Here is a 288358-nt window from a genome sequence, read left to right as displayed (position 1 = left end):
ATATGTTGCAAAGACTTTGCTTACCAAAGGATCTGGAAGCAAATGGACATAGCACATCATCAGCCATCACTTTCTGTCCTCCCTGCTGCTCTCCTCCTCCTCACCCTCCCTTTATACTTCCAGCACCAGGCTGGAGGATATCCACAGCCCTTACCACCAGGGGAGAGTTTTTCTGGGCACCCCCTGACATAATTTTCTAGAAAGATCAGTATCAACATCAAAACCTGCCCAACTTTTCCCTGTATTCCTCAGAACAGAAGAGGGTTACTCAAATAAGCTTATATACAAGAAGAAACACATCACTGTATGGGAAAGTACTAACAAAATGATGGAAGTTTCTTGAGCTGCTCCACAGTAGGGATTTTTTAGTTTTTGCTAACTTTCTAAAGACTGTCCTATGGGGGGCATCAGCAGGGTGTTTTGCTGGATCAGTATGCCAATATGTAACAAAAATAACGAGAAACAATTCATCACAACCCATATAGAGCTGAGTGCAGAACTGGATGGGCATGATCTAGACCTCCATACTTGGACAGTGTGGCTGTACTGGAGCTGCAGTGGCACCTGGGTGAGGCAAGAACATATCCAAGGTGGCGTGGGTGAGGAAGAGATTAAGCAATATGTGTGAGGAAATGACCTGAAGATTGAGGAAGAGGTTGTTGCTCTGGGGCATGGGCAGGAGTACTTACAGAAGAAGCCCTTTAATGTGGTAGGAGACAGGAGCAGACCTAGGTCTTCCTCCAATTCTGCTGAGTCGAGGTTAAGGTACGCACCAAATAGAAGAGATTCAGTTAATTAATTCCAAAAAGTTAATTAACACTAAGGCTTCATTTGAGCTTTCTGAGAGCACCAAAGCAGCCTCATGCTCCCTGCCATGTCGCCATTCTTCCTTGTCAAGATGGCCTTTGGTGGCAACAGCAGACTTCATGTCCACCAATGGCTTTGTCCTCAGAGGTGCTTCCAGAGCTCAGAAAAGTATTTGCTGATATGGGCTTCCAAAGGGGATCTCTCAGACTATGAATGCTGCATTGAGCTGGAGGCACAAGCCTCCCCCATCCAGTCATGTATGGACTCCCAGTGAGAGCTCACAATGTTGTCTCTCCTACAAGTGAGACAGTCAGTTCTGCACATGATAGATTTCAAAAACACGGTGCACGTCTGATTGCAAGGACCGGCCTGAGAGCAGCTCTGGAGAGGGTGATTTATGAAACCCCCACAGGGACAGGGAGTATTTGGGAAACAGAAAGCTAAAAGCCATTATCTATATGCCTAATGCCATTACTTAGGAGGCAGTTTCCCTTCTTCCGATGCTATTAGGTTCCAGGTAACACTGGGAGGATAAGACTCCTTTTCATGTGGGGTAATTAATCAGAATACCCAAATAAGCATGTGAAAGCACACAAAGCAGGAGAAAAAATAACTCCTCCTGAACACACAACCCTGCTTTCTCCTTGCTCAGGAGTAAATGCCACCTTGGATCAGAGGGCAGATTTGGTAGTTATAACTAGTTATAACTAGTCTTTTCTTCATGAGTAAACCAATGTTTTCCTGCTTCTGTTTTTGTCTTTAATGCTACCTTTGCCTTAGTGCAGAAACTGCCTTTGCTAGCCTTTTGTAGGCAAGAGATAAGATGCGATGCATAGGAATGCTCTAGAACTCGCAGGTTCAGTGGGGGGAGGTGATATTTGGTTAAAACTAATAAAGATGAGTAAGTGACTAAAAGGAGCAGCCTGCATTGTGGCAACTGTTAGGTGGAGGATTTTGAGCCATGACTGTTTTCTCAATAGCATCCATCTCTTCAGCTTTTGGTCTCCCCAATGAGTGCAGCAGTGAAACTGTCTTAGGACACCCAACCCCAACACAGTGTATGTAGTCAGAGAAAAAGCAACTCTCCTTCAAAAGACCTAAATGTTTTGCTCTGGGGTTTGCACAAGTGATTTTCTGTGGCTGTATTCATGTGTCCCCTGCAGGTTCTGCAGTTCACCCATGGGGAAGTGTTTGCAGGGTGAGTTGTCCCTCCCCCAAGGCCTGGTGCTCAACCTCAGGTTGTATGCACATGGTCATGCCCAGAGGTATCTGCTTTTAGTCCCAGGCAACAGATCCTAAAGTGCAAGTAACCCCTGTGAGACGAATAAAAACAGGTTGCAGGAAGATAGATAATTCACTAACCAGTGTGTTGGTGGTTTTACATTAATAAGTAATAGCACATTAGCTGGTGCAGGAACTCTCTTCTACTTTAATGGAATAATATTGGTGTTTTAATAGGTAGAAAGCCCCACTTACCCAGGGAGGCTGCAGATGGAGGCTCTAGCTCCTTGCTTTCCCTTGACTCAGAAGCCATTTCGTCGTGAGCTCAGTAGGAAGAGATCACGTCATGAAAACACAAACACTAGTGAGATTGCACCCAGGAACTTGCACGTCCTTTTGGCTACCCTGTAGCTGTAGTTTATTGAAAGACAGAGTGGCACTGTGCATGCAGGGGCAAGAGGATGCCAAAACCTCACCTGCATGCTTTAAGGCTGTAATTGGAAAAGCATGAGGAAAGTGTAAGCTGGCATCCTCTGACACCAGCAGTCCTGGCTAGAAAGCTGGATTTGACACATAGCCTTGCCAAAGCACTTGCAAGCACCATTTGTCATCATCACAAGTGGCGCTGAACATTTCTACAGGATGTGTGGCCAAAATTATAAATGGAAGGAATTATCCACAGCACATTAGCTGGGATGGAGAAAACCCCCGGGTAGCCCAGTTTGCCACAGTGCTCTGTGGGGTTCATGTTTACGTCTACACCATTGCCACCCAATGGGACACATGTGAGGACACACACCGGACACCAACCTTATCATCTCATCCCAGAGAAACCAGTAGTAAAATAAAATAATTTTAAAATGGCTATCTGGGCCCTTATTTCTAAGAGGAAAAATGCCCCTTTTCAGGCTAAAGGGCTTGAAAAATTAGGATGGATTTATTAAGGCAGTCCTTTTCCATGAGACTTGGAGGATAATAATAATGATCTTAATTCTTAATTCATGCTTTAATAATCAGTAGTTAATGATCACTGGGAGCAAAAGGCTAACGGAAAATCATATGAATTGTGGCTGAAAACTTATGGTACATGGCTGAACGATCTGGTTCCACTGACTTGCACTATTTCTTGGGAGAGCAGTTAACACTAACACAAAAACCTGGTGGTTTAGTTCAATTTTATGTCTTAGACCAGACTATTAATATTGATATCTACATTTATAAAGATTGTATCCTCTAAATCAAATTCTAAAATTAAAGAGGAGACTAATGGAAATTCAGTAAAACAAAGAATTTTAAGGGAAATTACTTTTCTGAATGATAAAATGTGTTATTGATGTTTCACTCACTGCTGGAAGAAGCTACGAAGGGGGAGCAGGAAGGAGCTGCTCCTTTCCCAGCTTACTCTCCCAGTGTAACCAGGGTTTGCCAACGACAGACCTCACTTACTCAGACACACCTTTGTAATTCATATAATGCACAATGGCAAAGAAATAATGCACAGCTCCTTGCTAAGCTGAGATTTATCCTCACCTTTTAACATTTAATGTTAGTTCACAGGTACAGCAGCACTCCTGTGGTCACTGTGCTGTGCAATGCAGGGAGGATGGGCAGAGCCTTCTTAAAAATACATCTGACCTGAAATCTCTGAATCCAGAACTGAAACCAAACTTGCCAAAAGTTCAAGGATGCTCAGATCAGAGGTTTTGGTTCAGGAACGTCTCTGAAGACCTTAGAAACTCGTTTACTCTTCGAAGAGAAAAACAGGAAGCAGAGACTATGTCAGCCCCCGAGGCCTTTCCTCCAGCTGAGCTGGCATGGTCTGGGAGAGATTATTTCAGTTGCAGGCACAAACAGTAGGAACTTTCCTCCGCTGTTTAGTTACGGCTTCGTCTGCAGAGTATTAACCCCCTGACAGGAGGCAGTGCCTGTTTCTGAACCAAGCTGATGGAAATCCAGGGACTGGATCAATGGTGTCTCAGAGACAGCTCGCTTGGAGCATTCTTTCTGTTCCAGCGGTATCACCTGTGCTAAGCAAACAACTGAATGTTTTTAAGAGGAGAACTGAGTCCTGGTTTGCCCTATCACTGGCTCTGGTGTCTTGGCTTCCAGTTGGCTTTCATGTTCAGGTGGTTGGGGTTTATCAGCAGGAAAACTGACAAAATAGGACAGCAAAGTGCTTTTCAAAAGTGAATTTCTAAAGTCCATATATTTCTCAAAATTACATGTGAAGTCTAGAAACCACAGCACGCAACTTGAGTAGCTAATCAGCAAAGCTGTAATTGCAAACCCTTGCACAGGCAGCTGAGTCATGAGATAAAGTGGGAGAATTGGGGATGAACGGCAAGAAAATCCACATTCTTGGCTTAGGGAGACGAAGAGCATTTCTGGTTCCCTCCCTGGTTGCTGTCAAGGCTTTGCAAATAAATAATCAGCATGAATAATCTTTGCATTTCATGTACACTACTGATGTATAGTCATTTTAATGTGGAGAGGGTTTAAGGGATTTCGAGAAAAACTGCTCAGAGCAAATTCAAAACAATGGCTGGGTATTAATGTCACATTTACAAGTCCTGGTGTTTCCCCGATTTTAGCAGAACAACATTTTTCTGCTTATTATGGGTTTATCTTCTTGCTATAAATGTAAAAATACCTGGAACAGATGCTAAATTGCAGGTAAATATGCTGCTGTGCTGTTCTGTAGCTTTGTACCAGACATGATTGAGGCAAACACCTTGGAAAGCCAGGAGGCTAAAAATTTGTTTTTCTTTCAATCTCCTTAACAAGGATTGGTGAATATGATTAGGGAAAATCAGAGCTGGTTCATGGGCTATGCACTGGCCAGAAGAGGAGTAAATATGTGCTGAATACATTTTGTAATAAGTAGTTCAACCAAGTCTAATTTCAGAATTGTTCATACCACAGTGGTGTGCTTTTATTCTTGCTCTGCTTTTGAGATATCAGACAGAGGATTTAGTTCTTCTCCCACTCTGTCCAGATAATACATCAGGCACCACTCATAATAACACATCTTCTAAATTTCCAGTGTGAACATCCCCACATATGCAGAGCCCCATGTGTCTTATGGTTTCACAATATCAGGTTTCTGAGAACCCTTTCTCAAACATGCAATTTGAAGTGGTGGTTTTAACCGTTACTCTGTGTTTGAGCTGGCTGGTGGCCTGTGCTCTCCTGACAAAGGGGGAGACAACCTACTCAAAGGAAATTAAAACCTTCATAGGGAAAGAAAATGAAATCCTCTTTCAGTAACTTCAGAGAGAGCTTAGTGGGTGAAAGAAAAGCTGTGGATGTTGTTTACCTGGACCTTAGTAAAGCCTTTGACATTGTTCCCCACGGCATTCCCCTGGAGAAGCTGCTGCTCATGGCTTGGATGTGCATATTCTTTGTTGGATAAAAACTGGCTGTATGGCTGGGCCCAAAGAGTTTAATGGGATTAAACCCAGTTGGCAGTCAGACACAAGTGGTGTTCCCCAGGGCTCAGTACTGGGGACAGTTCTGTTTAATATCTTTATCAATGATCTGGACAAGGGGATCAAGTGCACCCTCAGTAAGTTTGCAGACAACACCAAGTTGGGTGGGAATGTTGATCTGTTTGAGGGTAGGAAGGCTCTACGGAGGGATCTGGACAGGCTGGATCGATGGGCCGAGGCCAATTGTATGAGGTTCAACAGGGCTGAGTGCTGGGTCCTGCACTTGGGTCACAACAAGCCCGTGCAACACTACAGGCTTGGGGAAGAGTGGCTGGAAAGCTGCATGTCCAAAAAGGACCTGGGGGTGTTGGTCAACAGCCAGCTGGACATGAGCCAGCAGAGTGGTTAGGTGGCCAAGGCGGCCAACAGCATCCTGGCTTCTATCAGAAACAGTGTGACCAGCAGCACCAGGAAAGGGATTGTCCCTCTGTACTCGACGCTGGTGAGGCTGCACCTCAAATACTGTGTTCAGTTTTGGGCCCCTCACTGCAAGAAAGACACTGAGGTGCTGGAGCGTGCACAAAGGCAGCAAAGCTGGTGAAGGGTCTAGAGCACAATTCTTATGAGGAGCAGCTGAGGGAACTGGGATTGTTTAGCCTGGAGAAAATGAGGCTTGAGAGAGATCTTATCTCTCTCTACAGTCACCTGAAAGGAGGTTGTAGCAAGGTGGGTGTAATTCTCTTTTCCCAAGTAGCAAGTGATAGGACAAGAGGAAACAGCCTCAAGTTGCACCAGTAGAGGTTTAGATTGGATATTAGAAAAAAAATTCTTCACCGAAAGTGTTGTCAAGAATTGGAACAGGCTGCCCAGGGAAGTGGTTGAGTCACCATCCCTGGAGGTATTTAAAAGACTTGTAGATGTGGCATTTAGGGACATGGTTTAGTGGTGGACTTGGCAGTGGTATGTTAATGGTTGGACTCAATGATCTTAAAGGTCTTTTCCAACATAAATGATTTTATGATTCTGTGAGATGTTTTCCAGGGTAAGTCCATAATAACTTTGGGCTGTGATTTGGTGAGCAGTATAAGACAAGCACAGATTTCATTCTCATTTGTGTCTTCATTAGCACAGCTATGCTGAATCAGCGTAATTAGGGATTGTAGCCCCCTCCAGAAGGCTTTTTCATAGATCACCTGGCTTTATGGCATGAGGCAGACAGCATCTCTTTCTGATGCTCTCCAGAAACAAGTGAGAGAGGAGTCTGGGTTAAATGCAGCAATAAACCATCCCATGACAAGTCAAAATTGCAAGTTTTGAGAAGTTTGGCTACTGGCCTTTGAGACACAGCTTCACAGCACCTTCTGCCTTTTTTTAATATGAAAGGCCTCTTCTCTCTTCTGCTAGCAGCATTTAAGTCGTGATGCAACTGTGCTAGGAAAGTCAAAGGAAGGTGTTTGTTATGACAGATGAGCAACAGGCAGCACGAGAGTGGAGCTCAGCCTACTCTGACCCCCATTGCCTCCACCACTTGCATACATGTGTGCACACACGCTCCCGTGCCCCAGGAAAGGGGTGGCATCAAGAGACATGAGTGCAGAGCAAGCAGTGCAGCCACCAGTTGGGGAATGTTAGGCCCCAAAAGGTTGTTCTGTGTTCCCCAGCAAAACCAACCTCGCCATGACTCTCTGATGTCTCATATGAGAGAAATGTGCATCATGTCCTCTTCCTCATTGTAGGTATTCACTCCCTTTTGGCTGTGTTTACTTTTCAAGGTGTCACGGTTAGAAAAAGCATGTAGATCTGATAGTCACCAGGAAGATCCCAACAGCTCACAGCTGTCAGTGCATGAGTGAGGTTTTAAGGCAGGCTAACACAGATCAGTGGTATCTTCTTTGCAAACTGTTGTACCCCAGAATTTTTATCTGAGAATGTGGCCTCCTCGTTCAGGCTTATTTGCCAGGAATTCCTGAGAAAGGGCTGTGCTGCTGTGACATGACTGGAAAATCCCACATTTGTTCACATTAGGAAATCAATCTCTAAAGTATGGAAAGCTGAGCCCAGGCTAGAAGTGATTCTACAGGATGCTTAACAACCTTTTTTTTTGAGAAGCAGCACAGCAGAGTCTTTTACTTGACCCTTCCACCCCACACCTCAAGAATTTCTGATTATGGAACAGTTCTTTTTTTTTTCATTTTACAGGGGTTTTAAACTGCAAACCACTTTCATTACTGAATGGACTGTGGTCTCCCACAGGGCTTGGATCCAAGATATTTCCAGAGCAATTATGGAGACCTTGCAACAGGGCTGTCAGCTGAATAATAGCCCAGATGAACTTTCCAATATAGACTTTCAGGCTGGCTTCCAGGGAAATATCTTAGGCCAGCTTTTACTGTCACTTTATAGACATAGAATCATAGAATGGTTTGGGTTGGAAGGGACCTTAAAGATCATCTAGTTCCAACCCCCCTGCCATGGGCAGGGACACCTTCCATTAGACCAGGTTGCTCAAAGCCCCGTCCAACCTGGCCTTGAACCCTTCCAGGGAGGGGGCAGCCACAGCTTCTCTGGGCAACCTGTGCCAGTGCTTCACCACCATCACAGAGAAAAATTTCTTCCTTATATCTAATCTAAATCTACCCTCTTTCAGTTTAAAACCATTATGCCTCATCCTATCACTACACTCCCTGATAAAGTGTCCCTCCTCACCTTTCTGCAGGCCCACTTTAAGCACTGGAAGGCTGCACTAAGGTCTCTCTGGACCCTTCTCCAGGCTGAACAACCCCAACTCTCTCAGCCTGTCCTCATGTGGGAGGTGCTCCAGTTCCCTGATCATCTTCATGGCCTCATCTGGACCTAATCAAGCAGGTCCATGTCCTTCTGATGTTGGGGGCCCCAAAGCTGGACACAGCACTCCAGGTTGTGGTCTCATGAGAGCGGAGTAGAGGGGCACAGTCACCTCCCTCGATCTGCTGGTCATGCTGCTTTGGATGCAGCCCAGGATATGGTTGGCTTTCTGGGCTGTGAGCGCACATTGCTGGCTCATAGTCAGTTTTCCATCCACTAATACCCCCAAGTCCTTCTCTGCAGGGCTGCCCTCAGTCCAGTCATCACCCAGCCTGTATTTGTTCTTGGGATTGCCTTGACCCATGTACACGACCTTGCACATGTTGAATAGGACCTTGCCTTGTTGAACTTCATGAGGTTCACACAGGCTTGTTCTTTCTAATTGTCCTTTGTTGATCTCTTAATTGTTTGTGAACAGGTTGTATTTAACATCACAGTAAAAGCCAAGAGCTGTGTATGGTGTCCTCAGCTTCAGCAGATTAACTTGATTTTCATCACATAAGGATCTACCTTTGCTACAGTGCCTGTTTGCTGCCTGAGAAGTGATTTGTGCTTACCCCTGTGTTCTGACCTAGGACTTCAAGGTCCTGAGAGCTTATGGGTAGAGGTTACCTTACTATCCACAAACATCCAGATAATTTCTACATGAAGATCCCAATTCATATTTACTCTTAAAAATGCAACATGTAAATTTGATTAAATGTCACAGGTTTAAACGAGTATAAAACTACTGAAATCAGTGAGGTTATCTGGATTCACAGCATGAGGGCTGCCTTTGTCCTTGCTTCGTCTACAAAATCTCCCAGTTTAAGCAATGGGGCTTCTTTGGTTTTACTGTCTTGGAACAAAACTTATTTAATATATTAAGGAATTACCTTGGCATGAAATGCAGGGGTAAGCTAACGACATTACAGACGAGGCAGTGCCAGCCCAGGGGAGGGACAGGCTGTCCTACAGGAGCCCAAAGTAGACCAGGCTCAAGGAAGGGTTCTGGGGACAATCAGGGCGAAAAGCCTTGCCAATGCAAGGAAAATAAGCTTGATTTGGCCTAGTAAATGGGGGGAAGAGTGGGGATGGTAGTGATCTCCATTAGTACAGCAAACATTAGGGACAATGATGATAATTAAGCTAGGGGACAGTGGGGCTGATGTCAGCAGTTGCACTGCAAGACCAAATGGGCTGCTCTGCTCAGGAACAGCTTCGGACTGAAAATGAAAAGGTGATTGTGGCCTATTATAGCAGGGAGGGTCTAGAACTTTTCCCTGGGGGAGCAGAGCAGGGAAAAACACCAGTGAGTTTGAAGACGGGATTGGATTTGACTGTGGGAGGATGGGAGGCAGACAGTGAATGAGAGTGAGGTCCCTGAACAGCTTCTGCATCTCATATGTCCCCTTTGCACCTTCTGTCAGGGACTACTCTGCCCACAGGGTGCTCACAGCCCTTTCCACATAGTGTTCAACTCTGCTAACAAAAATCCAGTACCTTCTGCTGTTGTTTTGGCATTTAAACACTCACTCACCAGCCACTGGGCTTCACCGAGGAACTGCATCTTGAGGCATGCAGCACAAACTGGGTTTAGACCAGTAGCACTGGAGTGAGGGGCTGGGTTGTGATGCCAATGCCCTGCATCATCCAGCTCCCACAAATCGACCTCCTTGTTCACTAGTGTGGACCTAGGTTAAGTACAGCTTTTGCATGAAAAACCTCTTTTTTTCCTCTAGGTATACTGCCTTTTCATTTATTACTATTAACTAATAAAAAGTCTGAAGATTTGTATTAAAGAGCTGTGCATCTAACTGAGCCAGCAACAACAGATTATTTTTATTTTTTTTCTTTCTTTAAATTAGAAAAGCCTCCCATCAGGGCCTTCTAAAGTGTAGGGAAAATAAGCTAAATAAAAGTTAAATCAATGGTGAGAAAACAAGCTTACAGATAATGGAGTGCACAAAGAGGTCCTGGGGAGAGAGCAGCATTTATCTCACAGGTCAGGTAGAGCTTGTGTTTCAACATTAAAGTCTTAGCTCTATCAAACCCAACTCTCATTTCCACTGAAGTCATTACTAACTATTCCTAATTGATAAATACCTTATTAAAATGGAATACTATTAAAATTAACTGTGGCAAAGCTCAAAGCACACAGATTTTCACTCAACAAATGCCTGAAAATATTTAGCATGTGTTTTTTCTCTACTTAACTGCTTAAAAAATTTGGATATGTTACGAAGCATGTTTACGCTTAATACGATGCCAGTATCATCTGATACAGTCCTTCTCTAAATGGACATTTGCAATAGACTGGACAATCACTATGATGAGACATTAGATGAGTAATAGCTGCCCATAAGCAACTACACAATGTAAATCCAGCATATTGGTCTGAACAGACAACTGTGGTCTGATGGATAAGGTACCCATGCCATGTTCTTACTAACAGTATTACCAAACATTATATGGGCATGTCAAGGAGAAAAAAGACTTATTTCAACTTGTGTTTGAAGTACAAAAGCAAGTGGAATTACTTTAAATTTGGTCCTGATATGGAAAAGCTGTTTTGTAGCCAAAAACGAACAAGCACAGAGATGCTGAATGGTACAGCAATGCTCATGGTGTATCACTGACATTAGACAGGATGAGGAGAGTTGAGGCAACCTGGAGAAGGTTCTGTTTCATTCTGAGACTAATTATTTGGAGTCAGTTGAGACAGAAGCTTTTCCAGGCCTCTCATGCTTTCCTTCCCTATAGTACATCTGACATAAGATGCTCCAGCCTGGTCAAAAATATCATGGCCCCAGCTCATGTATCCTGCCATTTGTATAAGTTGGTCCATGCTGTTGTGGTGCATGAAGCTGTGACTCCCCAGGAGCTGCTCCCAAGCCCTGGAAGGATGCTGGAGGGAGGCTGGCACACCCTGGTCCCTGAGAGGATGCTGGAGGGAGGCTGACATGGTCAGCAAGCCAGCCAGCTCCCTGCAGGCCAGCGGTTGCATAAGGATTTTAGGTGGGAATTCTCACAGGCGAGACAGGCACTGCTTTCTCTTGTCTGAAGATCTTTTCCTTCCTTCCTCTCTCCCTTCCTGAGACAGACAAAATTAGGTAAAATGCCAAGGCCTGTTCTCTGCTTGAGGAATGGTTTCTGACTTGCTTGTGCTTCCAGACTCCCATGTAAGTGACAGTCCTGGGTATTACTAGACTTCCTTTCATACAGGGTAATTTAACTGCCAACATTTTAATGTGAAGATCTTGTTATCGTGTTCTACAGAAAAAGTCTGAATTTTAAAGGGGTCAATTTCTCTACTTAACAATCACACTCAAAAGTTAAGATTTTGTTTTAAACATGCTAGAGGTTAATCATTCACAATAATATTTCTGTTATGCCCAGCACCACTTGCAGGGTCACAGAAGATGAAGAAGCCCTTCAGTAGCAATGTCACAGTAGGAAAACTAAAGAACAGATTCTTGTTACCAGCATTATCCAAAGAGTAACACAGACCAGAATACCCTGAGTTTGGTATAGTCAGCCTAGACACAAGAGAGCGATTAGTGAGAAATAGAAGAATCTGAACACAAATGCATGTTAATCGGCTTGCCTTCAAAAAATGTAAGGAAACAGAAATTAACCTTTGGGAATAAATTCCTTCCTTGAGGTCACTTTGAATTACCTGTGGACCCAGAGATGGATGCAGCCACGGTATTCTTCAAAGGCCAGATTAACATTGACTTCAAAAATACAAACACAGGTCTGGTGGCATTCAGTGCAGATGAGAAACCTGCTTGATGAATAAAGAGAAAAAACTCTCAGAAGAAAATTGTCATCCTCAGGTGAATGATGCTCTTGGGGCAGTGGTATGTGCCTGTTTTCTGGCACTGTTATTTTTGGATGCAGCCGCCCTTCTCCCCTGGAACTGACTCACCTCTGCAGGAAAGCCTCTTCCCCGCCATGCAGTAGTCTGTGTTTTCCTTCCACAGCTTCTGATTTCCTTCTAGGGGTTTGTATCAAACCTCTCACACAAACAGTTTTAGAACATGACCACTGCAACTGTTTTTACAGGGAAAAACCTGAGCCAAAGAAAACAATAAATGCTTGAACTGTCTCATTAATCAGATCTCAAAGCATGATTATAAAGAATCTCATAGTCCCCAACAAATTAATTCCTCTTACCCTCACTTTGCGTACATGAAAGGTCAGACATAGACAATTCAAATTATTTCCCCAAATTCATGCTGTGTGGCAGGGCCAGGAATAGATTTTAGATACAGATATTTGTAGGCAGCCCAAGCTGGAAAAGATGAGTTTTCAATCACCATCAGAGCAGAAGCTGGTCTGGGACGTCCCTTCTCAAGGCCACTACTTAGATTGTACTAGGAGATAAAGCAGAGCAGGAACCCTCTGAGCACAGAGGAGATACAAACCTTTCTCTCAGAAACACCATAGTTACTCTTTTTCCAGTGAAAAACTGTTCTTTTAATTAGAAAATGAGACCCGGTGATTCATGAAGAAAGCAGGCACCATGTTGCACAGCCTGGTGGGACTGGGCATCCCTAAAGCAGAAGCTGTTCAGAAGCCCCAGGTACCTTTTGCTGAAGATACTCATGGTGAATCTTTCCTTTAAATTCCCACACAAATTTGTCTTAAAAGTAACAGGCAACTAAAAAAAAAAAAAAAAAAAAAAAAAAAGCAAGCATCTTAATAATAACTTTAAGTCTTTAACAAACAGGGGGAGGGTGAAGAAGTTTGGGTAGAGCTCGGCAGCCTGGTGGACCTGTGGGTGCCCAGGGGTGTGTGCCTGGCGGCAAACCCTGCAGGGAATGGGAGATGCAGTCATGTCGCGTCCTGGATTTTTTTTTGTTTTATTTTGCCTCTTTGCCTTCCTGTTGAGCTAATGTCATGGTGATGCACGAAAACCTTGCAAAGTTTTACAGTAAACTGCCTTTTATTTCATTTTAGCAGCTCCATCTCCCCCAGCCCTGCGCACGCTGTAGAGTACAAGAGGAAGGCGAAGTGCTCAGCATCATTCCTCCCTGAGCAGCACCACCAGGTATCAGCCTACTGAGGCCAGAAAAGCCTTCCCTGTTTGATCAGAAAATGATACCACCAGTGAAAACTACAATTTCCTTGCTAAAATTCAGATATAAAATTTGCATGTAAATGAGGCCTTGCAGGATCATCTCATGGTCTGGACTGATCACGTTTCTCTGCCCACTCTCCCATCTGAGGTTTTTAATGGCTTGAAAATGTAAGTGTTTGGAGCAGTCACAGTTTGTATCTGTGTTTTAGAATAAATAGGAAGTGAGAAGACTTCAGCAGCAGCAAGGTTGCCATAGCAATTGTTTGTTGAAGAGAAATCACAACAATAAAACCCTGGAGGACATATCACTGTGCTTCTACCTTTTGCATCATGCCCACCTGGACTTTGGAGAGGACAGGTTGCATGGGAGAAGAGAGCACCCTTGGCCTCCCTGCTGCTCTTCAACAGGCGTTTTGGGGAAGCTGCCTGGGGGCACAGCTGAGGCAGCGAACTTATAGGTTCAGCCTGAAGTTTCGCCGAGTGACACATGGGAACTTTGCACGCACGTTAAATCACACATGAATCATCAAGTGATCCCATCATTATATCAGTGCAAGTGCTTACTTATAAATCATAGATGAATCATAAGCCATTAGTTCAACTCTTTAAACTGTGAAGTATCAATCATATGTTTTGTCTCAGATTAGAGCCTACAATCACTTTGAAAACAAGCTGATCTCTGGTGTGGGAAGGTTATCTGCAGGGTGCTCTTGTGCTACTCAGCTGAACATTGATGGGCCACTACCCAAAGAAGTAGCTAAATGGAAAATAAATCCATGGGCAATGTGGGACATCCGCTTTCACTTACATGAGAATATCTCTGAGAACCAAACACCAGATACATCAGCATAGCGATACTTGTACTGCTGTTATCTGAGCAATACAATGATAAGTTGACAGCATTTGTAGAGAGCTTTTCACTTGTGGCTTTACATTTGATGCTTTATGTATTTTATTTGCTTACACCTGGCACCAGCCTTTAATGGCTGACGTGCATTATTATTCCCATCTTACAAAGGGAGGGACAGGGACAGAATGTAAATGGGGGCCAAGGTGAGATAGACACAGCCGAGCTGGAAATAGATCATGTTTCCAGGCTCTCTTTGACACAGACCTTGCCTAATAGTATAAACTCATGGTCATTTTGTTGCCATTACAGCAGATGCTGGTGGCACCTCCTAGATGCAGGGGTCACACCATGTCTGAGCATCAGCGTTTCAGTGACAACATTCAGAGTCACCCATGGGACATTTATATTTGCATGTCAACATCACTGGCCCAGGAAATAATGTTTGCATAAATAGTTTGAAAATGCTGCCTGGAAAATCTTTACCATGGTAGGACACCCTTCTCTAAATCCAACAGCAAAGTGACCATTGTGTCTTAGGGATAGGGATGGGGTGGCAGAGCAGTATCTCACCATCCACCAGACCAGCAGCCAGCTGCACTAGGCATCAAAGAGCATTTGTAGAACAGCTCTGCTCTTCTCTTCCCATGGCAGGACAGCTCAGGCTACAGTGGTGCTTCTAGAGGAAGGATTTAAAAGGTCAATTCATGGCTGTGCCTGTGATAGACTATACTCAAACATGGATGCCTAAGCTGTACTCCCAAAATATACATGGGTGATGGTATATCCAAAACAGGTTTGATTACCTTATTGGGCATAGCTGGCTCCAAATTATCTTTTCTCTTTAAATATTTGCTAGCATTTTGTCAGGCAGAGCTGATCCTGTCTTAGAGCATGAGGGTGAAACAGAAAGCATCCCAAGATCCCTTCAAGATCAATTTTCCTGTGGTCCTTGTTCTGAATAAAATCATCATTTTTGTTCCCTTCTTTGAACTATTAGAGCTTATGAAGGAGAACAAACCACTCTGATACTTCTTCAAAGCAGGTAATTGACAGAGATCCAGTTGTGTGAGATATTCACCAAAAGCTGTGGTATAACACCAAAGCTGTTTTCCTACAACAAACCAATAAGCCATGCAACCTAGAAGCTGGTGTCCAACAGTGGTCAATTATGCCAAAGTCAGAAGGAGATGTGAAGTAGCACTCGGCATAAATTCATTCACAGCATATCACACAGTGTTGACCATGAGTTAATATATATTTTCCCCCAAAAATGGCAGCTGTAGGGATAATTCACACCTATCTGCCCTGTAGCCTTACACTGAACATAGCTTCCTCAGAACTGCCTGGTATTGGTAGCTGCCAAGCAAATTTTTCATGCACAAAGATCTTCTTGTTGTTTAAAATAAAAAACAGCTTGTCATAAAGAAATGAATATCTGGGACCTTTTAGATATTCCCAAGGAAGTTTCCAAGACAGGATATGAAAAGATAAGGCTGCAAATAAGAGCCTACATTAACTGAATGCTTGTGTTAGCTAAGGTTAGAGAGAGAATACCCACCTTGCCCTCAGAAAAGACAGGACAAAGTTTTGAGGTGGGAATTTGTTTCATCTGCTTGGACTGGCTCATGAGAAAACTGCCCCAAGCCGGGGAGTGCTTGGACTTGGTGCTTTCCGTGAGGCTGCTCCTTGGCATGGGAGCTGTGTTCTTCTCCCTGTAGGGAAAAACAGTTCACCCACTCACTGATACAAACCTTCATGGTTACCAGGTACATCAAGAAGTGAAGGTCAGCACAGTAAATCGTACATGTTTGCCACCATTTTGAAACAAAACCCTTCGCAGTCTGCAGAACACATTTCTGCACAGTCTTCCTTCTGCAGCTTGAAAACATTATGTATGCTTCGCATCTTGCTTCTTCGATACCGTAACAATGTCATCAGATGAAGCTACCTCCCTTGAATAATATACTGAATACCAAGGAACACAAACCATCCTACATGAGGAAATTTAGTTTGCTTTAAACAAGATCAACTACCAAATCAAAATTCTTTTTGCTATAGACATGTTTGATAAAAAATATTTATATAATGATATTCTTTAGAGTGTTTGAACTTCAGGTTCGGCTTCCTCACTGCCTGTGATTCAATACACAAATGAAAGCTTTTTATTTTTCTACATTCCTTCTTTTTATCTTGTTCAAAGATCACTGCACTTGTCTGACAGCAGAGCACATCTTCCGAAACCCAAGTCAGAGCCCATGCATGCTTGCTCTCTGTCAGAGCTTGCACTGAACAACATGCTTTCAGAGATGTAAATCCTGACGATATCAGCCAAGCACCATTTCTAAAGCAGGTCTCAAAAGCAGTTTCTAAATCCTCTGTGCTGAGGAGCTACTACTGTCTTATGAAAAATTTTACCAAGCAGAGACAGATCTGCTCATGGGTTGGTTCCCTTCTCTTGTTTTATTGCAGATTTTTACCTGAAAACAAGATGCTTTGTTCATGGAAGATTGTCTATTCCTCTATGCACTCCCTGACTAAAATCCAGGTTGTCTCAGTACCATATGCAGAATTAGTAAGCTACATTAAGGAAATCAGAAAAAATACCTAATTTTTTGGAAGTCTTCGGTACAACAAGCCAAGCGTGGGGAGAAACATAAGTTTATACTCTCTCAGCAGGGCTGTTTTCTACTGGAAAGCTTTTAGATTTGTCAGCAGTAGTTTATGAATTCCATTTCATTCCTTAGCATCCCTCTTCAAGGTTATACACCCACTGTGACTCTTAAAAATTATTTTTTTTCTCTATCCCTGGCAGAAGGACTACCACTGATCAAAACAAACTCCTGACCAGGCCCAGACCTCTCCCAGATATCAACCAGGCAGCATCGGAGACAGAAGGACAAAATCTGTGCAACATATGGTCCATGAGGTGACTTGCTCGGCGCTGCAGCTGCTGAGGGGGGGTGTGAGCCATGTGGCCCCTCCAGAGGCCACAAAGAGCAGCCAAGTGGCCCATCGGGATGTGGGGACCTCAAGTCAGGCTCTTGGCCGGTGACAACACACGTACCATTTGGCTGGCCAGGGGGCACATATGTACTGCTGGCCAGTGGCCCACTTGTCTCTGGTTTTGCCCAGCCCAAGAGACAAGCGAGTGGGAAGGTGGCTGTTGTCTTGGCTGGAGGGTGATGGAGGGTGGCTATTGCAGGCATGGGGGTGCTGGGGACACGGAAGGCTCCAGGGATGCAAATTCAGGGTCAAGCAGGAGGTGTGGGAGGTGTTGCAGTGTAGAAGTCTTAAGGCGTTACAGATGGCAGAGGTATGGAACAAGGAGGGATGTGGGACCTTGTGGAGGAGAGGGAAGGGAAATTGGGGGGTAAATATCATGGATCCAGGGAGTTGTGCTCCAGTAGTGATGTTTGGTGGTCTTTAAAATCCAAATTAACACTAAATGAAACAGTTGGTATTCACTGAATTAATATATTCTTTAACATAACACTATTATTACAGGAAAAATATCATGACCACTTTCTCTTAGCAAAGATTGTTTTATTTCTGTATTAGTGCTCATTAGCAAATTTCTTGTATCAGAATGCGATGCTGGCTGGCACATAAAGTGTCATGTAGGCAAGTAGGATTTCATAAGCAAGTGTGATTCATTACCACTACCAGATAATGGAATTACCTATTCAAAGACCTCTGAACTGTTCACTATTCACTGAAGGTGAGGTATTATGTTTATTAACAAGAGGTATTTGTATGAGACAGCTTCTCCACATTCTCAAGAGGGTATAAAGGCATTACAGTGTGCATCAGCCTGTGTAAAGAAAATTAGACATATTGAGAGAAAATTAAAGGACTTAACCTTTCCCATTTTGGCTCTGAAGGGAAACAAAGTGAAAGCTTGCTCTTCTCTGTACCGCCACTAGAAAGTCCAGACAGGGACCTGCACCACCAGACAGGCTCCTGGGATGGGAGTGGTCCTGGGTGGATGCAAGCACTTCACTCAGCCCCAAGCAGCCGTGGAGAAAAAGAAAGCAGTAGCCTTGGCGATAAGTGCTTCTGTGACTGCGAGTTAATGTTGCCTCACATCATTGCTGACACATGTCAGCAAGGGCATGGGTGCAGGTGGCACTGCCTGTTTCCTTTGCTCTTCTGGAAGCACCTCCAAGGTCCCTGCAACAGACCCATAATCCAGCATCATCTTTAACCTCTCCCGATTAAATTTTCCCCTTCTCATTGCAAAAGCAGTGTGGTGTGCAACACTGCCTGCACTGGGAACATCAGTGCCCAGGGATTTCCCAGGCATCTGGCCCACTGTTGGTCAAACGTATACTCAGGAATCAGCCTGCAAGAGTTTAATGTACATTCAAATCTTCTTCTGCCAGGTGCCCTTAGATTAGGATAGGTCTTAAAGAATGAGGCCAGAAGAGCAACAAGCAGCCACAAATATCTCATGGTTATCCCTTTTTGTTCAAACAGTTAAATGCCAAATCTCTCAAGGTCTCTGGCTTCCTACACTTTGCTATTTCATCCCATGGTGATGTTCTGCTACAGGAAGCATGGCCTGTTTAATGCATGAGTAATATCCCATGTAGTTGACCTATTTGTATTCTCCTGTGGAGAGCAGACAAGGTGCATTTTGTCTCATGCTCACTAATAATCCTCACTGTCCTTGGATAAGTCTGAAAGCTAGTCTCCTCATAAACTTCCTGAGAACGAAGGGCCTTGTATGAGCAAGTCACCATTAAAAGACAGGAAAAACAAGGTAGGAATAGGCAGGCAGTATTCTTGGACATAGATGATTACCAGTGAATTCTCACCGGAATCTATTCCAGAGCTTAGATCATATGAATCATATGTATCACAAGACAACATCTTCATAAATGGTCTGGAAAAGTGAGGAACAGAGATTGCTGGTGATACAAACAGATTCAGAGCAATAATATCAAAAGCTGACTGCACAGTTGTAGGACAGTCTTGCAATAGTAAGTGGATGAATAATAAACAGCCAGGTGAAATGTGATATTGATAAATGTGGAATAATTCATAGAAGAAAGTCAATTGTAACTCCATGTATGCAGTGGTGGGCTCTGAGCTGGCCACTACCACTCAGGGAAGAGCTCTTAGCTAAGTCTGTTAAATTGTCTACTCAAAGTTCAGGAGCAGTTTTAAAAGGCTAGTTTAAATATTAGGAAATATTAGAAAACAAATCAAGAGCAAAGCAGAAATAATGCTGGTGTGCCTTGTCTACATGTCTACAGTGCAGAGTGTTGCCATCTTTTTCCAAAGTGATATGGTAGCAGTAGAAAAAGCACAAAGACAGGAGGCAAGGATGATCTTCCTATGTAGGGAACAATCTGAGACATAAGGAATTGTCAGCCTAAGGAAGAGATGACCATGTGGAATATATATTACAGTTTATAAAATCATGAGGCACATAGGGGAGGTTATCAGAGAATAATTATTCAATTTCTCCTAATAAAAAAAAGTAGTGAACCTCACCTAAAACTTTCTAGTGGCATGTGTGAAAACAAGAGGTGTACACAGTGTGTTGTTAAACTGGGGAACTCACTGACATGTGATATTGGTGGACGTCACAACTTTACGGGTTCAGAGAGTGAACAGAAAAACTGATGGAAGAGAGAATATATCAAGAATTATTGATCACAAAGATATCATATGTGGCTTGGGGGTTCCTTGGCAAAGCCTCCTGGGGAAGTAATGCTACACCTTTCATATTTCTGTGCTCTTCCCTAAGCACCCACTCTCAGTCACCTTATTTTTCATGTGTTTTAAAGGCTTCATACTTCCAAATATGACTCTGCAGTCCTGTCAGAGGTGCAAGGATACGGCAATGAAACCTAGGAGAAATGTAAGTCAAACTCACAGGGGACTAAATGACACCAGGGCATGCTAACCCAGGTCACAGAAGGAACAGATGCTTCTTAAAGCAGAGGATTTCTATGGCAACAGTGAAAAATTATTAACTTCTTGCTTGTCTTGACATCTTTAGATCTGCAGCAGCCTATGGCCTGCACATTGTTTATCTCTGCTTCTGGACATGGGCAAAGAAAACCTTCTGACCAACCAATCATCCAGTCTCAGCAGTGCATAGTTGGTCCTAATGCTTTCTGGCTGGCAGGGATCTTAATAAAGAAGCTGGCAATGTCTAGTGTCTGTAGTGTACTCAGTGCAGTGGGGGATTAAGTGAACAAAATCATACAAAAAATAACAATACACATTATTAATTGTGAAGATAATAATAACAAGACAAGATTTATTTGTTTTATGTTGGGAAACAAAACAAAAAAATGGCCTTTTTTTAGTACTTGAACTTGTAAAGAACTTTGCCGTTTTCTCCTACACATTCCTTCTCACTCTTGGCCAAATTGACACATGCCAGCCTCTGTGCTGTTGGGAATAACCAGCAAAATCCCTGCTGAGGGCTACTGTGCAAAACCTTTTCATAGGCTTCCTTTATGTTGCGATGCCCAGGTTGGTGCAAAAGTGAGCTACGAGCCACCGTTCCTGGAACAGGTCTCAGCCAGCCCTTCCACTTGCCAGGGTTTGTCTGCAAGGTGCACAATACACATCTCCCCAGAAGATGGGCAGGTGCTCAGACCTCTCAGGGGCTGGGAAAAAAGACAGGTAGCCTTTACTTTCCACAGGTACAAACACTTCATCCTCACCGTGGGCTTGCTGAGCAACTCCTGGCAGTTGAAGGTAGTTGGCAGTATAGACACTTCACAAAAGACATCTTTTATTCTAAACTGCTGCTGCCTCGTCTGAGAATAGGTGAGCAGGTGTTAGGCATGATTTTGGAGTGTCTGAAGCGTGTGAATGAAAGCTATGCATTAAGTAAGGTTACTAACTTTAAATTGTTGAGTTTGGCTGTTAATCGGGGGAGGGGGGGCTGTGCTAAGGGGAGTCATATCTAGATTAATGACACAAAATAAGGCTGTACTTTCAACAGGTTTGAGAAATACTGACTTAGATGGACCCCACTGATGGTAAAACCAGTGTGAGTGGGGTCTGGTCTGCTGTGTTGGTGTGGGGCTGTGCAGTGTCTCCAAGGTCACTCTCCTGTCCCATGGGCACTAGTGCCAATGCTGTGTCACTGCATGGGCACAGCTAAAATGCCCTTTAAATGTCAGTAAACAATGTAAGGAAGACATCAATTACATATTGACCCTGTCCTATTTTATTCCTTCTGTGGCATCAAAATCCAATATTATAAAATGCAGGAAATTTATAAAGAAAACTAAGTACCTAGAAGAAAAGGTCATAGTTGGCAGGAGAGATGACAATAAAAAGATTGGATGTCCACTTTGCTAGTGCTAGCAGTTGGATAAACCTTGTCTTCCTGAGCAGGCTGTGAAGTCTAGAAGAGGGCTGGTGTAGTATCAAATTAAAAAATAGCAGGTGAGCACCCCCCAACAACTGAAGGACAGTGAGTTGTGGTATTAGACAAAAAAGTAAAAAAGCTGATGAAAGACAAGAGTAAAAATATAATTATGGAAGACCTGCCAAAGAGAAGATTTAATTATTTGAGGAGATTATGTGTTTGATTTATAACTGCAAAGCCATAATAGACTCTTGCAAGGTTTTTTTTCTGAGCATCATATTGGCATTCTGATTAGAAATTATCAATATACAGTATTAATAAAGCATTAAGTGGATTAAGAAGTGACTAATAGCTCAAAAAATATTTTCTTCATCAAACAGTTTTGTTATCTATGGGATTTTAAGAACATCAGCTGGAGCTTGGTACTCTCCAAAATTTTTATCCATTATCTGTAAGACACAAAATCACTGTTGGTAGAATTTCCAATGCAGCAAATGCTGGGGAGGACAGAAAGATCTGGATCACCCATCAAACTGAGGCTTTGACCGAGGCAGCCAAATTCATAGTTGGTCTGACCCAAGCAAGGTAGACCAGTCCTAAGAAGAACTGCATCTTAGAAGTGACTCTGGAGCAGCCAGTGCAATGCACCACAAGCACTCAGTGTCATTTAAAAAGGCAAAAAAGTAGTCTAGCAGGCAGAGAGGCAGTAGAGGTAATGCACTATGTTCAGAAAAGCATAGAGAAGCTGAATACCTTTGCCTCAGCCCCTTCCAATGCCTCCAGACACATCAGGAGCCGTTGCACTGTGCTGGGCTCTGAGGCTCTTCCCCACACTCCGCCCACCAAAGCCTGTTCCCTCTTACTTGCTGCTGCTGCTTTCATTGGGTTTTAATCTCCTGTTATTTAAACCCAGAGTTTGCCCAATCACTCCAGAAGCAGCCACCTTGACAGGGATACAAGGAACTCTAGAGAACATGGTTTTGAAAACAAAGATTTTCCTGGCAGCTGGTAAGAGCAGAGAGAAGATGGGACCAGCAATGGTCATGTCACCGCTAACGCAGCACCAGTGGTCAGGGGTACTTCTGCTGGGGCATGCATAAGAAACTGCACTGCTCTGTAAAAGAGCTTAATTTCTCAATGGTTTTGAACTACTTATGCTGTACACATGTCACTTTCTAATTTATTTTTGGCTAATGAAATTTCTGAGAAGCAAATCAGATTGCTATTGACACTGACTCTAATGCAGCTCCTTCTTTGTCACAGTCACTTTCTGAAATGAAGTTATAACAGTGCTGTAAAAAATACTTGATGTGACAGGCCTGGAAGATGAAATGGTTTGTTGATGTCAGTCTGTGGTAATGGAAGCTGAGCCGAATTGCTCAAGAGCAACAAATTATATAGATTTAGGGCACAGAACAATTTCAGCTACATCACCTTAATGTCTTTTTTAATGAAAACAAATTGCTTTGTGCTATGTAAAGTGGTGCCACGGGAGCTGGAAAGTTCAAATGACACAAGGGCATTGGTAGGATATTCATCCAGTTCAGTGGAATCAGGATAAAGTGAAAAATAAGGAAGGAACCAAGAATTTGCTCCCCAACACGTACTCTGGAGCCTCTGTTTACATCCTGTACTAAGCAAAATATGAACAAATATTCTGGTTTTATTCGTAATAGTAACTGATTATCATTTGACTTCATCAAAGTATCCATCAAATTGCATTTAAATTTGCAACATCTCTGAAACCTGGCCTAAATTTCAGAGTGTTTAGTCATTTTAACTGCAGTGATATAATTACAACAGAAAAAAAACAACCCCTAAAAATGTGGCTGTACCAAGGAGCTGTTATCTCAATACAGGTTATTTAAACCATGCAAAGCAACATAAGCAGTACTCTTATGAGTGATCATTATTTGTATAGTGTGATACCTTGGGCTCCCAGCAATGCAGCCACATCACTCTGTAGTAGGTGCTAGAGGAATATACAAATCTTAAGCCAATATTTTTGTACCAGGCTTTTAATATCCCCAATATATTTTCAAAAGATCAAGTCTTTAACTGACATAATGCAACCATATCTTCATTTTAAAGAAGAGGAAGACTGAAATCTGTTGAATTCTTTCTATCGCAAAGGTGGAAATTGAGAGATTTACAGATTTCCACAGAGGAGACTTGACAGGACACCTTTACCCACAAAGATATTCCAGGTCATATAATGAAGTTGGACTGAGTCATAGAATCACAGAATCATTTTGGCTGGAAAAGATCTTTAAGATCATCGAGTCCAACCATAAACTTAACACTGTCAAGTCCACAGATAAACCACATCCCTAAGCAGCACATCTACACATCTTTTAAATAGGTCCAGTGATGGTGACTCAACCACTTCTCTGGGCAGCCTGTTCCAACTCTTGACAACCTTTTCAATTAAGATTTTTTTCCTAATATGCAATCTAAACCTCCCCTGGCACAACTTGAGGCCATTTCCTCTTGTTCTAACACTTGTTAATTGGGAAAGAGACTGACATAACTTACCTATAACCCTTTTATAACACAAGTACACAAGAAAGTCAAACTCATGCTCAATTTCTTATGCAACTTCCTTTCCTCCTTCTTTACCCTGACCACTGAGGAGCACTGTCCTTTTTCTTTTGGAGATGACTGTATTTTAATGCCACTCTTCTGTATTGTAACAGTGATATTTTTCAGGAATAAACCTTCTTCTTTGTACACATAAATTCACAAATGCCTTGAGGCTAGTCTTTAAATCCAAATAGCTTTATTAGGTACAGACATTGTCTACCTTCTGTACTGGAAAAAAATTTTGGAATAAATATTAAAGTCATTATATCTGTGTTGTTGTAAGGGGCCACTGAAAAGATTGACTTTGATCAGGTTGTCAAGCCTAGTGAAAGAGCTGAGGTGTTGTTCAACAGATAACACAACGGCGCTGTGTCTCTGCTGTGCGAGAGCTCCAGGACTGCCCTGGTAGTGCTGAGCTCGGGGTGACCACGCAGTCACTGATGCTTTGTTTTGCAATAAGACAGCCCATACAGATTTGACAGGTGCTTAGGTCTTACCCCATTTTCACCTTTTGATGCTTAGATGACACACAAAACACTTCGCTCACTTTCAATTAATGTTTCTACAAGCTAACTTTTTGTTAACAGATCTGTAGGAAAAACATCATAAATACTTCTAGAGATAGACATTGATCATATGGCTTGCAGGAAACTGGCTGCTTGGCCAGATTGAAATGCATGAATGATTTGGCAGTTGGATGTTCAGAAAGCAAAAATCACATTGTATGAGTTGAGTGACTTTTCCTGCAACATGAACAATGGATTAGCTTGGGAAACATAAGCAAATTCTAGGACAAAATGTATTTACTCAACCAGTAGCCAAATAATTTGAATATCAAGTACATTTATAAAAGATCAGAGTCTATTCAAGGATAGCTAAAATGGGCTAGTGTGCTGAAGCACGTGGCCAGAGAAAAAAATATTCAATCCTCTATGCTCCATCAAAATTATACAGGTTTCCAAATAGCCTCCACTCTCTTACATGTGTTATTAGTGCTTTGGTAATTTGTATACAGATGTGCAGTCAACAAAACCATGAAGTATCTACATGAACCTGCGTATTCCAGTGCTGCCATTACCCAGACACCTTTCCACTCCCATGCAGAAGTTAAATTTAAGGCTAAAATGGCCTAGCCTGTGAAATAATTTATTTCAAAAATTACTGTGCTGAGCAATGCCTATTCTATTATTTGACAGCATGTAGAGGATTTGTGAGGCAAAAACCATGCTGCTGTTACAGAACCTGGAAGCTGAGAGTCTCCCCAGTACAAGGAAGATGTAGGCTTACTGGAGCATGTCCAGTAAGGGCCACAAAGGTGATGAAGGGACTGGAGCATCCCTCACACAAGAAGAGGTTGAGAGAGGTGGGACGGTTCATCCTTGAGAAGAGAAGGCTCAGCAGGATCTTATCAATGTGTTTAAGTACCTAACAGGAAGGGATTAAAGAGAATGGAGCCAGGCTCTTCTCAGTGGTGCACAGTGACAGGACCAGAGTCAATGGGTACAAACTGAAACACAGGAAATTCTGTTTAAACATAAGAAAAAGACTTTTTTTACTGTAAGGGTAGTTGAACACTGGAACAGGTTCACCAGAGGGCTTGTTGAGTCTCCATCCTTATTGATACTCAGAATCCATCTGGGAACAGTCCTAGGTGTCCTGCTGATCAAGCAGGGCTTGGACTCATTGCTCTCCAGAGGTCCCTCCCACTGGTACCACAGCATCCTTGCTCTACTTGAAGGCCTGGTAGAAGGTATAAAACATTCTTGCTGTTTGCAAAATTTCATGATTCAGTCTCCTTCTCCTCTTCTACCTTGCTCTTCTCATACCCTTAATTTCTTTCTGATGAGTCTTTCTGACCTCTGAACTGCAGTTTTATGAGCCAACTGGCTGAGCTTCACTATGGCTGGACTGGATTATGGCTGGACTGTGTCTTCAGTACCTGGTGTTTTTCACTGGGCTAAAAAAATTGGAAACGTTACAAGGGGACTGAGCTGGACAAGCTAGCATTGGAGTCACTCTGTGTCAGGCTGCCACAGGGAATAACACCACCCTTGTGTCAAACACTTGGGCAAGAACAAATAATCCAACTTTAAACTAGATCACAGTGACATGGATTTACTTAGTCCAATTTTAGGGTAGCTGTTACAACTGCAGTAACAGTAGAGCTCCTTATGTGATTGATGCAATATCTTGTGGGATGGGAGAGATAAGACCAAGGTTCATCTACACAATCAGGTTGGTAAGCTCCTGACTTTGCTGTCCCTCCTGTGTGGCACTACACGCCTCACGATGCTTGAGAACTTCTGCCATAGACAGAGCAGGGTCAGTCTGCAGGGCAGCAAACACCCATGAGATTGGGGTGCAAGGACTTGGGTGACCGCCTCATCTCCCAGCAGGGCTGCCTTCCTTACCAGTCTCATACTGCCACATGCCTCCAAAAAGAGCATGCATGGGCCTCAGGTATTGCTAACCATTCATCTTCACAACTAATGACATTAAAAATAAACAAAACCCTCACACTCTCCTTTTTTTTTTTATCATTATTGCCTTGTGACTTTTAGCCCACACAGTTGTTGCAGCTCTCTTCCTGTGCCAGAGCACCTACAACAAGGGAGGGAATTCCTTCAGTTCCAGGAGGGAACACCTTGTTGTACTAAGGGCTATCCCAATGCCAGTGACATCTCCTTTATTAGAGCAGCTCCTGGTCTTCTGTCTTAAAAAACAAAGGAAGATGAATAATGTGCAAACTTGGTATGCTAAAATCAATCAATTCAATACAATGAATTTTAATCCATGCCTCTTAAATTCCTGAGGAAGAAACCCTTTATCTAAGAACCGGGGCAGAACTGGCGAAGAGAAAAATCAGCAAAATCCCACAAAAAAAAATTAATTTGAGGATTGTGATGTTTCTAGTTGTACACATATATATATATATACAGGTGAAGTTTACTATTCAGTTGTGGTACTAACAGCTTGCTTCATTTTGTGTGACAAGGATAGTATATTGAGCTAGGAAATAGAAATGAAGGGGACTTTCATAAAGATGTCAGCAAGCCCAGTAAATCCTCAGGATCCAGGCAGGACAGGATGCACCGCTGTCCCTGGCAGCCATTCGCCAGGGGTCTGTCACTGATGAGACAGCTCTTGGCCTGGGAGACTTTCCTGCACACACACAAGATGATAACTGGTTGGCTTGGATGGGAAAGAGAGAATTTTCATTAAATCTGCTACCTGGGCAGTCAGCCTGCTGCCTGCTGAAACCTGACATATGCGACAGGCTCAGCCTCACAAGAGGCAGAGAAAGAGGAAATCCAGGGTAAAGTATAACTCATACCACAAGCAGAAAAAAAAAAAAAAAAGAAAAAAAAAAAGGAAAGAGATTACTTAGGTGCAAACTCCTGCTAGGTATTAAGACAGATGGTTTCCCAGGGCCAAGAGCCAATTTTTTTTCAAATACTGGCCAGCAATTACATTAAATCTTATTTATTTATTTACTTAGTCTTCAATTAAAAATACCATAGAAATAAATCTGACAGTACTCAAATTCAGTTTTCTCCAGCCTTATAATTTCATCCACTGGTGGTTTTAATTCCTTTTTGATCTTTGCATTCAGGACAGTGAAGTTTAAAAACTGCTATATCAAATTTTTATGAGGGCTGCTGACATTTTCACTCTGCAACAGCACTCCCAAGACTTGCTGGCATCAAACCCGCTTGGGTGGGCGCGGCACGAGCAAGCCTCGCTCCTCTTTCCCTGCCACATCAGTGATCCTCCTGTGACTAGAAGGTGATGTCATGGTGATTGTAATGACACCATCTGTACACAGATGAGCCCCACACATCTCAGACCAGGGCAAGGGGAAGGGGAAACCAAAGTCTCTGTGCAAGGCAGGGTAGGTGCAGCCCCGTCACGGATTGGGAGCCTACCTGCTGCAGAGACTGCGCTCCCTCCTCAGCACAGACACTTCATGCACCCTGATGGAGGATCAAGCCCTCAGCGAGCTCATGCTACATGAAATTTGATTGCATTTCTGCAACTGCACGGCACCAGACTCTCAGCGCAGGTTCACAGAACAGTTGAGGTTGGAAGGGACCTCTCAGGGTCATCTGGTCCAAAAGGGTTTGTCTGCACTTGTGCAAATATTATTTGTGTTATTACATCCACTCCAAACTGTGTAGGGTATGCTGACACCTTCAAATCTAGCTTTGCTTACTAGATTATTAGGAAAAATTGGGGTATGAAATCTAACCATGTCTGTTTGTTACATTTTTATAAAGTGTGGCCATATGCATTTTGAAGTGATGGTCTGGCACAGCATCATACCCCAGCCAAGTTTTGGAGAAGGTGCGGTAAGGTGATGAGACAAGCAAGCTGACAGCAGAATTGTGCTTGGGGTAATAACACAGAGTATGGGTGAGACTGGCCTGCTCTGTGTGATGGGGTCTCCTACCTATGACACAGGCAGCGCTGAGGACTGTCACAGCCAGTGTAACCTCACCTGAGATGCTGAGGAAAAAAACAGGTAACATCAAGCAAATGCAAGACAGATAACCTATAGGAATGCCAAACTCTGTGATGACAAGAGCAACGCAGACTATGTCGTGGCCATTGGGCAAGGGGCCCAGCAGCAAGCCAGGCACAGAGCTGCCAGGCTTGGAGAACTTCCACCTTCCTCCCCCTCAGCAGCCGACTAGAACTGAACCAGGCGGGGAAGGGCACGGGAAGCACCTCATGGCACTGATGGGATGTGACAGATGTGGTCTGGGAAGAAAAACAATGTATTAGGTAAGCCTTTACCTCAGGGATGGCTCTGAGGTACCAGCAAAGAAAGAAGAGCCTGTATCACATAATTTCTTTTAAAAACAAAAGTGGTGGTTTTTTGTTTTAGTTTGTTGTTTTTGGGGGGTTTTTTGTTTTTTTTTTTTTTTTTTTTTTTTTTTTTTTTTAAGTAAGAAAGGACTGGTTATGTGATCCTTCTGGGTTTTTATTTAAAATCCTTTTCCTCTTCCTCAGTTTTGTGTCATAACATTTCCTCAATGTAAACTGCTCAAGGACTGAATTAGGATAAGTCAGAGAGTTAAATCTGCTAGTTCACATGGTTTGAATAATCTGTTTGTTTAATTTAGTGAAAGTTCTTTTACAACACCCTAAAAGTGTTATTTAAGATAAAAAAGTGATTTTAGCAGTTAGAAACAGGTGACAAGGTGTTAGGGCTTATGAATCAGACTGTAAAGGGTAAAGCAATGAAGCTCCACTGATTTCCATGAAGCCAAAGCCATTTTACACCACCTGAGCATCTGGTCTTTCAGCTTCAACTCACCCTCACTGCCAAATCACTGTTGTGATAATGTCCTTCAATGGAGGACATCCGTTAAGAAAACAACAACAACAACATGATTTTTCTTCCCTTTCTGCTGTTCCAAAGATAATTACAACTAGAGAGTCTCAAGAAAGATTGTCTTTGCTTTCAGTTTTGTACACAGACATTATTTTGCAGTGTCGGACACAAGATTTAATCACAGTTTACATCTCCTTAGATACCACTGCCAGTCACCCCAAAACACAAACACTGAGGGAATTCAGCCCCTTGAGCATCACCACTCAGACTCGTGTGTGTCTTGCCTTCCTTGGCCGGTGTGGGGTTGAGGGGGAGCTCCTCTCCTCGAGGGCAGGTATAGGGGGGCTCCCTGCTTACAGACTGGCTGCCTGGCACTCTGAGTCCAGCTCATGTGCATTTCATGTTCTCTGATAAGGAGGGAGAGGCAGACATCACTTGCTCATTTTGCAGACAGAGTAACTGAAATGCTAGAAAAGGGAGTCACGAAGGGACTAGCCCGCATTCCCAGCTGGAGCACGGGAGCCAATGGAGGAGGCTGCAGAGGAAATCATGGACCTTCAGAATTGCTGCACAGAGAATTTATTAATGCTCTATGAGTCCTGTCTAGAGGTCTGACCACATGTAAGAGTCTCTCTGGGGATTTACTCCATCATTTACTCACAAGAAACTCCCAGATTTGCAGCCTACAGGTGACCCAAACAAGAACATCTTCCCGCCTGGATGCATTTCACCAGAAGTCCCAGTGTCCGAGTAGGGGCAGGACCCAGACATTCCCATGTCTGGCATTCCTGTGATGGTTCACAACTACTCATAAGCCTTTTTTAGGGTCTGCTTTTCAGAGTAGGGTGGAAGCTGTGGATCTATTGTCACTCTTGAGTCTGAATGTGCCATAGCAGAGATCTTCACAATCTGGAGAATGGAAGCTTTTCTTTAGTCTAAACCATGATCAGCTTTAGGTTTAATAAATTTCCTTTTCTAGATAATAAGCTTTACCATAGAAAGGGTAACAGAGCACATAGCAAGGACCTGAACATCCCAGCATGGTGCAAACAAGCCTCAGAGCCTGCAGATTAGCCACACCAATTCCAGCACATTCAGTCGGCATTAACAGTCTTTTCAGTCCACTGCCTGTGCAATAAACCTGGGGTGAGATGAGACTCTGAGGAGTCCCACACTCTTTCCAAGTAACTCAGCCTCATACTTCAAAGGCAGTGATCCTGCTGGCCAGAGATGAGGCAGGCTGCCAGCAGTGCATGGGGAAGGGTTTTGCTGATCATTTCCTGAAGCAGGAGCAATAACTCCAGTCACCAGAGCCGCCTTTCAGCAGCATAAAATTCAAATTGTTTTTAAAGACTGTTTATGGCTGTTAGCAAGTCAGTTGCAAGTAAGCAAATTAGGTTATTAAAAAATTTGCATGAAAGAACGTGCATTGAAACCACATGCAATCGCATAGCTGTCCATTTGCTTAGTTCTCAGACCTGCTGTGTGATGCCTGCCAAGGATCACGTCCTTAGGGTGGCATCCCTGGAGCACCAGTGGGGCTCCACTGCCCACCCCAGCCCTCCACACCATCGTACTGTGGGTACCGGTCCCTCCAGGGAAAGATGCCCGTGTTTTTCACAGATCTCCCAACTCAACCCAGCAGTTCCTGGCTGTAGTTCCCAAATATGGCTTGGAAATGCAAACGGGAACAGGACCAAAATCCTCATCCACAGAGAGAGATCGTTGGCAGAACAGTTTGGGGTATCGATCCGGCAGGCAGCTCCAGCACCGAATCGAGCTGTGGGGTCAGGACTGCCTTCACAAAACGCTGCGGTTTGCAGTGAATAGCCTGGCACTTGGTGCAAAGCTCATCCAACGAAGAGGAAAAAGCTTCGCATTTCACGGGGTTTGGATTACATCCCCCACTTTTAATACAAAATAATGTTCTCTTGACTGACTTTTCTTGACATTATTAAAAAAAACCCACAAACACCCAGTAAAAGAACTGTTACTTGAACCTACAAAGTAAGTCCCCCAAATCTATTATCTGCTACAAGGCAGGTGTTTTAACTGTACGGGGATTTAAAAATTAGAGTCTTGCTAAAAACTAATTCGATTCAATGGGAAGCTCTTTAATTTAACACACAAATTGATTTGGTTTCGTTGATCAGTAGTGATAAAAATAGAAAGACATGCTTTTAAGTAATTAAAGAAATATTTGACTGGAATAAAATGTTGACTACAAATGCCTTCTGAATGAGTATACCTTTGACTTCAGTTTTCTGAGAAGGCACTTGGAGCTGACAGTGATCTGGACCAGTTTTCTAATGTTGGGGTTCCTTGGCTGGTTGGTTGGTTGCTCTCCTGCTACAGACTACAGAAGTCAGGTGCTACATTTGAGAGTAACCATTTGACTTCAGGATATGGCATTTAAACTGGTGCCATAATTTTTCAACTGTACCTACTTGCTTGTTCAAATCCTTTTTCAGAAGAAATTCAATGCTCTAAATATTGTAAAATACTAAACAGAGTTACATAGTGGTTTACACTATAATAATGAAAATTTGACTTTATTGAGTGGTTCTTCATCTCTGCAAAAAGTAAAGCATGACTTCTTTGCTCAGTACTTCTTGCTCTAATCTGAGAGGTAACTCAGGGCGATTATTATGAGAGGGAAATTAATAAATTTCCTAAGAAAAAGTGGTTCAGGCAACATCCAAAAAGGTGGCATCTGGCCTATCAGGGCGAAAAGACTTCAGTGGAAATCAAAGCAAAGATGCTGAATGCTTTTGTTTTTTAAGTTAATGAGCTTGGAGACCTGGAGCACTCTCTGACAGGCACTTGCATCATTTCCACTGAAGAATTTATCAGAAAATATTAATAAAAACAATTCAGTAATACTTTCCAAGTGATTTTTTTTTATTTTTATACCCACAAAGACAAACTTGTAACAGATTCTTATGTTCAAATGATAGAGTATAGTGGATTTTTCTGATGCAATTGTATGTCATTCATATAGGGTCAGTTTTATTATTTTATTATAGTAGTTTCTGTGATTCTGTATATATTGGAATTACATCAAGGGCTTGGTTTTGAAATAGCCTGAAAAAGCTCTATAGAAGAAATAACTTGCACAAGGCCCCTGTATTTTTAATGTGTTACAATTCTCAAGGGACATTTTGTTGTATGGAGTAAATGTCTAAGCATCACTATTGCAGTGGGAAACCGAGTGACAGAGTTTGAGCATGGGCTGAGTGTGGAACTGGGAAGCAGGACTGACTTCCAGCATTGTCCTCCTGCTTGTGCCACTGACCTGCAGGGTCATATTCTGCCAGATTTTCTGTAGCACTTAGCATCCTCAAGGTACTTAACATGTAGGATGCTTGACCACCTCTCAGACTTTGCTCCTCAGAGCTTGATGGTTTCAGAAGTGATGAGGACTCTCAGCTTTGGCTGAAGTCAGTGAGTGTCAGGGTATCTTGCAGCATGTATGCCCAAACAGCTACGTTAAAATGGAAAACCCCCTGGGAGGCCTGATACAAGTCACATTTACTTCTATGTAGTTGGAGGCCATTCCCATCACCAGCTTCCAGCAGTGATTTCCTTTCACTAACTATCTCGGGGTGGGTACAACCCTGTCTTATTGTCATTAGCATTTTACACGCAGGTGGACAGGTTGAGTTTGCTATGCAAGGTAAGAATATTTTCTATTTTTATTGTCCAGTAAAGACAGCCTAAGAGTTAGAACATTACATTTGTGCTTAATGTTTACAAGGTGCCCTGCAACTCTGGAATTGCAACCATATGCTGTGCAGGAGGAAAATATTGTCATAACCACTGAGAGCACAGGGTGATTGCTCTTTTTCACACCACCCATATTTTATTAATTGTTCTCTATAGTAAATCATTCATAAATAGAACCATTGTGCAGTTAATGTAGTCTCTGAATGAAATGTTAGTTCATGCTAGACACCTTTACTAAGAAAGAAATAGAAATAACATTGGTGAATCTTCTAATTGAAGAAGAAAACTGCATAAAGATCGAAGACTGTGCCAAGAAAGTCTTTGCCTGCATGAATGCAAATACTTTAATTTGCATAACAAAGACTCTCCTCCCCTTCCAAACTGCTACTTCTTTCTGCTTTGTGAAACCAGGAGAAATAACATGACATTCACTATTCATTCCATGCACTCTCCATGTTGCAATGTGGAAAAAGAGGCTGGACCCATGCAGGCAGTGCCATGAGTATGTTTTGCAAAACACGGAACATTAAATTCTCATCAAAATATGTGTATTCAATACTTTGCCCCTATGGAGAGCAGGACTGCACTCTGTGTTTACTTTGTACGGCAGATCGTCCCTTTGCTACACCAAGTTTTGAAAGCCTGACTCTAAAATACATTGCAGAGGGTCGATTGCTTATTCAGTATAAAATTCTGCATGGTAATAAGATGTCCCTTAGATGCAACCACTGTGCTGTGGTTGACACAGCAGAAATAGCGCAGAAACAAAGGAAGGAGTGTGACTCACCAAAATCCACAATAAAGTGAGTCTCCAGTCTGAACCACAGGTTGCGTGTTGATACTGACTTTTTGGGGGAGAACGAGCGAAACCCCACTGAGACCTGCAGGGTAAACCATCCCACCCGACACAAGAGCCTGCCGGGGATGGTGCCGGGGCCGGGGCAGGGCAGCTCCCCGGCTGCCCGCTGGCTAAGCACACAAGCCCATCAGATCTGCTGCCTCCCCAGACGGTGCCAGCGCTGTGGCAGGGGCTCTCTAAACCAGGTGGATTTCTTTAGTCCAGAAGTACGTGTCACTTTTGACTCACACGGGCCAGCTGCCCTGTCTACTTGCTGTAGACTCTGACTGGACTGGAAAACCTCAGGCACGCAAGCGCCAAGCTCTGTTCTGAATTGCATGGTGAAAACTAAATTAACTCCAGTGGAGACAAAGTTTTACACAGAGTAAATAAGCAGGCATTAGTCTTTTTTCCCTTTACCACTGACTTCTTACATTCATTCTAGCCAAATCTCTCCCGTGTTTTTGGCAGGATCCTCACTCTCTGATCAGACAGAGCTCCTGATAAAGACAAGATGGATCCTGCTAAAGACAAGGAGGGATTTGCTCAGAACAGGATGTTTTTTATTTTGATCAAGTGGCAACTGGTAAGAGAAGAAAACAACAGATATAAGGACCAATTTTTAAAAAACTTCTACTTGCCCTGCAGATCTGTACCCAAAAAATATTTGAGATATTGAACTACAACAATTACCCACCTATTTGCTTTCTGATACTGATAATTCAGCAGGTTGGGACTGCAGAAACTTCTTATCATGGGGCACAGAGACACTGTGCCAGATTCTGATCTCAGCTGCACGTGGTGTAATTTACCTTATGTTCATATTTCACTAGAATAACTGAGATGGAAACGTGCTTCATCCTTCCCATCTTTTTGCCTTTGGAGTTGAAGCAAAAGGAAGCTTTCCTTCAAAATGTAGGAACAGTGAAGTGATTAACAAAAGCTAAATAGGGCAGTTTCAGGCTGAACAATGTATGATTCATAACGACTTGTTCAGACATATTCCTAAGTCATATACATTATGGCAATTTAATTATGTAATAGAAGGGATCATGTACTGTTGCATGCCCACAGTTCCCACTCATCCGACTAAATGCAGATGGGCTCACACTACACTGAAAGTAACACACAAAAGGGAAGGAGAGAGAAAAGTGGTGCTGGAATTTAAGAAAAAAAACTACATAGCAAAAATAATATCCAAATGGCAAGTTTTGCATACCACAAAGTATTCATTTGTTCAACTCTAGCAAAAGACTGGGCAGAAGAGCGTCCCAGCAACAAGCCAAGGCAATCCCAGCGTAGGATTAATGCCATTAGATGGAAGGGAAATGTCACAGCATGCATAAGAAATCTGAAGACTTCAGACAAGCAAGTACCACTGCTCTGGAGTGAATGTGGGTGTTTCTATTATAAAGCTAGATGTGGAATTTCACAGCCTTTCCAGTACATTTCTCCACTTAAATCAGAGGTTTAAAGGCTAGCAAGTGTTGCTTCAGCTTCTTTAGCATTCTGATAAAATCTAGCAGGTGATTTCTGAACAGTTTGAGGAGGGTGCAGATATTTTGTAGACCACTCGCAACCTGAGACTGCATCTTCCATGAGCCCATGACACTACTTCATTGAAAGAGACACTGTCTTCAAAAAAATCCTTTATTAATAAAAAAAAATTATTTATGTGCTGGAAGATTTATGACTATGGGAACATGCGTCCTCACAAATTTGTGTCATATCACTCTTGAAACTAGTGGTGGCAAACGGCAGCTGAATATGAGGGACTCAATGGTGGCAGTGCTCACAAAGATAAATTACTGTTCACAGTGATGGGAAACTTCTGAAAACTCATTCAGCCCCATGAGGTGCCAAAAGTGACATCCTTCTTTTGATTGACCTTCATATCACAGAACAGCATCAGGACCATTTCCCACAGCCATAAGTCCTGGTGAAGACCATCTCTTTATGAGAACTTGAGGCTGCGGTTCTGTGATTGTCAACATCAGATTTTTGCAGTAAGAGATAAACCGCTGGTATGTATATAATCTAGATCTGACACCAACATGTAATTACATTTATATAGAATTAGTAGGATCAGATAACGCCAAGTTTATTCTCGCTTTATAACTTTATGCCTGATTTTGTCAGCTCCAGGAGAGCAGATAAGATTGGTCGCGAGGCCCGTGGCATGCTCAGTGTTCCCTGGGACAGGGGCATCACCCCGCAGATCCTGCTGCTGGGGCCACATCCTGCCAGGGAGGATTGCTCCCAGACAGAGGAGAAGAGGGCTGGGACAATATAAAATACACATCTCTTTTATAAAATACATCATGTAATATAAAACGTACATTTAAAAAATAAATAAAAGTTAACGCTTCCGTGGTCTGCCTGAGCACCTGGGCATGCTCCCCAGGTGTGTGCTCTCTATGCCAACTCTATCAGGGCTATAAGCATGCTGCTGCACTGGATGAAAACCTGCGTGTTCTGAGTGAACAGCACTTGAGTCAGGGGCAACATCATTAAAAAAAATATATATATAGGGCACATAGTGCAAATGGCCTCTGAGCAAACAGAGCAGGCACAGCCTCCATCAAGCCTCGCTTCGTCAGATTTGGCTGCTTCCCAACGAGGAGGAGCAGGAGGAGCGAGAGCTTGCTTGCTGGCCAGACACCTCGCTCTGGCCATCCAGATGTGCAGGGGGACGCAGTGGGGTGCAGAGGGATGCAGGCATAGGCAGGAGGAGGCAGGTGCTTACAGGAAGCAGAGGCAGCATGGGCACCCCCAAGGGAAAAGGGACGCGCTGCTGGCACCGAGCAATGTGACATGTGGAGCTGCCACTGGCCAAAGCTTGCTCCTAGTGCGTTGTGGGAGCTTACACCCTGCAGAGAGGACCAATTGCACAGGGGAGATGCTCACACACAGTGTAGGAAGGAAACCTTGATTTACTGATCTGTGCCCCCATTAACCACCAGAGCCAGGCTGTGACATTTGCCCACAGGGTGTACAGGGAAGAAAGCATAAGGAAAGCCTGAAGAAACTGGGTTAATAAATTTAATGAAGTACGGGAAAGCACAGTAAACTCCTGCAGGAGTGAGGTCTGGAAGGAGGAACAGCCCCCGTGATCACCTGCACTGTCTCTGGATCCCCACCCCTACGGGGGAGAGCAGCCGCCGCCACCACCCCAGCCTGTGGGCAAGCCATTAGCAGCATTACCTCATCCCACGAGAGTGACTCAGATCGGCAGTATCACCTCTGCATGCCAAACGTATCAGGTCAATAAAATTATTTCAAAGTACTGAGGAAGCGGGACTAGTATGTAAGAATCCCTCAGGGGGAAAGGAATGGACACAAACTGTAGGGAAAGACACATTATTGTACATTCCTGTACATCATCCATCCATGCAGTATCACGCAGAGGTGATCGGCATCCATCAGCTGTGCTGCTCTTCCTTCTGTCCAGGAAGAGTGCAGCATATTCATGCTTCAGGTGTGTATCTTCACCATCATCCCTGCTGTGCACTTTTATCAGTGAAGACAGGGTCAAAGAAGTTCATCTGAGCTTGGAGAAGAAAGGGACATACTCCCAGGGACTTGTAGAGCTGGTTGCACAATGCTGAGCTAGTCCCTGAAAAATTGTAGCTAAAGAAAGAGTCCACATTGCATCATAAATATTCATCATTGCATTTAGAGATCAGCTCTCATGCAACAAGACCTTTGGGCTCTATTTGCAGAGTTATGGGGTTTTAAGCAGGCTGGAGGCTGAGAAAGAGGAGCAAGTCTGATCACAGAAACCATTCTGGTCTGGATGCAAGCTGGAATGGCATCTTCTTGTATGGGAAACTGCTCTGTAATCATCACATAAAAAGTGTGAAGCTGTGCTTTGGGAGTGATGCAAGGAATACGCTTCAGCTTGCCTCATATTCTATGGCTTCAGGTGAGAGAAAGCTGTGTCAGGAGAGAGGCAAAACCCAAGCCTGATCCCACCCAGACTTTATATGTCAGCTCCCCTCTGAGTTGTGAGGTGTGTGATGGCACCGTTTCTAAGTTGGAGTTGTCCCCATGCAGGTACCGTGTGTTGTCCTCCACCAAAGAAAGCAGAAAAGCAGAAGGGGATTTTGGTGCACTTTCTTATAGAGAAAGTGGGGTTCAGGTTTTAACATTTTTTACGTGTATTAAGGCACTGGTCAAAACTGACTCAGTGACAGTATAATTTAACACACATTTCCTTAAAAAAAAAAAATAATGCAGCTCTCTTGTTCAGTGACGGGCATCATCTTATCTCTGATTTAAACCTACCAGAACCGTAGGATACAGAAGGCAGATTTCTGACCTCAGATTTCAGCTGTTGAAACTTCAAATAACCAAGTTAGGAGGCAGAAGTTATTTCTTTGTTCATCTTTACTCACAGTGTTTTCAGCAGCTTTAAAAGACATTTTGCACTTCTTTCTAGACTAGGTTTTCAAAGGTTTGCATACACTAAAGCATAACCACAGGATTTAATCTGTTTGACGGAATAAAATCAGGATTGTGTGTATTTAATAATCACTTGAAGAGTACACATTTTATTTCAGTTTGCCTTTAAACAGACTAAAAAGGCATCAACTCACCTGAAATGCAAGCACTGCCAGCAGCAAACAGCGGGCTCTCCTGACTGCTCTGTCCCCAGGGCAGGTCACAGCCGACAGCACAGCGCACGGTGTCCTGCCCGCCGGGGGAGATTTGCTGAAGAACAGCCCTTCTGGCACCAAGACTGCTGAATACAGTATTTGACAATATGGCATCTTTTTTGCCAGTCAGATTGATAAATGGGAGGATCGTTCTGGTTTCTAAGGAGTAGCAGGTCATGACAAACAACCAGGAGAAATGGCTCCGGGGCTAAAAATCGGTCCCTATTACCAGCTCAAGCTCAGCCTTCATGCAGAGACTTGAGCAAGTTTCTGTACGTACAGTGACATCTTATAGAAATTAGAGCTGATAAAACAAACCTGTCTCATAGGGGGAGATTTACTGTATTCATTAATACTCTTAGAAGACAACCATTGCTTGACAGAGTGAGCCCATGGTTGGGAACCGAGACAGAGGTAACCCCTGGAGAACTGCTCTGCAGACTCTGGGCAAAAACCTGTCCTGCTCTAACTCTCTCTGATTTCTGCATTGGCATCAGTGGGGTCAGAATTTCATTTTTTTGTACAAATCACAAATTAAAAAGGAATGTAAAACTGGGGACAGTAATGTTTACTGGGCACTGTCCAATTTGATGTCTGAGGGACATGATTACACCAGCAACATCTGGCTTTGCCCAGCCCGGGTACAGCAGCAGAAAGAACCTTCCTGTTAAAATGTCAGAATTGAAGTTTTCTGTTTGGATGGCTCATTAGCAGCAGACTCTCAACAGAAGTTTAAAAAGGCTGCAAGAAGGATTAACACTGCCTTCAACGTGACACTAACCATGGATAAGGGAAATTACACCACTATAAAGGAAGGTGTGAATTTAATTAATCATGCTGGCAACATAATTCCCCATGTAATCATTTCTCTTCCAATATGAACCATGGCCATTTTCAATACAGCGGATGTTTCTTAAGAGGTAGTTTAAATTAAGCTGAAAAAAAAGTCACTCTTTATCCTGTAATAAGAGGATTCACATGTGAGATTACACAGCATAACTGCAGTAATATATCTATAATTACAGTGGTCTGACTTCCCATACAGATGAGTCCTGACTCTGTTAGAGTTATTGATTTGTGTTGCTGCGTGTGAGAGGGCAACAAGCCCATTGTATCTGAACTATTCTCTCTGCATATCCAAGAAGGAGGACAAGAGTTTTTGGTAAAGAAGCAAGAACAAAAATTTCCATTCTCCCCTTTTCACTTCACAGCTTCCAACAAAATTATTCGATGTCAAACCACTTACTCTGTAGGACTGTAATCCTCCCAAAATACCCAAAGAAATACAGAAACAGATTGGGTTTTATTTCTCATTTTTTCAGGCACTAATGAAGTCATTTTAGATACTAAACCACAGGAGAAGAGAGAACATGTCCTCGCCCATTCCTCCTGCAGCCAAAGGTTAGAAGAGCTGGCACTGTTGGCTGAGCCTGGTTTCATGACATCTCTGACAGCTTATTTTCAATCCCTGATTCAGCTGTCCCTGATCACAGGTACATTGCATCACACCTACAAACTCACCAGCAACTTATCAGACTACAGAGAGAATACTGTATTCCTATATACTATACTCTATATGTAAATAGCATAACATATGTCATATGTAAACGTCTAAGGACAGCCCAAACTACCATTAACTTCCATATAGACATATCAAATACAGGCACAATGAAGTCAATGTATAAAACACAATTTACCCAAAATGAGGATCTAACCCCAAATGTTTGTGAAGCCTTTGTTAGGACCAGATTTCATTCCACATGCAGGGGACGGTCCATATGGCAACTTTTAATTCTTTGCATAAAAATTTGGCCAGGATATTAATATTAACAGCACAACTTCTGCAAAATAGTGCCATGCACAATCTTTAAAGTTTGTGGACTCTAGTCTTTCATCAAGCTGCTGATATAAAAGTCAATTTATGAACTAGTTTCACTACTCTTCTGATCAGGGTCACGGCCAAGTAAATGTAATGACTTGGGCTGAGAGACATTTTTTCTTGGCATAAGAGTATCATGTTTTCCCTCAAGCAACACTTTTTACCTAAGCTATCTTAAGTAAATAGTGCATGAAACCAGGAGTGTCTGTTAAAACACTTTCTCTGATGAAATATTTAATACACTTGTTAATTAACAACTTATCTACTTAAAATAAAAAAAGATGTTCTCTTCACAATGAAAATGAGAAAAGGAAAATGAAGGATGTCAGAAAGTTTTATGAATGGAAGACACCTCAGTCTTAAGATATTTAAGAACAGAGCTTCCACTTTCTGTGTGAGATGGAAATGCCAAGACAAGGACTGTACCCTGGCAATGCAGGATGCTGTCTTTGGAGAAAAGCTTTTCTACCTGCCCAGCCTTACACAGCACGTGGGTCACACAGAGTGTCTATGGAGGGCAAGAGGCAACAGGCAAAACATGGGCCAACTGAGATGCCAAGGAATTGTACTTCCACAGTCATCGTACAGGTGCTCCACAACATAGACAGAGACATGAACACTAAATGGCCATGACGATGCCCTGTCCTGGAGTAGAAAACACTATTAAAGGGAGGTGAGATCCTAGGGCAAAAGGACAGAAGGACTGAAACTCAACAGCAAAACACTTTTGGACCCAGGAAGAAGATCCAGGATGATCTGCATGTTGTGTGGATCACCTGGGCCATGTTAGTATATGAGGACACAGGCAAACCCAGACAGAACCATGGGAGATGAGCATTGGTGTTGTGACTTACTGAGGGGTGAATCTTGAGAATAAGGAGAATCTTGAGAAGTTTCTTTCTCCTTCATTGATCCTCTCAGGTGTCTCCTGGAGAGGTTATTCCTCCTTTTCTTGTTCGAGGGGGTACATTCCTGAAAGGAAAGGGCTAGCTGCACCTGCGGTGGTGGCAGGAAGGAGCACCAGCCATGGCAGGCTCTCCTTGTTGCATAGGTGAGCATACACTGTGCACAGAGGTGCTTTGGGGTCAGGCCAGGGCACAGACACCTTGGTCTACTTGCTTTGCACACACAGTTGTGTCAGTGACACAAAGCAGGTCTGCAACTTGAGCTGGTCCACTGCTAAGGACCTCCCTCTAGGGCCTCCTCCGAGCAGAGGATCCACAGCAGACAGGGATGGCTCTGATACATTTGTATGATTTTTGAACTGAAGACTAATGACAGTGAGCAATAAATGAGAATTTGGTCCTGTCATGCCTGCTGGTTCACAGACACTGTCCTCCATGCTGGAGTCTCAGCCAGGGTGCTCAGTGGGTAGAGGGGCTCATGTCTCTCCTCTTCTGGGGGTTTGTCAAAGCCCACAGTAAGCTCTGACCAGCTACAACTACTTCAGTTCTCCCAGAAAAGAGTTTGCTTTCTGCCAGTCTATTGCTATGAATCTGCAACTTCCTCCCAAGAATCCTTTTTTATTCATCCCCACCAAAAATCAAAGTGACACATGGACAAGGCATAACCCCCCAAGGCACACACACACTTCTCCCACCATATTCCCTTACCTACATGTATCCTCTCTGTTCCCAGCCCAGGCAAGTCCTGTTTGCTCATCCTCAGGGGTCGTAGGATCAGCCAGCATCGCGCACAGCCAGCTGCCTCCGTACCTGTCTCTAGTTTTCCTCCAACACATCCTGGCAGTCCCCAGCTCCCTCCCTTGCTGCAGGGCTCCTACACTTGCCCCTCTCTCCCCAGCCTTCCCAAAGCAGCCTCCCAGGAGGGAGCTGGAGCTCAGTGATCCATCTTCATCCCCCGCAGCCTGGTTATCCATTTCTATCCAGGGGAATGGTTTTTATCCAAGCCATTGTTTTCTCTTTCCTGATTAGCTTCTTTAGTAACTCTCAGTACTGCCTCCTTTAACTCTGCATTTCCAGTTAGCAACACAGAAGTGAGATGGGAAAGTGACTTGAAAGTGATAATCATTTAAAAAAAAACTACAGACATTTTGGGTGCTTTTCCCCTGTTCGAAAAACTACACAGAAATTGGTGTGCATAAAAACACAGGGATCTCCTGCTTCGGGGGGGAGTGACAGAGGCTCCAGCGCTGAGTCAGGCTGGCAGGCAGGTTGCTGGGGAAGGCAGCTTCCTCTGAGGTTTGGGCTCCCATATGTTTTCTGAATAATTGGACATGCTGAATCCCACAAAGGGGTTAAGTTCAAACCTTAAGTCAGTAGGCTCCAGTGGGAATGAGTCGCAGGGTGTTTCACCATCCCTGTGCTCCTCCCTTGCAGCAAACTGGCAGACTGTTCAGGTTTTTCCCTACAAACTGCCAAACCACTATTAAGCCTTAAACTCATGCCGCTGGAGAGAGGAAACTATTTATATAATAAAAAATTGAAGGAGTTTGCTGGACATAGTCCATATTTGGTGACTTCAACAAGTTATGTAAGGGCAGGTTTCAAACCACCACCTTTGGAGAATCCTTCTGAGGCTTTTCCCAGTTTTTCCTGCTGTTTTCCTCGCCTCTGCTGATTAGAGCTGGGCACCATTCCGCAAGAATATTTTAACTGGTATATTTTTTATATTTTATTTAGGTGAGGGTTCTATTGCTGTGGACTGGCCTGGCCTGAGCATCTCTCTCAGAGCCTCGCTGCAGGTGATGGGATCCAGCAGTCTCCAGAAGTCAAGGTGTAGGATTCCCCTTTAGTCTCCTCATAAACCTGACAGCTTGGCAATGATCCTGGAAGGGATGGAAGATGTTTCCTTCCTTCAAATTGCTTAGCATTTATCAAAAGTAAGTTCTGAACAAATTCTTTGGTGTAAAAATCACTGCAACTTAACTTGACCTATTGTTAACAAAAAAGTTCTATTAAAAAATATTTCATGGTTTGCCTAACAAATGCAGGGTGAATATTATAGTTAAATACGTAAATTGAAACTCATAACTGAGCTGCCAGAAGCCCAGGACTCATGGATGCTCAGCACTTCAGAAAGCACTTGTCCTCAAAATTGAGATGCAGCTACATTGATAAAATATTGACCTTTTCAGTAACACAACTTTGAACATGGAGACCAACCTAAGGACACGGTTTATAATCCAGAAGAACAGAGACCTGCCGTCCCGTTGAAAACTGCTTCTGCAAACTTTTGAGAACCGCTCACAAGACAATATCATCCCCAGCCACCGAAGCCGAAGCGCTTTAAGGGCTCGTGCAGGATCTCCATGAAGCGAAACTCTAGTTTGCAGCTGGTGGGAAACAATCTACATTATTAATAGGGGAGCGTATCCATATCAGCATGCAGCGCTGCTTTCAACTCGTCAGGAAGAAGAATTGATTTTCTTATTTCAAGACATATCGCAGCAATACATGACCTTTGGATCAGACACAAGGCTTGGTGGGGTCTTCAAAAGTGTTGCATTGCTTTTTTACATCTCAGTATCCAGGAGCTCACATGAGTTAACAAATGCTGAAGCTTTTTACAAGATATAGCAGCATCCTAGGGATGATTTTGGCATCTGTGCCTACCTCAGGTCCGTGTGGCATGTTAGAAAGCAGTTTCTCAGGTCACATGGAAGGTGTGTCTTATTTCCTCTGGTTAACGGAGACAGGGAAGTACCCCCTGGGGACTGTGTTTTAGTTGTAATATTTCCTTTATTGTAAACAAGTTGTGCCCTAGGAAAGGACCTGCTAAAAGGATCTGGAGGGTGAAATATGCTCTGCTTGTGGTTTGGCTTGGCTTGGCTTTCCCTACTGGTGTCAGAGTTCACCAGCCAGTGCACCTGAGTAAATGGCCAGCTCCCACAGCACTTAATGATGCTTTTGAGGTATTTAACAAGAAATTAAGAGTCTAAACTGCATGATGACTGTTAACACAATCTCCATTTTTTTCATAAACTGAGGCAGTTGCAACATAACTTTAGATCTGTGGGTGAAAGCTGAACTTCTAAACTTGAAAAGGAGCTAAGCAGTGTTCCAGGCCTAAGGCTTATCCAGTGCTTAAGGTTTTCTAATGATTTCAGTTAAAATTATGAGTTACAATCTAGTCCTTGGCTTGTAATTTAAATATTTTAAATATCTGTCACACAGAAATCTCAAACATTTAAATACTGTGTGAGCATACACCAAAAAACAGTCAAGGAAGTAGACTTTAAACTAAAGCAAGATGCTGCATCAAGTGCAAAAGGAAAAAAATTAAACGAAGTGTTGGAATACAATGTAGAAGTTTAGTATTCAGTTTTAACAAGCTCTGAAGCAGTGTTTGAAGCAGAGATTAAATCTAATTCACGAATCAGAGAAAGCTTGAAAAAATCCATGAGAGAAACATGATACTTCTTTGGGCTGGAGGTTATTAGCAGCACATAAGTGACATCTGGGAAGTGGAAGATGATGAGAGCAGGGGCTGTGTCCAACAGCCTCCTGTATCTGCAGCTATATAGGGTGAGCAAAGCTCCCCTGTGTGCACAAATTAAGTGCTGTATTATGCTCCAAACACTTCTTCATTAGAAAGATCCTAATGTACTCCCCAGCCTCTGCAACTCTGGAAAGGGCTGACATGGAGGCACAGAAGGGATTAAATAAATAAATACATCAGTAACCGCATACCTACAGGGATATTCCCTCTGATGCGCCAAGTAGAGTCACAATGACAAAGTGATAGGAGCTTCGTGAACATACTATGGGCAGGGTATCACTGCATGTTGCACAGCAATGCTTGAAACACACGTGACTCCACCTCACATTATTGCCTTTAAATTGCTTATAGTCTCTTAACAGCTAACTGGCACATCTGGGTGAGGCAGGCACACGTTCATCACCAGACTATGAGTTTTAACATGAGCTCAGCAGAATGTGGACAGAAGGAAAATCACCAGGTTACTCTGTGGCGAGGGCACCACAAATTAGTGTGCAAATTCTGTTACCAGGATTATAATGCCTTTAGCAGGCATGATGTACGTCCTTGAAATGCTTTGACAGAGATTAGATTTCAGCTATAAATTCCAGATTGCTTGATGTCCTTAATTTTTCTATTCAATTAGGTTGATACAAAGGGCTGTGAGGCTTTGGTTTCACTTTGCTTTCTTTGAACAGGAAAAAAAGCAACATTCCCAGCTTTATTTTCTCTAACACTGAGATGCAGTGTTGTGGCCACATTCCTCCTTTCAACTCAGAAGCTGGTTTGGAGCAGGTTGGTGTGGTTTCACAAGCTGTCCTTTGCTGGGCTTTACAAAGGAAGTGTATACTTTGTACAAATTCTTCAAAGGACAAATGCTTGGAGAAAGCAAACATCATTCAGAACAGATCCATTCTGGCAGATGTATACTTGCATTACCACAGGAACTAAACTACTCCCAAATACTTGGCAATGAAAGCTTGCAACTGAAATGGGAGTGAGCCCATTACTGTATATACAAGGTATACTGCCTGTAGTGTACCCTGAAATGTGTGTCACTTCCTCCAGGAAGTGTGCTAGAAAGCTTCTGGCCAGATTTGGGCGAACATAAATGGTAAAGTTCACATGGGAAGGTAGATAATATGATGTCCTGAGTTCAGGGACCAAATCTAGTTGAAAAGGACCATACTTGGACAGAAGATATTTGTCCCCAACGCTCCCTCTTCTTTGCAGACACGGATCCCTAGTCCTTCAGTGGAAAGAGATGCTCCCCAAGGCACACTCCCCCTTCTCCTGCAGGTGAACATTCACTAAGGCTCATTCCTGCACCTCAGGCCCAAGGCTTTGCAGGAGGCTCATGGTCCAGCTGGTTCTCACTCCAGACCCAGTCCCAACTGCAAAAGAATGCAAAGAATGTGGGGAAATGGAACAAAAGTTATCTCCTACAGTAAGGGATGAGCCAGGAGAGGGCCTCTTGTCTTTTCCTTTCCATGCCTAACTCCAGCTGAATGGATGTCAGAGGGATAGGAGTTATGTATAAGTGCATTTCACAAACTTGCTCTGAGTTTAATAACCTTGAGATGAACACTCAATACACAGTAAACAATAATAACTGTGTCCAGCTGGGAATGTCAATTCCTTCTCCAGCATACTTGTGGCTTAAGCTTAAGCAGCTCTGGTACAACAGTGGAACTATAGCTTAAACACCAATACAGGAATGAAAGAGGGAAATACTGCACATTCAGAGGTGGCTCAAGCCAAGGAGGCACAAGCTTTTCCACCTCGCTTTTCAGCCTTCTGAACTGAGAGAGATCAATGCCACTGAAGGAAGGATGTCATCCTTCTCTTCACCGAGGATCCTTGTAGGAGAGCTAATAAACTAGTGTTAACTAGGCTTGCTCCTACAACTAACGTTACTTATTGCAAACTGGCAAAGATTTAAACCTGGTTTGGAGACAGATTCAGCAAACTGTACCTTCCAGAATAACAGTAGGTGCACCCTTCTTCTGAAAATATCCCACATACTTCTGCATCTCAAATTATTTTGCCAGCTACCCATTTTTTGCTGCAGCCATTACCTGCCTTCTTGCATTCTCGCAAACAGCCCAGTGCTGCTCTTCAGTATTCTAGATGGTGGCAAGTTGATTTACCATCACAGTCCTGTACTGAAATCTGGAGCTGATGACCTATTGCGAAGACTGCCTCTTGGCCACATCACTAGCAAGTGCTTAGTGCAGAAAAAAAGGCAGATGAGGGATACAGTGCTAGTTAGGAGACTCACTGTGATAAAAATAAAGGACATAGAGCTAGGCTGAAAGAATGGTACCAGGACATCAAGAAAAGGTAACATGGACTAATACTGTACAGTATTACTGAAGACCTAATTGCTCTGGTTCTCTCTGAATCCCAGCTGGAGCATTGCTCTGCCTCATAGACTGAGGAAGGGACCATTCCAAAGGATATCAGATGATACATTACACTACACATGTCCAGAGACAATAAAAAAACCTTTCTTCAAAACAAATAAGATTGCACACACAAGAAATCTGCTCCATCCCCCCAGAATGACCTTCCACATCCATTATAGAATCATAGAATCATTTAGATGGGAAAAGACCTTTAAGATCATTGAGTCCAACCATTAACATACCACTGCCAAGTCCACCACTAAACCATGTCCCTAAATGCCACATCTACAAGTCTTTTAAATACCTCCAGGGATGGTGACTCAACCACTTCCCTGGGCAGCCTGTTCCAATTCTTGACAACACTTTCGGTGAAGAATTTTTTTTCTAATATCCAATCTAAACCTCTACTGGTGCAACTTGAGGCTGTTTCCTCTTGTCCTATCACTGGCTACTTGGGAAAAGAGAATTACACCCACCTTGCTACAACCTCCTTTCAGGTGACTGTAGAGAGAGATAAGATCTCTCTCAAGCCTCATTTTCTCCAGGCTAAACAATCCCAGTTCCCTCAGCTGCTCCTCATAAGAATTGTGCTCTAGACCCTTCACCAGCTTTGCTGCCTTTGTGCACGCTCCAGCACCTCAGTGTCTTTCTTGCAGTGAGGGGCCCAAAACTGAACACAGTATTTGAGGTGCAGCCTCACCAGTGCTGAGTACAGAGGGACAATCCCTTTCCTGGTGCTGCTGGTCACACTGTTTCTGATACAAGCCAGGATGCTGTTGGCCACCTTGGCCACCTAACCACTCTGCTGGCTCATGTCCAGCTGGCTGTTGACCAACACCCCCAGGTCCTTTTTGGACATGCAGCTTTCCAGCCACTCTTCCCCAAGCCTGTAGTGTTACATGGGGTTGTTGTGACCCAAGTGCAGGACCCAGCACTCAGCCCTGTTGAACCTCATACAAATGGCCTCGGCCCATCGATCCAGCCTGTCCAGATCCCTCCGTAGAGCCTTCCTACCCTCAAGCAGATCAACATTCCCACCCAACTTGGTGTTGTCTGCAAACTTACTTGTCCAGATCATTGATAAAGCTTGTTGCCTCGTCCTTTACTGACCTGATTATCCAGATGGTAGGTCATTGTTGTAGTCAAAGAAATTCACAGCTAAATGAAAACCACATCAGTTGGAAGGAAAAGTTCTTTTATTCTAATGGTGCTTTCTGAACAAAGGGGAAAAAACTTCTAGAGACATGTTGCTGGCTTACAGTTTAATTGATGCCCTCAGCTTTGAGCCAGCATAAATTATTATTATGAGGGAAATTGCTGAGCTTAAACTACACAGACACTTGCCAAAGAAAAGCAATTCTGACAGTTGCTATAGGGAATTCTCTGCAACTTTCCTGTCATTTTGCAGTGTACTTCATGCTGACCTGCTGGAATTAAAAGAACTTATGTCAGAAGTATTGCTCTCCCTTAGCATGGAGACTGTACATCAACACAGCTCTGGTGGTGTTCGTGCTGGGAGAGAGCGTGCTTGTGTTTAGTCTGGGGCCAGTATTCTAGAGGAATAGGATGTATTTTTCCTCCTCTGTTCTTGCCCTCATTAAAAATATCTGATTTTGCCTGCTGGCAGCAAGCTTCACAGTGACATCCTTCAAAGTGAGGACAGCCCTAAAGATGCTCACTTACTAGTTTGTCTCTCATATACTTTGCTACCCCATACCAAAAGCAGCCATTTTCCCTCTCAACAGAGACACACACACCCCTTGAAGCCTCTCTCCAGATAATAGCCTTCTACCCTCCTCCTGCTTCCCTGGATATCTAAAAATCCATGTCGTGTTTAATAAATTTCTCATCAGAAAAGCACTGTCTTTATACAACAGGCCCAGGGGACCAGCAAAAATTTGGGAAGATGAAATCCTTGTAACTTCAGATTTGTTTAGGTCTGGAAAGAGTCAGTGAGAATGAAGACCCAAACCTGAGGAAAAGGAAAAAGGACATCTGCACTGTATTAATGCTTTAAGTTGGAAAGTAGCTTCTTGTTCTTCTCCCTTGTGTTTCCCCAGAGTATAATAAAGGGAAGAGAGAGAGAAGGAAAAACGCTGATACGCTACAGTACAACAGCTCTTGGGGATCACGGAGGGGCAGATAACCCTCATGGGGCCCATGGGTTTTAATATTCCTAACTGCTTTTCAGATGCTTAATAATGGGGGTTTTTGCTCAATGTTTAGCTCTATGTATTCCTTGATATTTATTTTAAAAATCATTGAAAATATCTTCCCATTCCACAGGAAGTGTGATTAATTCTGTGCATAATATAAAGTAAAAGGTACACATTAATCATGGTAATAGTATTCCATACACAAGAAGACATGTTTTTTCACAAGCGGCTGTTTGAGTCACACCAGAAGCACAATACATTTCTGACTCTACGCTCTCGAGAATGTACAGTATTTCTGTGAGGTTCTTTACCTGGCTATTCAGAGCATTCAGCTCATGTATCCATCACCTTTTCCCACATCTGCACAAGACCCTGTCGGGTTTCTTTCCTTACTGAGTTGCTGAAAAATACACTCAGCAGTAAGACACTAGTATTTCTGTCCTGCCGGCACCTCAACATGAGTGTTATCCATCCAACCATGCTTCTTCCACATCGTATTTCACCGCCCTTATAAAGCTACTCAGGCCATAGGACAAGGGTCTGTTCTGCTAACAGTGTGCTAACACTGACAAAAGACTGAAATGAAGCAGCATCCTCTGAATAACACAGATATCTCTACAGAAGTCACCAGGATTAGGCTGATTTGCTCCCATGAGGACCTGTGCTGTGTCCTTTGTTTATCTACAAAATGTACCCTGCACAACCAATTAAGGCTTCTTCAAGCTTAGGACCTTGGAAGTGATCTTATTTAATACTTTCATTAACGACCTTTGCACAAGAAAATTAAACATGCTAATGAAACCAGAGTATATCACAAGATTCAAAGGCTCTGTCAGTGCTGAGGAAGATCAAAGGTGGGTGGAAGATCACAGGTGAGCTAAGAGTAAAACAGATAGGATAAAACTGAAAATCATGGAGTACAAAATCATGTATTTAGGCATTAACACCAGAATTTCTGTTATAACTTGGAAGCCCATAATTTAGCAGCAAAATAGAGCACCTAATATTTCTAGCTAAGCGCAATCTGACAACCTCTTTCTAATGTGATGCAGGGCTGAGAAACCAAAGTGTCACGCCAGGAGGTATAAGAAGAGTAATTTTCACCAGTAATAAAGTGAATGTGCAAGCACTGGAAGTCCTACTGGGATCTTGCTGGGATATGCTAAGATATTGGGGTTTTTGTGTTGAACAAAGACAAACTCAGGCTCAAGAGGTACCAAGGGTGTTTTGGTGGAGGGAAGGAGGGAGGTGCAAAGGGACTAGCATATAGTAGGTTTAGACTATGTCTGTGCAGGCAGTATGAGTGAATTGTAAGGTAGGATTGCAGCATTTGAGGCAGATACAGCCAACCAGGCATGCTCCTGCCTTGAAACGTGCACAGAATTTGCTCTCGTGCTTCAGTGAGCAAGCACAGAGCCTTCCAGCATCCCTCGTACCACTTTCCCAAAGGCATCCCCAGCATACGTCTACTGTTCATAATTAAACACAAACCTGAGAGGGGAGACAGGCCTGCAGGAATGACTCCCTCAGAAGCTGCCTTAGCAAAATGCTGAAAAGTAAGTGGATCTTCCTTGCCAAATTGGACTAGACATAACCATCTCCTTCCAACTAATGAAACACTTCTTTTTGTTCAAATTTCTCAGCTGGGAATCTTATCCTGGTGTTTTGATATCGGATCCCATTTTTTTCCCATCTGCTCACATATTCTCTCTCCCCACACCCCAACCTATTCCCTCTGCAAGCTGCCTATGTGCATCTGAGGGATGAGATGAACTACAGAAGGGAATGTCTCACATTGAGCTCTTGTATTTAACATGGGCATTAAGTATCTCTTTTGCAATGAAGCAGCATCAATATTTCAGCAGCATGAGAAGAGCGGAAAGCCCATAGCTGAGTAGGAGCCAGGCAATCATTTGGGAATGTAAAAGATACCAGGACTTAGTCATCCTATGTTGAAGCTTTGGAAATATAACTTAGCAAAGAGAGCAGAGTTTCCAGGGATTGTGGACTTCTGTACTACCCCATGCTTATTGAATGAACCATAGTGATAACAAGCTATGTGCAGAAATACCCCTTTCCTGTAATGATGTCCTGGGTTGAGTGAATGGTGGAGGTTTTTTTGGTGGCAGGGGAGGGGGCTATCAGGGCGGCCCCCTGTGAGAAGCTTCTTGAAGCTCCCCCAGCTCCAAGTCAGCTCCACATCTGTTTGGGAAATTGAGCTAATCAGCTGCGCCTCTGCGATAACGTATTTAAGAAGGGACGTGGTGACGAACAGTCGGACTCGGGAGGAGGACTTGCTGCAGCTGCATGAACACCAGGGTCAGTGGAGGAACGGAGGAAGAAAGGAGGGGGGAGGTGTGCCGGAGCAGAGAGCTCCCTGTATCCTGTGGTGAGACGGCAGGGCGGCCCCCCCTGCCACCCATGAAGATCTACGGTGGAGCAGACATTGATTTATGGCCTGTGGCTTCTGCTTACCTGATCAAGGTTCTGTGCCCGAAGAAGGCCGGGGTCTCATGGGAAAAGGTAGCCCCGCTGCTGTAATTCAGCACTGGAAGGATTGCAGCATGCAGGGGAGTCCCACGCCAGAGCAGCTCGGGAAGGGCTGCAGCCCATGGGAGGGAATCCAGTCGGAGGAAGTTAGTGACCCATGACAGAGCAGTGTGGGGAACGCTGCGGCCCATGTGAGGAACTCATGTCGGAGAAAGTTTGTGGAGGACTGTCTCCTGTGAGAGGGGGACCACGATGGAGCAGGAGGAACAAGTTCCAGAAACTCCCCTCACCGAACATGAAGGAAGTGGCAGCACTGACTGCACCCCCCATTCCCTGCCCCTGTGCCACTGGGGGAGGAGGTAGAGATATCGGGAGCAGAGCTGAGCCCGGGAAGAAGGGAGTGGTGGGGGGAAGGTGTTCTCAAGATGTGGAAATGCTTCTCACTGTCCTACTCTGTTAAGTGTTGTTAGTGTCTGTAATAAATGTATGTTCTTTTTTTCTTCCCCTGACAAGTCTGCCTTTTGCTCGTGATCATAAAGGGGGATTTTTCCCCATCCCAGTCCTATCTCGAACCCCAAGCCTGGCTCTCTGTCCCTTCTCATTGCCGGAGGGGAAGGGAGAGAGAGCTGCTGTGTGGTGGTTGGCTGCCGACCAGGCCTAAACCACAACAAATGACTAGAAAGACTGATGGATGAGAAAGTACAGAGACCCTTACATTGATCCCAGTTCAGCCTACAGGTTTCTTGGAACCACCCTGAGATTCCGGTGTTAACACAGCTGCTCACAGGATAGTTTTTTATCCAAACTGGTTCAAACTTCAACCAAAGCTAAAGTGTACAGGGACAGGAAGAATTTTTTTAGCTACCTTCTCAGCTGTATCAGGTTATGCCATTGTCACTGATGTAGGCAAAAAAGTGGGAATACAGGTTTTACTTTTCACTCCAGCCAAAGATTAACTTCACAGTGCCTAAAAATGCAGGCTACTGCTTGATTTCTTAACCAATGATCTGGAAAAGAGAGTGATCAGGACAAGTCTACAAGTGACAAAATGTTATTTGACAGTCAAAACAGAAGCTTGAGATAAAGCTGTGAAAAAACTGCATACAGACCTAACAAATGCTAGTTGAATGGACAACACAGAACAGAGGAAACTCCGTGTTACCAATTACAGCCCTGGAAGAAATCATTTAAGTATTGATGTGGTCAGCAAAACAAGAACATTTGCACAATGGTCAGCATCACTCTAAAAAGCTGACAGAATATGAGGAAGCACTGGACTGAGAAAAGACCTGAAAGCATTAAACCACTGTCTAAATCAATATAGTCTCACCTTGCAAGCAGTGTTCAGTCACATCACAAAGATATATGAGAAACAGAAAGTGTCCACAGAGGTATAATAGAAGAATTTCAGAAGCAAGGATGGACTAAATGAGATTGTACAAATCCTACAATGGTCTTACAAGAAAAATCTTCAAGCAAGTAATTAAATACAAAAGACACACATTCACAACAGGCAGCATTTTTCTCTGATTTACACCAGACAGAAATCCAGCCTTATCCTTTTAATGTGAATCAAAGGGTGTTTGTGCTCTGTGAAAGCAAAGCACTAAATGACTCTTGATGACAATCATCCTACTTATTGGGCCCTTCAACTACTGTTCGTTCAAACCAATTAAACGGCTATGTGCCAAGAATAACAATAAAACCAACTGCATCAGCAATACAGAATATTCCTTTCCACCTGAAAAAATTTATGACTTTGAAGGAAAGTATATAAGTATGATATAAGAGGTGAAAATCTAGAGAATTCAGCCCTCTAACAAATAACACTAAACAGTATGCAATTTAGTCCTATGTGCAGACCTGACGACTGCTGATGTGCCTCCTGAGTGAACATAACCTGCACATAATTAGTATATAGTCTTTGTATTGGTTTATTAGAGGTAAACTTCAGCCATTATGAATATTCAGGAAATTGCTCTCACATTTGTAGACTCTGGCTTATGTTCAACCTATTTAATTTTATTTAGTTGCCTGAGGATCTGGAAAGAGACACCTCCAGAGGATCAGTAGGATGGGAAGAAACATCCCCTGGAAATGCTCTCCACAGGCTACAAAGAGATGCAAGGGCTAGCATGCTCAAAAAATTCAGGAACTTGGAACTATGCCTACAAGGGAGAAACCCATGTCTGTCTTTCCATGGAGTGTCCTAACAAAGTCTTGGGAAACAGACTTGACATTTCCAAGATATATCCTTCTATTAATCTATAAAAGGAGACCTTACTGCAGCCTTACAATATAAAGAGGGGCTTATAAGAAAGATAGAGAAGGACTTTTTACCAGAGCCTATAACGATGACAAGGGGTGATGGTTTAAAACTGAAAGAGGGTACGCTTACATTGGACATAAGGAAGAAATTCTCTACTGTGAGGGTGGTGAGGCAGGGGCACAGGGTGCCCAGGGAAACCGTGGCTGCCCCCTCCCTGGCAGGGTTCAAGGCCAGGTTGGACGGGGCTTTGAGCAACCTGGTGTAGTGGAAGGTGTCCCTGCCCGTGGCAGGGGGGCATGACCTAGATGGTCTTTAACAGTCCCTTCCAACCCAAACCATTCTGTGATTGTATGATTCAATAAGAATAAAGGCATATTCACTAAATATCCAATGCAGTAATTTTAGTTATGCAATTAAACTGTTTCATAAGACTCAAAAAGGGGTTCTTGGTTCCCCTGTAAACTTATCATAAAGCTGGAGGACTAATCATTTCTCAAATGATTATTCATTGTAGAAAGTATTTGTTATTTCACAACACTGCTGTATAGGTTATGTTTGTCTCCACCATGCCTAAATCTTATCTGGGCAGCTACCTAGACAAGAACACATCAATTAGAATATTCTCCTATGGACACAAGCTTCTTCATATAAGATTTTTCAGCCCTCATAATGACTACCTGCCAATTCTAAAGAATCTCAAATCCAATCACCTTTCTCAAAGGACTATTTTCTTACAAATATATTTGGAGTCAAGACAAGCTATCTGAAATGGTAGAACAGTCTTATAGTTCAAAAACCTCAACACAACAAGGTGTTGGTCTAAAGAGAAAGTTGGCCCATTACCAACTCTGAAGCACAGCACTTTGTGTGATGTCCCACTAACACCATTTCAGGCAGAAAGGCCTTTCAGGCTTGAGAGGTATAGCTGATACCCACTTTCTATCTAAAAGAATTAAATAATAAAAAAAAAAGAGACAGCGAGAATATGAAGAAGGGCAGCAGAAATTCACTTTCATGAAGCCAGATCTGATGCATTTGGTACACGGGACAAAAGATATCATATCTGGGGAAACAATGTATGCAAGCCACAAATGTTAATGGTTCTTAAGAAGGAGGTATTGATTGTTGCCTTGGGAAGGATGAATTTTAGTTTGTTCACAGAAAGTTTGCTTCTGATAGTTCTAGGAAAATGTCTTTCCATGTTCCCTTCTCATGTAGCATGTTTTATGATTCTGATACAGATTCCAGAAGAGGGGATAGTACAACAGACACAACATATTTTTTAAACTATGCATACAAAGAAGGAAAACTTACAATTAATATAAAAAGCTTAGCTTTCTGTATCATATTATACAGCCAGACATTTCTTCGATATTATGCACATTGATTCCATAGTATGGGAAGGATGGAGTTTTTATGTATTTATTTCCAGGGGAAACTTTGGACTGAAGCCAGGAAACAACAGCTGGTGTTGGTCCAGAGTTATCGCTGCAGCATGAGGAGGAGCTGCTCGAAAATGAATGATCAATAAAACTTCTGCTTTGAAAAGTTTCTTGTGTTGGAGATAAGGAAAAGGCAGGAGAGACCACTCTACATTTACAATAACCCAATGAATTAAAAAACGGCAAAACTGGAACTTGAAAGGAGATCTTGCATGTCAGGTGAGTGCTTTCATTCATGTTATAGAAGTATGGTTTCTTCTTTTTCATGAGAAACATTCTGCAACCTTCTTCTGCAGGGTAAGAAGTCTGAATTTCTGAAGAGCTTGACAAAGCAGGACAGTAAATTCCTACCCTATCTGGCCAGGCCAACCAGTGTACTCCTCCAATATCACACCCAGGAAAGTAAGACACCGTATCTCCAAGAAAACATTTGAATAAAATAACTAAGAAAGTTGGTAATGTGGGACAGCAGAAAAACAGATTTATGAAATATTTATCCATTTCACATAACATTTTATACTAAGGCTTTCCCCTTAATTATCTTTTGATTTTAATGATCCATTCATAGCTTTTAAACACAGGCAAAGATTTAAAGAAACATTGTATTTAAACTTACATAAATTAGATCAGTTCATAGAATTGACTGTTCTTAAGAAAGGGAGCAATGCTAACTACATAACAATAACATCTAATCTATCAGAAACACTTTACTGAAAATTACACAAACAAGAATAATTTGAGAAGAACAGGAACCATTTAGCTCTCCTGGGAGGAACCCCATAAAGAAATAGAATGAAATAAATACTGGGATTTGATTACAATTTTTCTGTGCGTTCTATTTGAAAGTCTGCAATGTTCAAATACATGGAAATTAGATCTGAAAAATCCTCCCAGCATCACTGTTGAACATTGTGAACACCTAGCACCTTCAGACTAAACTTCTCATGTACTCACCCATGGATCAGGACCACATGAATCTCTCTATTCAGAATTATCTCCCACTGCAAATGGCATTACCCACCAACACAGCAAACAACAGTGTCTTATCTTGCTCTTTTTGAGGCCATATGTTGTAAGCATAGCTCTTTACCTCAACAGAAAGCTCGACTCTCTCATTAGCAACAGAACATGAAAAGAGGGAATGGAGGGATGACTTTCTCATTTACGTTTCTCCAGAAGGCAAAACCTCCTGTTGGTAAGCTCATCCCACTAATGTAGGAGGCAACCCATTGCCTAGATACCTCTTTCACTAGTTTGTAGCTTTTTTTCTTGCTTGTAGCTCCATGGACACTCATCCTGTGTATCTGAGTCTTCCTACAACATTAACGGAAGTAATTAAGTGATATAATTTGCATTAGCACACACCATCATTAAGCAGCTTGCTTATAATGATGGCAGATAAGTACAACAGTGATAAAATATTTCAGTGAAGCAAAGATGCAGTACGTTAACTGCCAAACTGAATTCAGTTACTGAAGATGCATGTATAGTGTCCTGTTCTTGGCTTGTCAAAGAGTGTTTCAGCCTAGAATATTTATATATGTAAATGTATGCATATGCCATCCCCTTCTTCCACTGAGGGATTATTTAATTCTATATATAAATCATTATTAATGGTGTACCAGGTACATAATCATAACTAGCTAGAGATTTAACGTGTACTTTTCATAGTTCTCAGTTTTCTGATCTTTATACAAGGAAGACAGTACCGAGTCCCAGTCAAGCTCACAACCAAGAACCTTGTTACTACAAAATGTACGGAAAAATTCAATACATACATATCTTAACTGCCATGCTGAGCTGATGGAAGAGCAGGAACTCTTCAAAACTGAGTTTGAAAAAATATCTTACCTTTGAACATACTTCTGAGGCTTACTGCAACATTTATTTTAGCCTATAAAGGTCACATGAGAAAGGATAGTTATATCACATCTTCCCACAGGTATCTCTGGTTAACTGCTTTCCATCTCTGTCTTTTCTGTCCTCTCCCTTTCCTTCCTTAATTCTTACGGTTTGACTATTGATAATTATAGTTTGTTGTTATTGCTCCCTCAGAAGGCACTGTATTTCTGAATAAAAGTGGCTTGCTTTCTAGAACAGAGTCTTCATGTGGGGAATTACCCCAGCTTACTTACAGTGTACCAGTCAGTTTCCCCGTACAGATGAATACTTGTCCTTCAGATATCTATCAGCCTTAACATTATATGGCATAGAACAAAAAATTATGTTTAGATTATATAGAGAAACTACAGTGGGTGCTTTCAGATCAGATGCTTGTCTATTTTGCCAACTGTTAATTGACCTAGTAAAAGATGTTGCCTCTCTGCACCAATTTTGCCTGCTGACATCCCTAGCCTATCACAGCTACACCAGTTTAGTTAACCAAACTAACAAGAGTGGCCTGCAATGACCTGCCTGCAGGATCTGAGGCTTTCTCACAATCTCTCCATGCTCCTAACTACACCTCCAACTTCCCCTCTCCAGCCACCATTGTGCAATCTGGTTGACTGATGTCCCTTCTCCTGCTTGGATAACATGCTCATACAGCAGCTGCAGGGGAAGAAGAAGACAGAGATAAAAAGTAAGAAGTGCAGAGATCAAAGGCATGACACAGCTCTCCCTGAATTTGCTAAACAACCAGTGATGCCTTTCCAAGTACCAGTGCACCTTTACACATTTCAGTCTTGTTCCCTAGTGCCCCCTTCCCCTCCAACACTTCTCACTCCCTTAAAGACATGCTAAATGTGTGCAGGGTTTATGCTCTCTGCCCTCTGCATTTCATTTTTGCCTTGCGCATCCATTCCCGCTACCTGCTTTCTCATTTGTCGTGACTGTTGGCAAAACAGCAGAAGAGCCAAAAATCTATACATATCTATTGCAATACAGACATCTTCTGAAACCAGCAATCTCATAGCACCACAATAAACTGTTAATGGATGAGCAAATTTAATGGTCCACTCCCACAAATTGGGTAATTTTTCTTAGATAAAAGCAAGCCATATAATTAGAAAGGGGAGCTAGTTACTTGTAATGAAAGAATAATCAAATCACCATTAAAAGGAAATAAGCTCCATTTATCTTAATTCTAGGAGCCTTACTGTTGCCTCCTGATAGGAGGATAAAATTTACTTGATAATCTCTCAGTGACTTTTGCAACTCCTGTTTGTTCATGCAAAAGGGGACCCTTTATCATGTTTTGACAGAGCAAGTTGCATTTAACCGAACAAAAGCCATTAAAAGGCTATTTGTTTCATTTCCATAAAAAAAAGACACACCTCAACTTTCAGGGATACCATAGAGCTACAGCTGGCTCCTCTGTCCTCCTACTTGCACGTCACAATTGCTGGTACAGAGCCATGGAAAACAGAAGAGAGGCCCAAGGGAGATCTGCAAAACTTTGTGTTCAACTAGACCAGAGCGGGGTATTCCTGGAGAGGAATCCCCTGTGGAACTCCTCCGCGAGTGTCTCGTGGCACTTGCAGCACAGTGAGACCCCAAGGCTTTGGAGCCACTTCATAAGAGTTTCACTGGACCTGCTTAGGACCAGAACTGACAAACCTGTATTTTTTATGTCAACAGCATGAAGGAGGGAATGGTTCTGTTTAGTCACCATACTCTCTCCCTCCCAGGCCATGAGGAGGAAAGGAAAGCTGTCTGAGGTGGGGAGACAGCTCACTCAGGTAACATAGGCTTGACTCTGCCCCCCAGAGCCTTTTCCACTCTTCAGTACCACATGCCACTGAAGGAAAGGATGCAGAGAACCCCTGTGATGTTCAATAAGGTGATATATATTGCACCCCCCCGAAAAAGGAGTGGAATTTAGCATCAATTACTGTAACAGTAGGAGGGAAGAAAAAGTGTCAGACAAAGGCTGCGACTTTACTATCAACCATGATCAGTAGCTGCTTCAGCGTATCAGACTACAGCAGCATCTACCCTGCAGCAGATATCAATATTCATCAATATCATCCCTTACCAGCAAAGACCAAACTACTCCCAGCATAGAGATATACTTACCCTGCAGCAAGTTAAAACAGACAAATGGCACTCAGCAGCAAAACTGCGGTTCAGTAGCACCCTCCCATGCTGGCAGGCACCTTCTTAACCGAAGTATTCCTTGATTCCTCTTCTCCCATCAGAAGAAAACAGTTTGCATAAAACAGCACCCACCACTACCTACAAACTCAACAACTTCTTCAGAGGCTTGTCCTCCCTGGAGTGATTAGTTTATCCCAGTAATGAAGAAGCCATGCAAATATTTTCAAAAATTTAAGAAGTGCTGTGGCCTTCCTCACAGTGCAGTACAGATACAACACAGAATCAGGCTAAATAACGTTTCAAGAGCTTGATCCCACTAGCTTGCATTTATTTGTTACTTACTGGACTCTGATGATGCTCTAGCCTCTTACATGGGTGACTTTTTATTTTTAATATAAGTAGAAGAGCACTCATGCCAACCTCTAGCACCTTTACAATATGAACATAAAATTCAATAGTGTAACAAAAGATCTTCTTATCCCTGGATCCCCAAGTCCCCAAAGCAAGTGTAACATAAACAAATCTAAGTAATATCTTCCTTTATCTAGAAAAGTTGTGACCATTTTAGTTCCTCTCCAAAGGCTTCGATATTGATCAGTCTATGTGAACACACTTAGAATGTTATTCATGTTTCAGCTAGAGTAGCTTAGCCACTTCTCACAGAGAAAATTGCAGGCAATTCCAGTTTCGCCCAGGCTAACAAACTTTTTTGCCATTTTATTGAAGAATTCTAAAACCTACAACCACCAGAGTGGTGCTTTTAAACTCATCAAAAGTTGACAAGTTAGAAGTTACGTGTTTTGCTGGTTTTATGTAAAACTACCCAAATATGGAAAACCTAATGAGAAAACTGAATTTTAGTACGCTCAGCTGACATCTTAAAATTCACTAGAAGAATTTCCTTAAGACTCCAGCTCTTGCATAAAACTGATAAACATCCAGCCCTCCTAAGCAAGTCCTCTCCTCTGCCCAGAAGTGTTACCAGAAGTTGAAACAAGAAAAGAAGGGCAAAGCATACAACTACAGAAAGAACGACAGCAAGAAGAATAAGATGGGGACCATATGGGCAGGATCTGAGCAGAAGGCAGGAATCAGAAGGGGAGGAGATGGAATAGCAATGTAAATTAGGGGGCAGAAAATAAGGCAAAGATGACGGGGAGTAGCATGGGAGCAACAGACAGAAGTTCTCAACGACCAGGACACAGGACCTTTATAAACATGAAACACATTCTCTCACCATTAAGCAAACAGACATGAGACTAGTTGTAAAGAATCTCCATCCCACTCAAGGCAGGACACAAGATGAGTAAGCTTTTCTACCGCTACCCACAACAGGGCTATTTCAGATAGTACGGGAGTATGCCGCAGATCCAGAGCTCAGTCATAGTGTTGTTCAGCGGCAGCCTGTGTAAATCCCGTGACAGAAGCCTGCTTTTTGGGGCTCTTTGTTTCTGTGTTTACCTTAATTCACTGTGCGATATGTTTGCTTTGTGAGATGCTACCTTCACCTGCCATGTACCCATTGTGCAGACCATAGGGAAGGAAGCTGCTGCAGGTACCATCTCTACCTCATCTATTACAGATGAAAAGCGTGTCATAGAGGGGGCTGGCTCTACTGGGACAAGAAAGGAGAGTCTTATAGATATGGCAAATAACTGAGCCTCTAGAAAACTGGATTCTAACTCTATTGTAAAGTTCACATGTAAGTCTAAGGAATTTGCATTATATATATTCCTCATTTTTCTCCCACACCCCAATTGAGTAATTTGTGGTGTGAGCTTCTAAGATGCTGAATGTGAGTAGGTGAATCTCAAGTCAGTGGGAGGTGGACTTCAGTACATGCTGAGTAGCATAAAGCATTTACCACCCTGGAAATGAAGGTCTTTGATTTAGTATTTACCACTCTGGAAATTAAGGTCTTACATTTCTTCACATAGGTATCCAGAGGTGTTGATATTTTTAATTTGCTGGACATTAGACAAGATAATGCCAACCGTTTTGTAATGGTGTGACAAGGGTAAAGTCATTAATGATAGTAGGATGATCGCACTCTTGAAACACTCTAAAGGAAATTATTTTTTTATTATTATTCATTGAAGGATATATGCTATACAGTGAACTGTACATTAAAGTATATATGGAATAAGCAATAAAAGAAACATTAAATAGAAACACAGATTTGGAAAGCTACTGGAGTTTAGTCTTGTGCTACCTCAGGCAACTACATCACATAAGCACTTCTATAAATCGATCAGGCTCTACTTTCAAAGCGGATGGGCTTCCTGCGCTCAGCACATTGTTCTGAAAATTCCAAATCTTCCAATTCTCAGTCTAAATTCATTGATGTCCATTTTTGTCTTCCATTTAAATAACAAGTCTACACCCATGTCGTTTACTCTCCTTTTGAGACAACCTCAACTCTCCTCTTAACTTTTATGTTGTTAAACTAAACACAACAAATTGTTCAAGCCTCCTCTCATAAAAGGTCCCCAAAAAACATCATTCCTACTTAGCCACCAGGTTCCTCTGGGGAAACGACCTTATGGCTATGGGATTAAAAAAAGTATCACAGTGCAGTCTTAGGGCACATAAGCCCACAGGACCCAAACCTGAAAAACAAGCAGCCCACGGTAGGTCTGAAGCCAGACACACAGGCCACACAGCTGCTCTGCACACACATCTATATCAGACTCTACCTCACCTGTGCAGTTAAGTCTGGATCCATCACACAGCTCTGTGCACAGACTTGCTATGCCCAGCACATCCCAACTTTCAAGACGGTGCTGCATTTCTTAATGCAACTTCTCAGCGGGTGGGAGAGAGATGTGAATTAAATGGTATGAGGTCATTTCTAATATCTTCCCCATTTTTGAGGGGAATCAGTGAAGGAGGTAGCCTTGATGAGGTCAGCTGTCCTTACTCAAAACCCACTCATTCTTACCTTATAGGTGGAATGGTTAGTTTTCTCTCTGACAGAGACATGATGTTAATCAAAAAAGGGCTGCTTGTGCAATTGGTCAATTTTGGTCTTTACTTCATGTGTAAATGAAGGTAATAATTAGGGACTTTGGTGGAAATTAGAGTATTCTACTGACAAGGAAGAATAAAAAGACAACCTAAAACTGTAGCAAGTTGCCAAGACAGTAATTTCTGGGGTGAAGTAATACATTTCCACAATGCTTTTGGAAAGTTTCATTAACTTTGACAAGGGTGTTATCAACAGATCCTTTTTTATAACGGAATAAATGTTTCCCAAACTCAAATGACAAAGGGAGTGGCTTGTTCACAGCATAGATCCAACTTCCACGTACATAACCCCAGTCCTAGTCCAAACACAGATCAAAAGCTTTACAAGTTGAGACAGTAACATCCTGGGGTTGATTCAGAGAATTCATCATCCCATCTGGATGCTGAAGTTCCTCAGCATGACTATATTTGGTGATGCTGAAACCAAAGGTGAGAAATCTCATCACTTCACACAGAGACAGTACTGCACGAAGACATTTGTGAACCTGGACTACCCTGAGCTCCGGCAGACCAGATGCATTTGCTCCACGCCTGGATTCCATACGCTGAACGCCAGGACAAACAGCACAAACCCAGTGCCCTCACCACACCATCTGAGACCCAGGCAGCGCGAGTGTTGGCAAAATCACACATCCACCCAGCCAGCATTTTGGGCATCTATATGGCAATAGGTGCCTCGTTTATCCATTTGTGGATGGGTAATATTTTATTATTCCTATGTCATAGCATGGACCGAAAATTCCAGTCTGTGTCCATCACACCTCTGACCTTTTGAAAGTTAAGGTAAAATCAACGCCGGGGCGGGGGGCGGGAAGTAAATGTATTGATAGTTGCTTCTGTGAAAGTCTTGCCTCACGCTGCGCGGGGGCCTCGGTAATCGGCGCTCAGCTCCCCGCCACCCCGTCCCCGGGGCAGAGGGCGGTCACCCTCAGTCCAAAACGGCTTTTGTGCCCCTGCCGTTGGGGAAAAACACCCGCCTCGGGAGCAGAGACTCTGGAATTCCCGTCTCCCCCCCGCCTCCGCGGGCCGGGCGCCGGCAGGCAGGGCCGGCAGGCCGCGCCGAGCCGCTCTCGGCCGCGGCGGCGGGTACAGCCGGACTTCGCCCCAGCACAGCCGCCCGGCGCCGGCCGCCGGCCGTGCCCGCTCCTCCCGTCGGCTCGCCCCACCTCAGCGGCAGCCGGGCCCGGGCTCACCGCCCCGCTCCCGCGGGAGCTCCCGCCCGCTGAGGGGAGAGGCGGGCCGAGGGCGCAGCCACCCGCGGGCGAAAGAGCGAGCCCCCCCCCCCCCCCCCTCCCCGCTGCCGGCGGGGGCAGCGCCTCAACCCCCCACCGCCCCGGTGTCCCGGTGCCGCGGCCGGGCGGCGGCTGCCGGGGGAGGGGGGACGGCGGGGGAAGGGAAAAGCGGAGGGGGGGGGAGGAGGGGTTGTAGCAGCATCACCATGGCGACAGTGACGTCATCTCACCCTGGATCTAATTGGAGGAAACCCCGTGGCCCCAGCCGCAGCCCACGGGCCAACCGAGCTTGTGCCCTGACTGCGCTCGCCCCCGCGGCGGCGCGCTCCGCTCGGATTGGCTGCCGGGGCGCGGAGGGGCGGAGCCGGGCCCGCAGGCCGGGCTGCGATTGGCCGCGTGGGCGCGGGCCGAGCAGCGGGTAGGCTTGCCTGTGCCAACGCCCTTTAGCGCTGGCTCTCGCCGGAGACGGGAGCGGCTCTTTCTCTCCGCCACCGCCCCGAGCCAGGCAGCCGATCGGGTGGCGCCCGCGGCCCGGCCTAGCGCAGCGGACTCAGGTGAGCGCGGTGCCGCGTCCCGGGCGGCGGGCGCGCGGGCCCCGCTCCGTCGCTGCCCGCCCGCCCGCCGCGTCCTCCATTTTGTGATCGCGGCGTGGAGCACTCGGCGGCCCCGGGGAGCGGGAGGCGCAGCCAGCCAGCGCCGCCATTTCGCACCCGGCGGGGCCGCCGGCTTCCTCTTTCCGCCCTGCTGCCGCGGGGGGCAGCGCCGGCCGCCCCCCTCTGCCCGCCGCCCTCCCCGGGGCCGGGACCCCACCCGCTGCCGTGCCGCCGCGCTCCCCCGCCGCGCCGAGCCGCCGCTACGGCCGCTCCCGCCGCGGCCGCCGGGGGGAGGCGAGGGGGCCCGGGCCCCGCCGCGCCGCCGCCAGGAGGCGAAGCGGCCCGGCCGCCCCGCCCCGGCCGCCCCGGGCCTCGCTGGCCCCGCGGAGCGCGGGTGCCCGGAGGAGGTGGGGCCCGGGCCCGCTCTGCCAGCCCGGTGGGTTTTAACCCCTTCCTTGCCTCGCCACGGACGAGCTCGCCTCGCTCCTTTTATTAGATCTATATTTTTATTTCACAGCACCCCCCCCCCCCCGCTTGTCCCGGCTTTAGCATCCGCTTTTCTTCGGCTCTCACCCGCAGGGCTTGCGGCGCGCAGCGAGAGGGCTTTGCGCAAGGCCTGCAGGCTTGGTGGTAACTGGGTATCCTCCAGGTCTCTCTTAGACTGCATATTAATAGGTTCACAGATAAGGCGTGGAAGAAAAGCAGAGTGAGGACAAAACGTCCGCTCGGATGGAAAAAGAACTATTTCCAGTGCTTGGTCTTCAGACAGCTGACCCTTGGCTAGCACCGAGCATGCCTTCCCCGGTTGGGTTTCTAGGTTGTGGTTTCCCTAGGGTTGGACCCTTGAGATGAGTGCCTCTCCCCTTAACCCTTTGTGGAAGGGCAGGATGCTGCAATCCCTCTCTCCTTGAGTAGCACCTGGAGATGGGGAAGGGGAGGCGAGGCTCGCTGTTATCCTTGTTTTTTGGTGGGTCGCTGAGGGGTGGTGTAAGATGGTGTTCTGTAGTGTTTTACCCTAGCGTCATGGTTACTGTCTTCTTCCTCGCAGGTTTTGAGGTGCATTCTCGTGTTGATAGTGTGACATCCCCAGCTTCTCCTGCTTTTGCTACTAAACTGCTCTTGCCCCGCTGCCAGCCACCATGGATAAGACCGAGTTGATCCAGAAAGCCAAGCTGGCTGAGCAAGCTGAGCGCTACGATGATATGGCCACCTGCATGAAGGCAGTAACTGAGCAAGGTGCCGAGCTGTCCAACGAGGAGCGCAATCTGCTCTCAGTGGCCTACAAGAACGTAGTGGGGGGGCGACGCTCTGCCTGGAGGGTCATCTCTAGCATTGAGCAGAAGACAGACACCAGTGACAAGAAGATGCAGCTTATCAAGGACTATCGGGAGAAGGTGGAGTCTGAGCTCAGGTCCATCTGCACCACTGTGCTGGTGAGTGGGGACTTTTTTTTTCCTTGTGTTTTTTTTTTTTTTTTTTTTTCTTTTATTAAGAGGAAGAAATACAGTATTCATGTGCAGCTGTGTTGAGGAGTAAGACTGGGAACTTGGCTGGGGAATATCATGCAAAGTATTATGCTGGGGTACGGGAAGTCAGTGCAGTAACTTCTGCAACCGTTACGTGGGTTACTATGAGGAGAAAGATCATCTGCACTATGTTCTGGTCCCCGTATGTGTAGAGGTGTTTGAGATACAGACTCAAAATTGAGGAATGGGATTTTGGATGGAGTGAACTGTATGCAGTATTCTGCTAGGTAATTGCAGAGATGCAGAGAATTTAGCCTCATGCCTGTTTGTGCTGCAGTTAGTAAGCTTGTCTATTCATAACATAAGCTGAAAAGAAAATGAGACCCCTTTATTTCTTCAGATCAGCGCTAATAATCTGTTAAAAGCATTTGAAGTAACTAGGTGTGCATTTCATTTACTTCTTGTGAAGAAAAAGTACTTTCAAGGGTCTTTAAGAGACATACTGAGGGTTTTTTTTTTTTAATATAAAATGATTTTATAAAGCAAGACATCTGTATTGAAGATAGCCAATTTCTACATGTATTGTCGTTGTCAGATTCAGGCTGACTTCTCAGGGGGCTCTTTAAGATGAATTTGCAATAATTATGTAATAATGCAAAACTAAGGTATGATGACTGTCATGACACCACAAGCATGCATCAAAGCCCAGGAATATATTTCTGTACAAGCAGCAGAATTCCAGATGCTATCGATAGCGAAACCATACTGCACTGTAGTGGGAGCTGAAGAGGAGATGCGTGTCAGCGGTGTGGAGGCTGCTGGACCCTTTCTTACGTGACCAAGGAGTTGTGGCTGCAGGAAGCTGCATGTGTGCAATGCAATAGTAATTGTGTGGCAGATAATCTTCAGTGGTTGATTTGCTCATCTTAGTTACTTTTTTTTTCTTTTTGGTGTCTAGTATTGCTAGCATGAGAACAGGAAGAAGCAAGTCTATAAGGAAATAAACAATTTTGAGGTAAATGTATCCTAGATTGGTTTAGGAGACCTGAATTTAAAACTGACTGGTTTGGAAGTAACTGAATTTGTTTCTTGATTAAGTGTTCTGGCTCACGTACAAGGGAGTGCTTGTTTGGATTGTGCTGAAAATACCTATATGCTTCCTTTCATGCTGCCACCTAGGTTTGCTTTTTTTCTAAATTGGTCAAAATGAGTTGTCTTCGCTTGAAAATCATTTGGAACTTTCTTAGCTTAATGAATCAGTTGAGTTAATTCCTTAACACGTTTTAATAGTCCATGTCTTCCAAATCAGCTGTTTCTACAGTTACAGGCATAGGTAAGTTGTGAAACTTTCACCTTTGTGAAAATGATGTGACTTGTGTAGGGCACTGATCCCTGTTTCCGGTGACAAGTTTCACTAGAACCTGTGTGATGGGGTGCCAGTGTTCATGCTGTTGTCACCCTTCTCAATCTCCTCCATTCAGTGCTCTGCTTCATAACTGATTTATTGGGACCTCAACATAAAGCTCACTCTTAATCTCCCTCTCTCCTTCTACCAAATCTAGTTCCTAAAATAAGGTTATCAACAAAATCTCATACTGGTCGCTGTGCCATCTTGACAAGGAGCTTCTGCTTCCATAGGGAGATTGAATGATAAAGGTAGATAAAGATAACTTCTTAAAAGGTAGATAAAGGTAGTTTTACCCAGTGTCTATACTGAAATTATTCCAGCTGCATCAAATGGTGGACAGCAGGTATTCTGGTAGCCATGCTGACACAAACCTCTGACGTAAGGAAAGCAAGCTCTTCCTGTGCTAGTTGAATTTTTCCCTGCATTCTAGTCCTCTGTTCTCAGCAATGGCCTGGTTGACAACACTCTCCCTCCCTCCTTGCCTGGAAGGCAGCAGGAAGTAGTGAAGACTGAAACCTACAGCTGTGCACACTTTTCCTGTTCTGCCCCGCGCGCAGAGGTGCACCTTCTTTGGTAGGAGGAGATGTAAGCGATCTATTGCAAGCCTTCCAATTTTTACTCTTCCTTTGAGGGCCATGTGCAGTTACATTCTGTTCTGCTTCTTTCCCTTTTCTCCTTCATCTACCACTCCTATGATCCATGAGTCAGCGCCCGAGAGGTTGGAACTCACAATGTGCAGGCACTACAAAGGACGAGTTTCCAAAAGCTGAGCCACAAAGTGGTTCTGACTCCTCCTTTGATAATTTCTTCTTTACTAATACTATAGTAATTGCTTATAGCCTTTTTGACATCTCTTAAGTTGGATCTTAGAGATGCTTTTCTAATTCTAGGAAGGCAGCTAAACTGAAACAACTGCTGGCAAGTAGTGTGGAAAGGTTGCTTGTCATCTGGAGTATTTGGATTTAGCAAGGGTGGATGTGTTGGGTGGAGTGTGACTGCTGTTAGTCATACTACTAACAGTTTTTTCAAAAGGCTTTTTTTTTTATTACTGGTATGGCACAGCTTTTCAAAATGGAGTATATCAGCTGTTATAGAAACCTTCATTTAGAAGTACTTGTGCTAGCGTTACAAAATACTGCTAATTTTTGATTAAAAAAGCAGCAGCACTGAATCTGCAATTCCTTTTTTTCCTGTCAAGAACACTTCAAGCCAGTTAGGTAAGGCATTGTTTTACAGTATGGTTTACAGGGAACTTAAATTTGATGACCACTAGAATACAAACATCCAAAATTATGTTGAGATACCTATATATAGATAGATACATAAATAATAAAAATAAAGCTTTTACTAATTAGTTAATGTACAGCCACCATCAGTGACCACAGTAAGATATTCCATCTCATGCCAAGCAGTGAAGACATTTCTTTAACTGCCTACCTTGCAAATAGGAGTAGATGTGATCCAAACCCTTTTTAACTGTTAATTTTATGACTGGTATTTCAGGTGAGAGTGGCTCTTTGATGAACAAATGGTATGACATTTGTCAAACAACTTGCAAAAATGTTTTATCCGAAAGGTAGGCTAGGAGGTTTTGTTGAAGTCCTGGTGTTGATTGGCTAATCCTTTGGTAATGTAGAGAATTAATGTTGAATCATCCTTTATGAATCATGGTCAAAACTGTTCTTGAAACTCTTGTCCTTGAATAAAGTAACTTTTTTTTTAAGGTAAAGTTGACTATGTTGTTTCATATGCTCTCTGAGCACAAAGTTCATGGATTTTTTGTATTCTCTGAGTGATTTCAAGACAGGGATATAAAGTAGAAGGGATGGGTCCAGCAGCAACTTTCATGTAATTAGTGAAATAACAAGTGAAACTTTGAAGATGGAATGTACAATATAAGACTAATGCAGGATTGTGTATATACCCTGCTGTTTAGTGACATCAGATTTTCAAAAAAGGTAACTTTTGAATTGGAACTTCTCCAGGGGAGTGGGTCAAACTGCTGGGTTTTCTGAGAGCCTCATTCTCTGCATAGTGATCACTCGTGTTGCATTCAGTCTCCTTGGTTCTTCAGAGACAACTAGCATAAAGGAAGGAAGGACGGATGGACATTAGCCCTTGCCTGGAAGCAGTTCACTCTACCTCCAACTTGAGGGGTTTTCCATTTGTATTTGTTAGCACTCTGCATATGTTCAGTTTCTAGGTCCTGATGTTGTTGGAGCTCTTTGTAGAGCAGTAGAGATGCGATTTGATAATTACTTGCCCACAGTTTAAAACTTGATGAAGATGCAGTGGCTAAAATCATTACGGGCTTGGAAACAACTCTGTCTTGATGGTTACTTACTCCTGGTGTCCCTAGCTGCGTAGAGAAGTTACATATATGTCTTTTCAGTTGTTTCCAAACATCTATTTTTATGAGGTCCTCTGTAAACAGTTTTACATTGCACTGTTAGGCCCATGTCAGCCAGTTTTTCTAGAAATGAGCAAGGGCATCATGAACTTTTAGAAATGGACCAACAGTAACATTACTTGTGCTGTTGGTTCTTTTCTGTACCCTGTGGCAGTGCCTGCAATGAAATAGTCTTGAGCTGTAAGGTGTATCTTATTTCAATTTTTACTGTCTTAAGGTTGAGAGAATCCTTGTAAATGTTTGATCCTCTGTGAGACTGCAGTGTTAATTGTTGAAAGCATGTAGGAGTGTGGTGCTCTTGCCAGCTCCCCCTTTCCTTCCTTCCTCCCCCTCCCCAAGGTTGCAATGTTGTTACTACTTCTGCTTTGCGTAATTAAGAAACAATAAATGGTAATAAAAACAAGGGTACAAATTTGTGTCCTCTTCTGATTTTTATCCATTTTGTAGATCTAGTTCTGAAATTAATTACTTAAAAATAAACAAAACAAAAATCCCCATACTAACAGGTAATGTTCAGAGCAGCTTTTTTCAACAGCACAGGTTTATAGCTGCACTGAAAATGAAGTTGGTGTTTTCTTGCAGCAGCAAATAGATTCCTCGTGGCAACTAAAATCCAATGTCAGATGAAGACTAAGCTTTGACCATAGTCTTGTTTTTCCCTACTGTTATCTTTGCCTACAGAAAAGTGAAATCTTGATTTTTATTATAAATTCAGAAATTTGGCAGATTCCGTATCACCTTGATTCTACTATATGAGCGATTTACTGGAGTTTAATGTCTTCCCTCTGCTTTCCTATTTTCAGTGAATGGCCAGGGTTTGTACAGAAGTACACAGTGTTGTAAAAGTGGAACTAGCGTCTGAATAAAAGGATATTACAATCTTTTGGCAGTGGGAACTGTGTAGGATACAGTTTTATTCTGAAGGTCAGACATGGTAATTGCTTAAGTTAATACTACTTTTGGACTTGAATTAGTTGTCCCAATAGTGGTTGGGACAGTGTTTCAAGTATTACATTTTTTACCTTTTGTAAATTAAAGCAAATGCTATTCGCTCGTTCTTTTTAAGCAACTGACTAAAAGCACTAGCTATTTCATGACTGAAGGCCAGACCTTAGGTTAGGAATGTTACTTGGCAAATCCAGAGTTCTGGAGTGAATGTTAAATGAATATTTTAATTTGGAATAACAGTTGTCTTTTTTGATGGAAGATAATACGTGGGGAGAGTTGAGTCTCATTTGTGTTCTTAGCACAGCTTCTATCAAAAGTCCATTTTTGATAAGAATTGTGGAATTGTGAATCTTTTCTAGTTTAATATGCTTGAAACTTACATTTAAATTCATGATCTGGACTTGATTTATTCATAGTTGTACCTTCTCTACGTCAGTTTTTGCCCTTTGTTAGAATCTGCTGCCAGGGTACTATATACTTTTGTGCAATCAATTTCTAAGGACTGACACTTGCAGAAACAAAGCCTAGAATGCACTGAGGTTCTTGAAGCGGCTGAAAACTGTTAAAGCCCAACTGAAAATAGTTCAAGGAATTGTGATTGTAGCTGAGGCCTCCAGCCCTCACAGTCATTGCTTGCTGCTCCCTTCCCCCATAACTGGATACTGAATTTCCAAAAACACACAAGCAAGCTAGTGAAGGATACAAGATAAACAGCAGCAAGGTATTCTGTCTGAGGTTCTGAAAACTTGTGCCATTGCATTATTTTTGTGTGCGGTGCAATTTCCTTTTTCAGAAGCTACAGGAGTGAGTTAGAGCACTGATTTGATTTGTGTGGATATCTCCATCTTGAGGTAAAGCTAAGAATAGGGTTAACATGTCTATTGAAAGTAGAAAAACCTAAAGATAATGGCTTGTCTGTTCTTAAAGGTTTAAGAAATGACCATCAGAGAATTGCAAGTCTGCAAAGTCATAGCTCCTAACAGTTCTGAAAGGCCTGTCCTGAATGTTAACATCCTGTGAGAAGCAGGATGTGGAGTAATTGAAAATAGGAAATTGTAATACCAATGTAGGTGACCAGCTGTTGAGAATGGGGCAACCAAAGCCTCATCTGTCTCCAGTTAAATCCATTTTTTAATGAGTGTAAGCTATAGATTAACTAGCCTGGCTGTAGTCAAGGCTGTTAAAGCTTTGTACTATACCTCAGTCCACTTGTACATCTAGAATTACTAAATTTCCTGGAGGACATTTACTGGTTTGGTGGCCTTGAGAAAGTAGGATGCTAGTGCAGTGAAGCTTTTAACAGATTTTTGTAAATCACTGTCATGCTTACTTGCTAGACAGTTGTCTCACAGACATTTCTACTACTAATATGATAGGTGCCTTTTTGAAGTAAAATGCAGAAGGCTATATATCAGAGGGATAAACTTCATGAAAAAACACACTCGAGCTTGAAAGTTGTTAGCAGTTACTTTGATAGCAGAAATTGGTGGTGTTTAGCACATTATTAAAGCAGTAGGTTGTACCAATTTCTATATGGGCGAAGAAACTTGGTATTCTGTTTTCAATAATGGGGATACCTGATTTCCAGAGCAAGGTACTGAGGAAAATGAGGCAGGGGAGGCTGGTAAAAGTGCATGGATATACTTTTTTTGTAGGTTTGGTAGGTGAAGGTGTGTGCTTGATGAAACAACATTTTTTTATTTTTGTAGATCTTACCCCTTTTGTAGTTTTATGGTCTTGATCTTTGAGAATAATGGGCCTAGTGCCTGTAGGTGTTGCTTACTGTTAGTGTTTAAGTGCATTTGTACTTGACCATAAACTTGAAGCTAAGTTTATCACTAAGGTGATTAAGACTGTTCTTGAACACTGCATTTGTGGCATTTACTCCATATAGCTCTACAGAGTTCACTGGTCTGATATTTACAGAACTAATATCAGAATGCTCCAGCTGAGCATACAGCTGACTTGTAAGCTTGTAATTTGCTAATTCACTCTGTACGTCTGAATAACAGTTCATGTGAACTGGGCACTTAGGTGTAGGAGGCAGTAAAAATAATTTAAGTGCTGAGTTTCACATCCCGTGCTTCTATGCACCCACCAGAACATCAGATGTAGAGACCTATGGGCTAGAAAGTCCTGGATTAGCTGTGAGTTTGCTTGTGTCTTTCTCTTAATTTGTTAAAGGAATCAAGGGTTTGATTTACCAGTTTCTAACACGGATAAAGGTTTATTCTTTTCTCTAGCAATCTTTATTCTGTCCCGTAATTTATACGATCCATCCACTGAAGCAGTTGGAAATAAGAGTCATATTAGGCTCTGGAAACAGAAGACTTTCCATTTGCTCATAATAAATTTTTTAAATACACTACATACACTCTTAGCAGACTGTCAGCCTCATATTTCCTGGATAAAACTTCTTCAGGAAGTTCTAAAGTTGAACACATTTTGCAAAATTATTGTAAGCAGAAATTGTTTTAAATGTAAGTAGGTAGCAGGGCCTTAACAAGAAAGTCAAGTTTCACTTGCTATGAAAAATGGTTATAACAAGGTTATCTGAAATACTGGCTTCTAATTCTTGTGACTTTTAGGTTAGACTTTATTGTTGGTTGTTTCATTTGGGGAATGACAAATTACTGGCACACTTCTAATACACTGAATGAAATAATACATGGCTGGGTTTCCTTCAAGGTGACATGACGTTGGACAATACAAAAGGCTCTTCCAGCCACACTAAGTGATGGGAAGGAAGTGCATCTATTTCGTTACCTTTCTGGATTTTGGTGATCACAAGCCTCTGATCTAGGGCTCCCAAAGAGAGAGTAGAACTGAAACAAGTAAAACTTCTAGGTCCTTCAGAGTTCATTTATTATCATGAAAGGCTGGCTTTAAAAATCAGTTATTTGCACAAGGGCGATGTGCCTTAAACCCACATAATTCCTACATGCTGTTCATTTTGAGTATTGTTAGTCTAGGTATATCTCAGTCAATCTTTTAATCATATCTTAAGGGCTTCTGTAGCTCCACACCATAGAAATATTTTAAAATGCAAATTTATACTTTTCTGTTTGATTCTATCATATTGTGGAAGATCACAAATGGAGGATGCTGGAAGAAACTTTTAAGTAGTTGGGATTCTGAAGGGAAGAATTTGATGTCAGTAATGCACGTTTACTAAGAGGAAGATAACACTTGAAGTATTTTGAGGAATTAGAAATATGGCAAATACGATCATGGAAGAATGCTAGAATCAATTTGAGATAAATCTGTCTGATAGTAGAAAAAATGTCCTGAAAGCTTTTGACTGTGTTTTATGGCCACTACTTCAGCAAAGCTTAATAATTATTGAAAAAAGAGGTGATACTTTTATGAAGATTCACTTCTACATTTGGCAGGGGGAAACTGGAAAACTTAAGGATCTTTCATAAAAATTTGAATAATTGTTTGACTTTCACTGGATTGTTGGTTTTGTCTGATGAAAATCTATAGAAAGGAGAACTTGCATTTCCACACACTTTTAGTTCCTGGCTTACACAGTTCTTTGGGGACCACAGAACTTTCTAGCTTCTTGTTTTAGGAGAAATGTAAGGAGTGAATGTGAGTTCTAGATGAAATTAATCTCAACCCCAGGTGGGAATAGTGTGGGCAGACATACTGCAGCTCAGGCTTCCAGTGCATCTGTTAAGTGGGATTGCAGATACTTCATTCAGGGCCAATCCTAAATATCGACTGCCAGTTTTTAAAGCTATGTAGACAAAGACTCAGAACCAAATGGAAAAGACAAATTAGGTCACCCTTCCCATTTCCATGCCAGGTACATTTGTCTCTGCTTTTGACAGTGCTTTGTCAGGTCATTTTAAGGCCATGCCATTACTGGAAAGGCATACACATATTTTCCTCAATATATAAACTGAAATACTAATGGTCTTAAGAGGTTTGTTTGAAAACTATTTAGTGTTCTCCCAAAAGGAGTTGATGCACAGCCTTTGAATCCAGAAAGATGAAGAACTTACTTCTGAATTACACTTTTGAAAGTAAAGTGATCTTAGTGTTACAGCAGGGGACTCTCCCTTTCCTGTCAAGAAAACAACTGCTGAATGTTAAAACACACCTAGGTTGCAGTGAGTCATACTGTGGACTTTGGAATGGCTGGTTATACTTGAAGTAGTTGAGAAGTCTTAATACCAATTTACTAGATGATTAAAACAGGCAGTCTTTGTCAGTAGAAACCTTATTGAAAGGTCTGACCCTACACTGATCATCTGTGCTGTCAAACACTTTGAAACATTTAATGTGTTAAAATTTGCATTTAACAGTTATATTAAGCAAATATATTGGTATGAGCTACCTCACCAACTTCTTTACTTTACTTTTTGACTGCAGTTAGGGTAGAAACCATTTCCCTGTATGCTGCTTGTAGGTGTTTTTTCTCATATTGGAGCTGGATGTACCTTCAGAAATAGTTGAGACAAGAATTTTCCCAAGTATTTTGCACATTGCAGCCCTGGCTGAATTTATGTAGTGTCACACACTTCACACAGTGTGCCTATGGGACGCAAGCTGCATTTCTTCTAGATGGGACTGTGACATTGAATCCATGTTCAGGGTGGTAGGTTAACTTGCTAAAAAAAAGTGGTGTTGACATGGACTCTGGGCATGTGCATTAATTTTAAGGAACCTTGTCTCAAAATAGCTTTATTTTGAAATGGTTTCAGTTGCATGTAACCATTTGGCTCCGTGGGGTTTCACCAGTAAGGCTATACTGTTATAGGCAAGTACAGCATTAAGTAGAGTTACTTGCTGTCACAGGTGTAACATCTGCTCCTAAAAAGAATTAAAAAAATAAAAGGTAGTTGAAAATAGTGAACACTCAGTGTTGGTTCAGCAAGGGAAGGAACACATAGGAAACAACAATAAAATGCAGCCTAATGTCTGTAGGACCTGTGAAACTTGGTGCCCTGTGGAGTGGCAACACCTCCTCTGCGGGCGGGTCTGATGAGCACTTGGACATCAGAGAGCTTCCAAGCAGTTGATCTGAAGTTCAAGCTAGGCTTTCTGTTGGTTGGGTTGATTTTTTTTTTGTGTGTTTGTTTTTGTTTTGTTTCGGTTTTTTTCTCTTATCATTGAACTTTTTCCATCATGGGGTGAGGAGGAATATAAACTTTTTTACATTATATGCATTGATATTGATCAGTTTGTTCTTGTATCAGAAATGGTAATACTATTGGATTTTCTTTTCTCTCGATGCTTTTTGTGTCATACGAGTTAGAGCCCAGCAGATGACTTTGTCTTAAATTACTAAAACCTGCAAATATAACTTACTTCCCACAAACTGTTACGATGTTTGCTTTTAAATAATAAGATTTAAAATCATATGCCCAAAAGATGACGATAGTGTCGAAATAAGGTATTTTAAACAACGTGATGTAAGATATATGGGCCTTAGGCTCACAAATATTGCTGAAACAGTCTGACTTGAAAATCAAACTTTATATAGACTTTATTTACAGAACTCCATGACAGTAATTTTGAACATTGGCACACTCCTTGCTCAAGACCATGCAGCAACTTAACCAGTTTATATTTATGGGGGCAAACTTTTGGAGAACATTGCTGCTTATGATGGTTGCTCTTACATTGATTTTTTTTTTTTTTATTTTTTTTTTTTTTTCTCCTTTTGGTGGAGCAAAACTAACAGTGTATAGTTGGTGAGAAATACAAATGGCAATGTAGATCAGTCTTTTAATAGCATAACATTAAATAACTTGGTGCTGGTGATGTGACCCAAACATGTCATAGGCGTTGACATCTGAGTGATGGTGGCATTGTAAATATTTAGAGTTACTTCAGTTTACCACATGGAGAACTACTGCAGGTACCTAGGCACACAATATCTTTAGCTTGCCTTGAAAATTGACCTTAAACTACCTGCGATCAGTAGATAAAGTCTGGAGTTGACCTAGTTCATGTTCATCCTCTGGTATTAAACAAGTAAGTATGTGTGAAGAATATGTCTGTTAGCTAATGGTATTGGAATATATGTGGAGACTTATGCTCATGTATTTGCTTTTCTTACTGAAGTCCAGTTCTAAAGTGCAAGTGCTGGAGATGTCTCAAAGGTCAGTCTAGTATTTGATATTTTTTTAAAATTCATATTTGCTGCCAAGATTCTTTATAGCTGAATATGTGGGAAGAGAGAACAGCACGGATCAGATAGTGGTGTTATTTTTCTGCCACTTGAACCTACCACATTGTTAAATTGTACAGAAAGGATTTAGTATCACTGTGGTTGAATTTGATGTCTCAATCAGGCTTGCCTTTTAAAATAAGCTTAGATGGGCGAGGTTGGTGGGACTTTCAGTTCTGATGTCCACTTTTAAAAAAAGGGGGTTTCCTGAAAACAGGTAACAGAAAACATATGGAGTGGGACTGGTACATGAATTGCAGGGGATGTGTGCATGGTGTATGTAAGGAGAGGCTGGCTGGATGCATACACAACCCCCAATTATGAGAGCTGTGTCTTCAGGGAGCTTCTTTGTATCGGGCACTTCAAGTAAAGATACTGTTGGCATATTCCTTCAGGGCTTGCTTTTCATGAAAGCTGAAATAATGTGGAAGTGATGAGAGCTGATGAATTAAACTTTATATTTCTGGCTCAGGTTAATTGCAGTGGTCCAATACTACAACGACATGTTCAGCCCTTGCTCCCCCTTAAGCAGAGGGGAAGAGAGGCTAAGAAAGGACAGTTACTCAGTTGGGAAAGAACCAAAGTGGGACTGGAGAAGGATCCAAAGAGTCGATTGAAAAGTAACTTCCTCTTGGCATGTAAAGGAATAAGTCTGCCAGTGGAGAGAAAACAAAACAAAAAAAAAAAAAAAAAAAGAAAAAAATCATTTCAGCTTTAAAGGGGCAAGAAGTGGATTGCTGCCAGGCTCTATTTGCTGCAGATCTATTCCACAGATAGGTAGCCCTTTGTTGCGGACATCTCTTTAATAGATAAATAAATAAGCCTGCCTTTTGTAGGAGGGAAAGAGAATCTCATATATGAAAATATGATGCTGTTAGGACGGCAAGAATGTTAGCACACTGTGAAGGTGGAAATAAATTGAGATGAATGAGCGACACTAATGAGAAGTGGGGTGGGAAATCCTGTCATGCTACCAGGAGGACCGGTGTACCGCTTGAGAATAATGTATTGGTGTGGGGGAAGTAGCAGGTACCAACCACAAACTGTCACAGTGCAAACCTATTTTAATGCAACCACACCAGGGCACGATTGAGGACAGTGTTGATTCCTTCGTCTTCGTACTGCTCAAGGTTCTGAGAATCACCCACCAACAGGGCAGGCCAGCAGCCGCAACGTCATGTGGCTTTTCATGGCAGCATCTGAGGCATGTTTGTCGTTGTAGAACACGTAACTGCTAGCTGTTCAGGTCTTGGTTTAGAAGGTGATACGCTTCAGAAGTTGTGGGCATGTGATAAGAACAGCCGCTGTTCTTAATGATGGTGTCATCTCTCAGTTCCCCTGTGTTCTACTTCCACCAGCACTGTGGTGCAGGGGGATGGGGGGTTGTGGTCAGTTCATCACCCATAGTCTCTGCTGATCCTTCCTCCTCAGGAGGAGAACTCCCCACACTCTTCCTCTGCTCCAGGGTGGGGTCCCTCCCACGGGAGACTGTCCTCCATGGACTTCTCCCACATGAGTCCTTCCCATGGGCTGCAGTTCCTCAAACTGCTTCAGCGTGGGTGCCTTCCACAGGGTGCAGTCCTTCAGGAACAGACTGCTCCAGTGTGGGTCCCCATGGGGTCACAAGTCCTGCCAGAAAACCTGCTCCAACGTGGGCTCCTCTCTCCACAGGGCCACAGGTCCTGCCAGGAACCTGCTTCAGTGTGGGCTTCCCATGGGGTCACAGCCTCCCTTGGGCATCTACCTGCTCCAGCATGGGGTCCTCTCCAGGCTGCAGGTGGAGATCTGTACCACCATTAAACCTGCAAGGGCTGCAGAGGCACAGCCTGCCTTCCCATGGTCTTCCCCATGGGCTGCAGGGGAATCTCTGCTCTGGTGCCTGGAGCAGGTCCTCCCCCGCCTTCTTCCCTGGCCTTGGTGTCTGCAGAGTTGTTTCTCTCCTGTATTCTCACTCCTCCCTCCAGCTGCACCTGCTCCCCCATTTTTTTTTCCTTTTCCCTTTCTTAACTATGTTATCCCAGAGGCACTACCACCATCACTGATGGGCTCAGCCTTGGCCAGCAGTGGGTCTGTCTTGTTGCTGGCTGCATTGGCTCTGTCAGACATGGGGGAAGCTTCTGGCAGCTTCTCACAGAACCCACCCCTGCACCCCCCCACACCCTCCCCCCGCTACCAAAATCTTGCCATGCAAAGTCAATACATTCCACCCCTCGCCTCTGAATCCCTGGCTAGAAACTGGGGATAGGTGGAGCAGCTTGAACCTCCTCGAGTGCTGCTAGAATTATAACTGTGGCAGTGCCTGTCTCTCTCTCTCTGTAAAATTTATCATAAATTTTGAGGTTGGCTGAGGTCTGCTTCATTGCTCAGGCTTCCTCTATTAATTTTATTTAATAGCAACTGCTGTTTAAAATGAGGATTCTGAACTGATTGCTGTCTGATGGAAAGGTAGAAAAGCCCAAGTGGGGAAAGATAGAGAACAGATGTAGGAAATCTTGAGTTTTCTTGGCTATTACTGACTCACAACAGTGTAAAGTAAATCATTTAGCTTACTGTGCTGTCTGCTTTCACTGTCCTGCCAACATTGTGTCTGTTGGAGGGTAAGATGCCTTCCAAGAAATTATGATGATGTCCCGAGATGAATGGTTCACTAAGTGTACCAAATACATTATTGATTTGAAAGATAACGTCTGAATAGATAAATAATCAGCTTTACTCAAAGTCTGTTTGTATTCTGTTATATCCTAGATGGTTCATAAATGCGATCTTGTTCCATTTAAGGCTATTAAAAAAAACCAAAACCGGATACATAAAGTTCAGAGCAAGGATGTTCCACCCTAGCTGATAGAGGCACAGATCTCTCCCTTACCATGTGCTGTGGTAAGGATTAGGAGGCCCTTAAGATGAACTGGGAGGAGGAGCTGCTGTCTGGTCTGTTCAGCTCCCCCAGCTGAGGAGTGCCTAGGAACAGCAGTGTACGTAACCAACCCTTTGCTGTCTGAAAAGCTACAGTGCACTCACATCATCCTCTTTTTTTTTTTTTTTCTCCCAAGTATCTCAGAAATCTGCACAGAACCACTGGCTTTCAAACCTGCATAATGGAGGTAGCACGTTTGGGATGCACTGACACACCAGCTGCAGTGCTCCTTGCTTGTGGTAGGGCTGAGGCCATGGCAAAGTCCTTTTGTGTTCCTGGAAGAAGTGTGTGGTCTATCTCATCTGAAAAAAAATGGCATTAATGTTGTAGGCAATGTAGGTTGGAGGGTCAGCTTCTATTAGACATGCTAAAGCTCTCCTGTAAACATTTTGCATACACTAGATTCCTATTTTTAAGTCATAACTAAGTCGCATCAGTTATTCATGGTACTCTATTGGTAGAGCTACCTCTAAGGATGACTTTTTGTAATAAGATAAGTAATATTTTTCGTGTGCCAAGTTTACAATAAATCTTTAGGTTTTGGAAGGCACAAAATGCCTGTTTGTTCCCTTGTTGATGTAGTTGTAACATGTTGAAAAGTTTCATTTCAGCATTTAAAAGAAAAAGCAAAGGTATAGTTTTGTCAAATATCTGGTTAAAAATCCCATACAACCTATCTTTCTTGGTTGTCTGGACGGTGTTCCTTAGACTGTGGCATAGTTTCTCACATCTAATCTGAGCATGTGGATAAATCACATCTCTGCTGCTTAATGCAGTCCCAACCTTGGGATGGCATTTAGAGCCTGGTAGTTACTCTTTGATTGTGACTGATTTAAGGAACCTCTCTAAACGTAGGCATATTATATGTCAATTCCAGCATTCTGGGCGATTTCTTGTAAAATCAAACTTCTGTGTTAAACTTGAGGTTACTGCATTGTCGTCTCTGAGACTGGTTTGTGTAGTGTTATGCTTTTATGGCTGGCGTTGACATCTCTCATGGGAGAAAAGCATCAGGAAAGCATTGAGCCAAAACGTGAAGTTCTTCTCATTGCAGAAACGTGTAGGGTGGGAATAACTCATGTTAATATGAGAATGACTCATGCAAAGTAACAGTATTAATATGGGGTTGTATTACCCATCTGCCAACTATGTCTTAACTCTTGTTTTGAAACATACCTAAGGTTTTGCTGCTTTTTCCATAACACTGGTGAGATGTACCATTCGATACGTTTCCTCAAGACCTTTCATACTTCACTGTGTTAACTGTTATACAAATGGCCCACTTAATTCCTGTGCCACATTAGCCAGTGTCTAGTCTTTGGCAGTGGTTTTCAAGTGTCACAGAAGGTCCTAAAAATGTCTGTTTCTGGTTTGGTAAGTGAAAGGGTATGTCGGGTTTTGTATCCTCTTACCTTCCCTCTGTTTTCTCTAGGGTGGTATTAAGAGAGCTTGTAACTCTTTACAGTTTTGTAATGTCTTGGTAGGGGGATCTCTGAAGGGATCTTGTCTGTGAGGATGTGTGCAATATTACATCCATGGTAAGCGTGTTGTGTGGGTGAAAAAAAGCAATTGGAAGTACCCTACTACATGTGTCGGTTTAAAATAATTCCCAACACCTCAAATGGACCCAGAATGAGTAAACACTTTCAGCTGGATTGCACTGCTACTGTTGATTATTAAAGGAGGTATTAATGGTATGGTGGTATGCGTAGGGAGTAGGTTTGTGACTAAAATTAGCTCCTTTTGATTATAGTGCTACAATTGCCAATTAAAATGCTAAGGGGTTTTGCCCTGAAAGCTTACAGGTCCTTAAACATTTTATTTGTAGCTGCTCATTAATTTGGATACATGTTCATTTAACAAAAATCTTAACTAGACACAGTTTGCAGGCTTTGTGGAAACTTTGTGCTGCTTTTATGACCTGTTTATTTTCCAAGTAACTGAATGCAGATCTTTATCACTTAAATGCTTAGTGTAAAGTTGCTCTGAGTATTGTGGGGTTTCCTTGAGTCTATTGGAGCTTATTCGCATCTTTTCTCAACTCCAGAAAACATGGGTCAGTTGTGGTAATGAGTTGGATAAAATTGCTGGGGCTCAGAGTGACAAGGACGTCAGCCAGAAGCTTCTCTCCTTGTCAGTTTTTAGAAGTATCCGCTTCACTGGGGGAAAATCCTGTACCTCATCCCTCCTCCGCCTTCACCCCTATCTTGGAAGGGCTAGGAGGCCTTGCAGCCTTGGAGACACTTACCTTCTCATGCTGGAGGCTTGCAAACCTTTCTCTGTCCCTCTGGTTATCAGCTGGGAGAGCTGTGAGCACAGGGAGCAGCATTGGCAGCAGCTCAGGGTGTTTTGGAGAGCCGTGTACAGCTCTTGCCGTTCCCGGGAGCGACGGGGCGGACATGAAGGATGCTTGCCTGCTACGCGGGAACGAGTGCTGCTTTGCAGCCTTGCAAAGAGCTGGTACTGTTTGGTGAGGCTGGCTGCTGACTAGATGGGTTCAAATCCTTGGTCCTCTCTGGTAGCTGGGCTGGAGATTCCTTATCTCAAGTCTAATGAACACAATTTATACAAAAAAAATAGCAGAGTTGTTTTTCTTACTTTTTTTCCCCTGTGAAGTGGGAACAAGTTCTTATCTATAAATAGCTTTGAAACTTTCTTCACAGTGTTTCATTTTTCCAGTAAAAGCTTACTCATTTGCAGCAACGTTTTTGAAATGAGAAGTGCATATCTTGAAACTAAAGTTGGTCCTGAAACTATAGGTCAGTAAACCTTCTTACTTTTTTTGCAGTCTGATCAGATGGCTGACTGATCATCTAGCTTTGTGCCTTTACACGGTTTGTTTAAATAAGTGTGCATCTATCTAAAATGCCCTTAAGTCCTTTTTTTCTTGTAGCAAACATTTGAGTCCAGCCAAACTTTCTGTAGAGAAGAAAAATAGATTGAACTTAGTTGTGATGGTGTACATAATATGTCAATGTGTTTTTGTTTTTGTTGTTTTAGGAGCTGTTGGACAAATATTTAATAGCTAATGCAACTAATCCAGAGAGCAAGGTATTTTACCTGAAGATGAAGGGAGACTACTTCCGATACCTTGCTGAAGTTGCCTGTGGTGATGACAGAAAACGTGAGTACCTTGTGGTCTTTGGGTCCTTAATAGCTAATGAACTTCAGTTCTGGGCCATGGGTGAGGGAGCAGTAAATGAAATACATGTGCCAGTATCTTATTCTGAATTCACGCGAGTTAGCTGAGTGGGAACAAATTCGTTTCTGTTGGAAATCTCCAGTGCTCATACAGATGGGAGAGTAAAAGTCTGAATAGACCTTATGTGTAGTATACCAGGCAATTTTAGCTGGTGTTCCTGTCACCTACCCTAAATTTCTGGATAGTTGTTCCATAATGCTTATTCAGAGCTTCTGGGAAATAATTTAGGTGAAGGTCTGCTAACATATTTAATGTTGTTTGTTTGTATTTCTTTACTAAAATAAAGTTGGTGAGGAAGAGTAAACAGATCTCTGCAACATGTTTTTACTCCATGATGGAGTCCTGATGATGTATGAGCTTTAACCATTTCAGTGTGAAGCACACTTCATTGTAGTCACCTAAGTTTATAAAGAAGCAACAAGATTATTCGGTCAATACACTATCCAAAGAAGTGTGAGCTACACTCTGAAATGATCGATGTTCATGGGGATAATCCTGTCCGTGTAACTTTAGTTTGCCGTTTTGGATCCAGCAGAAAAGGCCTGGAAAACTTCACAGCTGGTACTGTCACTTGATACTGGGCATCCTGAGAACGTAGAATGTTCCTAGAAGTCAGAACGTGTGCCTAGGTGGTTCTAAGTACCTCAGGAAGCTCTTCTGCCGAGGATTTTAACTCTCTATTCAGAGGATGTATAGAAATGGAGTATGAGAACTTTCTTGCAAGGTTGCCAGATACTGCTATGATGTTAAAAACTCTTGGTATGGCATAAGATAGTGATACATTTCTACATAACAAACTAAAATTAGTCCTGGAGTGCTGCTGTGGCACAGAAAGGAGATGGGCTGTTGGAGACCATCCCTTTGGGTTGGGTATGGTAGGCATCTGACAGTGTTGGGTAGTTTAAACTGATTGAATTGCAAAGCGGGGGGACAGAGCTGATTGTTACTTAAACAAAGGCTTTGTTAGTCTCCTTGTATTGTAAGACCATTTAAGCTGAAAGATGAAAATATACAAAATGGAATAAAAGTCTTTGCATTAATGAGTTGCATTCAGAAATTCTTAACTCTTTGCCTGATTCAGATGACTGCAGCAGGTCCAAGTGTAGCAGAGTCAACTTGTCTTTGGCTTTCACAAAGATTATCTGATATGTATTTTGTCTTGAGCAACAGTTACAAATCTGTGGGCTTATCTGAGCAGAGAAATATCATCTTATCTTGGCTAAAAACCCCCTGCATTTCAAGTGATGTGCGTGCTGATATGTGTGCTTACTGTAGAAGAGGGACTGCTTGATAACCTTATTAGCAGATCTTGGTGATTTGCTGGGAAGTTACAGATTCTGTGTATCACTGTACATACATTTTATGCTTGACTCCTCAGAGTTTTACTTGAAGCTTTTCTGGTGTTCTACCTCTAAGCATCTGTTTATTTTCTTAGCTTCAAATATGTTTTATGTACTTACAAGCTAATTTATTTCCTGCATTTGCTAGGTTTTTTGCCTTTTTTCCACCTGTTCTCAACAAATTAATAGTCCATTAGCATTCATTACAGTGTAAATACTGAAAAACCCAAGTCTGTGTGTTGACTCCTTTGAATATTTAACAGATTTTACTTTCCAAACTTTTTTTCCTGCACTTTCTAGAGCAGTTATGGTATTAGCTCCCTCAGAGATCTGTATTCTGAGCTCTGACAATGGCCTTCCTTTTTCTGCAGTCTCCTTCCATTCTGCAGGCATGTTTAGGGTGGCTGTTGGCCCTTTGATTGTGTATCGGAAGAGATTCTGGAATAGACTATACGTAGCACTCTTAAAGTACTCACTCTGGCCTGGTAACCTCTTTTCCTTGTGGTATTTCTCCCAGTTACTTTGGGCACAGCCTTGGTTTTTTTATCTTTACCCGTCTACACACAGTTTTTGAAGGCAGACTTTTAGTTGTTTAGAAGCATGCAGTAACTGCATCCCAAACTTCCTCCAGAAGTAGGGCCGTACAGACAGTGGCACACCCCACTCACACGAGCATGTCCATCCTATGCAAAGAATGAAGCAGGATGTATTCTACTTTTTCTGTAGAAGTAGTAATGCATGCATAATTTTTTTTTTGGACCTAGAGTATCAAAGGCCATTGAGCTAATATAGTCATCATGAATGTTTGCATTTATTAACTTCTCTGTGTTTATTTGTCTCTTGAATACCTTTGCTCTGTAGTAGCTTAATTTGCTCCCTGTGTTTTGTCAGTGTGGCAGATGTACTTAGAATGGGTTTAAAATCATTAACTTGATTAAAGTAAGTGCAGTGTTTTGCTAAGAGGAGGACAGTTCAGTTTCCTACTAATGGAGTGTTTAAATAGTCCTATCTTAAAAAACAAACAAAGAAAAAAACCCCAAAACAGAACCTGCAACTTAATGTTTCTTATTTTTTCAACAGAAACAATAGAAAACTCACAGGGAGCTTATCAGGAGGCATTTGATATCAGCAAGAAGGAGATGCAGCCAACACATCCTATTCGCTTGGGTCTAGCTCTTAACTTCTCGGTATTTTATTATGAGATTCTCAACAATCCTGAGCTTGCCTGCACACTGGCCAAGACAGTAAGTTACTTTTTTCTTCTTTATGCCTGCAGGGACAGTAGAAGAGAGTTTATGCTTAAAATAATACGAATCATTATTTCCTAGAGTTTATGCAGGAAGTGATCCTACTTAATGTATCTGGTTTCCAAGCTCATATTGTTAGTGGAATTAAAGAGGTACAAGCAGGCTGTATTTACAATGTGACTTAAATTTGCAGCAACACAGGAAGCTTTTATTATGCCCTTACTATGCTTCTGTTTCAAATAGAGTAGTTCAGGTCATTAATTTTTAATGTTGCTTTTTTTTTTTTTTTTTTAAGCTACCGTTACTGATAGGTTTCCTATCTGGTTGTTCAATGACCAATTAATAGAAAGACTAAAGATGGTTTAATTATTCTAGGCGTTTGATGAGGCTATTGCAGAACTTGATACACTGAACGAAGACTCATACAAAGACAGTACTCTCATCATGCAGTTGCTTAGAGACAACCTAACAGTAAGTTGCCTTTTTATGTGCTATCTGGTTCTGTAACCATGTATTTGCTCAGTTAGACTGAATTTGTGATGAAACAAAACCCTTACTTCTCTTCAGCACAGAACACAGCACCAATTCGATCTATTTACTATACCTTTTCATAATTAAGTTTGAATGTAGTGTAAATTGATGTCAGCAACTCCATGCTGTGTAATCCAGGATAACAGCTTGGATAGCTCATGGTCTTCATTGTTTGCTGGCCTTTCCAGTGGAGGGGAAGAAGGTGCATTCAGCTAATTTAACCTGCAAGATGGGACAAGGAGTAAACAAATAGCCTGTAATCTGGCAGGGATTCTTACTCAAACTTTCTGATTACTACCTCAGAAACAAAACATCTTTCCTGTTGTACATCCAGTGCAGCTTGCTTTAGTAATTTTCCTGATTTTTATTTAAAAGAAAAGATCCACAATTTCAATATATTAAGGATAAAATCAGTTGATGTTTGAGTATGTGTTATAATGATTAATGGTTTAAGAATAAAGTGCATAATGGAACCACTAGATTCTATTAAAATACGTAACTAAGGCAGTTTTTTTAGAGAATATCCTCTCTGGATACTCACTGCATTTAAAATTACAGCAACATTTATTATCTTGCAATACTCCTTCAGTAGAAATGTCTGTTATTAGCACTATAAGATGCTTAGCTTCAACTCAAACCACTGCTTTTGAAATTGACGTTACTCACGAAGCTACTGTTCAGACACCTTGAGGGATCTAGGATCCATGAGATAGCTCACTCACTATTAAGCACAAACGGCTGGACCTGTTTAGAACACTGTCTGCTGTACCCCCAATACCTGAGGTGCAAAGCCAGTTGTGCCCTGTGCATGAGGAGCTATTTCCAGTCACTTCTCTCTGAGCAAGTACTGGGAGCCAGGGTTGTAGGGCTCCAGTGCACTGGTACTTCGTAGACATCCTTAAGTCTAATCCGTTATCATTCCTATACAGTCAATAGTTTTCCCTTTGTGGAAGTAAAGCTGCACTTCTGAAACCTGACAGTGTTTTTCTTGTCTTTCTAGTTATGGACATCAGACAGTGCAGGAGAAGAATGTGATGCTGCAGAAGGTGCAGAAAACTAAACTGCACGTGGGGCGTCATTCTCCCTTTCCTTCTCAAGAAACCTTTTTACACGTCTCCATTCCTTATAGCTCCACTTGGATTTCCTATAGCAAAGAAAACCCATCCATGTGTATGGAAATCAATTTATAGTCTTTTCACACTGCAGCTTTGGGAAAACTCCATTCCTTGATTTGTGTTTGTCCTGGCCTTCCTGGTGTGCGGTTACTGCTGTAGAAAAGTATTAATAGCTTCATTTCATATAAACATAAGTAACTTCCAAACACTTATGTAGCGGACTAAAGTGTACCTGGTATTTAAAAACAAATCTGAACCAGTTCCTGCCAGTTGACTGTGTTTTGTATTACAGTAAGATATGAAAATGTAGTTAATTGCAACTAAAGAGTGTTCCACATAGCTTTTAATTCTCCACATTCCCTCCTTATTCTGCAGGGTTTCCTTTCCATAATTGACTTTCACATGCTACTGTGTATTCTTTTCAGCAGGAATATGGAAGTATTGGGCCAGATCAAGTTGAGCATTTCAAGTTTGGAAAATGACAAATTGAGTTGCTTCCTGTATCATGTAATACAGAAGCTTGTGTGTTTGAAAACAGGGGCTTCTCTTAATCCTCAGTTGCTGCTGTTTAAGTTGATATCCCTTCCCAATAAAAGTTCACTTACACTCCTGCCTTTGTAGTTCTGGTATTCACTTTACTATGTATTAGAAGCAGCATGTTACTGCCGGAGTACAGGCAGTGCTTTTTGGCAGACTAAAGTGCATGTCATTTCTTAATACACTGGAATGGGAAAACCAATTGAAGTTCACATGTCCAAGTATAAAATTTAGTACTTTTCCATGCAGGTTTGTGCACATGTGAGAAGGTGTCAAGTTTGTCCAGTGATTGTTATTTAGAGAGTTTGGACCACTATTGTGTGTTGCTAATCATTGATTGTAGTCCCAAAAAAGCCTTGTGAAAATGTTATGCCCTCTGTAACAGCAAAGTAACATTAAATAAAATTACATTTTATAAACCACTCACTGTTGACTTGTAACAATTCCATGTAATCACTTAAGGGCTAAACTTAAATGTAAGTATCTTGTGCTAGAAGTGTCTTTCTCAAATTTAGTGCATACTTTTAAAAAGTCTGCTCTTAAATGAACTCATTTTATGAAAATACCCTGGATAATTTTTCATAGTTAACCTGACATGTGGACTTCTTAATAACTAAATCTACTTGAGCTAATGGCTTCACTTTAATAACCTAAGAAAAAGTAGCCAATTTCTTGATATTCTTCCATAGTTTGCAAATCTTCTCATCTAAATTACGCATTTTTTTTGTAATCACTTGAAATTCTCTAATCTGTCCTCCTGTTGTGTTTTTTCACTGATGGTCATTATTATTACAGTATTCCAGCTACACTTTTAGTAACGCAGGGGAATCTGTCCTTGTGCTAGAACATTAGTTTGTGTGTTGCCAAATCATAATCTGATTTCTTTTGTTCTTGGACTGCTTTTAGTATTACTGTTTCCCCCAATTTTTAGAGCTTTTTGTAATAATCTATTGCTCTGTCTGTTTTGTGTTTTTCTTTTTTTTTTTTCTCCCCTAGATCACTTTTTTCCTAAACCTCTACCTCTTAGTTTCCCATGTTGGTGGGTTTTTGAAAATATTTAACTCCTATTAGTGTCCTGGCTAGACAGGATATGACATTATGAGAAAGGACACATATTACTAGTCCTTGCAGGCTTTTCATGGTACATCTTCCACCTTCCATGTTTTTGTTCATTCTTTGAGTGTGCACAATGAGTGTTCCTACAATAAAACTGTTCAGATTATGTGCTTCAGTTGACATGCATTGCTTTTTCTAAAAAAGAAAAAAAAAATAAAATGTATCTTCCATTCTCTTCATGCAGTCACTTTGAATTGCTGTCAAAGTATTGTGTGGCAGGATTCTACATAAACTCATATGCTTCTTAATCGGTGTTTTGGTTTCATAATTTCTTCCCCTCCCCCGTGCATTTTTTATTAATCCTTTATTTGTTTCATAAAGGTTTATTAACTCCTAAGTGCTCTCATTCTGCAAGCAGAATGTTTCGGTGCTGACATGTTAGCAGCCAGCTTTGTCTGCTCATATAAGAGTTTGCTTTCTTTGCTGTCTTCTGGAGCGCTGTCTTAGTGTGCATTACATTGTCAGCTAACGCTGTTCTCTCGTTTCCTTCCTTCTGCAAATTGTCGAGAGTGTTGTCACTTTGCAGGAACAGTACCTGGGCCTTGTATCTAGATTATAGCTTAATTTATTAAATGCTCTTTTTAATGCCTATCAAGATGAGCAAACTCTAGCGGTCTCTTGTTCATTGCATCTACATTTTGCACAAAAAAAAGGGGTCTTGGAACTGCAGCATCAGCTATTGGACTAATAGCTATTGGACTAATAATGATTGCAGCATCATCTTTCCTCATACTGTTACTTCCAGAATTTGGCCACTTACGCGTATTGTTTTGGAGGGGGGAGGGAACAAAAGGTGTGTGGGAATAGGATGATACCAAAAGGGAATAGAGTGCAATTCCCTAAATGACTTTGCCTAGTCTCCCCTCACAGGTAAATTCCATTATTAGTGCAACACCCAGAGTAATTAGGTGCATTCATGTGGTGGTATGGTTTCCAGCTTCAGGAGATAATTTGCATTTACTTATATACTGCCCCACCTCATGTAAGAGGACCTGCCCCACAGCTTAGGAAACGCTGGACAGACGAGCTTCTCAAAGCCTGAACCATGCTTATTCTTTGCAGGGCAGACATATGATTGACAATGCAATTTAAGACATCTCAGTAAAACAACAGTGTCTTCTTAGATTAAGGATGGGATTTTTATATGCTGAATACAGCTGTATGCAGTAAATCCTGTGGGGCAGAGTTGTTGTCTTAACCTCTACAGCAAGTTTCACATTAGTGCAGTCATCATCCCAACTTCCTTAATATTTTAAGAATATTCAGAAAAAACTGAGCTTTAGAGTTCTTGCTTTTCTGCCAGATGGGTGATGGTGGTAGAGGTGATACTTCACACAGAGCCACTTTCTTTCAAGGTATTTGTGCTGTAACTCAGTTCAGCAGCAAAGCAAGGAGTTTTGTACTTAATTTCTCAGGATCTTGGTTGCAACAAGTAAAGTCAACACAGTTTTCTTTTGCTCTTCTATGAGTCTAGTTGCAGCATTCTTGGTGTGATAGCAGGCTACTTGTTATACCAGGAGACCAATCATTTTATGATTCTGTAAAACAAATAGAGCACTTGCTACTTTGCACCTGACTGATTTTTGTGCAGTACAAAGCAGTGTAGGGAGACCAGAGTATGTCTGGTGGTGGTGTTTTTTTTGTTTTGGTTTGGTTTTAGTTTTTTTTTCAAGCTTTTGGCTTAGACACACATTGCTCTGCCCTTCTTTCCTCCCCTCCCCCTTCTTCCCTCCCCTCCCCCCCCAAGCCAGTGGAAATGTTGATTCAAATAACCATAATTTATGTGAGCATACAAAATATACTCATGTTATAAATGTGAATGTGGTTTTCAAATAGTAACATCCTAAATATGTCTAAGAATGGCCTGATGCCACCTAAAATTATCTTCCATATCAGTGTAAATTGGGCAGTAACTCATCATATATAGGAAAAGCATGGACTTTGAAATTTATTCTTAATGTTACTGGAAGACTATGAACTTGAGATCCCGTTTCTACAACTGAAATCCCAGACTCCTGTAACAAGAACTAACGGCCCTGTTTTGTGTGAGTGTAGCTAGATGACACGACTGCTGAAAGCTCCAGCAATTGCAGCTTGGCCGGCTTTCAGAGGCATAAAACGCCAGTGTGGGAAGGGTGAAATGTTAGTACCAGCTTTGGATTGCTGCCATGATATTTTCCACTACGCTGCGAAGACTAACATGCTAGAGGAATGCCTTTGTCGTCTTCTACCGGAATCCTTAAATTGATGAACAGCTATGAGTATATCTCCGATAATAACGTACAGCCTCAAATGATGCGATCAAGTTTTTTAAATCTTTAATCTAATCTCCCTATGTACAAACTTGTTTAAGGGAAGTTTGTCTGTAGTGTAGGATCTGTGCGCTGACACAGTGTAAGCATCCCTGAGCCGAGATTCTGTAAATGCCGTTAGAAGTGGCTCATAAGCTCTTTTATTGCAAATTATATTCTCAGTTGACCAATCTCTTTGCTTAGTTAAATCCTCCTTCCTGCTGTTGTGGTCATCATAATTGTATAATCCATCTACTTTGGAAACAAAAGGGCAGTTTCTAAAACCTGCTTGGGGGGAGAAGGGTGGGGTTTTTTAGGCCCTGGCTTCAATTACATATAGCTGCTGATCTTGTTATTGCTGAGCAGATGCTGGGTATTTCAGATTTGCTGTAAATCTGTTGGAAACAATAAAAGGGGCTTATTATGACCCTGTGAGAGGGAGAAGGGATGTTTGTTTCTATGCTCTAAATCACTAAATTGTACTCTCCAAGGAAAACTGATGTGTTATGGCCAGGGAGCAATAAAGTTTGGTGTCAGCAGTGACAGCAGTAACAAAGCTGTACATTATTCACATAACTCAGCCTTCCAAAGAGATGTTTTGTGTGCGTTAGGGATACTATGGCATCTGTAGTACAAGATGCATGAATCAGCCCACTTAAGTTTAGCTTATAAAATACTTAATGTTTCTACCAATGCAAACTGGGAGGCAACAGAATGCTTTGAAGCTATTTTATAAAATGGCAGAATCAAGGTTTCGTGGCACACTCCATCCCTTCTGAAAAATCCAGACTGCCATAAAAAGCTGTTTCTACTCTGTTAGCATAATTTCCATTGGTTTCAATATCTAGGGGGTTTAAATTCCATTTATACAGCTAATTTTGTCAGAATAAATTGTCCAAACAAGATCTTCCTACCTGATTTAAAAGGTTTCAGTAGTTGGTCAACTTTACTCATCCCTTAATTCACCTTTAATGTTAGAATTAATCAGTTTAAGCACAGGACCTTGGAATTATAACTCAGTTTTCATAGATCAGGTGTTCAGTAGGATTTTAAGCAAACACTATGAGGTTACTTTTAGAGGTACCCATGCACAAAATTCTATTCTGAGGTTTCAAAGCCTATACACTTGTTAATATGTAGCCATGAGAAAATGCATTAAATAACTGTTAGTGCCCTGTAAATGTTGCATCAAGTGGAAACTCCCTTACTGTCATGCCAGTTTGCTGCCTTTAAGCTTTGTGCTTGAGAGATGGTTGAATTTTTCATCAGTGGGAGGAACTTCTCAAGGAGTACCTAAGCATCACTAGAGAGGTTTGTGTACAGTAGCATTGCAGCTAGAAGCAGTTTAACCGACCCTGCGTTTTTCCAGTTCCATTTTGTCCCTTCCTCCAGTTTTTATCCCATCTGTGACAGTTTCATTAATGCTCAGTGGGAGACAAAATGATAGCTTTTGCTAGGCCCACTTTAATTGCTCACCAACCGAGTTCAAAACTACTCTGCTGTAAAACTTCTGCTCCTACAAACGTGTTTCTAATGTTCTGGTTCCTCTCCTGCTCTGCTCGACTCCAGCTGTCCTTGGCCTTGCCCTTCCTTTCTACCCTGTCCTGCGGATCTGGAGTGAGGGCTGGGCACGCTGTGTGGTTGGTGAAGAGATGCTGTTCTTGAAGGCACAAAAAGCTCTCATCTCTTGCACATTGCAAACACTTGTAGGAGAGGGTGGTCTCTGCACCCAGGTGCAAGGTGCATAGGATCCTCTGGGGGAGAAGATGCAGCAAGATGATCACCCCTGACAGTGTGCTGTAAGGCAAGGGAATAAGGAAAGGAAGACAGCCCACAGATCAGAGTAGTATTGAATGTAAATGCTACTGTCTCTTCCCTCCAAAGAGGAAAGAATTTAAAATATCTTGTCACTTAAAACGGTGATGCATGGACATGCAGGGGCATGAAGATCTCTCTGTGATCAAGGCTGAAAAGGTGTTTATAGCTCTGTGTATGTGGGTTTCCTTTCTTCTACAAGCAATGGGACAAATACATTTACGTGCTGTTCTGTATCAAGGGTACGCAGTCGTTTTTGGTGGAGCTGTGGAATGTGGTTTGAAACCGGCAGCTTTGGTAAATAACAAAAAAAAAATAATTTATAGAAATAATAGTATAAATAGTTCCTGTGGAGAAGAAAGTCTTAAGTGTGCCAACCTAACCAATTAGAGACTTTTGCTTCAAAGTGGGGCAACGTATGCCGTGGTTTATGTATTTAAAATAAGACTGGAGGAGACCCTCTAGATCATCACGTCCCACTCAGTCCCATCACAGGCACTACACAGCATATTTATCAAGCCTTATATTTAGATTCTTTTTCTCCTTTGCTACTGGAAGCCTGTTATAGGTCCTCACCCTGCTGATAGTTAGAAATCCAAATAAAAAGCTTACCCTTAGCCAGTTTGTACCCACCTGTTTTTGTGTCAGTGCTGCCTGCTGGCTAAAATCCAGTAAGCATTCTGCTGTCAGGAGGTCCGCACAGAGAGAAATCTGAATAGATCAGCATGTTCCAGGAACCTTTTGTGGCAGGCAAGAATGGTAGGAATTGCAGAGCTTTGCTGTATCTATAACAGTAACTGGTTTTCAGAGGCAGGTCTTAATGCTGCACATCCTTTTTCTCAAGGTTTTGCTGATTTTAGTGGGGACTGAATTTCTGGATGGTCTGCAATTTGTATTTTGTCAATGATTATTTGGTCGGTAAGGGGCATTTTGTTTTGGGGGGTGTGTGTGCACAGAATCTATACTGCAAAGTGAAAAAACAGCTGAGGAAGGAGGAATCTTTAAATTCTCATTTTGGTTGCCAAATAGAATGATCTTTAACAGCATGGGCATGGACAACTGAAAAATATAAACAATTTATTTTCTTTTTTACAAATTGCTGCTATTTATTAAGGCAGCTCACTTGTTACTTCACCGTGTTAAAAGATAAATGTTGTTAGTCATTGGCAGGAAATCTTGCTTATCTGTCTGTCTTGACTGATAGGTCAACTGCAAATACTATTTTTGTCCAATTAGAACCAGAGGAGAAAGGGTAGATCATTCTTGTCAAAGGCACTTAAATTTTTAAAAGAAGCTCAAGCCTTACAAATGTAACATAGCATTTTTTTTTTTTTTTTCGGGCTGATACAAATATGAGATTTGTGTCAGCATCCTGGAACTTCATACCTTACTCCTTGCCTTTCTGTATTTCACTTGTTGAGACAATTAGGCAGACCTCATTACTAATTAATAAATCACGGGAATTAAACAGTCCAGTAAGAAAAATAATGAGAAAGAAAACAAGTTGACTGTTCAGTGGATTTGTAATACTGGAATGTTTTTTGGTTTTCCCTAACAGGATAGAATTGCTACACCCACAAATGCACTACAACTGAGTGTGCTCTTCTGTTAGTAATCACATCTTTCCTCTAGAAACCTATTACTTCAAGAAAACCAATGAAAATTGTCATGTCAGGGTGGATCTAATAATTATTTTTACTACAGTAAAGCTTCATAATCGTGCTGTGGAGAGCATTACATACACAAGCATCCAGAAAAGTCATGTCCCTAGGAACTCACAACTGACATGCCAACCCTGCTTTCATGACTGATGATGTTTTTGACAGCCTTTGGTAGCTAGCTGAGTGCTTCAATGACTACCTGAAACCATGGGGTAAAGTCCTAAATCCCATTTAAATTAACACAAGGTCAAGGATTATTTATGTCAAAGAATGAAGCACAGAGTGCTCTCCTCCACTTCAAAAAATAAGTGCGCAATAAGAGCTTGACAATGACTTCTGGATTTATAGTAGAGATGGAATAACCCTTTAATCTGTTTGTAGTCTTGAGTCTAATTTGCTTGAGACAAAACGAAAAGCTACATGGATTAATTTGCAGATTTAATAAGGCAACTGTAGAGAGTAACCTATTTAATTCCTGAAATCCAAAGCACCTGAGAGCAGTTTTCTTCCTCTGTTTGAGAAGGGAAAAAGGCATCTTTCACCAAGAAAATCTTACGGCGCCTCCAGTGGGACATGAGCAACCACATGCACTTGTACTTGAGATTGCAGTGGGTGTGATCTTTCAGAGAAGTTCTAGAGAAGAAATTACTCATTTTGTCATGATGAGCTTGTTTCTGAACTGCTGGGTTTCTGCTCAAGTTCCTCCAATGCTCTTGGGTCCTCTCCAGTGAAAATGGTGCTGCAGGGTGAGTGCAAACAAAATTCTCCAGTGAAGGATGACAGTCTAAAAATGTCAGTACAAGAACCAATGTAGATAAGCATGCGAAGGCAGAGAAAGATGAGAATTTGGTGGCTAAAGGAAATGCTATAGTGCAGCTGAGCAGAGTTGGGAGAATCCCTGCCTAACTTAAGAAAGTGAATCCTTAAACCAAACTACGTGGTGGCACCTCCTAGTAAAATGAAGCAAACAGGTCCTTTGGGAAAGGAGATCAACCTTAGGGAAATGTTTGGACTGACACTTACTAATTCAAACCATTGGACCTACTTGATGAGCATGGTGATGTAGTCAAGGGGTACAGGAGGGGGGTTATTCTCATTTGCAGGCAGCATGGAAGTTAGTAATGTTTAAGCTGCCAAAAGGGAAGTAGTTGCCATTTCCTTACATGTAAGTTTTGTCACCGTTTTTCCATTTGTGTTCATTCATTTTTTTTCTTAATAAACCGGTGCTGCTCTATACATCTGAGTGCTTGCACACTGAGATGTTCTAATGAAGGATGGGGATCCAAGCCCTTGAAGTAATTTATCAAGACAACCTGGAGTACCTACAGCCAGCTAGCACTAGTGCCAACTCCCCCGATTAAGTCTGCTCAGAGTATCACAAGTAGTGGCTGCTTCCTAAACTACTTACTGAAATAGTTGTTTGATTTTTTTTAGCAGGAAACCTATTGTTTAATTCGTAGAATTGAGTCATAGAAACTATTTCCTGTCTGAATGATAAGTGTCCCCAATTATCCTAAATATTGCACAATTTTTCTATTAAAAAGATTTTACTGAGAATCAAATTTTGATTTTTTTTTTTTCTTTAACATGTATTTAAAATTGTTAGCTCTGAATCTCTCATTAAGCACTTTTGCCCAAATAAACAGTCCTCAAAAGCTCTGGTAGTCACAGCCAAATGGGACTCCGAATTGCATTTCCATCTTACAGAAGACAATTGGAAAGATAACTGTGTGGGAAGTGATACACTGCAGGGAACAGTCATGCCCTGGCAGTGAGGATGGACCAGATGACCTAATTCCTCATTTCCATTAGAGCTGTCAGATTCCCCAGCTAGTCATGCAAGCATATGACTGGCAATAAGGATCAAAAAATATCGAAAACATATCTCCCAACATAACAAATAAATCCTGCTATTCTCAATTCCATCACCTTGCAAGCACTGATTACTTGAATGCCATATACTCTTATATCATTATGTTGGTCTTTTAGATGAAACCTTTAAAACTGACTTGCCATCTGCTCTGCCTGGAATTCAGAACTGCTTTCTCAGCTGCATGAGACATCTGCTTGATGCAGCTGATGGGTGAATGTAAGCAATATTTGAGAAGAACAGCTCAAAGAAGCAGTTGCAGGGGTAATATACTCTATGCCCTGTTCTAATAATATCCCGTACAACTCATTGACAAAATCTTGTAAGTGCAGCGCTGTGATGACTACTTCTACATTATCATACCTTGTACACAAATTACACGGGCTTGCTGTGCCAGCTCACACCAAGGTGCAAAATCACTGTCTGAGTATTTGGTTAGGCTGGTGTTAAAATGGCTTTCTGCTGCTGTTTGTAGATCAGCCATGAACTGGCTGTCCTGATACAAAGGATTGAATTTTTTGGCAACTAAAATCTTCCCTGACCATTTGCCAAATTTTCTTTTCCCATCCCTTGGTGCTTCTTGCTGACTGACTGCTCTCCCTCAGCCAGGTAGCCTGTGGTCTTGCAGTGTCAGATCTTACCTGGGATATTAAGAATTTTGGAATCAGCATTTAGATTATTATCTTTGGATAAGTCTTTGAAATACATGTTGTTAACATAACCTAATGCTGCAGAGTTTGTACATGAAATTTTATTCCCAATTCATGCATCCCATCTGTACTATTCTTCATTAATATTATTCACATCATATCTACAAACAAAATCAAATACCAAAGGCCAAAGAATCCTAAATGTAGCGTTAAGATGAGAATGGATTACAAGAATGCACTTAGAAAGACTTGCATCTATGTGAAGAGAGGTGAGGCTGTACAAGATAAAGAACTTTAAAAAGCATATACACTGACCAATAAAACATCACTGTTGTTTTGATGGAAACTATACCAAACCACCCTATTGTCTGAAAGTGAATGTTTACCCTTGAGATTCCTCACAGCTCTGATCTGCAAATGCTACATGGATATTCATCTAGCCAGCTGAGACCATGGGGGAATTTGCCTCTCAGATGCATTTTGGAAGAACTGTTGTAAGTTCTATTTCCTTCTCTATAAAACATAGTGGCATTGTGCTTCTTGCTGGAGGTTTATGTCATACACTTTCTACTACTGCAGAGACCCTACTCTGCAGTACCCAATATCTCCTGACCTCTTCTTGTGGCTTTTTTTTTCCCCCCGATAGTTGTGGCTTTCGGAATTTTTCTGTAGGTATTTTGTTACAGGATGTTGATAACCTGTTTTGTAGCCCACATTTATGGACTAAATGTTTTTGTGGAGTCTTCTGAAGTAGATGTATATTACCTGCTTACTTGTATATAAAAGGTTGGACCAGTCTTGTGTTCCTTTGGCACTGGTAGTTGGCTCTTTTCTGCTTGTGTGAGTCAAAGGAAGAGCTTTCTCCACCCTGCCACCTGTGGAGCCAGAGACAAGGACAAGATACAGGGGTGTCAATTGTTTTCCATGCCCTGCAATGCTCTTCCTAAAGTATTTTCCTGTGCAGACCAATGCCAATTTCTAAAACAGATGATGAGAAAAAAAAAATCTTCAAGTTCTTAAGAAATATATATAAATACATATGGATTATAAAAATCTTATTGGTTAATAAGAAAAATACTCTGATAATGAAGAAAGTTTAACATTTAGAAATGAGGAATATCTGACTACTGAGGGTGGAAGAAATGACCAAAAATTCAAAATCCTCCATGTAACAGAATATTTCCTGTCTGTTGCTGCTTGTTTTTTCCCTTGACTTGAGAAGTTTTTCCATGTTTTCCTTTTCCAAATGGAATAGAGAGATTGTTGCTGTTCGGAGAAACTGCCTCAGAGACAAAAGTAACTAGTAGATGTAGTTTGACGTAATTTTCTTTGGTTTTCTTCCTTGTCACTTAGCTTTCATATTCACTTGTATCCACTCCCTCCCAAAACTCTTACTTGCTATTAGTAGTTTGTTTACTTGTTTTCTTATTTCAAACACCCTTGGCTTTAAAACACTATACGTTGCTTTTAAACAATGTCCTGGGATGAAATGTGTCAGTCTGAGCCTTATAAATTACAGCAACCCAAAGGCTGTGCTGATTTATTCTTGCTGCCAGCAGTGTCTGAGGGCTGTTGCATTAAATGGGAATTACTGCGGTACAAAGCTCCAGTGGCAGCCTGTCCTCCTGGGCTATGCCTCCTGTGCTGACAACCAGTTCCTGCACTGGAGACGTCATCTGGAGGATCCCTCGGAGGTCATAGTTATGTGGTGAATTTAGCCCAGCATAAATCCATACTGCCTCCAAAACCTGCTGCTCTCCCGCCTGTGCTTGTCCCCAGTGCCTCCCTGAGGCTGGCATCAGGCAGCCTGAATGCAAAACCAGATACGAAGACGGACACCTTTCACTTATCACTTCCCCAGCCGTGTGCTGACCCACACACAGCCTGGTTCTGCAACAAGACAAACACATGGGAGGAGAAACCAGGAGGGCTACTCCTCCCCATGGCAAAAGTTTAACTGATTAAAATGAAACAATCTAGGGCGAGGCTCCTATTAATTTCAACTGGGAAGCCAAGAGTATTTGTAATCCCCACTTTAAAATTATAAATCAAAAGATGCACCACTTTTGTGAGCAGTAAAAGGGTGGGAAAATAATACGTAGCGTGCCAATTAGTTTCAGTTGTGCTGGTGTGTGTATACTGAAATACATATTTTATTTATATTATAATTTATATATTTTTATATGTATTTGTGTATATTTATTTATTTATTTATGAGATGTGACCATGTCTGCTTGCAGAAGACTGACTCATTTCATTTTAGAAATTAGTTATAATCAGATGGTAACAACTTTTGGTTACTAAGAACCTAGGCTGAACCAAAGCCAGTAATTAAACATCATCAGCTGTAAGTTTGCAGTCCTCTGGGCCACGCATGCCTTTGCATAATTCAGTTTTTGGACTCAAATGGGGACAGAAAAATGTCATTAAAATTTTGCACCAAATACATTACTTTGATTATGACATCTTAGGTGAAGACTATTTAGAAACCACATTCGACACAGTAATGACTGGTCATGTTGTCTGAAAAAAACAAATAAAATTATAAATCCTTAAAGGTAGAGCTAAACTCCTATTTTCTGTATGTTCATGTAGACTTACATAAGAATAGCCAGTTAAATACCAATACTTCAAGTAAATGTAACTTTTCAAATAGCTCATTTGAGCATTGTTTAAGTTATTATAGGAAATACTAGAGGCTTGCACAGCAAAAACAATCATGTAAAAGTCTAATAAACTCATACAATATAAAAAACTGCTCAGGTTACTTACTATTGTATATGTAATATCTTTGCATTAATATGAGCAAGACAATACATTTAGAGATCTTACAAAATCATCTCAAACTGTTTCTCTGCATTGCACAAATTGCACACGCATTTATAAAATACAGCCATTGGTTTATGTTTTTACACTTTACTGATTATAACTTTTTATAGCCTAACATCACACCTACATTGCTCTTACCATTAGACAACATTGTCAGCCGCTAGCGGTGCAAATATTTCAATAAAGGCAGACTAGTTTCACTAACGCTTTAGAGGTCATAAAATCACTAAGGCTGGAAGGGACCTCTGGAAATCACCTGGTTCAGCTCTCCTCTCAGAGCAGGTCCAACTTCAGAGTTACAGGTTCCTTAGGGCCTTGTCTTTGAAACACACTTAATGCTAAATAGTCCTACCACTCTACATAGCACTAACATAGCTATTCTCACTAATCCACTAACAAACAAATACATTAAACTTATCCTGTGTTAAACCTCAGCCAATATACTTATTTCATCTTACATAAACAGCAATTTAGCTGGTTTTCTCTCAAGATCTTAACTGCTTTTATTTTAACACTACCTTATTTTTATTTTCATTTTAGACCCCTTATTGCAAGAAGCCAATGAGTACAAATATGTTTGCACAGTCAGCGGTGGTGTTTTTATTCTTGGTGAACTATCATTGCATTCTGAAGAGTGGGGCTTGGTGAACTACACTTTAGACTGCTATTACTCAGATAGTAATAAAAGCCAATAATATGTATTCTTAAGGGAGAAAGACCTGGATTTGTATCAGCTGTGGTAAATGAGAAAGCATGTCCAACAGCAACACACTAGAATTCAACTGGTTTGATTTTGTTCTAATCAATTTAGCATTTGTAAAAGGTTCTGAAAATTGATGTTTTCTTTAATCTCAGTATAATTGCATCTAAAAAAGTAGCTGCAACAGTGCTTACACTGGTTCCAGCAATGTTTCTCATCAAAAGACACAGAAGAACTGGCTTTTGGACCAAAAGGATGGTTTAATTTGCAGGGGACAGTCTGCTGATCTTACTAATTCCTACTGGGAAATGACTCCTACAGCAAGGCCTCTGTAAGTACACCTGGTCAGCCTGAAATCCTGCCGAAGATACCCAGCCAGGATGCCCAGTGTTATAAGAGTTTAGGGGCTTTGTGACGCAGACAGTGCTGCCCAAGAAGTTGTACTGAGAACAACTCCTATGTAAAAAGTAAGTGGAGGCCCATGATATTCCATCACAAGCATTACCACCTGTGTCCAGTTTTTCTCAGTCTGCTCTCTTTGGGGAGTCTTCCAGACAACACAGGAATCGGAACAAGTGTAGACCTCGATTCTGCATAACTATTTACACCTTTCACTCCTTTTTGTTAGCCGTATTTGTGAAGAACACAAATAAGTGAAAAAAATCACCAGTCAATGGAATAAACTATGAGTGTACCTAAGAGTTCAGTGCAGTTTAATTACGAATACAAACCATATTCAGCACCATTTAACTGGTCAAATTGGAACAATTCTTGTGAAGCTCAAAGGGAAAAGGAAAGGTAGAGGAGAAGGAGATATCAAGGGGACAAGTGGAAGAGAAAAAGCTCAGATGGCACTACAGAGTTTGATTTTTTTTTCTCTTAAACTTTTTCTTGGTCACCTTGATAACCTCTTCATCTTTCATGGCCCTCTTTATGGCCTCTTTTGGAAGTCCTTCTTTGCCCTGGTCCCATGGGGTCAGCTCTTCTCAGCATCCCAGAGAAAGCAGGAACAGTTACCCACTGCTGGTTTCTGACAGCAGAGTAAGTTTGATTCAGCTGAAGCTAGGTATACAAGTAGAATAAGATCAGAATCAGACCTTCTGTGTGTGTCTTAGAGATATGAACTGTATCCTTTGAACTGCATTCTTGATGATATTTGTCACACATTTCCTCAGCGACTTCAAAGAGTTTGAGTCCTTTGATTACAAGGTTGTTTACCTACTATCTTACCTAACAGGCATTTGCTCAGAACAGACGTTCACTCAAACACTCCCTTTATTATCTTTTCCCTCAAGTGCAGAAATACTTTCACTTACAAACAGCCATATTAACATCCCTGGTTAAAGCAATATTTTTTTGAGATCAAAACCATTAGAAAAGTGATAACAAAATAGGAGTTTCTGTCCTAGATTTGCAGTAAACTCCGTGCCTGTGCTTTCTGCTTTAGGGGCCTTAGAAACTTCCTGCCTACCAGCTCTTCACCATTAACAGTATGTAGTCACATGTGAGAAACAGGAGCTCACTTTTCAGTCTCACTTTTCATACAGAAAATTGTCTTTTGTCTCTAAGATAATCACTTAAAAATGGGTCTAGCACTATGCTTATTTTCAGGATATTTCCCAGTTCTTTGAAATCGGTGCTTTAGGTCAGCAGGTGTATAATAACTATGAATACTTGGCACTTACACTGCATACTTAATGTATATCAACAGCCACACTCTACCACTGGGAAACTAATTCACACACAGAAACGTGAAGAGACTTAGCTGAAGGTCTTCCCACTTCTGTAGAGGCATCTTGAATTACTTTCAGCTGAAGAAATATTTCAGCCAGTCATTTCCTTACTGTGCCCCATGAGCCACTGGTATAGGCTCTATAGAACCATATGAAAACATGTTTTCAAGTAGAATTTTAATAACAGGGTACGGTAAGTTTTGAGAGCTGACTACACTCCAGTAGTCCAAACTGCTTGGAGACTACTGACCTAGTTTGACATTTCTGATTACAGAATCACCAAAGTGCTCCCAGCTGCCTTATGATAGCACAGCTGTGTTACCAGTGCAATCTAAGTCACAGCTCAATTAATAAGATAGCTCAGTGGCATATCTGCTGATTCAGAAGGCAGATCTCTCAAGGTTTTTTACTATCACTACACAGAATATACTTCCAAACAAACCTCTACAGGTAGGCCAGGAGAAAGATGAGAGCCTGCACAGGTGTAGCAAGGGAACATGCCTTCTAGTAACACTCTCCTGAGGCAGAAGTGTCCCTTGGAAGTATGCTTCTTTTTGTCTTCCTGTTCTGTGCCCTATATCAGATCTAGCTGGTGAGCAAATCACAGAGGAGTGTAATCAGATAGGGCTGGGGAGTGGCAATTGTATGAGTCACATTTTCAGTATATGGAGCTGAAAAGTCTGCAGTGGAGACAGAAATGAGGCACCATGAAAATGAGAGATCAAAGGCGTATAAATACAAAGACTCATAAAAACAATGGTTGAAATCTCAGCTGATGGGCAGGTGACTCTTGAATCACATGTAGGTTTTAAGCAGTTCAAGTGTGGCTCCTGCATCAAAGCTCCCTCATGTCGATGGCCAGTCTGGGTAATCTGAACTCCAGCTGATGGGTGAAGTGAGGCAGCTGGTGCTCCCGAGCCTGACATCAGTAGGTTGTCTGCAAGTCAAAGACAAGTGCAGGCCCATTTTGCAATGGTGAACTAGTGTCCTTGATGCAGGCTGCTCCCAGAGATTTCCTTTTCTCTTTGGAAATAGGTGGCATGTGCGGATTCTGGTCACCTGAAAATGTTGGTATAATGTTCACAGACTCAAGGCATTTGGTGAACTTATTTTCTTTGCAAAGAAGTGACTTAAAAATAAATCCTCTTGGTCTCACTCACAGAGTCAGCAGAAATATTTTGTCTGAGAAAGAACTGTGAGGAGTTTGATCCAGATTTCCTGCTCAATGCAGCCATTTACACCTATTCAGAGTGTGAAGTACTTGCTAGCCTGGAGCAGTAATGCTTCACACTTACATTGCTCAGGTACCAATCAACTGACAGGGTCAAAAATAAATAAGAAGAATTAAATCGCTTAAACAGGTTGATAGCTTGTTGACTCTGAGGGCTGCACCAGCTCAGCAAAAAGCTGCCAGTGTTCCTCCCATACTGGGGCAAATGGGTTCAATCAGCCAGTAATGCAAATTAGGATAAATCTCCCCTGTCCTGCTGCTGCAAAGCCACCAGGTCACTACAGGGAGATCAGAATTTTTTCTTCCTCTTGTTCTGGTCTTCTCCCTCCATTGATGCTTTAAGATGGTACCCAGAGGAGCATTAAGACACACACACAACATCTCATTGTACAGGAGGAGAATCACTGCAACATCCCATCACAGCAGATTTTTTTTCAAGAGCACCTGGTTCTGCAAGAGGCTCTGGGCTCCTATTCCCACTATGGAAACCAAGGAAGATGCATGATCTTAGTTGCTCGGCTGAGGTATTTGTCTCTTTTCAAGCAACTCTCAGTGATGCCACGTCCACAAGTGTGGTCTACTACAGCTCTAATGAGGAACACCAAGCAAAGCCTAATGCTACGTTCCATGTATTCCATGAATTGCTCTCTATATGAGATCTTGGCAAATAAACTAGAAGGCATTAATCCATTCCAGCACAGTCTCTTTCTAGCCCATTCTTTTCCTGTTTCTTTGTAATGCAGATTGTACAACGTTCTATACATTATTTTTTCACAGCATATTTAAGACTCCATTTACACTTAAATCCCATAGTGCCAGCGTAACTTGTCAAAAAAAATAAAACAGGAGTCCCACTTTGCAACTCTCACTCAGGAGAATAAACCTTCAGTTGTGAAGCCACTGAATACTGATTTCAGAGTTTGCCCAAGTTTCATTTGTCTCTTATAAAGCTTTCTGTTCAGTTCTAAGCCTATATAAGGACTCTTCATATGTATGTATAGACATAGATACGTATACATACACACAAAGATATGGCCAAAACAGTCAGCATAAGGTAGATTGCTAGCAGACCTTTCCAAATCCAGATGTGTACAAATTTAATCAAAGTTTCTTTTTTTTTTTTTTTTTTTTCTTTTTTTGCAGTTCAGTAGATGTTCAGTTGTCCAGCTGCCAGGTTTTGCTTGGGTTGCTGGAGTGTACTGGCAATCAGTTCCTTCTGTGTCTCATACACCAAAATAGTACAGCTGGAGACTAGCCCACATTTCATTATTTTCCAAAAGCTCCACATTAGCTGCCTTTACATTAACAATACCTCCTGGAGATATATTAGCCTGATCAAAAATATTGCCCAGAAGAAGTGCATTTTATCTTACTGAATTTTTATATTCTCTTTTCTTTTATTATACTTCAAATCAGGGAAGCTTTTTCTAGAAGAAGAAGAGAACTAATAAAAATATCTGATGTCCTCTGAAAAGCAGGAGATTGGTACCAGAGACGTTAACTTTTACCACTGTCTGTGACAGCTGTTCTGTGGGTAAGAGAAATTACCATGATATATGTTAAATCAATGGGATGTATTTTAGAACCAGAACATAAGAAAACCTAGCAATTTGAAATTAGGCCCAGTTTTGTTTTTTTTTTTTTTTTCTTACTGTAGCCACAAGTGTTACCAAACAAATGCACTGGTGAAGAGAAAATCTGGTATCAAACAAACAAAGCCAAAAAATGGATCCTTTGAACTTAAAAGGAAGTATGTTGCTCTGCGACATTTATACATAATTATAAATATAACCCCAGTGCTGACAGTAGATTAAAAATTACAAATAAGCCAGCACAATGATCAAACAGAATAGAATGTGTCTCTCCATTACATATTGCAAGGTCTTTTCAGGCCAAATTTTGTGAAGTGTGCATAGTGGAACCAGGGGCCGCAGGATCTGTTCACATCAGCATTGATGCTAAGAGAACTGCCTAAATTGCCTGAAGTGATCTAGGATGAGATTTAAAAGCCCATCCTGCTTCCATTTAAAGCAGTGTCAAAGCTCTGGTTCTCTGAACGGGGCTGGGATGCCTGTGAAAGTATGAACCACCTTGCCAGCATGCATCCATAGATGTCTGTAAAGGTGAGAACAGCAGGTGTGAAACTAGCCAGCAAATCATAAAGATGAGTGATTTATATTCATCATTCTGTCATGGAACACTAGAAAACTCTGGAAAATTCCTGAATGGCTTTGACATTGACGTCTGATGGATCTTAAATATGTATGTCCAGTTCTAAGCTAATAGCAAGCTTTAAACATGGAAAGGTGTTTTCTGTTTCCCTTAAGATCTCTATTAGGACAAAAGAGCACCAGTCAGATGGCAGAAGTATCTTCGTTATTGATACACATAATTCTACAGAAACTTGTGCCACCTTTCCTAAAAACTGGAAAGGAATAGACAGAAGACTGGCAGCACCATCTCCTGGCAGATACAAGAAATAGGGACCACTTTGCGTCAGAAAGTTGGGCCAAGTAATTTCTTTGTGGATTTTAAAAAGACTGTAACAGGAAGTAACTTCACAAGAGTAAATTCCCTCCCTAGGAAGATTAACTTTGATATGCTTCAGGGAAGAAAAGCATTATGTGTTATTATAATTGTGGAGAACACATACCCACAATTATGAAGAACAGATTCATGTTGCTTCTGCCTTTAAGAAGCTCTCTCATGTTGTCCTCTCTGCCTTCCCTTATATTGCAATAAAAGCAGATTTCAAAACTAGCACAGCAGGTAAGTTGCAGTGTATTAGTGTAGTCCTGGAAGATCACAGAAGACCATAGAAGTTCCCTGTAGTCAGAAAATAATATAATATGTAGATTTCAAGAGTTGTAGCCAAGTTTCTGTCTTGCTGAGTAGGTAGGGGAAATAGCGGGAAAATACTATTAATACCGTAAACAGCTGGATCATCAATGTGGAATGTTATTATACATATTTAGAAAGTGGCAATGGGCCAAAGATCACTAAGGAAGGGTGAGGCCTTCGAAGTAATGAAAGGCTGTATGGGAAAAAAAAAATCTATGGAGATAAAAGAGAAGAGACTAAGTCGGATGACTTGGTGAAAGACAGCCACGGAAAAGAACAGAGGAGAAAACAAAAAGAAAATGGTGATGAAGAGAAGAATTCTATAACCTTCTACAGTTTTTCCTTGAACAGTACAGAACTGGTATGCCAGAGGAGTCCAGATCTCATTTATCAGAACAGTCTCAGAAAGACAGAGATTTAACCTCGACAATCAAGACCTAAGTATACCAGTCTTCCTGTCTGTTAACTCTTGCAGATATGCTCTTGCTATTAGGTCCCATGTTCCATGGTATTAAACAAATACAAAGCCCTTGTTGTGTCACACAAACATGGTTGATGGTTTGCTGTTGTTTTGGGGTTTTTTTTTTTTTTTTTTCACGTTTTGGAGGTTATTTTACTTTGAGAAACTCCTAAGTGCTTTTAAGGAATTTTTTTGCATATGATCATGAATGTGGAAGAGACTTATGAACACATTCATTCCATCCTTCTCCCAAAGGAAGAACACTCCTTATAAGAAATCACACTTCCCAGGACTTTGCCCAATTTAGATTCAAAAGCCACAAGTAACAGGGGTTCCAATCATTCCCATGGGAAAATATGCAGCTTTATGCAGCCTACCTTCTTGCACATGAGTGGGGTGGGGTTCTGCTTATCTCTTTAGCTCAGAACCAAGATCGGGCCTTTTTCCTCAGGGCGTCATTTACTATTCAAATATTCACAAACCAAAGGTAATCCTCCATACTCCTCCAGGGCCTGCCACAAAACGTACCTTCCTTTCTAAGCAAATTATTAAACTGCATATTTTAGGAATTGTGCTGGTTAGTGGGCTAACCTCTTTCGTCAAATACTTGTTCCTAAAGCACTCTTCTTCTGAACAGGGTTTGCTGTCCAGTCAGCTGTCTCTGCACTTCTCCAGCTTTCATTATTAACACAGGAAAACACATTTTACTGGCTACATATATTCAATTCTTTTTCTTCTTTTTTCATTCAATGTGCTGTACTTGTGCCATTCCTCACGAAAACATACTACATGCTGTTTCCCATTCATTTCTAATCATACCCTATGTGTTTATCATATCCTTGTTTAGGTCCTAATCACATTAATAAAATGGCTCAAATTGCTTAATGGGGGAAGGGAAGAATGCATTCCTATCAATATTGAGTATCAACACAGTTCCCAAGCGCCCTTGTACTGGACACATGATGATATGTCTGTGTAAGTTAATTAAAAAAAAAAAAAAATCACACCCAGACATGCCATCAAAGTAACCTACTGATACAAAATAAATTATAATTATTAATGTAAAAAATTACACTTTTCCTAATTACTATTTACTGTTTTGCTATTATATTGTCTAAACTCCTTAACCTAACAGCTCCATTGTGATGGGCTCTGTTAAAACACAAATAACAGTCTATAGCCATAAAAATATTTACAAGCAATCAACTTTTATTGTTAAGGTGTCCTTGTGAGATAAGAAGTAAGTTGAAGAAACAAACATATTCAGTGGGAAAATTCAAGTGATAACAGAAAAAGAAACCTTTTACCTGGCTTTCTGTATCTTGCTTTACAAGATACCAAATAGTGAGACATAAGAAAGTCCACCCATTTATAAAAAAATGGATCTGTACTGGAACCTTTGCAGTTCAATATATGTTCTGAAAATAGGGTAAGTAGTTTGTGGATAAAACAAAATTATTCCAAAAAGTTCCATTTCATCTACAGTTGATTAAAGAGTTGCAGAAAGATCCTGAAATATTAAATAACATCTGATAAAATGGCAAGTGAAAATTGATGTTTATAAATGCCAAGTATAACCTTCACCAAATACTCACGATGATGAGCACATTGTTACTACTTTGGAAAGAGATATTGGAGAGCTGGTGGATCATCAGCTACCTGAAATCTCAACTCTGTATTCAGAGGAGGTCAAAAAATAGGAAACTCACTAGAATTAAGACATGAGCAGAAGAAAAGGATAAATTATATACTCCAGAATGGGTATACTGTATCTAAAAAAATACAGAAAGAGGTAAAGTAAGCACAAATATGAAATAATGCCACACAAGAGAGGACTAACCAAAATAAGAATTTTCATGGGGAATAAAAAAAAAAAGCCTCAGAGGGTTGCAATAGATCTTATGAACGACATCAAAGGAGTTATAAAAGGTATAAAACTCAACAATAAATCCTTTTCAAGATTTGAGAGGATTTCAATAATCTTAGTGTACCAAGTACCAGAAGCTTGCTAGGTTCTGAAACCCACCAACTGAACAGGGCATAAATGCACCACTCAGAGAAGATAAGGTCATAGCAGAAAGCGTAAGAGGACTTTCTGTGTCTATGTTTCTCTGCTGGAACACCGCATCATCGGCCTTCTCACCGATCTGTTTCAAACTGAGATGTTGACTTAAAAAAAGGTTCATGAATTGAGAGTAGTCAAAATGAACAGTAATAGATTCTCAACAGGTTCTCTCTGTTCATCTAAGAAACTCGAGGATGCAATAACTGAAATTCTAACTGTGGTGTAAATTCTTGCTTAAAACTTTCTTGTCATAAAAGTAGTGGATTATATCAAATGTTACATTATTTTTTTAAAATGTTCATAGGGGAAAGCTGGAGAACCATTAAAACTGACGCCTGTTCTGCACAGATTAGTAGCAACTAGAACTAGTGCATACATGGACAGATATGATTTATTAGGGAAAGGTCAACATGGGTTTTTTCAACACTGTTTTTGCTAAGAGAAGTCTTGCCTTATAAACTTGGTATGAAATTTCCTGAATGTGTCAGCAAGCACTTGGGTAAGAGGGATTGGAGAGATAGCGATGCTGAAGTTTCTGGAACTTTCAACACTTTTTTGGCAAAGGTTCTTAAGGAAAGTAGGCAACCATGGGATAAGAGAGAAGATCCCTGCATGGTTAAAAGACTAAGAGTAAATGGTCAGTTTTTGCAGTGAAAGGAAGTCACTAATGTACCGTCACATCTCTGTGCTTATTCATAAATAATTTGAATAAGGAGGTGAGGAGTGATGAGACAAAGCTTGTTGAGGATATTGTGTTATTCATGGAAGGAAAGAAAAGGTGTGGCTGAGAATTGCAGAAAGATCTTTCAATACTTGGGGCTCCAATTACCCACACTCATGCTCTACAATTTGGCAGACATCTTAATGGTTCTGGCACAGGACCTAATGGAGACCCCTGCTCTTCCGAAGACTTGGTAAGACACCCTGCATCATCGGAAATAGCACTAGACACCTATACATGGGCAAATTAATTGAGCCTTCAGTGACTGGCAGTAAAATGATAGATGATCTTTAATACAGATGGATGCAAAGTAGTGCATGTGGGGAAAACACAGTTCTACATTACATGTAGAATAACATTGCTGGAACTGATCATTACACTTCAGAAGTGAGATCTTGGAAATTTAATGTTATCTGTAGGACAATGCCAGCTAAGTAGAGATCAACAGCACACAATGTTAGAAATATTTAGGAACAATATTGAGACCAAGACAGGGAATATTGTTATGCCACTCTATAAATTCACTGTATGCCCCTATCTTGAACACTGTGTGCAGTTTCAGTCTCACCACGACAAACAGGAATAGTAGAATTGGTAAAGTTCATAGAATAGCAACAAACACCTTCCACTGAAAGAACTACATTTCACTTGAACTTGTCAATCTGCAAGAGAAGCCTTGCCAGACTGAGAGGGGATCTCGTGGAAGCTACAAAGTGATAACTGGCATAGAGAACACAAAATTGTTTACTGTCCTTTCTAAAGCAAGCAGCAAGGGTCATCAAATGGTGTCATGAAATGTCATATTGAAAGCAAAGAAAGTGATTCTTCATACGTACAAGTACACTGTGGAACTCCCTGGCAAAGGATGTTATGTATGCTATGAGTTTACAAGCAACAGAGGGTCAACTGGAAAAATGTCTGGAGGGGAGACACCGATTATTGCTAAGGAAGACACAACCTCCTGTTTGGGAAGCCAGTAGATGCAAATTGTTGGAAATTCAAAGTGGACCCACTGGGAGCTTCACTGGTGGTTTGGCCTGTTACAATCTACACATCTTTGGAGAGAAGAAACTGGGAGACATGTACTCTTGGCTTAATCACTATGTCTGTTCTTGCATTGTGACGAAAAATTGAGTAAGGAATAATTTTTTTTTTTCACGCTGTATTTTTCAGGTTAACTAATAAGCCGTGTGGCTGAAAGCAGGATGGGTGATGGTGATGGTTTTTCTCCATTTTTGCTGAGTACATCTCTTGTAATCATCTTTGCTAGAGGCATCTGCAAATAGGCAAGACGTCAAGCTCATTCCAGAAAACATTAACTGGCACACAACAGTGCAGCTGTAACTCAAGTATATTTTAATCGCAATAAGGTGTGCTGTTTGGGAACCACTGACTCACTCATCATTTGTACCAAGTGCCACAACGCTCAGTCGTGCTGATAAAACTACACAAAACCTAGTAAAGCCACTCGCATGGACTGAGAAGAAACCGTCTTCTGCGAGTGGCGAACAGAAGGCATCGCGGTGCATGCGAGATGCGAGAGCGCTGGAGTCCGGCTCAGGGCGGGCCTGCATCCCGACCTCACCCCAGAGGGGCTGCAGAGAGCGGGGGGGGAGCCTGTTCCCCCTCCGGGAGACCGGTACGGGCGCAGTGGTGAGGACGCCCCGAGAAAGCCAGTGCCCTCGGGGGGGAGGAACACTGCACCCAGCGCCTCACGCCCTCACAGCCGGAGAGATGAGCCGCGGTGCCGCTGCCGGCCCCGCCGCTCCGAGGGCGGGCGGGCTGCCCCCACAGCGGCCCCACAGAGCCCGCCCCCCGCCGCCTAAAACGGCGGCCCCGCCCGCACCCACAATGCTCCACGGGCTGCCACCGCGCTTCCGGGTGCGGGCCCAGGAGGGCGGCGGGCCCGGCGCGGTGCGAGGGGCTGGCGGAGGGCGAAGTTTCCCCAGACTGGATGCGAACGAGCGGGCGGGCGGAGCAGGAGGGAGCCGTGCCCGGACCATGAGGTTCCGACTGTGGCTGGTCCCTGCCCTGGTGTTGTTGTGGGGGCCGGGCGGGCCGGAGGCGCTGGGGCGCCCGCCGCGCCGGCAGCGCTACGGTAAGGGGGAGGACGGGACCACGGCAGTCGCGGGAGGGGGGGCGTGAGGGAGAGACTACTGCTGCGGGGAGGGAGGAGGGTGGCACGCTCGCCTCTGCCGAGGGGTAGCGGTGGGGTGGGGGTAGGAGTAGGAGAGGGGCTCCCCGCTACCAAAGGTGGCAGTGAGGTGAGGGAGAGACTGCTGAGGGGTGGTGGAGAATTGGGGAGAGCCCATCCCTGCAGCGCGAGGGGAGAGGGGCACACCTGCCTCTGCCAGGCAGTAAGGATGGGGGTAATGTGTGGGGTGGGGAAGAGACCACTGCCGAGGAGCGGGGGGTGTGGGGAGAGGCCACCCCCGTGGGGGGGAGGGGGCACACCCACAACTGCCACGAGGTAGCAGTGAGGGGGGAATGGGGAGAGGGGTGCGGGTCAGGGCCGGTTTGGGGGTCCTTGCTGTCAGTGGGAGCATGATGAGACCACTTTATTTTCCCACTCGAGGTCTGCTAAAGACTTTTCCTCACGTGAGTTTGCGTTATATTAAGACAGGATAATCATATAAAGGCTTCCCTTCATAGTTCTGGCTGGAGAGTCACCGTTGCAGAGAGAGCCTGAAGCTATTGGAGCTGAATGTGACTTCTAGAAAGCTTAACATAGAGGAGAACCGTTGCTTTATTTAACTTCTGTAAACTTAGTTTTGCATGTAAACTTTTGCTTCATAATGAAGAAGTTGCAGACTTCTGTTTGATAAGCGAAAGCTTACCTCTGAAACGGCAGATGAGCTCTTGAAAGAGCCGGTGGTCATGCCTTACTCGGTCAGACGTCCTGTCTCCAGTTCGTGTGGCCAGTGGTGACTGCTTCCAGCCCCATTTTCCTTGCTTAGATCTCTCGACAGATTTCCTGACAGGTGTCGAGGCTGTGTCTCTGTCCCCCTCTCCTGCACCTGAGGTGGACGCGTGGTTCTGTGCAGACCTCGGCAATTGGTGACTGCAGGAAGCTGGGAAGGGTCGAGTTCAGTACCGGGTGCTCCAGGAAGTGTAACAGAAACAGAACAAACACAGCGTGTCCTTTCAACATCAGGCAGGTCAAGGAGCTCCTCAAATTGAGGTTGCATCTTGGGCTGTCAGAGGTTTATGCCTTCTAAAGGACCCGCTATGAATTTGTGTAATTGTTATCTGACAGCTTTTGTATTTTTGGCCGCTGTACCACCATCTCCGGACTGTGAGCTCTTCAATTTTATGAAATACTGCATGGAGGAAAAACTTCCTTCTGTTTCTAAACTTTGACCATTCCTGTTGTCAGAAATGGTCAATAGGGAAGAATTATTAATTTTCTTCACAGCTTTAGCGACTTACAGATCTATGTAGTTCGTCTCCTTTGTATTCTCTCTGTTTTTGAATGGGAAAATCTTCATCTATATAGTAATTCTTAGTATGGGAAAAAATCATGACTTTATTGGTCTTTGTTACTTTTGTCTATAATGCTTTCTATTTGTATTGGATTTTTATTTTTTAATTTTTATTTATTTGAGATGTATGACCAGGACCGTAAGGCAGTATTTGTGATACAAAGGTACCATGGATTTTTAGTGATGAATGGTTTTGGTTTTGTTTTCTTCCTGAGTAGTTTTTTTTGGCTTTTCTTTGTTTTTTTAATAGTCAGCCCAAGATCTTTTAGTTTTATTTTTTTTTTTTTTAATTTTTTTTGCGGTAATAACTGTGCTGAAGTACTTTGCTGTGTAGATGTAGTGAGAATTTCATTTTCTCGTGTTATTTCACATATTCACACACAATTTCATCAAACATTTTGTTGTCATTCAGTAAACTAAATATATGAAAGTGTTTTGTGATGGAGCTTGAAAAATCCAGATGTGTTCCATTAAATGTTTACATTGATCCGCACACGTCATTCTTTCAGAATGTTAATATGAGGCACTACTTCTCTAGTATTTTATTTAGCCACAGGTCTAGCAATTCACACTTTGTTGTGGTGTTGTTATTAACAATTTATCAGGTAGGGACATGGACTGTATTTGTTGATTAGGCCCCTAGACAATGGCTGGAGTGGAAATTGGTCCTGCACTTACCCACCTTTCAAGCCACTTGTAGCAAGACCAGTGGCACTGTACTTGTATACCAAGATTAGTAGTTGACGAGCTTAATTTTTTCAGTGCTTTATAATTCTTGGGTTAATACATTCCTGTCCTCTTGACTTATTGCTCATTTTCTTGGCTTGTTCTAAAGACCCTTTTCTTGACTCTTGGAGGCAGGTCTTTAGATTCATCCTATCATGATAAGCTTTCGGGGATCTTCTTTGTTTCCTCTGCAGTGAATGCTACAGTCAATTATTCTCTTACTTTATGGTACTGGCCTTTAGTATTCATTCTTGGGGATGTATTTGCAGCTTGCTTGTTTTACAAGCTCCTTTGATTATTTAGCTGGGTGGTTTCTTTTGATAGGATAAAAGATATTTCAGGTATTAGCTTCAAACCTTTTACAAGCTACTCTTCAAAATATCTTTACCTTCTTTTCTGTGACTTTTATGTTCATCTTTTACTGGAGTTTTGTTGTCTTCATCTTACAGCTTGGTTTTCTGAAATATCATCTTTTCCTTCTAATAACTTCAGTTTTGCTATTTTGAGTGCTCTGTTTAACCACAGTTTGTTTTGGGAACCGAAACCAGAGTTCTGACAGCCAGTATCTTTAAGCAAGTTTCAAGGATTACCATTTTGTGATTTCTATTAGGAACTTTATTGCTTGTCTTTCTGGAAGTTCATTTTTTCAGGAAGGAAAAAAATGACTATACAGTGAAAAACAGAGTTTGACGAAGAGCAGAATAAGTAAATAAAACAACGTGGGTCATTTCCCAGCATTTTTCAACTCAAGTAATCTTAGGGTGTGGTGCTCCAGCAGTCTAAACTGATCTAAATTGGGACTGCCACAATCCTGGCCTCAGCTTTCTGATCCCTTCCCATTCCTGTGAGCACATTCATAGAGTTAAGCTGCCTGGAAGCTAATCACCTTTTTCGGTAAGGGGTAGGGTGTCTGCATTTGGGTGTTTAATGTTTGTGGAGTCTGCTCCCCAGACTAGCTCGCAGTGTGACTGTTCATATACCTTCCCTCAGTTTTGGGGGGTGATAGTTGTTGTGTTCAAGGTGAAGGGTGAAGTTAGGATGGTATCCACCTCGGTTGCCCTTAGATGATCTGAAAGTGGTGCTCTTTTTAATAATGTTGACAGCAGGGATTAATTTCTGAGATAAGTGTAACTCTACTAGTCAGTACAGTGACTGCTGTTTTGCCTCTGAAAAATTAATGTCAACTCTTAAAATTTTTCTTTCCGTTGTCATTTATCACTGAAGATAACCTTTTATAACTATTAAATATTAATGCTGTTTGTCTTGGAGTTCAGAGATATCTGAATGATAGCAGGGCTTAATGTACTTTAAAAGAAGAACAGAGCGAATACCCAGCTTCAGTGCTGTTGAATATATCACTGAAGATATCTAAGGAACTGCTTGAATCCCTTTTACAACACAGTGGTATTAGTAATGTGCTGCCACTAAGCAGCATGTATCCAGGATTGCCCAGTCTATATGCAAGATGTGTCTTAGTCCACTGTTAACTGTTTTGAATGAGATCTTTTTATCACAAGTTAGGCAGGGAACTAAAAGAAATAAGGTAGTTGCTTCTATCCTGGACAGATAATATTCTTTGAATCACTCACTGATGGTCTTTTTCTACCTGCGATATTGCACGAATATAATCTGAGGCAGGTAACCTGGGCTTGAATTGTTTTTTTCTCCACACTGTTCAAATACCACACAAAATTCAAAACCAGCTCCATGAGCTGAAGAAGTAAGCCATTATAAACGGTTTGGTACAAACCTACGTTACATAATGCACATCAAGACTAAAATTTGTAAGTTGAGTGGAAAAAACCCCAAATAATGGTGTTGATGAATAAACTGGGGGAGCTGAGTGATACAGAGGGCAGCATAAAATCATTCTCAACCAGTTCTGAATTCTACTTCACACTTGGTGTGACAAAATGCGGGAAGTCTGTAAGGCCACAAATGTAACTGGGTGCCAGAGAGTTAAGGGGTTGGAAGTTTAGCTCATTGTCAAAAGCATGCACTGAGATAATTAGTGACAAAATCCTTATGCGAGATTAAACTTCGTCCTTCTGGACAGAAGCATCTGTTGGAGACTAAGGCAAGGTAAGGGCCAAATAACTAATTTCCCTACGGTAGGTAGTCTGCAATTCTTGTTACTATTTCTTATCCCATTTTAGTATCCTTTAAGGCAAGGTGGCTATTTTGGATTGAGCTAGTTTTGCAGTTTGACTCCACAAGCGGACGGCTGGGTGTGTACCTCACCAGGCACCACATGGAGGAGAAACCAAGAACTTGTGGCCTAATATCAGTATGTTGCTGCCTGTGATACCTCCCCAGGATGTGGTGGGATTAATTGGAAATGATTGCAGGAATTTGTAGATGCAGTGTTTCCATAGGTGGTATTACAGGTTAAGTGATAAAGATACATTCTTCTGTACACTTTGTCTTTATGTAAACAGCAAATGCTTCATGTAGACATGGCTATATTGAATGCAAATTATCAATGTGATTTTTGTGTTGTGGATTGGCAGTCTATTCTGTGGAGGTATTTAGGATCAAGGTTTTAAAGTACTTTTCTCAGGTTAGTTTTCTTTTGTTCATGTGAATCAGTCAGTGTTTCAATTTCCAACTGGAAAAAAAAAAGTGGTAAAAGTGTAATTTCTGTGGGAAGTACTGAGTCAACAAAGTGGAGAATGTCAACACTAGATTAAAATATAATTATTAAGAATTACCCTTAACTATTGCGAGATTTTTGTAATGGGAATATAATCAAGTGCTCAGTGTGAGTTTGGATTTCATTAGTGCTAGTTTGGTCTGACCTCTGAGTAGCCAAAAAGTAAAATTCGTGTTTGCATTTAAGATTTGGGATGGTTTTATTTTACTTTCCCCCCACCATAAAAATGGATAACTTCGCTGCTGTTGTTCATTGCTGATAGCAGCAGTGACTCATCTCAGTTTCACAGTGCTGCTGCTGTGGAATCTTTTTGTGTGCGTGCAGAAGCTCCAGCATGGCTTTCTGCTCCATGGCTGGAAGGGCCGAGCGAGGGAGCACAGCCAGCCAGCTCTTCAGTGCAGTGTTCTGATTGCACTCTAATGTTACACCAGAATTTAATTATGTGTTTTGTAGTAGGCAGAGATTTATCTTTGAGAGGGAGAAGTTAAATATAAACTTCTGTTATAAACAGGTTCATTTCACATACCCCCCCCAGCTTTTTTATAAACTTGCAGGAGTCAGAGTTTGCCTGTTTCTCAGACTGATCAAGAGAAGTCCTTTGCTGTGTGTGATGAAAGGTTAATCAAGAGTCAGGTTTCTGTAACAAAGAGCAGTACATCCTGCTGTCCTGTTCTACAGACCTCATATGCCACACTTAAACTTCCTTGTTTTGGGGATATCCTGCAACCCTCAAAGGTTTTGATGGTCTTCCTGATGTCTTTTATTCTTGCAGACGTATGGGACCTTACTACTCATGTTTGTCACTCATGCCCTGCATCTCTTCACAATATCCATCCCGGTCTTCCTGTGCTGCTCTTAATATGCATTATTTGTGCCTTTTTTTTTTTTTTTTTTTTCCCTTGGTACTAGAATTTGTAACCCACATGGGTACATGGACTGGGAGCTGGAAAGGGAAGGGGGCCCTGTTATGCAGGGAGGCACCTCTAGCTGCCACCTACATGATGTTGATCTGTGATTACGGAGGTGTTGAACAAGAACATGGTATCCTTTGCATTCCTTGGTTTCCTTTCTCACCTTTTCACATTGTTACTGAAATCGTAAAGTTCTGTCCCTCAGTACCTGCGACATGCCTTGAATTTTGGAAGGTCATGCCCAAAGTCCAAAGTCATCCAGAAGGAGAAGAGATGCAGTCAGATGGGGAGAAAGAGTTGGTCTCACAAATGTAGTCCAGAGAGTAGTTAGTCTCTACCTAGAATCGGCTCCCCTCAAACTTAGTTTGTGGCACAGCAGGATTCTGTGGTGTGGTATCAAAGCTCAGTAGTGAGGCTGACAGTTTTTTGGAGAGCCAGACAAGCTGCATCCTGTGACTTGGCTGTTCTTGTCTGCAGGATATGTGAAAGCATGTGATTTTGGGGGTTTGTGTTTTTTTGAGCATCAAGTCATATGATGCCGTTCTGGTTTAAGATAAGACAGTTGTATAGCCCTTGTTTCACTTTGAATATGAGGATGCTAATTCAGTGGGCTTTCTTATTTTTTCAGTGGGCTTACCCTTCCCCCCTGCCCCCCCCCCCCCCCAAAAAAAAAAAAAAAAGTAAGTGCTTTCAGCTTTCACTAATAGGACAGGCTGAGTTAATAAATCAAGTAGATCTAACAGAATAAATTTTGTTCCTCACTGGTCCCTATTTAACATGCTTGTAGTGAAGAAGAAAATTTGCAGGGTTGGAAGTGTGTGAGGAGCAATTGGGGGTATTCAGCTGTATTCAAAACCACCAGAAATAGCAGTTTAATTATCTGTTTGGTTTCTGCTAAACATAATTTACACCCTTAAGGAAATATTTGCACTGTCCAGAAACAGATGTCTATTTTACTGTGGGGAAAAAACTTTGGAGTAGTATAAGGGTGCAGCTATGTGAACAAGTTTTTCCTGAGATGAGCTAAAAGGGTGTTTTGTAAATTGCTAGCTTTTCCATGGTATCCATCACTGGGCACTTCTGAATGTGTGATAAGTAGTTTACCCTGCGTAACTGCAGCAAAAGTGTACTGTGGAGTAGCTGGTAGATGGTAAATTGCAGCCTACCTTACCTCCCAGTGCGAGGTCTGTGTAACTGTACCCCGAGGCTTTGTCTGCACCGAGCTGGTGACTAACTGAGTTTGGGCACCTTGTTTTCTCACGTGGTTTAGCAAGTTTGGTGCAGTTGAGATAGTAGAGAACAGGCCTTTTTAAAACATTCAGTAATGCTGATGTGGCTGGCCATTCTTACTAACAATTTGTCTAGAAATGTGTTCAGAGTGTGAATCCTTATCTTGTTATGGCTTATAAACAGGCTGACATAATTTTAGTTCTTGCTTTGAACCAGTTTCTCACACAACTTCTTTAGTTCACATATACTCAGTAAGCAAAACAGCAGCCACTCTTTGGTGGAAACAAGTAAACATGTTTTATCTAAACTGTTAAAAGCATGGGCTGTTTTGCATGGCATAAGTGTTTTGATTCACTTTGTTTTCTGTCTTTTGGCAATGCCTTTGTTCCAGATGTACTGGAGAAAGATGTAACAGCATGTGTAATGAGCTGTTATGGAACAGCTTTCCCACAGATGGATCTTCTCAATGTGTCCTCTTCATCAACAGCCTCCTAAAAGCAATGTAAACTGTTAAGAGAAGGTACCCATAAACATTTAGGCATGACTGCATCACCTCCTGCCTTGTGAAGACCATTTGTGTGCCCAGCTGAGTTATGGATGTACTGGCCTTCTCCATTAACACTCCCTGGAATGGTGCTCAGGTCAAATGACCCCACGATATTGTAGCCAGTAACCGGCTGTTACCACAAGCATGAGGGCAGCTGTTTTATGTAGGGTGATGCAAACCTGCTTTAGCTCATATGGTTAAGGTTGAAAAGACTCCAGTCTCTGTTTCCTGGTCCAAATTCTGACTGAGACTGTGACTTACATTTGAAGTGACATATTTGATTACTTTAAAATATTTTAATATATGAAGAGCAGCAGAATTTTGAGAATAAAATAATAATTAGTAACAATAAAGAATATGGAGCCCTTCAACTGTTCAGTCACTCCCCTGCTGAATCAGGAAAAATGTTATTAGGTAGCTGCTCACAAGCTTTTGATAGGTGTTTGATACCCGTTGGAAATCAGCTCGAGATCAGTACCCGGGTTGTAGTCAATGAGCACCGCACAAAACACAGGCTGGAGCCCTTTTTTTCAGTTTTGGAGAAGCCAGTGATTTAACAGTCACAGTGAGTGTTTGCTGTGCTTGTTCTAGGACTACTCTCTGTAGGCTTGTCATCCCATCCCAGTGCCTTCTGACAAGAGATTTATTTCTGCTTTTATTCCCTTTGGGATGGTTGAAGAAATAACTGCAATCATTCCTGCAAACCCCTCTGATACTCTTGTGGTCATTTTAAAATCCTGAAAGTACTATTTTTTTAAGTATTGTAGGATCTTGTGTTTGAAGTAGAGACATTTTCTATCATGGGATAATTGTGAAGAGAGTTTTTAAAAATATGAATTATGTCTTCTGGGTTAAAACTCCATGCTTCTAGATAAGCTTAACCTTTCTATAAATAATGCAGTGCAAAAGATTGCTTATGAAATGACTGACTTGCCACATTTACTTGTTGCTTTCTGGGCAGTAGATTGGGCATGAGATCATGGGAATTTACTGTTTTGCTTATGAAAGCTGAGCTGGTTAGAGGAGGATGCCATTGGTATTTGATTTGGTAGCTGAGCACTTGAAGAGAAACATCTTCTTTTGAAATATATACCGTGGCCTCCAGCTCGGTGACCTAGGCTGCTGCCCAGCACATTCTTGAGCTCTTTGCTGCTGGAGTAGCCAGCTGCAATGGGTACTGGCCCATAAGTTATTTAAAAGATACTTTCCTCCATTAAGTTGCAAAGTCTAGTGGCAGTAGGCTTTTAGCCTTGAAACAAGGTAAAAGAAAAGGAGGAAATGATGAGTTTAAAGTTGGGGGCAGAGGAAAAGTCACTGGTGTGTGCATTTCTTCTTGAGACCTTTGGGGTATTGTCTTTGTCAACAATGTTCCTTCCTTGTTTCTGTCTCAAACCTGAGATGTCTACGTTCTGGAGAGGTCCCCCATGCAGGAGAGAAGGTGCAGTGAGGTGAAGGCTGGTGATCATAAATAAATATTTGGGATATCAGGATGAAATTAAGGTGTCCTTTTCTAAAGCGAGAGGAATGCAGAAATTTAGGAGGGGCTGGAAGGGAAGGAAAGTGGTTTGGGAAAACCTGAGTCAGCTCAGTGCTGTTGAAGCCCATGGGAAATGGCTCTTGGACCATAGTGAAGATAATGAGGAAGGAATGCCAGAAAGATTATTAAACCTGAATAAAAAGTAGTCCAATGTATGCTTTCTGTGGCTCCCATCCACAGACTGCTGTACAGCTGGACTCTGTACAGTTCTGTATCATGTTTAAAATAATGACACTTCATCTTTTATTTTCAGTAAGCCTTGACCATGGGTTCATTTTCACAGCATGAAAATTTTACAGAAAGATTTTGCTTTGAGTGTATTACCAATATATTTTTTCCACATCTGTCTGATACTTGAATTAGTTTACAGATTTATGTCTAGCAGCAGCATGTCTTAAGTCTTTACTTATGTTGCAAGTATAATTAAAAGCAAACAAATTTAGGAAGGGTAAGAGGAAATGTGAACAAGTACATTCTTGTCTCAGGGTTACAGGAACTAGGAGTGTCCCGTGTTCCATTTGTAACTTTAACAGAATCATCTTACTCATCTTCTTCAACTCTGTAGGTCTTGTTCTTACTACCCTTCCCCGTGTCTCTGTGAGGCATTTCCAGAAGTGTTTGTGTGTGCTGAGGTGGAGCAAGACTTCTGAAGTTCTCCTTGTCTACCAAATAAAATAAAAACAATAAAATAAAACACAAAAAAACAACAACAAAAAAAACCCCAAACAAAACCCAACTAATTTCTTTAACAGACTTCTCAAGTCTCTTGCCATGAAACTGAGACGTTTTGTCTGGCCGTAGTGGCAGCTGCATCTTGCTTTTGGCATGGCCTTCCCCTGTTTCTGGGCTGTACTTTGCAGGGAGGGGTGGAAAGGGGCAGAAGGAGTGGTGTTTTGCAGCTCGGGCCGTGCCTCTCGGGCAGACCTTGTGCTTGGCAAGTCCCCGAGCAGCGCAGCAGCGGTACCACACCTCTCTTGCTTCATGGCCCACATACCACACGCTAGCTCTGTATCGTGAACCAACATTTGGTATCCTGTATATCAACATTCATTGTAATTAAGGGGTCTGCTCTAGCTGAGTGTGTTGAAAGAATCTCAGGTTTAATTAAAAAAATTTAAGACTAGACAGTTTAATGAGTTTTTTTCCAAAATTATTTTCCCTGGCGGTCCCTCCCCTCCTCCCAGGTGGTTCTGGATGAGGGCAGGCGCCAGGCCATAAGCCATGAATTATAATGGACTTTTTAAAGAAAGGGGATGTTTTGGGGGTTTTTAGGTGTTTGCTCACTGCGTGGCTCTAATGAACCAGCTCCGCAGCATGCAGCAAGCTGCTGAGGAAGGCACTGCCTGGCATAGAGCAACTGGGCACATCAGGAGGGAAAAAAAACCCCACAACACAAAGGAAGGTGGTAGAAACTTGCCCTCGTGTATAACCCGAAACGCATGGTAATCGATTGCAGGTGCTTTCGACCTGTGGGTTGTAAACAGAAATCAGGAAACTGCAACTGCACTGCCCTTCCTGTGTTGCTCAACGGCAGGGGAGGGGAAGCCGGCGAGGGAGAAGCCTGGGAGCCACTGCTTGGTGGCTTCTGCTGCAGGAGAAGGCAGCCTTGTCACCCGTCCATCACTTTGCTAGTAGGTCTGGTGCAGGGCCAAGAGACCTGCAGGGGTCATCTCCGGTTCTGCAGGTCCCTCACTTCCAGTGTACACAAGCACATGCATGCACATACGCTGGTGGTTAATTCTGCCCACCTGTCTTCTTGCAAAGGAAAAGTGAGGTGCTTGCCCTGGCCTGAACAGTGTGCCCGTTCTTAAAGGCTTTCTTGGGCTCGAGAGGCATGCATTTGGGGATAAATGATGGTACTGAGTGTCAGGTTTAAAAAAAAAAGTTATTTCAGGAGCTATGCCAATCTAGGTTTCAAGATGGCAATCTTGTCTTGTTGCACAGGAATCAGTAAAACACAGCTTACTAGTGGTACCGCTTACTTACAAGTCCGATAAAGCGTGTGAGGTTGCTTGGATGAGTGGCGTAAGCTCTGAAGAGACTGTCTTTGTTAATAAAAACCCACCTTGGTAGCTATCATGTCTGGTTTAGAAGTAAAACTGGAAGTGGAGGGGAAAAAATGGGAATTTTTTTAGTAAAGAACGACTGGATGAGCACTTCTCCCTCTTGGAAAACACAGCTTACTCATATGGTGCAGTGAAAAGAGTGAATGCCTCTGGCAGAGGAGGAAGATGGTGATGTGGGAATAAGGGCCTTTATTTAAGGCTGTAAATAGCAAATGAATTGATCTGTGCTGGTGGAAGTGAAGGTGGTTGTCAGGTGTTTCACCTGGGTGGTGGGTGCTCCTGGCAAAGGGATGCCTTATAAAGCAACAGGAGGCTTTATCAGCAAGGGTCAAACACCACTGGCAGCTGGCGTTGCGCACTTATTAATGGTGGAAGCATCTGCAGAATATAGACCTGAATTTGTAACTTGTGTGCTGCTCCCTATAGGGGTTCAGGCCCTTGGTCTCCCTCCCCTGAACAAGTTTTCATGTTCTCTGAGTAGGGAAATCAAAGGAGTTTTGCATGGTGGTAAGGTATTGGGAAACTAGGGTGCCTGGAGGTGCCTCATATCAAGTGCCTCGTTACTTATTTCTAATTGATTATGCTACACAGACATCTGTTTTCTGGCTACTGTTGGACAGAAAGGTGATAAATGTAGTCCTGCTCTGCAGTAAATTTGGTAGAGTTTCCTAGGTTAAATTATTCTCTTCCTTAGACTTGGATGGAGACAAGCAGGTGAGGAGAGTGATTCACTCTAGAGAAATGGGGAAGTTCTCTTCCCTTTAGTTCCCAGGGGGCAGTGAGGGAGGGTATTAGTGCTGCACAAGTGAACTATATTTTTTGTTTGCTTCTCTCAGATCGTGTTTTGTCTCACACTGATTTCTTCTTGCCTACACAAAATGTACCTTTGCAGAAACATACAATAGTTATCCTAAAATTTGAGCAAACTGTGGTGTTGCTGTTGAAATAGGAGGCTCTGTTTTGCTGTTTTATGTGTGCATTTGTGAAAGAGTCTCTTGAAACTAAAACTTTTTCTTGTTGCTCTTCCAGACACAGTTGAGTCCATGCTTTCAGACTACGACATACTTTCTCAGTCTAGTATCCAGCAACACTCACTGAAGAAGAGGGACCTCCAGCCTGAGACACATGTGGAGAGGCTCTTAAGTTTTTCAGCCCTGCAAAGGTAATTAAATCACCAGCAATGAAATAATACAACATTTTCCTTCGGTTTGTGGTAATGCACAGTTCCAAACCCAGAAATAGCTATTGTATTTTCTGTCGTGACTAACCACTTCTAAGTCAGTGATCTGAATGGCTACATGACTTCAGACAGGCTTAGAGAAAACAGAAAAATAAGTTGCATTGTATTACTCTGCTGAAGTGGCAGTGATTTAAGATTTCTTTTGCTTTGTTCTTAGATTTAGTTTCACGTAGATTATTTCCACTGATTGGGTTGGATCCCACTTATACCTGATCTGACAACTTCGTCATACTTCTTGACTGTCCTGTGGTTCTTGAAAAGCTCTGCCTTCAGTTTGGGGAGTGCATGTGATATGTTACCCAAGAGATTTATTGTATTTTTTTTTTTCATGAAAGCTTAATGGTATTCCCACTGAGTGTAAATTTCCCGTTCAATTAAACATTTATTTTAATCTTTTTTATAAGATGAGAAATAGAAGCACAGTTGAAAGGGGAAGGAGAGGTAGAAAACATTGTAGGGATTTTATTCTGGGTGTCAGAAGAGTGCCTTACAGGTATTTGAGTGCTGAAATTGTGACTCTAAAATGGGGCAGCAGGGTGAGAATAGCGCTTTGTATTAACAAGTGTAGGTCGGTTTTGTTCATCTGATATCTTTGTCTACTGTCTTCTCATGTGCTTTCCCCCATCAGTCATCCACAACTACAACTGTCATGCAAGTTGTTGTGCGCATTTTTTTTGAATCTCTAAATGTTTGGAGGGGGTAATTTAAGTACCAAGTATAAAAGGTTAATGGGATCAGGTGTCTGGCTGACCTTATTTTGCACTGCCTCGTGCACCCTGACTTTATGGTGAATTTGCAATACTGCCAGTGATAATTACAGAATAATTACAGAGGGGCATACCAAAAATCTTTGACCAAAAGCCCACATAAACCAAGAGCCCATGAGGCTCCTTCCAGAGAAGGTTCTCTACTTACTTCTTCGGGTAGCCTTTAGTTTTTGTGACAATATATCATAAAAACCTACAGAGTTCAGATTTCTGTTTATGGTCTTCTGACTGTATTATTTCAGAAAATAAAAACTTTAGGATAATTTAATTTAAAATAGATGAACAAATTCCTTGGTCTGATTTTCTTTAAACAGTTAGGAGTAGCTGGTTTTGCTTGACTGTAAATGGAGAAGGTGCATCATGAGCAAACCATGACTGTTTTGGATTCTGGGGCTTATTTTTTATTTTTTTAATTAAATGTCTTTGTTTAAAAAAAAATTACAATTATGAATTGCACAGTATATGTTTTTGTAGCCTGTTTATCAGAATTCATGCTTTCTAACTTCTTTCGGACCCTCAGTAAAATGAGAGACTGGATGTATCTGTTATTTTTGTACTTTGCTTAAAAATAAACGGAAGTAAATTCTTTTACAGGCACTTTAAATTATACTTAACTGCAACTGCTGAACACTTTTCAGAAAAATTTCAGGCATTAATTGTGAATGGTGAAGGCAAGGAAAAGGAGTATCGTGTTCAATGGCAAGACTTTTTCACCGGACATGTTGTTGGTTAGTATGGACTAGATTGTGTGTCAGTGCTGAGAAAGCACAGCTTTGCAGGAGTCTCTTGGACAAAGTAAATGGTGTATTGCCCTCATTTTCATCAGATATGGTTAGGATGAACAAGTAAATTTAATTCTCATGCCCCTCGGGTTTTCTGGTTTTGTTTTTGTGGAGTTTTTGTGGTTGTTTTTTTTTTTGTTTTTTTTTTTTTGGTTTGGTGGGTGGTGGGGTTTTTTGAGCTATTGCACCAATGTTCTAAAATATGACTCTTCTGTTTAGTTTGGCAGAACACAAAGGTATAATTTACTTGAGCAGCAGCTTGTGATTTTTTTTTTTTTTTTTTTGTTAAATGATGATGGTAGCTTTAATTCCAACTGGAATGTAATACTTGAATGTTCCTTGTCCCAGAACACAAAGCCCAGGTGGTGGTGATGCAGTGTGACTTTAAGATGGTTCTTTGCAGATTACTTTCCTGTAAAGAAAGGGTATCTTGCTCTACTTTAGTCTAGCGCTAATGCTTCCGCTAAGTTGTTTTGATTTTTATGTTGCCTGTGTGATGTGGTGAAAGACTTTTCCACTGGAATGCAGGCTGACGCCATGAAACTGCTCTGTGGTAGTAAGATGCAAGCTGCTTTTGTTGGCAGAAATATTCTGTGTCCCATTACTAATCCCTAAAGCCATCTGAACACTTTCTGCAAAATTATCAATTAAATCTGAGTCTTGATGACTGACCGTTGGGAAGTTAAGGTTGGGGGGGGAGTGCTGTGTCATTTCTTTTTCTTTAAAGTGGACAGTATAGTGTTCTTTAGAGATTAAGGAAGGTAATTTGGCATGAAGTTTAGAAACAATTAAAAAACCCCAGCAGACAGTGTCTGTGCAGGAGTGCATGCAAGTAGAGCTGAATTAATTTATTTTTTCCTTGCTTATGTTAAAGGAGAGCATAATTCCAAGGTTGTGGCACATATTGGGGATGAAGATTTTACAGTGAGAATCAATACTGATGAAGAAGAATACAATATCGAGGTATGCTTTACTGTTGAAAGCTGTATTCAAACAGTCATCTCTTTTCCCTGTGGGTGTTTCTCGCTAGTCACATTGACACCTCTGTAGCTCAAAATAGACTTGATGGTGGTGTTTTAGGGTGAGTAGGGAGGAGGCCGACAAATGTGAAACCAATTTGAGTTTTGCAAGTGTTGAGTTTTATTAGTGAGTGACATTCTCTGACATTTGCATGTTTTGGATACACCAGGGAGAAGGTATGTTTAAACTAGAAGGGGTTTTAGAAACAGAAATGGATAATGTTAGTAATTAGTGGTGATCATGTCCTCTAGAATAACAAACTGCAGGCTTCTGAGTAGAGTTGAGGCCTGTTAAGCTTTCTGAAAATTTGGCTTTGTTACGTCTTGGAATTTTTCCCATTCTTAGAGCTTTATTTGGAAGTCTGGTATTTTTCCCTGCTCCTTTGTTTTGTGGTGGTGGGTTTTTTTGTGTTTTTTTGTTTGTTTGTTTGTTTTTTTACCATTTTCTTTGCTTGTGTTATTTTAAACTGTTGGCTTAAACATATTCAACAAATATATAATTAGACACTATCCTAATGAGTTGTTTAGTGCAGTATATTCCCAGACACAATCTGTATTAGAATAGCTGAATAACAGTAATTACGGCTGAGTGTTACATGGGTATTGTAATTGTCTCCAAACCCAAGGATATGCAGAGTTATGGGTAAACCTGGGAAATCCAGTCACGTTAAAGTAAGAAAATGTGATTAGAATACCCAAACCTTGTATTTTACATTAAGAGCATACAGTAGCTGTTTAATTGATTTAAAGCATTTTTGTGTTTGTGGTCCAGAGTGATGTAAGCACATCTTGGTTCTCTGTGCAGCCAGCCCCCCTGCTCCTCACTGGCTGTGTCTGTACAGCTAAATAAAGGCAGGCAGTGGGGTGGAGGCTCTGGCTTGCCCACACTGCCTAGCTGGTAGCATCTCTGGGTCAGCTTTGGCCCCTAACCAGCCCTAGATGAGATGATGCCCGTGTGCAGTCAGAGATGGTGTGTGCTAGAGGCTGGTCCCAAAGGGCAGCACGGACAAAGCTGCTCTGCCACTGCCTGCCTTTGCTTTCATGGTCCTACTGTACCATTTGGAAAGGCTGCAGACCTTTGTATAGACTCCTGGTGCCTTCACACCTTGCCCTAGGGTGTAAAACATGTGTCCTCAGTTTAGTGCTGCCAGACACATGGCTGCTGGGCTGGCACAGCCTTCCTATTTCAGGACCTTTTTGCTGTGAACCAAAAGCATGGTATGCTAAATAACAGCTGCCTGAAGTTGAAAGAGGACTGCTTAAGGGCCAGAGGAGAGCCAAACCCAGGTGCTCTGTGTTACAGATGTGGGCAGGCTGTGCTCCTTGGCCTTGCCCAAAGAACAGGCCCCGTCCGTGTTGCATTTGGTGGTGTTGCTGTAGCTGTTATGTACAGATAACAACAGGGATGTGTTCGTAAAGGAAAAAGATGGTTAGTATGCATCTGCTATGGGAATTGGTGTCTTACATTAGGATTTCATAGTTTTCTTGTTTTCTTGTGGTTTTGGAGAGATTTTCACGCTTCTGAGTGACTTGGGTAGCTATTGAATGTTGGAGAGCCTGCCTTCTGCTGTGAAGACCACGTTCTGCTGTGTACTTAGATATTCTGTCTGCCAGTTCCTGTGCTTCTGATCAGTGTGCTTGTTAGCACAGTTTAGGTATCTCCTCCCTTGCTGTGCCAGCCTCCACACTGTTATGAAGGAAGCAGAGGAGCCTGAGATGCCTCCTTAGCTTGTGCATTCTGGAGGGGAAGAAAAATTCTGTCTCTTCTGCAGCTGTATCAGGTGGCCGCCACTGCTCTGAAATGATCTCAGATTTTTGGATGCCTGTATAGCATAAAAGAGTTCAATTCTGTTGTCTTCTTGGGGGTGTCTTTTTATCAGTAGACTTATTGCTGTGGGTGAAATTGTTGTAGTCCAGTGTAAGTGTGTGTGTACACATTAAGCTGGGGAGATTTCATGGTACATACATATAATTTTTTACGTATATAATCTTAGGTTTTGCATTCACTGTGTCCCTAACTAATTGCGTTTCTGTCCTTGTGCTGTCAGCCACTGTGGAGATTTGTAGATAACGTGCAAGACGGAAGGCTGCTGGTCTACAGATCTGAAGATATTAAAGATTTCTCAAGATTGCAGTCCCCCAAAGTGTGTGGTTACTTAAAACTAAATGAAGAAGAACTGTTGCCTAAAGGACTGGAAGACAGGAAGCAAAATGAAGGTAAGTGTCTGTACCTTGGGAGAGCAGCATTTTTGAAACAAACGCTTGAATTCTGACTGTGTTGGCAAGTAAGATTAGAACCTGAGCAATAATCTGTGTTGCTGCTTCTAGTTTAACTATTAACTCTTTAAATTCATGCAGGTTAGGAGAGAAATCAGCAGTCTTCCTCATGCCCATTCCCCATCCAAAAAAGCCCAAACAACTGATGACAGGAAGAAACTGTCACTCAGGGTACGTTTCTTCCTGGCTTGTTGAAAGGAAGATTGGTCCTGCCAAAGTGTAGGCTGAGGAGAGGAAGCTATTTCATCAGGTCTAAGTAGTGTTTGTTGTGATAGCTGGCAGCAATGTAGGTACACTTTCTAAGGCAAACATTAAAACAACTTTGTACTTCTGTGCACTGTGCAGCAGGACCTGTTTGGCCTTGGTGGTCACTTAGAGAATCAATCTTGAGTTATGATGGGTTTTTGAGAGTTTTCAGTCCCTCTTTCCTCTGTCCTTTTCTGTGTCAGCAGAGGTGGGGATAATGACTAGGAACAGGAGGATGAAAGGTGTTAAGGCTCAGGTGATGACCATAAAAGCTCTATAGGTAAATCTGCTGAATAACTCTATTTCACTACTGTATGTTCCTTTCCTTACAATAAGTTTGAGGACTGTTATGAAGAAAGAATTTAGGAAGAGTTATTAAAAAAAAAAAACCACACCCAAAACTAAATATCCCCATCCTCCCCCCCAAAACCCACCCAAACTTACATTCATGTCTTAACTAAGGATAATAGACACAGCAGTGGCAGTTTAACTGAGTGTTTATTTAATTGTATTTAAAATGTTCACATTAGCAAGCATCCATAGGAAGAAAAGAGCCACTTCAGAGAGCTCCAAAAACACATGCAAGATGTTGGTAGTAGCAGATCATCGTTTTTTCAAGTATATGGGCCGTGGGGAAGAGAGTACCACTATAAACTATTTGGTAAGTAAATATACTGTGTTACAATTTGCTGGAATAAATGCAGTGAAAAAATAGTTAAAACAACATAGAGCTCATACTACTTCTGTATGATATAATGTGTTTGCATCTCATGGCTGTGTGTGCTTTTTACTGGGGAAAGTGCTAAATCATGATTTCAATTTTATAATGGAGATACTGTAGTTAAATAGTCTTCAAGCGTCACTTACAAACAAATCCCTTACCTTTACATACTTCTTGTGACTATATTATTTTCTGCCTGAGAAATCTTTTTCCACTCAGAGCTTTAGAATCTCCTGGATTTTGAAATCTGCAAGCAATCCAAGTGTTTAAAGTGCAAACGTGCTTAAAGCTCATATAAGAGGCAAAAACAAAAAAGATTTTTTTGAAATATTTTTTTAATCCCACATTCTTCCAGGATCCTCTGTCCAGAACAACAAAATTAGAAGCAGGAGTGGTAAATAATTTGTTTGGCTGTACATGGGTGTTGTGGGTTAACCCCTGCAGGCAGCTCAGCCCCATCCAGCTGCTTGCTCACGCCTCCCCAATGGGATGGAGAGAGAATCAGAAGGGTAAAGGAGAGACAACTTGTGGGTTGAGATAAAAACAGTTTAATAGGTGAAGCAAAGCAAAATAAGGAATGCATTCACTGCTTCCCATCAGGAGGCAGCTGTGTAGCCACCCGCAGGAAGGCAGGGCTCTGTCACACGTACCGGTTACCAAGTAACCCAGCCAAAGCCAGGTCAGTGGGGTTGTGTACCTGAAAGTTTTTGTGAAATGGAAGGCCTGCCCACAGCCTTTCAGCAGAAGTGGAGAGAACGGGCTTGGGGACTGGAGACTTGAATTGAATAAAACCACTTTTGGAGGTCTGTTGTTTGTCAGGGGTCTCTTTTTGAACCTGAATCTTTGAAATGCTAATCCCTCTCTGCCACCTTTGCTGGCTTTTTGACCTTTCTGTCTGGAGCCTCAATCCTTGTGTTTGCAGAGGTGCTGTTATCTCAGCATCTGACATATGCTGAGCTAACCTACTGTTGTCTTTCCTGGGTAGATGTGTACTGTTAACAAAACAGTGATTGGAAAACTAAAGCATAAACTATTAGTGAGTGACTCTGAATGTCACTTCTCACTGGGCCAGTTTGATTGTTTATATTTAGTAGAAGGTGGTTTTTAAGAAGATGAGAATGGCTTGGATAGGGGGGTATTGATAGTGAGCACTTTTTCTAGAGATTTTCTAGAAACTTGTGCTTGAAACATAATGAAGAAAATAACAGGTTTTTGGCTGGGAGAGGGAAGCAAGCCTCAGGGGTCAAACTAGTTAAGCATCGTGCTAAAATGAAGCAGTAAAAACAACTCCTTCCTCTGCCCTTCCCCTCAAAGGAACCTGGAAAACTAGTATATGAAGAAAGTGTTTCTCAAGATGTCTTGTTCTTAATATTATTGCTCTTCTACTACACAGACGAAAGTGATAAATGGGAAAGTTTGTACTGCTTGTTTTATGATGGAAAATTTTCAGGGTTATTTGATAATATTCTCTGGCTCCAAGTACTGTTGTTTTTGGATCAGTGAGTATGTCTGTTATATGAGGCTCAATTTTAATTGAAGTGTGTGTTTCTAGATAAGTATGTTGCAGCTTCTGTGAGTGTCTTGAACTTCATAACATGAAAGTTCTGAATTAAATAGCTTGTTTTTCTTTTCTACATAGATTGAATTGATAGACAGGGTAGATGACATCTACCGAAATACTTCCTGGGACAATGGAGCCTTCAATGGGTACGGCATACAGATAGAGCAGGTATTCACTGAACTATGCAAAGGGTTTCCAATTTAAAGGATCAGAACGTGGTTTAGATGTCAGCATTTCTGATTATTTTATCTGGATTAGAGCTAGAATAATCAAATCCTACATTATTAACTACAGCCAGGAGCACTCTGAAATAGCATTAGGCCAGTGGTGGTGTTAATGATCTGACACAGCATGCCCATTTTCAGTTCCTTGCAGTGTTTGAGACAGGAGTTTTCCAGGATGATCTTTGTGTATTTAATCTCAATTCAAAGCTGATTTTTTTTTTTTTCCTGAATATGAGCAATTCTTGTTTCTGTCAGACTTAAGCATGTATTTAATGTTTGTGTCCATGGCTAGTGCTTAGCTCACAAAGCCTGAGTGGGCCTCAAACACAGATGAAAAACCACAAATCCTGCCTGAAGAGCTTTAATGACTCCCGTAGACATCGTGGTATGATGATACAGAGACTGGTACAGGGTGGACACTGAGGACGTAGTGACTTCAGTTTATATGATGGCTTCTGAAAGTTACTGCACAGAAATCTGGAAAAGGGAATTAAGAGGAATCCATCAGCTCAGAGTACTGCAAGAGCTGTGATGTGGAACACAGACTAATGGTACAAGCTAGCTGATCCTTATAGTGGGAAAAGGTCTACAGGATCAAGGTGGCAGGAGAGTTAATTGGGCAGGGAGAAGGGGAAAGAACATGATGCACTAATTCTAGGTTACTGGGAAAGTAGTAATCCTTTAGAATACATTTTGGTTAGCTAGAACTCTGAAGTGCTTTGGGGTTATTTATACGAGATGTAAATCCTGGTTATATTTGGGTTTTTTTGATAGAGTAACATGCATCTCAAAGCAGCAAGTTACAGTGAAAACTGTTGATGTTGCCCTATAAAAGAGCTGGGGTAGTTCCTTGTGGTGTAGTTGATATATCTTAACTAGCAGAGGCTGAAAAGTTAACAACAGAAGCATGCTGAGTACGAATTTTTCTCCTTGCAGATCTATTGAGACATTTAAGATTACATTGAAAGCTTTTCTGTAGCTGTAAAATTGACCAAAATTCCTCTACATTGTTGTTGCCCTCTTTGAAATGTAGATTATCATCCACAATGAACCAAATCTTGTAAAATCTGGAGAAAAACATTACAATATGGCAAGAAGTTACCCCGATGATAAGAAGGATGCTTGGGATGTGAAAATGCTGCTAGAGGTAGGCTGTAACCCTTGAAAAATTGTGCCCATTACAGAGAATTACTCATTCATCTGTTACTACAGAGCAGCTGTATGAAACTCCTCTACTTCCTTCGCATGACGTGTAGATGTTGCACAAAGTAAAACTAGCTGATGTGCCCTGTACCCCATGGCAAAGGGCTCTGTTGCATAATTACAGAGCATACACCAATTACTATTATTAATGTGTAGCCTGAGTCAGAAAGGCAGTCCTGATATGTCTGGCCCTGAGACGGGCTGCCTTGTGACCTTCATCAAATTATTGTACTTGGTTTTCCCTTCTCTGTGAAAAGGGGAAGTGAATAGACAAGTTATGTAAATGAATGCATACAGTGTACTTGGGTATTCATTTAATTTTCTACAGCTCTGTAGGATAGCTAAACAGCTGCTTTTTTTGTCTGACTTAACCAGATCTAGAAGGTGCTTTTCTGGCTCATGAGATAAATGATCTTATCTATGGACTTTTAATATGCACTGTAAAGTGTCTTACAAAGATTTTTGTTTTCTTAAAGCAATTTAGCTTTGATATTGCTGAGAAAGCAGCTCACGTGTGCCTTGCTCATCTCTTCACGTATCAAGATTTTGACATGGGAACACTTGGACTGGCTTATGTTGGCTCTCCCAGACCTAACAGCCATGGTGGCATTTGTCCTAAAGGCAAGGCTTCTTTTTCTTCTATCCCAGTTGTGGGTTGAAAGCCAGTTTTTGTTATTTGTGTTTGAACCTCTTCTCTGACTTTCACGGAGCATGATCTGTTATTTACCTAGACCTTAGTTGTTGGTTTTTGGGTAGAACAGATGGCTCTTTTCTCGGCTGGAGCTGAAAAAAGAAGGGAGGGAAGGATAAAAGTCACTAAACTATCTGATGTGAGCAGGCTGGCTAGAACAAACCCTAGACCAAAGGCTGCTTTGTCTGGGTGCATCCTGCAGTGGTTCTGGAATGGCAGGTGCTGTTGTCTTGGAAATATTTTATATTTTCCCCTTTACTGCAGTACATGAGCTGTTTGTGCTGTGCTTGAAAGGTTCCCCACTCCAAAAACTGGCAAGAGGCAGGGTCTCACTGGTGAGCCTGTGACAACAATAAAGCTGTTCATTTCCCCAAACAAGTATCCCTCTCTCCCCCCAAAAACCCTGAAACCCAAGAAAAATGTCAATCTATATTTATTTCTCACTTCTATAGCTTATTATAGTCAGATTGCAAAGAAGGACATCTATCTGAACAGTGGCTTAACCAGCACCAAGAACTATGGCAAGACCATCCTCACAAAGGTAGGAGAGTACATGTGTGTTGGTGATGTGTGGTGTGGGATTGTGACAAGCTTCTGTGCTCTCAGAAACAAGCTGCTGGCTTTCTGATTGAGTCAGAACCCTGGGGACAGGGATGTAGGTCAAAACCAAAATATCATCATTTTTGTTCTTGCTGACAAAGGAAGTCAGGACTGAATGGAATTGAATATTAAATTCACTGCGGAACAAGAATGGGTAAACATAGCTAGCATCTAATAGGAGCTGTAGCTGTCCAGATATAAACAGGATTTTGATATTTAAAGATTAATTTCAACATACTTTGCTTTAAAAAAAGAACAAAACAAAAAATTCAACAAACCAAAACCAAACCCTCAAACAGAACGAGCAGTATTATACAAGTAGCCTCACAGTAAGAATAAAATATTAGTCTGGTAACTCAAATAAGAAAAAACTTGTGTTTGCTATTACATACACCTACAAGATGCAGATGGACGATTGTGTACGCGTGGTCTGTTCCATTTGCAAGGTAAAGCAGTGAAAGCAGTACAGGCAAAGTAGGAGGTTTAATTTGGGCCTTTTGATGACATTCCTCTATCTGCTTTTTGTGTGTTCTGAGTAAGTACAGCAGAGAACAGTATAATAAACAGGGTTTATTAGTGCTAATACTAAGCCTAATGTAAATAGATGCTGTCTGGATTCTTTTTTTTTTTTCATACTTGATGAGATAGTAAATACATGAAAGCCTGAATATGAGCTTTGTCTCACTTGTAAAGATACCAGAGCAGTGCCTGAGTGTCTACCAAATCTTTGCAGTTGGGCATATTTCTCTTTTGCTGACTTCTGCTGACTTCAGAGATGTGCTTTTCTGCAGCCTGATTATAAATGAATTCATAATTGATGTGTGGGCTAAAACTTGGCACAGAAGCTGTCAAGAAGCTAGGAAAAAAAAGACAGTGAAGCTCTGTGTTAGAGGGATGTTGACAAAGAGCTCTAGCTGTTGCCATGCTATTTGCATTTGTTGTTCCATCTCCAAGCTGGAGTTCTGCTTTGGATTACAAAGAAAATTGAGTTTGCTGTCTTCCCAGTGGCAGGCACAAAGCTTGTGATGAGGCAGAGGGAGCGTTACGGGTTGGGGTCACAGGGAAAGTGCTGCACGGTGTCTACTTGGGTTTTAAAAAAACAAAACAAAACCTTCTTAAAGCCCTTTCCCAAATTAAACACAATGAAGCACGTGAGTGATCTCTGGGATCTTCCCGCCTCCGGCTCTCGCATAACCTACACCCGGACACGGACCCTGGTGCTGCTCACTGCGGTGCTGGGGCCTTCCCGGACCTGCACGGCAGCAGGAATGGCAGTTAGCTTGTCAGACTCGCTTCTCTCGCTCCTGTGAACTGCTCGGTCTCCTCATGGTCAGCTTTTATTTCTGTGCTAGCTTTATTTGGGGTTGTGACGGTGTGAGCCTGCCACCACCTGCTGGTCGAGGCTCGGCCGGGAGGCAGAGCCGGTTTGGGAGTCCTGTCTTGCATAAACGGCGTTGGAAATCCATCCCTGTTGGGCCTCATCTGGAGATATCTGTCCTAGTAATAGTGCAATAGAAGAGCTTATTCAGCACTCCTAATGTCATCATCCATTTTGAAGAAAGAATTCTAATGGCAAGATATGTTAAACAAGAGATTGAGTAATCGTAGTAGCTGGTGTTTGTTTGGGTTGTTTTTTGTTTCAACTTTTTATGCCTTCCAGCTATTCAAAAGCAAATTTTCATACTGTAGGTATCTGCACTGCTTTGAAAACAAGATTGAAGTCTAGGACAGCATTTTGCCATTAACAGTGATATAATGTTCAGGCCTAGTCCTGGAACTTGCCTTTGGAAATGGACCATAATTTTACTTGCTTTCAGTTCCCCACTTCAAAAAAAAAAAAAAAATTAATAGGGAAATTCCTTTCCATCTCAGTGTATCTTAGAATTGCTAGTGTTGCAGGTAGCTGGGATCTGGATCAACATTGCTTTTTTCGTATTCAAAAAAGGAGGCTGACCTGGTTACGACACATGAACTCGGACATAACTTTGGAGCAGAACATGATCCTGATAGTCTGCCAGAATGTGCCCCCACTGAAGACCAGGGAGGAAAATACGTTATGTATCCAATTGCTGTCAGTGGAGATCATGAAAACAACAAGGTATAGTTGCATAGTTTTGCTTCCACGTACAAGTTTCTGCTGTGGTCAATGACCCTTTGCATGGAAAGTCTGTTTAGTTAATGATTTCTGTAGCTTGAAACCATTAGGAATATAATGGATTAGCCATAAGAAGAAAACATACTTGTGTGCCATGAGGATTTCTGCAAGATAAACTCATATTTGGATTCTGAGTTTCACTGGAGTTCATAGCATGTCCAGGTGCTTTTTTATTTAATTGTTTGTAGTTAGCCCTGGCCGTGTGCTTCTAAGAGCAAGTCATGAGCAAGAGTCAAACACAAGACCGTCGGTACCAAATAGCGTTTGGGTGGGCCATGGCTATTCTCCTTGGAGAGAGACTGCCAGATGCCACAGCCGTGGTGCTCGCCGGCCTCAGGAGCGTGCACTGGCAGTACAGCCCTGGCGTTGTGCCTGCTCTGCAGATGAGAAACCAAGATTATCGGGGGAAGGATTGGTCTGCAGCTTGGTCTGACTCACGGTTCGCGCCTTGCCCCGGTGCTGATAGGCAGCGCTGTCTCTTCCCCTTGCTACAGCCTTGCAGCCCTTCCTGCGGACGGGTGCTAGTGCTCCTGAAGCTGTGGGAGAGCTGGAGTTGGCTCTGTGACCCTGAGCCAGACTGCCTGCAGGTGTCCCTGTGTTGTAATGTAACAGTGTCCTTTATGGACCCAGCCCGTTACTTTCCCGTCTTAAAAATATTTCCAAAGTATCAGACTGGCGGTATGGAGGGAATAACTGCTTTCTGAGATACCACAGTTTGGGGGTGTAAGGAGGCTGAAGCTGTCTTATATGCCACCTGCTGACAGAAGGATACACTCCTCAGTGCTGCTCTTTCCCCTCGTGACTTTCTAGATGTTCTCAAGCTGCAGCAAAAAATCCATCCATAGGACCATAGAGATCAAGGCCCAGGAGTGCTTCAAAGAGCGCAACAACAAAGTGTGTGGGAACTCCAGGGTGGACGAAGGGGAGGAATGTGATCCTGGCCTCCTGTACCAACAGGCTGATCCCTGCTGCTCTGCAGACTGTAAACTGAAAGACGGTGCCAAATGCAGGTAAGGGAGAATAAGCTGCAGCTTACTTTAAGATGGGAGAGAACGATGGGCTGGGCTGGAAGCTCCTAAAGCCACGTGCAGTGTCGCAGACCTCTCTCCTGGCTTCAAGGCTCAATGTGCAAGCTTAAGGCAGTAAAGGATTTCAGAAAAGGCTGCTGTGTGCATGCACTGTTTGCAAACTGTTTTATAGTATTCTGTTGCTTTTTCTGATAAGTGCCAAGAGCTACAGACTTGAAATTATTATTGCTGTTACTACTACTATTATTATGCAAACTTAGGCAATCAAAAATTAATATTAAAAATTTCTTGTGCAAATACAGTTTTTGCTTGTATTGCAAAGTGTCTTTAAATTGGAATCACATACTGGTATTTTCAAGACTGCAGCAAAATGTGTTGCAAGATGCAAATGTTGGAGCTTACAACACAGTGACATCACTAGATGACTCCTCTTTCAGTTCTTCTTGTTCTTTGGGGTGTTTGTGGCCCTGCTGCAGTGCAGTGTCCAATCTGTTTTTTTCAGAGTTCAGCTCCGCAGCATGTAACAGAAGAGAGTTCTTGGAACTCCTATTGTTTATCAAGAAATTCCCTCAATTTTAATGAGTGGTTTTGTACCAAGGGCCTTCTTGCATTAGGTGCAGAACAACGAGAATAAAGATGGCACAGAATAAAGAGTAGTTAAACCTTCAGGACAAATGGAAGGGGGGAAATACGTGGGGAAGAGTGGAAGATCTTGTCCAAACTTGCACAGCAGGTGACAAGAAGAGAATCCAAGTGCCTTGAGTAAATATAAGGGTGCCTGTGTTGTGTCTCAAGACGTTGTGCTTCCTGTGTGCTTTTATCTTTGGTAAGTGAAGAGTGAATGGGTGTGTAGAAAGGTGGTTGTAGGAGGGGGCAGACAGAGCAAGGGTTTTGAATCAGAGACAATCTCCAAGAAATAGCTTATTTTTTCCTAAACATCCTTTTTCCCTGGCTTTGCTATGTTTGTACTTGTTTTTAAAAAATTGTTTAATATTTCTTTCTTTCATTTTGATCTTTCCACAGCGATCGGAACAGTCCCTGCTGTAAAGGCTGCCAGTTTGAAAGTGCACAAAAGAAATGCCAAGAAGCCATAAATGCCACTTGTAAAGGAGAGTCTTTCTGCACTGGTAGGATGTGATTCTGCCTCCTTTACGTCAACTAGCCAAGCGCTTCAGGCGCAGTGTCCTGTTCAATCTGCTTTTAAACTAGTGCCCTTTGTTCATCCGGTACATGTAATTTTAGAGACCAGTTAAGCATCACGAAATTGCCCTATAATGAGTTCCATTGTAGTTCAGGAGTCACTTGGTGATTTACTGCCCAGAAGAACATGTAAAATGTTGATTTTTTTTTTTTTTTTTTTTTTTAAACTTTGTTTCTTTGCTTTAAAAGAAGAAAAGGCGAAACAGAGTGTGTCACTGGGAGGAGACAAGAATGAGCTGAATCTTGTCATAGAAAGGGTGGAATTACTGCAACTCTGCTTCACTTCTCCAGTTGTTTAATTCCTCCTCATAATCTTTCCTGGAGGCAGGGAGTCAGTCCGAGCGCCGGCTTTGCTTTGCTGACGGTGCCTCCAGGGTCTGCTGCCTACTGCTTGGTTGCCAGTGCCACAATACCCGAGTTACTGAATGCCTCCAGAGCTTCTGCTGCCTCTCGGAGGAGCTGGCAGGCAGCCTGCAGATCAAAGCCAAGAACGAGCTATTGGGGTTCACCTCCAGTATGAGTCTGGATTTCCTTTATTTTCCGTTTTAATTCTGCACACTTGGGTGCTCTGCCCTTTGCTCTAACCCGGTACTCCCGCTCTGTTGACCCCCATCTGTAGGGAACAGCAGCGAGTGTCCCCCTCCAGGGAATGCTCCAGATGACACAGTCTGTGTGGACATGGGGAAGTGCAAGGACGGAGAGTGCGTCCCTTTCTGCGAGAGGGAGAAGAACCTACGGTCGTGTGCGTGCAACGGTGAGTGACACGGGACCGAGCTGAAACGCGTGCTTCAGCTCTGCTCCTCGGAGGGCGCTGGCCTCACTGTGGGGTTGCCCGCTGAAGGGCAGAGTTTCTGGTTTCTGCAAAAGCTTAAACGTTGGTTTTTCAGGGCTAGTGTTCTCTGTTTGGGAAGAGAATGTAAATGTCCTCTTGTTCTCCGATGGTCTAGGTTTGAAGACATTACGATAAGACTTAGAATCATAGAATCATTTAGGTTGGAAAAGACTAAGGTCATTGAGTCCAAACATTAACCTAACACTGCCAAGTCCCACTAAACCACATCCCTAAGCACCACATCTACACGTCTTTTAAATACCTCCAGGGATGGTGACTCAACCGCTTCCCTGGGGAGACTGTTCTAATGCTTGACAACCCTTTCAGTGAAGAAATTTTTCCCAATAGCCAGTCTAAACCTCCCCTGGCACAACTGGAGATCATTTCCTCTTGTCCTATCACTTGTTACTCGGGAGAAGAGACCGACACCCACCTCACTACAACCTCCTTGCAGGTAGTTGTAGAGAGCAGTAAGGTCTCCCCTCAGCCTCCTTTTCTCTGGGCTAAACAATCCCAGTTCCCCCACCTCCCCATATAAGACTTGTGCTCTAGACCCTTCACCAGCTTTGCTGCCTTTGTGCACGCTCCAGCACCTCAGTGTCTTTCTTGCAGTGAGGGGCCCAAAACTGAACACAGTATTTGAGGTGCAGCCTCACCAGCGTCGAGTACAGAGGGACAATCCCTTCCCTGGTGCTGCTGGTCACACTGTTTCTGATATAAGCCAGGATGCTGTTGGACACCTTGGCCACCCAGGCACACTGCTGGTGCTCAGGCACTTACGGTCTGGCACCCCAGTTAAAGGAGAGGGCACCCTCCCACCCTTTACCTCCTCTGCCACAGGCAGGCAGGAGGGAAAGTCTGACTGTCCTTTGATTGTGAGGAGATCCCAGCCAGCCTCTGGACCCAGCATCTGGCAGAGGGGTGTCAACCTCCAACAAGTGGTTAAAGAAAGATTTCAAAGAGGTTGAAGTGCTTTGAGAAAACAGGCTCCCCGAGTCAGTCCCTGCTACTGCAAACCTGCCTGTCATATACTGCTGTCAGTAAGCTTTACTGTTCGCTTGCTCTCTGTCTCAGCTCTTAAATCTAGTAAAGCAGCTGGGAGCAGGAGGAAAGCTTCACGGGGCCGTGCAGGGAAGTGCTGTCAGCTCCACCATTTGATGTGGCGGAGGGCATAGCCAAGGACTAGGGTGCCTAGAGGGTCCAAAGTCCAAGAAATACCTAAATCTGTGTCTTGGAGATGTGTAGAACCTCTTCACCTGCCTGTTGATCCCTGCGGTGTTGGGGTATCAGCTTGGAGAGCTTGGTCTCACTGTGTCCCCTAATGTGTTGCACAGGGCAGCCGATCGAGCTTCAGGCTTGGTCATCAGAGTAACTGGAACTGGGCGATTCCGAGTCCTGCCTTTCCCGTGGGGAAGCTGGGCAGGGACGTGGCCAGCCAGCGCCCACGGGGGGGGGGGTTATGCATCTGCTGGTTATGGACTGCAGGTGACTCTTGGTGTTTCTGAGGGCTGAGTTTGCTTTATTACAGAAACGGACAATTCCTGCAAGGTGTGCTGCCGGGACGAGCAGGATAGGTGCATTCCGTACGTCGATGCCAATGACCAGTTCCTGTTCCTGCGCAAGGGGAAGCCTTGCACCGTCGGCTTCTGCGACACAAATGTAAGCTTTCCCAGATGTCAGTGCACTGCGTGCTCCGCTTCTGTGGCTGGGTGTTTGAGAGCCCTCTGGGACAAGGCTGGGAAAGAGAAGCCAAAGCTTGACGTGCTGCTGAGCAGGGTAGTGCTGTGTGTAGTACCTCTCCATGGGGTGAATATTAAAGGGTGTCTGAGGCTGCAGATGGAAGTTAGTTCTGCAGAGACATGTGCACGGTGAAGCTATGACTTTCTACAGTTGCTTATTTCCTCCTTCTGCTGCTTCCCACAGCTCAGCCGGCTGGCAGTTTGTGTGAAGGAGGTGAATGAGCCCTGCTCTAAGCTCAGCTAGGCTTGCAGCGCTTGTGATTTTCAGTTGTTCACGTTAGCCCAATTAATTTTGACTAAAATAAGTCAGGTAAGGGAGCAAGCACATGAAAATCCAGCTGGTGGTGTCTGAAAGGGGCAGGGAGGCTGGTGGGTTGCTGGCAGTCGGTGACTGTTTCCGTGGTACAGCTGCACGGGCAGTCACGTCGCCTGCAGATCCCAACGGTCGAAGCTAAGCTGGGTGTTGGCAGAAGTGAATTTGGGAGGGCATGCCCCAGCCCTTCCGCTGGCAGCTGTTAAAACAGCACAGCCAGGCCTGGGAGTCTGTAACTTTGGGCTCCTGAGAGCGGCAGCCTTCTCGGTGGGTTATGGGAACTGAGGCTTCCAGTGCTCAAACCTCTCCAGAAACTTCAGTTTTATGTCCCCTAGCATGAGGGCAGCGTGAGGTAGTTTTTGCATGTTCCAAACATTAGAACTTCATCTGATTCAGACAATAGAATGTGTTTCAGCAATAGAATTGAAACTGTTTTGCCACAAATGAAGGCAATAAAAATGGACTGATGCTACTGGGCATGAGTGTAAACCTGTATTCAGAATGTGAGTCAAGTGCTGCTGTGCCTGTTGTTTTCACTTCATTACCGTCTTTGTAGCTGCTTCTCTCTCCAAGGCAGCAGTGGTTAAGGCTTAGGTAGTGTAAGATTATTTTGTAAATAAATGTTTACTTTTGCAGGGCAAATGCGAGAAGCAAGTACAGGATGTGATTGAACGATTTTGGGATTTCATAGACCAACTCAGCATCAATACTTTTGGTAAGATGATGTAGCCATATCTTTTGGGTTGTTTTTTTTTTTTTTTAGTTCATTACGTGAACCTCTAAAGCCTCAGAGGGAGTTAGCTGGCTGGTTTTCTTCACCTGTATATAACGATAGCTAGTAGTAGCTGTGTTTCTGATGTATATATTTTTTTTTTTTTTCCTAAAATTTGACAGTACTGATCTTGCCTCTTAAAGCTGAAAGGGTGAGGGATCGTTTTGCATTTTTCCACTCCATTATTTTCTAGGCGTCTTCCAAGCTTATAAAAGATGATAACTTCTTGTTTGAATACCAAAAAGTAGGTCAATTAGAGAAATAACAGACAGCCTTAGAGGTCAGATTCAGCGTAGCATAAAGTGGGCCTCTCAGGGGGATTTAAATGTCAACAGACTGGGAGGAGAGAGGAAAACTTCATTTCTCTTAGTTGAGAAAACGGCCGGGGTCACAGGCCCCGAGCTGCGTGTCTGCACTGAGTCACTGCCCAGAGGCTGTGAGTGGGCCTCCTCGGTCTCCATCCCGCCGTGCAATCCAAGCAGGTGGCCACGCAGTGTAACCCCCCCGTGTCTCACCCTGCTCTGGCACCCTACAAAACCTGTTAATAAGCCGTTGCTGGGTAATGACTGAGTAACTGCCGACGCTCACAGGACTGCTGTGCCTACACCATGTACTTACCTGGCTTTGGGACTCTCAATCTCGAGTTCTAGGGTCAAAAAATTGTTTCCTAGGTAATTGTTAAAGTTATTCAGCCTGCTCGGGTAGAGGCAGTCTGTATATTGTTGATGTTCAGGTATTTTGCTCGTGGAGGCTGGCAGTTATCACATGGCTGTAAAATCAGAATTTGGTAACAGACTCGCAGTGTGCCTCCTATAGCTGAGAAGGGCAGTTTGGCTGGCTCAGTACAGCCTGTCCCAAATCAACTCCTGGTCAGTGGTACAGCCTGCCAGCATTTCCAGTCAGAGAAGAACAGAGGAGGAAAGCTTGTTGTTAGCCTATTGGATGCAGTTTTCTAAAACTCTCTCATCTTTTATCTTTGCCTAGCCCTGCAGCCTGTGCATCTCCGAGCAACTCTGTGGCTTGGCTTGCATGAGCAGTGGCTGCAGGATGGGGATCTGTGTGCGCTCGTGAAACACTATTTGGGAGGTAACTAACAGATTTGAACTGATTTCACAGGAAAGTTCCTAGCGGATAATATAGTGGGCTCTGTGCTTGTCTTCTCCTTACTGTTTTGGATTCCTCTCAGCATCCTTGTGCACTGCGTGGTGAGTAAGCTGTTTTTGAGGTGACTGCTCTGTTGGATTGAGCTGTAAGAGAACACCCTTCATATATGAAATGGTAGATGTCTGTGGGAGAAGGTGATGGGAAGCTTTTAGCAAACCCCAGGGGGGAATCCAGCATATCTAAGACTTCCTGCTCATTCTGTAGGCAAAACTCCTGTTAAACGCTGCCGAGCTCTGGCAGACCAGTGCTCCCATGACTGTTCCCTGGGGCCCTTTCCATTATTTCCTAGGCAGATTTTCTTCCTCTGCCTTCCAGATTCTACCCAAGTATAATTTTGGCAACTTCCACTAGAGTCAAACTTTTCTATAGCCCTGCTAAGAAACAGGACACCCACGTTTTGTGGGGAGACCCAGAGCAAGAAGTGGTCTTGGTTGAGCCTGGGTGTATGGGTGAAGAGAGAGCTCACGGCAGCCGGGAGCGCGGGCGTGTGGCGTGATGCTGACAGCCGCGTGGGGTTAGAGGGGGGGGTGGCTGTGCCCACGAGCGCTCCCGGCATGGATGGGGGAAGGCTGTGAGGGAGGGGAAAGGGAAAAGAGCCCCACGCACTGCCGTGTCCCCACAGGGAAGGGGGAACAGGGACCTCGGGTCCTAACTGCCTTGGAAACTAACTTCATTACTCTCTCTGTGCGTTTTGGCTTGCCTTCGTTTGTTTGTTTTCCAATAGGACAAGAAATTGGACAAGCAGTATGAGGAGAACACCAAGTCCCTGTTTTGCCCCAGTGTAAGTTGCTGTCTGACTGCGAGTTGGCAGAAAGCTGTCCAATGTGTATTAGAAAATCTGAACCTGAGGTGCGGTCAGAGTATTTATCAAATGCGTGATAATAGAGAGACCTGGAGCGCTGTGCCTCGCGCTGCAGCTGGATGAATCCATTTGAGGGGAAGCTTTTTTTGCTATACCGAGCAGTGCAGCTTGGCGGGGCCCGATTCTGACAGGAAGGAAGAGCCGTGCCTTGGCCTTGCTGACAGAGCAGCTGCCTGGCAGCAGCCGCAGCCCCCGGGGCAGGATGCGGCTCCGGTGAGCGGAGCTCCGCTTCGCGCCGCGGCCGCCTGCGTCCAGGCTGCCCTCGGCTCGGGTCAGCTCCAACCGCAGGCGGCGCGTTCCCAGCCAGGCGCTGTCAGCGAAGCACCAGGCTGTGTGGGGCGGCGCGGCAGGAAAACCTCCGCAAAACGTGGTAGCTTTGCTGCAGAATGGTTGGTCGGGGGAGTTGGCGTCCAGTGGCCAGATGTGCTTATGGGAGAGCTGCCCTCGGGGCGCAGGGACCCGCTGGTGATGCTTCTCACCTTGTAGATACTGAGCTGGAAGAGGGGAAGAGCAATAAAAGTACCTAGATGAATTTTAATTAGTCCAGCACAGGGCACCTTCTGACATAGATTGAATGATTTTTTTTTTTTTTTTTTTCCCTCTGGTTGGGGGTGGGGTGTATCCTGTCCAGTGCTTCGACTGAATAACTGAAACATTCAATTAAGGAAATGTCATTTTGAAACAGGAGGGGAAATAAAGCCTTGGGGAACTCTTTCTTGTACAACCACGAGGGGAAGCGGACTGAAGTCAAAAACCACCGAGGCAGATTGCCTCTGTCATCTGCTCTGATGTAACTGAAGGTGATCTTAGTTCAGGTGCCCTATATCTGGTCTTGAATGCCCTAAGAAAAGTCACCTTAGAGCTTTGTACCTGAATTCAATCAAGAAAATCCCAGAAGCAGGTGTAGCAACAGAGCATAGGTAGAGTTAATGGGCTTCTTGCACCAGCAACAGTTTAACAAACAAATCTTCTGTCTTTTGAATCTGCTGAGGATGGAGTGGTTGGGAAATAGTTGTGAATGGGTGAGTTAAGTCACTCAAATAATCATCATCAGAGGTATTGGCAAAAGTGCTTTCAGTAGGACATTGTAAAGTGCGACTGAACAAAGTTCGATTGCAAAGTTCACTCTGTCGCTTACTATGTGGAAGAAACATACAAAGGAAAATGAAGTTAGAATTGAGCTAGAGTGATGTACACAGAGACCAAAGGTGCAAAAGGGTAAGGGTCACGAGGTTCGGAATGGACCCCCCTGCTTCCTGAACTCCCTCTCCGAGGAGTCTATGTGTGCCTGGATCCAGACTTGGTCAATGGTTTATGTCTAAAGGATTGCACAGGCAAAGTTCGTAATAATTGAGTAACTACATGAATTAGCAATGTTTCATCAGTATGAATTCAGCATGCTGTCAGTCATTTACTGAGGATCTGTTGTAAGGGGTCTCTTTGCCTTGGGCAGGGGAGGATCTCTTAGTCTCAGGTGAGGAATATCAAACCTTGAGACGCGTCCCGGCTCCAGGGGAGAGTTGCCTGGTGTGCAGTCCAGCTGCAATTCAGGGACAGCTCAGATTTGGGCTCATCCAAAGCTCTGCCATTGGGAAAAGGTGTGTCTGCCTTGAGGAGCAGCCTTGAGAGGTGTCCCAGCGCAAGGGGTGACCCCTGCCACGCTGCCTGGCGGGGCGAGCCCCAGGGCAGCTCTCTGGGCTGTCACATTTATGGAATGAAGTGGTTGGCTTGTAGCGGAATTGCACACAGTGGGAAAGGTGAGGTACGTGTGAGACTCCTTGTACTCACAACTGTCTTTGTTCCTTGATAAATGAGTCTTGGAAAAGCTGCCTGCTGTTCGTGCATTAATGGTGGGATGGGTGTGCCAAGCCCACATGCATTCACGCTCGCTGTGTCACTGCACCTTTGTGGGTTTTCTGGAGGGGTTCTTGCTCCAGCTACGGCTCAGGCCTTTCCCTCCCTTGGAGCCTGTACCAAACTACTGCAAGTTTGGTTGAAGGGTTGAGTGCATCCGTCACAGAAATGTGGTTCTCGTAGCAGGTAGACATCTCATCCTGCCTGGTATTAGCATCTACTAAGGTTTGTGAGGACTTTTTTATGCCCAGGAATCTCTGGGTATTCTCCAAACCACGCTCAGATAGAAGCAGAACTCAGTAGGCTTTAACTTAATCCGGGTTGCAGAACCTGGGTGTGATCACAGTGGTCCCTCCAGTCTTTGACCCTGTGTTCAGTGCAGCCTCTTGCACACGAAGCAGAGCTCTTTAGGTTGGAAGAGTGGAATAAGCTGTACCTTGGACTGCTTCCCTGCACTGAGCTCTCCGTCTCGTCTGGCTTGACCCTGCGTTGCCAGTCCTAGGTTTTGCCAAAGGGGTGTTGGGCCCCAGGGGAGGTGGGGCTGATGGTCAGCTCTGTCCCAGCGAGGCTGTCGCCTGTGGCCCTTCATATAGAGGATGAGCAAACAGAGATAAAAGGGCCTTTCTGCCTCTCGAGCTTCGTGTAGCTGGATTTCTTGAGGAAAAACCAGTACAAATTACTTCTGTTGGATGTTCCCTTGCTCCTTTGTAAATCTACTGTGAAAATAAAAATCTAACTCTTGTTTCCTTCACGGTGCGGTGGGTTTGGCCTGGCTAGCACAGACTAAGCTGTGGTGGCCCAGGGGCTGTCAGCCCATCTCTGCTGGGCGTGGAGGGGAGGGCGCAGAAGCCTTTAAACCGTTCTAACAGGAGCGCGGGCGCTCCTCGGGAGGTGCCCGCTGCCCGTTCCCTTTGAAAACGGTGCAAAAGCCGAACCCCGGGTTAGATCCTGGTTGCTTTTCCCGGTGACGTGGCTGCTTGTGTCTTGCAGAACGTGGAGATGCTCAGCAGCCTGGACTCTGCCTCCGTTCGAATCATCAAGCCCTTCCCGGCGGCGCAGTCGACAAGCCGGCACCAGCCGCTGCAGCCCATCACAGCCGTGCCCGCCGTCGCCGCGGCGCCGAAGCAGGACCACCAGAGGATGGACACCATTCAGGAGGACCCAAGCACCGACTCCCACATTGACGAGGACGCGTTTGAGAAGGACCCTTTCCCAAACAGCAGCTCGGCCGCCAAATCTTTTGAGGACTTGACAGACCATCCCGTCATTAGGAGTGAGAAAGCTTCATCCTTTAAACTACAGCGCCAGAACCGGGTGGACAGCAAAGAAACAGAATGCTAGTGGCCTGCTGCCTTCCAAATGTATGACGTGTGTCTGCAAAACAAGGATCTGAAACCATTTCATTTATATAAATATAAATATATGTATATATATTTTTTTGTGAGGGAGTGGGAGAAATAAGGAAGTGACCTACTGCAGATGCTGGTCATGTGTATGACCTTCCTTAAATTACATTTATTAGAGCATTATATCTTTTAAAAAGGAAAATCCAAACTAAAACTGGCTTGTTTTTGAAGCTTTTTGGATTTGTTTTTCTATTTCCTTGACCTTTAACATTTCCTTCAACCTGTGGTGCAAAACCAAATATCCTGCTGGATATTGGATTGTGTATATCAGCCTTTTTTATAATTTAATGTTTTGTAGTCTGACAGCACTGAGAAACAAAATTAAAGGGGCTTTTAAAAACAAACTGAAAACACTGCAGTATGTTCCATATAGAGTAGATCATTTAGCAGTTTAAGGTACATGTAAGCAAAAGCCCCTGAAACAGATAAAAATACAGTCTCACAGCATTCAATGAAGATGCATAATTGGAATCAAGAACTTTCTGATAAACAGCTTCGAAATTTATAGGTAAGAGTAATGTGGAGACTGTTACACCTTACATGATGCATGGAAGTGCTCCTCTAGCATGAAACTTGCCTGTAGCGGTGAGATTGTCTTGTCTTTGTGGCAGAGAAAGGCTTTCGTCAGGAGTTTCCCTCTGTGCTAAGACGCTTGTGTGTTGGAGGTGTCTGATAGGAGAAAGAAGCGTAAGGGGAGAAATCATTTTTGCAAATGAGGACTGTTTAAACCAGCTGTTTACAGCGGTGGTTTCAGTGCAGAAATGTTTCTCCAAATGGTGTTTTGAAATAGGTAACGCTATTGTTGAGATCTTCAGAGAGAGCTGTGCCTCAGTTTTCAGGGTCCAGGTGGCCTTTGGAAGCTCCTTCTGCATAAATAAACGGGTGTGGGGGGAATTCCCTCCATTGCAGAGGGGCATTTGTTTTAAAAACAATTGTGAATTTAATAAAAAAAGAAATAAACCTTTGTTTAACTTACAGGGGAATTATAAGGAGACTTCATGAATTAAAATTACCACCCAGGTAGTAAAATGTGATGTTGAAAGTTGGTAATTTAATGGTGTCCTCTTAATTTGAGTCACGGGGAGGTCTGGAAGGTGAGCTGGGCATGGCCCCTGAGCGTTGTCTTAGCTTGGTAGCAGAAGGACTGACACTGGAGTCACAGAGCAACCGTCCCGATAGCGAGGCAGCATCTTCCTTCTGCATCTGTTTTCTCCTGTAATAATCTGTTGATAAAACTGACGTAAAACCTGACCAATGGTAGAACCATTTGAACTGTTACAGGCCTGTGCTCAGCTACAGGGGAACCGCTGCTGCGGGGAGCCTTGTGGTTTTAAAGGTGAGGGGAAGGAACCAAACCTGTGCTGCAAGGATCGCGGGAGTACCCCCCCTCCCCCCCAAGGATACTTGTTACACTAATACTTGAATATGTGCCTTATGGTATGCCAATCTGACTAGTTACTGTGTTTTATATACTGGTTTTGAACTTTGTTTGGGGTTTTTTGTTTGTTTGGGTTTTCTTTTTTTGATTCAGTGCAAAGTATATGTGTGTGAGGAGTTATTTAATTCCCAATACAATAAAAGCTTTTTATATTAAAAAAAAAAAAAAAGTGAAACAAGCTGTTTCTGTGCAGTCCTTTTAGAAAAGGTCTAAATTCTTCAGCTGTCAAACCCTGAGTTAAGAGTCTGGCGTGCAGCTAGACGTGGGCCTGTTAGCTGTAGCTGCTCCCCTCTGACCCTCGGCTGCTGCGGAGGCCAGAGGCGGCGCAGGCGCGTGCAGACCCGCACCCCGGGGCTGCCCTGCTTCCCCCCAGGCACGCAGAGGGGCTCGCCCCGCGGCCCCTGGGGCAGGGGCAGTTCTGATGGTGAAATTCATAGCTGAGGTGTGGGTGTGGGCTCCACTGCCTCTTCAGGTAGCAAATCTCTTAAGTAGATGTTCTTGGGACCGAGGTCTCGAGTTTTTCTGATGAAAACCAGGCAGCGGCAGGTGCTTGGGAGTGTTATAAGAAAGGTTTGGAGGTGGCCTTGGAAATCACCGACTCCATCCCCCAAGCCGAGCCCTGTTCCAGGCACGAGTGGTTCGTAACACCTAAGGCAGCAGGAGGCCCAGCCTCCCCGCTGTTCAACCGGTCTTTACTGTAAGCATCTATTACAGAAAGGACAATCCTGCTTAATATTAATATTTATAAATCAAACTGGCTTCTGGTCTAGCTCCAGGCACGTTGAAAGTAACCAATTATGCTCCAGTTGGTAACGCTATTACTTAAAAGATGACAGGTCTTGGCCAAGTTGTCTTGGGTATTTAATGCAGCAAAGGCAGGCTCGTGGCACCAGCACCACAGGCCAGCTTGATGCACTCATCAGTCTTTTGTCTCACCCAGGGCACAATAAATACAGCACTACTGGCCTCATCTGTTCTGTGCCAATGTAACTTAGTACAGCCCAGAATTAGGTGGGCGTTTCATTTGCAGTGATACACTATTTGTTTTCAATCCATGATCCAATAGGATCCTCTTTCCAGCTGCTCTCTGGCTAGCCGATTATTTCCCAAACCATTTTTTTTTTTTCCCATGCTGGTTGAATTTCATCTAGGTTTCAAGCAATTTTTTGCACTTTGTTAAGGTAATTTTGTAGCTTGTGTTCTCTTGGCCAAAACCTATGCATAGTATGCAGTAGTTGTCTGTTACTTCAGTCATTGCATTATGGATGAATACCAATGCTCACTTCAAAGTCTCCTTAACTCGATGGCAAGTGACAGATGGCAGAGCTGCAGACCCCTTTAAGTAGTTTCTTCAAACTCCAAGCTTCTCCCCATGAGCCTGTGCATCACCAGTTTTATGCCACCCCAGAACATGCACTGCTTTGAAATGTGTGTCTGTGTGCAGGAGCCACGTGTAAAGAAGCTGCTGCTGGTGCCAAAATAAGTTTTAAACTTTAAAACCCCTGCTCTGAACTACGATGTACTGCTAACAAAAGCCTCGCTAAAGCTCAAATAAGGGCTTTTACTGATGTATTACATCTCAATAAACTAAACTGAACTGACATTAATGGCTCTTGACAAAATCCAGGCTACTGCCTCTTACCAGCTCCTAGGTGTTTAAAGCTAGTAGATGGTTTTAATCCAAGTGTAGTCCCCAAAACTCAGCTAGGCCAAGAACGCCTCCAGGCAGCCTCTGTCTCTTCGTCTCAGGGCGGCTGAGACTCATTTTCCTCTGAGTCTTCCAAGGAAAGAGCTGCTCATCCCCCCGACGTTCAAGCTACTGGCACAAGCTGCCTGCAGCCAAACCAGCCCATGACACGCCCTGTGTGGGCGCCTCTTTCTTCTCCCTCAGATGAAGAGACAGGGACCCACTCCCCAGGTACACAATGTCCGCAGGGTGTTGCTGGGCACCGGCTGTTCATGAACAGCCTGACTTGGTCAGGCCTGGCTGCTTCAGCTCCTTACCGCCGGGGTCTCACAGAAGACTGGCCTCGGGGTTCGTGTGGTCCACGTCACGCCAGTAAGGAAGCAGTGAAGGAAGAACAGAGAGTTTATTTTCCAGGCGTGACCAAAGCTGTGCTGCTAGAAAGCTGTTGCCTTTTGTTGATAAATGAAGACCATCAGACAGATAGGAAGAAAAATCCTAGAGGGAAGATTAAACCCGTGTATGAATGTATTTGCTACTTGCAAATAGAAGGTCTTGAGTAATTTTTAAGCGAGTTCTTCAAAGCCAGATGGTCTATATACTGGTTTTAATTTTCACCGTTTGTATTAAAATATTAAGAGACTATTCCAATGGCCAAAGTCACTGAAGGAAAAGATCATGGGATGAAGCAATGCTATCAAAACATTGAGCCTACTGCACTACTCAACAGTCTACTGCACCAGGGAGTGCAGGAGAGAGAAAAGGTTCGGTGTCCGAACCGGAGTTCCCTGCTTATGGGAAACGTCTGCAACCTGCGTCACGGGGAGGCGTCTGGTTCTCTGGCACAGCCCCACCGAACTGCCGCTAGCCCAGCACGGTGCAGAGGGCTGGACGAGCTGCCTCCAGAGGCCCCTTCCAACCTGAACTATTCCCCGACTCAAAGTCCAGGGAAAAGGTTATTGAGATGTAATGCACCCAGAGGACATTTGCTAACCAAATACAGTGGCCGGGCTGTATGAAGCTTTATTTCTCATAGCCCACTGTGGAGCATTCTGGATTATTTTTTTCCTTCCCCAAAGTGTAACTGGGATATAATTTGTATCATTTCAGTGATCATGCAGCACTCCTGGTTGCCCTATGCTAAATGAGGCGTTTTGCAATTCATGACAGTTTCAAAGGCATTCTCACAACAGCATACCTGATCTTTTTGCATCAGAGTCCAGAGGTCGAGTACATCCGTCCCACAGTCCCTGGCGACCTGAACACAAGCGTGGGCATATTCCCCCGTGGTGGCGTTGCGGCGATTTAGTTTCTCACCTATCAATCAGAAACAAAGAAAACATTTAGCAAACGCAATGGATAGAACTTGGGTTTAGTCTTCTGTGGTGCACATGCTGTGTACCAGTTTGTTACATCAGCAGACATCGCCAATTACAAACTGCATCTGAAGCCCCTCAGTTTAAGTGGCTGGAAGCTACAGCTCGGTTAGTCTCTTTCTGGGAACCTTTTGTTTCTGAGGCATTTGAAAATATGTTTTCTTAACAGATGTGTAACAGGTGAGAGAGAGGCAACAGCAACAAGCAGAGCATGGCACTTCTGTGCTGCTCACAGCTTTCACCTTCTGGCAAGCTTCAGGTGAAATCAGTGCACAGATTTAAAACTCTTCATACACCTGTTACTAAAATGCAGAATAGAGTTAAGTACACGTGTATGTATTTACAAGCTTGCCTTCCACTTCCTGGATGACATCCACCCAAGGTTTAACATCGCCTTGCAGTATTCTTGTTGCAATGTGCTGGTGAAACCAGGGTACGTTCAGGTGCAAAGCTTTATGAGCACTCACGGCTGCTCCATTTGTGCGTGCAGTCACACTGGGAGCTGGACGTTCAGTACATGTTCAGTGTCAGTTACTGTAAGCCAGCAGCTTTGCACAGACCACTGTGAAACTCTGGGGCAGGACAGTATTGAATTACATTGTTTGGTTGGTTGTTTTTTTTTAATGGGACCTATAATGCAATTCATCAACTCCTACTCTACTCCCTCCTTGCACCTGATGATTCCCACTTCCTCACAATGCCATCTCTTTCCTCCCATCATTTCTTTTCATCATAACAATATCCTCAGCAGCCTCACTGCTCTTTCCCCACCACAGTATGTTTCCTAACTCTTTCTTTCTTCAGCTTTCTTCCTGGTTCAACCCTCCCACAGACTGAGTGGCCCTTCCGATTATTCAGCCTCCACCACGCAGAGCTCCCTTTGTTGCCCAGTTCCCTGTATCAATCACGACCTCACCTCCCCAGGTCAGATCCTGCAGTCCCTTCCCTTTCCCCTTCTGTGACTTCTAATCTAGCAGAGTTGGTAATTTCTTATTCTCCCTTTGCCTTGTCTTTCATGGTTAGGATTACTTCTCGACTGTTTCATCTCCTCTTCCCTTCTGGGGCACACAAACACATGCCTGCTCTCCAGGGGCAGCTCTGCAGGAGCACGTGCAGGGTCTATAAGCTAAGAGCAGCAGCCAAAGAAGCTCAAGGAATATGGGGGTCTCCTGAGGGACCAAGGAGGCAGCCTAGTGATTTATCCCGACCTGCACGTACCCACCCAGCTTGGGAAGGAGGACAGCCAGCAGTGGGGAGCAATGGGTTGGAGGATACTTGGAGATGCCAGGTGCATCTGGGTGCGTAGGACTGGCCTGAAGGGGCTGCCGGCTGCGTTGGTGAGGTCAATGCCAATCAACTACAAGAATTTGCAGCTAACAGGAGACCCAGGGCAACTGGAAGAAGGTTAGCATTACCCCCGTTTTTAAGAAAGGCAAGAAAAAGGACGTGGGGAACTGTCGATTACTCAGCCTCACCTCAGTGCTGGGTAACATAGTGGGACTACCTCTTCTTGGGATTAATTTCCAAACACATGAAGGACAAGAAGGAACTATCAACACAACTTTAGCAAAGCCAGACAGTGCTTGTCCAACCCAATTGCCTTCTGCGATGAAATGATGGCTATGCAGGTGATGAAGACAGCTCTGACTTCGGTAAGGGCTTTGACGCTGTCTCCCACAGCACTCTCATTTGGAAGCTGAGTTTCTTTTCACGGCTCTCTTCACACCTGGATGAATGTTCCTGTGACCATCATCATCCTCTTGTTTCACATCTCTCCCCTGCTCTGATATCTATCTGACAAAACTAGAAATAAGCAGAACATTTCTCCTGGATACTGACCGAGGGCAGATGATCTGACACTGCTGCTTACTACGCCCACAATACTTTATTTGTGGTCCACACTGAGATCACCCTCTTTTGTTCCAGCCTTAGACAGCAATGTCTTTTAGAGAGAATAAATCCCTATAAAGAGAATAATTCTCTCTTTTAGAGAGAATAAATCCCTATAAACAGGATCGCCCTAAGACAGAAACTAATTAGCAACATTTTAAAAGTGTTACTCGATAGCTAGGGGCCAGATAAGCAGCATCCATGGAGTGCTCACCTAACGGACCTTAAAAAGGACAGTAGGGGTGCGTGTTTGGGAAGCTGCAGCAGCTTTAGCAGGAGCTGGGCACACACACCAGGCCAGGCTGCGCTGCACCTGGCCTACCCCGAGGATCTGCTACTGCCATGTGTACAGTACTGGCCAGGTCTGATGTTTGATCTGACCTGCTACAGCTGCTACTGTCCTACAGAGTTTCTGAGTAGCACTTTCTTTCCTTTTCCAAATTAAATATAAAAATGTCGTGGTTTGAGCCTGGTTGGCAGCCGAACACCAAGCAGTCACTCCCTCCCCCTTCCCTTCTGGCAATAAGAAGGGACAGAGAGCCAGGCTTGGGGTTCGAGATAGGACAGGGATGGGGAAAAATCCCCCTTTTATGGTCACGAGCAAAAGGCAGACTCGTTAGGGGAAGGAAAAAAAAGAACATACATTTATTACGGACACCAACACTTAACAGAGTAGGACAGTGAGAAGCATTGCCACACCTTGAGAACACCTTCCCCCCACCCCTCCCTTCTTCCCGGGCTCAGCTCTACTCCCGATATCTCTACCTCCTGGATGAGACTGAAAGTCCGTAAAGCCCAAAATCTGTTCTGCAGTTATTGCTGCCACACACCAAAGCTCCCTAATATAAAGTCATGCAATAATATAGTCTAATTTAATACAGTTTAAACATGAGGTCATCTTCAAAATGTTACTGCTTTGATTGAGTACACAACTCAGGATATGCAATACCACCTATGTTAGAGAAAACCCTGCAAATATGAAGGTGACAGCTCTGTATTTACCAGAATAAAGGCTACCAGAATATAGCCTTTCATAAACGTTCAAGAACTGGACAAGCTGTCCCAGTGGAAAAGAGGACACAGTCTCAGGAGGTATAAACTGTCGCTGCTGAAGTCAATGGAATTATGGCAATTTCCACCAGCTGAGTAAGATGAAGTAAACAGTGCTGTTATGCTTCTATTTCTAGAGTTAGCTTGAACAACATAATGAGAAATCATTTAATCACCTTTTGCTTCTTTTCAGGTACTTTTATTAGCATCATTAGAATCGGATATTCTCAGGTGTTTTCTGAATTGAAAATAAACCTGGCTAGGATATTACTGCTTATCCAAATAGGTGTGAAACATGCTGTGACTATTACAAAATTTTCTAGGGCACACAATGCCAAAATTTCTTCCATTATTCATATTATTTTGGAAGCTGCTAGGACATGACGTGGTCTGCCTAGGACATCTCAGCAAAACTTACATGCTCAAAGGGCAGCTACTTCTGTCAGTTTTACGCATGAATGGATCAATCAACACTTCTGAAAGGATGTTACTGATTAGTTTGTAGTTATTCTATGCGCTTATCCAAAAGCTGTTTGGCAAAACAGCTAGCAGTCCTTTTCCATCAACTCAAAAAACACAACTGCAATCTGGCACAAGCACAAAGCTAATCATCTGTCAGCCTGGGATCAGTAACTTACATTCTACTGGTAAAATGCAGAAATTCTGCCTATCTGTATCATCCTTTTACCTTTGGCAAGACACTCCTTCTCCCAAGCTGATTCCTGAAGAGGTGGTGGCGTTATCAAAATAATCCTGTCTTCTGTAATGTCTACTGACTTCAGATACTGTATCATGCTCTTTAAGTTCGCAGCATATTCCTCCAAAGGAACGTGTTGCTTAGGGTTCAGATCTGTTAGGGGATGGAGCACATCCATTAAACAGCTTACAGATTTATTACACAACATAACGTGCTTTTTACACAGTGAATGAATGTGGGCACTCATTTTCAGTATGCAGTTCACCTCAACCATTGATTCAGGAGGTGTGGTAGGAAAATGCCACTCCTCAGCATCCAAAGCAGACAAATCAAGAGTTTAAACACAGACACTTCCATCTAAGACAAATAAGGCAGAGGGGGGTAAAAAAAAACCACAACACGAACTCATCAGACTGCTTTAAAGGCAGAAAAATCAGCTAGATGCCCAACTCCAATTGTAGGTGATGGATATACAACTAATTCTTGAGCACCCTGAAATCTACTTTTAATATTATAATATGGCGAGAGGGAGAGAAATAGAAGGCAATGTATGGTTTAAATATAAATACAATGATGTAAAACAATACACTGTAAAAGTGAAAAGAGGGCAGCTGGTTCATAGAGAAGCAGCAGAAAAAGTCTGTGTAATGTTCTGCCTCTTCTGCTAAACTGTAAAACTGTCTTAAAAGAAGAGGTTACAGAGGAAAAAAAAAAAAAAAAACAAGCTACCATACCTTTCAAAGCACTGTCATTAGCTCCAAAGAAAATAGTAACCGCAGCAGTACTCTCAGCACTCGTACTTTTAGTGATGAGTCTCGGAAGGATTAATTTAGCCCATCTGGTGTTGTACCCTGATATCCCACGGTTCACAACATCACATTTTCTGAAACAGAGGCACATATCAAAAAGGACATATCTTCTCTGCCCACCAGAGAAAGACCTGGGAGTCTTCCTGGGAGTTCTGAACCATTCTGTTTGTTAGGATACTTACCTCCATCCCTCTCATTAAAAATTAAATGTAACAGGAGTTTTCAGTGGGATTATAACTTTATGTTTTGAAAGTGCACGCACAGGTTGCATGTGTAGTATTTACCTGTTACTTAGACTACGAAACCAGAACAACAGTCTTGACAATCACTAAGGTTTTTTTAATTTCCACTCAAGCTTTGAGTGGAAAGAAACACCCAATGAATATTTCCATCAGTACTGGGCAGGTTACCACTAAGGCAATTCCACTTCAATAAATAAATAAATGCTAATAAATAAATATACATTAAATATTAACTTGTGTTGGTTTTCTTTTAGAAAAGCTGCACGAATTCTTGCATGCTAGAAATTACGTTTGAAATTTAAGCTCTTACCTGACCAGTCTCTCGGCAAGGGATGCCCCCCAGCCATTTTCCTGGAAGGAGAACTGAAAGCAAGGAAAGCGGTTAGACCCTCACCAGAACTCACTGCCCAGCGGGTCAGTCCCACCACCACCAGCACCTTCCCTCCTCAAAAGCTCTCTGTGCACGGCCTTCAGGTCTCACCCAGACACACGGCTGGCACCAGAGGCAACGTGGGGCTGTACCTACAGAGGGACGGACCCTCTGGTCCCTTCGTAATCAAAACTGACTGCTGTCAGGCTGTAGTTTCATTTTGGCTGGTGAGTGTTTGTTGGTTTTTTTTTGTTTTGTTTTTTTTTTTTTTTGTTGTTGTTGTTTTGTTGTTGTTGTTTTTTTAATATTTTTCTACTTTTTTTCTAAGTTCCTTTAGCTGTGCCTTCATTCCAGAGAGCACCTCTCAAAAAATCCCCTCTCCACATGCTGCTTTGGAATGCAGTTCAGTCTCTACCTCTTCTAGCACTGGGAAAATTAATCCCTTCTCCTTATTCCCACTGCTGCACCATCCTCCCCATTACGGTGCTACACAGTGAGCCAGTTTAGGCAACCCATCTCCCAGTAAAGGTAACATTTGTCTTTGGCCAATTTTTTTTTTTTCATCAGAGCAGCTCTACGACGCACTCCACCACGCAACAGAAGGCAAGGGTCCAAAATGAACACTAAAAAGCTGGTATTGCCTCAAAGGAGATGTTCACCAAGCCGTGGCCTGGTCACACCGACCCAGAACGTGTCTCCAGGGGGGTCAAGCTGGATGTGGGGAGCTGCACGGAAGGGACAGACCAGGAGCCGGGACAGGGAGGAGTGCGGGGGTCCGTACAGACATCTGGCTGTCCTCCCTGTCTGGAAAATGCCACCGAAACACCAGAAGCTACGCTTTTACCAGATCATAGCATAGGATCTTTATCTATTTCTGCAAAAAGGCTCTGATTCTCACAAGACGTGAAAGCTCCTGGAACACTCTGGTGGGAGATCCAATGGGGACGTAACTATGCCGGGATGCACACCCGTGTCCCTGCTGTCCGTCCCCCCTCAGGGTGCGGGGCCGCACACGCGTGTCCCTGCTGTCCGTCCCCCCTCAGGGTGCGGGGCCGCACACGCGTGTCCCTGCTGTCCGTCCCCCCTCAGGGTGCGGGGCCGCACACGCGTGTCCCTGCTCTCCTTCCCGCCCCGCCGGCCGCCATCGTGGCCGGTTTCCACTGCCACCGCCGCGGCGGGCGGCAGCCCCTCCCTCAGGGGAGCGGCTCCGTGGGGTCCCTCACCGCGCCCCCGGCCGCGTCCCCGGGGGGTGGACACAGCCCACGCTGGGAAGCAGGCGCCCTCGAACCCTTTTGCCTTAAAAATTAATAGTAAGCAAAGCCCCGTGCTTGGGACAGGCGCCCAGCCTAACGCCGGGTGGCGGCGGGCGCGGCTCCTGAGGAAAAATGGGGGGTGTGCGTGGGGGGGGAGCCCGCGGGGCTGCGCTGCGCTGCCGGTACGAGGAACCGGGATGTTTTCGGGGCTCCGCAGCTCCAGGCGGGAACTCAGGGGCTGCCGGGGGGCCGCTACCTCAGTGATGGAGTCTCCGAAGAGAACGACGCGGGGCCAGAGCAGCAGCCGCCCACGGGAACCCGCCTCAGCAAGCGCCATGGCCGCCGCCGGACATCCGCCGAGGAGGAAGGAGGAGATGGCCTCACCGCTTCCTCTGCGGCGGGAAGGGGGGCGACGGCGGCCGGGGGGGAGCCCCCGCTTTAGATTCGCGTTAAGAAGCGGTTTGGAGCTCAAGCACTGCCAGTGTTTTATTGCTCCCCGCTTTAAAAGGCTCGTTACTGGGCGCGAAGCGCGTCCTCCCGCGGAGCCGGGGGCCTGCCCGGGCCCCGCAGCGCGGGAAGCGGGGACGAGAGCGCTGGGGACACACACACACACACCCCCCCCCCCCCCCCCCTCCGATACTGGCTGGAAGCACATTCAACAAAACATGCGTCACTTAAAAAATAAGATTTTTATCTGTTCCAGAAACTTCCGTCTTAAGAAAATGCAATTACCTCCTTCAACAGGCTTCACAGTTAGCTAATGACATACAATCTGGGGAGGAAAGCTGTCACTAATTCTGCTAATATTAATCATACACTAATTCTCCTAATATTATTACTGCTATAAAGATTATCAGGTGCCAATTTAATCAGCTGAGGAAAGGGGGAAAAGAAGTTGTGCGTACAAGAGAAATTTCTTTTGTAGAAAACTCTGCTTCTGTGGTCGTTTTTCAGCATGATTTACCCCAGCTCACTCAGAGCATCGCACCTGTATTTGAAATTCTCTACATTTTTCAGCTTCTGCTAGCCTGTTTCACGTTGCCCAGGAAGACGATGTCACCAGCACCCAGTGACAGGCCGACAGCCGGAGCAGATGGGTGCTGACTGTCACAGAACTAGCGACAGGAGCCATGTGCACTTGAGCCTGCTACAGGTCACACGCATCGACTTTGCTTGAAGCTGGTTGTAAAGCTCCAATTAACCCCAACAAACATGGATTCCATTTTAAATGTGTTCAAGCAGATACAAGCAGGCAGGTAATTGCTTCCTTGACAGGTACAAAATTATATACAAGCTTGATTGTGAGCATATGCAAACCCGAAACATCCAATTTATCCTCCAACTGGTTGTTAATTTTCAAAAATACAAAACCATCTCCATTTAATTTTTGTATTCTACATTTAGATAAGAAAAAAATCTTAATTTATTGTATGTGCATGTAAGAAAAAAGAACATATGTACACTTTTTTTGATTTTATTCTATATGCCCAATTATTGCTGTATGAAAACCTTGCTATGAGGTTGCTCATCCATTATTTGAAATAACTCAGCAGTTTCAGTCACAGAATTGATACATTTGACTTGCTGAAGAAAAAAATTTTATTTACTCTTAAAAAATAGTCCAAATAAATTGAACATTTAAACATGTGTCCTAGGTATCTACAGAGGTCAGTATACTGGGCTGAGGGCATCATAAAGCCTCTGTGCAGCCAGTTCCACCATTTCACGAAGGGATTCATCATCATCACTTCCTGGCTCACAGTCAACTGTCTGGGAATAAAAAAAGAAGTATGTTAAAACTAGCACTTCGTATTCCTCTTCAGCATGTGAAGAATGCTCTAAGGGGGAAAGGAAAAAGTAGTAATTTAAATTGAAAAGAAAGTTATCAAGAGAGGCACCGTATGTTTTTAACAGTCTGCCAACATGTAGAAGAGTTCAGAGAAGACTTATGCAAGTCTTGCTGAGGAACAAGAAGCTCAATCTCCAGTTTTATGTTTGATTAATAACTTGTTTCAAAACTACTACATAAAGTGCATTATGTTCTGTAGATTACATTTAATCAAAATCAAATAAAACCACACAAGGTTCAGTCCGTGGAGATTTCATTTTATCTGTGAATTCACCTGCACTGTATTAGGTTCATACTGTAAAACACGTGCATTCATCACAGAGGTACAGGCACCTCTACTCGGAGGGTCTCCATGAGACTGATGTTCCCACACCCTTAAGATAACATTTACATCAAAATAAAACCACAAAGAGATTCATTTATCGCTAAAACAAGTCTTTTTAGAGAAAGATGCCCACCCCACACATGCAAGTTGATCAACATTCAACTGACTGCTCTATCTCAAAAACAAAGGACAGAATTTGCATGGCAATACTATTCTTGATCCCATGGACTTGCTAGGCTCTAAGACTGCACCTTCTCTAATTTAGTATTAACTTGTTACTCTCCTGAACAAGTAACACCTTTCAGCCATAAAGTTTTTTTTTTGCAGGTGGGAGGGGAAGACATTTGAAACAGCAAACATGCATTTAATGTTATCTACCAATGCTGTTAAAAGCATGTTAACTGTAAGAGGACTGTGTTAAGAGTTAATGCGGAAAAAAATAAATCCACATGTCCCACCGTATAGTCAGTTTTATACTAAACAGTTTTTTTACGTTAAAGCTATTAAAATTTTAAAAGATACATATGCACATAAAGGACAGATCTTTCTTGTAAAACTTGGTTCACAATGGTACAACTGCCAACAGAGTACCTAACATAAATGTTACCAAGATTACACCCTGTTGCTGCTGAGTTGCCATTAGGTTTTCTGTCAGTACACAAGTCTTTTAACAATAATGACATATATCAGTGTGTATTATAGGAAAATGAAACCTAACGTCTCGATTAAGCAGGATGCATTTGTTTTTTCCAGTCTTGTTACTTTTTTCTCTATTGCAAGAGCTCTTCTCATCAGCACTATTTTTCTCTATCATGTATACATTGAAATGAAGCGTATCTTTATTTAAAAACTGAAAAAAGGATGACACAGCAAACATTGTGTTTTAACCACAAGCCTGTAACTCCCTATCCTCTTAAGATAATTAACATTCACTTGTTTTGTTTCAATAGGTAACAGATTTTGTGCAGGGACAAACCTTATCTTCTGGGTTTGTAGAACACTTAAAGCATTTGCTGTGGTCCCAAAGGAGAGCATCTGAGAGCCACTCCAGTAGAATATATTATTGCTATGGAGAGTGGCAATACATTATGTATTTTTAATATGTTATTAAGAATGATGTCAAATCAACACATTAAAATGCTTAAGGACACAAAGGGCATGGTTTTAATCACTCTTTACAGTTCCACATTGTTCGACTAACTAGGTGTGATAGCTTCTTAAAACAGCCTTCTGACATCTGTGACATCCAATTCTGAACCTAGCTAGTAAATTAATAAAGTATTTCTTTTTGTGAGTATTTCAGGCTTTCAATTTAGTTACAAAAGGATCAAGATGACCAAAAAAAAATTTATTAGCATCATTCCTACTCTGTAATCATTCAATTATTCAGACCAGAGCCTATGTTTTAAGAGCATTTAAAAAAAAATTCTGGGTTAAATCAGTTTCTCCTCTGCAATCTTCCTTTAGTCATTTTTATACAAGTAGAACGCTGCTCAAAAACACTGGGTTTTCTTCCAGATTTACTGTATTTGTTACATAAACATTGCTAGCATTTTTTTAACAAAGAAAACTCTCTAGGATATGCTTCTGTAACAAACTCAGTAAACTCAGCTTGCAGGCTGGGGCAGTATTTCCCTCGGAAACTGATTGATGAGGATGTCAATTAAATCAGTGGAAAGTTAATAGGCTTAGGTTGTTTTGATACCAAATACAAAGACATTTCTGTAGCAAATGGGTACATGATACTCCAGGCAGCACTGTACACTAGATGGGAGACTCATCTCTGCTAAACACAGTGCACACAAAGCATGTGCTTTGCTGTACATACCCGAGTGTCCAGCGAAACGTTTGCAGTCTTCCCATCAACTGTGACGCACAGGACAGAGCCATCTTTTGAACTCACAGAGTCTTCTCCAAACATATCCCTAAAACAAAGACCTATGCGTGTAAGACATGGCTAAACAGCAAACTTATGTTTTTCTTTCTATTAACCTTCAGGTTCCAAAGGCATTTTGTCAGCAGAGAATCTCATTTCAGCAACTATTCTTTAACCCACTAAGATATAATTAACAAATACCGATCTAAATTATTATGAGAGTGGGTATCATATAACACTAAGTATTTTACCGAAATAAATCTTACCATAAATGAAGGGAAGGATTCATTTGATTTCAAAAGAGGCAAGATTTCTACATAAATAACAGAAGATACATCAGAGTAATTTTCAAAAGAGATGTGATCCAAAAAGGTATTTTCATAACCATTCATAGCATAATTCTGGGAGACAACTTAAAAATCTGCTTTTGGAAGAAATAACTGGGCCCTATATTCAAAATTTTAATGATGCTGGGAACTTTTTTCTGTACCCTTTTATTTACTTAATTCCTGGCCTTTGCTGAAATTACACTGAAGTAAATTTGCATAAAGTATTCTTAATATCTTTAGACTGTATTATACTAAGATTATTGTATTTACATGATTAACAGTGATCATTTTCCTTTAGAAAAATATATGCCAACTTACTGAAGCATGATCTCCATTCTCTTCCTATACACATCCATATCTACTTTTTTGGAAATTTTATGTACTGCAGCTGAAAAGAAAAAGTAATTTTACTTTCACAGGTATTTGCTGGGAGGGAGAATCGGCTAATTGATACATCCTGGTTTCTAATTCACTTTCATGAAAAACAATTCAAATGCTATGTAAGATACATATGTTTAAATAATTTATACAGAAAATATATTAAAAAAGATGGAAGAGTCAAGGAAGTACATACATTGAAAATATATGTTCCTTGTACTTAATCACAATTAAACCAGAAAACTTTGCAAGTCTAATTCTCATGTTTTAATCCTCCTTTTTATTGTTAACACTCACTACTTCTCACGTTTCCTTTACTTAAAAGTGCAAATAATCTACTTTCATCATTTGTTTATGATGCCTCTGCTTTCTGTTATTATAGCAAAATACCACATCATGGAAGCTAGGAGCGTGCAGAGAATACCTAAAGTAAAACTGGACAGCAAACTTGAGTAGCAGTAATAGGCACAGACAATCCTGGAATACATTTCAGCATAGAGAGGTTGAAATAAAAATGATGATACTATTTTTACACTTGGTTTTGAAATCAAGAAGTAGTTTAAAACAAGTAATTATCTTTTGAACATAATTATTTAAGTATTTGATCATTAAAGGAGTCAGAAGTTTATAGGAAGAGCTAATTGTGATAATCACTACCTTTTCACTAATGGATAAACAAAACAGGGAAGGCTCTTTAAAAAGCTGTTTGAAATACTTCTAAATCAGCTAAAGAATTCAGAGAACTGAACACAATGGTATTGAGAATTTCTTAGAAATTCTTTGAAGAACTTCATAATTGCAAGAGACCAAGCAAGTGTATCTTAAAAATTTACCATCCCTTACATAAGATGCAATAACTGAATGTACTAAGCAAAATAATTGGTCAGCTGAGCAACAACAACTTCTGATACTTTAATTTAATCATTTGTGATCCTGTGTACATATTCTAAAATACACAGGTGCAAGAACTATTTGGAATGTGTTTTTACCCCAAATAAGGGTAAAAAAATCCTGCAGGAAGCCACATCTGAGATTAGCTGACAGAATCACCACCATGAAACAGGAGAAATAACACTAAAAGGCACATAAATACACAAAGAGGAATTAATTTTGGGGGAAGTGGGGGCTGGGGGGTGTGTGTGGATAGAGAAGCTAGATACTGTCCCTAACAAATCTCACAGAAAAAGTGTGGACTACCAAAAGTCAGGCCAAATCAGGTATTACAATAAGAAATCTAAAAAATTAGCAAAACAGCCTAAGTTTTTTCCAGCCATATAAAGGCATAGGGGAAAAAAAAAAAAAAAAAAAAAAGAGGTCAAAGTACCATCCAAACATAAAATTTTTATTTTTGGTTAGTTTCAGTAGAGCAGAACGTGAGGGTGTGGCTAGAAGGGCTGATATATACTGAAAAGTATCACAAGCAAGATAAGAAAATTACACTCTGAATTTGCTTAGATCAAGGTGACTGGAGAACCTTTATCCCCAAATAAAGTAAGAACCGCTATGTGAATTTATAAAATCAGGAGAAAGAATTTTTAACAAATTTGTTGACTCAGGTATGGGACTAAGCACCTAGTAACACTGATTGCTATTTTATATAAAATCATTAAAATATGTAATAAAAAGACAAGAGCAGTAACCTGGGGAAAATAAACATACATTTGTCCATATAACTAGTGCTTTCCATGATGGTTTGGAAAGAAAAATCTACTGGAAGTGTTATGAATAAAATAGCACGTGGCTTTTCTAACCCGATCCCTGGCTGCTCTGACAATTTCTCTGTATTCCTCCCAGGTTACCTCTCCTTGCTTCCACCCTCTGCAGGCTTGCTTTTTATGTCTGAGCTTGTCCAGGAGCTCCTTGCTCTTCCATGCAGGCCTCCTGGTGTTCTTACTTGGCTTCCTCTTTGTCAGGATGCATTCCTCCTGAGCTCGCAGGTAATCCTTGAATATTAACCAGCTTTCTTGGGCCCCTCTTCCCTCCAGGGCTTTATCCCATGGTGTTCTACCAAGCAGATCCCAGAAGAGGCCAGAATCTGCTCTCTGGATGTCCAGGGTAGTGAGCTTGCTTCATGCTCTCCTTGCTGCCCTAAGGATCCTGAACGCCACCATTTCATGGTCATTGCAGCCCAGGCTGCCTTCGAGCTTCACATTCCCCTCCAGACACTTCTTCTTGGTGAGAACAAGGTCGAGCATAGCACCTCTGTCACTTGGAGAAGTTATCAACACATTCCAGGAATCTCCTGGTTTGCTTATGCTCTGCTGTATTGTCCCTCCAACAAGTATCAGGGTGGTTGAAGTCTCCCATGAGGACGAGGGCTTGTGACCGTGAAGCTGCTCCTATCTGTCTACAGAGGGCTTAATCTGCTTGCTCTTCTTGGTTGGGTGGCCTGTGGCAGACGCTGACTATACCATCACCTGTCCCTGCCCTCCCTTTAATCCTGACCTGTAAGCTCTCAACTGGCTCCTCACCCATCCCCAGGCAGAGCTCCATGCACTCCAGCTGGTCACTGACACAGAAGGAGACACTCCATCCTCGTCTCCCATGCCTGTCTTTCCTAAAGGGCCTGTATCCTTCCAACACTCCAGCCATAGGAGCCATCCCACCACATCTCGTGATGCCAAAATCACAGCCCTGCAGGCATGTGCATGTCTCTAGCTCCTCTTGCTTATTCCCCATGCTGAGTGTGTTTGCAGAGAGGTGTTTAAGTTGGGCCCCCGATGAAGCTGACTGACTGGCTGGGATTCCTTTGTGCTGGTCTTCAGGTGCTGTCCTGCTGACCTGTGACCTCTCCAGGCTCTGGGCATCTACTGCTGGCACTGGCATCAAACTGGTTGGAGTGAGATGGAATGAGGTTCCCCTCCCCCAGCAAGTTTAGTTTAAAGCCCTCTCCCCTGGTTTGGCAAGCCTATGACTGAAGATGCTCTTCCCCTTCTCTGACAGATGGGCCCCATCAGCCCCCCACAGACCAGGTTTCTTTAAGTGAGTCCCATGGTCTAAGTAGCTGAACCCTTGGCTGTGGCACCAGTCCTGTAACCAACTGTTGATTTGCCAGATTCAACTGGCCCTTCCAAACCCCTTCCCTTTGACTGGGAGGACTGATGAAAAATCTACCTGTGCTCCAGAGTCCCTTATCACCACCCCAAGGGCTCTCTAATCCTTCTTCATACATCTCAGGCTGCTCCTGGCTGTATCACTGGTGCCCACATGAAACAGCAGCAGCAGGTAACAGTCAGTGGACTGTACAAGGCTCAGTGGTTCCTTGGTGACATCCCTGATACAAGCCCCAGGCAAGCAGCACACCTCTCTAGAGTGTGTCAGGTCAACAGATGGTGCTTCTGTACCTCTCAGAAGAGTCACCTACTACTGTCACCCATCACCATTTCTTAGTTGCGCTGGTTGTTCTGCGAGGAGCAGGTCGGGCTGCCTTACTCAGCTCCAGCATCTCTCCTCATGTGATGGGTCTTTTCTCTTCAGCCTGCAGAGTGATGAAGCAGCTCTGCAAGGACACCTCAGGCTTTGGGGGAAGTCTCTTCCTCCTGCAGGTCCTCGCTGCTGCAAGCTTCCATTCTTCTGCATTATTGGCCCCTCTGCCTTCTGTGTGTGCGAGTGGGAGAGTTTTTGGCTGTTTGACCGTGGGCTGCGGGTCCACTGCAGACTGTACTTGGAACCACCTATCCAACTCCTCCTCAGCCTCCCGGAGGCTACGCAGCCTTCTCACCACCTCCTGCAGCTCAGTCACCTGCAGCAGGAGCTCCTCCCCCTGGGCTCACCTTCTGCAGGCAGGAGCCAGAGCTGCAGCCTTTGCTCTCAGAGTGCCCGTTGTCCTGCCCGGAGGGCCAGGAGGATGAGAGCCCTTGGCCTGTGTGGATGGTCACAGCACGGTGCTCCACTGATGGGTTGTGTGGACTTCAAGTCTTACTTTAAATAAGGCCACATTTTTCACAGTCAGCTAACAGTTGCCATATAAGAGAAAGTTTCAACAAATGAATCCATATAGGAGAAAGTTTCAACAAATGAATATGTTACAAATAATGAAGACCAAGTTGTAATTCTGTTTTTAGGTAGCAAATCTTACTCCCTAAAAAGTTTCATGTGGAGAGGAAGTACAATTGCAATCTAGTGAAAAGCATTATATCTCTCCAAGCTTTATATAAAAGAATTAAGAAGAAATGCCTCAGTTAAATAAGCATACACTAAACTTACTACCTTTCTGTATTTTAGGATTTGACTGAACTTCCAGTATCACTGTTGTCACGGTGTCTGCATACATATCATTAGCAGGATTTGCAACCCACTGGAAGATAAAAAAAAAGAAATTCAGAATTTGAGCCCATTATTTGGGCTGAGTGAAAACATAAAAACAAATGGGCAACATAAAAACAATATAACATGCATTGCATTCTCCTGTTTGCTTTTCTCTGAGTTCTAGCTTCAAATGACTGCCATACATTTTAAACCAAACTATTAACTACTCTTAACTCGGTATATTCCTGTAACTTCCCATGAAAATTTCAAGCTCTTGAATGTTTCTGAACACATTTATGAAATAGTTATTAATTACTATTTTGGTGGGGGGGGAGGGGAGGATAGGAGGGAACACCATTTGACATTACTTCCAATTACTATTTGCTGAATAAAAAAAGGCTCTGAATCTGCCATTATGTTCTTGAGTTACAGCAAAAAAGAAATTAGGAGTGGCTAAATGAAACAACATGCATCAACACAGGACCACTGCTCAAGGAGAACTTTGTTCTAGCTTTCATTCTATTTGTCATCAAACAGAAAACTACTTAAAACATTTAATTCTGCATGCCATCTATATACTATTTTGTAGAAACCGGAGAACAAAATACTTCTTTCTCCCTCACCAATGCCCACCTCAAGGACTACCATTCCTGGTTCCTGGATCACAGTAATATTTTTGAAAACCTTCAGGGCCGGTTTTTGTTGGATTTCTATTTCTTCTACATCACCTAAGAAAGGGCAAAAATTGATTAGCAAAACTAAAGTTATACTGAAAGCAAGACTCATGTTATCTGCGTAAGAAAACAGCTCATTTTAAGAATAAAAGGGGTTGTCTGCTATTATCACAACTGCTCAGAGCAGACTGCAAAATGGAAGTGCATACTCCCTTCCCTTACATGACAATATTATTTCCTTTGTTCTGGATTGCTTGGGGTTTTTTTCAGCATGTAATATTGGCCATTTTACTTGTTCTGAATTCTCATATTTAACTAGTTTAGTAAACAGATATGAGTACACCAATGAAAAAGAAAACAAACGAGAAATTTAGTGCTCTATTTGCAGAATTAACCAGCTCCTCTTATACCCTTAAAAGATAACCCATTGTTTACACAAGCATAGAGCTTAAAACAGAAGCATCTGTGTGCCAGGTAGCACTCAGGTTATGAGACCTGAACATCAACTGAATACAGGTTTTCTCTTCACTAGTGATACGCATTAGATTCTGACACTAGAGAAGAAAAAAACTTCCTTATCTTTAAACCTGGGAAGGGATCCTGCAAAGTCTGTGTGCCTTTAATGAACTAGGACAGGATTTGCCCTTAACTGTTAAGAAAGCTAGACAGAGGCACCAGGGATCATACTAGTGGCAGATTTAAATGGCTTCTGACTCAGAAAAAGACAAGGTTAGATTATTACCTCTTGGTGAGGGATAGAAGAGGCTGTCTGTCACAAAGGAGGACAGAGTTTTTGTTTTTATTAATTGCATGGCATTACCCATTCTATTTTGGGTCTCGACATAAAAGATCAATTAATAAATGTTACATCAGAGTGATTGTAGCACTCACTGTGGGGGCTGACAGGAGACAAAAATATGCCTAGGCTCTATATTGCTATATGTTCATGATTTTGTAATACAACTACAGTAGAATCCCCCCAAAAAGGATGAGTCATACTCACAAACTGGATCTGGCAGAAGCTGCATAATCTAATGAAAGTTGTAAAATATGAGACAAACTGTGGCACTTCAGTTACTGGCAAAGAAGTTTCCACTCAGAAGACCTCTGAAGACTGGAAGTTGTTTTAAAAGTTGACCACTATAAATCATGACCATGTCTTTCCAAATACGCACCAGTAAGCTTTTGTAGCTGATAATAAAGCAGATTGAAAGGGCCCGTATATGGAATGGCTTGTGTCTGTGTTACAGTGCTCATCGCCAGGTCTGTATAATCTGAAAGAATTTTTAAGTATGCATTAAAAATTAGCCCTTTGAATTCACTTTCTAAAAAAGCAAATTGCCTGTATAGATGAACAATGGCATCGATACATTTAAGACAGAGGGTTGAAAAAGACAATTTGTAAAGAGGAGGGTGGAGCGTCTATTCTAAGATAAAGACCGTGTTTGTGGTTAAGAAACCAGCAAGCTTGTTACTGTATCATACCCATTAGAGGCAAACAATGAACTAGGACAGCAGAACTGCTTTTCCCCAAGTTCTTCTGACCTTACATTTAATTATTCTCCTATTTTGAGAACAGATCAACTTCTTTAGTAATAAATAGCATAGGAGCAATACACAAATATTTTCACTGTACTGTAGCTTTTTACACTAAAAACTAATGACACTTTAGAAACTGGCAGGACAATTGATCAAGGTGCTCTTCTGTTCTCAGTGGCATGTTTTGTGCATAGTCATGAAGAGGAAGAAATTTTAAGTAATCAGAAGGGAAATGGAATTTTGCTTCTTTTACAGAAATAATATCAAAGATTTTAAACTTAGGTGGACAATGAACTGAATGCCTTTCTTCTCACTACAACAGTTCAGAACTTTAGGCAAAACTAAACCAAAATAAAACCAAGATGTTCACTAATTGCTTATCAAACAAAATTACAGAAAAAAATCCCAGTAAGATGGATACAGTTAGTTTCAATTACCTACTGAGCACCTCACTGTCTTTACTTACTGGAGAGGTCACATGGAGAAAGGATGTGATAGTTAAAATTTCTTTTAACTAGGATTCCAGAAATTCTCTGTCCTTGCTCCGGTTTCTTATCTGCTAAAGATCCCATCACCTGGAAAGAAAAAACACACATAGTGCAACCAGGCAACCTGAAGTATTCATAGCTTAAAGGTAACTATGGAGATGAGATGCAGTTTTCTCAGAAAAATCAAAGATAGTATAAAATTAACTCTGAAAATAAAAAGAAGGTCAGAGTTATCAAGAAATGTTCTGAGATACAACAAAAGACAAGGTTACAAAAATGAAGACCCAGGAAAAAAAAAAAAAACAAACCACAACCAAACTCCACCAAAACACCCCGAAAACCAAACCCCAAATACAACACTAAACACAAAACATTCACATATTTTGAGTCCACGGGAAACATACATAATTCAAAACCGATTAAAAACAGAGGATTGGAAGAAAATGTGTAGTTTTTATCCCAGGGTAAAATACTGTTGTACAGGTAAGAATATACTGATTTTATACCTTAGCAAGTTTTTCTCCTCTGAAGTTTAGTGTCACAGCTTCAGTATTCCTAGGATTATGAACTTCTATATGAACTTCATCATTATCCTCATATTCCCGTATCAATGCTGCTTTCAATCTGGCCATTTCATTCTGCTCACCGTGAACTAAAATCTACAGGAAAGACAGTTTTTCTTTTATCAGAAGTTACTTGCCCAACCAGACATGTTTAATACAAAAATCATCCAAGAAAACTGCAATCTTGTAAAAATTATAAAAATGTCATTTCATTACAAAAATGTAATTTCATAAGGTCACAATATATGAAACATGAACTCAATTATATTACATAGTTCTATGCATGTCTTTGAACTCTATGCATTATTCAAAGGCCTAGATTTCACAACCCTGAGTATTAGAAAAATACATGCAAATAAGCAGAAAGAAAATTACAGATTCCATTTAACTTTTCATACACACATTGTCATACTATGAAAGAGAAGTATTAAGTTCAACAACAGAAGTTAGTTAGCTTTACATTGTTGTGTCTGCATGTAGATAAATATAAACACAATAAACATACAATTCAGAGAGGATGCTTCACAGTTCACAATTTTCTTTGCCAAGTTAAATCCTCTTTTCTTCTGCTATGATTTGGTTTCTTTATTATCTGTGCTTCCACACTGATTCTCCTCCAGTCTCAGTCAATTTCAGATCTTAGTCCCCATTTTCATATTCTGGTCCTTCGCACCTCCTGCTCTGTGATCTCCTCATACTTTTCCCTGCAAATGCTGCCTTTGTCTTTTGCTGCCTTTGTCTTTTGCTGCCTGCTACCTTCAATTAATGTTTTCTTGTTTATTTTGGGGCAAATTCCAGTGAATTATTCCAATACCAGTATCCAACTTAATGTTGTCCTATACTGTATCTTACGTGTGCAAAACACTGCTGAAATGGGCTATGGACCACACGACTTTCTTGAAAGTCATCTCCAGATATCCCACATGTAGACAGCCGAGAGCAAGTTCATCTTTACTTTGCTAGGGTAACATGACAAAAACTGGTTAAAATCTCCAACTTTCATTATTCAAAGAATAGGGATGCTGGCTACTGCTAGACACCAGTACCTGCCTTGATGACTCAAGGCTGTGAACTGGTTTGATGAATCCCACTCTGGAGAAATGGGCAGCGTGTATACTAACCACATGTGGAGGCTTCAGGGCCCGGATAAATTCACTAGTTTGTTGATAATCTGTGTGAGCAGAGAAAGAAATGTAATCCACAGACATCTTCAGTGGGAGTTTTTGCCCTGACATAGTTGTGATCTCTTCAGGTTCAGACATGATGTGCTAGAATAAAAAAGAGCACTTTAAATAAAAAATTGAAAGCCTCCTACAGACACCATATAACTAACGCTTTACATTTTGAAAATCAATGGAATAATATTGGCAGCCAGGTTAAATGTGAAGAACTGAAAAAAAAAATCTCTTAAATGTCACAAAACACACACTACCAAAAAAGCATTCACAACACACACCATTTCATCTTCTGCATGCATCCTCAGCATATCTGGCAGTTCATTCTTCTTCCAGATACATCTCTCTCAAATTTGCATTGGGATCATAACAGGTGAGTGACTTCTATCTCTAAAGGCAAAACTAGATGCTCCGGTTGCCCTTTGCTACTGGAATTTGGAAGGAAGGATTTCATTCTCTAGAACTGGACAGCTGCACAACATGCATTAGGCAGTCTGATCTCTGACATGTAAGTAGTGTTAGATTTAATATTGACTCTTCTAGAATTGGGATTATGGCTCCCCTCTCAAAAGGTTAAATGGTAGAGGGGTCTAAAGATGGAGAAAAGTATCAATTATTCTTTCTTATGACAAGACAACTGCTCCTAGAAATTCTGTGTAACATCACTGGAAAATGTCATATGCAATTTTTCCGTACTTGTCATTAGCATTAGTCAAAAGCAATTAGTTTTGTCTACATAATTATGCATACCTGATAACAATCTTCTCAGCAAATCCAAATAGACACTTGCTATTGGCCAATTCTTTTTAAACATAATATGAATACTACTTCATATTAGAAAGCTGTGGTGCATTAGCAACTCACCTTAGCAAGCGTTCCTTCAACACAGTACCCTGCTATAATCACTCCATTTCTCTTATCTGTGCACCAGCTCTCAAACAACTCTCTGGATAAGCCACTCTGCATCATACCTGGGGAAGCCATCACAACACTTGGGCCAATATCATCAAAATGATCCATACTCTAAACAGACAAACAGCAAGAATATCAGTTACCATAACTCATTTACATGAAGGACAGCCTTGCTGCACCCTTGAACAACATACAAGTAGAGCCCTACATTCACAGATTATACCCCCTCCTCATAAGAAGTGCCCTTTGCAGGGAAGCTCCTCCTACTGATGCCCATAAGGAACAAACTATAAGCCCAGGGACCTATAGTGGAAGAAAAGTTGGGGCATAAGCTCCCCCCAACCAGCCCTCTAAACACTGGGATAGCAGATAACTCAAATATAAACCTGTACCTAATCAATCTATTACGATAGTAAACATGCAAACTATTCAGCAAATATGAACTCTTCTGTCAACTCTTCTTTTGTAAGACAGCCGTATCTCAAGCTTACCTTCAGATTACTAATATGCTTGAAAACAAATGGATTGTTGATGTTAATTTGCTTGCGGATTTTGTCATTCATGGCATTGACATATGTCTGATAAACTGCCATACATTTCTTTGCCAAAGAGGAGGCATAGTATATGGGGATATCATGGAGTTCAGGATGATTCTGCCAGTATTCGTCTAAAAAAACCAAAAACAATGAAAAAGAAGAAAAAAACCCTGCCAAGCACTAACCAAAAAACCACACAATCCTGCCCACAGCATCATCTCCAAAATGCATGCTTCTCAGAAATGTTAATACTTCTTGTAAAACAGATTTAGTAGTGTTTTTTTTCATTTTTATTATAGAAAATCACAATCATAGATTTATTTTTTTTTTTCACCTGCTCTCCTAAGGAAGAAAAAGCAATCAAGAACTAGGAATGCATACAACTAGTAGAAACAAAGAGGCAAACAAACAAGAAAAAGATGAAATTCAGATATTTTTGGCAGGTCAAATTCCAATCAATCACCAACTTCAGCTACAAGGCATGGAGTAATACATGGTATTACACAGCAATAGACCTACATTTACAACATTGCAAGTTTTACCACACCACTGTAATAAAGCTAAAATGTCTCTGTCAAATATCAATTATACATCTAATAGCTAGGGACATCTGTATGTAGATATGTTGAGAATTCACTATATCAAAGTTCTGTAAAACATATCCATGGAGTTCAAGGCAAGTAGGGATCACCCAGTTATCTAGCCTGGCTTCCCATATATCACCAACAGTTAGATTTTACAAGCCTAACTGAAACATAAACAGGAAAAAAGCCTCCACTAACCACAACTTATTTTATCACTGATGACAGTAGCCATGACCTTTATGAAACACAAAGAAGAGATCTGAATGCAGCTATACAAACATAACTCTTCCATTTTCCCACCTGGACACAGTTCTGCTAGTCTAAAACATATGTATATTGCACAAGTGAGGAACAATCATCCAAAAACACAACTGTATTTGTACATTTAAAATGATATGGCTTTAACCTAACATTTTTGATTTGCAGACAACAGTTTTTCAGAACATGTCAGTGAGGCTCACTGCAATGACTATCTTTATAAGCTCCAGTATAACGTGGAAAGAGTCAATAAAAGATAACCAATAGCAGGACTTAGAGTGACATTAAAGACTGCACCCATCGTCACAATTTTCTATACTGTAACGCAGTATTTTATTTTTTGTTATACATTTATGGAAAGAAGTAAAACAAACACAGAAGCCTGAAGGCTCAATTGTGTAGGCATGTGAGATGCAATTGCATTTTCTACCCAGTTAAGCATCCAATTGCATATCTAGTTTTACTAGATGTATTTTCAAGCTTATCTTTAGAAACCCACTTTAATACCTACACACAGCAAAGAGAGGCCAACAAATTACAAACAAATAGCTGCACAAGATTTAAAATGTTCAGTTTTTCTCTCTTCTATAAAATAAAAACAATTCTCAATCAGTGATAAGTAGTAAATAATCCTACAACATTGAATACTACCCCATGCCTAAATCCAAATTTCTTACTAACATTTGAATAGACCAGTAACACATTTTGAAAACAAACTATTTTCTTATGTTGAGCTAAACTGAGATGGAAAGATAAAAGAATTTCAAGTATTTTAGGTAACACTTTAGATTCAACACCCCTAAAAATAAGTATTTTAATTTTGAGATAGTTATCTTTTCATTGTGCCAGAATTTGCATGAGCAAAAAGACTGGTGAAAAATCACGTAACATAGTACAAATTAAGTGTGCTAAAAGGAAGCAAGGAAATAATTTATTTAAAATCTGTTTTATCTGAAGTACCTTGTAACAACTACCTGTATGTTTTATGTGAAGTGGCTTGTTATGATCATGTATAATTCCCCCCTACCCCTCATTTTGCGCTTCTTAACAAAGCCTAATTTGCTTTCCATCATTATTAGGACTTCAGCAATGCTAGGAAGTGTCCATTATGGTCTTCTCAGCTCTTCCTATAAAGACTTCTTCATATAGGTTTCTGAATTAAAAGGTAAAGATAGTGAAACTTTGGAACAAAATATAAATTTTTTTAGCAGCACATTTTAAATAAAACAGCTGTTGTTGTACTTGCTTACTTGTCAATCTGTAATAATAGTCCCTATTTGCTGAAATCCTGGTTCAACAAGATTCAAAAGTCAAGCACGTACTACCATGCCATTACCCCTTCCTTTCTAGGTCTCCGTCCTACCTCACAAAGCAGAACTGCCTTGGTCGGTTTATTGAATTTTTTACATTTGAACAAACATGAATTATATATTCTCAGGTAATTAACACACTGGAAAATGGCTGAAGAGTTGTTTAAAAAATTATTATATCTGACAGACTGTACATGAAAACATTCTCATTTAACTCTATACACCTTTTATTAAGTGGAGCTGGGAAGGTACATACCTAAAATTAAAAGTAGCTCTTGAGCTCGTCCCAGGGCAAACACAGGAATAAGACCTCTACCTCCTCTGTTTACGATGTCGTGAACAGTATTACAGAACCTTGCCTCTCGCTCTTCCCTTTTTTCGTGAATATGAGTACCATATGTGGATTCCTACATAGAGAAACTGAATATTAAAAGTACTGACACTGAGACTAATTCTTGATCTTCTCCTCTGAATCCAGCAAGAAAATGCAAAAACCATACTAGTGTTAACATGGTGGGGAAGGGAGGAAGAGGGGTGAGGAGAAGGGAAAAATCAAAACCACCCCCAAATTCCCATATCCACCTCCACCAAGATAAATAACCAACATTTCCCCTCTCCCAAACCCCTCCAAGCAATTTGGAAAGACAAATCCTGTTCGCAAAAAAAATAAAGGAAAAAAGTTAGAACTATTAATGTTGATGCTTCTTTTAAGAGGTTTCAAATTTAACATACTTATTTTCCTAACTGGAAATGCTGCCACTGCTTTGATGAAGAGGTTATCATGTTAATATGGCTCACTAGTAGTACATGTGCCACAGCTTAGAAACACCTAACCTAAAAGATAGGAATTACACAAAATACAAGATTTTGATGCGACTTAATGAATGTGACTTAATGAAATCATCAGTTACAGAAAGCAGTTAGAAGGGACACAATCAATTAAATTACTTTAAGCGTTACTCTGAAAGATCCCACTGTTCATTTCCAGATAAAACTGTTAAAGTTTCCCCTGAGCTTCTGATTCTCCAAACATGGATTCAAAATAACATTTCACTCAGAAAACAAAACAAAAATATGGAATAGCATTCAGGGGACCTCTACCCAGGACAAATTCTCAGTGTAGCTGGAAGTAGGTTAGGGGCTACTAAAGAAAGGTACCTGGTCAAATTGGGGTTTGTACAATACACCCAGGTGGAGCAGGTACAGACTGGTCTGTGGGTAAGTCCAAGCTGGAGCAGGGGCAAGGGGAAGAGTTCATCGCAATGTTAAACCTGAGTCTGGCCCACGGGGACCAGGGGTGGCGACTGCAACGGAAATACCTTTCAACTGTCGCAACCCCTGGTTTGAGTTGCACGTTACAGGAATTACTACAGCAGGAACCACCTGAACTGATGGAGGACGAGCCTTACAAGCAGCAGCGCGAGAGCAGCGGTGCCCCGGCCCGAGCTGGCTTTGGGGCCTGGGAGCTCCACACAGGACCCCACCTCTCCTGTCCTGAGTGAGCACCCTAAGAGATGGAGCCCAGAGTCACCGACTAAATGAACTCAACGGACGTTTTACAACATTTCACAGGGGTGGTCCCCAGACTAAGGGAATAGTAACTGGGTTATCGAAGGATGGGAAAAGGGGGGTGGTGGTTAATGAGGTTCTGTTGGATAGGGTGGGACCTGAGCATGACATAAATGGTATGGAATAAGGGGTGGAGAATGTGCTGGTTTTGGCTGGGGTAGAGTTGATTTTCTTCACAGTAGCTGCTATGGGGCTATGGTTTGGATTTGTGCTGAGACCAGTGTTGATAACACAGGGATGTTTTAGTTACTGCTGAGCAGCGCTGACACAGCGCCAAGGCCTTTGCTGCTCCTCACCCCACCCACCCACGAGTGGGCTGGGGGTGCACAAGGAGCTGGGAGGGGACATGGCTGGGACAGCTGACCCCAACTGACATCCCACACCGTATGGTGTCATGCTCAGTATACAAAGCTGGGGGAAGCAGAAGGAAGGGGGAGGGGGGGTGTTTGGAGTGATGGTGTTTGTCTTCCCAAGTCACCGTTACGTGTCCGGCTGTCCTGGGGATGGCTGAGCCCCTGCCTGCCCGTGGGAAGGGGTGAATGAATTCCTTGTTTTGCTTTGCTGGTGTGCGTGGCTTTCACTTTACTTTTTAAACTGTCTTTATCTCAACCCACGAGTTTTCTCACTTTCACTCTTGTGATTCTCTCCCCCATCCTGCTGTGGGGGCAGTGAGCGAGCGGCTCCGTGGGGCTGAGCTGCCACCTGGGGTTAAACCACAACAAGCACTCAGGGTACTTCCACCCAGGACAAATTCTCAACATAGTTCGAAGTAGGTTAGGATCTACTAAAGCAAGATATCTGGCTAAACTGGGGTTTGTACAATACATCTAGCAAACACAAGTCAAAACCTAGTAAATCTCCCATCTTGAAAAGGTTTGTCTAGAGGCTTAAGGAACTTCATCAGAAGAATTACAAGACAAAAAATAGACTTTTTAATACAGTGAAAAGAAATGCTGGAGTGTTCTAACACCTGAGCATTTGCATATTTAACACAAATCACATACTACCACTAAATTTCCACTGTCTTTCTCATTCCATTTTAGCTTTAATTAATACCCCTACACATATTTAATTACTAATATAAATAAATAATTTTGTACAACTTACAATTATAAGAATATCGGGTTTAATATTGGGAATCTCAGCTGCCATCAGATGTCTGTCTTCCTGTCTTGAGAAATCACCTGTATATAAAAGCTATTGGAGACAAATAGAAGTATTTATTCTGATTACAAGTTCTACCAGGTCAGCAGTCTTTAAAACACTGTTGTATAGCAATGATATTTTTTAAGCAAAGATGGTTTTAAGGAATTTATAAATAAAAGGTCACTTGTACTTTAACAAAAGACCCTTCTGTTGTGGACAGTGCTTACAATGTTAGGTCAATAGTACTACAATACAAATATTTTAACCACAATAAGTAAAGATATTTCAAGCAGTACCGTAATTTCAACAGAACTAGGTAAACAATAATTAATTTTTTAATTTTCATTTCGGATATAAATGTGCCATTTTCAGCCTTTTGCATACATGCACTGAGCATTAAGAAGTAAAAATTGACCTAACAGAAAATACAGCAGGTTCTAAGTAGAAGTAAAAAGTAGGTAAAACTGCATTTAAATAGCAGAATGCAAATAGAATGAATAGTCCAATAAAATTGCTCATTAAAAATTCTAAGTTTTTCTAATACTAAAAAAAAGCCTGTAATCTAGCAGACTTTTCTAAACAGAATGATTATGTTTCCTATTACACCAAGAAGTAGTTTGTAACTGTTAGTTTTTAATGGATTCTTAACCGCAGGGTAGGATGCAGCTCTCTGTGTCCAAAATGATGGTTTCAAAACCGAACATTTTTTACCTAACAATCATTCCACTGATGAAAATGTGAGTAACAACAAAACATATAGTCATCAACAGCAGATGACTAGTCTACAGGTAACCTACTATCACATTCCTCATTTGCTTCACAAGGAATTAAAGAAAATAATGGATATTAAAACCCAATCCGTTTCAATCACACACAGCAAGAGGGAAATCTCTTTCTCCATCATGTTTAATCAGGAGAAAAAAAAAAACTAAAAAAAAAAAGTAAGATATCTAAATTTTATCGTAATCACTGTAAATACAGTTCTATTTCAATACTTTTTTTAAACTTTGAACTTTTAAAATTCGCAATTACTACAGACTATGATCAAAGTCCTAGCAGACAGCAAGGCTCAGGAACGCCCTCTCTTTCCTCAAGGCAGTATGAAACTCTTCTTGGGTGGCGATTATCCTACTGACCTCCAATCTATGAGATTAGTTTCAAGTATCTCATTTTGACACTGTGCTGCCTATGATTATATGATGACTTATTTAATCTCCCTGTGCCTAAAATTAATAATAATCCTATTTCTTTAGCTACTTTAGCATAAGAGTATTATGAGAAAAATAACTCCCATACTTGACAAATGTCATTTAAGCACTGAAGACAGGCAGACGTGGTAAATCAGAATTACAAACCCAAGTATCTGTTCATAGATTTTACTAAAATGCAACTTCCGTAAGACTGCCTCAGCTATCAGCCCCCTCTGAGTGGAAGAGCAAGAAAAACTACATGTTTATTGGTTCCAAGTCTGAAACTCACTCCCATAAAATCTAAACATCCTACCTGGTTCAATACACACTTGCTAGTTCTAAGCAATGAGAAAATACATGCTCTAAGTCAAGCCCTCCCACCTTGACTATCTGACCAAGTCTATTTGACAGCTCCAGCCACAGTGGTGGGGCTTAACAGACAACAATAAATAATTAATGACTACATTAGAACTCAGGCTCGATTTCAACTTTATAATAAAAAGAAAATACCTTCACACCAGCTATTTCAATCATAAACATGGCTGCTCCCAGAACGTGACCTGCATGGTAACACCAGAATTTGATTCCTGCCACCTCTTTCACTTCATGGAAGTTGATGGTCTCAATCTTGTCCATGCTTTCTTCAAGGTCTGTTTCTGTATATAGCATGTCATCCGCTGATATGTTACTGGATATAAGTGAAATGGCTAAATATCAGCTCATTTTACCATCTTAGGTTATGCAACAGTTGGAAAAACACTTCCTGGATTTTTCCCCACTGACAGTAAGACTTCCATTCAGTAACACTACATCTCCTACATTAGAAATTAAGTCCAGGTACTCCAATGTAGTTCACCTAAGCAGAGTTAAAGCATCTTTCCTTTGAAAGGCCGTGCTAGAATAGTCTTTTCAGTTCAGGATCTGCTCTGTATTTGTCTGAAAGTACCAACAGATTCCCGGCCCAGGACAGAGATCTGCCATTTAGCTTGTAACAGTCCTCAAAAACCAAACTAAACCACACTTTCCCCATCAGCCCAGAACAAACAAGTTAAAAGAGGCCTGTTTATCAGGTTTCTGACCCAAGCTAGAATCTGCTGAGTTGAGATATGCTCAGGACCACTGCATTCACATAGAAAAGATGTCTGATGACGTGTAACAGAAGAACAATAAAAAAAAAAAAAGAAGAAACACCAAGAACATGTAAGTAACAGAGCACTCCTTGTATATTTAATATTTAATCTGACCTTGTACCAGAGAGTGATTTGTATCTTTAGGGGCTTAAAATTCACTACTTCTGTGAAGCTTAAGAAAAAAATAGCCATTAAAAAGCATAAGAACAAAAGAGTGTCTTAAGAGAGACAGATGGGGAAAAAAGGGGACGTTATGAAAGGTCCAAATAAGGCAAATTAAAAGAATGAGAGAAAAGAAGGAAAGGTTTTGGTTTTTTTATTGATAGCAAATTGTTTGAGACACATATTATTCATGAGGCAGCGAGATGATTCATTACTTCTAACCTGACTATAATGTTGCTACTTGTTGCAACATCCAGGTTCATCAGTCACCTTCAGTGGCTTCATGTTAAGTTTCCTATTGGATATGTAAGTGAAATAATTCAGGAGCTGAAGAGACAACCCACAGGTCAGCTTACCTGACTTTGACATAGTCTGAAAGAAGCCATCTGTAAATAGCTTTTGTGGCGTGAGTCATAAACGTCCTTCCTTTAAAACTTGTTTTCTGCAAAAACCATGGTAAAGCCCCACAGTGATCTAAATGGAAACTTAAGACACACAAATCCAATTAATACATTAACATTACGTAACACTAATATATAATATATAATTCACTACTTCACTGGATTAACACAGTAACACTAAAATCCAGAAACAGAATTTTCAACCTCATTGTTAACTATGGTGGTCTATATTCTGTACACTGGTGACTAGAAATGTAGCCAAGGAAAGGTTAAGTGTAATACGGGAAATCCTCCATTAACTGCAAAGGTTTTATCCATTTAATTTCAGAATTAACTTTTTTGTAATTTACATATGAATTTAGAGGGAGAACAGTAACAGGATCCAGGAACACAATAAATGTCAGATTCAAGAAAGCTGGCAAACATAATCCTAAATTTGTATGTTGGACAGTATGGATTAAAACATGAACTACTTATTGTAGAAGTTGCCACAATGCTGTTAAAGCAGGCCAGGCTACGAAAAAGTCAGATATCACAGTGAGCTCAGAGGAGAGCTGTAATGTCAAAAGTGACTGAACATCCTTAATTTTAAAAGAAGTTGGAAACTAAAATTTTGTCACACTGTTACCATCTACCGAACACGTTTTCAGCCTCTCTTAACAACCTACAAGTGAACACAACTCAGCACACTACCTCAGTATATTTGCTCTTTTAGGTCCAACTTACTGACTAATTAGGAGGAGATCAATCTCAGCAGGATCTATCAAATCAATGTAAGGAAGAGCATCCATTCCTTCCAGTCCAGGATGGATTCCACAGTCAAGCTGAAAAATTAAAGAAACTTAAAGCTTCTAACAGAACATACAAAAAACCCTCTTTCATTTTGGTCTAACATATAGTTACTAGTGACTGGTAACTTTTACTATCATGCAAAAAAACCTTTCTTCCTTAAACACTGCTTTTAGCATTGGATTTCACATCTCGGGCTTCTGTCTAAATGACTTATCTCCACTGGGAAACTGATCGTCTTTCAAAAGATCCCAGTCTTTCTAATTTTGTACTTATGCAAGCCTTCCTTCACACTTCAACAACACCTGAATATACAGAACCAGTGTATGCAAGTTATTTCAGCCACCATCTGAGAAGACAGCTAGAAAAGGGAAAGAGAACACGTGTATGCTTATACATGACTGTTTATATAGAACTGCTGGTAAGCATTAGCCTTAGGATCCACTGAAACCTACTATGTGCAATTTTAGAATCTACACTTCAGACACATACATTTTGTTTGGCGATAAAGATCTATTTTCCAGGACAGTCTCTGTAATGCCTATTATCACATATACTATATTGTTCCAGAAAGCTACAAAATGTGCCTCTTCTAGCACAGTGGCTGACCTCACTGTGGAGGTCAAATTTAACCTGTAACATCTTTCTGTGATCTGAACTGTCGTAATGAGAGGGCATACAAATACATTCATGCAATAATTACCATTATTTTTCTTCCTTTAAACTCCAGAATAATGCATGACCTTCCTACTTCCTGGCCAGCACCTCTGCAAAAGGATATCAAAGTCACCAAAATTAAAACCCACACCGTATAGATTAACTGTATACAGGATAACTTCACTGGGATTATTCTTCTGGGTGGAAATGACAACTGCACAGCTCTTTTAGGCTCAGATATTTAAAGTAACTGAACAGTTATAGTTATCTCAATGGAAATGAGACCCTATTTAATGCAGAAATTAAAAAAAAAAAAAAAAGAATCTCTTTGTGGAAACTATTTTGGTGTCTTCTGGTTTTTATTGCATGCCTGAGCACTTGAGTCTCAAAGTGCTGAGGTGCATAATGAATGGACAGTTTACTTAAATATGGAATTACTTTGGGTTGAATAAGCTTGAAGTGGCATCTTCAGGTTGTCCAAAAGACAACTCTTGTGATACTACCAGAAACACCTTCAAATTGCGTTAACATCTTTACCAGAGAATTAAAAAAAAAAAAACAAACCAAACCAAAACAACTTCAAATACTACAAAGCCCGCGACGCCGTTGACGTTCAAAAGGCCAAAAAAAAAAAAAAAAAAAAAAAAAAAAAAGCAGCGTTTTGCTCAGCCAACGCTCCCACAGTGCGTAAGGCAGGCCAGCCCGGGGTGACAGCCGGCCGGGGGGGACAAGCCGCCTGCGCCTTGGGAAACCAACGGAGCCTGGCCGGGGCACGGCAAAGGGCAGCCCGGCCCCGGCCCCGGCCCGGCCGCGCTCCCGCCCACCCGTGGCGACAGCGCAGCCGGTGCCCGTGGGAGGCTCCGGCCCGCCCCGCGCCCCCAACCCCCCCCCCCCCCCCCCCCCGCCGCCCCGGGCCCTCACAGCGGCCGGATGAGCAGCTGATCGCTCTCCTCCGCCGGGATCAAGGCCTCGCCTTTCCGCTTCGCCGACATGGTGGCGCAAACGCCCGGCGCCGTCCCTCACCGCCACCCCCCCGCCTTCCGCTTCCGCTTCCGCCGCGCCCGCCGGGCGGCGCGACCCGGAAAGGGAAGAGGGGGAAGGGGAAGGTGCGTGAGGGGCCGGCGGCGAGCGGGGCCAGGCCGCTGAGGGGTGAGGCTGCAGCCCGGGCGCGCAGGGACTGGCGCGGAGCGTCCCCGGGGTGGCGGCGGGGGGGGGGGGGCGGGGGGCGCCGGGCCCTCGCCTGGGGCCGCTGGGCACCCTGCCTTCCGCCTCTTCTGCGGGAAGCGGGTTTCCCGTGTTGTCATCTGCCGGGTTAACGTGAGGGGCTGGAGGTAAAAAAAAAAAAAAAAAAAAAAAAAAAAAAGACCAAACAAAAACGGGAAGGAGGAAAGGTAAAGGCGGCGAGCCCGCCGGGCTTCCCCGAGCCTCGCCCCGCCGCAGAACCCGAAGTCTTGAGGCAGGGCTCGATGCTTCCTGCAAGCGGAGTGAGGAAGCTGCGCCGCAGAAAGCGCGTTTGCTAAGTCAGGAGCTGCTAAGAGCTCCTTGGGCATCTAACGGATTATAAAAAAAAAAACTCGTGCTCCGAAGGACAAGGCTGCTACACCCGTGGGGGGGGCTGGAGGGACCCCCGAGGGGCGTGGGTGTGCCGGGTGCCGCCGTGCCTTGCTGCCCCGCGGGTCGCTGAGGGTGTCTTTTGGTCTGCCAGGGACCAAGTGCTTGCTTAATGACAAACACAGCGGCAGCCTGGGGACGGTAGTCACAGGCTGCATCGCAGATCTAGGCTCCTCCTTGCGCATCTTCCATTATTTTCTGCAGAGTGAGTTGTCTTCAGTAGGTTGTCTTCCTCCTTTGTCCTCTTTCTTCCAACTGCCCAAAACTTCTGAAGCTTTTTAATTAAGATACTCTTCTCTGAAGCTGGGAAATAGGGTTTCAGCCCTTCCTGACTGGGAGCCAGCATCCTGCTTCTTGATACTGGTAGGCCAAATGTTAAGTGAAGCAACTGAAGTTGTAGGGCAGATACAGGAAAAATGCTTCTGGAATATTCTCAGAACTCTCAGTAACTCAGTTCTAAGGCAGTAAATGTAACATGTTTCTTGCTTTAATTTTCAGGAACGTGTTAAGTAGTAATGGCTGCTCCTAGACATATTGCAATCAGTACTTCTTCAGAAATAGGGGGCTTTGTTCTTTGGTTTGTTTTTTTTTGTTTGTTTGTTTGTTTATTTTTTTAATGGGAGCATAATCTTTGGAGCAGGGATTGCATTGGATGGACTTTGTATGGCACTTAGATTGTAGTTAGAAATAAAAATCATCTAATGCTTTTAAGTGTGAATATAAATTTTAAATTTTGTATCTAAATCTATACATGCATTAGAAACTGAGATTTGCAACAGTCTGTAAACTAGGTAACAGCCTTTTTTTTAATGAATCAGAAGCATAGAGAAGTTTTAGCAGAGAGCTTGAGGGACCTTCCCCAGTCACACATGAAGAGCACCAGAGGAACATTCCTACTTCCATTCTTAGTCTTATACAAGTTTCCAGTTTCTGTCCACTTTGGACACAGTCACTGGTGTTTTCCAGGACCTCCTTCCCTCGATATGACAGCTTTAATTTTTATTTTTCCTACCTAGAAGATCTTCCTTGATCCAATTATGAAAAAATGTTTAGAAAAGGAAAAAAACGACACAGCAGCAGCAGCTCACAAAGCAGTGAAATCAGCACTAAAAGCAAGGTAAGCTGAATTTAGTGTGTACTGTTTATGGAAGCACTTTAGTTTGTTGCAAGTTGACAGTTCAGTGGTTCACTTGTACTGATGGTAGGATGTGATTTCCATAAAACACCATGTTCCACAAGGAGAACTTTCTACTACTATTCCAAACATTGTGTTACAAGAGTTAAAACACCCTGTCCATTATAAAGCCCTTGTATTCCAAGATGAAAGTTCGATTGTTTCCATAGTGAAACCCCCAAACACGAGAGTTTCTGACAGCACATAGTAAGGTTTGGAGGGAAAAGTAGTACATTTGTTCTGTAGTGGTAAATACTGTCTTTAAGAAGGTGCCTGGTGCTAGGCACCAAGAATGAGTTTATTCTTCAGTACTAGTTGGTTACTCAGTATCTCTAAAAAGTATTCTCCATTTTGAATAATGTGTCCATTTTGTCTGATAGGTTTTGGAATGATCAGTTGAATATTCTGGATTTTCCAAGGTGCCGTTTCACTTCCCTTGCACTGCTATGTTATTTCAAGCACTGATGACAAGCATGTAGTTGTCAATTTCTTCAAGTTAAGATGCAGTACCAGAAAAGTCTGCACATAACTTTAAGGTTCATTTTCTCTTTTTTCTTTTATTTCCTCCTTCTTACAAAATATTTGTGGACTTCTCAAGGGTTCTTGCTGAATTTATACCTACACTGAGGCAGAAAGATAACTTCAGGAGATAAATAGATGGTGGTGGTTTTTTTTCTCCCCGTTTTGCAGTGCTGCTTAAGTAATTAGAATGTAAACACTAGTTTATTTAAAGAGTTGAGGCAGGGCATCTAAAAGTGAATTAGCGTTCTCAGTAACTTTCTGATGATACTTATTTTTTTTCTTAGTCTGTAGATTCCAGTCTCGGGGGACTTTCCAGGTCTAGTACTGTGGCTAGTCTAGATACAGACTCCACGAAAAGTTCAGGTATGCAATCAGAGTTTGAGCAGATATGTATGGAGCGGGATTAACTTTATGTGTGTTCATATAAAAGAGCAGAAAATGGAAAACGTTAAAATATGTATTTTTAATAATTGTGAGTGAACCTCTTAGCCTATTGACTAATGCATGCATAGCTCTAGGCTTCTGAAGTATTATTAATGATTGATCTAGGATTAACTCACTGTTTTCAGAAAAGTATCTGAGTAAGAAAAACTTAGTTGTGTTACCAGACTGTTACACAGCATAAATCTGGTATAACTTTTTGAAAGCTGTTTCCTGCTTTTCTAAGTTTACATTTGCACTGAAATAATGGAAATAAGATTTTCCTTGTTCTTGCTCACCAGCTCACAGCACATCACTCTTGGACCAAACAGTTAATTTAAAACAATTATATAAGTAGGACCAGCTTTTCTGTTTTCTGATTCAAGGTTGTTAACTCCAAATTTGAATTATTATAAACAGTGCTGTAGCATGGGTTCATATGAAACTGTTACCTTTACCAAGGGCTGTTCTAAATCAGCCCAGAACAGTTCATTAAAGAGAGGAGTTACTATACTGTGGTAAGGTTAAGTGTTTGGCAAAAGTCTGCAAAATTTTTGGAATTTAATGAGTTAGTCCCATTGACACTAATTAGAACAGCATTACTGTTCTGGAATTCTTTAGAATTGCTGTGTTTTATTCTGTTGCAGGACAAAGCAATAGTAACTCTGATACATGTGCAGAATTCAGAGTTAAATATGTTGGTGCCATTGAAAAATTGAAATATAATGAGAGCAAAAGTCTTGAAGGGCCATTGGACTTGATAAATTACATAGATGTTGCACAGGTAAGCGGGTTACAAAAGACAATACCAACAATGTCAGAACATCTTAAGCTTAGGTGTATTTCTTTAATATTATCATGTGATCTGACATCTGTCTTTGTAAATTTTAGACTTACTAGAATAAAGTAGCTTACTTTGAGATTCATAGTTTTATGTTTTCTAAAAGCTGTCACACTCAATTCCATCCTATCAAGTAACTGGATGTCGTGGTTTGAGCCTGGTCAGCAACCAACCCCCGCAGCTGGTCACCCTCCCTTCCCCCTCCCCACCTGGGAATGGGGGAGGGAATTAGAGGGGTGAAGGGAGACTTGCAGGCTGAGATAGGAACAGTTTAATAATGGCAATAAAATTAGAACAAAGATGATGATAGGAAAAAAAAAAAGGAAATGTATAAACAGGCAATGTACAATGCAATTGCTTATCACCCGCTGACCAATACCCAGCCCCTTCCCGGCCAGCGACTCCGAGATACCAAGATCCCACAATCGCAATCCCAGACGCGCGAGAGAGAGAGAGCCCCCCTTCCCGACCACCCCGCCTCTATAGAGTGAGCATGACGTGCCATGATATGGAATATTTCACTGGCCAGTTTGGGTCTGGTGCTCTGTCCGTGCTCCCTCCCTGCTCCCTGTGCCCTTGTGCACGGGCAGAACATGGGGAGTCGGAGAGTCCTTGAAGTCTCATAGCAGCTGAAAACACCAGTGTGCTATCAGCATTCTTCTCATACCAAACCCAAAGCTAAATCCAAAACACAGCACTCATCTAGTCCCTGAAAAGGAATATTAACTATTTCAGCCCAAACCAGGACAGTGGAGAAGCAGCACCCAAAAAGCTGTTCTGAAGAAGCAGGCTCAGAGCAAAGGCCCTTTTCATGTGTCATTACTGAATGAATATCTCCTCCAGATTTCCTCAGTACTGTAGAAGTTTTCCCGTAGAAGATGTCAAGTTTCTGCTTACAATCACTTATGAACCTGTGACCAAAGAACCTGAATAATATTTGGGTCGCACTTGCCAAACTGGTTGCTTGTGCTTATTTTTGTACTAAAAGTCGTAACTGGTTGTTCTCATTAGGTAGTTGATTGTTTGTATCTTTAAAAGCTCAGAATGTCTGTTTATCTTACAGCAACTTGACATTGCAAGTATTTGAATATACGCTAAAACTGTTTTTACAGCCAAGTAACAAAATTGCTGCCAGTGTGGAACATAGATCGCCCAGCGTCAGTGCAGCATGACAGGGCATGCATTATTTTTCAGCCCATCTGATTTGACCACAGGGCCAAACTTGCCCCTGAAATTATAAGTTCCTTTCTGGAATCGTGTAGTATGTAGAATGGAATAGAATATTTTAGTTGGAAGGGACCTGCAACGATCATCTAGTCCTACTGCCTGACCACTTCAGGGCTGACCGAAAGTTAAAGCATGTTGTCAGGGGCATTGTCCCACGCGCCTCTTAAACACTGACAGGCCTGGTGCATCAACCACCTCTCTAGAAGGCCTGTTCCAGGTTCTTGGTGGGAATCAAACCTAAACCTCCCCTGAATATATTTCACATAATGTTGAGAGATTTGATGAGTGCAAGAGTGTCAGGCAGGCTCCACACAGCAAGATATGAGCGGGGATAGTGACGTTGCTGATCCAGTGGACGGACTGAAGTACACATAAACACATTTTCTATTATGTATATTCATTGTTCATGTTCTTCTGTCTGCACTAAAGGCTTTTGTTTGTTTTCTTCCAAAGCAAGATGGAAAGTTACCTTTTGTTCCAGGTGAAGAGGAGTTTATTATGGGAGTTTCCAAATACGGCATTAAAGTTTCAACGTCTGATCAGTATGTAAGTGATTCACAACAAACCGTCTTTTTGGTGAGAGTTGGAAAGTGCTTTCATTTATTTCTCTGATGATCTCTGTGACCAAAATGTCACTTCTGGCTTGAAGCAAAAGTAAAACAAACAAAAAAGCTCTCACAGCAGCACTGCTTCATGTTGTACCTCCTCAGGGCTCTCTGTATTTTCCAGGTTGGACTGGTTGGATTTATGACAAAAATCCATTCCCTTTGAGATAGAGCACCAGACAAAAGGCAAGCAAGCCTTTATGCTCTTTGGGCACATCTTCCTTTCTCTGTGGCTGCCCTGCCGTTCTCTCATGTGGAAAAGTAGCATGACTGGTGGCCAAGACCAAAGATTCCTCAGCCTGAGTTAGTAATGCAATTCCTGTTGACGTTGCTGTGGAGAGGAAAAAACAAAGGATGTTTTTTTCCAAGAATACCTGAGTTGTTTTCCTCTTTAAAGAAGTTCCAGCCTTGCACTCCTAATCCAAGAGTGTGAGTTAAACTCCAGCATTAAAGCCTCACCATTCCACTTTATTGATCAAACCTATTTTTTGTTTGCATCATTTCCTACATGTAGTTTATTTTCTTTCTGCACCCTTCAAGTAGCTTTTTTGCTAAAAATAAAAATCCGGTCTCTTCCCCAGGGCCCTCCAGTTGGCTTTGTGTAGCTTTGTACTGCAGCCATATGGTTTCCTTCTGGTTGCCCTCAGAGTCTCAGATACCATAAATACTTGGCCTTATGAAGTCATGACCCCTCAACAACCCAGCAATGCCTGTTCATAAAAGCCTCAAGTAGCATTGCTCAATAGCTGAATACTCTGAAGAGAGCCAAGAAGTTTCTTTGGTCCCTTCAGAAAATAAAACACTTGTTTCTGCTGCCTGGGGGGAAGTGTACTAGTTGTTACTCAAACTTCGAATTCTTTTGGGTTCTGTTTTTGCTGTCTTTCTAAATTCTTAATTCTCATTAAGAACATAGGTTATGTTATTACTTTGTAATAATTCCTTCGTACTTTCATAAAGATCAAATGGATCAAAGTCTTAAAATTACCCATTGTTCTTCTGTCTTCAAGCTGAAAGCATGCACAAACTGATAAAGCCACCTGTGATTAAGCTAGCTTGCACCGGTGTTTTATTGCATTGCATTCTGTTTCCCAAATTCTGGCTTTTTGCATCTGTGTCACTGTTGACATTTATTTTGTCCTTTAGTGTGTTAGTCCACTTAACTCTTTTCATAGAGCTCCAAATCGAAAGGTTTTCTCTGCATTCATACAAAGAATTCAGTCTTTCATGACTTTGGGGGAAGGGTGAGTTTTCTCTGATTTGTAGACACCTTTGCAGGTGAATAGACAGCTATCTATTTCAGATGCCAAAAAGAGAACTGACTGCAGGATACAAAATTTTTCCTCATGGATTTCAGCCAACATTTGAGAAATTATTTAATTAGTGACTGAACTACGTACAGATAGGTAATTGACTGATACATTTCCATTGTTTGTGGATGCAACCACTGGAAACCAAAGGTGAAGTACTTCTAGAAGCCACACGGAGGCTTTGGCCTTCTTCACATTCTGTTTGTGTGTATTTGTACATTATATATATGTATATACACATATGGCACAGTTTGTCCATCTGTCATCTCCTTTCCCTGGCAACTGCAGAATCTCCTCAGCCAAATACTGGAAGGAGGGGAGGAAATTAACTTATAGGGGGACTGTGTACTTTAAAGAACTCTATCCTTCCTCTTCTAGTGATAATCCACATGCACATTCGCACTGTAGCAAGTTCCAAGCAAGTAACTCTAAAAGGTTACAAGTAATCTGGAGGGATATCTTGGCATCTGTCATACAGAGGCTGGAGGGTTGATCCAGTAAGTTCCACGTTGGCTCCGGCTGCCTTCAGCACGGTGTGATAGATGGTAATTGTATGAATAATTGTGAGCAATTGCTGAGTGACGGTCAGGGATGGAGATGTTTTTCAGCAAGGGGGTCTTAGGAGCCCTGGTAGAGGGATCTCCCTTGACAGTTTCATAGCAGGCATCAAGCTCACTGTCCATTGTTACAGTTTCTGTATGAGTGGATGTTTCTTTAGACCCTTCAGCTACTGCTGGGAACGAGGCGTTTGATCCCGTGAACACGGAAAAAGAGCTGTCTTGAAGTCATCAGACCCTAGAGGTAGTGTGACTGGAATAAACCAGATGAATATTACTGATTGAGTAGGATGGCTTGAGAAGACCAGCTTTGTGTAGGGTAGGTCTGCAGAGACCTTGTACAGGGTGATGTCAACCAGCCCCTTTGTGGTATGGCCAAGATCAGAACTGTTGGGACCGGGGTGAAACCCTGCAGCTGCGGTGGGGAGGAGAAGTCTCCCAGACCAGATCTCTGCCGGAGGCAGGACCCGTGCTGTGGCTCAGGCCCCCCATGGCTAACCCCTCCGCCCCCCAGAGCAAGCAGCCTGCTCCATACACTTCTGGGAACAGTTCCTTGTGTGTACCGTTCCAGAAGTGAGACAGGGGACTGTCTGGAAAAATACTGGAAAAGTAAAAACTCGTTGTAAGCTACCTCTGTGCCCGAGGCGTGGAGTGTACCGCATCCTACTCGCTGAGGGCGAGTGAGGATAGGTAGGACACAAATGTCTGCTTTTGCAGCATGGCCAGGAATATAGACCACATATGAATGCAATTCCAAAGTAGAAGCAAAAAATTAAAGCTCAAGTTGTGTTAAACCACCACTTCTTTTTTTCGAATCTCGACTAAACTCTCCCTTAAAGAAATTATGATTTTACCAAGGAATACTTTTCTCCTCTAAATAAATCTGAAGTATTCTTTTGTAAGAGAGAATCAAAACAGGTGGAAAACTGAAATAGCTGTCGCACTGTTCCAGAGTAACTTTTATTTGCCACATGGTTTCAGGATGTGTTACATAGGCATGCTCTCTATTTAATTGTACGGATGGTCTGCTATGATGATGGTCTGGGAGCAGGAAAAAGTTTACTGGCTTTGAAGACAACAGATGCAGCCTCTGAAGAATGCAGCCTCTGGGTATATCAGTGCAATAGTTTGGTAAGAGTTTACGTTTACAGTATTTAATTTAGCTATCAGTATTTTGTTTGTGAAGGGAGATTCTAGAACCCAAGGCCCTGGTGAAGACTTTTTGGCAGAAGGGGGATTGCTCAATTAAAAAAGGTACAAATGTGGCCGAGGAGGGGAGAAAAGCCCTGCTAACTGCATTTGATCAGCTTTGAAGAAAAAATACTTCCATTCCCTAAAATTGCCAGTGAGCATACGTGCCTGAGAAAGTTCTTTACAATCTAATGGCTGCTACGGTGGCTGCTAAGGACAATCCTCTGTTTGTATTTTTGAAGACAAAAACCTCTTAAAATTGGACAGGGCAGGGAGGGATTGAGTAACAATTCTGGGAATAGAGCACACATTCCTATTTATAAGCCAGGGAAGCAATCCCTTCTTAAGAATAGGAGAATTAATTGTCAAGATACTATAATATGACACACATCCTTAGCAGCACTGGGGGAACACAGGAACTGACTTTCTGAATGTTAGTGTCATGCTATGATGTAAGCTAACAACTCTGACTTGTTTCAAAAGAGCTCATTTAAAACAGCTTCCCACATGTCATTGCAGACCACAGAAATCAAATTAAATCTCACTTGTGCTACTCCATTTTGCATGTCTCTGCCAAAAGAATGATGAAGGTCGCATTCTGCTTTAAGGGTTTAGAGACATTTAGAAGTTCTTCAGAAAGTATTAATGTGCGCTTTTTTGTTTGTTTGATTTTAGGAACAAGCACAAGCCATTTGCAAAGTGTTATCTACAGCCTTTGATTCAGTTTTAATGTCGGAGAAGTCCTGATTTTCTCCAGCAGCACATGACTTGTGTAGTACAAGAGGCCTTTGTGTGGGGAGGAAATGGGGCTCCTTTGTGACACCACAGACTGCCTGTAGCTTACACAAACCTAGAAAAGACTTGCTGTGCAAAACAGAGCCATGCAACCTTGCACATGGTACTTTGTCATTCCCCAAACATGACTGGAAGAAATTATTCCATCTCCAGTTTCCAGGACAATACAGAATTTTATATTTAACATGATTTTTTTTTCCTAAATCATATTTTGTATATTAATGTCCATATTGTAGAAATGTAAAATAAAACTGACACTTGCTTCTATCTCTTTGTCTAAAAAAGAGTTCGTTAAAACTGACTTCAGTTCTGCTTAACCTTCATACTAGAACAAAACAAGAGCAAAATGATAACAGGTAGTCATTTGATGCTTTACACCTCTAATTTAATCTTAGGCGTGCCATCCACACAGCTTCTATGTTCAACTAAAAATCCACAAGATGTACAGGTTTTTTGTTCAAGTGCTACTTGTTTGTATTTCTCATTTTACATATTGTAAAGAAGAATATTGCCTAAGCAGTGCAGAGTAACAGAAGAGAAGTAGCCAACGTGATTTTAAAAGTAGTTTTATTTTTCCAGACATTTGACTGGTTAACAAGAGTAAAATTTATTAATCATGCTCTAATTATAAATCACTGCATCCAGGACATTGAAAATAAGAGTTGATTTTAGGTTATACAATATATACAGTTGCTCTGCAACTAAACAAAATAAAACCAACTGAATTGAATATTATACATCTCATAGCATTCTAAGCTGCATTTTAAGTGTCACTTGCTCCTTTTAAACAGTTAACACAGCAACCTAATAGTCTGTCTATTAACAGTGGTTTTTTGAATCATTTTAATCAGATTTGAAAAGTTGTATGAAATATGCCAAAATTTTGGACTTAAAATTCTTAATTTTATATTATAAATAGATATCTACAGGCTCTAGAATTTCTTTTTCCTCTGCCAGAGGAGCAAACTTTGAGAAACACGGAAACTCTAGGGATAAATTTTGCTTAGCTGCTCTTTATTGGTCCTCAAGATTTCACCTGTCTGCACTGTTAGTGCTATTAAGTTGTATTCTGCAAGTTTCCTAGTTTCTAAGCGACCAGAGAACAAGGTTGTGACATTTTAAAGTATATTGCTCTTCTAGCAGAACTCAAGGAAAATTTGCATCATTGTTTATCTTTACGAGTTGTTACATACACTATAAGATTCTGTGTTAAAAATACTGTACATTAGGAGATCTGTGCAAAATAATATGCCCATTTACTCTCTAGACTCTATCAGGGATAGAAACATACAAAATAGTGTTGCAAACTGAACATATCAGTAAGTGAATAAAACTGTAGTGCTAAACTATAACTCTATCATTTTACTGGGAACTTTGAAAATACAGACTAATTTGCTTCAACTTGCAACAAAAATATCTTGAAACATTCCAGTTTGTTCCCCATTTACACTGCAGCAACAGCATCCAGGAAAGGAAAGTTCTGCGTATACTTGGCTGTACCCACACGTTTGAGAGGTAACAACCAACTGTACCATTTAGGAAAGGCGATACAAGGCAAGATCAGTGTTGCTCTTCCAGCACTAACGCAACAAGATTTTTCTCCAAATAAGCATATATGGTGGTGGCCTATTTTCCAGTCTGTTCAATATGAAACGGCCAATTTAACACCATTTGTCAGAAATTCAAAGTTCTCTTGATAAATCTAGAGATACAATATTCACAAAACGTGATCAAAGCCAATGTGACCTAGACATTGATTTTTCTTATCCTATGCCATCAGTTGTCTCCTGTAGCATAAGCAAAACCTGGTACAATTTCACAATATACAAACATCAAAATGACGTCAGATTTGTGTTGGTGGTTTGTATTCTGTCAACCAACTGGGAACTATCCATGGCCTAGCCTTTGTTCACAAATGAGTAAAACAAATTTAACAACAGTGTAGCTACCATATACGTGGGTATACTATATAAATACAGAGTGAGTTTGCAAACTGTCATTGTTTGCAAGGTAGTGGCACACAAATTTTATAAAACAGAACATAACATGTTGTACTGGTGAGGTGTCAGATACCTTATTGACCAAGGATAATTATCGAAGCGTTCCACCAAATATGTTCTTTCTGTGAACACATTGCCGGATCATTTAAGAAAATTCAAGAATTTAAAACCAAAGTCTAAACACTATAATGAGACGTGTAAGAAATGCTCTGCAATCCATCATCATAGTTAAGTACATTTCAGGAAGTGCAGTTTTTATATCCTTGAGTTAATGTAGTAACTCGTTAATATTGCCATAGTTTAGTTAACCAGCAGTAGTCACATTAAATGACCAAAATGGATGTAACATACATAAAGAACATTCAAAAAACAGATTCTACACACGTGCAGCATAGAAAAATGAAACAGTCTCAAGCTCACAAAATTAGAACTAGAAAGTTCAACGACTAACACAGATTTCAGATAACGTTAAGCAAATATCTACATCCATTCTGAAAGAAAGAAGTTTCTCCTGTGGTAAACTGAAATACTTTTTCGCTTTTACCTGGCCAAAGACACCCAGATTAAAATAATTTCTTCTGTAATTGTTGACATCCTGGATGACAGCCAGTACGGCAAGATGCTGAATGAGTCCAATTTAGAACTAGGCAGCAGCTTGCATGTTTTGGTTCCGACACTTCAAATGGTATCGAGAATTGGATAAATTCACTGCCCTGTTAGATGCACACAATTTCTTTGACTGGGGAAGCAACACTGAACTGTGGTACTGTCATGTTACAAAAGGGAGAATAAAATTACAGTGAATTGATTGAAAAGAACATTCATGGTGTTGTGAAGTTCACACACTTAGATGGAGTTTGATTGTTAAAGCTTTTCAGTTCACCTTGAAAAATACAGGAAGAGTTGTTTTGATTTTTTTTTTTGTTTAAGTGTAAACTGCTCATGAGAAGTTTTCACATAGAAAAAAGTTTTAAAAGTCCCCAAAACAGAACAATGGCAATAAAAAAGTAAGCTACAGTACCTAGGACTTGGGCAGTGCTCTGGCAAGGTGTCTGCAGATAGGTAGATGAAATGAAATAGAGCAAAACTTATTTCTGTGACCGCTGGAAATGAGAAATGTCTCCACTTATCAGTAGCAAGTTAGTCAACAATAAAGTGCACAAATGATACAGGGAAAGCTCCTTTCCGACTGGGATCTCCATCAATATGACCAATCTGAAAGAGTCCAGATATTTTTCAAGTTAATCTCAAATAGGCATTTCAGAACCACCAAAATTAATAGCAGTGGCCTTCCTGCCTGCAGTATGACCTGCCTCTCCCTACATTTTTCTGCAGTGGTGTTCTTTTTCTTTTGCAAATGAGAAACATCAGAGAATTCAGTCTGACAAGGTGCATCTATTATTCACCTGTAGACATTCTTCTAAAATTCTGTTTTATCCAGTTCTTTGAAAGTAAAATCTATTAATGCAGTACCACTGCTATGTCATTTCAGCGCATCCTGCGATGCCTGGCAGCTCATTTTCTTAACAATCACTGAAAGGTAAAAGGATGGATCAAGCTTCAACAGTTCTGGGCTTTACATGAATCCATCTGTGTTTATACAGCATTATTGTCAATTTGGATGCAATCTGAAGTTCTGTTCTTCGCTAGCTAACAGAGTAAGGCAAGTGTTCTTATGCATAACAATTTTCCAAGACACTGCTTTAGCTGATGAAACTCTGGAATGTGAATAGTTGAGATGGCTTCCCAGCTCAAATGGACCATTTCTCAATCTCAGTCGGCTGAAGAACTAGGAAAATAGAATTAGGACAATCTTCAAGGAAGATGATTAGCAGCCGATTCTTAAACTGCTGACACCCTCCAAGAATTTCCTGTATGTCCCCTGTATACTGTGAACCCTACTAATGAGATTTAATTTTTTTCTGAATGAGAAAAGTCAAAAACTAATCTGAAGTTTGATTATTGAGCAAAAGAAGTTTCTGGAATCGGGTTTTCATGAGATGAAACGTTTCTTGTTATTTGGAAAGCTGCTGGGGGATTTTCTGGTTAGTGTCAACCTCCAGATTTCATTTATTTCTTTCAAGTATGTTGATGGAAAATGCAAAATACTCACCCACCACTCCTGATCTTCTTCACCATCGACTACAATAATATCTCCCTCCGAAAAAGTTAGCTCATCTGGGTTATCTGCTACACAGTTGTAAATTGCTTTTACTCTCTTGGGTTTAGTTTTTGACTGAAATATAAAAAAAGTAAATGTAAATAACACAGTATGGAAGAGACAGACTAGACTTAGGAGCTGATCTAAAGAAAGCTTCAGAACTGCTTTCAACTGCTATTTTTCGTAGGTTAGAGTTCAGCTACATCTTTTAAGCTGGGTGTTCATGCTCCAGGCTGAATGTGGCAGCATCCAAAGCCTTTCAGAACCACTGTACCACCAGCATGGGCCAGGTTTCCCTTAGCCATCATCCAGGCTCATCCAAACCTGTCTTCAGAGCTCTACATCATTGCAACAAGTAAGATTTTATTCAGAGGATGGGGTGATCAAGATCAAGTGCTATGCAGCAAGTATAAAAGCAGCAGCATTAGCAGAAAGAGGCCTGAGTCACCTGCCAATGGGCCCCTTCTGAATTTGCTAAACCCCTTTCAGCCATGTACAAACCCCCTGAAACGTGCTCTGCCTCTCTGTAGCACTTGAGGACTGCAAGCCACAGAAGTGATTTAGCAACTTCCAAAAGGAGTTTAGTAAGGAGTTGCAATAGTGGGATTCCAGTCCTAGCTGTGTTCTATTTAAAGCGCTGCTGAATTTGTTTTGCTCTATTATCACAGTATCCACCATCCTAATTTCACACCTCTCCTGGTGCAAGCCAGCCTGCTGCTGCATTTGTTTTCAACCTCCTCGTTCTCTGTTGCAGACCAACAGTAGCATTAATGCTACCTACGTAGTGTTTCCACGCAAGGAGCGGAGAGGCACAGGACCTGGAGGCAGGGCATAAGCTTTCCACCATGAGTCCGCCCTTCTCCCCAGTTTGCCCAGCCATAGCCAGCAAAAATCCCTCCTTTCATCAACTTCAAGAGTCCAGAGCAGAGCTGTAAGTGCCATTTAGGTCAAGAGATGTCTGTTAATGCAGAGGGTGTTTGAGACAGAGGATCCAGATGGCATAAGGAAAAGAAGGTCTCACCACCATTCAGGAGTCTCCCTGGGACTTGTTCCAGTCTCTAGTTAGGTCAACCATGGAGCCTAGTGGGGGGAGAAGAGACTCCATCCACAAGTCTACTTCCCTCCACCAGCTGAATGCTCTGCTGTGGACAGTGCTGCCCACCAGCCTCTTAATGTGCTATTTTGTTAGAGCTGAGTTCCACGCAATAAAAGGGGGCTGTGGATGGGGAAGGAAGGGCTTATCATCACTGTTATGCTTCTCTGTAAGCAACCATTTGCATTTTAGTATAAAAAAAACCTGACCTGCCCAGACCATGCATGCCCTTAGGCTCTATCTGTGGGGCACACCCCCAAGAGCTGGCAGCCTTGCATGGCAATTTTGCCAGATGCTCCATCTCAGTCAAGTTACAGTTTGAACCACAACCACCTTTTAGGTCAAGAGGTAAAAGCTTCACAATCAGTACAACAGTGACATAATTACTAACTTCAAAGCACAGTAATTACAGGTATTTCTTGTTCTTTAGAAGACAATGAAATTAAAATAAACCCCACTCCCAGAAGACTAAAATCTTCCAGGAAGAGTTTCCCATGTATCTACAATATGGTTTCAAAAATCTAAAATATACACTGACCAAAAAAAAAAAAAAAAAAATGGTGCATCAGGAATTTCCATCTGACAAATAGGCTGCTGTGCAAATGCTCTGTACAGGAGATAAACTACACTGCCTATACGTGCATTTACAACTCGACCTCTCTCTTCTTTAGTCAAGGAGCACTTCTGCAGTAATTTCCTAAATCTGGGCTGGCCCCTGGATTCTCTGGCAGGGTAAAGACTTAGCAAAAAAGACTGGAGTATAAGGCTAAATGGAGTGATTTAGCCAAAGTATTTTAGCTAGACTGATCTAGCTAAAGCTCTTTAGCTAAGGGGCCCTTGACTAAATCTCAGCTAAGATGCTTTAGCTGGATTGATTTAGCCAAAGCACCTTAACTAGCACACACTCCCTGAGCCAGGTTTCCCTTACTTCTCTGTCCTATGACAAGAAGAAAATCATCCAGCTGATTTTCTCAGTCTCAAAAAATTCACCCTACTGGAGCCCTAGAGACATCTGGAGAGTCAGATTTGTTTTTCGTATTATGTGCAATTAATAAATTGTGGAGACACTGTGACTGTTACAAAAAAACAGCCACAATACCCCATTCAATCATAAGTAAAGCAATTTGTCCTATAAAACGAGAGAGAGAACAATGTAGAGAACTACTACAATCTTAATTTATACAGAAAGCCAAGTAAGGAGCTGTTTCAGAAGTGACAGGTGTTGAAAGGATGTATCCAGTGCTCACATCTGAATCTCAGAACACACAACAGAAGCTGTGATTAGGGTTCAACAGCTTCACAGAGTAAATATGGCAATTCCCTTGGTGCGTGGAAGCAAAAGGGATAGATAGTCCATTTTACACCAATCAGACCATTTAATTTTATTGTGGCCTACAACATGAATGTTATTTTGATGCAAGACAGACGGTAACTTTGTTAAACAAGAGTGGGGGAAGCAAGAAAACAGAATATTTTATATTCCCAACTAATGCAAGATGAACTCCAGATGTCTCTGTGGGTTTTCAGCATTATCAGATGAGAAATGACTAATAGGTGTTCTAAGAGCTCAAGACAAACATGCAAGGCTATGCACACAAACACACTGAAGTCTGTGTCCTGGAGAGTTACTATTTCAGTAGACATGGTTAAGGAAAAAAATCAATGAAGGGACACAGACAAAAGACTGAAGAAGGCAGGTCTTTTTGTTACAGCCCATTAATAAGACCACAGCAGATGCAGGAACAGCACATCTCCTACCTCTCAGTTCATTATTTACCAACGGAACCACACTCCTACACAGAATGAAAAGCATGAAACAGCCCAGACCTAGTTACATACAGCATCTCAAAAAGTATGGACTCTATATTGTGATTTGCTTACTGCAGAGAATATATAGTCGTGACCAAGGATGTTTTATGCCTATCACATAAGAGAGCAGTATAAAATCTGAGCAAGGACCAAAGACCCAGCTGAACTACACATAACAGCTCAGCTGACATCTGGAAATACATCCCTTTACCTATACCAGTATAAGAATACAGGTACTGATGTTAATATGTGTGTTACCATTCATGGTCCTAGATTATAAATAAGAATAAATAAGAGTATAAAAAGGTCACACAATTGGATCAAGAGTCCACGTAAACCCAGGATCTCTTTTCTAACAGTCACCTTAAGGCTGGGAGGGAAGGTAGAGAAGAAGAACGTACAATACTTCCAGCCCGATACTTCCAGCCTTCCCCTTCACTCACCTTCCGGCTGGGGCTGTCTCAAGTCAGATGTGGTTTCTGTGTATTTACCCGGAGACTTCTCTCCTGTCATCCAGTGAATGCATGACAAAGAGATGCAAAGAGAACCAACTGCTCCAAGAACTAAGTTTCTTTGTTTTGAGCTTGACTCCTACTTGTCTTGCCTGAAGCCATTTAATCTATCTAAGTGAACAACTATGAGTATATCTACTTCCATCACAAAAGTAAGCACGGACCCTCCCTTATTATTTACTTCACTGATGTTTAAGAATGAAGTTATATATGATCTACAGGTGACTCACTAATCAACCTTATCTACCTTCAATAAGTCAAACCATACATTCTGTGAATTATGTTGGTCGCATTTGGATGCAAGGAAAGTATACATGCTTCTTTTTTCTGGTTTCTCTTTGGTTTTTGTTGGTGTTTGGTTTCATTTTTTAAAATTTAAAATTTCATACTATCATATAGGAAATGCAAGAAAGTAAAAGTTATCACAAATATTTAGTGCAAGTCATGCACATATTCAACACAGGATACAGGCTTTGTATTTTCATGATTCTCACACTTTCTCCATAACAGGATACACTATTATGTCACCAGCACGTTTGATAGAGTGTGGAAGTCTTAATAAAATCTAACCCCAGATTATCTACTTACTATTTGTGATTTCCTTGGCATTGGTGCTGGTGGTTGGATCTGTGCCAAAGTATTTGTTGTAGAACCAGTCTGTGTTACTGGAACTTCACACACAGACTCTCCTGCTGCTGAGGTAAGTAAAACAAGTAAATTTTAGACATGTTTAAAAAAAAAAAAAAAGCGATGATACAAATTGAAACCAAATTATTCTTTAAATGATACAAGTAATTTTATATCCCACGAGTATTTGATTTTTAAAATGGTTCTTCCTAAATAACTGAACATAGTTTTTCTATCCTTTTCCTTACCAAAAAAGGCCTCTTTTCCCAAAGACAATTACCTAAGACCTTTAATACTGCAGATGTGCTAAAAGAGAAAAACGACTATAAAATAGATGAGACCAGAACCAAGTATCCCATTTCTTCACTGCAGACTGTGTGCTTTTAGAACCCTTCTGCCTTAGTAAAGAACAACATTATCAAGATGCTCTACCCTTCACAGGAGAATCCTGACACAGATGGTAGATAGTCATTAGCAAATTCCCCCTGAGTATGTCAAGGGGAAATAAAAAAGAATCACTGCAAGTACCAATGAATGTAATATATACAGCAGAAGGGGAAACGGCGTAGGAGAAATTCCACTACAACCATCACAGAATCCACAAAAACTTTATTTTGGACATTTTATTGAGATGACGTTATTGTAATGACCCAAAGCCATAGTTACTTTGAACAATGAAAAGTGCAGAATGAATAACGAACTCTGTTCGTTATCATGAAAGAACCAATATCAATTTGCAATTTAATTAAAAGTAACACTATATGAGCTTTAGATTTTCAAACAAGAAACACATTTTTTCTATTCTAAAATGTATATTCATTACCTTGTGTATGGACACATGCAAACAAGAGAGTATACTAATTAAAGCTTTCACAATATATCCTTTGTTTGAGTAGGGTTTAGGTAAGGTTGGGAAAGCTAAAGCCCAACCGGAATTGAATCTGGCCAGGGATGACAAAGACAACAAGAAGGGTTTCTGTAAATACACAGGTAACAAAAGGAAAATTAGGGAAAACGTGGGCCCATTGCTCAGAGGTGGGGATTGTTTTACACAGGACATGGAAAAGGCTGAGGTACTGAATGCCTTCTTTGTCTCAGCCTTTACTAGAAAGGCCAATCTTCAGGAATCCTAGGATGCAGGGACCAGGCAAAAATCTGGAGCAAGGAAGTGCAAAGTCCTGCACCTGGAGATGAATAAGCCCATGCACCAATATATGCTGGTGGTCACCCAACTGTAAAGCAGGACCAGAGGCAATGGGCACAAACTGAAACACAGGAGTAGTTTCTGAACATCAGGAAACACCTTTTCACTGTGAGGGTGACTGAGCTCTGGCACAGGTTGCCCAGAGAGGTTGTGGAGTCTCCATCCTTGGAGATATTCAAAAGCTGCCTGGACACAGTCTTGGGCAACTGGTTCTGGGTGGGCCTGATTGAGCAGAGGGGCTGTGCCAGACGACCTCCAGAGGTCCTTCTCAACCCTTCTGTGACTCTGTTTCTTATTACATGGCCCCATTGCTTACATTTATTGGCCCATAACTCTGTTCATGCAGAAGAGCTTGAGGCATCAGGGCCTACACAATCAAGAAGAGAAACAAAACGAATGCCGGTACTGACTGTATTTAAATGTGTAAGGTAAATAAAAAAAAAAAAACCACACTCTCCCTCAGGCTGTTATAATGAGAGCTTAATTACAATAAAAATAAATCTCTAAACCACACTTACCTGTTTGTTGTAGAGACCCAAGTCCTCTGGACTGCCCTTTGTTAGTTAAGCCAGATGACTTCTCTGTCCTGTGCACAAAATTAGAAATTCATTCATTTAAGAAACAAACAAGAACTTGAACCACAACAATACAAAGCATTTTCCAAATTATAAAATTCTTGTCATGTCTTCAGTATATTCTGGTGACAGCTATTTTGCTTTTAAAAATACTACTTTGCTTCCATATTTTTGATTATGCCAATCGTAATTCGGACTTAATTAAAAAATGTAAGGCAGAAGAATAATATAGGTTCAATTACTGCAATTTGTGTAGAGTAGATTTTCTTTTCCTAAATTCTGGAGCTCCTTTAACTGCTGTTTTAAAATTTGTTGTTAAAATTATGTATCCATATTAATCTATACACTGTAGCAAGCTTCAGCAAGTTGCTTTGGCCTTTTACTTTGTATGGTATATGCAATCAAAGGACTAGAAAGGGAGCTCAAAGGTCAAAAGTTTTTCACCTCTTTCATTCACAAAGGATCAACCATTTATATTATTTATCTCACATACACACATATACATACATGTCCCTGTATCTTATAGCTATCTAAGTTTGTGTAGGCTGTCCTCTGCCAAATTTTCAGTGTCGGAGAACCAAAAAACTTCCCAGACAAGATAGGCATATTTCCATATGCTTACGTTTGGAAAGCCTTCCCTAGTGTTTAACTATTCTTGCCACAACTTAAACAAAAGTCTTCTTTTTTAAAGCCATCATAAGATGTAAAAAGGAATGGCATAATCCAACACCTTGTACATACTTGAGTAAGTGTATCTATGCTACATTTCCTTTTTTAAAAAATATGAGAAAATCTTACTACTTTCAAACTTTTCTCACAGGTTGTATTTTCTAGACTTCTCATTACCTTATTGATCTCCTCCGGTTTCTGCCTCATTGTTTTGTATCTTTATTTTACTGCAATACCCAAAACTGAACACAGTAGTCCAGCTGAGGCATTACTGATGCTGAGTCAATTGGCAGGATTAATTCATACAGTTTGCAGTCTATAATCAAACAGTACTATTTCTCTTTGACTCTTCCACACCAGCATAAGTCGTCTGACTTATTGACTCACTACATCCTTGCAGATCCTTCTCTTAAGGACTTTTGCTTAACCATACTCTGCTGTTCTCCATGCTTCATTTTTGTAGTTGATTATTCTTAAGTACTAAATGTTGCTTACTGAATGACACCCCTCTTTTCCCTCGACTACTACTCCAGTTTCTCAAGTGTGCTTTGGATATAATCCTGTTTTCCAGTACACTTGTCCCTCCTAACTTTGTTTCCTGTAAATTAAAAAAAATTATTTTCTGTTCCACGTCTTTCTACTCCAGCCATGAATGAAAATATTGAATGGAGCTGAACCTACGCAAAGCATGTGAACAACAAATAACACAATCAGACATAAGATACCATTATCTCTTCTTTGTTATTAGATGAGAATTAGAAACAGATTATTCTTTGTGGTTTCTTATTTCCATCACAGCTAAGCATTCTGTAGATAGTCTGCAAGTCAAACAATCTTAAATCACTAGGCTCTCTTGTTTTTATTGGGGAATCCTTGTACTCTGCTCCCTTAGTGTCTGTCTTCTGTTCATTCCCATAGAACATATAATTGGCAAAAGTATGCATGCTCTCTAGATGACTTGTATGTTATATGCCATAAAACTGAAAAGTTACTAATAATTATGAAGTATATTAAATACTAAAATGACATCAGTTACCCAGGAATAGGCTTTCTTTGAGAGATTCTACTAGGAGGTTGTGGGGGCAGTGGTGGTGGGGCTGGCTTAGTCTGTGGAGGAGCTGTTTGCTGTTTAGATTGCTGGTTCAAAGCTTCTATAATGCTGGCTGTCTTTGCCACTGGAGGCGGTGGTGCTGGAGAAAGCACATCTACAGAAGAAAGTAAGATAGTGAAATTAAATTAAATTTCTATTTACCATTTTGTTTGTTAGGTTCTCATCCACAGGTTTTCCTGCTACAGGATTTGCCCTCACCCAAGAAAAATGCTTTACTCCATGTAATCAATAACTTAAACAGAAAGCAATCCTTCCATTGGAAGGAGGACCTCTCTGGAAAGAGGCTTACCTTTTGTTTCACATAGTCAAGGTCAGAGAGCTCACAAGTACTTCATTCAAGTATTAAAGTACAAGCAAAGAAAATTCTTACCAAAGTCAGTCATATTCTTGAAAATAGCAGATCAGAATATATTTTATAAAGTGCTTATATTGTTTGCTCAATCAGGGCCTTCAGTTTGTGTTTTATGGAAAAGTAACTGAGTGAATAATATTCAAGAAATTTTATTTAGAGGAACATCTTTTCTTAAAATCCTGTTATGATTAACATCTAACTAACTTCATATTAGGTTCAGCAATTAATTACAGTTTTTACTGAATTCTTGAAACCACCACAGCTGCAGCTAGCAATGCATTAAAACATCTTTTTGTATTCCTACAGTCTGCAAGAATCAAGCACCATGTGGAGACATAGCCCCAAGCCTGCATGTAACACTCATCTTTAAAACTTGTGAGAAATGCAGCATTGAAACTCTCTCTGTATATAAAGTGAAGAGCTCTTTAGCTCTAGTAATAGATAGTATTTCTTGTTGACCCTGCACTACACCATACAGTCCTCACTGGAACATCAGAGAAGACAGTTCATACAAAGTTACTGGATGGGAACGATAGGCCAAAGTTACAGTCACCAAAAGAGGAAGTATGAGTTGTGGAAATGGAAAAATAAGCCAACTATGATTAGATACAGCAGAAGGGAAAACAGGGGAAAGTGGAAACATACTTGTAGATGTTACACGCAATGGCGGCACAGGGGGATGAATAGCTGGTGGATCTGATGAAGATCTCTGCCTGCTTATACTTTCCACTCCTAAAGAATTTGTCTTCCACATTGCATTAGATGAAGAAATTGTCTGAATACCACTGCCAAGAACTGAAGGCTGAACTAAAAAGAGAGGAAAATACTGTATTATTATTATTGCTTACCCTAAGCACGAAGTGTTAATATTCACACCTGTGCTTTTACAAATAGTGCAGCTAGACCACTATATTCATCAACAGGAACCATTGCTGTCCTGCTGGAATGTCAGAGCAGAAATCAGAGTCTGATGTAAAAAATTACATAGAAGTTTCTGGGTAAAGTCTTACTAACACTTTATACCTAAGTAAAATATCTCTCCAATCATTAAAGTATGTCAACACTTGAAAAAGCAGAAATTTCTCAACAAGAAGACAGAAGGCAAGTCTTGCTACCTTCTTAATCCCTGACTGATAGCTGTAATCTTCTCAGGTACTGCGAGAAAAGGACCTCACTTTTGCATGAGTATTAGCAGACACTGCTGACTCAAAGTGAAACATCAGTTTTAACTTGGAATTGACACAAAACTGTAATTCTGAATTTCACCCAAACAAGAAGCTATAATAACTAGTCATGAAGCAGTTACAAAGTACGTCTTTGGGTCCTCCTATATTACTTCACTCTTAAGCTGAAGAGCTGCCTCCCCATTTCAAAAAAATACACTACAGGTTTTCTTCATAAAGCCAATATTTTGCACATACCGTGTCACTTCTCCCTACTCAGCACATGAGCATCATATGAAGAAAAGATGAAACAGAGTAAGGTATGAATAAATATTAGGTTGCAGTGAAGAGCACAAAAGCCTCAGAAGACTTGGAGAACAGCCTAAAGCTAGGAGGATAAAGGAGTAATAATACACCATAAGCATAACATCAACAACATCAGCAATCAACAAGCTAAGATCGATGATACTATTACAGCTTTTAACTAAGAATATAAAATAATAGGCTAATACACTGCTACAGTAAAGAATATGAGCTAATAATCTAAGACAGGCAGCATGCTTTTTTGGCATGAGCTGCACTATACTGGTGCCAAGAAGTCTGAGGTTGGAAATGAAATTAAAATGACACTCTTTGAAAAGTGTCATTTAATCAAGAGCAAACAGTGGGTAAAATAGTATGGTTGGCCATGATTAAAATAATAATATCAAAGGGTAAAAAAGTCTTTTTAACTATCCAATTGCATTGCTATTTTTAAGATAGAATCGAAGAGTTAAACAGCCTACACAGACTCCTTGGGTGAATTTTCCTGTTCGGTGGGGGAAATACTCCTATCCATCAAGTAAAAACTGTCTAGATATTAAGCTTAGACTTCATGCAAAAATGTTAGATGAAAGGAATCCCACCTTGGTTAAGTTTTATATGCTGCTAAACTTGCCCCAGTCTCATGCTACCCTTTTAAAGTAATCCAATCCCATGCTGTTCTATTGTTCTCAGTTTTTCTGTCCCCAAAATAACGTATTTTAATCCAACTTTTATGCTGCATCCATCCTGTGAGACCAATACCTGACTTTTCATATTACACAGATGTTGAATTCACCATCTCAGACACAATCACTAGTGTATGGAGCCTTGCATTCTGACCTCTGCACAGTGCTCCCAAAGGCAGAAGCCATTCATGTATGCCTAGAACATTCCCAGCTCATATCTCCTCTTACAGAGTCTGAATTACAAGCACCACAGAGAACCATGTGTTTATACAGTCATTTTTCTTCAATTGAACTTGACATAAATTCAGCATCCATGAAAGCTGCTGGATTAATAAAGGTATTAAAGCTATGAAACACACCAAATGTACTGTACGAGAACCTATACAGCTTTCTCTATGCTTCTTCAAAATGATCCAAACAGGTTATATATGAACATAAGAATGAAGTTCACAGCATCAGTTTTAATGGTAGATTTTGCAAGCACACAAACCTTCTGAACCAGGATGAGACATGTACATTCTACATTGTACTATTGATCAGGGTATAATCAGTAATTGGCAGTTACATCTTCAGTCAGCTACCAGTTCTCTAAAATCATCCAGTTATTCACATCATGACACTTATACTTTTATTTTAATAACCTTGAAGCATATACTTATTAAGAGAAGACTTTGCAAGGTTAAAATGTCTCATGTTCTGTGTGCACTCTCCATTCTGCCAGGTCTTAAACAGTTTTACACAGCAGCCAAATCCTGTTGAAACCGAACGCTTAAATTGAACTCTGACAATGACATTTTCAAGAAACAGAACTATGAAAAGATGGGATATTAAAAAAAAAACAACCTGCTAAACCAAATTGACTGCAGCCCTCCTTTAAATAAATTGTTTATTCTACTGAGGTTACCTGGGCATAGTTTTCCCAAACACTATCGTGCACTTCCTTGTAAGTATACCGATAACTGAACTCAGAACAAGCTGTGCAGATTCACTTCAAGTATATAAAATGATGTCTTCAATAATCTGTTCCAATACTTACCTGTGCAAAATAATTGTAAAAGAGACCTAAAAACATAATAATAAAAAAAATGTTATGCTCACATTCTTCTAACATACAACAGTATTTCCTGGTGTTAGTACCTTTGCCAATATTCCTTGGAGGTAGAGGAGGTGCACTACTTGTAACAGGTACTGCAGGCTGAATGGGAGGTGGACTGCCACTGAGTATTGCTCCATATGTTTCATTTTGTAATATACTTGGCATAAATCCTCTTTGCTTATCCTTAGCAATGTTCGCTGCATCTCTTGCCAAGGATGCTACATTAGGCTGAAGCTGGTTTGATCCAAGTTGATAGAAGCTGACAGGCCTGTCCTCTCTTCGGTTGGGACTGGGTTGCTTAAACACAATGAAAAAAGTACTCATTGATACCACTTAGTTGTGCCCATTTTATTTATTAGTTGATAGAAAGTGATTAGTTTCTAGAAAGAAAAAATGGCTTCTAAAATCCATTTTTGTTGCTTTTAATATGCAATCTAAAACCTACATTCCACCCTCTTCATGACAATATAACTGTGCACATTAACAAAAGAAAGATTAAATGTGAATTGCATTTCAAAACAATAATAATTTTCTTATTTTCTCCTGCAGTATACTCCTATAGGATAATACTGTATCCTTATATACACAGGACTATACTCCTATAGATATTCAACATAGATATTCAGAAAGGATCAAGTAAAGTTTCCCTGCATTAAAATACCGGGCAATATTTTCAAAAGTAAATAAACAACTGAAGATAAGCCTCATCTGAAGTTCAGCAGTATTAGATCCCAAATAGATGATCATCTCAAAAACCAGACACAATTGCATCCAAGTATTCTACCTGTAGCTCAGCCTACAACAAATTAGGAGCCAAAACTTCTCCTGAACTCTTTTTAGCTCACTAATATCACTGGACAAGTTCAGAAGATTACTTCAATTGGCAGCTGGGATGGAACATTGCTCATCCCATGCACATTATCAAATGAGATCTAATTAGTTGTCTTTGAGATTTACAGCAAGTCATCTGCTTGCTATGCACACTTCACATTATTTTTCCTGTTTCAACAGCAAGCATAGTAATTATTGTTATCAAATGATAATTAAAATAGCTGGAGTTATAAATTCATGTGGCTAGTACAAGAATGGGTTGTAACAATCCACAGCTCAGAGAGCATAAATATGCCTTTAGAAATAGCATTACATAAACATGTCGCTGATGTACTGTCTGTATTAAATTAAAATAACCATTTATAGTAATAGCGTATAGGCAAAATAAAGATTTACACCAACAGTATCACAAATAAGCAATTGATTTTCCTCTGAATATATTCAGTGCTTACTCTGGATTGATCATGTAGGGCCTTTAAAAATGTTATAGCATAGCATTACTGTTGAAAGATTTATCAGAATGTTGTACATGACAGCCAGACACATTAATCCCTACCTTTACTTTGGCTTAGCAACCTCACTCCTCACTGGCTGACACTCTCCATTCCCTGGTATTTATTTCAGCCCACACTTGTTTCTGCTTTCTAAACCAGCAGAAATTATTTTTTGTTTTGTTGGTTTAGCTTTTCACTAGTTTACCAAACTGAAACAGCTCAATTCAGGGACAGAATGGAGACAAAAGATGAGGTAGAACCAGACAGCCAGGGTGTGGAACAGCAGCAGAAACCTGCTGGATTGTCTCAGCCTTCTTTTAGGTTAGACTCTCTTCTATATGAAAACTTCTGGTCTAAAAGAACTTCAATTTCAAATGTGACCTTTTCTGACAAAGATTACAAAATCTATTCCACTGCTTTACCAGAAAGAGAGACAAGCCCAATAGCTTGACACCTACAAACAGAACTCTGATGAGATCCTAAGCAACAGCAGTATTCACCAGTGCATTCAATGTAGTCACAGACACTAGTCTGTGATTAATAGTCTGTAATCTCCTTTGAAAAGTCCCTGTAGTATAAGCCTATTAATAGTGGACAGTGAGGGAGCAGTTTCATTACTTTAGCTTCATTGCTGAGTAGCAGATAACTTCCTATACAAGATGGGAGCTCAGGGACCAGCCAAAAAGAAAATGCTGAACTGCAGAAGGCAACTGGCAACAATGAAGGAAAATAAGGAAAAAAAAGATCAAAAATACAAATTTAGAGCGTCCCAGAAAGGGATTTGCTAGCTATCTAGTTGTAAATTACCCAGAAGGTTTTACAGCTGGAAAAAATGAATTCTCTAAAACATAACAGAAAGTTTCACGCTGCTTTATCAAAAAGGTCATCATTATGGATGTTACTATCTGAATGGTGATACAATATATAGGAATACATAAGTACTGGGATATAATACGAAAGCTCACCCAGAAGAACTGGATTTAGCAGCTCACAGATTCCATATTCTTGCACAGATACCAAAATCCTCAAGAAAAATCTTAAGAGGAGTCTCACAAGGGTAGCAATTGTGCTTTGAAAGAGATGGCTTATGACAGACACATTTTTTGCTCTTTGTTGCTAACTAGGTCAAGTCAGGCACCAGAGGTAACAGCTATCTTGGATGAAAGAGACAGGACTTGGGGAGAAGAATCCTATGCAGACAAGATATTGCAAAAATGGTATTTTGCCACAGAGGAAACTTACTGATGTCAAAATTAGTCTCCAAAACATTAACTCAATTCAGTGGTCTGATGACCTAGCATTTTTTAAGACATTCTGTGAAGGCAAAGAAAATGAACCTATGACTGTTAGGTTTTAATATTTCTGAAAACAAAGCAAAACCCAGCACACAAGATTTGTTTTTATGCTATTAATCAAGTATTAGCAATTCATGCCCTGAGATGGCGGACTTTGCAAGAGAAGTATTAAAATGCTAAAACTTGTGGAAAGAAAAAAGTCAAATTTCATTATCCAGAGGAGAAAGGGTTGCTAGCTACTTTCAAGAGAAAAAAAGGTTGTGCTAACATCTGAAGATTAATTAATACAAAGCCTTGCACTTTACAAAGGAAGCATAAAAGGCATAAGCAATTACAACACCGCACACACAAAAATAACAAAAACATGTGTTCCATGCTTATATGGAATACTTCAAATTATGAAAATTTCAGGATGTCATCAGCATTTAGGAGCCTATATGTAATTTCAAATTACTTGGCCCCTAGAAATCCAAGACATTTTTAAGCATTGTTCAGGTATCAAAACATGGTAGTTTGTTTCCCGCCTGTACATTTAGGTACTTAAAATACTTACTGAAGTTGGTCCCTAAATTGGGAAGTTAAATGTTGAAAATGCAGTGAAGTTCCCATGCTACTGGAACATTTTGTAATACTTGTAATATGACCATCTTTGGAGATATTCAGAAGCCATCTGGACATGGTCCTGGGCAACTGTCTCTAGGTGACCCTGCTTTAGCAGGGGGCTTGGACCAGATGACCTCCAGAGATCCCTTCCCACCCCAACCATTCCATTATTCTGGACCCAACAGCACCACACCACCAGAAATTTCAGGTATGAAAAGGGAGAAAACTAAAAACATGAAGATTCAGAATTAAGACCGTACCCTGCTATTAATGGATGTAACTTAATGCACAAGTTTAGTTCCACTGGTGACAAGCCAATGCATAAACTGTTCCAAAATTAAAACCATCAGCTAGAGCTGTTTCACAAACATCAGGAGATACTGTAAGGCGCCTTGTAAAGGCAATTTTCCTAGTTCATGTTAGTTATGCTTCACGACCAGCAAATCTAAATATTCCTGATGTATTGAAGCAAACTTTTGACTCCATTAAAAAGAAGATTCAACAATCTGGCTAATTGTATTTAGATCATCACCACTCGGTCATGTGTTTTACACCTTAATATTAAAGGGGAAAAAGAAGACAAACTATAATTTAAGGAACCAAAATTTAAGCTACTACATAACTTTATTTCAGTGTCTTCATACCTATAGCAAAAATCAGTTTTACTGAAAACATTATGAACAACATGCTTACACATATATGTGTACAGAAAAATTGTAATGCATTGATACAAACCTGCAGCTTTTCATCCACATCATCATCACTTTCGTCCAGATCTTCATGGAGCAACCGCCATTCGTATTCTACATGAACGTGAGAATTAAATCTTCCGGACAGTGCTTGAGTAAGCTAAAGAAAAGATGATGACTGTTGACACCTACGTTATGTGCAGTACTTATTTTAAAACAATGTATGTAAAAACAAACAAAAATGACATATAGACGGAACCTTGGTTTCTAAGTACAAATATTACTTTTATTTTAAAAATAGCTTTCAATGATCTGGAAATTACTGCACTGGGGCAAATTTAAAAACTTAAGCTCTGTGACCAAATACAACACAAATAAATGAAATACAACTAGGCTTTTCATTAACTGCTGCAGGCCCATTCTCGATTTTCTGACAATAAGCACCACATCCTATTTGCTTTGATTTAGAAATCGCAAGTCAAAGAAATTAACTGCAAAGTCACGTTTTTTTAATTACTCACTTATCGAAAAGCTTTGCCCCACTAATCCATTTTCCTTGCTTACTAAAAGTAGTGACGGTAGCTAACTTTTCTTCATAGAATCACAGAATGGCTTGGGTTGGAATGGACCTTTAAAGATCATCTAGTCCAACCCCACTCCCCACACCTGCTATAGGCAGGGCCATCTTCCACTAGATCAGGTTGCTCAAAGTACCATCCAGCCTGATGTTGAGCACTTCCAACGATAGAGCATCCACAACCTCTCTGGGCAACAAGAAAATGGCCTTCATCCTTTGCCTTCACCCATAAAATGTACTTAAGCGATTAGATTTCAATGTCATGTCAGACACTTTGGATCACAGAATCACTGAATCATTTAGGTTGGAAAAGACCTTTAAGATCACTGAGTCCAACAGTAAACTTCACAAGTCCACCACTAAACCAAGTCCCTAAGCACCATGTCTACACATCTTTTAAATATTTCCAGGACAGCCTGTTCCAATGCTTGACAACCCTTTTGGTGAAGAAATTTTTCCCAATATCCAATCTAAATCTCTGCTGGTGCAACTTGAAGCTGTTTCCTCTCATCCTATCGCTTGTTACTTGGAAAAAGAGAATGACACCTCGCTACAACCTCCTTTCAGGTGATTGTAGAGAGCAAGAAGGTCTCTGCTCAGCCTCCTTTTCTCCAGGTTAAACAACCCTAGTTCCCTCAGCTGCTCCTTATAAGACTTGTGCTCCAGGCCCTTCATTACACTTCTCTGGACACACTCCAGCACATCAATGCCTTTCTTTTAGTGCTATTACTTCCAGTCCTGCTGGCCACACTATTTCTGATACAAGCCAGGATGCTGTTGGCCTTCTTGGCCACCTGGGTACACTGCCAGCTCACATTCTGCCAGCTGTTGACCAACACCCCCAGGTCCTTTTTGGACATGCAGCTTTCCAGCCACTCTTCCCCAAGCCTGTAGTGTTACATGGGGTTGTTGTGACCCAAGTGCAGGACCCAGCACTCAGCCCTGTTGAACCTCATACAAATGGCCTCGGCCCATTGATCCAGCCTGTCCAGATCCCTCTGTAGAGTCTTCCCACCCTCAAGCAGATCAACACTCCCACCCAACTTGGTGTCATCTGCAAACTTACTGAGGGGATCTCCCTTGTGGATCTGGGACTAATAGCTCAAACAGAATCATCCCCTGGCCCCAAGAAGTTAGCATTTCCAAAGCATCTAAAAAGAAATATAATTTTCTTCTTAAAAGCATATAACTTGATATATGCATATAACTATTTCTAAGTATACAACTATTCCGTCTGGCATATATTTGTTGAATATTCAACTGTAAGCTGTTAAATATTCAGACACGATTCTGCTTATAAATGCACAAACACACAGGAAGATGGAACACTCACCAGCTCTTCACAGTGAGTATGTTTTAAACGTTTAGCTATATCAAGTGGCGTCTCTCCTGACTCGTTAGCTATATTACAGCAAGAAAAGAAAGTTATGATGATAGGTGTCACTATCAACATGTCCATTACTAAAGATAAAGACAAACCAGCAGGTACATGGTGAAGTACTAAACCAACTTACTCTTGAAATTAATGTATTTCCTTCATATATAGATCTAACTCATACCAACCCTCTGAACATGACAAGCAGTAGCAACTCAACATGCCATATATATGGAATGACAGCCATGAAATGGCAGTATACAACTAGGCAACAAGCTGTCAGCTAAAAATCATGGCACTTATTTAAATTTATTTACAAAACAAGTGTAATGTATAAGTCAATTTTAAACTTGAAATAAAAAATGTACATTGATTTTTTTTATAATGAAGATTATATTCACAGATTTATGATAAACAATTGAGGAGAAAACACACTTATTCCACCTTCATTGTTTCTTATCTGAAGCAGTGACAAATATGAAATGGAAGTACACTCTATCCTTTTACCTATTTCAATAGAAGCCTTCCCTCTCAGCAGCAGTTTGAGGCACTCAACGTTGTCCGTCAGACAGCAGTAATGCAGGGCTGTGCTACCTTTACATGTTTGCTTATCTAGATTGCCACTATTGGAGTAAAAGAAAGAAGAAAGCTGATTAAACTTAATTTCCTACCCGATATTAATAAACCTATCTCATTACAAGTTTTTCAAAGAATAAAATTACATTTGCAAATACCAGAATTAGTTTTAGTATTTGTATTCATTTAGTATTTGTATTACTTGAAATAAAAGCAGTATCAATAGTATTTTAATAGTTTTCCATACACCTACCTGTTCTGCACTAAGAAGTCAACTATATGAAGGGATGTTCGATCAACTGACCTAACAGCAAGGTGAAGTGCTGTTTCGTCTTGCTCCTAAGAATAAAACAAAAGAACACATTTGCTTTTTCTGATCCACAAAGAAGCAGAAATTTTATTAAGAGATAAATTAGATCAATTAAAACATTTAATTTCAAAACATTCAGACATGCTACCATTAAGATATCTCTTCTGAAGACTTCTATTGCTTCACTTTTGTTCCTTTAAAGCAAACAAATAAGTTGAAAATTAACAGATTATTGAATGATTTAATGTTTGATGTTTTAATACATTTAAAATATGATAGTATTGGAAACAATGTCAGATCAAACTATTTAATATCTTCTTCTGTTATTAAATTACATCATTAAAAGCACAAGTGTTCAGAACAGCATTTCAAATCTTATTTTTGAATAAGAAAAAATAGCACCTTTTAATTAAAGAAAGCATAGTGGATTTATAACAATTTGTCTAATAAAATTTACAACACTTACATGGCCATTGGCCAGTGGAATTTTTTCTGTGAGATCCACACCATCAGCATATACTTGGACTAATCCAAGAATGTCTCTTGATTTGACTGCTTCACAAAGAGCATGCAATTTAGCTCCATTGTCAGCATGCTTTTTCCGTGCATATTTTCTCTCAATATACTTGGCAGTAATATAATCTTTTCTTGCATTCCTGAAATTGAATATAATTTACTTCTATAACTTTTAGCAGAAGATATACATTAGAATTTCCATAAATACATGCAAGTCATTTGAAATAAAATCTGGGAAAGCCTATTTCTCATTCATTATGATAATTTTTCTTTTTAAATATGCATGTAAGACATGTAGTCTTGTATTTCCAGTATGAAATGTAACTACAGAAGATGAATCAAATAGCCAATATGAAGACAAACCATGAATTTTCCCCTCTGAACTCTGGTATGAAGTTGAGAACAAGATTACCCAGCTCCATGTACAAAAGATACATCAAAGCTTCTTAATGCCCTTTTGCTAACAGCAGCCTTGCAGGCTTATGTTTAGCTGACTTGTACCCCTACAGATGCTGGAAAGGGATGGAAAGCACAGGATATAGGAATCCGTCCTATACCTCTGCACCCACTATCTAGGCCTTGCATCAGTATTCACAGCAGTGAGTATGTTCTGTAAAGCAACGCTTCGTCACAACTGTAATAGGGAGGATGTAGTAGATTTTTTATTCTCCTCTTACTGACGTAGAAACTTAGTACACTTGAATCAGCACACGAGTTATCACTTCTGCTGTTGATACCCAACTAACATGGCTACTTCTCCTCGCATTGAAGCAAGGCAGGAGCTTGCATGCCTCCCAGAGGCATAAAACTCCTTACCAGCTCTTGGGATGTACACAACGTTGCACAGAAAACATTTGACAAAGCCATACTTTATCTTCTAGATACTATATAGTGGGCAAAAAGAAAAAAATCCAAATAATAAGAAATTGAATCAATGGATAGCTCTTGTTCCTAAAGCATATGACAGTATTCCTTCATAGTTTTTAAAAAGTGTCAGTCCTCAGGTTCTCACTGCATTAGAAAAAGCCCCAAATTCTATACGTATATATATTAATCTAAATGACTTTTTTAAACCTATCAATTTTTAGAAGTTGTCTTATGCTATTCACTTATAATTCAGTAAAATTATTAGTAAATGTAATTATTAATATTAATATTCTGTCCTATTATTGATAGTGGTAGTCTAAAATTATTTAAACTGCATGGTTTAACATTGGTTCTGTCTGAATAGTGAAAGTCCAGATAACGCAAAATCAGCTTAATCCAAAGCCAATTCTTCTGGGTTTGTTTCCACATCGTTTACTAGCTCTTTTACGATGAAGTAGTATCCAGCCAAGTAGGCAGCTGTCTTTGCTGTGTCTCTGCCATCACTGCTCAGTGTTTTCAAGCAATTGAATTAAATGTTCTATCTTTATTCCACATAGTTACAGATTTAAGTCCTAGGTGTAGTTTCTAATTGCTAAGTGTTCAGTATCTTTCAGGTAAAATGTGCACCTTATTTCAATTTCTAGTTTGTGTTTAAATAGCACAAAACTAATAGCTTTGGTTTAGATCTCTACCCTTGTATGTCTTTAAAATTCCCAACAAGTCATGTTTAATTTGTTTCTGTCCCACAAATCATGATTCAGAGAGTTGGTAAGATAATTCTTACTATTAGGAAAGGTACAATCAGATAAAGTTCAATAAAACAGACATGCAAAGCATCAGAAAAAATGTTTACTCTTTGGCTATAAGGCTATTTATAAGACATTATACATCTTTCATGGCCTGCTGGTGCAAACCATAATGGCACAACCCATTAGCAATATTAAAGTAAATGCCTGCCTTTTTCAGAAGTTGTGGCTCTTTACTTACATATCGCTGCTTGGATTAGGTTTGACCATCTCATCAACTGGCAGACAGAATTCCATAATCTCATTAAACCCAGCATTCCCAATATTCTTTGCAAGCTGTTAAAAAATAATCCACAGCTCACTTAATAAACATGTTCAGTTATTGGCCACGCAAATACTAGTGGGATGACAAGGGAAAATGGGAGTTGGGACTTTTTGATTCTGATTCCTAGTTCTGCTACTCTGTCAGAAATCATGAACAATTAGGTACCTTTTTGGATGTCAGTTTTCAGCTGGGATTTAATACACAAACAAGTAACTGCAGAACAATCCATCAAGACAGCAGTTCATACAATAAATGCAAAATACTTTGTGCTGGGTAAGAACACACATACGAACTGATATGCAGCTGATATGTGGTAATTTCTTTGGGTAGCAAAACTGAATAAATTTTCTTCCTTTGAGAATTAAAGTTCTCTTCCAAAATAATGCTAAATAATTAATGGGGTTAGTATTTGTGAAGGCTTTCAATTTTTAATGAGGCGCGCATTTATATGTCAAAAAGCTGTGTTCTTTTAAAAAAACAACAAAGGGTAAAAAGACTTGGAAACACAAGAAATATGAAGTCTCTACTAATTTGAATTCTAAGATCAGGCAAAGTTTACAGTAAGACACTATGTTTCAGGAGGTTCCCTTAAACTTAAAGAGTTAAGCTTCCTTAAATTTATCCAGAGGCAACTTTCAGGATTGGAACAATATATCATTGAAGTGACAAAAAGATAATTGTGTTGGAAGTATTTTATATTATTATTTTACAATTAATAAAAGCAATTTGATTACCAAAAGTTCAGATGTTCCCAGCACATCTAATGTAAGTGATTGCATTCTGGAATAGTGAACACCAAGTTCTCTATGGATTCCTGAGCATTCAATGCAAGTTAGAATACCCAAATTTGTTGAAAGCCAGGTAGGATCTGAAACAGAAAGCACCCACAGAATTTGAATGTATTCATGTAATTATTTCATTCTAGAAAATGTAGTATACAGAAATTAAATTCGGTAAAATAATATTACCATATGTGAATTATCAGGTTTTTAAATTTATGTCTTTATATTTACTCTATTGGGAAACACAAACCAGGATATTTTTTAATGGTGAAAGACATGAAGATGCATTTTTTTTATAAAGGACATTCCTCTCCAAGGGAACTGCTCAAACAGTCCAGCTGGCCATTCTCCACATGGCTTTCAGAAACCGCATTTTTCCACCAACAATATAATGGTGTCATGTTCTCAATTGTGGGTATAGGTGCAGTTCAAACCAAAATAACAATGCCTACATTTTTTTTTTTTTTTTTGTATTTCAAATATAGACTTTAGACCAAGTGAAGCAGCAATGACTCTGAAATATACATACAGCACCACACTACAATGGATTCTCACTCAACTATTTCAAAGATACTAAGGCTCATCCTTCTCCTTTCATTACCACTGCTTGTCTTTTCTCCTGGTATTTTGCATTCTTGCTATAACACTCCCTCGTCTTCCAGACAAATAATTAATTTCTGAAGATTTAGATAGCTTAGAAATTCATTTGTTTGGTGGTAGCTATTTAGAATCTTCTCCTTTAAAGACAGCAGGATTGACTCTTCCTATAGTTTTATACAGTATCTATTGCTGGAAGTTAGTATTGATTTACAAAGTGCATACAGCTTCAGATCTGATGTTTTCAGCTACAGTTTCAGATCAAAAACCCTTAAGTCCTGCAGTGCCTCTGTAACATAAAAGAACACAGTAAACAGCAGGATTTAAAAAATAATTTTAAGAGGATTAAAGTAGAAATTCATCAATCAACAAAACCAACACTGCAAACCATAGTCAGCAGGTGCATTCTTTTTCAACTGAGCACAGTCTTACAATTTACCCTGTCTCACTCTCAAAGATAAAAAGTGGAAAAAAAATAAAGAAAAATAAAAAATGTGTATGAGGAAAATCCTTCAAGTATCTTACTGCTGTTCAGTTTTACCTAATTACATAAAATATGGGCTAATAAAATAAGTGTAATTGATTTATATAAGCAAAAGTTACAATTAGCAAAATATGTAGGTGAAAAATAAGCTTCTTAGTAACTTTTCTCTCCACTGACAACATGCATATGGCAAATCAATCTTACTGAAGTAGTGCAATTAAATTGTTAGTTTATTCTACTACATGTACAATCTTTGTGAGATAAGGAGTAAAAGTGAGAGCATAAAACATCAGTTTAAATGGTCTCATGAGCTATAGAATTTTTACCAATTAGAAATATGCTTAATTGAGTCACCTTGTGCTCCACAGTCACAACACACATCATTTCCAGTCATCCTCTGGACTTCAGATATAATTTCTTTTGTCAGTTCTTGGACAATATTATTTTCTCCTGTGTTATCATCTCCTTTGAATGCATTATTTAAAGCTTCCTCTTTGCTGTTTTGTAGCACAGATGTCCATCTAAAATGGCAGTAATATTTTGCTATTAAATGTTTTGGCACTTCTAAAGTTCAAGGTAATGTCTCAGCAGAACAACAGTATCAAAAATAAAATTAGCAAAATAACTCACATTTGACATTCCTGTTCATCTTCGGCTTGAAAGTGGTATGTTCTGTCATCTGCACAATAAATAATTCACATACTGATTAAAAAAAAAATTATTGAAAAACTGATTTTGTAGAAATGTCTCAAAAATCTAAAATGAACTGATGTATGACTCCCGAGGTCTCTAGTCTCATCACTGGAATATTGACAGGCAGAAAGTCTATTTAGCAAGTTTCACCCTTACTACCTACAGTTCATCTATGTTTACACAGGGTGGCTTGTTGGTATTTAAACAGAAAGTGTTTCCTTCAGCACTGTGCTTCTATCACATAAGCAGCAGGAGAGCATAGTAATTTTTCCATGTTCTAGATATAACCTCAGTAATCACAATGCTGAAGTTCTGCTGGGGTGTGGTGGTGATGTGCGTGAGTAAAATGCAAAGTCCATATTTGAGTTTGAGATTGAAATAAGAAGGATTTAAAGCTTTCAAATGAGCTCTTAAAATCACAGTAATCAAAAAGGGCAAACTTGCCAGTCCAATCAGAATAAGCCCCAAGCTGTCTCAATTAAATCAAGCTCAAAAATTTAAATTTACTACTACTTTTGTAATTCTAAGCATTGTTATCATAGTGTACTACTAAAGAAGAAAGCATAATACATTTTAAGTCTATGAAACAAATGAGATATGATACAGTTTAATGATGGAGTTAAAATAGAATAGTTGATGAGAACAACAGAGGTAAAGCTACTGGGAAAAAGATATTCTAGGCTGAAAATTCCTAAAGTTTGAAAAACATTCAGGCAAAAAAGGTCTTATGATAGTTTAAAACATAGAAAATATTAAGGCAGTGAGGATACATGACAGGACAGAAAGGAAAGTGCTAGGTAAACAATAAGACATTTTATCTTGCCACAGTATAGTAATTTGTAGTTTTTAAAAAATAAGGAATGTTTTTAAACTCTATAGTAAAAGTATAAATAGTACAAAGTATTGGATATATATATACACACTATATAGAATAAATAGTATAAAGTGAAAAAGTGATCTGAAGAAAGCTAAGAGGCCAGTTATGCCTTGTCATATGTATGATGGGACAAATTATAATGTTGTGATAAGCTGATATTGGGCAAAACGTGACATGGTCATCAACAAAGAAGATGCAAAAGTAAGCAGGGAAGACCACTTGCTTGTGCAGAAATGGAAATGCTGTATATTGCACACATGAGTACTAGTCTATTAACAGAAGCAGTGTATTTTAAATTTACAAATACAGAAGAACTTCATGCTCTGATGAAGGAAAAAATGAGGAATAGATTTATATTATTCTCCTCAAATAACCTGAGATATATATTTTAGTAATGTGCTTTTTATTGAGTCCATAAATATAATACTAAAATGTCCCAGTGAGAAAACAAAGGATACATTCTACTATACAATTTTTTATCATCTCATTCAGCTCCTAAAATCATTCAGTTTTGGTGTTTTTAACATGTAGACTCTTTATCTCACCTTTATAGTGCTTATGAGATAATAAAACAAAAAAAATTTTCAGTATTTTCTTCACAGTTACATAGCAACCGCTATGCTTAAATTTTAAGAAGTTTTGTCATGGTTTAAAAGCTTCTTTTGATCTTCTACAAAAGTCATAACAAGATGATCAGCTAGGACATTTTCAATATAAAGAGTGATGTCACAGCAAAAATATTGTTACTCTATTGTAAGGTAGCACAAAATGATATAGAAAGAAGGAGTAGATAGCTTTGAAACCAAGTGTCTTTCCAATGAAACAGGTACAGTTATTCGCATTATGCTAAAATAAGTTAAATGGTAAATTGTCATAAGAAGGCCATTTTATAAAGAGAAGCATTCTACAATTGCAAAAATGTTTAAGTGTATTATTCACACATCTACAGAAATATTGCAAAACTCCTTGATATTAGCTGCAAGTAAAAAGAGCTAAACAACAAACCTACGTGATATGAGGTCAAAACATTTTTTCTCCTCTGGGTTTGTTTTCACTTGACAGGTTAACAGATTGAGCTTTGCTGGAGGTCGGTTAGCCTATTTGAAGATAAAATATACACATTTTAGCATATTGATACTGACTGAGCCCTGCAGTCTGAAAACATAGAATAACTAGCCAAAAAGACTTGACAAATGGTTTATGTTAATTTGTAAGGTACTCAGGTTTTGATTTATGTTTTCTTCTGCATCATGATTTGTAAACTACATTTTCTTATATTTGGCTATTTTGTTCACTGACACCTGGATAGACACTAGAATTTTGAAAGGGGAGAGGCAAAATCACTTTAATTATGACTACTCTGATCACCTTACCAGTAACACTTATCTGAAGAATTCAGGTATGACAGAGAGACAGATTCATTTTATGCAGGGGTATTCCTCTAACATTTAGACATTTAGTTTAAAAAAATTACTTGTCTACATTTTCAATAATCAAATAATTTGACTTCTGCTAATGTCTTTAAACGGAGTCTAGATAACCAGTTTAGAACAAATGCGCAATTTTTAAATCAGTATAAGGGCACATTGAAGGAAAATAAGAAGTTTGCACAGAGAAGTCTTGCAATAAACATACGCAAAACTAAACTGAGAGAGTTCATTACTAAAAAAATGTAGTGAAACAAAATAAATTCTATAATGACATACGTTTTCTAGTCAAGTTTCTCTCAGATATTTCAGTTCCTTATTGAATAAAAAGTGCCAATGTTTTACTAACAGTAAAATGCACAAGCAAACTTCATTTTGAAAAAAAGCCTCATAAAAGCTACAAAGACTTTTCAAATAGCACCTCTGGACTCATCTCTTCTTTCCTTTAATGTGCCCGTCCTACAGACCTGCGGTAGGACCTAGAAAGACGCTATGTTTGCAACTTTGACTTGAGGAATGGCTTGCACTTGCTACAATGCATAACTAGTTCCAGTCTTCTTTTGGAATAATTAAATCAGAAAGCAGAGTTAACTAGAGAGACTCTGCTCTAGACAATAATATCTGAAAAATAATAATTGAAATCGTTAGGAAAATACTATAATAAAGATAGCAATATACATAAACACATTACCACACTTACTGTTGCGTTCTAACAATTTTAATCTATCAAGTTGCCAAAGCAAGATTTAATCATCTAAACAAGAACTATTATCAAATGAAGCTGAACTACCACATAACATAGTTAACTTGCAATGAATCATAAGAAACACATATCTTCTCAGTCTCCTAAATTTATTGATGAAAACGTTTAATTCAAAAAAGAAGGAAGAACACGCCTGAAGAGTACAGATTTCCTTGAAACAATCTGATAAAATGATGTAGATGGCCAAAAAAGAAAAACAATATCATTATAACTGAAGACCAGTTAAAAACCCAAAACCATCGAGAAACGTAAGTAGGGAAACAATAATGTAGTTTTTTTTCCCATTAAAAAAAAAAAAAAAAAAAAAAAAAGAAAAAAAAGCAGCATGGTGTCCTTGAAAAACAGGATGCTCATGCTTTGCCCAACATAAGCAGCAGACAAAGTCATACATGCTTTGAAACAACAAACACTTGCTGGGCAATGTAAAACAAATTGTACCCAAGAGAGGTTTTGGAGTGAGCAAGATGACAATTAATTGACAACCACATTGTACTTTCTGCCTAGTAAATAGCTTTTCAAATTCCACACATTCCTTTTAGTAGTAAAAGCACATACAGTTTTCATTGTTTTAGACTATCAGCAGTAAGAGATCTCTAACTAGAAGCATGCAAGAAAGCATCTTGAAAAAGCCAGCTTGGGCCCATTTTCTTGGTTATATTTAAACATACTCAATATCCATAGCACTAAAGTTTCCAGTGTTTACATTTTTAATGTAACTGTTTGTCCAAGAGTGTCCAGAAGCTGCCTATAATGAAAATACAAAACAAAGCAAACAAAAATCAAAGTATTTGGTAAACAATCCACAGGGCAACTCATATACACCTTTCTCAGAGGCTCTATGAGAATGTAAAAATGCAAATAAATTCAGGTTAAGAAAGAATCCACTTGCCCCAGGACTTTAGATCTGAAGCACATTCAGGACCTAACTAGTTTTCTATAACTTCTGAAATACGAAGCTGTAAATGTATCCACTGAAATGCTTCAGAGAGGCCTGAAGGACCACTATACACAGAACTTGTCTCTCTGGAATGCAGAGTAAGAACTCTGTATAAGGATCCGAGAACCCAAAGAAATGGTTGCAACAACCTAAAACACATCCTGGGCCAATGTGCTGATCTTGGAATCCAAACATTGAAGAGCTTTTATCTGAGGACCTCCTAACCTGAAGTCAGCATTGACAAGGGTATTAAAAAACTCTGACATCTTCACACGTTGATGATACTACCTCAATTCATGCTTCTATCCTGTAGCCGAATAACAGCCTCCCCCTACCCACCTCCCTGACATGGGCCCGTTACTTGGCACACAACATGCTTCCATTATGGGGCAGATGCTGCTTGGGAAGAAGTTAGAGCCACAAGACAAAGGGAGGTGAGGCTGTGTAAATTCCTTAGCCATACGAGGCTGTAGGTATAGCCAGACATTTGGCAAGATTAAGATACGCTAGAAGTAGAAAACAGTAGCAAACATGTAACTATTACACTATTTGTTTGAAACTGCCGAGTTTCATCTTCCTGCTTGAGTCTCTGATTAGACAATTAAATTTCAGACTGTTGCTGAATTTTTGGACACCCATGCTAACACACCAACACCCTGAAAAGAGGTGCTGCCACCTTTCATGCAGACTATGGCATCAACTCATGTTCCTTCCTGCAGAAACGGTAACCCTCTATCCAGCAAAACTGACTTATTATCTGTCCTGGCAACAAAAAGTAAGTGTTAGAATCAAACGGTAAGGCTACTAGGACAATACCAAGGAGTGCCATGATACACTGTTGATTCTTACAAAAGGCACAAGCAAATGTGTCCACTTACTTAACAGACCGGATGGCTGATTTCATCATGCATTTTTTCTGGATATCACAGTGATTTACTTAAGAATCAAAATATTAAATCTGATTCTTTTGCCTTCACATTGTCTTGTTAATCACAATGGTAGATTAAAGTTTCCAGCAGTAGAAAAAGAACAACAACAACAAAAAAGATTTGTTGATAATGAGTCTCTCTTATATTCCCTTTATATAGACAACCAGCAAATTCCATTTAAGCTCTTTAAACACAAATCAACTTTGAAGAATCCGAGGTTCCTCAAATATAAGTTTTTCCCTTGTGACTTCTTGATGCAGGAACCACTTAGGAATTCCCATTTACTAAGTTCAATCTGCTTCTATCATTGTTTTTTCATCCATGTGTATTAAATTGCAGTCAGGTAGATGTCAGAAAATTTCCAACTGCTAATAATTACACAGAGGAGCAGTCTCTGTTTTTCCATCAACCATTACCTTGTACGTTGCTCTATGAATGCTAATTTCTTTGAAGGTTTTAGTTGTCTAAAAGTATAACTTCTGCACATATGCTAATGCAGACACAGGTATTCAGCGTCACAGCTGGGTGACTGACAATGAACCATATTCTCCCCATCTGTATCAGGAGAGCACTTGGCAGGCAAGTTTAAGTCAGAATACAGCATCTGCAACTGCTTGAAGAGAGCTGCTCTAGAAACTAACTGAAGAAATAGACCGTCATAAAGAGAGGCTACATGACCAAAAAACAGGAATTCATGAAGAATACTTAACCTTTAAAGTATTTACAAATCTGTATTTGATAAAGCAAGCAAAACAGACAACTGAATTTCCAAGAGATGGTTTATTTTGGTGAACAGCTGGGAAGAGAGAATGAAACATCATTTTTCAGAGACCAGGAGATAGCAACCCTGAGAAAGCTTGGAAATCAGTGTTGTTGCTTCAGAAGTCTCAGAAGACACTCAGAGCAGCCCAGAAATTCTTAACAAACAGACATCACTCCTACCCATTTCAACATCTATGAAAAAAGCACTGTTCTTTAACACAAAATTACCATCAATACATAAAGGGAAAGTGAGCAAATAAGTAAAAATACTTTTTAGGAGTGCATTTTAAAACAAGAAGGTACTCTTAATTCTGTAATATAAAAAGATCAAGACCAAACCTGCAAAACCCACATATCTAAACTCACATTTAAGTATCTACCTTAGCAACTGATTTCCAGCCACAGCTCCACTGATTTCAGTGGGAACTTACCACTTCTAAAAATGTTAGACCATCTGGTAGACATCTTATAAAATGAGAACAACAGTATCTTGATAGATTCAGTAACTGTACTTGCATGTGAAAGTTTTAAAGTTCTGCTCTGCAAGTGGATTTTGTAGCTCTGCCAGCTCCGAGCTGCCCTAGATATACTCCTGCTAGTACCACTATAGCATGTCCAATGCCAAGAGCATTTACAGCACACAGAGACATCAGTATAGACACATTAATAGACTTTTCTCTGACAAAGGTGCACTTATATGTACTCAGATGAGAACAGGGATAAACTGGTGGACAATTCCAAAGCTGTAGTAACAACTCTACTTTGCGGGCCTGGTTTTGCACTCCTCCTTAACTCCTGGTTGTCACTTCAGAAGGCAACAGCTTGTGGTTAGATGTACAAATGAGAGATTGATTCATTTTTGCTGCCAGGGTCAACTTGTAGTCATAGCAACAGGCATAACAGGATGAAGAACAGAACGGTTCATAACAGGATCAAGAAACAGGACTGTTTATTAGTCCAAGAATGGGAAATACTGTCACTGATTTGATTTTTGCCTCAAGAAACTTTCTTAAGTGTTTTGAGAAAGCAATATAAAAAGAGAAAAGTTATGGGAAAGCAAAAACAGTTGAGTTCAAAGCCAAGTGTAAAAGGACCAAAATACTAAAGTATAAAGTTTTAGAACTTTAAGTATAAATATTAAAAATTTGTTAATGTGTTTCAAATACTGGTAGCAAAGAAAGAGGGACTTCTAATTCTCTATATTCTCTTATAATTCTGGTAGAAGTTGCCTTCAGAGTTTATTTCCCCAATCCCCAACTACTCCCCAGAAAAGCTACCTTCATAACAGATTACCATATAGCAGCAAATCGGGGGGGGGGGGGGGGCGGAGGGGAGAGAGACTGAGCATTCTCTCAGTTTGTCTTGTAAACATAGAAAGTTGTTTAACCCATATCTAAAATATGGCATAATGCCCAACCATATATTTCCAAAAAAATGAAATTAGGATTTGTGGTTTTAGATAGTCTTGTAAAATACGAGCAGTTTACATGAACTGAGTCATTAGAAAAAGCCATTTTTTCCCATTAACAGTCATGAGCATTAAACAGTTATATTTTTAGATACTCTGTATGTGTTGATATATTTCTGAAAGACTGCCTTAAAAAATGTATCCATCATATTCAAAACGCTGCATCAGGAATCTAGCTAATTGCAAATTATAAATATAGACCAGAATAGCTTGCCTTTTTGTATTAGCAACCATGTACATAAAATACTGTAAACAAATACTTACTGTACCATGGGAAATTGTAAGAAAACCGTTTTTAACTGAGCACTTCCTTTTCTGCCACACTTTTCTGATTCTGGTTCAAAGGGGGGGGAAAAAGAAAAGAAGTAGTGACTCAGTTTTTAATATATTTAGTATTACATTGCTTCAGCAGTTAGGACCTAATTTTTTTTCAGTAGAATCCAGCAGTACTTACCCATCACTTTTCTTGTACAGACTACCGTTTCGTTCAGTGCCATGTTCCTTGTTTCCCTGAGGCTGATGTAAACTGTAAGCTGTACTCTGACGAATCTGAGAATCCTGAAGTATACAGAACAGCAATTTGTAATGCATTCCACACCTTCAACCAAATATCCCCTCTATTAATGAGTTTCAGAGCCTTTCCTTCCTGCTCTAATCCTATAGGGCAAATGAAGCACATTTTTCCTCCTGAGACAGAATAAGATCCATTTCTTTTTTAAAAGGGCACAAAACCCATTTGAGAAGTAGCCATTATCAACACCTGCCAAAATCCTCTTCCTTTTATTTTGCTTTACTATTGGCTTTAATATATGGGGTTTTAACCCCAAAATTAATTGAGCAGAGGGCTTTCCAACTCATGCAAACATTGCAGGGTACAAACACTAAAGATTATATTACCTGCAACTCCTAGTGCACCCTTTCATTGTTAAAAAAAAGCATACATATGAAGAAGTGGTTTTCTTTGTGGAAACTCAGTCAAGTTATTGTCCAAAAAGCAGAAGAGACCTCCTGGAATCATAATTCAGGAGGCATACAGGAAGATTGAAAAGTTATTTCCATAAGAAGAATAATTTAAACCAAAGTATCTTGAACGAAACACAATCCTGGGACACGAAGTGACAATGATTAATCAAACCCTTCTCACTGCTCTCAGAGCTACTCAGAAGCAGGACTCACTGCTGCAAGAGTCCAGCTTCTCAAAAAAATAAGAACCTGATAATAAGGAATTTGATGTGCCATGCTATATTAGCAGTAGTTACGTGATGGGATGGACTTTTCAATATATACAGTAACAGCAACTAGTACGTACAATATTTACTGTTTTCTTTTGTACTGTCTTTGCTCTATGGACATAATATACCTCTGCTATATATGGCAGATAATACAAATATAGTGAGGAAAAGACCACAAATAAAGCAGCTCACTTAAAATGACTAGCTGAGCTATTCTAAGTAAAAACTTTAAAACTTTTGCTAAAATGATGAGATAGTGTGTCTCAGGTATACTAGGAGTATGATCACAAGATATATAGTTTTGGGTTTTCAGAGTGTATGCATGATAAAATAAAATATACAGTGATCTAAAAAGTATGAATTAAGGAGATATTTTCTCTCTAATTGCAGTTAGCTTCATACACTTTTCTAGCCTAAGTGTAAGATACCTCTGGATATAAGCAGAGGAAAAAGACCAACTAAAACCAAGAACATGCTTGGACTGTGATTTCTCCCCAGAGAATGCCAGCTCAGATGGAATGCTGCTCCTTCACAAGCTCCAGCAGCACATTCTGCTACCAAAGCTACTAGTTCAGCCAAAGCTTTTCAGGATCCTCAACAGCATTGGCAACACACGGCAGGTCCGAAATATGATGGTAGGGACAGAGCTTCTACCTACACCCCTTTTCAGTGCACTCAGGACTCCACACCTCCAGGCTGCAGGATTTCAGGCTCATCCTGAATACGGTGCTGGAGCTCGGTGGTCCTGAGAACCATGAGCTGAGGTCAAGGCAGGCTGCAGCACTCCTTGGTGCTCCTTTTCAGCAGAAGCAACCTGTGGCCACTTCCCCGTCTCTGAGCTAGCTGATATGGGTTCCTAGATCACTATCTACAACATTCATCTGCCACTTTTAAAGGCACTACAAAACCACCACTTAAATGTCCATGCCTGACAAAGCATCCCTTCAGATTTAAACCAGTCTGTTTATCATTCCTCTCCAGCCCGTTAATTATTATTTGGTTTCGCACTCTGGTTGCCCAACATAAAAACAGAACGACATTTTAAAAGAATTCTCAGCACTCATTAAGAACCGCTGCACACATATATTTACTGACTTCTGAAGAAAATCTGATTTGACACTGCCTATTGTGTCCTTGATCTCTGCCTCCAATTAGTCAGTAAAGAAACTCCATTCCCAAGAAGATTAGCAGTCTTACAGGAAATTAATTTCAGTTCTCCACATCTTCAACTATGTAAAGATTTCAGATGACCTCCAACACCTGCCTATAGCACTATTCCCATTACTTGAGACTGTGCTGCTACTTTTTGTGCATTATTTTCTGCTGCATTTCAGCTACCTCCCTTCAGCTGTTGTTTACACTCAGCTGCTGTGTTTGGCCAAACTGGCAAGCCAGTAACACAAGCTTCCTGACTTGCTTCAACCAGAGAGGAAGCTGCTGTAGCTGACGTGTATTTCCACACATTCATTACTATGGACAGTATCTTTAAAAAATTTAATACTACTACATGGGTCAGGCCATGTCCCAGTCAATAGTGCCCAACATGACTGTCAGATGATGGCTCTCCACAGCTCTCTGACAACCAAGTTCATGATTTTGATCTAGCTCCTAACAGACAGGATGCCATACTACAATTAACATCCTTCCAGGCAATAGCAGCATGCCTTTCCCACATGCAGGCTCCCCAAAGGATCTCCCCTTATTTCTGGTTTGCATATTGCACATAACAGGTGTACGAATCTTAGATAACAGGGTCAGACCCAAAGGCCTTATGTGAGGAGCAGGAACAATGTACACTAGTTATGGGAGGAAACAGATCCCTGCAGGATATAAGGACATGCCTAGCACAGCATATTGTCATCTTAAATATCTCTTGAACATAACAAGATCAGAACAGACTGAAGTACACAAGCCTAAGAAACTGAGCTTTGTCCCCTTTATCAGCTTTGAAATCCAGATAGGTGTACAAAAAAAAAAAAAAAAAAAAAAAGTGAGTCATTTCATTGCAGCATGTTTATAGTGAATCACTTCATGGACCATAAAGAGGTTTTGAAATTATTTCTTCCAAGGTCTTATAAAGACCAACTGACTTCTAAATCAAGCTGAATAGCATAGCTAAAAATGAAAGAAATGTAAACACTATTCTGCAAAGATGGTCTGTGACTACTGGTAAGAGAGATTTAAAAAACATACTTGTCAGCTCCACTATTTGAACACAACAGAACTTTCCATACAAGGTACTTTAACTTATACACAGAAAATTTTGGCTAGCCATTCCACAGCTCCCCTGGAGCAGAATTTTAGACTGTCCGGATCACTCCTGGTCGCAAAGCAGCCAAAAAGCTCTTACAGCTCTCCAAGAGCCTGAGCTCCTCTTGCATTTGCAGGATCACTGCCAAGAGGATGTTTCAGAGATCCATTCCTTATCTATTACAGCCCCACAGAGCCTCCAACAATGTATCTGCCAGTACTCCTGCAGGCAGCCTCTCCTATAGCACAGCGACTGTAATTTTTGTCAAGAAACACAACATTTATCCTATTTTGCAGTGGCCTAAATAGATCAGGAGTTCTATCAAACATGTGGAATAAGCAGAAGCAAACCTAAACACTACAGTAAGGCTACTTTCAGAAACAACATGGGAAAGAGAGAAATTATAGCAATATGGCTCTAAGGTTGACCCAGAAATTTGTAGGAGCTCTACAGTTTGAAAAATTAAAATACAGTTTAAAAAATTAAAAATTACAGAGGTGTACACACAACGATGCAACTTCTTTTTGAAACAATACAAACCAGGTTTGAGGAAGCTCTGTGCAAGAGCAAACTATGTATACAGGCACAACAAAAAAGGTTGGCTATAAGTTTCTGTGGTTTTTTGTTTGTTTTTCTTAAAAACACAACAGAAACAATATTTGTCAACATTCTATTGTTTTATACATGAAGTTCATTTTCATTAAAAAAAAAACCATATATGTTTAAAATCTTGCAAGAACATCAAATCAAGCAACTGGATTTAATTCCCAAAAGAGAGTGAAAAGGATATCACCAATTTGTCTTACAGAAATTTTCTTTCCAAGAACAATCTGATAACTTTTTTTTTTTTGGTAATACAACAAAAACAAGAAGAGAAAAAAAGAACCCGTCTTTTCATACCAACAGAAAAAAGCTCAGAGGGAAAAATCCAGTTTCTTGAAATCTGAATGGAAATCATGCCAACTATTTTCATTAAAACATAGTAACACTTACTCTCCTAGACTTCGGTCACAAAATGTAAATGCATTTCAGGAAAGAAAAAGAAATCAGTTATAGTAAAGGAAATAACAGTGCAACAACAATAATATTAGTGGGTTGTACAGTAAATTATACCAGGATTGTTTGGCATCCTACTGATTAATTGATGTTTTCAAAAACTTTTAAAATAATTATAGTACCTCTCATGCTCTGCAGGTAACTATATCTAATTTTGCAAAATTAATGCATGACTATAGTATAAACCACTTTTTACACTCATATTTTTAGATGCAGCAAAAACAGTACAAGTAATAAGTTTGTGTGTATTACTACATATTTCAGCCTGTGAAACGATGCGTGGTCACCACATCTTCTGTGTACATTTAATATCAGTATCACTGATAAACGGGTAAACTGAGAAGCAACATTCCCAGCAACCATGAAACCCAACCACTTCTATTATCTCTCGTGAACAAGGAACTGAGTAAAACAGGAAGCCTGATAATACACGCTAAACAGCAAATACTCCTTACTGAGAGTGGGCAATCAACGGTGAATCCAAAATAGCCACCATTTCCACTAGTAGTTCATTCCACAGAGCTCAAATTTGGAAGTTTTCAGCAAATGCACCCTCCCCCCAGTGAGTCCTAAACACCAGGCAGCACCTAAGAAAGTACCTGCAAACTGTATGGGACTTTGTACACAATGGTCATTATCACAGACTTCACATGGTAAGGAACAGCACCTCAAAGTGAAGAGTGTTGAAGACTGTTCAAATGCCTATCAGCTTGTCAGAGAATAACAGAATGGTTTGGGTTGGAAGGAACCTTGAGAGATCATCTAGACCTACCCCCCTGCCACAGGCAGGGGCATCTTTCACTAAATTAGGTTGTTCAACAGCCATCATCCGGCCACCAGTAAGAGCTAGGAGTCACCATAACCTTTATGGGAAGATGAAAGCAAGACCACAAAAAGATCAAGGAAGTCTGAGCTCTACAGACTAAACTATTTCATTGTGATCCCTCTCAGAAAGAGAATCTGAAAAGGGAGGAAGGGGTTCATTCATCACTTACTCATGGCCCAGCAGCCACACAAAGGAAGCTGACTGGCATTTATTTATATGAAAAAGAAGCACTAGCAATCTGAAACAATAGTAGACCCAATATTTAGGATTAAATTATACAAAAGATTCTTGCTTCTAGATCAGAGTTTGCCAAATAATAATTGCTTCCAGATCAGAGTTTGCCAAATAATAGTCTGGAATTCTTTAAATGTAACAGCAATCATAACCGAAATTCAAAAAATACTTTTTTGTTAGATTGGCGAACTGGCCCAGCTCTTGCATGTTTGGAAACTGGCATCTTGCAGCAGAGTAGCAAACTTAATTGTCATTTTTGCAGATGGTGATGAGAGGTGTTTTGGGATTTGAAATTCAGTTTTACAAAATCTTTATACAGTTTGGAATATTATTGTGAGATAAGATTGTACTGACGGGGTCTCCTTTATACTGCCAAAGTTCTTCCATTCTCAGCTTAAGCAACATAGATACCATTGTCTATTAGTTCACAGACAGTGCACCATCTTAAGTATTTTACAATATTGGTAAAAAAAAATAATTATTTTGCAATAAGTCTTATATTTTTAGTGGGAATTCATTAAAAAAAACCCCACACCTTTATCAGAAACATTCAGTATCAGCATCAAAACAAAGATAAATAAACAAAAGAGATTAGATGACTGATAAAAGTTAAAATATCTTTATTTCAAATACTAACATTACATTAGAAGTAATTAAAATAGGTATTCCAAAGATAAGCCACCTCATATGCTCACCTCTTTCTGATCAACCTGGAGTGCTGATTTTAAAATATCTCTAAGCTGTGTTAATTGCCTTCTTTCCTCATCTTGTGCTTGTTTAATCTTGAACAAAGAAAAACAGAAGTTAAAAATAACATTACTGTTTCTTTTCAATCCAATTCTTCCAAGCTTGCTGCTTAATTGGTTCATTTTTCTGAGAAATATTCAGCAAGAATGAAAACACAAAAAAAAAAGATAATGCAATCAGTTTATTTTCCTGTATATCTTCAGAAAACTTGATAGCAGCTAGGATGTTGATGGGTTAAGACTTTGATATTGCCTCACACTGTTCCTGCTTCCTTGTGTTCAATTTCAAACCATATGTTAGTTTCCACTGAGTCAGTAAACATTTTCGAGCAGAGGCTGTTTTCCTAACATTTTACACAGTGGGGTCCTGAACTGAAACTAAGACTTCTGAATATGATATTAAAACAAAATTTTACTCAAAAACCTACTCAAAACCTTAAAATGCTCACTATTGAAACAGTCACCCAATGTGAATTAAAATGATCACAGTACTGCTGGAAAAAGCTAAGTTTACAACACAAATGTGAAAGGTTGCTACTCACTGTATAAAGATCTGTCGAGAGTGTCTCAATTGAAGGCTTAAGACTTTCAACTGCTTTTAAACCATCCTGAAAGAAACTTAAAAAAAGAAAAAAAAAAAAAGCAAGCTGTTATTAAAATTTACTTTGTATTTTCTGTTTAAAAAGTTGCCAAAGGAAGATGTGCATATTATTATGCCATGCCATAAACTTCAAAATATTAAACATTTTTTAATGCATCTTTGACTGATCCACCTCTTCATTTCCATCATAGCTTATCCAAACATGCAAAATCCCCAGTTAGATTCAGAACTGCCACAATCCACTGCCACATAAGTTTTCCTTATTCTCACCTCAAAGAAAGGTTCTCATCCCACTTTTTGAAGGCCTAGAACAAGCAAGATTCACTTGTAGAACAGCAAAAGCTCTAGTAGATATAAAATAATTGTGATTTCTTGGAGCCAAATAATTTCACGTCTGATGCAATCTTCCTACTGAAGGAAAACCCCTTTGTTTCCCAAGCATTAATTATGGTCTATGTGCAAACTGAGTGTGTTACATCTCAATGTATCATATGTATTTCTGTACTGGCACAGTAATGTTATCTAGGCCAAGTATTCTCTCTCTTAAAAAAAACAAAAAAACAAAAAAACAAAAAAAAAACCAAAAAAAAACCCCACAAACAACAACAACAACAACAACGTGAGATTTAAAAAGTAACTTTTAAGAAACCACAATTACACGTACATTTGATTAGAAATTGCTGTACCATTTGCAACCAAGTCTTTTCACTCTGGGAAGCAGTCATGAAAGTGACAATAAGGCACAGCATTTCTGTTGTTGAAATTTTAGTAAATGGACAGAGCAGGTGAATGACGTACTACAAGTGAAACTCATTTTTAAAAGCAACATTGCTATAAAGGGAAACACCTACAGGGATGCAGACTGGTCTTTTAAGATGAAAATTTACTGACCTGAACAGGTTAACAGCAGCTCTTCCAAGTTTATAGCTATGACTTTATTGCTATATTATTGATCTGTAAGACTACCATAAAAAAGTACATCATTCTAATAAGACCTTTGTGTTATATTAGAGTCCTCCAATTAATTAGAAAAAGAGTGATTTTTCAATAGTTTTATCTCACTGCTTATGCTTTTTTTTTTTTAAGCACAGAATTAATTTAGATCATTGCTAGATACACTCAAAGAAACCTGTCAAAACTAATGGACCAGTAACAGACCAAACTAATAGCTCTGTTTCAAGAGTAATTTAATGAAATATGCCAAATTATTATGCAGCGCTCCTTCAGAATAGACAATTATATTCTATGGGAGTAGCTCAACCTCATTATATGTTTCAGAATACAGTAACAAAATCAATGAATAACCTATGACAAAAGCAATTTATCAAAAGACATCAGCGAGAACAATTGAAACGGATTCATTTTCAAAAAAATCTAGAAAAACGTTATGATGTTGTCTAAAGTTTAAAACAAAACATCGGTCCAGTTATGGTGCAGATATAAAGAAAACTAAAACATACTTGCATTGAGCATGGAAATACTTGATCAAGTTCTGAAGTAAGTCCACTCCTTTTTTAATCTTGATTTCATTGACTTTCAGCAGGTACTGTTAAAAAAGTAATTCACAAAAGAAATCAACTATTACTGCTACAGTATTTTTTAACGCTATTTTCAGTTATATTTCAACAAGCTTTAACAGTTGCAGATTTAGAAGACCTGAAAGAGAATGCATCAGACGATGGCTTCAAGGGTTAATCACACAAAAGTAATCGTTGTCACTGCTGATTTTTGACACCCTGTGGGGATAACTTCACTATGATTATTTCAAACATCCTTCGTGGCTCCTAGTGGAAGCCTGTGTTAAAGGAAGCATTAAAGGGTCTGTGTAGTAAATTTAGGAAGCCATTCTTAAATCTAGCAGCCCACCTAGGCATCTCTCACTAGTTGTTAAATTCATTGTTAAATAGATGTCATTAAGGAAGGAAGGTTACTCAAAAAAGTGAGGTTTTATTTTAACCACTACCTTCTGATTAAATCTGCCTTCTGATTTTATTATTTTCTCTATCAATTACTTATACACAGTAATTACAGCAGTTTACAATTTAACAAGAGATTTTTAAAATTTACTGTCAAGCTTAAAAAAGTGTAATTAGTGGCCTTTTGTACCAGGCATAATCAAAGTCCATACTAAGTGACAGCTCCTCCCCTGTATGCCACAGCACAAAAGATGTCAGCCACGCAAGCAGAAGTAAGATTGACCAAATATTTACAGGAGTCCTTAACTGTCCATTAAATGACAACAATTTTTAATGCCTGCTTAGACAGTGACTTCCAAGCAAAGCAGTGAATGTCTTCTTAGCAATGCTCAAATGGATCTCGTTTTTCCCTACCCGCAGTACACCCTAATTGTTTTAAGCTCACCAAAATAAAGCAGTATCCATGTGCCAGCTTCCAATGTTGCAGCTTTTTACGCTGGTTCAGGTGAACAGATGATTAACCTAATTGTAGACATGTGCACTGGATAGCATTTAGAAGAATCACCTCTTCAGCTCCTGTTAATTTAAAATGGAGCTCTAGGCATCTGGTATTCGGTTTACTTTCACAATTTATAGAGAACTAACCTGTACTTATGATACAACTTCAATAAGTCACACTTCTGATTCACTAGCAAAACCGACACAAATTCCCCGTTTATGACTATTCAGAGGTAACAGAGCATAAACTTCTTCAAAACTTTCAAAAATCATAAGAAATACAGGATATGCTTCAGCTATTCCACATTTAAGGTAACTTGATTCAATTTCACAGACTTCACCCTGCATTTTATTATCACTACAGCTGACTAAAGTGAACTCCTCCTTACTGTGACACAGGAAGAGACAAGCATCTGTTCCTGCTTGTTTCTTAGGAAGGATACAGATGGGCAATTAGCTGGCAACATACATATGTTTACTGGGTACTCAAATCCCTTCATCAGTTTTGAATACTTTAGTCTGACTCCTTACAGGAACGTGAAGCTTTTCTATTAACTACCAGTGCATACAGTCACTAAAAGTGGCATTCAGGACAAGTGGTTTAAGGCTATGTTGGCATGTAAGTCAAATTAGCTCTAATCATCATAGTAAAAACAGAAGAAACATTCATGGTATATTTTTAGTTAATGCATAAAAGTACAGACACAGCAACTTGAATTCCTAACCATGGAACATGACATGCCCTTAAACAAATTGAATCAAAAATACTCACATTAGATTTAACATACTGCAAAATCACAAATATTACAAAGTAGAAATGTTCTAAAACATCTTGAAAGAGAACTGGATTCCATCCTTAGCACTTTTTTTTTCCAGCACCAGCCCAACAGTGTGCTAGACTGGAGTCTCTCCTCATAATAATGCAACAGCTGTCCGCATAGGGAACAATTCAGAGAATGATCTAGGGCTTAATATAACTTACAGTGAAGTAGTAGTGTAAAGGCTTATTTATTATCTCTTAGCATTTAATTGAGCTTTGCATTATTTATTTATTCTACAATTTACTCTTAAGTGAACTTAGAAAAGATCTAAATTCCCTGCAAAGTCAGCACATCAGGTTAAAAAGTGTTTAGCAAATGGAGTCCACTAATCACTTGGCATTTCCCTTTAACATCACAGTTGCCCTTAAACAACTGTGGTTTCCAAAATTTTCCTAAAAATATTGGCAGAACAATGTGAATTTCACACTGAATCTTACCTCACACATCTGTAACTGGAAGAACCTTCTTTCTTTCTCCATCTCTTCCGCAATTTCAGCTCCACTTATTTCTGTACGGATCATCCCATGTAGCTTAGCATGCTCTTTTTTCTCCTTCTCTATTTTTGTACTATAAGGCAAAGAATCAGTCAATGAAGTGAGAAATCCACAGCCTCTCAGGAAATCTGATTATTCACAAAGTCTACTGACAGATGCAGAGCCAAACTCTTGTAGACTTACTTCCAGATGACATTTCATTTGAAATTTGACAATGACTAAAGATCAGCAATGACATACAGTAGCTGAAATCTAATTCAATCATCTGTTAAAATAATGTCCTGGCAGATATTCCAAAAGAAGATACTAAATGAGGGGAAGTTACTAAGTTGTTCTATTGAAGCAAAAAAAAATCCAGAGACAAAATAATGAATTTTAATTGAAAACGCAGGGGGATGTTTCATCCCAACTGACCAAACAGTGGTTAACAGAGTTCAATTATGTCACCAGATTTATTGAGCCTTGCCTGTCATCAAGTCATCTTCTATATATACACGGTTTCCTAAGCCAAAATCACAGTTGCCATCTCTACTTGCTACTGAGCCAGTTGGCACTGGGAATGCCGGCCAGCCAGCCGGCTGTGTTGCAGACTTTAAAGTCTGCTAGACCAGCTGTCCTAATTCCCTAAAAGTTTCCGTGAACATTTTCCAAGAGCTCTGAATAAAACAGGTTCTCCTGCAGAATATAAATGAATAACCAATGCCTGCCATACAGCATAACTCCCCTACACTTGTGCATTTGTTACAGCTATTATCTATATTATTCCTAAAGGCAGTAGCATAATTATACTATCCAGTTTGACAGGCCTGATATAAAAAAAAGATATTCATAAAATAAGATATTCATAAAATACATGACAGTGTTTACTTTTTGGAGAAAGACTTTTAGTTTGCCACTTGTACTGTTTAGAAGCTGAAAATTCTGGAAAGATCTTCCTGAGGAAATGCTATACTGATTTTGAACAAGAGGAAGCATTATACAGGAATACAGGAAGCAGATGAAAGGAACAAATAACACACACACTGTCGTACCTTCTCTTAGGCAGTCAAGTGTTTCTCGGCTCTCTCTCTGAAAAGATGACATGTCTCAAGTACTCTCTTAACCTGATGTTAAGATTACCCTAACAGCATATGGGAAAATGTCCTAGATGGTCTAAGGACTTCCAGTCAACAATATATTCTGTACTTACACTTCTCAAGAATGAGGAGCTGCCTCCTCTTACACCTCAAGCAGCAAGGGAAAACTAGAATTAATCCCATTAATCCCATCCTGGAACATTCCCACAGGGAAGCATTTTGAACAGCAATTTAAAAAGCCCCACTGTGCTCTCGGCAGTGGCAGGCACGGCAGGGCCAGCCCCGTGCAGGATTCCAGCAGCCAGCACAGCCAGCCAGCGCTGCGCTCCTCCTCAGCCCATCGCCTCCTGCCAGAGGCAGACATGCAGAGGGAACTCCTCTCCTTTGACATCAAAATTCTGAAAACCTTCACTCACCTGAATAAAAACTAGACTCCAGAATGTTGTTTTTATCAGAAGGAAGTCTGTACTCTTACTCACTTACTGCAAATTAGTTATTTTGTAGCCACAGAAGAGTCCAAATACAAAAATTAACCAGATATCAAACATGAATAAGAAATATAAACCATTACAAAAAGATTCACAGAAAATGACAAATATGCAGCTCCTTTCTAGCCCACCCTCTATGAGAGTACACATTATATCATACTTGATAGTTTTAAAAGTCAAACCTCAGAGCAAAGATCCAGGATGGTTTTAGTTCTCTCGATTTCCACATTAATCTAAACATTCATGAGGCCAGAGAATTCACTGAAATGTGAGTCAATTCTAATAACTATCAGTTGTTACTGTATTGTATTTTCATTGTTTACAGAGAACAATACACAAACATAAGATGACATAACCAAGAGCTTATTAAATGCCATAAGGTGTCTCTAAATGCTAGTTAAACCAAAAGACAATAAATACTGCCTAAGAGTCAAACATTATGCACAATACTACAGCATACATCATTTTAAGAAATTTAATTCCCGTTAAAGGAAGATCTAGATTTTGGTGAGAGTCCTTTCTACTCTTTAAAGGATAAATCATACTCCACAGGCAAAAAGGTAGTTAAACCAGGACTAAACCATACCAACATCTATCAAGTAATTCAGAGAAATAAGACATCCTTGAAGCCATCTGCTGGAGCTTCAGGCACTTCAGAGATGCTTTACAAAAAAAACCAAAGCATCTCTCCATGACAAGTACCAGAGATACATGGTGGTGCATTACACGTTTGCATTTCCTTATTATTTATGCTTTCAGTCTCTAACTACATTCTCAGTTTTGCAATCCAGAATTTAACCTGCTGTTTTGCTACAGTAATATGCTACCTCCTATCTGACTGACACAACAGGGCACTTTGTTTCTAGGGAAACAAAGAAACCACATACAGCAGTGTTGCGCGCAGATCTTCTGAGTCCTAAACGTTGGCTGTTGGCTGTGTTTTCTATCCAAATGCAAGGGTCAATTCAGCTTCAAGTATCACTCTACTGTGACATTAACCAAATCCTTCTGGCAAAGACAGCTCTATGATGTACTACTGTGGGATTTCCAAATATTGCAGGGTATTTCCAGACAGATCAATTAAGGAAAATTAATAAGAAAATGGGGAAAACTCTAGAAAAATCCTCTAGAGGCAATAAAAAGGAAGCAAATGTTTTGTAAAGCTGCTTTTTTTGAAGCTCATGCAGCACATATCACATACATAGACTTTGCTGACTAAGATTAAAATCTGAGCACACTCCAGTCCATTTACAACACAGCTGCACATGACTAATATACAGTGAGCTCAGATTTGTGTAACAGACAAAGCTGAAATACAGGATGAAGAATTGCAACAGAAAAGTCAATCAGATACAAAATAAATGATCGTGCTTATTCAGTTTCCACTGTTACTATTTTTTACAACTCCAATTTGAAAAGAAACTGGTTTTCAATATAAATTTTAATTTGTATTTCAAAGAAATCAATTCTGTCATAAAGATCATGGTAAAAATAAGCATCAAAGCAGGCACTTTTATTTTTTTAAACTTTAAAAAGGACAGGACCTATTTTACTGTTTAACACGTCATAGACTGGTACTTATTTTCAGCCAGTGAATAAGGGTAAACAACTAAAACATCCTGTGTACATGCAGCAGTAGTGAACGGGTTGGCTGGACAGCAGCTCTGTCTTTTGTCCTCTCCTTCCCCATACAGCAGCCAGGCTGAGTCTGGGTATGTACATGAGAAGGTGCAGAGACTGGGAATACCACCTGGGAGGCACAGACTTGAATGGGAAGCATTCAGGAAAGCGAAGTGCTTCCAAAGGCTATTTTGTTTCACAAAATAATATTATACATTTTCATTTCAAATATCCTTTCTTTGTCTAGTCTTCCTTTTCAGCCTGACTTTCCAACTTCAGCTCTGTCACCCTAGCCTTTCAGTAAAAGAATCTCCACCTTATTTTATCCTACTGTCTGTCAAGGCTGACAGTAAACCGTGACTCACTCTCTTATCATCCAAGTCCTGAATGGAGAAGTCATCTTTTCCCTTTGGAAATGCTGGAAAGCTTTTCCCTTTCACTCATCCTTCACTGTAGGATGAGGGAGAAGAGGGCAGAATAAGCAAAACATGTACAGATCATTCCAGTATTTCATTAATAATAGTATCTGCAAAATCACCGAAAGCTTTTTCACATTTAATTTGCAGGTAATCTATTTCAAAAGCCTTTGACACTGTTTCTCACAGAATTCCCCTGGAGAAACTGCTCCTCATGGCTTGGACAGGCATACTCTTTACTGGGGTAAAAAACTGGCTGGATGGCCAGGCTCAAAGAGTTGTGGTGAATGGAGTTATTTCCAGTTGGCCAGTCACAAGTGGTGTTCCCTAGGGCTCAGTACTGGGGACAGTTCTATTTAATATCTTTATCAGTGATCCGGATGAGGGGATTGAGTGCACCCTCAGTAAGTTTGCAGACAACACCAAGTTGGGTGGGAATGTTGATCTGCCTGAGGGTAGGAAGGCTCTATGGAGGGATCTGGACAGGCTGGATCGATGGGCCGAGGCCAATTGTATGAGGGCTGAGTGCTGGGTCCTGCACTTGGGTCACAACAACCCCATGCAACCCAAGCTACAGGCTTGGGGAAGAGTGGCTGGAAAGTTGCCCAGCAGAAAAGGACCTGGGGGGCTGGTCAACAACCAGCTGAATATGAGCCGGCAGTGTGCCCAGGTGGCCAAGAAGGCCAAAAGCATCCTGGCTTGTATCGGAAATAGCATGTCCATCAGGACTAGGAAAGTGATTTTCCCCGTGTACTCAGCACTGGTGAGGCCACACCTCAAATACTGTGTTCAGTTTTGGGCCCCTCACTGCAAGAAAGACACTGAGGTGCTGGAGCGCATCCATAGAAGGGCAGCAAAGCTGGTGAAGGGTCTAGAGCACAAGTCTTATGAGCAGAGGTGATGGAACTGGGATTGTTTAGCCTGGAGAAAAGGAGGCTGAGGGGAGACCTTACTGCTCTCTACATCTACCTGCAAGGAGGTTGTAGTGAGGTGGGTGTTATTCTATTTTCCCAGGTAGCAAGCCATAGGACAAGAGGAAATGGCCTCAAGTTGTGCCAGGTGAGGTTTAGATTGGATACTGGAAAAAATTTCTTCACCGAAAGTGTTGTCAAGCATTGGAACAGGCTGCCCAGGAAAGTGGTCGAGTCACCATCCCTGGAGGTGTTTAGAAGATGTGTAGATGTGGCGCTTAGGGACATGATTTAGTGGTGGACTTGGCACTTAGGTTAATGGTTAGACCTGATCTTAATGGTCTTTTCCAACCTAAATGATTATATTATTTTATTCTATGATTCTATATTAAAGCTACCTTCTTTAGCACTTTCATTCTATGCCACTATGTTCAAGACGTGGTCTGTCTACTTTGTCTTACGTACATGCTTTAAAAGGAAATGTGGAAGAAACACCTACAATCTATGAATATCAATGATCTACTGAGTCAAGTTAGTAATCTGAAGAAGTAATTTGATAAAAGCTTGCAGAATTATCAGAGAAGTTTTTAAAATGTTTAAAAATACAAGTTTACCAAATTGGAAACATCATCAGTTAATCAAATAGCTATGCAGACATCTTTACAGAAGACTATAATAAGAATTTGTTCATTCTTCCAGTCACTTCAAATGGTTCAGAAACGACTCATTAACGATAGAGTTATATCTAGACATGAGAGGTTGTGTTTCTGCACAGTAACGTAATGTACCTCAGCCTACTGCCTTGATCTAATACTCCCATAAGCACATGCAAACAACTTGTTCTCTTCACTCAGTTGTGCATAACAGACCTCATGCCTAGCTTTTAAAAGGAGAATGGCAAAGGGGGAGAGGGAGCCAGCCTTCCCAGGAAAAGCTTGTTAGTTTTCATTAAGCATTTATGTTTCCCAGTGTTAGCACAACACTTATTAGCAGAGGACTTCTGAATATAATACGTATTACAGGCCTAAAAAGAAGACACCTTTATTTAAAAAATTAACATTTCTTTCTTTTCAGGAAAGACAGGTTTATGTTTGGAATACAGACACTACTATTCAGCTAAAAGATGAGTAAATAATATGCTTCAGTAAATTTATGCTTCTATTTCCTGTGCAAAATTGATACAATGTCTTTACCTCAAAATCTACCACAACAGGACAGATTAGGCTGAAGAATGTGGATGAAATCTGGCTCACTGCCTTGTTGAACACGGTCTGCCTGCTGGGAGAATGAGCAGTTTTTATGACATGTGTACTCCTTCCCCATATGCTCCCCTGGCGTGTCTGCCATTAGTGTTTAAGTACATGGGGGAAAGCAACTGCCTCATAACAAAAAGAGCCCAGTCTGCACCAATTCTACCAAAAGAACACAAACAGACTGGTCCTGCTGCGGTACTGTAGTTGCAGGCATCATCGCCCAGCTCTTATATGGGAAGCAAAGAGTGTAACTGAGGTCCTAAGAGAAATGCACTGCTTTTAACTACTTTAAAGCTTTAAAAACATTTTTAAATCTTTATGGCTTCAACTGAAGCATGTTAATGACTGATGGTGAGAAAAGATTAATTATTCATGAATGTCACCTCAGGACATTCCCAATTTTTAATTGAAGTAGGCAGGCATAAAGCTATGGGTTACTTGCTCCTCTTACTCCCTTATTTGAGAACAGTCCCAAGGTATAAAGGAAAACGGATCCGGCCTCCCTCAGTTACTTCTGCTAAGGTGATCTTCAGGAAAATACTCTGAGAAGTTAGGTAGCTACAGGACAAAGAAATTGCATAATAATCAACATTGAGGAATGGTTATCCAAGAGCGTAAGAATAGATCTTAACATTACTCTTCCAAATAACACTAGATATATAATAATTTTTAAACACACTTAATTACATACGGAGCTTGAAGTAGCAGCTCAGAAACTGTTATGAAGAAAAGCAAAACAAATGCCATTTTTTAATTAACTGAATTTCTTTTCAAATAGATCACACTGGGTATATTAGCACCTGATATGTCATCACAAAGGTGCAAGTAAGAGAGATGAGATACTGAGGAAAATAAACTCAAATTTTTCCTTATGAAGACAGCCTATTGAGACAGAAATCAGGATGAAGACACTGTCACTTCTCCACAGACTACAAAAATACCACTTTGCTATCTGGCACTTAGCTTCACAGGTCTGTACTTGTGACTAGGAAAAGCAGATGAACAGTATGATTTTAAACATATGATACAGAGGGATATACAAAAAGCAGCCTAGCAGCCTTGAATTGTTTGTTAACCCAAAGGGGAAAAAAAAAAAAAAAAAAAAAAAAAAAGAAAGGAAAAAAACCAAAAAGAGATATTCACATATTTGAAGAAGAATCACTGGAAAAGATAGCTAACTAAGCATAAACCTAGGACTGGTTTTAGGCACAGTCCAAACAAGGAGTTATCTAAGGTAACAGACTGAAGAAGGCTGAGCAAGCCTCTGGCTATCAACATCTACACCCACCATCCCACTCTGGCAACTCAAGTAGTAGGTGACACTGAGGTTAGGTCTCCCAGTCCCTCTGTCCTTTTTGTTAGGCAGAGACTGTGAAGGTATTACAACAAAGAAATTCAATTAACGATTAAGAAGTCTTGAGATGACTCTGCATCTACCCACAGCTACCGATGTCCAAAATGCATAGCTATAAGGAAGTTCAGATCCATTTGGGACAGCCACAGAATTGAAACAGTTACTATCTCAAGAAACCTCAATGGCACACATAATAGCAACCCAGAAAAACCTCAGTTTTCCTACGTCCAAAATGTAGTAGGCGATAAAGCTGACCTGAACAGATTCAAATTCAAATTAATATTCTCACCCTAGCTTCAAAATCCCATCATTAAACTTCCCACCTCTGATTTATAAAGACCAACATTCAATAATGACAGCTGGCAACATCTCAACTTATCTGGGAATCGATCTTATGCACAAGAGGGTCTGGCAAATCCCACAGTCCTACTGCAGGGGCAGGGATCTCAGAGAAGTTCCAGTTTGAATTTAACTCAACAGAACTATGGAAAATTGTCTGCTCCTCGGTAGAAGTAAGGTAGCTTGCACTGAAAAACAGTATTTCTTGACTGCCAAAATTAATTTAATCCATAAGTAATTTCTGCTGTTGTAAAACAACCACAAAAAAAAAAAAAAAGCACCCCCCTGTTTTAAAGAATTTTCCTGTACATAGAATTCCCAGGCTCACTATCCCAACACTAAAGATGATGATCCTTTGGTCTTGATCAAAGTGAAGGAGTCTAACAGGATAGACTAAGAGCTTTAAACTCTAGAATATTGATGTGCAGCTTTCATCTAACCACTTAAAAAAACTAGAGCACACAGCAATTCTACCAGTGCACCACCTAGAAATATCACAGAAAACAGTAATGGATCTGAAAGAACTTCCTGATGGATATGTGCTACCCTCCATTTTGCATGTTGAATAACCTGACACATAAATGGCTTAGAAATAAGCATTGTCAAGGAGGTGTGCCTCATTTGTTAAAAAAATCTTGCAGAAACTGGAGAGGTAACTTGGAAACAGGTATCTCTTTACAGTGAGAAAAGGAACCTCTTTCAGATCAAAACCAAAGCATCTTAAATCCAAAGCCAATAAGCAGACTTTCTAAAGGACTGTTGCTTAAAAGGAAAAAAAATAAAACTCATGATATCATACAAGCAACATTGAACTCAATCCCACAGACAGAAAATAAACACAATGTCAACATCACATTTTCTGTTCCCGAATGAAATAACATACACAACAATGTTTCCAGGTATCTACTGACCTTAAATTAAAATGAGAATCCCCAAATATACAGATTCAATTACATTTTCTGTGGGTGTTTTTACTTCTCAAGTACTTATCTAAGTTAAAAAAACAAATAAAAATATTTCTGCAATACTTGACTCTGAAACAGACCACCTGCTCTGACCAAACTGAGGATCAAAGTACAAATCTTCACATCACTGGAACATACTTGTCCCGGTGAATATTCTATCAGAAATTCTAAAAGCATGAGAGATCTCTGTTCAGTAGTAACAGTGTTCTTAGTACATGTCCCAGCACCAGGCAAATGTATTTTAAATTCTGCACATAAACTTTGTGGGATGTTACTATGAATAAGTTATACATAAGTAAACAAGCTTTCAGATTCAGCAATCAAGCACTGGTAGACAACAACAGCAGACTAAATTACATGACAGATATCAACTACTGCCATGGGCAATGATTAGAAATCTTAATTACTTCAACAGCCAATAACTGGCACAGGAACAAATGAGACTGTTCACTGGTATTAAGAACATGAAACACTGGAGCCATCACAATTTTCCAAGGATTCAGACTGTCAGACTGGAGGTTTATCTCAATATTTCTGAATGTCTTGTTATGAAAATCCAGCTATAGCTAGGATTTCAAAAACCAAAAGCTACTCAGGTCCTCCTCACAAACCAAGCCTAGAAAACTAATTAGACCATTCTAATTATTATTCACAAAAGGAATAATGAAATTTAGCTAACTTGCTAAACTTGTTGCTTTTGTGAGTAAACCACCTACAAGAATAATTTCTGAAGACTGTTTGCACATGACTTCAGGTGGGCCAACTCAGTGGACACCAGAGAATCATTATAACTTTGTGCAATTAAAAAAACATTTTAAAATGGTGCTAGATTCTCATCTAATCTAGGTGGCGGGGGTTCTGCAAGGTATTTATGTTAAACAGTGTCAACATCTGTGATTCTTCTGGATTTGTATCATCAGAAATGGTCTGATACATGCAGCGTTATCTCAGATCATCAAAAATGCTGGATGTGTGACATGAAACTTGATCGACAGTCACAATCCAAACAATACTGGAATAAGGAATAAAACCCTCTACGAAATTCTATTTCAGAGACTATCAGCTGTGATGATACAACTATCTGGGCTAACTCAGGAAACAACCATTCCTGATGAGGGCACTAAACCACTTAAAAATTTAAAAGTCACCAAAATTAATTATGTTTGATCTTAGGTACTTTGTTGACTCATTTGATTCATTCAGCTGGATATAAAATTCTTTCATTAAAACTGATTTTATAGCTGTTTATACTGTGCATTAGGTACCTTCAAGCAAGTGGTTTATAGTAAGTTGGGGCAGACACACAACATGAGACACAGTTGACAAGACTCAGGTGTTCATCCACTTCTAGTACACAACACACCACCTGAGAGCATCCAACCTTGACATTAAATGCAGAAAACATCCATATGTCTAAAAAAGCTGCACTAATTAAACGTGATTTACTAAGGTGCCAGGTACTGGCTCAATCTGGAATCATGTTTTGGAATGGTAGCAGGAAACATCCCCAACAGCCTTACCAGGTCATTGGCAAGTGCCAAAGGCTCATCATCAAATAAGGTCTTCCTAGAGACCTCAGTGCTGGGCACAATCTCATAAGATGTGCAAGAGCCAGAGACGTTACACAGTCATTACAAGGGTTTTAGGCTAACAAATTCAGAACTAAATCTTGACTTGCATACTCTTGATATTTTTTGTTAAGACATTTCAAAACATTCAGGCATTAAGTATGTAATTTCTTCTGTGCACTTCAACTAAAGAAATTTGCTAATTATAGTGAACTAGTCATTGATGAGGAGAATCAAAAAAACACCAGTAACAAATGTTTAAAAGGACTTCAAGTACAATTATGTTGCTGCACTTTTGGTAGTTAAGGATGAAAACACAGAGTGGCTAACTTTTCATTTTATATAATAGCGTCCTCCAAAAGTAGAGGAAAGCAGACATAAAGCAGACTTTGACATGTAGTAGATTACAGGGCAGTAATATGGATACTATCAAAAATTTTTAAAATTCTTTCCCAAGTAAAGCAAAGCTTTCTCAATTGAAGTGGAAGAATATGCAGTGGAAGAAAATGCACTGGGAGATTACACCCAGACAGACACTGTCATGGCACGCACGCACACACACACACACAACAATTTATTCATGAAAGAATTTGTATATTACATAATTTGAAATGACTGTGTCTATGCCCTTGCATTCTCACACAGCTCCAGGTTTTAAGAAAAAAAAAAAAAAAAAGGCAAATAAAAAAGCTCAGCTTCCCAGCTAGGACTTCTGGCTGGGACCTTAACATTAAATGACCTTTACAAATTTCAGTTATAATTCCCTTTCAAATAAAAGTTTAAAAGATACATACACTTTTGTTTCATAGTCCTTCCAAGCTTTATCAAAGGGTTTTTTCAGGTCCTATCAAGAATAAAGAAAAAAATACAGTTAGTTCTATGTACATGAAAAATACTGTGGATCTAACAATGAAGACACACCTTGGCCATTTGCAGTGCCTACTAGAATAAGGGGCTCCACTCTTGAATAGCTCACCTAAGGATTGCATAAAAGCAATCTTGTATGCAGAATTAATATACTCATGTTTTTAAAAGCATCTCCAGGATGTTTTTTACAGCTCCATTTTACTCCTTAAAAGGTATAATCACTTGTCATCCAAAGAGCACACTGTGCAATTAATCAAATCAGCTATTTTCTCATCATTCCATCTCTTGCCTCACTGGAAAGAAGTGCCTGTCCTGAAGCAGTGATACAGCCTTGGCTAAGGACTTGATTCATCCCACTAAAGTTAAAGAAATCAATTTCCCACTGACTTAATGGGAACAGTATAGGCCATACGGCTCAACATAACTAATTCTGTGAGAATGTACTTATGTTCCAAATTCCTTTATTTTTTTTCCTCTGAAGAAGCCAGTTTGGATAAAATGATCTCAGCAAGTTGTAAAATTATTTCACTGATGTCTAAAAATCCAGCACTTGAAATTCTGCTGGAGTTCAAGAGATCAGTCAACTACAAAAATATATTGATAACTGTCAGATGCCAGAAAACTGCAACTACATATTAGGAACTAATTCTTACATGTCAGCTAGTTATTTCAACAATTATGAAATTAATTAAAGCAGCATTTGATTATTTTCTCAAGTCAGGAACATGCAGCAACAGTGTACTGTAATAAATGTATTTATTCTGACACAGAAAAAGAACAAGAGGAGTGAAACATGGTAAGCAAGCAACACAAAGATAATAAGCCTATCTTACTAAATAATCTATTTTCCCCAAGTACTTTACAGAGACCTTTTTTAGTCTATGCACATTTTATTTCCTCCTTCGATGTCCTAGAACAATAGCTGCCAGTCACTTCCTGTTTGCTCAGTAGTAAATGAAGTGTAAGCCAAATAAGTGTGTTGTCTATAGGCTTTGAAATTTATTGTAAACATATCATAATTTGAGTCCTAAATTGTTATTTAAAATAGGAAATAGCTTCAGGACACAAATAGATTTCATCTTTGTTAAGAAAAATCCTATGCTTATGCAGTCCAATATGTCTTTCTTAATAATCTGTATAGTTCCAGGTAATTTTGTAATGCTGAATAAATATACTATTAATAATCTTTTTAAATAAAATACCACCATCTCCTCAACTAAGTAAATATCTAAATTCTTACACCTCTTTCTCTGCTTATCTTATGTATCTCAGGGTTGTTTTTAATGCTTCTCAAATGTTTTGTATACATAGTCAAGAGCACGCCATATATGAAACCACAAGCAGAAGGGATGACTCAATTCACCCCCCAAAAAACAAACCTCTTGTTTATTAAGTCAATACACTACTTTAGTATCTCATGCCTTCCATTAAATAAAATTAATAAACTATCTAAATGTATTTATTTTACCAACAATAATATTATATATAAATAAGAAGATAAACATACCCCTTTTACTCCTTTCAGATCTCCCTTCAGCAAACTATCCAATGGAAAAGTGATTATGTTGTTCATATTCTGAATCTGTAACAAGAAAATTACGTCAAAACATTTAATATATTTTAAAACACTGAACACACACTCCCTCAATTTACACATTTCAGAAAGTTTCACAAGGAAATCTTATATATTATTTTCCTAACCCTGTGTTATGAATATGTTTATTAGTACAGCCAGTAATCAAAGATGGAGGCATCATGAGTTAATTAAACTTACTCTGGAAACACTATAACCTAAGACAGCAGGAAACCTGCAGAATTACTGCTGATGATAAATATCTCATCCAACAGTGACTGCAAAGTAAAACCACTAATTTTTACATTGCCTGATTTCACTGTTTACATTATATGAAAACAATTATACAGTTTTTCAGCACGTACATATTTTAAGCTCATCATTATATTTTAAATTAATCTTGTTTATTTTCCAGTCTCTTCCAACTTATTCCATAAAATGTATCTGCTATTTTTGGAATACATGGTGTCTTACTCTGACAAAAGTTATAAAGACAAAAGAATGTTGACCTGTAAAAACGCCACTATTCAGATATTTTCCGTGGATTTTTAAAGTAATACATCTGCCTTATTTACCTCATACAAACTCTGAAGCAAGGCTTTTATGAGGTCTTGAGTACGCAAGTAATTCAAGAAGAAAAAAAAATTAAAATTAAGACAACAGTAAAATAATCATTGTTTTAGATAAGTATCTGTACAATAATATTTTTATAAGGAAAAGTATTAAGACAGACAGTAGCAATAAGACAGTAAGTAGCATACACCAGAAAAGACTTCATGTTCAATCATTTATGATTCAGGGAAAATGTTCTAGGTATGGTCCATGATGTCTAGGCACAGAGTTTAAACTGTAACAATTCAAATGGATTGCACTGAAGGATAAAAACCAGAGTATTTTAGAAACACATGATATAAAAAAAACAGGATAACTTTTGCTGCAGTTTGGTGAAGGTTGCCTTTGGATTCTTTTTTTTTTTTTTTTTTTTTTTTGTTATTGTTAGCTGTTCTTTTAAAATGTGATTTTTTTCAAGAAGCACTGGAATATATATAGGAGGATGGATTTAAAATGTTCAAAGTACAGAAAGAACTATGCATCATGTAGCAACAATTGCTTATGTTTCTTTGGGAACAATGTCAGGAACATCAAAGTCCCTTTTAACATAACCTACCCAAAGAAGAAAGGACACTAACAAGAACTTCAGGAAAAAAATATTTCCAATTGTGATGCTTCAGCCTCCCCAGAATAGAAAAATACAAAACATTATCACACTACAGTTACTTGGTGGCCTCACTAGAACAGACTCACAGATCCCAATCCCCAGTGGTACTCAACAGCTGCTACTAAAACAAACAAAGCCCCCAAACTCCCACCCTTCCTCTTTGAAGATACTACCATATTGTATTTGCTTGAGATTTCATACATCAATTTTAAAGGTTAAACAGATTGCCTCTGCATGGGAAGGTTGAAGAGATATAGAAAATCTGTTCTTCTAAACCCTTACCATAAATGACATTTCCTTTCCTTGAACGTACTCTTCCTCTTCCCCAAAAAGCTGTAGGACTCAACCACAGCCCTTTAGAATCAACAAGTTAGTTTTCAACTTTCTGTTGCTTTTTTTTAAAAATACGTCCTATAAAAATTGCATGAGCACCATCCACACATGCTTAGCTGGCAGTGCTGGAAACCACCCACCTCATAAGTTCTCAGCAATACTACAATATCTGCATATCAACAGAACCATGCTCAAAGCTACCAAAATTGTATGTTGTAGATATAGGAGGTAAGAGAAAAGGTTTAAATCGCACAAAACCTAGGCAAAAAAATAAAAAGTGGTAGAGGAAGACAGATGGAACACGTACACCGTACACCTATGGACACGCATACCCAGAGTGGTTATCCAGGTGGAAAAGCAGAAGAGGTCTCATCCAAGATACCACCCTATGCAAAGCTTTCTACTTTGTTAATCTATTTTATTAGCATGATGCAGTCAAATATCTAACCTAAAGATCAACACTTCCATATCCTCCATTTTATTATTCTTTAAATCCAGATAAATAAGCACAAAGCAAGAATAAAGCATTTCTCAACAGCAGACTCAAAACAACTGTTTTTTCCTTAAGTCAGAAAAGAAAAAATGTTAGACCCTGAAGTATTATCCCAGACATATTCATGTAAACATCAGCCAGACTCCAAAACAGTTCTGGATGTTGCCTAGAATTTCAAATCATGGTGCCTGAAGTCCAAAGCAACTTTAAAAAATGAATAGAAGAAAAAATACAAAATTCTTTTTAGAAGTTTGGAGAATGTTTGTCTAATCAAATTAATTCCTTCTGTATGCTATCACCTGTATATTACTATCAGCCTATTGTGTTCCCTATGCTCCTAATTTATTTGCAACAAATGTAAACATACATAATGCATGAACTTGTCATTATTAACCTAGTTAGATGAATCATACTTGCTCATATTTATAAATCAGCAAGCAATACAAAGAAAGATCTTACATGTTTGTCCCCTCTTTCTTGAGAAGCTTAAGCTGAAGTATCTAAAAATATAGACCCATTTTCAGCACGCAGAGAAGCATTAATATGCTGCAGCTCCTACTTTGTATGTATATAGGGAGCTAAAATGTATACAACTGCCTCTACATTTTGACTATTTTATGTTTTAAATTATTCTTTAAAAAGAAACATACACAAAGATGCAGGAAAGCTTCACAGAAATTAAAATTGTGTGCCAGAAGAACACTAGCAAGTTCCATGTGTTTTAAAAAAAAAGAAAGGAAAAAAAAAAGCTGACCTGGTTACCACTTCCAACACTGCTGCTTTGGCAGACTCAGTTTTTCCCTGACAGCTTCCAACAAGATAGGATGACAGACACATGATAATAAATTAAAACTTCCTAAGTTGGAGAACGCTCAGAGGAGGAGAAGAAATGGCAGGAGGGAGAACGTAAAAATAAACAAACATGTAGCTGCCAGAAGTGATGGTAGAGGCAACAGGCAAGCCAACATTTGTGAAGGGGAAAGAATATTTTCAAGTAGTTTACGAGTCTATGGCTAAACACTGACGTTCTTCATTTGCCAGCCCTCCTGATTACTTTAATGAGTCTTTTCCAGAACTGCTTTGGATATTGGTGCCTGCAGCACTTCAGTAAGTTTTGTTTTCTAAATCCAAGAAAACAAAGAAAAAAAACAAAGTAAAAAAGCCTCCTCACTACTTCAGCAGTTACGTGCTTTTCTTAATACTCATAACAGAGCAGACCTTAAAATATTTTCAATTTAAATTGAAGTTCAGGCAGTTTGAACAGTGTATATGACTCCTATTGCTATTACTAAATTCTAGATGCAGCCCATGTAATTGGCTGTGGGCTTCTCAATCACCAATGAACTCAGGTGTGCACAAGTGACGGTTGTACCATCTGCTGACAAATCACTGTGTAAGTTATTTTCATTTTTATTTTTTGACAAGTACTATTGGATTTAATATTTATGAAGCTTTCCCAGTGATGTGAGCTTTAGTAGGACAAGGCCAATCAACACAGCAGGGAGCAGCAAGTGGAAATCAAAACATCTGCTATAAACAAGACGCACTTTGTTTGTCTGAACTTCAAGCTTTTAGCATCCCAACCCAAGACTTCAGAAAATCGTGTAACGCAAAGACATATGGCACAAACTTTCCCCTCCGCACCGTGCCTCCCTCCTGCACACAAGGACACAACACTGCCTTTCCTCCGCCCTCGCCCCCCGCCCCCCTGCAGCGCAGGGGTGTGTCCCGTTGCACAGACCATGTCCCACCAGGCCGGTGGCCGTGGGGGGACATCACCCACTGCCCACGGCTGCCGCAGGAAAAGTGACTCCAGCAAAGCAGGAGCTGAACACCACTAAGTGCCCACCTGGGGCTGCTGGCTCAGCTGCCCAGAAAAACGCCTTCGCACGAGATGCCCAGTGTTGCCACCACGTACTACTTGGAAACAGCCCCTGAACCGCCATCGATACGTGAAGTGGCTGGGAATTTCTTTATTAGGAAGCGCAAGAGCAAAATGACAGGAAATATGTTTTGAAAGGTATTCTTAAAAGCATGAAGTGAAGAAATTTAAAAGCAAAGGAAGAAAGAGAGTTGAGGTTATTCCAGCTCATCTTCCCTGTCAGTGGAGGAGAATTCCCAATTGCACATTTTCTAACCTAGGTTCAAAAAACCTAAGTGGTAAATTTCTATTGCTTTCTCTTGGACATTCCATCTAATATTTTAACAGTGAGATCCCATTTACATTAAATTTATTATATTCCTCTTCCACAATCACAGTTATCTGTGAGGCAAATCATACATTTCCAATTCTTCTAAGCTTTCTTCATAAATCAACCTATTCAAGCCCTGATCATTTTTTGTTACTGTCCTCTGAATTTCTTCCAGTTGGATCAATATATTTTTGGCAAAGAAATAAAGGTATGATTCCAGGTGGAGCTGAATCCATGCCACTAAGGAGGAATTATTACATCTGGGTTTATATCTTTACAAGCGTAAATCAAACAGTACTCATATTTTTTTTTCTCTCACCATTAAGCCAAACTTTCCTTAAGTGCACCAGTGAAAAAACAGAAACAACACAACTTAGATCATTAAGCTTCACGTAATACTCCAATCTTAGATACGTATACCTGTAGCTTTTTTATATACTTAACTAAGGTGAGTCCTTCTAAACAAGATATGCTTGTGAAGGTTCAGGCACCAAACATTTTTTAAAAACTTAGTCTGAACTATTATTAACTTCAAAAGAAAATTCTGGGCATAAATTTCTTAAGTTCATTGTATAATGAAGAAAGATATTTCCTTCAGTTTTGTTATTTGTTACCTTATAAATTTAAGCAAATCTCCTTTCTTCTTACTTTTAAAAATTGAAATAAAACAGGAGCATATAGTCAGACAAATATTATCACTGTTCTTTCATTTCTCCTGGCTAAAAATCCAACGATTATTAATAGAAAAACTTCTCACATGGAATCTCTTCCTCCCAGTTACCTTCCACAGAATGGAAATATTAGATTCCAATCCTCCCAATCCAGCATGTTTCATTAGCTTTAAGTTTAAATAAATGGAAAAGAAATTACAAGAGTATGTAGAATAACAACAAATACAGAAAATGGAATTTGTTGAATAGCTACTTCATCTTCACAGATCAAATCCCTTTTCAAGGACTGCTGACAAAGATGACAAGCAACTACAGATTTTATTTCTTCTTGGTGTAGCAATCTAAGAAGAGGATTTAAAGGAAAAAAAAATATTTAAAGTGCAAACATGTTGCAATGAGCCTTTCCTTGTCCTAATATTTCTCATATTAAGACTCACACCTTTATCACTCGGTGCTAAATTTATTAGGAAGACCGAGTAATTAACATTATAAGCAAGTGACATACACACCTAGCCTACCCGGTAGCTGTGGGTGCTGCCATTCTGTCAGGAATTAGCAACAAGGTTACCATCAAGAAGCAATATTCTACTTGCCACAAAAGGTACCATGTTACCTCTGAAAATGGCTCTAGTATTTTCTGATAGTTCACTACCAAAAAAGACATACTGATGGCTCAGTCTTCTTAAAAACATTTCTAATCCAGAAGAAGAAAAATCTGTGGCTTGATATGGGAATTATGGCAAGAGGAAAAAAATTCACAGTATACAAAACTGATCCAAAGAACGTGTTAGAAAGTCTAAAGTGAGTAGTTACAAGGACCTGATATACAGTAAATGTCAATTTATTTCTTCTCTTAAAGATGTGTTTTATAAATAATTTCAAATGTGAAGCACCAAAGTTCTTCGAAGTTTTTTTCTTCAGTTTTATGCACTATTTAAAAGTGCACACATAAAAGTAGCATAGCAAAACATATTATAAAAACCCCAGGACCTGAACATTAATCTGAATAGTTTACAGTTGAATAACTGGATTCCAAGAAAAAAAAACCTTCAGCTGTTAATTAAATACTTTAAAACATTGACGCCTTGATATGTCCATGAAAACATCAAAGTCTTTGGGGAAACCTTTAGAACTACTAGAGAAAACAAGAATACAAAACCCCTGTTAAAGCAGACCAACTTCAGAATAGCTTTCCTTTACCCTACTAAAGACAAGTTTAAAGAAATTCTCTCTGCAGAAGCACTTGAGAGCTACAGCTCTAAATGCCACCCAGGCCAAGAGCTGAAAGAACACATCAGCTTCTAGAAACAAAAGCAAAATATATGATAAAGCAAAACGTGACAGTAGCCTTAAAGCTTTGCCAGTGTTAATAGCTTTGGCATCTGTTCCAGTCTGAACATGTCCTCTCACTTCCTTGCACATTCCCCACTCATTTCAGCTAAATTCTTCTGTGGAAATTCAGCGCCCTATGAAACTCCAGGCACAGGTCTATTTAAGAAGAGTACCTTTCACAATGTTTTTTTTTTTAAGAGCAGCAGGTTGCATGGCCCTGGCTACATTTTTGATTAACATATGTACAATCAAAGTATGCTGGGTGCTACAAAGAAACGCCAGGAGAGGGACGTTTTCACTGCCAATATGCTTAAAGCCTTCAGGTTTGGATACTTCACCACCCTGTGAGATCGTGTGGGGCTTGTTAGGCCTATGGATAGGAGTAAAAAAAAAAAAAAAAAACCACCACACCCCAAATCATTTCCAACTACTGTATAGGACTTTTTACACTAGTCAATACCCTTGTAACCTCTTAGAAAACTAGATCTCCTTCAGTGAACTTATGAACAGATTTTCAAAGTGACCAGTTACCAACAATTTATTCTAGTGGTATTAATTCCTAATAGGCAAAGTTACATAAAACTATGATTTTGTTTTATAATTCTTTTACAATTCTAGATTTCTTGTTTATAAATATGGTATTTTCAGACAATAATGAAGTTTCCATCTTTTTTTCATATGTATTAATTTATGGAGAAAACTATTTTCCTAGAGAGAAGCCATATTCAAGGATCATCAGGTTCCTCTATTTGTTCAGTTTTCCTTTGCTAGTCAGGAGAAAAAAAAAAAAAAACAAAAACAAAACCAGAAAACTTCAAGCCTCAACAATATCAAGCATATTAGGAAAGGGCAGAACCTTACAGAGACCTTTCCTTCACCAGACAGTATTAAAGGAGAGAGAAGGTACCTATGCTATTGCAATGTGTAAAAGAAAAAGTACATTCATGTTCATGCAAAATTATTTGCTTCAAAAATAGAGAAAATCAGAATCACAAACTGAGAAAAACTAAAGAGCTACTATCTCATGACTTAGCCTCTTCATATATATACAAACTGAAGCAAAAATACATAGTTGCTAGTGAAAAAGCAGTACACAGCAAAAAGATTTCGAAATATTCCTTGGAGAAGACACACAAAATGCTTAGGTGGAAAAGAAAAGGTAATAAAAACATGCATCCTGCTTTCTATACATATTTGTTTTTATTTTCCTTTCCAGTTTGTGGAAGAGAAGTTATTCTTGTCAAAAACATTTTGCAAAGATAGTAATTACTGCTTTTAAAGGAACAAATAGCTAAGATTTTTGGTAAAACAGCAACGTTTTTTTAGCTTTTAAAAGTCTTCTTGAAATATAATACATTAAAAGGTTTTTTCTGAGGAGGGGGTGCAGCTTTTAGTAGATTGCTTTTTAAAAGCACCTAAACACCACAATTCCCAGATCCATTTGCCTAATGAAGTCACCATATTGCAATTAATATATAGAGAGGGGGTTTTAGCCAACAGAAGGTATCAATTAGAAGACCCATTGTATTTCCCCTTCCACATGAGCAGTCTACCTCTGTATGGGGGACTCAGGATAACTGACTGACTCACACTCAGTAAGGATGCCTCTTCTGATACATAATGTCAGGTATTATTTGTATATCCAGAGATATTCAATTCAATATGAAATAGTTTCACTGTTGATAAATACACTTGGGGCTAGATTCCCTCTCATCAATATCACAACTGGGTAAAAAGAGAGGACAGCATGAGGGAGTGAATGGGACTACCCTAAATCCCAGCAGCTGGAAACATTCCCCAAAGAACAGAATATGACCAGCTGGCTGCAAGCTACAGTCATTTGGTCTAGAGTCACAAAAGCATTTCATGTGTCTCCATCCTATTGATTTCAGCAGGCAGAGACTTTTAAATGCTTGTAGGAATCTGGGTCACCTCCCCTTCCCAGCTCCTGGTTTAAGGGTTCTGTGGTTTCAAGCAAATTCGGGACTTTGACATGGGAAAGTTCTAGCTAGTAGGATGTAGTCAGGCTGCTCTGTTGTGCCCTCTGGTTAATGTGAAATTGAGGCTGAAATATCTCCATTCATAATTAAAATTCCCATTCTTCCATTTGGCTCACTGAAGAGTGCTTTTAAGACTTATTGGCTTCAGCTGCAGGATTAGTCCCCAGTGGACACTTTGTCATTATAGCATTAAGTTTGATTTTGTTTTCCTGACTCTCTTCCCTGAGAAGCAAGAGACTCCTCTTCCAGGGACACTAAAATCTCCCTTTATAAATACAAAGTGGGAAAAGCAACATGAACACAGAGTAAACCAAGTTGGGTTTTGCTGGTTTCACAATTTTAAAGCAAACTGATACATGTGTTTTATAATACATGTTATAACTACTTTATTGTGGGAAGCTTTTAGACATGAGAATTGTTGGAAGGGGGGGTTTTGTTGGGTTTGTTTGGTTTTTGTGGTGGCTTGCTTTTTGTTTTTCTTTTGGTTTGGGTTTTTCTGTGGGTTTTTTGTTGGTTTCGGGTTAGGGTTTTTTTTTTGATTTTTGCAAGGGGAAAGGCTAGGGCGTGAGACATTTTTCTAAGCAGAGAATTTTTTTAAGAACAGTGATTACTAAAAAACAAATTGTCTTCAACACGAAGAGCTGTTGTAATTCAGAAACACAGCCTTTGTAATGACCTTAAAATTTCAACATGTTTTTCTTAAGTAGTTCTTACCAAATTTTTGAAGAGTGCAGTTAATTCCTTTGTAAACACAGAAAATTTTAAAAATGCTGTTCCCAAATCTGGGTCATCCCTGCAAACACAGTTGCCTCCAAATTTCTCCAGTGCTTGCGTATACTGTTCTTCATTTTCCACGTGAGCTTCAAAAAGAGCAAAACATGAAAATATCATCAGTAGATAAAAGGTTATTGAAATTACAATTGAGTTTTTTAATAAAAAACCAACACCTTTTCAAAAGATTTCTGCTAAAAATGTTTAGCTGATACAAGAAACATTTATTATTTATAATTTAACACTGATATGCCAGAAATGTGACATATCTCACTAATTATGGTTTGCATATATCTATCCACATGTTGTACAAAGAACACTGTGTCATCAAGACAATTATCTGACAGGTATCCATTCTAAAAAGACCCACAACATTTCTGCACCATACGGGAGACCATATAACAAGTCCCAACTCCTATAATGAACTTTTAGAGTCTTTTATTAACACTATAATCTTAACTGTGTGCTGTTATGTTTAACTGTGTGCTGAACAAAGAAACAGAGGGAATCAACTGTGTTGGCAGAGTCCTGGATCTTACAAGAGAAAGCAACAGCTCAAATAAGACTCTCGGGTCATCTTAGGAAATGGGACTACAAACTACCTTACAGATGATGACAAAACCTGTATCTGTGTTAGCTCCCCGATTCAGAGCAGCAGTGGGGATCTGAAGCAAATCCTAGCAGTCTGCATTTACCACAGGTCAGTTCAGTTCTCAAAGCAGTTTTGATTCCCAACAACTAGATTCCTTTCTGAGACAATTAAACCAGAAGCAGTCCAGTGCTTAACAGAGACAGCAGGTTCTGAATCACTTGTGTGGGCTGCACCAGTGCAAGTCATGCAGCACATACCTAATGTTTCTGCCTTTCAGAAAGCTTTGAGCTGCAGGTGTTGGGGGGTTATTCAGCCCAGGGGGAATAAGACAAAATCTAGGCCTAAAGCAAGTTCCTCTGATTCTAATATAAAGGAAATCTGTGGGGACTCAGCCTTAACTACTTCAACCTACTGATTCACTCCTAGGACAGCAGATTACTTGCTTGTGTAGCCAGGCATAAGAAGTCCCTGTCAATTTGATCTGTGGAATAAAACAAAAAGTCTTTCTGAACCCAGGCTTAGTGACCATGTCAAGCTTGAGTGCATGGACGACGCACACCAAGCTGACACCTGAGAAAGTTAATGTTGCCTATTTCTTATTCTAGCTGTGGCCAATTTCTAACAATTCAAATGAAGTCAGAAAAAAACCATACCCTAGAAAACAAATTATGCATTAATGAGAACAAAGACCCTTTTTTGGTCTTTACGTGAGACCAGCATAAACCCTGAAGACTATTTAGAGAGGTTTAATCTGTTCAACCAAGCAATGATCCAGTTCCATTTCAAGCCCATTTGTATACATCAAAGACCCCTGATGCACCGTCCTTTCTCCAAATTTCTATGAATTACTTATACAACCTGTTCAATGAATCTAGCATGCTCCAACTTAAACAAAGCCTGCCTGTTCACATTCCTATTTGAACAGCCATTCAATAACTTCATTTCTCAAATAGCTACAAATTTGCTCTAACTTCCAACATATGAAACTAAAATCCTGTGGAGTAATGCTATAATATTGTGTAATTAGACTGTTATAATGTATATACAGAATTACAAGTTACACGAACAGCGTTAATTCTACAAGTTTCTACCTTGAGTGCTTGCCTGTAAAAGACAGTTTGCATATAGCCATTCAATTTAAAAACTAAGTGCTGGCACTGAACTGTATTTATTTCTCCTCAGCATCAACAGCAGGGCCTGAGCACTTACCAAACTTTTTGCTAGCTGAGCTGTAAGATGAGGTAAGGATGTTCAACTAATACTACTGTGTGACGTACACAGACCTGAACAAGCTTTGAACAAACTGGCACAGACAGCAAAAAGCAGGACGTGGCAGGTCACAACTCCACCAGTTCACACGGCTACCCAGCAACGAGTTATTTCCATATCGCTTTCGACATTCTTACTGCTTCCTGCATCCAGCTTAGCGTATTTGAACCCAGGTGAGGGTGGGGGTCAGGGCACAATTCATACAGCAAAAAGAGAAAGCTGCCACTGCATGAAAAGAAGGTGAAAAGGCTGCTACCATTGTAGTTAGATGTGCAATCAGCAGCTGAGCCATACTGACTTTTTACCTTAGAAAATAAGAGCTTTCTATTCCATACAGTACCTGCAAGAGTTTTCTATTCCCCAGCATCCTAAGGACTGCTCTTCTGGATCTATCTATCAGATTAAACAAAGCCAACAAACCAGCAGCTCAACAGCAGTTCTGAAACACTCCCCAGAATGCTGATGGTAGTTATTGCAGCAATACTATTAGCTGAGCTGGTACTCCACAAGTGCTTCTGAAGAACACAAAATTGTATTTTTTCATGGAATCCTCCAATTTTCTTCCTGATGGATTTTAAAAGTTTCTCTACAAACAAAAGGTTTAGAAAAAAAGAAATCTGAGCGAGGTTTGTTTGAGAGCTTAGTTTATTTCTTAAAAAAAAAAAAAAAATCCTCTAAATTATGTACAAATTGGAGTCACTATCTAATCATAATGGTTTCTAAATTCACATATTAAAAAAGAAAGCCAGAACATGTATACCTATACTAAATATCCAGTAGCTATGTTCTTATGAGTACAGGACCACAGTTTTTGCTTTGTTAGAAGAAACCCCAAGGGCTGGCAAGTAGTCTGGGTTAATGATATTTGTGCTGGTGGAAGAGAAATGCCTCCAAACATTTATTGTCAAGATTGGACAGCATGAATTTAAAAACTAGTCAAGGTACTGATTTTACACAAAAACTGCAGCGATTTGCTATAATGCTCTAACAAGTACACTGATCATGAGGCATAGTCAAGCACTCAAAGATTAAAAAAAAAACAAAAAACAAAACAAACAAAAAACAGAAGAAAGGATGCCAAATAAATATATAACAGGTAACATAACTCCTGATGAATCTTAAACTGGACCCTCCACAATTCAAAGATAACAGCTTCATTATGTTAGGCAAAAAGGAACTTCCTTTCAATTAGCTGATAAGAATTATACCACAACAGCAGTTCTTGTTATAACCTTATATCTAAACATCAACATGCCCACAAGTTCTGTCAGATATTGGTGGCTCTCCAAGGTCACCAGGCCTATCTATTTTGCATATAATACAGGTTTTGTTAGTTCTAATTGCTATGAACTGCAAAGTGTGAACAAAAGCCAACAAAATGCTGTTTCTTATCCACAAAAACAAATGCTGTTTCTTATTCACAAAATGCTGTTGATCCACAAAAACAAAAGCCTCAGTTATTTTTTCAAATAAGATAAACACACAAATCTCCATGAGATGGGCACACACATAAAAATGCACACAGCTATAGTTCTTTGTATTTTTATCATGACAATAAAAATTGTAGCTCAGCTCTCTCTTTTCATGAAGTTCTCAACATAACTAACTGGTAGTCACCAGAAGAGTGAGGTTTCATAAAGCAGTAGAGCCAATGTAGCTTCTTATTGCTGCCAAAGACAGTAATTTCACCCCTGCCATGCCCTCAGCTCTCAATGACACATACGCCTCGTCATTTCAGGTGCTCATCTAATCCCAGTGAAGTTGGATTTCACTGCATATGTAGCTTTATGTGAGCTAAAAATCTCATCTAGGGATCTGCCAAGCACCGCAGTGGCAGAAGGAACAGGTAGCCCGGGTCTGGTGGAAAGAGGAGAGCATGGCTTCCCCACTTGGTAGATGGGTTCAGCTACCTCAGAAAATTTCATCCTTATTGAGCTCATGATAAAGCAGCTAGTTCAAGACTACTATTTAAAATGTACATTCTTCTGTTCTCAGAGTTACTCACATAATACTTTCTCTTCAGTAAGATGACTGTTTAAATCCCCCAGTTTCACCAATATAAACTACCAGGAATTATTTTGTACTTACCCAGACCAGATATGTTTATGGCTTTGACAGATTTTTTCATTTTATAGAGAACAGTTCGGTCAACATCCAGAGCCTAAAACAAAAGAGAAAAATTGAATGTGAAATACTGGATTGTCCTCTGGTAAACCTGTGCCCTGGAAACTTTCTGTAATTAAAACACTATTATGTTAGTTAACTTTATTTCTGTAATTAATAAATTACTTGCCAGTTGCTTCCACCCCTATCCTTACAATCTATTCTGTTCCTTTGTCCACAGAAATACATCTTCCTTCTTTTGCTGGTGACCAGCATCACATATACACAGCACCATCTAAAATGAAACTATTTGCACAGTATCTTCTTCCTAGGTTAAATTATTAAAGAAGCTTAAAACAGATTCAGTCCATTGTATGTTCTGACACTGCCGAAGGAACAAGTAATATCACTTCCCTATGCAGAATATTAAAAATGGAATTTAAATTCAGTTTTCCCGGATAATTTTATTAATTGCACTCTCAACTATATGAACTTTCTCACTGCTATGCTAAACAAAATAAACTGTATATCTCTCAAATATCTTTCACACATTTATCACTAGGCAATGCTTTCACAAATACAACATAAAATTCAAGTTTAAATTCTGCCCAGAATACACAAGCACTTATAACCAATTTGTTTCAAATAAAGAAGTGGAAGCAGGCAACCATTTTGCTCACTGAAGTGAAATATGGGCAGTCCCAAAAATGTATAATTGTTCCAGAATGGAGAAGCAGAATTATGGTTATACAAAAGAAAAAACCTTTGTGAAACTGCAAGAAATTTCAAGTATGAGTTCCAGATATGGTGGTGTCTTTAGACCCCACTGAAGAACAAAACTGAACACTACAGATTATATTATACCAAGAGCTGTTCAGCACGATGCATGCTAAAAAAAGCAAACAAAAAGCACCAAATTCATTCCAGCTTTCATTCAAAAGATTTCAGTGAATTGCAGCAGCTACACATCTGACCTACTATTGTTATATTGTCAATAATTTTTGTAAGAGAAATGATGTGAAAAAGTCGGTCCCTAGGACCCTCTATCCAATTATTTTAACATACTGAATGTAAAAATAAATATTATCCCTCGTATTTATGGGAGTATTCTTAAACTGATTCCATTCAGACCACAAATAGCTGGGCAAAATCTCTGCAGCATTCCATGGAAACCAACAGATTTAGCTGTTGCCTTAACATTAACATTGTAGTGTCATGGTACTACTATAGCCACTGGAAGTTTTACCACCAACATCCTTATAGTTTGCATCTGAAACATATTAGCAGGAGAAGTGCTGAGGCTTTTTCACCTGGAATTCTGAAGTAGAGAGGAAGGGAAAAAAAAAACCCTAAGAAAGCCTATAGAAGTCACACATAGCTCTATTCACCCTCTTCAGCAATTTGAATTTCATCCACTATAACAAACCTGTACACAGTGCAATCTCAAAGGTTAGATTAGTCACCTAATGGGTGGATGTGTACTCCACACCGGGATGGGAGTACACAGAGTAAACTCCCCCATTGTGTATTTGGTAATTTCTAAAAATAACCTCAGAAAAGCACCATCCGATCAGCTGACTACAGAGGAATGATAATTTAATCTACAACTGCAAAGGGCAATTACCCTCCTAGAGACAAAGTGAAAGGAATGTCTCCAACTACAAGTATAACAAATAACAGTCCAAAGGGAAGGCTGAAGCCAGACACTTAAAAGTTATAGATTCATTTTCCAGCTAAATCTCAGATCTGTGTGTGCAGTTGATAAATCGCTTAATCTCTGCACTTCAGTTTGGGGGATGGGGAGAAGAAAAGAGAGAACATAGTACTTAAAAAAGAGAAGCGATGGAAATATAAACACACTGGGTGAATTATAAACCTCTCGTACTATTGTGGTCAGGGATCCAGACAGACCTATGGATTCATAAAATCTTCTGTCCCATGACTGCCTCAGTCAGAAAGCACAGACTCTCAGTAAGGAAAAAACTTCAAGATCTCTTCCTCAACCAAAGCCATCAGTTTGGTTTGCAACTTCTCTCAATCAACTCGCACTTTCACCGGGATTAGGCAGTAGAAGAGCAAACCTGTACAGCGCAGCATAGCCAGGGTCCAACAGGATCAACAGCTAACGCCTCTAACACACCAGTGACAACAATTCAAGCATCTAGTTATCTCAGCCAGCTGGTCCACATAAAAATTCCAAACAAGGGTGACAGGAACAAAAAAAACCCACAGACAGTACTGAGGTAAACAGAACAAGCGAAACCTAAAGCCCTAACATGGTGAAAATGTACAGGACTGCCAGGTCAGGCTTCCCTGGGTCCTCGCTTCTTCCCCTGTCTGCCTTTTCAGCTGTGCCAGTGGAAGTTCTTGCAGGGATGTGTCGTAAACCACAGGAGAGAAGCAACCTGTGTTTAAAATGACACAAGGGGTGAAAAAAAAAAAAAAAAAGTTATTTTTCAGTTCAGTCAACTTTCCAACTCTGGCTATCAGGCAGGCCCCCTGATACAACACAACCTAACGGAAAAGATAATGGGAAAAAACAGGAATGAGTAGGAGGACCAACATACCCAGGTGCTCCTGCTGAAGAATCCCCCAGGGACATTTCTGAACAAGAATCCAGGAGCTGAGAGTGTGGCATGCAATTTACTATGCTGTTATCTCCACTCGATACACTTTTTTTTAATCTTTAGCATTACATTAGTCTCAACATTTCTTCACAAATTCATTCACCACAATTGAACAGGCTTTGTAAGTTCAGTTTGTCTGGAAACTGCTACCACATTCTTATGGTGATAGTGTAGAACAATGCTGAAACATCCAGGGAACCAACACAACTGAAGCAGGCTAAATACCTCCTTGTCTAACACTGATTTAACATGACTTTGCTACCTGAGGAGTTGGCTCAGCTTCTGTTCAGGTAGATGATCCACTCAAAATCCACGAAAACCAAAAAAAATTATCCTAGTAGCAAAGAATCCTTCCTCTGTATCAAGGCAACAGGGACTCAACTCATTATTTCTTCCCTCTCCCAGGCAAAAAAGAAAAAAACAAAGAAGTGAGGAATTGAAGTAATTTGTGGCAGTCAATACTCCATGCAATTGTATTTGCATATAAAACCTAAAAGAATATTGTCATTAGCAAAATGAACAAACTGTCACAAAAACAAACTATGTTGCATTCTTTAAAAATAAGTGTTTTAATGTTGATTCAATTCATTGATGCGATTAATGAGAATGGGAAGAAATTCAACAGTTCAGACTGCAAAGTTGTATATCCAAGAGAAAAACACATATATGAACTGGGAGATTGGTCAGAAAAAAAATGAGGAGAATAAAGGGGTTTGGCTTAACAGATGATTGCAGATTCACCACAGGTTGCCAAAGTGATACAGCCATGAAAAACAAAAACATGAAGATACAGGAGACCTCCCTTCCACCAAAGACAAGGAAACAAACAAATAAGAAGAAAAGTCACATACTACTTGAAATGCAAATAAGGTGTTGGTCCAAAATGTTGGTCTTGACAGCATACACATCTGTCCGAACCACTGGATTTTGACTCTGATAAATGCTGAAGGAAAAATTATACACACAGAATGCAAGGCAATGTAGGTGTTGCTTTCATCCACCAGTATGTGAAGTATGGAACAGAATCAAAAGTCTTCCTTGAACTGCTTTGGTTTTGAAATTAGATTACTGCGGATAAACTGTAGCAAACTTAAAATCAGCTAGCCCAAACAGAGATAGCTAGAGGGAACTGTAATGTGTCCATTACATACATATAAATAAATAAAAAGCACAAAATGTTTAAATAAATAATATTTAAAAATTTAAAAGCACAAAATGTAGGAAGAACAGGCCACCTTCCTGAAATGATCCCCAGTTACGCAAGGGTGTTTGCCCATTATCTTGTGCTTGTCCAGTTAACCTGACAGGCACACTGTAGCCTTCTCTCTCCTGAATGGAAAGGGTGCTACCTAAATTCATTAGTGGTGGTAACAAAGAGGAAAAAGGGATGAACACCTAAGCTAAAAAATAACGTTGGCATTAGAACAGATAAGTAAAAGCTGTACCTGAACTAAGTGCAACTAGGAATCGGTAAAAGCAAATCCAATTCTGGAAAGCTTTCCAAACAGGAGATACTTTCCAAACAGGAGGGTAACAGATACACAGCCATTTTAGGAGAGACCTGAATAAATTTATGATAGATTATGTTGTGGTAAGAAAACAGACTTGTTCCTTTAGGAGGTTTCTTATAGTCCTCCATTCCTTTGTGAAATCTTTTGAAAATTCTACATTTAACCATGGCTATGTATGCCTACAGAGGAATGGAATAAAATACTGAAAAACTTTGAATCTTTAATACTGTATTTTAGTCTTGCTGATAGACCAAAAAATGGGGAGGGGGACTTTGCCTTTGTTTAATTGAAAGGCATTGGTGCTTCTTCACAACTAGTGCTTCAAAGGAGTCACTTCAGCATAAAACCTGAAAATGTCAGCTCTTTGTCTTTAGTACTGTTCTTCATATATTCCCATCTTTAGCACTTAGGAATAAGTTGAAATAAAGCTGTAGCTTTATTGTACTTTGAATTTCTAATCCTGTGTTTGTTTCATAAATATACACACACTACACCAATGCACACACACATGCCAAAATGCTCCCCTCCCCTAATTCAACTGCTTTGTGCGCTTTCAGTACAGTGTCAGCAGAAATGAAATTTGAAATGGCTTCTGATGTTGCACATTCTAGCATTTCTTTTTACCAATTTAAAATGCCCTGTAAACTTCTGTACCAGAAGAGAAGTGACTATGTAATTCATATGGTGGGATCATTTTGTCCTCTCGTGTAATGCTTCTACTTTGGACTCAAAAAATGCTATTGCAAGACTGTTTATTTTGGCATCTGTTTATTTCAGCACAATGTAGTCAAAGAAGCCATATAAACCATTTTCATAGTCCCACTCAGTTTCTGCTGGGGAGTACTCAGACTTCCCTGTTAAAATTAGTAAATATAGCTTTGATTTAGTGGAGGAAAAAAAAAAAATAAACAAACAAAAAAACTAAAAAAAAAAAAACCACACATTAAAAAAAGGAAAACAAAAACAAATTAAAAAAAAAAACAACAACAACAAAAATTCTATACGGTGCATTAGAAAAGAAGCTACATTATTGTGGTGCTATGCAGTGTGAACTGAAACATAAACTCAAAAGTGACCTTCTTGAGCGTGCCTTTGTCAATGCAATATTTTTCCAAACACATTATTTATGTCATCTGTTCATTTGCTTTTACGTGACTTCTAATGTTCATCTTGTGAAACCATTTTTAAGGAAAATTATTTTTTACGCCAGAATCTATGAGGTGTTGCTGTAGCATATCTAGAGATCATGGAGATCACTTGTTTGGCAAGTCTAAAACAAATATGCTATGATCAGCCTGGTATTGATCTCGTTCTCCTGACATGAATTTCAAGGCTTCTAAATAAATGGCAATATTGGATTAAAATACATGAATGTTAGTAAATTTATCATCAAACTTGGTGCTCCTATCGGTATTCTTCAAAATGCATTGCAAATCTTTCTTGAAATGGTATAGAAACACGAATCAGTTTGAAAATTGTTTTACCTTACAACCTAAGGCTACACAATGAAAACTATTACAAAAGATGACTACGTTTATTTGCTACACTTGAAAAGTCTGTAATTTTTCATTTTTCTTGCTGTATCTTCAACTAGTTTATCTCTCTGTGCAGTTACCACACATGATCATATACACCACAAAAAAAAAAAAAAAACTGAAATTACCTGCAGTATACAGTTTTTTAAAAAAAATCGCAAGTCACGTTGCTTTTTTCCTAGCAAGTTAAGGCTAACATTTTGGCAATCATCACAAATATGCTTTGGACACACCACTAATGTATTTTTTTACAAGGTATTCAGTAATATAAGCATTGGGTATTTGGGGTGCCACAGTCTGAAAATGTCAGAATTACAATAATGGAGTAAATGCATTTCTGAGGCCCATATAGAGTGTAGAAGCAGCAATTCAAATCATTACCCAAAATATTTTTAAGTTCTATATGCCTGATGAGAATTTAGCAACAAACATGTCTGTAGTAAGTATACCAGGGAGGGGAACAAGCATACCAAAATAAACAGAAGAAAGCACAGCTTTTAAAATGAGCTCTAGAGAGAGGACTCAACAACCAGTGATCAGTAGTAAAGCTTTTTTTCTTCATGTAGAAACAAGGTCCATTTTCACTTGCCAAAGGCCAATTTCCATTTTAACTGCTTCAAAGCTTTCTACTAGGAACAATAAAATATGCCAACTAATTAGAACCAAACCCATTTTACCAGGAAGAAATCAGTCCAAGGTTACTGTAACTTCCTGAAATGTTACTCTACATCCTACTTCGTATGCCACAATCTGTCTGCTCTGACACTTTAAAATAATAATAATAATTGTAAAGCTGTTCAAGTCCATTTCACATTACCTACAAAGATTTAAGCCCGCTGGGAAACATAATGTTCAAACATTTCATTTCTGCTTCCAAAAAAAAAATCCCAAAACCCAAAAAAACCTCTAAACCTCAAAACTAGCATCAATCTAAAAATCTGTATTGTCTAAATAGATCTGTGCAATATACAGGATTCTTTCTTCTCAAGGGGTATTGGCTCAAATTAATAAATATATTTTAATATATTTCAGACTGGTACAAAAAATGAATGCATTATTTGCTCTTTTCAGTGAAGCAGAGGGAAAACAAACTGTTCTATTTTTATCATACTTAATTGGGGGAGGAAAAAAGCGAAGGCAGAAAAATGAAATTGAACATCCCAGAGATGATTTTGGTACATTTTACAGAACCAAAGGTTATGGGGAAAAACAGGGCAGTAGCAGCATAAATGCAGAATCCTCAGGCTCTAGCAGGTAGAGCTTCATTAAACATCTTCTGTGCCAAACTTATAGCAGAAGTCTGGGTCTTTATCTTATGCAAGTGTCCTTACACCAGTGCCTTATTTCTTTGTGGCCCAGAAAATAATTATTTTTCTGTAGACAAGCAGAAAAACAGCCATACTGATTCAGATCAGCATTCCATTTAACCCGATATCCTCTATCGGTAGTGGTCAACTACAGATGTTTAGGGCAGCAAGTAAAGCACGTACACATCCTTCCCCAGGATAAACTCCCAGTTTCCAGCAATCAGTTTAAAAAGAAAAGGCTGAGACACTCTCAACCAGAAACCCTACGTAGCCCAACAGGCTATTCTCAAGAGAAACAAGAAGCCCAGGTTTTCTAACTCTAGACAACAGAAAGAAAAAAACCTAAACTTGTCGTCTTGCAGCCCAGTGTGAGTGCCTTCACAACTGCACGACAGCCTACTGTGGGAAGTAGCGAGGGAGGAAGGGGAAGGAAGAGGCCATCATCTTTGCTCTATTTTTTATTTAAAACAGTTGAAAATCTCTAATACATTCCTTTCTTCTTACCCACAGCAGCTTCATTTTAGAAAGGCTAAAATTAACTATTTCAGATTTGTGGTTATTTGGATGGGAATTTTGCTGAAAGTATTCACAGAACTGGATCTGAATTTGTGAAAAGTCTCACAGTAATCAATTTTTTTTTAAGACTCCATTGGAACAACAACAAGAATGCTTGGAAGTACTGCTAAGCCAGTAACAAAATTCTGGGAAATAAATCCTCAGGTCATTTGAAAAAATAATCCTGGAGGCAGGAATTTATGTGTTCTCCCCCATTATGCACATCTAACTGAAAAAGATACAAAGAAAATATTAATATACTGACTTTAGATCCAATATAAGCAATTACCTTTATCATGATATCTTTAAAACAAAATCTAATCTCACTCCCGATTTTAGCAATTTGCATTAAAATATCAGGCTACTCCATAGCCAGAAATCCAGTATTTCAGAATAAGTAATAATGCCAGAGGCTGCTGCAGATACTGAATGCAAATAGGAACATCCTTCCCAAAAACAAAAGGACACAGGAAGAAACTCGGTCAGTAAGGAAAAGAGAAGTGATCAAATAATTACTGTAGAGACAGCAGAGCAAGAACCAGCTCTTGCGCCTTACTGGACTGGTCTTGTTTAAAAAGTATCAATAGCAAGTTTTCAATACTCGTACCCAGCAAGCACAATCGTTTGACTTTTCTGGTGTATCTTTACAGGCAATCTGATACTTGCTGTAATTAATCCTCTCTGACTCGAAAGATCAGAGATATCCAGACGTTCTATCTCTGTTATTTTTCTATTAGAAATGAGCTGTTTACACTGCTGGCCTCATTCCACTTTTCTGTTACAGAAGGTGGTAAAAAACTTCCTAAATTATGTTATCCTCCTCCTAAATCTTCTTTCCATTCTCCTACTGTTATGTCATTTCCTCCCTCCATGTATTAGTTTCTTTTCTAAATCCTCTCCAGTTTCTTTCCACTGATCACCTGGCACATACAGGGAGGAACTGATACAAAAGGTGGAAAAAACCCTTGTACGCATAGTCTGGGGCAAGGCATTCTAGCTTCTGAACATATTCTAGAAGATTAATAATTTTAAAAACTTTCATTTTGGGTAATTACTTTATTTGGAGTGTGCATGTGAAGAAATGTTCCAGAACATTATATTCCACAGTAGCTACGACAGTTAATTTGTATAAATAAGCTCTTAGGGGAGAGACCTGTCTACTTAAGAGACTGTCAAGGTACAGACACAAACATGCAATAAAAAGGATGGGGTTTATGGCAGAACTGTCTCTGCAAAGTCCCTTTCCACAAAAGCATTATTTCTCCAGGATCTGGGTTTGTGGTTCTTGTGGGCCCAATGCCAAGGCAATCTGTTTGAACAAGCACTGGTCTATCTGGCAGAAAAATGTAGTAAACATTTCAACTCTAAACTATTGTGCATACAGCTAAAGGTATGCATGGTGGAAAGAGGTAATACCACTGCTTTGGGAAATTAATACCTGTAAGTAAAAGGTAGTTCTGCTGCAAAGGTAAAAGATGGAAAATTTGACGCTGCTCTGTGGTGTATACAAAAACACACTGGAGCATGCTGACTTTATTTTTTATTAAAACAAAGAAGCGATGCCTAAAATTCAGAATTCTCTAACAGACCACTTCTATCAGTAAAGAGAAATCCCAAATCAGAGGTTCAGAGCCTACGAAATGTTACATCATTAATACAAGTCACTACATGATACTGTTGCATGCTGAACAAAAAAGGTGCTGTATCTGTGTATTAATCATTCAATTTCCACATGCTTCCCTTACTACGTGAGGTTGAAAATGCAACAGATAGTTCAAAAATATTACAGATCTCATAAGCAACGTAAAACACTTGATGCATTTACTCTTTACAGTGGCTCATTTTTAAACAAAGGGTGTGTAAATAGAACTCCCTTATTTAATTGTTGTTTAATTTTCCAGTTGTACTAGCCAATTCCTGATATCCTTATCCATGTGTTTAGTATTACATGCTTCAACATCCTCAGATATATCATTATGTAAAACAAAGTAACATAGATAACAAGATAAAGTTCCAGTGACAACTGTCTTGAAGAGCTAAGTGAACTTTACGATCCCTTTACCCATGTCAAAACTGGTGCCCAGCCTGCAAGAGACTTTTCTCTAGCACGTTTTTGCATTTCTGTCTGCTGTCAGCATCCATCAAAGCCCTTCATGGTTTGGAGCTCAGCTGTTGGAAGAGGCTGATCCTCACCCTGTATCACTCAACAGCATTTATGAAGAGCTAGGCTGATGGGATTTTCCTTTTGCAGATTTCTCAAATTCAGTCCTCTTTTTTCCCTTGTATTAAATCCTTTTATACACCATCAGAGCCAACAAGAATTAATCTTTGCAGAACATAATGACTTTTTATTCTGTGTATGACAAGCTTTTTGAATAGAGAATTTTTAGTTATTTATGGGAGTAATCAACAAATAAAACACTTTCCAGATATTCAAGTTTACCTATCAGTGGTATAATTTGGTTTTAGTAATCTCCAAACCCTCTACTTGAACCAGGCAGACATCCCAGTTACAATTTCTATGAAATGATTATTAACTTACTAAATAGTAAGTTTTCCCTATATATGATGCACCCACTCTATCCTAAAAATTAAGATTTGAGGTGTATGCACAGATCAGCTGGATGCCATAAACTGACCTTTCCCTCCCCATCCAACACTCTTTTGACTTTTTTGTTCTTTACCTTCTTTATTTATCCAGTAATTCTAGGGACCAGAAATTAACCAAGACAAGAGTCTACAGCAAAGCAGCACAATCAAACCTCAGTCTTAACAGGCCTCTGAGAAGCTCTTAGCAGAAATAAATAAAAAAATCTGTATTACAAACATCTTTGGCAGACACGTATGAGGTGGCCATTCTGAAAGGGAATAAAAGGCACACAAACTTTATCTAGTTCATGATATACCTGGAAATTTTAGGACACCATACTTCCACAACAAGAAATGGCAGGTAACTAGAGGGGACTCCAGCAGAGACAAAGACAAATCACCTCAAGTGTACCAAGTACTCCTAGGAAACACTACACCAACTGTCAAAATTATCAGAGGTAAAGCAATATATCAGACATTGCCTCTCTATTATTAGGGTAGAAATTTATCAAAGGCATCAACCTGTAATACCGGTGGCATGTTAATTACTACAGCTTAGTTTTCTTCTGTGGAGAGTTGTTTCCTTTTAGAATTTAATACATTTTGTATAGTTAACCTTTTAGTTTCATTTGCCAGTTCTCACATGAAAGCCCAGTGTCAAATGATAAAACTCATTTTCTCTTGAGACACTGCAAATTATTTCTATTCTATAGTGGCTTCCAGACCAGCCTGTGATTTTCACTCCAACCTCTCTATAATTCAGAATATCACCTTTGAAAATCTCTGCATGGTGTCTCAGCATTAATAAATTTTTTCACAATTAAAAAGTAACTGCATGATAGCATAATTAGCAGCAGCTAATGTAAATACAAGATTAGCCAACTTATGGCAACCAAATATTTGATAACATCAGCATCTTCCTCTTTTGGTTAAATGGAAGAAAAAAATTGCACTAATTTCATCTTGTTGATGCTTTGTCATGCTGTAGCTATCAGTGAAGAACTTGAGTTCTTTTTGTATAAATGCATAAACATAGTATTCTATGAATTTCCATTTGGGAATTTGTTTTTAAATGAAAGAATGCATCCAAACTGTCACATATTCTCATTCACTCTAGGTGTTCAACTAGAGAAATCTCAAGACATTATTACAGTCTTGAAAACAATGATCTGAAATCTGCTGGAATTTCAACAGCTTTAAGTATAACTAAAATTAACAGTTCAGGCCCTCCTGTCAACTAAGGACAACTAAGGACAACTTCCTAGAAGTGTAAGTGAATCTTAAATCACACAATTACTAGTGTACCAAACAGTAGTTACAAAACACCCATTTAGATCTTAATTGTTGTAAAAATAAAAGCTTCCTCCCCAGGGTGACCTTTGCCAAAACAATTAGGGAGTTACATACATAGAAGATATCTAGAAAATGGAATACACAGTACTTCCCTATACTACTGAACATTAGGAAGGTAAATTCATACACAGCTGATACCTAAGACAAAATGCTGAACAACTTCTGCATTTAAAAATTGAAGCAGTTTAGAACAGAGAAGCAAGTCTAAGCCCATCAGCACTTTTATTGTGTTCTTAAAAGAAACAGGAAACAGCTACCGAATCAACTGATTGAAACTGCAGAGACAAACACCTGAACCTATATGTAACCCAGCATCATGTGTCCTTGCACCATCACTGCATCCCCAGGGGTTGGGGGACAGGGAAGGCAGTGGCAAACACTACCAACTCCATCCCTAGCACAGAACAGACATGACTGACTGAAAACAGTTACATGAAAAGTTTGTGATCCACAACCAGAGCAGCTAAGCAACAGAAGAAAACGAATTAAGCAAAAGAATGAATGAAACCAAACAAAAAGCAGCTTACAAAAGATTTACTACTTCGATGCTTCTGCAATGCTATTCTCTTCAGCACAGCTAGCGTCTAGGCTACATGGAGCTCAAAGTGTAGGAGGACTCTGCTGGTATTTTTTCTGTTGTTGTGTAACATACACCTACAGTTCTGGAAAACAAACAAATGATTAAAACCATGTGCTTTGCAAGACTCTGTACTACATGTTTTGCATGTGACAACAGAGATGCAGCTCTGTGTTTACATGTGCTAAGGAAATTTCTACTTCTATTGCTATAGCCAAACAGTAATCCTGTTTGATTGAAGGGGCTTAACATGATTAGTAACTGCATTTGTTTCTAAGTTGACTTTCCTAGAATACAGTCTGAATTTGCTTGAAATTGCATGACCTAGGAAAGATATCTTTCACTAACAAAGTACAAAAACTGTAAAACATGAGAAGGTAATCCATATTAATGTTCACATCGCTTCACTACTTTTTTCCCTTCCTATATGCCTTCTAAATGTAGAACAAAGCTTTCAGAAACACAAAAGTAATTAGTTCAGCTCTAATCACTTCAGCTGTTTTGATCTATCTACACACATACTTAGCATAATGCCTAGACAGAATTATAGATTTCAGACTAGAACTACATTGATAATCTGATCTTTAATCAGGGATAGCTGAGGGGTCCTCAAACAGCAGATGGTTCTGTACACCGTACTGCTCCAAGACAACGAGGAGCAGAGTTTCAGCTTTCCCTCTCAATTCTCTATTTCTTCCTGGTTTAAAAAGTCAGATGCTAGAATTTATATTACAGGTTCTTTCATGTAAACTTTTACAACCACCTCTTAAAGACTATACTCCAAAGAAATACACTTCACTGCACAGTATGTCACTTCCACAGTAAATATTTTCATGAAACAGAGTTCATGTATACAAAGAAGCAAATTTTTCAAATTCTGTCCAACACCTACTCACTTGAAAACAAAGCCTACTACTCTAGATGAAAAGTACTGAATCACACTACCCAAGCTTATTGCCTGTAAAGCAGCATTGCTCATAAGAAAAAAGCTATTCAGTTACACTGCTGTATCTCAGTTTCTCCATCAATAAATTCTCCCCCATAAGGTAAATTATTTTCTCTTTCCAAATAAAATTGAGACATATACAGCAGCTAATAAAGTCTGAATAATATTTAATACTCTGTCACATTTTCTGGACATATAACATGCAGAACTTTTCTTCCATTCTCCTAAACTAAAGGGTACGATGTAGCTATATCATCACCATTATCCACTTTCCTCCATCACTATTCCTTCCCTATATCCCTGCCTGCCCCCTTACTATACTGATCCTTTTCACGTTAGTCCTCCCTCCACATTCTCTGCCAGGCATTTTCATCCAACTTCCTGCATAAACACTGCCGCACTCCCCCTTCCTTTGAAGTTCCCGTCAATTCTGATTTCTCTGAACTTCCTTAAACTTTTGATGCATTTCTTTAATCCCTCCTTAATGAGTCTCCCTCTATGCCAATTCCTGACCCTCCACTCCTCAAATGCCACCACAGTGCTGCATCTGGATGACTCTCCTGACTCCCCGTTTGTCTTGAATTCAGACTCCATTTTCTTGCTCTTCACTTTTGACTGATACTCACATTACCCCTTAAACATTTCAGCTACTACTTTCCAAGTCTCTTCTCGTGTTCCCATTTTTTCTTGTGTCTTAGCCAAATTTACTCTTCCACTTAGGCCCTCCATTGATGTAAACCTCATGAAAGAAGCCTGGATTTAGTCCAAATAAAAGAAGCTGGTGGTCATCTCAGTCACAGAAAATCTCGTATCTAATACCAAAACTCTTCAAGCTTATATCTCTGTCTCCACCAAGAGCAACTACATACAGTAAGCATTTTGCATACAGAAAAGCTTGAGCTTGGTGCTAACAAATGTGAGACTGTGTGGGGAAAAGGCTAGGGAAAAAAAGAGAAACAATCCTACTGTCAGCTTGCAATAAAATCAATAGCTACAAACACCAAACTTCTGTTGATCCCATAACTTGATCTATGTTTTCCAGCTGGGTTTAAGCAGAAAAAAAATTAAAAATCTGTCTCAGTTAAAATGAACCAAAACAGAGATTTTAACTTTACATGAAACCTGGGTGTAATCACCCTCTACAGCTTTACAAGTATGACTCTCAGTAATTCTGTTTTTCTGTAACAAATTGCTAGCAGAAATTGCAACAGTAAACAAGGAGCCACACCGTTTCCCCTGATGTGAAGTTCTTGCACATCTGACTATGCTGCAACTTAAAAAAATTAAAGCAAATGTGAAAATACTTCTTCTTGCATAGCAGTGGAAGTTTCTGTAAATACTTGTTTACAGTATTTTCCAAGCATTTCTGGAAGCAGGAAGAGAAACTGGCTACTTCGCTAGCCTGCCAGTCATCCATACTTGCAATCTTTGAGTAAGAACATATCTCCTCCTCTATTTAACAGTCATCGTCTGGATTTCTGCATCCACTGCAATCATTTTTACTAGCTGTAAATGCTTCTCTCCATCCTTCCTTTTTTAAACTCCTGTGCTTAAAACAGAGATCATCCTAGTCTTCAGGGAATTTGTTGAGAGTATTTGCTAGTTACCATCTTAGTTATTTCAGAATCCTGGAAAAAAACAGCCCCAACAAACCGAGTGCTTTACGTTCACAGTTGTTTATCACTTTGCTTACTTGCATTTCTATTCCTGCTATCCATTCTACCTTCTCCCACACTTTGAGCTCAAAAACTGCAGCAGAGCACTCATTTAGATTTGGCAATACCCAAATTATCTTTAATACTACTACATTCTAACTGCATATTATCCTTTCTTTTTCTCCTTGCAATGCTACATGGTTAAAGAGTGGTTTTGCTTTCTTTACTGCTTACTGTCATTCCTAAAGAAACTCGACTTTTGCAATTTTTTTTAGCTCTGCACATACTCTTTAATGCAAAACTTTCCCCTGGCTACTTGCCTTTTATTCACATTTCTGACAGGCTCTGCTCACTCGTGACATACTACTTGGGGTGTTTCAAGTCTGTAGTTCTTCCTGTAATTTTCCCCCCTTTCTTGGGAAAACATGAACATTTCTTCATGAACATTCTTCATGGTTTAGTACATGAACTCTTCAGTTCTGCTGACCTCACCAACTCTCAAGTTCAATGACTTCTTCTCTAAATATAACTTTTTTTTTTTGCATGTTTTGCTTTTAATTGCTTTGTTTTGCTTTTCGTACATAATGAATTGAGCCCCAACCATTCAACAAAGACTTCACTTGTTTCCAATCTCATTCACAACATCCATTTAATTCCTGACTTTAAATGAGCAATTCTGACATTAGCTTCCCTGTACTTCTACCTGTTTCCTTCTGTACATCAGCATCTTGGCTTGTTGTCACAGATGGCTGACCATAACATGGCTGAAATACAGATCTTCTCTAATCCTTTTGCACTCTTCCTCCATGCTTGCAGTGTTGGCAGACAGCCCACTTTACCAGACCATAACCAACAGGTTCTCTTAAACTGAAACCTGTCTATCATCAACCATACAGATCCCTTCTGCATAGTATCTCTAAAATATAGCCTTTTACTCTAAGCTAAGGTTTTTATACATGATCTCATAATTTAATTTTTATTACTTCAACAATCTGGCCCTGACAAATACCGTCTTCCTCAGTCACATCTACTCATGATACTAAACCTTTCAGTTTGTCTTCTATGCAATTAATCCCTCTCCATACTTCTAAAAGCACTCTCCTTTGCATCAAATGTAAGACCGTGGTCTTTGACTATATAATTACCAGTAGGCAACATCAATCATCTCTTGTTCACTCATAACTTCCTCTTCTCTGATCAGACTAACTCCAGCCACAAACACCCATTTGTTTTTTTAGAATCACATCTTCATGTTTTCCTACCAATGCTTAGTTGGTACTTTTCTTACCGACACTTACATTTTATAGAATCCACATACTCTTCTGAGCTATACAGATCACTAAACATAGAATGGGAAGGGGAGCAAGGGTAGAACATATCCCCACAGCTGAAGCTGCAGAAAGATTTCACCCAGAGAACAGCTCTTGTTCCCTCTCTGGCAACTTCAAGAAGAATATAACATTTATTTAGAGCCAGTGAGGACTGAGGGAAAGTGAAGACTCTTGCCCCTAGCCCAGTCATGTGAGACACCCCAGATAAGCATGAAGCCCTGCTGAGCCCCAGCCATGGCTCTAGTTCTACGGCCAGGGCTGGGCCAAGGCTGCTGCAGAGGGGCCAAGGCTCTGGAACTCCAGGGAGGTACAGCAAAGCACCCATAACTGCTGTAGCAAAGGAGTTTCAAGAAATTAAGAGAGATAAGGAGACTGTAAACATCGAGAAAGTATAGAGAAGCTTGATGCCCAACACAACAGAGGGAAGAGCTAGCCTAAATAAGGCTAGGCCCAACTTTTCTGGATCTTCAGGTGTGAAAGTTATTTGTTTCTGGGGAAATGGGGCAGACAGATCGTATGGGGTGTTGAGAGTGAGGCTCAGAAACTGGGGTACAGGAGTTTAGACAGGGAATTAATGTATGTGATGTATATACACACACACACACATATGGATGGTGCAAATTATAAAAAAATGCGATTTAAGAGTTGAACTAAAATGTTTAAGAACCACTACTCTAATGCATATGAATAAAAAGAAACCACTTCACAGTGGTTCAGCTACAAACACAGTACACTAGTCAGATCCACCAAGTTTTCTTTGATTCCTCCACTTTTGTTCATCAACCACGTCCACTTGACATGTGGACTGTAAGCACTTTGGAGCGGGGATCAGGCTTTTGTCCTGTGACTTTGCAATGCCTTTCAGAACGAAGGCCTCACCTTTACCTAGCATTGCTGTACGCTATTGTACACAGAGAACATGAAGATGAGAAAAGGGTGTGAAGGTGGTAATTCTTCTTAAAGCTAAGAAGAATTAGCCACCTTCCACATCTACTCTCTTTTAGCATCAGCATGAAGTACACTAAATCCAGGTAAGATGGTTCTGAGAAATGCAGTGGCACTAAGGAAAAATCAAAAGACAAAAGCCACAGTTAGTAAAATACTTAGAAATGTACATATTTTCCATTGATCCTCCTATGGAGAATGGGGACATTTAGTAATAGGAAGCAGATGCACCATGGTAAGGTGCACAGCAATCTATTTATCTGGCTTGAAATTGTTTTAACTGACTGCACATTGTCTGTACTTTAAAGGTTTAAGGTTTATATTCTGGATTTGAAAATATGCACAGAGCTCCAGTTGATGACCTACAGTTTAGTTCCTGTATTTCTGTAACTTCCATCCTCTGTATTCCCCTCAAAGAAAAAAATTCCCACACTCCTTTTGAAATAATCATGCCATTTCTGTCATAATGAGTTTTCCAGAAACCTCTTTGGATGCTGATGACAGGGAATCACAATTCCAGAACGGAAGCAGAAGTAGAACACAAGAAAAGTTTTAAACAACACATATTTATGGAACTGTATTTAGTAATGAGGTAAGAAAAGTGTGCAAATACGGTCTACCAAAGAGCATGTTATAGTGGGCACAATGATATATTTTATTACAAGACAATACACAAATAATGTTAGTAAATTTCCCAAAATGTGCTGCAACATGTGACATTTCCTACTCCTCAAAGTGTAGGAAAACACCTTCTTCACATAGCTTTCAAAAGCAAGTCACAATCAGGTAGTATAAGACAGAACTCTAGTCCTAAAGACCTAAAACAAGTGAGAAATACATACCGGGGAAAATATAAATTTTAAAAACACACATGTGCATGCATGTATCCAATCTCATATTCGCCCACCCTACCAAGCTATTAATACATTTTGCTCTTGTCATCTTTGGAGAACCAAATGGAGCAGAGAGAATTACAGAATTTTAACATACAAGAGTGAATGAAATTCAATAAGCATCGATCCCTTACACCTCTTTGAGACAGCTGAAAACTGTGGGATCACCTTAGGTGGCAAGAAATTGTTGCCATTTCTGATATAAAAACTTCTGTTACAAGTGACAGCAAGGAAGGAAAGGATTTGATACTGAGAAATTACATTTTGCATTCCTAGGACTGGAAATTACAAAAAAAGAAAAAAAAAAAAAATTTTAAACAGTAAAATAACAGAATCACTGAGGTGCAATAATCATGTAATAGAACCTACAGAACAAAGGCAAGTAGAGACCTGAAATTAGAAGTTATGGCTTTAACATTAATTTAACAGATTTTCCAAAATTCCTGGAGTGGCTTTTAAAAAGACCCCAAACAATTAAAATCTATTTCTAACCAGAAAACTAAGACCATCTTTGGTACTACTATACTGTTTCTTTTGGTTGTATATTTTGCATCTTTCCACCACACATTCATCCTGTCTACTCCTTACAATACATTCATCCCAGTAGCAAGTGCTACTATGCTGGGGAGGATGTTCCAGTAACCTATTAAACTTCTCTCAATGTTTCCATTCTCCTCTCTTTATAGAGAAATCTGTGCATGCAGTGAACTTTAAGTAGGTGCGGTAAACTTTGCACATCGAGTCCTGATTTAGATGGAAATGTCTTCAGCACATGAACTGCCTGCTACTCTCTGTTTACACAGTAGCCTCCATAATAGCCCCCTGCCATTCTTTCTTGGTCCAGAGGCGCTGGACCATGATAAACAGGTAGAATAGAAATAAATAGGTAGAATTTTTATGGGCTTCAGTTCCAGTTTTTATTGTAAAACTTAATCCATGCTTCACAAAAAAGTGACACACTTGGATTCTATTCATTAAATCATCCTATAAAATAATTCCTAAAAATCCTTAATGATCACAGTTATTAGGACCACTCTGCAGAATCCGTTACAGTTTAGGGACTATTTTATTTAACTTTTAACACAAAAAAAGAGGAGTGTATGATCTAAGTAATGTCAGTACTAAAATCAGATTTTTAAGCAGTCATAGATTAAGAATGGTCACCACATATTTTTAGATCCTGGGATCTTTAACAGAAACAGTCAACTAAAAAGACTGTATTTGTCAGACTAGATTACCAATTTCAAGCAACCCTTCCCCAATCATGTGACTATGCTCTGCACTCTATCAATTAAAACTTGTTTAATCTTAGTCACTATCATACATGCAAAGATTAAACAGTAACCTGTAAGGGCCTCTGACATATACTGCTCACTTGTAATTTCGTTTTAGTAGAAGCTAAAGATTCCCAACATTTTGCTAAGCAACATCCTAATCCAAGAACAATGCAGAAATTATATGATTCCTTTTCCTTTGAAATCATGTTGTGTTCCCTAAGCATGCCTTTCTTAATCCCTTTTCCACTACTGAGAGCAAAGGATCAGATTCTCTTTCTCCAAGTGTTTGAATAGGCACCCAAAATGCAATACAGGCGCTTCTGGTGATCTCAAAGGCCATGATCTGGGGCCTGTAGTTTGTGTATACAACCACATAAAACAATAAAACAAAGTATTTTTAACCGATACTAAAAAAATCAATCATTCTGGAACTGAGAGAGGTCAGCTAATTCAAGTTCAGAAAACAATGATTTAAGGCAATAACACTGTCCTCATAGACATATTGGTAAGTTATACATTTATAATTGTCCAACATCCTATTGATTTCCTCACTTAACAAGCCTTTTCCACTCCGTCACTGAAAGCAAGGCCTCATTAACCAAACTTTTAAGACACTATTAAATGCCTGATAATTAACTAAGACAGAATTACAAAATTGGAGGCCGGTAGTGTAAATGATAAGTGCAAAAGACTTCCCACTGGGATCTGGAGACAGGTATCTGTGTTTGCACAGAGCTAAGATCAGGCTAACAAGTCACACTAGCCTCCATCTCCTGTGCTTTTGCACTGCCTCATCCTGTGCCTCTGCATCCAAGGAGCACAGGGCTTGGGAGAGTCAAGCTGCCTTCATGCAGGCAGTTCCACAGTCCATTCCAGAACTAGATTTGCTGGGAAAAGCAATTAAGAGACATCCTCAAAGTATCAGTATTAACCAGTTAATGTGATGATTTAATACACGTATACAGTATCCTGGAAAATGAGAACTTAACTGTCTTCAGTTAATAAACTAGATCTTACAGTCACGTGTTAATATCAATGCATACACAAAGCAAGCAGTCAGCACAGTTTCAACTTACCTATTAACTGTTTTGAGTAACAAATTTCCTAAATTATACACAGACAGACTTCCTAGTTTTCAGAACCCTACTGTCTACTGCAACCAAGCAGCACACACTGAAAACTGATACTTCACAGTTCTTGTGACACTGAAAATGCACAGGTTCTTTGTATTAACTGTACACTTTTAAATGCATTCTTTACCAAGTCCTAGTTCATAACAAGCTGATGAACTAATTCTTGCCTAGCCTTTTAGAAAAAAAGTGCTGAGCACTGACTTCTCTATTACACAATTTATAGACAGCTTTTTATCAAAGGATCACATTTAACCTGAAAAACCAGGCACATCCTGCTGAAGGACCTGAGTATTTCCAAAGCAAAGAAGTCTATGTCTGAAAAAAGATTTCAGTTTTGAAACCATGAAAATTTGTTTGTTGCTCTTGATAAATCACAAGGAAAAAAATTCAGTAGCCATTTCAACACATGCTTTAGGGCAGCAGCACAAACAGGCAGCAACTGCTGATATTTTGCCAGAAGTGCTACGTAGATCAATACTATTAAGAACAGCTATAGCCAGTGCAGTCTCTCATCTCCTGCCTTGTGAACTTCAATTAGATCTATAAGACACTAGGCACATTCTTTATCATCATTATTATAAAAGATAATTTTTGTACCTAAGCAAGCAATGTCTAATATTCGAAATATGCAGCTATACAAAAAAAAAACATTTAACACAGATTGAGTTTCTTTAAAAACCAAACAGCAGTGTATCAGAGATATGACACAAAAACGAATGTCAAGACGACAGACTAAATAAGGAAGCCACCATATTCAAATTTTTAAATGCATATCATTCTCCTAACGTGAAAAAAAAGGTTTTCAAGACACAACTGGAGTTGAATCCTTAAAAGACCTTATAAAAGGCAAATTTCATGCTATCATATAAATTCTGTATCATCAGACATGAAAATGAAAACCAAAAAACTTTTTTGCACATTTTTTCTGAGAAATTATACGATATTTTTGCAACCATACAACTTCAGAAATTGAGGCTTAGATAAAAACCAATTTTTGTGAGACCTGTAATAAAAATCCCTAAAACTAGCAAAACTGCTTTTGACCCAAACGCTTACACTAACTTCGATTTTGTGTTAATCGTTAAGCAGCTCTACAACTAAAATGATTCACTGTTATTTAAGAAAAAGTTGTCTTTGATACAGAATTGTTGATCTTAAGACTATCAGGTTAATAAGGTATAATTAAATCCAGGCATATAAGTGCAAGCTTGCAGGGAAGAAAATTACCTCAGGAACAAAACAGTAATTCCTTCTGTGCAGATTATTTTGAATTGAACTCCTTGCTTTAGTGGTTTTGGGAACTGGCAAAACAGGAAAATCTTGAAAAGGGTGTTTAAACACCTAACCTGGGTTTTGTTCACTTAAGACACGTTAATAATCCATTGCTAGTGGCAGTTCTTTTGTAAGAAGGGACATCAACTACTGACAAGATTCTTTTTGCTGAAGAGGCTCTTTTTAAAATACATGCTCACTGCAAATCAACTAAACACACACTGTAAGAACTGATGTAACAGGCAGATGGGGCAATTTAATCTGCATCACAAGTAAGATTCCCCACCACCACCACAAGTTATTTCAGAGAACCTGCTAAAGGAATCAAGATACACCGTCGCTTCTCATTTCATTGTGTGTATATGACTGGGATGTGGAATGTGCTCTCACTGTGTTCAGACCTGTCCCAGATTTCCCTCTGATTTGAAACACGAGGGAAAAAGAGTCTCTCTCTCTTCCCAGTGCTGGCAACCACCCTCCGCGGTAGGGAAGGCTCTTACCACCAGGTTCAACGGCACGTTTCGAGTATGTTTAAAGAAAGAAAAGCAAACAGCTCTCTTGGCGAGACAAAAGCGGCTCACACGAAGTATCCACAGCCCAGGCTGGCCGAAAGGAGGCAAAACAGAGGGGGCTCGGGCTCCCGCGCACCGAGGGGAGGCTGAACCGGGCAGGGCAGGCAGCGCCCCACGACCCTGGAGGAGCAGCTCCCGAGGGAAGGCTACCTTCAAACCTGTGCCCGACGGTGGGAGGGCGTTTCAATTTCTGTGTGCGGGGACTGGAAAGAAGATTAATTCCCACCTGTGCCAGGCGGCAGGCAGACACGGGGGGGAAGGACGCTCTGATCTCCCGCCCCGCCAGCGCTCAAGCCCCCCAGGGCCGCCGGCGGGGCGGGCAGGAGGGGCTGCGGGGCCGAGGCCGTTCAGGTGTCGCTTGGGAAGGAAGGGGCAGAGGAGGGAGGCTGGAGAGTTCAAGACCCCCTCCAGGTAGGAGGGCAGACGGGCGGAACCGGCCGGCTCGGGGCTCGGCGGGCGTCAGGAATAGAGAAAGAGGAGGACTCGGGCTCCCCTGCCCCCGGGCTGCGAGAAGCGGGGGTGCGGGCGCTGAGGGGCGAGCTCCGAGCGGGGAGGCGGGCGGAGCGCGATCCCCGCGGGCCGGGGGGCCGCAGCGCCGCGGCCCTTCCCCCCCCCCGCCTCTCCTTTTCTTTCCCCTCTCCAGCCGGGCGAGCCCCATTTCCTCCCAGCGGCAGCCGAGGGCGCTCCTCGGGGCCGGGCGGGGAGAGGGAGCGGCAGGAGCCAGCGCCGGTAGCGCCTTGTTCTCTGCTGCCGCCGCGGCGGGCAGCCAGGCCGGAGGGGGCTGCGCAGCCCGCTCCCCGCCCCGCCGCGCCTCCCCTCCCGGGGCTCACCTCCTCGATGGCCGCCACCGTGTTCCTGCACTGGGCCATCCGGGTGGTGAAGTTGGAGGCGGTAGGTGACTTGTAATCCTCATTGGTCTCGGACACGAATTCCGACACGGAGATCTGGTCCGGCATGGCGGGGCGGGGATGAGTGGGGCGAGGGGAGGGGAGAGGGGAGGGGGGGAAAGCAGGCGGCTCCGGAGAGAGGGGAGGGCCCGGGGGGGCTCCCCCCCCTCACATCGCTCGGCAACCGGCGGCGGCAGCGCCCTCCTCGCAGCCCCGCCGTCTGGAGCGGTGTTGTTCCTCCGTCGCCACACAAGGAAATTCCCCGCACCCACACTCCTCCCCCTCCCCGCGCGGTCACGCAGCACCGGGGGCCGGGCACACGCCCAGCGGCGAGCGGGGGAAAGGCGGCGGCGGCGGGAGCTGCCTCCACACCCCGCCCTCCCTCTCGCTTTCTCCCTCACGCAGACACACACACACGCACGCAGGGCGGAGGCGGGCCGAGGCGCGGCCACAGGACACCCACCCCCGGCAGTCCCCTCACGCCCGGGGGAGACCTGTGGCCACGCACTTGCCCACCGGCGCCCGCCCTGAGAAGATGGCGGCCCCCTCCTTCCTCCCCCAGCCTCGGCGGGGAGCGAGGAGCGGGCAGAGGTGGCGGGGAGCGGCGCGGCTCTAACGGCTGGGTGATGCCAGGCACAGGCAGGACAGATCCGGCCGTGTAGCTCAGATCGTGTTTCACAACAATAAAAACCCAAGGGCAGAGGAAGGTGAGGCGCGATGCCTACCTGATGCAAGGAGGGACGGGTGGAAGCCCACAGGACAGGTCTCCACACTCTCTGAGGCTGCCCGGAGGTAGCAGGGACAGTCTCTCCCCTCACCGTTCACAATCTATATTTCGACAGTTTAATCTGTTTGACGAGTTCTCTGCCTAGTTTCGAGGGAGCTAAAGTTGTGAAATGCTGTCGTTCCCAAGAGATCTGCGCAAAAATATTTTTAGGCTAATAACACTTATATCTAAATTCTTAGAAAGCTTTTTCTGTACTTGAAGTGTTATCAGAGGAGGAGACACTTTGCTATTTACTATAAAGTGGCAAGGACTGATCAGGCAGAGAAGACAAAACTCAGCCCCAGCAGTAGCATTCGTGACTGATGCGGTAGATGGCAGATCGGCAAGGTGTCACTGAGCAGGCATCGTGCTTGCTTGCATTGGGAATATGGGGATGTGGTCCACGGCAGTGGTTTCTCTTGGCCTCAAAGCCCTTAAGACTTCCAGCCTGTTAGTGCAGGAAGCTTTGGAAGTCTGTATTTTGGCCCAGAAACTCTCCCCTGGCTATTTCACTCCCCTCTGGTGATACAGTTACTAGCTTTCTATAAGTGATTCTTTATTACTGTGATTTAAAACTCTCCAGGGAATTCAGATGAGTAAGCAGGTACTCTTTTGCTGTAGTTTGTAACATGTCCAAATAAATAACTGCAGGCCTGTCCATATGCCCTTTGTGATCCTTTCTAGTGTTGTAAGAAGTTTTCCTTCAACAGAAATGATGAAGCTTGGCAAGTGTATTTGTTTCACTGGTTGTAGCAAAGCAGATGAATGAACAGTGACCATCTGCATGTTCTTTCCTTTTTTTTTTTTTTTTAATTCTTACTAGCTTTTCCATTCTAATAGTTCCTTATTTTCTCTCATAAAAACCGCCACCGTTATTTTGCTTTTAACTTCTGTCTTCATATAGCTTTGTATTATAAACCCCTCTCCTTGTTAAGTTTTGTGCATGTTTCAGTTAATGGGGCATGTACAGGTATAAATTGTTCTGGTGCTAATGCATTAAATGTCTTGTCTGTATTTGTATGTCACATAATAAATCAGTATATTTGTAACCAAGTTGAGTATAAATATTCATTCTTGCTAAAAATATATGTGATCTTTCATCTTCATTTTTGTATCAGCTGATGGTGATACCTTTAGAGCAATACTTCTCACACTATTACCCAAACTTAGTAAACACTAGCATTCTTAAACTGTCTGTCATATCTCTCAATGTAGCCTATTCATTTAGAAGTTTTGAAGGGGATGAAAAACTTAGGGTCTGAAAGGCAAATAATACTAGATTTTATCTTTTTTGCAACAGCTCTTCTATCAGGTGTAGTCCAAAACTGCAGTATATTAATGCAGTCTCT

At 40.7% G+C, this 288358-nt stretch overlaps 6 protein-coding genes across 18 annotated transcripts; 3 read left to right on the top strand and 3 right to left on the bottom strand.

The window, feature by feature from the left end:
- Nucleotides 1-64472: 64472 nt before the first annotated feature.
- YWHAQ (tyrosine 3-monooxygenase/tryptophan 5-monooxygenase activation protein theta) lies at nucleotides 64473-88398 on the top strand. Its single transcript, XM_042803147.1, has 6 exons — nucleotides 64473-64635; nucleotides 65723-66107; nucleotides 83005-83128; nucleotides 85627-85790; nucleotides 86169-86264; nucleotides 87325-88398. Exons 2-6 carry the CDS (start codon nucleotides 65814-65816, stop codon nucleotides 87382-87384), a joined length of 738 nt encoding a protein of 245 aa, XP_042659081.1. The 5' UTR covers nucleotides 64473-64635; nucleotides 65723-65813; the 3' UTR covers nucleotides 87385-88398.
- A 23429-nt stretch (nucleotides 88399-111827) lies between these two features.
- On the top strand, nucleotides 111828-149345 carry ADAM17 (ADAM metallopeptidase domain 17). Its single transcript, XM_033009857.2, has 19 exons — nucleotides 111828-112057; nucleotides 124141-124273; nucleotides 125713-125846; nucleotides 126775-126863; nucleotides 128968-129136; nucleotides 129973-130103; nucleotides 131803-131892; nucleotides 132982-133095; nucleotides 133628-133772; nucleotides 134295-134383; nucleotides 136388-136540; nucleotides 137408-137607; nucleotides 138649-138752; nucleotides 139445-139579; nucleotides 141186-141316; nucleotides 142346-142424; nucleotides 143598-143686; nucleotides 144370-144426; nucleotides 147352-149345. Exons 1-19 carry the CDS (start codon nucleotides 111961-111963, stop codon nucleotides 147700-147702), a joined length of 2490 nt encoding a protein of 829 aa, XP_032865748.2. The 5' UTR covers nucleotides 111828-111960; the 3' UTR covers nucleotides 147703-149345.
- Nucleotides 149346-150293: 948 nt separating this feature from the next.
- On the bottom strand, nucleotides 150294-158928 carry IAH1 (isoamyl acetate hydrolyzing esterase 1 (putative)). Its single transcript, XM_042802957.1, has 6 exons — nucleotides 158833-158928; nucleotides 157264-157316; nucleotides 156637-156785; nucleotides 155894-156055; nucleotides 152088-152206; nucleotides 150294-151387 (listed from the first exon to the last, which is right to left on the bottom strand). Exons 1-6 carry the CDS (start codon nucleotides 158911-158913, stop codon nucleotides 151220-151222), a joined length of 732 nt encoding a protein of 243 aa, XP_042658891.1. The 5' UTR covers nucleotides 158914-158928; the 3' UTR covers nucleotides 150294-151219.
- A 1229-nt stretch (nucleotides 158929-160157) lies between these two features.
- On the bottom strand, nucleotides 160158-183706 carry CPSF3 (cleavage and polyadenylation specific factor 3). The gene is made up of 18 exons (XM_033009945.2): nucleotides 183586-183706; nucleotides 182711-182774; nucleotides 181945-182042; nucleotides 181174-181302; nucleotides 180036-180213; nucleotides 178297-178386; nucleotides 175877-176027; nucleotides 173424-173599; nucleotides 172885-173043; nucleotides 171967-172113; nucleotides 170789-170941; nucleotides 170261-170369; nucleotides 169431-169529; nucleotides 168215-168309; nucleotides 167543-167630; nucleotides 163274-163343; nucleotides 162579-162675; nucleotides 160158-160346 (listed from the first exon to the last, which is right to left on the bottom strand). The coding sequence occupies exons 1-18, from the start codon at nucleotides 183654-183656 to the stop codon at nucleotides 160245-160247; spliced, it is 2076 nt and encodes a 691-aa protein (XP_032865836.2). The 5' UTR covers nucleotides 183657-183706; the 3' UTR covers nucleotides 160158-160244.
- On the top strand, nucleotides 183689-193649 carry ITGB1BP1 (integrin subunit beta 1 binding protein 1). Of its 8 annotated transcripts, none has more exons than XM_042803504.1 (7): nucleotides 183689-183770; nucleotides 185292-185392; nucleotides 186256-186334; nucleotides 187039-187175; nucleotides 188913-189005; nucleotides 191910-192059; nucleotides 192795-193649. In XM_042803504.1, the coding sequence occupies exons 2-7, from the start codon at nucleotides 185321-185323 to the stop codon at nucleotides 192864-192866; spliced, it is 603 nt and encodes a 200-aa protein (XP_042659438.1). In that variant the 5' UTR covers nucleotides 183689-183770; nucleotides 185292-185320; the 3' UTR covers nucleotides 192867-193649. The 8 variants fall into 8 exon arrangements, with proteins under 8 accessions (XP_042659438.1, XP_032865839.1, XP_032865837.1 ...); XM_033009946.2 differs by having other exon boundaries at nucleotides 183729-183813; XM_033009947.2 differs by lacking the exon at nucleotides 183689-183770 and adding an exon at nucleotides 183897-184638.
- A 2366-nt stretch (nucleotides 193650-196015) lies between these two features.
- Nucleotides 196016-286672, bottom strand: ASAP2 (ArfGAP with SH3 domain, ankyrin repeat and PH domain 2). Of its 6 annotated transcripts, none has more exons than XM_042803498.1 (29): nucleotides 286187-286667; nucleotides 263264-263336; nucleotides 259258-259403; nucleotides 250238-250312; nucleotides 248658-248707; nucleotides 237817-237946; nucleotides 235605-235690; nucleotides 234086-234161; nucleotides 233493-233579; nucleotides 231675-231683; nucleotides 227653-227756; nucleotides 227463-227532; nucleotides 221922-222009; nucleotides 219973-220021; nucleotides 219697-219863; nucleotides 218214-218347; nucleotides 217396-217490; nucleotides 215492-215681; nucleotides 214969-215054; nucleotides 214647-214762; nucleotides 214098-214165; nucleotides 212234-212347; nucleotides 208317-208572; nucleotides 205673-205834; nucleotides 204601-204769; nucleotides 202839-202906; nucleotides 201078-201181; nucleotides 197028-197150; nucleotides 196016-196129 (listed from the first exon to the last, which is right to left on the bottom strand). In XM_042803498.1, the coding sequence occupies exons 1-29, from the start codon at nucleotides 286310-286312 to the stop codon at nucleotides 196055-196057; spliced, it is 3096 nt and encodes a 1031-aa protein (XP_042659432.1). In that variant the 5' UTR covers nucleotides 286313-286667; the 3' UTR covers nucleotides 196016-196054. The 6 variants fall into 6 exon arrangements, with proteins under 6 accessions (XP_042659432.1, XP_032865835.2, XP_042659435.1 ...); XM_033009944.2 differs by having other exon boundaries at nucleotides 201078-201184; nucleotides 286187-286664; XM_042803501.1 differs by lacking the exon at nucleotides 205673-205834 and having other exon boundaries at nucleotides 286187-286672.
- Between the last annotated feature and the right edge of the window lie 1686 nt (nucleotides 286673-288358).

Source organism: Tyto alba, unplaced genomic scaffold, assembly GCF_018691265.1.
Source record: "Tyto alba isolate M040663 unplaced genomic scaffold, T.alba_DEE_v4.0 Super-Scaffold_40, whole genome shotgun sequence".
NCBI lineage: Eukaryota > Metazoa > Chordata > Aves > Strigiformes > Tytonidae > Tyto > Tyto alba.
This window is presented reverse-complemented; position numbering and strand designations above follow the sequence as displayed.

What these genes read in the sequence shown, in the direction of transcription:
- YWHAQ (XM_042803147.1), top strand. Translation starts at nt 65,814, where the DNA reads ATGGATAAGACCGAGTTGATCCAGAAAGCCAAGCTGGCTGAGCAAGCT. An exon ending in CTGTGGTGATGACAGAAAAC is followed by an intron (nt 83,129 to 85,626) that starts GTGAGTACCTTG and finishes TTTTTTCAACAG; the next exon opens with AAACAATAGAAAACTCACAG. An exon ending in CCTGCACACTGGCCAAGACA is followed by an intron (nt 85,791 to 86,168) that starts GTAAGTTACTTT and finishes TAATTATTCTAG; the next exon opens with GCGTTTGATGAGGCTATTGC.
- ADAM17 (XM_033009857.2), top strand. Translation starts at nt 111,961, where the DNA reads ATGAGGTTCCGACTGTGGCTGGTCCCTGCCCTGGTGTTGTTGTGGGGG. An exon ending in ATGTGAAAATGCTGCTAGAG is followed by an intron (nt 133,096 to 133,627) that starts GTAGGCTGTAAC and finishes GTTTTCTTAAAG; the next exon opens with CAATTTAGCTTTGATATTGC. An exon ending in AAAGACGGTGCCAAATGCAG is followed by an intron (nt 137,608 to 138,648) that starts GTAAGGGAGAAT and finishes ATCTTTCCACAG; the next exon opens with CGATCGGAACAGTCCCTGCT.
- IAH1 (XM_042802957.1), bottom strand. Translation starts at nt 158,913, where the DNA reads ATGGCGCTTGCTGAGGCGGGTTCCCGTGGGCGGCTGCTGCTCTGGCCC. An exon ending in CTTGCCGAGAGACTGGTCAG is followed by an intron (nt 156,786 to 157,263) that starts GTAAGAGCTTAA and finishes CCTCTGTTTCAG; the next exon opens with AAAATGTGATGTTGTGAACC. An exon ending in CTCTGATGCAAAAAGATCAG is followed by an intron (nt 151,388 to 152,087) that starts GTATGCTGTTGT and finishes TCTTCCCTCTAG; the next exon opens with GATTTTTCTTCCTATCTGTC.
- CPSF3 (XM_033009945.2), bottom strand. Translation starts at nt 183,656, where the DNA reads ATGTCGGCGAAGCGGAAAGGCGAGGCCTTGATCCCGGCGGAGGAGAGC. An exon ending in TTAAAGGAAGAAAAATAATG is followed by an intron (nt 182,043 to 182,710) that starts GTAATTATTGCA and finishes TTAATTTTTCAG; the next exon opens with CTTGACTGTGGAATCCATCC. An exon ending in ACGTTTCGCTGGACACTCGG is followed by an intron (nt 160,347 to 162,578) that starts GTATGTACAGCA and finishes TTTTATTCCCAG; the next exon opens with ACAGTTGACTGTGAGCCAGG.
- ITGB1BP1 (XM_042803504.1), top strand. Translation starts at nt 185,321, where the DNA reads ATGTTTAGAAAAGGAAAAAAACGACACAGCAGCAGCAGCTCACAAAGC. An exon ending in AAATCAGCACTAAAAGCAAG is followed by an intron (nt 185,393 to 186,255) that starts GTAAGCTGAATT and finishes TTTTTTTCTTAG; the next exon opens with TCTGTAGATTCCAGTCTCGG. An exon ending in AGACTCCACGAAAAGTTCAG is followed by an intron (nt 186,335 to 187,038) that starts GTATGCAATCAG and finishes ATTCTGTTGCAG; the next exon opens with GACAAAGCAATAGTAACTCT.
- ASAP2 (XM_033009944.2), bottom strand. Translation starts at nt 286,312, where the DNA reads ATGCCGGACCAGATCTCCGTGTCGGAATTCGTGTCCGAGACCAATGAG. An exon ending in ATTGCGTGTAACATCTACAA is followed by an intron (nt 204,770 to 205,672) that starts GTATGTTTCCAC and finishes TTTCTTCTGTAG; the next exon opens with ATGTGCTTTCTCCAGCACCA. An exon ending in CAAAGAAAGCCTATTCCTGG is followed by an intron (nt 202,907 to 204,600) that starts GTAACTGATGTC and finishes TTTTGTGCACAG; the next exon opens with GACAGAGAAGTCATCTGGCT.